This window comes from Heptranchias perlo, chromosome 8, assembly GCF_035084215.1.
Source record: "Heptranchias perlo isolate sHepPer1 chromosome 8, sHepPer1.hap1, whole genome shotgun sequence".
NCBI classification, from domain to species: domain Eukaryota; kingdom Metazoa; phylum Chordata; class Chondrichthyes; order Hexanchiformes; family Hexanchidae; genus Heptranchias; species Heptranchias perlo.
This window is the reverse complement of record NC_090332.1, coordinates 67,858,787-68,104,460: the sequence shown is the minus strand read 5'-3', so window position 1 is coordinate 68,104,460 and position 245,674 is coordinate 67,858,787. Positions and strand designations below refer to the sequence as shown.

At 42.4% G+C, this 245,674-nt stretch overlaps 1 protein-coding gene across 1 annotated transcript; it reads right to left on the bottom strand.

The window, feature by feature from the left end:
• Window positions 1-16,995: 16,995 nt before the first annotated feature.
• Window positions 16,996-197,236, bottom strand: map3k4 (mitogen-activated protein kinase kinase kinase 4). Its single transcript, XM_067989234.1, has 27 exons — window positions 196,973-197,236; window positions 144,305-144,489; window positions 98,669-100,050; window positions 85,524-85,769; window positions 82,355-82,510; window positions 76,309-76,466; window positions 72,412-72,528; window positions 68,877-68,976; window positions 68,672-68,755; window positions 63,929-64,195; window positions 59,149-59,298; window positions 55,058-55,219; window positions 51,479-51,612; window positions 51,313-51,391; window positions 48,727-48,793; window positions 47,295-47,391; window positions 45,886-46,005; window positions 44,868-44,968; window positions 44,522-44,602; window positions 35,641-35,832; window positions 33,822-33,892; window positions 31,947-32,063; window positions 30,734-30,893; window positions 26,873-26,995; window positions 24,512-24,618; window positions 18,118-18,297; window positions 16,996-17,573 (listed from the first exon to the last, which is right to left on the bottom strand). The coding sequence occupies exons 1-27, from the start codon at window positions 197,008-197,010 to the stop codon at window positions 17,553-17,555; spliced, it is 4,695 nt and encodes a 1,564-aa protein (XP_067845335.1). The 5' UTR covers window positions 197,011-197,236; the 3' UTR covers window positions 16,996-17,552.
• Window positions 197,237-245,674: the final 48,438 nt, after the last annotated feature.

Sequence of the window (245,674 nt, the reverse complement as noted above, 5' to 3'; positions counted from 1 at the left end):
AACAGAATGATATCCACATCGATCGAAAAATATCTACGTTGGCTTATTTTTTTTGCTGGGGGGGGGTGAAAAAGAAACTTAATTTCCTTATTTTTCTCAAGTCTCACACCTCTTGTAGCCCAGTTGCGGCTCTGTTGCCCCATTGTCCAGGAAACAGTTTAGGATGTCTCCACTAACCTTTTAGTAATATTCAGTGATTGGCTAGGAGCAGGTCAGGGTGGGACTGTCACTGTCTCTGAATGAGAATACTTCCCTTTTGTCAGTGACTCACTCATTCCTGTCATGTGGGAATATGAAACTGGAGAGGAGATAAGAAAGGAGCATTCTGTGCAATACCAATTCTTGCTGCATTTGTAGGTGTCACTGCTTTTAGAAAAAAATATTTTCTTCTGTTTGTTTCTATTCCTCCTTTCCTTCCCTCCCTCCTCTTCCCCACCCCCACCCCCTGACATCAGGGAAAAGTTGCCATAGGTTGAACTAGGTGCATGCAGTCCTTTTGTAGAGGTGAGATCAACTTCCTATTCTGTCTCCCTCTTAGACCAGTTTGTAAACAATTTTACAACACCAAGTTATAGTCCAGCAATTTTATTTTAAATTCACAAGCTTTCGGAGATTTTCTCCTTCCTCAGGCAAATGTTTTGCCTGAGGAAGGAGAAAATCTCCGAAAGCTTGTGAATTTAAAATAAAATTGCTGGACTATAACTTGGTGTTGTAAAATTGTTTACAATTGTCAACCCCAGTCCATCACCGGCATCTCCACATTAGACCAGTTTGTTGGAGTTTCCTTTTGTTCTTCATTTTTCAATGGATACATCTACTGTGTCTGTCAGATGCTTTAAAATTGGCAAGAATTAAATGCCACGCCATAAACCTTTCTACTAACAGCAGGAGAGTTTAAGACTTGGTGATTGCAGTAATATAATGTAACTTATAATAACACTCTAAACTGACATCTTGCTGGCATGATTTTTGCCTTTATTTTCTGTGTCTTTATCCAGGATGTATATTATTACACAGGGTACTCTTTACCTGCTGGGAAACAAGATGGAAGGAACTAACTGCTGTGTAAGACACAAGTCTGTTAAAACAGTGGGGCCGTCACAATCAGATGCTGTTATTCACTGTAGCAGTGAAACCGTAATTTGGAGTTTCCAGAATCCCACTGTAATTGGGTGCTTCAAACCCTTCAATGAAAATTGTCATCAAATGGTTACACTGGCAGTGAGATTATTGTGAATATCATACACAGAGCAAGTCATGTGCTACTTGCAGGAGTAAAGAAAAAAAAGTTGCATTTACATAGCAGCTTATCAGGTCCCAAAGCATCTTACAACCAGTGGTTTACTTTTGAAGTACATTCACTGTCATGTAGGCTTATGGGGCAGCCTACTTGTGCACAGCAACGTTGTACAAACAGCAGACAAATCATCGACCTGATAATCTGTGGTGGCGGTAGTATAACATTTCACAATAGTGATTTGAGGCACTGTAGTTTGTTTTGCATGTACTCCAAGTTCTCCTGTTGCTGAACAATTCTAAAATGCATTAGCAGGAAGCAAGTGCCACCAGCTTCACTTACAAAGCTTTTGCGACTCATTAATCCAGGCAATGTAGTGTGTGTTGCACCAGAGTCAGCAGGCTAGTTTAATATGAAATATATTGTAAATTTGGAACCCATTAGCTTTTCAAAAGCTGTGTATGTGAACTTTTTTTCTCTCTGCTGGAAAGATGGGTTTTACCAAATGAACCAATAAGTGAGGAAATTAGTGTTAAGCTGACTAGACTGTTTGTGATTGATGTGACTGGATAAAGTCTTTTTAGCAATGTGTAAAATTTGTTCGATCTGCCAAATATTTTGTCAACATTACCTTTCTAGCATTATTTCTGTAATTTTTTCCCCCTTCAAAACAAATTTGGAGAAGTGCAATTTGAATAGTCTCATTTTCTGTACAATTTCTAATCAGCATCAGACATTTTTTGATCACTTTGCAGATGTTTTGATGGAAAACCTTAAATGTTTAGAAAGTTGCAAAAGATATTTTGTAACCTGAGGGGTGTAATGCGCAGCTTTGATGTCACTGGGTAAACATTCATCAGGGGTTTACATAGCATTTTTTCTGCAGTTGTAGTTTTTTTTAAGTTAAACCACACAAAAGGTTAATGAATAAGGTGGAATTTGGAATTACGGCTGAACGTGAATTTTAAAATTACTTGAGGTATAGCCAGTGCACAATGGGCCTTTTAAAGTCAGTCAGCATAAATAACTTAAGGACTACAAACATGAATGGCCAATAGGACATTTCTCTTAAGTAGTTTTGCTTTGAAAAGAACATATAATTGTGCTCCATATTTTGTTTCACAGCATTAGTTTGTTATCTTGGTAATTGCAGAGAAGTAGCTTCCTGAGTATATTCCTGTTTTGTCAGGGTGGCAGTGATTACTCTAAGTGTAATTCTGTCTGAGAAATGCCTATCAATACTTATAGTTGTGATACAAATACTCAGAAAATAGTCAGAATGTTATGGGTTCAAGTCTCTCACCAGAGACTTGAGCCCATAATTTAGGCTGACACTCCAGTGCAGTCCTGAGGGAGTGCTGCACTGTCGGATGAGACGTTAAACCGAAGCCTGTCTGGCCTCTCAGCTGAATGTGAAAGGTCCCATGGCACTATTTTAAAGAAGATCAGGGTAATTCTCTCCGGTATCCTGACCAATATTTGTCCCTCATCCAAAATCACTAAAACAAAACAGATTATCTGATCATTATCTCATTGCTGTTTGTGGGACCTTGCTATGTACAAGTGGCTGCTGTGTTTCCTATATTACAACAATGACTACACTTCAAAAGTACTTCATTGGCTGTAAAGGGCTTTGGGACGTCCTGAGGCTGTGAAAGGCGTTATATTTATATAAGTCTTTTTCTTGCTTGATCCAAATTAATTCCAAAACCTCATCAGAGTCTTGGTTCAAATTTTTATTATAGCTGAGGCCCCAAATGTGTCCATCTAGATCAGATAGTATGCACCAGGTCAAGGCAGATAATTCACCCACATCTGGCACTGGGTGTGTGTGTATATACTATAAGTTATGTGCCTACTGTAGCAGGAGCTAATATCTGAGCAATACCAGCAGTGTTGGAGGAGCAGATATTCTTACATCAAAGTAATGAGAACAGCTGGATTTTGTACACTTCTTGTACAAATTAAATATAGTGCATGATATGTAGGCATTACTTGTAGGATATATGTACAAGTGCTAGCTTTTATGTGGTGTGTACTGTACTTGGCCAAATGAAACTTTAAAAGGAAAACCAGCCACAAATAAAAGTCACTGAAATCTAGCTGATCTAAAGCTGCTGCATATTCTGATTGAAAAGAATGTTCAACATTGAGGTGTAAGTTGATTATTAACATCCCATTAGTTAGAGATGTTAAAATGAAATAAACAGAACATTTCCCATTAAGGGTGTGTTTAGGCTTTTGCACACTTGTACAAATCATTTGGAAAGAATTCTATTTGTACTCAGAGTGAAATCTTGCTTACAACTATCCAGTTATGTGGCATTTGAATGTATTCATTGTAATGTCCTGCCAATCCACACAGCAAGAACAAAATGAAAGCCCAGCTAGTGAACTGTCAGTTCAGTTTGTAACTGTCTGTGATCTTTGCAATGATTTAAAGGTGATGCAAAGATGCTAAATCCCTAGATTCATCAAATTCTGAAACTGACTGCATACTTCAAAAAAGTGATCTATTAAAATGATTTCATTCTGTAACTAAGCTGGAATGAGCACTTTTTGAAAAGATGTAGTTGAGCTCACAATATGATCTATTAACTGATTTCAGTAATCATAGAAAATTTACAGCAGAGGCCATTCGGCCCATTGTGTCTGTGCTGTGTCCTTATGAGGTTAACAATGGAAAATTATGCTTCAAATGTTGAACAAAAGTGGGCAGTAATTAGCTTGTAATTTTGCCATTGCATGCAGTTACTTGAGTGAATCTAAATTGTTTTCACTATAAACAAGGTTTACTATGTGTTCTGCCATCAGAAATTGATGCACAAGGTGTAATAGTGCCATCTGGTGGCAGACAATTGGTAATACATCAACCAACAAAATAGTTTGTGGCAAACTCCACTCTAAAGTGAAAACACTGCTTATTTTGGTTGATCGTGCTGTGTATTTCTGTGTTGAACAGGGAAGTTGGATGTGAAGTTCAGTTCATTTAATATTTGTGTCGGTTGGCAGGCCTCAGCAAGGGTGAGTTTGTGAATATTTTCCAATTTGCATTTTTTAATTATCTCAAAGTAATGGTTTCTTACACAAAACTTAAGTTCTTACAAAAGTAAAGGGGGAAATGTATGACGTTTCATGTCCTTAAAATCTGTAGTGGTAATTGGCATGTGAAATGTAGTTATATTCTCTGCTCAGAAGAATTTAAGTTTTGAGAATTAAGATTACCTCATTTAGCTTTTTTATAAAGACTGCTTATGAAAGCACACTGATAATTCAGATATCATATCTTCAATAACTGTATAAATCTTAGCCACCTGGAAGAAATAAACAGAGCACATTATGCAGTGCCATGTAACAATGGCTGTTATGACTTGAACTATGAAGATGTGCTGTAGCAAACACCCCCATGCCTATTCCTCAACCACTGGTGATTATTTACATTTTTGGGTTAGTTTTGCACAGATCTATCAATGTGCAGAACAAGTATTGCACTATACATGCATAAAGCAAATTCCTGTGGTAATAGTAGATATGGAGTTCTACTTTACTGGTACATTGTAGTTGAGCTGTGTTTGTTATGTGTGAAGACATCTATCAGCCCATTTATGAATGGCTGGGTTATGTTTGGCTACTTGTTGCCTGACAAGCCAAGTAACACAATTAACCAGTCTGCCTTAGTTTGTCTGGGGTGGAGGGGTTAATTGGGCAAAGACAAGCAAAAAGTGGCTGGCCATTTGGGAAGTGTCCTGGAGTTTGTCCTGCAGTGCTCAGGAGTGGCATTTGCTTTGCAAGGGCCCCTACATTTTACAAGACAGTGATACTGAATATTAGGTATGAAATCTGATGTCAGATCTGCTTAGGGCCCTATGCAATTGCACGGTCCTGACGCTATCCCTGGCAATACTACATAGTTATTTCTAATAGTACCTTTTTAATGTAGCAAAATGTCCTAAGGCATTTCACAGTTGATCAGACCCAATGAGGAGGGAAATTAGGAAAGGTAGTGGTTTTAAGAAGGCCTTTTTAAGGTCGGGGAGACATGGCAGGGTCTCAGGTGGGGCAAGATGGCTATTCTGCCACTTATGGTGGAGTGGAAAACATGCAGTTTGATGATCCGAGCAGGAATGTAGGGTTGGAGGAGGCTGTACATGGAGTGGAGCATGGGAATTTGTAGACGAGGATGGGCATTTTGAAGTCACTGCCATGAGGGATGGAGAGCCAATGGGTGTAGACAAGGACTTTGTACGATAGGACACTAGCAGCGGAGTTTTCAATGAGTTGGAGTTTATGTACGGCGGAGCTCAAAAAGACAGTAAGGAGAGCATTGTTGGAATTACTGAGTCTGGAGATGATCAGTGTGCGGATGAGGATTTCAGCATTAGTCGGTGCTAAGGTAGGGAAGGAGACGGATGATATTTTGGTGGTGGAGCAAGTGATCTCGGTGATGGGACTGATTGTGGAAGCTCAGCTCAGGCTGGGCAGACATCTAGGAAGGAGATGAGAGTGGGGGTCTAAGGCACAGTTTCAACACTGTATATCTGGTAGGTAGCAGAGTGACTTGTGGAATCAAGATAAAGCTGAATATTGTCAGCATACATGAAAGCTGACACATGCTTATGAATTATGTTGTTGAGTGGCAACACAGGGAGATTGCAAGGATGAATCTGGGGCACACCTGAGGTGACGTGTGGACATGGGAGGAGAAGCAATTGCAGATGTTCTAGTTTCACTTGTTTACATAGAGGGCAAGTGGTAAGGAGATGGAGGAGCATGGTGTAGCGACCCATGTAGAAGGCCAGGGAGAGGATGGATAATGTACTGCAGTCACACATTGGTGACTTTGACCAGAGTGGTCTTAGTGCTGCAGCGGAATGGAAGCCAGATGTTAGGGGCTCGAACAGAACGAAGTGGACTGGGAGTAGGGTGGAGATGACACACCTGAAATATGGTAAGGCCGGGTTGGCAATGGGCATTAATTAGAGGGGTTGAGGCTAGGCTTTTTAAAGTAGCATGGTTTTGAAAGGGTGAGGAATGCATTGGTCCATTTTTCAGTAGCATTCACTTTGACTTGAGAAGTACTGCAAAAAGTGATTACATATCAGCCCAGATATTAGTTACTATTTTTAATAATTGTTAACTATAAAAATACCCATGAAAGTTATACTACAGCATTCTGAGAATATAAAGGCACATGAGGTGGTAAATAATACAGAAAAGAGGAATTCATAATTTCAAACTAAAGTGACTGTAGTACAAGGGGTCATAGTTCAAACTAGTAAATGGCAAATTTAGGACAGAGATCAGGAACCTTCACAGAATGGTCAACATGTGGATTGTGCTCCTAGGTAGGGCAGTAGAGGTATAAACCCTGGAATTAAATAAAAGTTAGTTGGATGCTGTGGTGGTAGATTGTAGAGTCTGGGTGGATATGTTTTGATGTGAAAACATGCCTAAAAATAGAAATTATAGACCGGCATTAAGTAGATGTCACTTGAAGGCTAGTGATGTAGAATTTGCTGTGAAAATGACCAGAAGTCTATGATGTACCAGAACCCATCTGTTGTTTAATGCATGTATAATTTACTGGCAGTGGGGGAAGAAATACATACATTGGCTGCTCTTTTTGGGTCCTGGTATTATTTGAAAGTAGTAAACTTCCCCACAATTTGAAATTTCAAACATTTTTAGGGATGGTGACATTGAATTGAGATGTCTGTTGAAAGTTGTATGGCATGCTTGTGGCTGATGTCATTTACAGCCCCCTTCCTCCACCTCCTGTGTGTTAGACCTCTTGCAAATATTGACACTCCCAACTTCTGGGGTAGGGTGCCAACTACTCTAAATGAGAGCAGCCCCATCATTGCAGAAATTGCTAATTACATCATACATATAGAATACAGATTTTGAAAGACACTGTGCACCTGTACCATAGAAGTTGACAGCACATAAGGAGGCAAATTGGCCCATTGTGCCTGTGCTGCCCCTTTATCAGAGATGTTGTGCAGTACAGCCATACTGACAGAAGGTTGATGGCCTTGATGCTCACTGATTTCCTAGGGTCCCCAACTTGAAAACCTATATCCTAAGAGATGTGTGTTTTAAACTATATATACTGCAATAGTGTTTGACACCTATGCTAGGCAGGTGGAAGAAAATCAGTTCGAACGCCGGCTCCTAATTACTGTCCCGTGATTGCTACCATGTGGAGGCTGGTTTTAATACTTTCCATGACTGATGCACTTGCTTTTATACATACATACACACAGTGGTCAGTTGGATGAGGTAGAGTGGGCTACTGGCATTCATGGAATCACACTCCAGCACTGGCCGAGAGGAGGGGAGAAACAGGCTTGAAGAAAAGCAACTAGCTGAAGTACCTGCAGGACTTCAGATTGGAGCCAAATGTTTTTTTCCCTTGAAGCCTTTGGACCTATTGTTTTGCAGAAATGCTGCGAACATATAATGTGGTGTCAATGTGTTCTGTGTTTCTGAAAAGTACTGTAAATTCACATTTTGCACTCTTCATAACAGGAGCAGGCCTGTTTTGAAAGTTGAAATCTAGATTGAGTTTTTGTATGGTAAGCTTTTATTGTATTATACCAGGAAAGTATCTCTTCTCCTTCCCCCCCACCCCCCCCCCAACTTTTTGTCGTCATGTCTATTGAAGCTGTCAACTGAGCAGCTGCCAATTATCTAAGCACCATTTCCTCAAATCATCTCCTGCTTAGTCACCCCCAAATCCAGTGGCAGTTAAATGGGCCAAATGTTTGCTTAAAAAAAATACGGTGATGGAGCAGAAGCCCTGAGCAAATTCCCACTATGAGTTTACAACTGGGTGATTTGTTGTAAGGGAAGTTAAATACATTCCTTCATCCCTGGAAAGCAATCATTGTATCAAACACACTGTAAAGTCACACATGCTCCCTATCAGTGATTTCTGTGGTGGGGTGGAGGAGGAAGTTCATTTGCAGGTTGATTAATCTCAGTTCGATCCAGTCAATCTTGGAACCCTGCATATCCTGAGCTGCTACCTTCCAGTCTTCATTATCAGACTCTTGTACCCACTCCCAAAGACTTACCTGTATCAGTCCTGTCTCACTTGCCCAACTCTTGCTGTAATTGGAGGTTGTTTATTCAAAGATCCCACCAGGTTGGTAATTGGTGAGGGGAGGAAGTGTCCAGAAAGAATCCCATAGACTAAAATTTTAAAACTTGAAAGGCCTAGACCTATAGAGTTTTGACACCAATTAAAACTGACTTAGATTTTTCAATTAACCAGCAAATTCTACAACCAAAGGTAAATAGTGTGTGATTCTTCCACTCCACTTATTTTGTAAATGTCATTTTAAGGATGGTGATAAGGAATATGGTTCAGAACTTGTACAGGATGTTATTCAGTAAAGACCTGTAAATTTTCCAATGCAGGGAGAGTGAGACTAAAATTATACTTCTTGAACTATTTAAATCTGTTTTGGTATGTGGCAAAAGACTAAAGTAATTCAATCAGTTGTATTGAAACTGATTGGATAGCTATTGTGCCATTTGTAGTGATGTGTGTAGACTCTTTGCCAAACATGTATGTGCCAAATGCACTGTTTATTTATATACAACCTCTATTTTTTCAGTATAATGTACATTGTATTCTGGTTACATACAAACACCTTTTTGTTAACTGTACTTGTATCAACTGCCTTAAAACACTAGCCTCACGTGATTAAAAGAAAATGCAATCAAAAATGGAAATATGATTGTGTGACCTGCTTCCACTAACAAAGTAACTATTTCCTACCTTTTTGATAGTGGATACTTGTCAAGGGATATGGAGCAAAGGTGGGTAAATAGAGTGAAGGTACAGATCAGCCATGATCTAACTGAATGGCAGTTCAGGCATGAGGGGCTGATTGCTGCCATATAGAAACAGTTAAGTTGTTGTAGCCATTCTCAACTGTGTTGATTCAGCCTCAAGTGATTAAATTAATATTGCAATTTTCTAAAATTTCACATGGTCCAACACATTTGTCATTCCTACTACCTTTTCAGGATATCCCAAAGCACTTAAGGGTTAGCATGTAATTTTTGTGTGTCTTGAAAGAATTACAAATTTAGTTTTATTTTCTTGGCAGCCTTGCTGAACAAGACAAACAGGTGAAAGTGTCAGCAAGAATTAATTGCAAAAGATGGTCTTGCAGATGAGTGATTTATGTAAATTACTTCCCATAATCACTTTGGGTTTGAATACACGACAATGAGTGATCGATAGATTTGCTTAAAATACCAATGCAAGGGAGAGATTGTCCCCTCCCTGATGCACTGGCATAATACACAATAACTCTGCAATGTATCCCAGGAGCTCCTGAATTTTAAAAACGTTTTAATGTTGTGCTACTTCTGTATTGTTAAAACTTGTATTTTATCACAAAACAAAACAAATAAAAACAGAAAAAGGGCAAAGAAGCAGCAGTGTGCTGTTGAGTAGTGCTGTACTATACATAAATTCTAATTACAGTAAATTAAAATGTGAGGCTGTAATTTTTTGCATCCGCTAAAGGAACGTCTTCCTGTTGTAGAGGAAGTTAGGGGATATGAAATAAATTAGATGTTTTCAGCAGTCTGGCTGAATGTTGCACAAAGTACGCAGTGTCATTCTGGTTGAGTCAGATGGTGATGTGTAATAATGATACATGATTAAAATTACACAACCGTTGCACTGTATCAATCCAAATAAAGTCAAAATGGCAAGTTAGGTAACAGTATAATAAACAGGTTGTGCTGAATAGAAAGATTACCAAGCAGTAAAATTTTCATCTGCAATTGGACTTAGTTTAAATTTGAAACCAAATTTTCCAATGCCTTAGTATTACAATCTCGAACACTAACCTGGCCATTTCCACACACTGGGGTCGATTTTAACCCTGCCTGCCCGGTGGGAACCAGACGGGTGGGCAGTTAGAATGGCCAGAGTGACTTAACCACAGTGATCCCGCCTCAAAGCAGCAGGGATTCCAAATAATCATCAATCTGTCACCAGATATGTGTGTGTAGTCTTAAATTTTCCTGGGTACTTACAAAACTAAAATGCAATCTGGACACATTGTGATCTCACTACTAAACAATGACTTCTCTTCCCGCTCTGTTATCTCTGGAGACCCCCCAGGATCTTTCCTTAGCCCTCCCCTATTTCTCATCTACGTGTTGCCCCTCAGCAACATTATTCAAAAACACACCCTGCTTTGTCACTCTGCTTGTCCAACATCAGCAAAAATTTCCTCCACCTAAACATTGGGAAAACCGAAGCTATTGTCTCCATTCCCTAGCCACCGACTCCATCCCTCTCCCTGGCCAGAGGCTGAACTGGACTGTTCGCAACATGCTTGACCTGAGATGAGCTTCCAACCACACAGCCGCTCCATCACATCGCCTGTCTCTGCTCATCTGCTGAAACCCCTTTGTTACCTCTCCACTTGGCTATTCCATTGCTCTCCTGGCTGGCCTCCCATCTTCCACCCTCCATAAATTTGAGCTCATCCAAAACTCTGCTGCCTGTTTACTAACCGGTCACTCCTCTGCTCGCTGACCTATATTGGCTCCTGGTCCAGCAATGCTTTGATTTTAAAATTCTCATCCTTGTTTTCAAATCCTCCATGACCTCACCCCTCCAGCCTTACAACCCTCAGATCTCTGCGCCCCCCCCAATTCTTGCCTCTCACGCATCCCTGATTTTAATCGCTGCACCATTGGCGGCCATGCCGTCAGCTGCCTAGACCCTAAGCTCTGCAATTCTCTCCCTAAACTCCTGTGACATTCTACCTCTCTCTCCTCCTTTAAGACACTCCTTAAAACCTACCTCTCTGACCAAGCTTATAGGGCTTGGTGTCAAATTTTGTTTGATAACACTCCCATGAAGCAGCTTGGGACCTTTTGCTATGTTGAAGGCCTTCTAGAAATGCAAGTTGTTGTTCCAAATTTACAAAACCCATCAAAACATTTGGAAGTACCAAAAGACCAGTGATGAAAAAAATTAAAAATTACAGTCTAAAATCTGAAAAATTAAATCAATTTGAATTAGCGATCAGGTGCCAAAATAAAACTTCAATCTGCGACAAGCAGGGGAAAATTCTGGAACAAGGAAAGTGTCAGACATCAACCAATATGCACTGTAGCCACAAACTGGCATATAGTCACTGCAGTATAAAAGACTCGACTGACTATTACAGCAGGCTCCCACCAGTTGCCATCAACACAAAACTACAAACCATGTTTGTAATAGTCACATACAAAAAAGTGGTTGAGTGTTGAGAGTTTCTCCCTCCATTTTAGCCCATCCTATTTAAACAGCAAGGTGAGGAAGACAAATGTGACAGCTGGAAAAAAAGTATCATTGCCGTCCTTCTCCTGTGTGCCAGGTCTCATGGTCCAACTGAGAATGAGGCTGCTCTTGTGGATCTGAAATGCTCAATTGAATACAACTTTAAAAATAAATCATAAACCACCATGCTGTACATGACACAGTATGTCAGCAAAGGCAGAGTTTTTAAAAAGTTTACTTTTTTTAATCTTAAGGGTGGTCAGGACAGATAATCAGATGACAAGAGATAAGTAGATGAGAAGCAGATGCCAGAAATTCACACAGTTGGAGCCTCCCAGAAAGTCTGGCCAACCCAAACTCATCAAAATTGAGCTTTGAAACAAGTGTTTATGTATTATACTTGGTATCATAGCTTTTAAAAAAAGGTCTAAAACAGGCCCAGAATTTCCTGGCGCACATTGTAGGGCCCATTTTATGGTGCACAAGTCCCAGGAAATTGTGGCGTGACTTATGTTATTACATACACATTGAAATTTCCTGGGACTTCGGTTCAGTTTCTCTCGTCGAAACAGTTAATTATCATAGCTTCCCCTCCCCTACAATCAATGGCGATCATAATTTTGCTGAATTAACGCTACTTTGATTGCCACTGGTGATCTAGCAGCAGCATGATTTATACTGAAGGAAGAGAACTGCAAAATTTCATTCAAGAACTTCAACAATCTCGAAAAGGCACTGGCTTAAGTGCTAAACGATCTTTACGGCAATATATTTAGTAAAATAAACTCATCGTGTAACACAAAATTAATCGAGATATGTACTTGCAGATACACAATAAAAGGCAGGAAGGCTAATTAGTAGTGTAATGGTTATGTTACTTTACTCACAATCCAGAGAACCGGAGTTCAAATCCCAAAAGAATTTGAATTCAGTGAAAAAAATCTGGAAATAAAAAGCCGGTACCAGTAAAAGTGACCATGAAGATTTCAAATTGCTGTAAAAACCCAACTGGTTCACTAATGTCCTTTAGGGAAGGAAACCTGCCGTCCTTACCCGGTCTAGCCTATATGTGACTCCAGTTCCTCACCAATGCGGTTAACTCTGAACTGCCCTCTGAAGTAGCCTAGCAAGTCGCTTAGTTGTATCAAAACGCTAAACGCGGTTCAAGGAGGTGGCCTTTTCTGGGGCTGGAGTAGCAGCAGTAATACCTGCCATAGGAGTCACTCTCTTGTGGAGAGTAGACTACACCGTCACAGGGAATAGTAGAGCTTGCTGTCCTGGGGAGAGTAGATGCAGGTGTAGATAGTGCACCGGGTTGGAGCAGAGCCGGTCAAACACCCTGTAGATGAAGACTGGGTAGCAGATCTCCAGGTTTCTCTTTCTGATCAGACTCGAGTCCACGGTGGATCCTCCATCCTCGACCTCGGTGGAGTTCTTGGACATTTCCTGGTCGCTCTGATCCCTTAGGAGGTGATCCTCAGAAATTGTATGGTTAGTGTTATGGGATCAATACACTCGCTGCATTGCTTCTGATTTGCCGCTATGCCCGCTGCAGCATATTCTAATCAGTTCTCCTGTACATTTTGGCACAAATTCACAACTGGAAGATTGAGGCCCACAACAGACTTACGGCGTTCGGTGCCAATTTCACCGCTGCAGGAAATTCCCAGCCGCAGTAGGTAACTGTAAATTGGAACGAGAGACAATATTATAAATGTAAATGGTGGTATAGCTGGCAAGAATTGTGATTCAGACAAAAGTGAGGGGCTCACTTTTGCCTACAGCACTTGTGGAATTGGAGCAACCTCTCGAACAGGGAGTCTGACCTTATGGAGCATGAAGGCGGATGCACATGCCACAACCAGTGACAGGGCCCTATATAATTACACAAACATGCACCAGCTCCCCCCAGCCCATAAACACCAAAACTATCCAAGCACACCCCAACCAGAAAGGTTCAAACTTACCCTGCAAAATTTGGCAATACCTTTTTTGTTATTCACTTCCCAGCCTGGGCTGCTCTCCTCCACTCAATTGCCATTCTTTGCTCTTCTCTACTATCTGATTTAGTCTGCTCCCTCAGCATCCGCTACTCTCTTCTGTTACATCTCCTGACCATCACTCATGCCCCACAACCATTCCTGCTGCTGCCCCCATCTCCACCTGTGTGCCTGTGGGTGTGTACATCACTGCTGTTCAAAGTTTGAACACTCGGAAGTTTCAGCCTCAGCTTTTTATTTGGCCCTCTCAGAAGGTCCTGCTCCAGGCCATTTCAAAGGGAGCAGAACAAATGGTTTTTCACTATTGTGACATCTGTCTCCAGGTGGCTACTCCCATTTCTCTCCGAGGCTCACGGATATACAATTTAATAAAGGGGTTGGCATATTCTCACTTCAATACCTTTATCATTTGTTTATATGTTTATAATGACATGTTTTCATTGACTCAGTGCCCACTTACTAGGAACAGGAGTAGGCCATTCAGCCCCTCGTGCCTGCTCTGCCATTTGATAAGATCATGGATGATCTGCGATCAAACTCCATATACCTGCCTTTGGCCCATATCCCTTAATACCTTTGGTTGCCAAAAAGCTGTATCTATCTCAGATTTAAATTTAGCAATTGAGCTAGTATCAACTGCCGTTTGCGGAAGAGAGTTCCAAACTTCTACCACCCTTTGTGTGTAGAAATGTTTTCTAATCTCACTCCTGAAAGGTCTGGCTCTAATTTTTAGACTGTGCCCCCAACTCCTAAAATCCCCAACCAGCGGAAATAGTTTCTCTCTATCCACCCTATCCGTTCCCCTTAATATCTTATAAACTTCGATCAGATCACCCCTTAACTTCGAAACTCCAGAGAATACAACCCCAATTTGTGTAATCTCTCCTCGTAACTTAACCCTTGAAGTCCGGGTATCATTCTAGTAAACCCAAGCTGCACTCCCTCCAAGGCCAATATGTCCTTCCGAAGGTGCGGTGCCCAGAACTGCTCACAGTACTCCAGGTGCGGTCTAACCAGGGTTTTGTATAGCTGCAGCATAACTTCTGCCCCCTTGTACTCTAGTCCTCTAGATGTAAAGGCCAACATTCCATTAGTCTTCTTGATTATTTTCTGCACCTGTTCATGACACTTCAATGATCTATGTACCTGAACCCCTAAGTCTCTTTGGACATCCACAGTTTTTAACTTTTCACCATTTAGAAAGTACCCTGTTCTATCCTTTTTTGATCCAAAGTGGGTGATCTCACATTTGCCTACATTGAATTCCATTTGCCACAGTTTTGCCCATTCACCTAATCCCTCAATATCCCTTTGTAATTTTATGTTTTCATCTGCACTGCTTACAATGCCACCAATCTTTGTGTCATCAGCAAACTTAGATATGAGACTTTCTATGCCTTCATCTAAGTCATTAATAAATATTGAGAGAGTACTTAATAAACTAAATACACCAGGAGATGCAGTAGCATTAAACTGTCACAAACTTGCCTTTAACTTAGCCTTCCATCTTCTGCTGGTATCTATTCCAGCAGTGTAGTCTGTGCTAGTCGAAGGACAAGGGTTCACATCCATGGCTTCCCAGTTATCAATTCCAGGAAAGCTACCATGAAGAGGATTTTCACCTTAAAAAGAGAGGACCCATAGTGTTCTTGCACATCTCGAGCAAACAGTTGAGCGCCTTTGGCATTTCTGCTTTTAATACCAATTACAGCTGCAATCTCAGTGGGTGTAGCTGACCTTTGGGTTGCACATAATTAAATCACAAGCTTTTTAGAGGAAACACAAATAGCTATGGGGGGAGGGGAGAAATACAAAGTGATCATTTAGGATAATACATTGCACAGCAAGTATCTCAAATCCTCTTAGAAGAGGAGAGCAGATGCACAAACAAAAATGAACTGCAATGTTCAAATATATCTGGTGGACAGTAACATCTTCTGACAAACATCCTTCTTACTGATTTTGTTACATTTGCCTTTTTTACTGCAGGAAGGGTAACAAATTAAAAGTAGCCGGTTTACTCACATTAATAACGTTCCATCGGTTATCTTCTCAGTTTAAAATGCTGCACATAAAATACATTTAAAGAATCCTTCCTTGCATGGCCATTAGGAATCAATAATGTGAAGTGCCTCAATTCAGTTGCATACATCACACCTACTGCTCAACTGTTCCTCCTAGTCACGGTCAGTATCAATGTCCATGCCATCTGAAGGCACAAACTGAAAAACAGGTTACAAGCACGACTTTTGGGATGGCGATTAATCTAAATATTTGACTTGAACTGTAAGTAATAAGTGCATGGGAGTGTTGTGACAATATATTTAACATGTTGATGCCAATTACACCTCTGTGTTCTGGGATACTCTTCAGCAGCAGTGACAGTTCTGTAATCATTGGTTCATCACCTTTGCATCCCCATAGCTCAAAATGTTCTCTCTAGACACAACTGAGGTTTGGAAGAACAAAATTTATACGAGTGTTGCAGGGCATTTTTCCCACAGTTCAACTAGAAAAAATATGAAAATTTCACACTAACTGTTATGATTTATTAAAATCCTAATGCCAACACTGGATGGGACAGTACTGCTTTAATTTAAAACAAGGGACTAGAAGGGAAATATAGTGGATGGAAATTCGTGATTGCCCCATATGCACTCCCAGCCTATGTTGAACTCGAAAATCTCACCCTTAGGTCTTGTCTTCAGAGATCAGAGACAACAGTGAGCATTTTGTGCAGCACACCTAGCTACATGCCAGAGGAATTTGCTACCCAGAATCTTGTTTCCAGGATAAAATGGTCACATGACCCATTTGTATTGGAATCTTCTTTCCTTTCTTCCAGTACAGGAGCACAGTAACCAGAACCAGCTCCAGTTCTAACCCATGTGTCATTTTGCCTTCTGGAATATTTAGCTTTTACTGAAGTGTTCAAGTACTATAATTAAAATGGGATTTTTTCTCATGGGTTTGCTGGCATGTTTGGAATAAGATACAATATCCTTGCTGAACAAATGTAAATACATACATATGCAAATTGCTCAACTTTAAAACCCATAAGTCTCAACTTTGCATACCTCTAAAGTACATTCATTACTGTAAAAAGGAAGGATGGATGTTAGTTAAATAATTTCATATCTAGATTGAGTTCAATACAAAACAGATCTATGTCTTACTCAATGTATATTATACAAAGTACCATGGTGTCACAATGCCTGTAAAAGAAATTGCCTGCAACGACCAAGCAATGCACCCAGTTAAAATAATTTCAGTAATACAGGATAGGGCAGTGGAATAAAATGAGCCGAAAGTTCAGTGGCATTTTCCTTCCACAAGATGCACCACCAATAAAATGTCACCATCGAGGGCTGCGCTTGCGCGTTTCAACGCAGCATCCTTCAGTTTTAGAAGACTCCCACGATGTAGGCCCATTCACACATCAGCACCACAGCTTTCCTAAAATAAAGAATTTATTGGAAAACAATTGTATTTCATTAATCAGTCTACAGTCCTTCCAGAACAAATTTGGATATGCAAACGTTCACGGGAGTCAGTGCATTCTTCTTCCACAATATAATAGGTGTGTGTAGCACAACAAACAGGAGATAAAAACGTTTTACAAATCAGAATATTTGACAACACAAAACAGTTTGAAACCTATAGAAAATCGAAATACTACAGATCGGTATTACAGATCCCAAATGTTTTTTGGGGGGGGGGGGGGGGGGGGGAGGGGGAGAAAGAGTGGAAAGGGACGGGTGGGCAGAAACCACAACAGTCTGTACAGTAGTAATGGCACTTCCAATAGAGCATGCAGCTTATTTCCAATTGCTTGACAAGTCAATTGCCCAACATGTGCAGTCTCAGCCTATCAGCTTCACAGAAGCAGTGGTACAGTGACTCCTGTCAGCTGCCAGTGCGGTCGTCCGTTGTACAGTGTTCCTGGCATTGCAGTAGTGATTGCTTCTTGTGTGTCTGGGAGACCAGTAGTGCCCTCATTCAGGCAGCTTCATTCTTCGTCACAGCAAACCTGGAAGCACCAAATATTTCAGGCTGAGTTATAGTCCGAGTGGTAGCAGCTCAGTCCAAAATAGAATCACATAATTGAGGATTGATTGGTTATCATAACACACAGACGTTACCTAGAGGCCAATCCAAGGTGCTGAGTTTAAGGCATTTGCAGTGGCAAAGGGAGCCAGATTTCAGGACGTGTCTGACATCCTCTTGCCACAAGGTCCTGGCAGCATCACCTTGAGACTTACTCCAATGAGAATAGTCGCCATTTGTAACAAGGCTGTCAACCAAGTCCAGCTAACAGGTTCTGAGTATCAAAGGCAGTGCCAGCATATCCCAGAAATTTGCCAAATATACCCATGATGCCTGAAATGTTTAGTGAGCTCTGAAGCGGACCACTGTATGAAATTGCACCTTCGCACATTGCTCAGTAAGACCAGTCGAGTGCTACAAAAAAGATGACAACAACTTGCATTTATGCTTACAATCTACTAAAGCTGTAACCTGACTTATGGTTGGAAAAACAAGCGAGCCTCTGCTATTACAATCTAACAAGTCACCTTAACAAACGGATGATCCAGGAGTTGACTAGATGTCCAGCGGTGCTTTGGATCACTTTCCAGGCAATGAGAGAGGAAGTCTTTGCCTTCTGGGCTTAACCTCTCTGGGATAGGAGGCTTGTGACCCATTCCCACCTTGTACATTATTTGGAAGTTATGCTCATACTCATGCCAGGGCCTCTAAAATTGGAAAAACAAAGCTTTTAAAGTGATTTGTTTCTGAGTTTACAAACTGCAGAAAATAATGCTTCAACACAAAGGTTTATTAATACAACGAGCTCGCACTACTTAAATCGTTAAAACAAATTGTACACAAAGGTTTCTAGACTGAGATCACCCAACATTTTGTCTCATATCTGCAGTCCCAAGTTTTGATGTACACACTTGTATGTACAAGGCAACATTTGAAAGGATCAATTGTGTTTGCTAGTCACAGTGTTAATGGGGAATAATGCATTTTCCTTCAGGTAAAAGTCCCTTTCATTGAATTGCTTCTATCGATAAAATGTTTTAAAAAATCCAATGAACCAGTTTCTGAAAGCAAGTCAGGGTCAAATCCGGTGCAAAGAAAAGCTCAGATACATAATTTAGATTGCGGGGGGGGGGGGGGGGAACTACACTCAGATCCTGATGCAATGGGGGAATAGGCCAGTGTCTAGCAGATATAATTTATTATAGATAAATGTAATATCATGCAAGTGGGTAGGGCTAATGCCAAGCGTGTGTACACCATGCAGGGCTCTAAGGTAAAGTCTGTTGAGCAGGAAAGAGACCTATATGTTATGATGCACGAGTCTCTAAAGGTTCATGATCAGTGCTGCGAGACTGCAGTAAAGGCTAATCGAGCATTGGGATGTATTGCTAGGATGATCAAATATAAAACAAAAAGCACTACAATGTCCTCGTACAAGACCTTGGTTAGGCATCATCTAAAATACAGTGTCCAGTTTTGGTCCCCACAGGGTGGCTCTGGAAAGTGTTCAGAGGAGGGCCACAAGTGATAGTTTAAATGTCCTTAGTTACCACGATAGGCTTAGCTGGATCTTTTTACTCTGTAAAAGTGCAGACTTTGGGGAGATTTGATTGAGGTATTTAAAATAATGAAGGGACCAGACTGTGTCTGTATGGATAGACTACTTGAATTCGATAGGTTAGGTAGAACGAGGGGGCATGTGTATAAGTTACATGAGCACAGAACTAGGTTAATTTTTTTTTTATTCGTTCATGGGATGTCGGTGTCGCTGGCAAGGCCAGCATTTATTGCCCATTTCCAATTGCCCTTGAGAAGGTGGTGGTGAGCCGCCTTCTTGAACTGCTGCAGTCCATGTGGTGATGGTTCACCAGACTGCTGTTAGGTAGGGAGTTCCAGGATTTTGACCCAGCAACAATGAAGGAACAGTGATATATTTCCAGGTCAGGATGGTGTGTAACTTGGAGGGGAACATGCAGGTGGTGTTGTTCCCATGCGCCTGCTGTCCTTGTCCTTCTAGGAATTTTAGGTCGTGGGTTTGGGAAGTGCTGTTGAAGAAGCCTTGGTGAGTTGTTGTGGTGCATCCTGTGGATGATACACACTGCAGCCACGGTGCGCCGGTGGTGAAGGAAGTGAATGTTTAAAGTGGTGGATGAGGTGCCAATCAAGTGGGCTGGTTTATCCTGGATGGTGTCAAGCATCTTGAGTGTTGTTGGAGCTGCACTCATCCAGGCAAGTGGAGAGTATTCCATTACACGCCTGACTTGTGCCTTGTCGATGGTGGAAAGGCTTTGGGGAGTCAGGAAGTGAGTCACTCGCCATAGAATACCCAGCGCCTCTGACCTGCTCTTGCAGCCATAGCATTTATGTGGCTGGTCCAGTTAAGTTTCTGGTCAATGGTGACCCCCAGGATGTTGATGGTGGGGGATTCGGCAATGGTAATGCCGTTGAATGTCAAGGGGAAGTGGTTAGACTCTCTCTTGTTGGAGATGGTCAAGTCCTGGCACTTGTCTGGTGCGAATGTTACTTGCCACTTATCAGCCCAAGCCTGGATGTTGTCCAGGTCTTGCTGCATGGGGGCACGGACTGCTTCATTATCTGAGGGGTTGCGAATGGAACTGAACACTGTGCAATCATCAGCAAACATCCCCACTTCTGACATTATGATTGAGGGAAGGTCATTGATGATGCAGCTGAAGATGGTTGGGCCTAGGACACTGCCCTGAGGAACTCCTGCAGCAGTATCCTGGGGCTGAGATGCTTGGCCTCCAACAACTACTACCATCTTCCTATGTGCTAGGTTTGACTTCAGCCACGGGAGAGTTTTCCCCGATTCCCACTGAATTCAATTTTACTTGATGCCACACTCAATCAAATGCTGCCTTGATGTCAAGGGCAGTCACTCTCAGCTCACCAATGGAATTCAGCTCTTCTGTCCATGTTTGGACCAAGGCTGTAATGAGGTCTGGAGCCCAGTGGTCCTGGCGGAACCCAAACGGAGCATCGGTGAGCAGGTTATTGGTGAGTAAGTGCCGCTTGATAGCACCGTTGATGGCATCTTCCATTACTTTGCTGATTGAGTGTAGACCGATGGGGTGGAAACTGTCCTGGTTTTTTGTGGACAGGACATACCTGGGCAATTTTTGACTTTGTCAGGTAGATGCCAGTGTTGTAGCTGTACTGGAACAGTTTGGCTAGAGGTGTGGCTAGTTCTGGAGCACAAGTCTTCAGTACTACAGCCGGGATGTTGTCGAGACCCATAGCCTTTGCTGTATCCAGTGCACTCAGCCGTTTCTTGATATCACGTGGAGTGAATCGAATTGGCTGAAGACTGGCTTCTGAGATATCGGGAGGCCAAGATGGATCACCCATTCAGCACTTCTGGCTGAAGATGGTTGCAAACGCTTCAGCCTTGTCTTTTGCGCTCATGTGCTGGACTCTGCCAACATTGAGGATGGGGATGTTCACAAAGCTTCCTCCTCCAGTTAGTTGTTTAATTGTCCACCACCATTCACGATTGGATGTGGCAGAGCTGCAGAGTTTTGATCTGATCCGTTGGCTGTGGGATCGCTTAGCTCTGTCTATAGCATGTTGCTTCCGCTGTTTAGCATGCGTGTAGTCCAGTGTTGTAGTTTCACCAGGTTGGCACCTCAGAGTCAGATGAGTGTACTATAACAGAGGCTTTGTTCAGTTATCGATAGTCAATTGAAGCGGGGTCTGATAGGAGGGCTTGTTTGTGTAATATTTTAACATTGAAAGGACAAATGTTATCTTGAAAAGTGCAACATGAGACCAAATGGTGTTTTTCATATTAGTAATTGTGATGGGGGAATGAAACAGGAAGTAATTTTTCTTTCCGGAGAGCATGTATTCTCCTCCCATCAAAACATTCAACCTTTTTCTTCCTATTTTCTACATGTGCTGGTTGTCAACCCTCTCACAAACATTCTCCTGTTTCTGTGCACAGGGCAATGTTTTCAACCCCCTCACAAATAATCACCCAGATCTGTGCACAGGGCAGTGTTCCCACTCCCTCAGCAGCCAGCAATCTCCTGGACCTGTGCACAGGACAGTGTTCCCACTCCCTCAGCAGCCAGCAATCTCCTGGACCTGTGCACAGGGCAGTGTTCCCACCCCCTCAGCAGCCAGTAATCTCCTGGACCTGTGCACAGGGCAGTGTTCCCACCCCCTCACCAGCCAGCAATCTCTTGGACCTGTGCACAAGGCAGTGTTCCCACCCCCTCAGCAGCCAGTAATCTCCTGGACCTGTGCACAGGGCAGTGTTCCCACCCCCTCAGCAGCCAGTAATCTCTTGGACCTGTGCACAGGGCAGTGTTCCCACCCCCTCAGCAGCCAGCAATCTCTTGGACCTGTGCACAGGGCAGTGTTCCCACCCCCTCAGCAGCCAGTAATCTCCTGGACCTGTGCACAGGGCAGTGTTCCCACCCCCTCAGCAGCCAGTAATCTCCTGGACCTGTGCACAGGGTAGTGTTCCCACCCCCTCACCAGCCAGCAAATCTCCTGGATCCGAGTAGCTAGGGCAGGTGGCGTCTATCCAGTCCACCAAAGCCACTCTGCCAGTTGCGAGAAGTCTTGCAACAGCAGCCTGGCAGAGACTCTCCTTCATAACTGCTGAACATCTTTCTAAAATAACTTTGAAACAGGTATGTGAAAACAGACGGCTCTGCAAAAAAAAACATACAATGTAGTAAATCTCACAGAAACGGACAGCACATGTCTGACCATACAAATGTTCCCAGCTTTCAGAGCAGCTCCTCTGGACAGACTTACCAAAAACTCTCAAAGGGCAAAAAGGCCTCTGCAGTGAAACTAACTGTGTGAAGCATTTTATTTTAAGGTGATTTTTCCCCTTTTGTTAAATACTATTTTGGCCTCCACATCAAAGTGGTTGTTCCAGTCTGTAATGTAAAATGAAATACTTCAAAAGTACTTCATTGGCTGTAAAGTGCTTTGGGACGTCCTAAGTTCGTGAAAGGCGCTATAGAAATGTGGTGAAGTGGTTTAATTCACATCAAAAGTAATTCTGTGGAGAAAATGGTATTGCAATAATCAAGTGACCACAGACATTGTAAAATACTGTCCTGAGGCTGGACTTTATAAAAAGCAGTCATCTAAATGCAGCATCTGCTTATTTCAAATTACAGCTAGAGTTAGCCATCAAAGATATTGGTCTTTAAAATCACTAAAGTTTACAATGAATATAAAGCACAAGAGCTTCACTCAACCTTGGGAGACACATTTTTAATTTGCAATTCAACCAAAGAAAGCATCAACTGATATTATATCCACCTTTTATTACCGTTTTAAAAACAGGTAATACGATACTATGGGCTCAGGAGGAGAGTTACCTGTACGTATTTCTTTTGCCCTACAGACAACAGAGTTTTCTACAGGGTGTGAATCGCTTTCAACTGTAATTAAAATTAGGGCAACGGCAAGTGATGAGTTTTAAACAGGCTGACTCATCTCTTGTACTCCACAGGGTGGAGTTTGATTCACCTCAAAAGCAAACATTTCTTTCTGAATCTGCAGGCTGAATGAACCACTCCAAAACATCCTGTTACATTTCAGAGATCACAACTTTTATGATTCATACCCCTAAGGCATTTGAGTAAAGCTCTGGGTACTCAAATGAATCACTGAAGTTTATACCCAGAAACAAGACAACTTGAAACATCTTGATAATGCATGGGCAAAACTGTTGAATGCTACTCAGCACATACAACACAATTTTAAACATGTGTATTTATGCTCAGAAAAGGTGAGGGATAATGGAGCTGAAGAATCCATCGACATCGAATCCAGCGGGGGATTCATGAACTCCCACTCAGGCACAACGTGGAGGCGATGGAACTCCTGTCGTGCCCAATCACTTCAGATCTTACTGCACACATTCTACTTTCTGAAGCACTCTCTCTTGCAACCTTTCAAAGTCAGATCATCAATTGAGACAGTCAGTGAGGGTCTGGATTTATGTCCACTAATCTTTGAGCAGTGACTGCTTAACCTCATTGGGGGCTACCAGTAGAACTCTAGGCAAATGCATAGATCTGATACCGTACTCAGGTAACCAGCACTTTTGCAGGTAACCAGCACTTTTGCAGACACATAGTACACAAATATTCTGTCATAGTATTCTGTTTTTATTCAAGGAAACAGAATACCCCTTTCCCACCTCCACTAAAATAGGAAATGAGTTAGGGCAGCACATATATACTACAGAAGGCATTTTGCCAACTGACTAGGTACATTTGAACCTCAAGTGAAAAGAGTGGGTTCCAACTCAACCCAAATCACCATGGAGTGCCCTGCCATAGCTATTACATGATGCTGCGTACACTAAAACATATTCTGAATATTGAGCTGCATGAAGCATATACCTACCATAGGGGGTTGTGCAACAAAGGTTCACTAGATTGATGCCTGGGATGAGGGTTGTCCTATGAGGAGAGATTGACTAGAATGGGCCTATATTCTCTGACGTTTAGAAGAATGAGAGATGATCTCATTGAAATGTATAAAATTCTTGGAGGACTTGACAAGGTGGATGCTGAGAGGCTGTTTCCCCTGGCTGGAGAGTCTAGAACTAGAGGTCATGGTCTCAAGATAAGAGGTCAACCATTTAGGACCGAGATGAGGAAAAATTTCTTCACTCAGAGGGTTGTGAATGTTTGGAATTCTCTACCCCAGAGGGCTATGGATGCTCAGTCGTTGAGCATATTCAAGATTGAGATCGATAGATTTTTCAACACTAAGGGAATTTAGGGATATGGGGATAGAGCAGGAAAATGGAGTTGATGTAGATGATCAGCCATGATCTTACTGAATGACGGAGCAGGCGCGAGGGGCCGTATGACCTACTCCTGCTATTTCTTTTGCCTATTAACATTCGACATATCTCACCTTGCCAGTGACCATTTCCACAAGGACACACCCAAGGCTCCAAACGTCTGCTGCTCGCCCATGCCCTTCACCCTTTGCTCTAGTGATAACTTCAGGAGCCATGTAAGCTTTAAAAGAACAAAAGTGAGACAAATCAAGTTACTTAATTATGAAAAACAAGTCAAAATTCTTCACTTCGCAGTATACCTATCATTCACCTCATTGCTGTTTGCAAAATGGCTGCTGTATTTATCATAGAAAGGTTACAGTGCGGAAGGAGGCCATTCGGCCCATCGAGTCCGTGCCGGCTCTATGCAAGAGCAATCCAGCAAGTCCCACTCCCCGCCCTTTCCCTGTAGCCCTGCAAATTTTTTCCTATACATCAGTAGTCACTGCACTTCAAAATAACTCTCAGGATGTGAAGCACTTCTAGATGTTTGAGAGAAGTGATAAGTTGCAATATAAATGCAAGTCTTCGCCCCCCCCAACCCCTGCTAATATCCACTTCTGGGGAATTTTGTACTTTCGGAACTGCCATTTCTCCAAAGGGTGTGAATAGTTTTCAACTGTTTAATTAAAATTAGGGCAATTTTGCGCCGATTCAAGCTTGCGACCGTGTATCAAATACTCATTCCAGACTCCTTTTCACTTTTGCTTGCTACATTTTAAAAAAGTACCAGTTACCCTGACAGCTCAGTGGATAAGCACATTGCCTAGTGTGGAACAGAGTCAAACAGACTAGGAAGTCACAGGTTTGATCCCTGCTTTGTGCTGACTTGGCTGACCTCAGATGGGGCAGTTGGTAGGGATGTTACAATTGGCTCTAGTACGTCTGGACTAGAGAGAGAAAAAGCTAGGGCTCCCATTCCAAATCACTACACACCGACTCCTGTTGGAAAATGTGAGAGAGGGGGATTGCGGACGAGCTGTCTTCAAACATTTGGAGCAGTCCACTGATGCTCACGATCTAACTTCATACAAGAGTTGGCCCCACTTGGGCTAGATAGTAGAGGACAGGCCTCACACACGAAGCCCTACCCCAGCATGAATCAGGACCCTCAAGAGGGAGAAGATTGGAAAGAGTTTGCTTTAAAAACAAAACAGACACGTCCACAAATCTGAGCCATTTTATACACAGAACAAACATTCGCAATCTCCTCTATAATCTTCCCAGAGGTTCTGCCCACTGTGGTCTAGTTTGAACAGTCAACTAGTGAAACAGAACTCGGGGCCGATTTACTTATATTAAATCCGAAGGCATCTATGCCTGGAAATTACTGTTGGCCACATTAGCAGCTGATTAACATTCACATGACATTCGTCTGTCTGCATTCAAGTATTGAAAATAAATGAGTTAACAGCACTGTTAAAATAGGAGACCAAAGAATGCCCTGCTCTGTTGTAATTTCTATGCTTCATGTTCTTTCTTAAACTTGAGCAGTATGAAATTTCAGAAGTATAAAATTAATCTAAATTGACACTGCTTGTGAGCCATTAAAACAAATATAAATTGTGAAATTAAACCAGTGAAATTTCATGCCTGTTGCAAAACTCTCCAAGAAGGGATCTTACAGCAGCATTCCATAACCGAGAGAATTGATAGTGCCACACTCAGTATTGAACAATTCTAGAACTGAGCATAGGAAACAGTACATCAACTATTTAGACCTCTGAAAAATTCAAACAAGGCTTTTCAAAATATGCAATAAGGATTGTTATCCCAAGTGCCCTACTCCTGGTGCAATCAGACAGTTTTTAAACTTGTATACAAAATTAAGCCCTGTAGTCAACACTTAAAGCATTAAATAGATTCTCATCCACGTTGTGTACTTAAAACATTGAAATGTCATGGATGCAGTTGCAATGATAGGAATCATGGCATAGTTGCAGCAAGATAGGATGGGAACAAAGAGGTCAGAGTACTACTAGATGTCTTCAAGTGTTGCGTAAAGTCAAAAAATAGGAATCCCCGTCAAGCCAGTCATACCCCTGAGCCTGGTGACTTACAATCTAACCAACCTGCCACTCTATACTTCATACTTAGGGGAGCGTAATGTTGATTCCATGAGCTTATCTACCTAAGGACAATAGAACTCTCCACGTGTGTGCCTATACACAGATAGAGAGCTGTGTTTGAATGGATCACAATCACACTGTCAATCTAGATTAAACGCTGGTCAACACTGTTAGCAGAGAGCCAACCAAACCGTAGACTCTCTGACATTGAAAACATTAAAATGAAGTCTGAAAAGCTACCTCAATGACACTTAACAGTTTGAGTCGACGTAAAGCTGAAACCATTTGCATCAAATGCAAACTCTGTGCACTGATATAACTGGATGACTACAGTGAAAAGCAGACTTTCCCAAAGGATTCTCTTACCAGCAGTCCCTAGAGTACTGTTCACTTCACCAGGCATAGTTTGTGCAATATTCTTCAGTTTCACTGAACAACCAAAGTCCCCCAATTTGATTAGACCTGACGAGGTAAGGAAGATATTGGCACCTAAAATATGAAGAAAGTTTCAATTTCAGCACTTCATTAAGCAAAAAGACCATCACTGTTAGACACAATATAATTTTGTAGCTTATTGGAAGACACTGTATTGAGTTAGGACTGTAACAGCCAGTGGAGTAAAGCAAAATCAGCATAAGAATGCAGCTGCAACAGTGGAGAGAAACACGCTGTCTATATTAACATAAGAAATTGGAGCAGGAGTAGGCCAATCGGCCCCTCGAGCCTGCTCCGCCATTCAATAAGATCATGGCTGATCTGATCCCAACCACAAATCTAAAGAACACAAGAAGTCAGAGCAGGACCCGGCCACATAGCCCCTGGGCCCTCTCCGCCACCCACAGGGCATTGACCGATCCGAACTCAGCTTCATGTCCAATTTCCTGCCCGCTCCCCATAACCCCTAATTCCCTTTACTTCTAGGAAACTGTCTATTTCTGTTTTAAATTTATCTAATGATGTAGCTTCCACAGCTTCCTGGGGCAGCAAATTCCACAGACCGACCACCCTCTGAGTGAAGAAGTTTCTCCTCATCTCACTTTTGAAAGAGCAGCCCCTTATTCTAAGATTATGCCCCCTAGTTCTAGTTTCACCCATCTTTGGGAACATCCTTACTGCATCCACCCGATCAAGACCCTTCACAATCTTATATGTTTCAATAAGATCGCCTCTCATTCTTCTGAACTCCAATGAGTAGAGTCCCAATCTACTCAACCTCTCCTCATATGTCCGCCCCCTCATCCCCGGGATTAACCGAGTGAACCTTCTTTGTACTGCCTCGAGAGCAAGTATGTCTTTTCTTAAGTATGGAGACCAAAACTGTATGCAGTATTCCAGGTGCGGTCTCACCAATACCTTATATAACTGCAGCAATACCTCCTTGTTTTTATATTCTATCCCCCTAGCAATAAAAGCCAACATTCCGTTGGCTTTCTTGATCACCTGCTGCACCTGCATACCAACTTTTTGATTTTCTTGCACTAGGACCCCCATACGGTAGCCTCTAAAGGCAAGCAAGCTAGAGAATTTTTTGTAGTAAAAGCAACATGGCAGCAGTGCCACTGGAGACACCAATATCTTCAGCTGACTCGTACAGGCCATAGATGTGCTTTCAACTCCGCAGCCTATGGTGACCTTCCCCTGACATTGTGGCAAGTCCATGGCCAGAATGGGAAAGTTTTGAACTACAATTCATTCACAGTGTAGCAGAGAATTTACCCTGCAGTATAAAATAGGACAAATCTGGCAACATGGGAATCAGCTCACTTTACAGAAGGATGTCCAGCAAGTGGCCCCAGAATATAAACAGTCTGCTTAAAGACAGCAAATGAATATACATTCTCCATCAGCACGAATCTTATTTCAAACTCTTGCAGACGTTGAGTCTACTTTGCTCAGATATACATACTTGATAATGGTGTACTGCCACTGTTCATATGCCAGCTCAGGCACAGTAAGTTGGTGGGTCACAAGTCCCAGGCTTGATCCTAGGTTTGTGCTGAAGCAGCTGATCTAAGCCCAGGTGGTACTGGTGCTACAATTGGTCTCAGTGCCTACAGGCTAGTGGTAGTGGTGGTGGGGGGGGGTTAGGAACATGGATAACAGGTGAGGGTAGGATCAGGCTCAATTGTGATTTTGATGCTAGTCTATGCTGAGTTAGCTTATCTCAGTTGGGTTATAATTGGCCTCATGGCCCTGGAACAGGGGAAGAAAAAAAAAATTAGCCAGGATTCCCACGTGATGCTCCTGCAGCAAAATAGTCATAGGGGACGCAAAATGATGGACAAGTTGGCACAGGAGTATTCCGGGTGGTGTTGGACTGGTTGTCATAAAACCGGCATCAATGTCAGAGCAAATTGCAACAGTCTTTAAGCAATGGTCAACTTCAGATGAAATCATCCCACTGCAGATAATTTTGCAGTGCTATTGTGTTGAGTAAAGAGAGATCATGGCAGAGTGAAAGAATGGCAGACTACAGGTTCTCACAGCACCATCATAAACAATAAGTTACTATTAGGAGTTTACATCGGTGTGTGTGTGCGGGGGGGGGGGCGGGGCGATGGGACAATACTTCAGTAGGATGGGATGAGTTCAAGAAAACCAAAAAATAAATCAGGTCAGTCGGTTGGGAACAATTTGATCTTTTGCCAAAAATGTTCAAGCTCTACTATCAAAGCATTTAATAATAACATTCCTTGAGGAGATTCAAGGTTGTGCTCTGATTGTATTATCCAGAATTATTTGGTCAACAGTGTTTGCATTACAAAAGATTCAGGCCAACAGTCACTAAAGATTGTATTAGATTGTGTTAATAAATCAGCCACAATACTTATTGCAATACAGTATGTTACAGTATAGCTGTGCTGAATATTTATTTGCTGCATCTCGTTTTGTCAAAATTGACTGAAGACAAGAAGTTAATCCTACCAGCTTTAGCACCTTTGTAATCTGTTCTGATTGAATTTCTTGGTTTATAATGGCACTGAATGAATAACTATAGCCCATAACCAATCTCTAAATTGCCCCTTATCCTTAGGCAGACAGATTCCTCATTGCTTTGCAATGAGACGCCAGATGGTGTTTTGCCTGATTTTAATGGGTTGATGGCAAATGTTCTCAACCTCCCGAGACAGCACAGTTATGTTGCTGCCAAAATGGTGGTCATGAAGTTACACGCTGAGGATTGCCATTTCATGAATATGGGGCATTGTATGGTCTCCACTAGAGAAAGTAGGTGTACAGTATGTGAAGAATGCCTCTGCCACTAATTCTTACAAGAGGTTTGGGTACAATTCTTCTCACACACTCAACGAAACACACTCCTGTATACTGAAAGCACACATTAGGCACCTTGTTAAATTGAACCTTCTAAGTACAATTCCAGTTTTTTTTGTGCAGATACATTAAGCTATAACAGTCGTACGTTCACATTTGGCCCTTTCTTCACTAAGTACTTTTAAACATCTACTTAAAAAAAGTGGCTACTGCTTCTTTAAATGAGCTTCACCTCTGATACTAAAGGGTGCCTTCCACTGGAACTATTTTAGCCCAGACAACTGATCTTACCAGTCAGAATTAGCCAATCTGCTTTAGCCACTTAGGTATTTAGCTCAAAATATTACTCCAGCAATGTTAGCATTTTTTAATCCCAACATCTAGCTCTTTAGTTAAAATTACATAAACCAGTTATAACGGATCTGTGGATAGATTAGTACTGACTTGTCATTTAACAAACAAAAACTGATCCAACATCTAAATCCCTTATCAAAACGCACATTTTTAATTTAGCGCCTTCATAACTCAGAAGGAGATTTAACTCGTCTATGAGCTGCTGTATAGATTCTTTCCAAAGTGCACAAATAAGGAAAGATATCAGATCCTAATCCAAATCCATGCCTTATATTAGGATTTACTGACTGTCTTTCACCTCCAGCAGAAATTGGTTCACGTAATCATTAATTTATTGCAAACCTAAACAAGTCTCCTTTGTGGTCTGCGGGAAAGGAAACCCAATTTATTCCAGCTCATCGCCCTCAGCACCATCCTGTTGGTTGATAATGATCAGCACTTACATTAATTAAAAACTACTGCTCTCTGACTTATACATCATTCAATGTCACATTTAATTATGTTCTAAATATGCTTCCATAGTTTGTAACAATACAGAAAAATAGTAGCCGAGATTAGCTTGCTCTACAGGATCAACCTGCTTTTTTGTGAACACATTACCCTTGATATCTCGGTGCACAATTCCATGTTCATGTAGTACATTGATAGCAGTGGTGATCTGCTTGGTGTACAATCGGATTACATGCTCCTGCAGACCCAGCCTAGCCACCTCTTCGAGTGTGCCTTCATCACAGTACTCCATGAAGATGTACATTTCTTCCTGATCCAAAGATAGACACCATGTTCAATATGTAAGGTGGCTGTACGGCATCCAAATATTTAGAGACGTAACAAACATTACATTTAATCACAAGAAACACACGCATACAAGCTTAAAGGGCAACTGTATTTAGGGGAGAGGAACTACTTTTAATCTAAAGTACAGATTCCAGAAAGACAAGTAAATGAATGGATACTTCTGAGGGTGATTGTGCAATGTAGCTGGGAGTAGCTCTCACAGGGAAGGTCATTGCATGCCCACAGCCATGATTTTCGTCCATTAATGTTAATAGGAAGAAACCCACAGGCTCCATGAGAACACAGTTCCCTGTTGGTAGTGCAAGATTGGCCCATTTCTGTTTTTGAAAGTAAAAACGCAGCCATGTCCAGTGTAAACAGCAAGAAACCTGCCTTGGGTCCAGCTCCTGTTTCTATTGGATTTTCAGCTGTGCTAAAGTACAATTTGCAATCCAGGAGTGGAAAGGATGCAGGCTTAATGACAAGTCAATAGTTATTAAACCACAGGACAGAGATCATAACATTGATTTGGAACAAAATGCTGTTATATGAAATTTATGGGAGTGTGAGGGAAGGAAAACACACACCATTTAGTTTGTATAATTGGACTTAGTTATCAGCCTTTACAAAAGAAGCAAGTCTAGGAACGTACACACAAAGAAGCTGTCATTAATTTGTTACACAAGTTGACTGCAATTCTACTTTGCTAAAACTTCATCTATGGCCAGGGAGCAGAATGAGGGCTCAATTATTCCTTTACATTCAGGTGTGTTCTGCCGATCGCCACTGTCCAGTCCTGGCAGCCTAAGACATTAGCCCAAGCATCTTTGGTAAATATTCCTATTTAAAATATTTTCTGAACTGAGACAGCAAGTTTAACCATGAGTCAATAAATTATAAAAGGACTCTGTCTCCTCTGCCTTTTATACAATAAAATGCTACCTCAATACTTTGCAGTATTGAAGGAAATCAAAGCAAATATCTTTTCACTGCAAAATTTGAACCAGTGTGATTGGAAAGCGTTTGAATTACTTACCCTGTGAAGTTCTACACCGAAATATCGAACCAGGTTTGGATGTTTGATACCTTCAAAAATTTTCAATTCATCTGCTGTCTCCTTGATTGTTTTATGATCATTTGGCTGAAATCTGATCTATAGATATCAAGGACATCAAAATGTAATCTCAGTATTAAAGAAAGAAAAACTTACATTTATATAATGCCTTTCACAACCTCAGGATGTCCTAAAGCACTTTACAGCCAATGAAATACCTTTTTTAAAAAAAAGTACAGTCACTGTTGTAATGTACAAGTTCCCAATGCAGGGACCGAGTAGATTATTTACTATTTGCAAATGGAAAGAGTGAATAGTCATTGCTTGCATGCTGTTCAATTTCTCACTGGCCTATGGTATCCTTTTGTTATCCTTCCTTCCAATGGTTAGGATCGGACAGTGGATCGATGACAAGATCAAAGACTGTTCAACCTAGCAGCCTGGACTGGGGCTGGGATTGGAGTTACCCACACCAGTGCTGCTGGAGTGCAGGGTATGAACATGGACTAGACTATGCAAACAGGAGTGGAGAGCAATCGAAAGGGGACTACAACAGAGTGAGATGGACTCTGGGAACAGATCAGCGTTTGGAAACATTAAAGAAAAATGAAGCAATAAAATGCTAACTTATTGTATTCCTGTGGAGTACAAGAACAGCTCAAGATTTCCGATCAGATCAGATCAGATCTCTATGCCGGGCTCGGACATAGGGGGAAGTGCATGTAGTTGGACGTATCAAGGGCCGGTGCTGATAGCAGTGCCCGGTGGTACCTCCCAGATAAGGAGAGGAGGGTACGATAGAACAGAGTGTGAGACAATGGAACGGAAGGGGATACAACAACAACTTGCATTTATATAGCGCCTTTAATGTAGTAAAACGTCCCAAGGCATTTCATAGGAGCGCTATCGAACAAAGTTTGACACCGAGCCATAAGAGATATTAGGACAGGTGGTCACAGAGGTAGGTTTTAAGAAGCGTCTTAAAGGAGGAGAGGCACGGAGAAGTTTAGGGTGAGAATTCCAGAGCTTAGAGCCTAGGGAGTTGAAGGCATGGCAGCCAATGATGGAGTGATGAAAATTGGGGACGCGCAAAAGGCCAGAATTGGGGGAGTGCCGAGATCTCAGAGGGTTGTAGGGCTGCAGGAGGTTACAGATATGAGGAGGGGCGAGGCCATGGAGGGATTTGGAAAGAAGGATGAGAATTTTAAAGTCGAGGCGTTGCCAACGTTGCGAGCATAGGCATGATGGGTGAACGGGGCTTGGTGGGAGTTAGGATATGTGCAGCAGTGTTGAATGAGCTCAGGTTTACGGAGAGTGCAAGGTGGGAGAGCCTACACAACAACAAACGGAGGCTACCATAGAATAGACTTGGATTGGATCCTGGGGCTGGAGCACAAGGACAGAGAGACCTGTTGCAGGGGATTTAAAAAGCAAAGGTGAAGTCGCAAGAAAAACATTTAATTTCCAGCTAGAAACGGATTTCCTTGTAATATTTCTGATTTTTATAAGAACAAAAATTACAATTCATTTTGGAATGGACTCATATTAATGCAATTAGAGCAATGCTTTCGAAGAGGGAGCAAAAAAAAAGTTTGAATTCTACAAGGGCCGAAAGGGAATAAATGTCAGGAGATTTTCTGTATTTGAGTGTTGCTGTTATTCTGATTTCTAAACAGCTCTGGAAAACATATCCCAGTGCGTGTGGAAGGGGGTTTGTTTTTTCTAGTACATAGTGATGCATTGTGTGCTACATGGCATCCCGCTCCAGGTGTTATAAGATTGTACATCGCCAGACTCTGTGCAATGCTACAGCTTATACTTAGAAAGTAACTTTCCCTAAAAACAAAAAACACTTACTTCCTTCATTGCCATTAGCTCTCCAGTGTCAACATTTATACATGTGTACACTTTCCCATACTGTCCTTCACCTGGAGAAACAAAGAATATTGTTGTTATATGAATGCCAATAGTCTTAGATAGCACTGAGTGGGAGAGACGGCCTAGCTTTCTTACAAATAGCTTGGTTTATTATATTCAAGAGAAGCAGACTTTACCAGGAGGGGGAATATTATACTTAAGACATTCGCCCAATCCACCGTCTTAACTGAAGTCACCATTTTATACAAATCAAAATCTTTAAAACTCAAATAATGCAACATTTTGTTTACAAGAGCATCAAGCTGATTTTATTCACCTACATCACACAAAGGACGATTGTGTGAACCCAAGACAATACGGCAAAGTTGAATGCTACTTCAATAGATGTCACCAACTACTGCATGAAAATTCATACAAAAAATGTCTAATCTAATTTATGCTAGTCTAATTCTTTGCTAGTCAAATGCTTTGTCCTTTCAAGCCACAACTAAAAAGTCGCTTTTTTTTGTTCGATATTTAAGTATGAAGATACATTGCAGTTATAACGACAGTGAAACTAACAAATAAAATAAGGTGCATTTATAACTCAGATTCTACTCCCAAGTACAATTAAGGCTTGTGCGTTTCTTGGAAAGTAACAGCACTTTAAAACCTAGCAGTTTGATGCACATCAAATTCATAGAGGCTTAGCACACTTAATGAGCAACCATTTTATAAATCACTATTTGCATCAATAGGTGTGGGTCGACCACCTCAGGTAAACAAGGGCCAGGCAAGTTTTCTGTTCAAGCTCATGCTGCATCAAGCAACAAAGAGCAGTTTTGATTTCACCTTTATTAAAATTTGAGCACAATACTGAGCAATAGAAAACCAGACTAGACAGTTATGCAACAGGTCAAATTTAAACCTTTGCTTTGAGAGCCATACTGGTGCAGAGATTATCTGACCTTGAGGAATTTAATAGAAGAAAGTGAAAACAACCGGTTGTTTTTCATAAATAGAAACAGAAAATGCTGGAAATGCACAGTGTGTTAAGAGTAAAAATAGGTCAACATTTTGGCCATTTCTGATGAATTCCAGCCAAAACATTTCTCTTTCAGATGCTGATCAACAAGTTTTGCATTTCCAGTATTTCTGTTGTCATGTCAGATTTCCACCATTCACTGTTCTTTTTTTTACTTCTACAGTTTGCTTTTCTCAACTACTGATCCTTTTTCCCTTATATAAAGCAAAGACATGAAGTTCATTCACTTTCCTAAACACACCGTAGCAGATCCTGAGTTGAGATCTTGTGTCATGCAATAGGCGATTGGTAAGAAATAAATATTTTTTAAAAAATTGCTGCTACTATGGAACCACATTGACGAGGAAGGTCCTCGGTTTGAGCCACGGCAAGCGTGTGAAGTTAGCTGATCTCCGCTGAGTCAACAGTAGGATTGTTGCAATTGGCTTGAACCTCCTTGGGCTGGGTTTGCACTGATCACTATTCTGTGCTTCTTGCTTAAAAAGTGAAAGTGCCGTATGGATGTCACAATGAGACCAGGCTCAGCTGTGATTCCCTCCATGGTGAAATATCCTGCTCACTCACACTCTAGTTTCAAACATTTAGAATTGTCACTTGGGGCAAAGCACAGAGGACTACCATCACCTGTGGGACCGAGCCCTGGCACGAGTCAGTAGCCCAAGAGAAATGAGGAGAACATTGATTTTTTTTTGCTAAACATAATTTTCTAGTTTCTGTACATGAGAACCGTGTAAATTAAAACCTTACTTATTATATCCAGAACTCCGACATTACCTATTTTATTTCCTCTCTGCCATTTAAATGTCACTTTTCTTAATCCAACTTGCATGACATTATCATAAGATTTAGGAATGTCGCAGACTTGACCAATTATATTCTTTTGCTTCATCTGCCGGTTCTGTTGCTCCTCAAAGGATTTAATTGACTTGCGGACAGTGTCAATTCGACTCTGTTTGGCAGCTATATCTAGAAAATTAAACACACATACGTTCAATTTATAATGTACACAAACAAATGACGTCCTACAGTAATGAGTGAGATTTTCTTGTTCTTCTCTCCCACTGTGCAAACTGCCTGTATTAGACACTTGTAAATTAAGTAACATTTCCTAAATAAAATGCCCCAATTCTTATTTAAATTTGCTGCTGTGTTTCACAGATTTAAACCTATTTCATGGAAACTGTGGTTCCTCTGGAGCTTGTCAGCTGTTCTCAAACTAATCATCACTACCTACTTTATGAAGGGAATGGGGAAAGAAAAAGTAGAGATGGATACAAGACAGAGATACAGGTATCAAGGCTGAGAGGAAATACTGGACCACTGAAGATTGGGAGTCAGATGGACAGGTTTCCAACAACTGAGTGAAGAAATGCACTGCATGGTGTGACACTGAACTGGCCAGAACAGGGAAAGTTCTCGTTCTGATCCTTGATGTATGCTAAGTTAACCGATCTCAGCTACGAGACGAGCAAGGTTCTTGCATTTGCTTCAGAGGGAAAACCGCCCAGGGATACTACTCCTGATCACTAAACAGCAACTCGTGCTGGAATCTAATTCAGTTGTGATGCCCCTGTGGTCAAACAACCCCTCACACACAACAGAACAGGCCCTTAGGCAACGTGGTAGAGGGCTGCTAACCCCTGTGGAACTATGCCTGACATAAGTCACCATCTTCATGAGGGGAGGAAAGAGAAAATTAAGAGAAAAAAATAATGAGTAAATCTGCCAGGAACGTTATGTGGTTAAGTTTGGTTAAAAGTACAGATTTAAGTGAACTTGTCAGGGAACACTCAAGAACATATCTAAGTCGAAGTACAACCACTACAAGTATTAATATAAAAGTAACAATGAGTCTTCCCGGATGGCTCAGCAAGTTTATCCAGTGAATAACAACCATTAAGGACCAAAACGTTCCCACATTCAATGCCCAGTCTGTGCTTAGTTAGTTGGTCTCAGCTGGGGCACTACAACTAGCTTAGTACCCTAGGTTAAAGGGAAAAATCGGACAAGATTCCTGCTCCTGAACACTATGCTGCAACTCCTGCATGAGGATGAAACGGACTAAAGACAAAATTAAATGCAAAATTGAGCAATAAGAGAGGACTTAAAACTGTAATGGGAGTCGTCTCCAGGCCTCCTGATAAGTAGCAATGAAGTGGCAGAATGTATTAATTCAGAGATTAGAGAGACTTGTAGCAAAAGGTGAGTTCTTCTAACGGGAAACTTTAATTTTCATGTAAATTGGGAAGAGCAGAGTAGCTCAAGTCAGAAAGGTAGTGAATTTCTTGAGTGCATTCAAGGTAGTTTTCTGGAGCAATATGTTCTAGAACCAAGAAGAAGATAGGCCATGCTAAATTTAGTAATGAGTTAGACTTAGTTAATAATCTAACAATAAGGGAACATTTATCTAACAGTGATTATGATATAATCAAATTCAATGTTAAGGTTTGAAAAGGAGAAACTTAACAGTTACCAAGATTCTAGATTTTGGTACAGCTAACTTTAATGGGATGAGACAGACTGACAACAGTAAACTGGTCAAAACTGTTACCGGGTAAAATTACAGACAAACAGTGAGAGGTATTCAAAGAATAATTTAGATTAATACAGGACCAGTATATACCCCTAAGTGGCAAGAGCTCTACTTATCAAATAAAACAGCCATGGTCGACAAAAAAGATGAGAGATAACATAAGACTAAAGGAAAGAGCATGTAACAGTGCAAACAATGGTGCAGATCCAGGGGACTGGGGGAGAAATAAAGAACAGCAAAGGAAGACAAAAAAATAGTAAGAGCTGCAAAAAAGAATACAAAAAGAAACTTACTAGGGATATCAAGATTAACACAAAACATTTTAACAATTATATTAAAAGAAAGAGGATAGTCAAGGGTAATGTGGACCCTTTTAAAAAAGATGCAAGTAATATTGCAAATGAAAGTAAGGAAATGGCAGACTTGTTGAATAATTACATTGTGTCAATGTTCACAGCAGAGGAAGAGGATAATATTTCTAACATTCTAGGGAAACTAATAATGAATCAAGGACTGGAACTCACTAAAGTTAACGTATGCAAGAAAACTGTTAGAAAACATTTTTTTTATTATTTGTTCATGGGATGTGGGCGTCGCTGGCGAGGCCAGCATTTATTGCCCATCCCTAATTGCCCTTGAGAAGGTGGTGGTGAGCCGCCTTCTTGAACCGCTGCAATCCGTGTGGTGAAGGTTCTCCCACAGTGCTGTTAGGAAGGGAGTGCCAGGATTTTGACCCAGCGACGATGAAGGAACGGCGATATATTTCCAAGTCGGGATGGTGTGTGACTTGGAGGGGAACGTGCAGGTGGTGGTGTTCCCATGTGCCTGCTGCTCTTGTCCTTCTAGGTGGTAGAGGTCGCAGGTTTGGGAGGTGCTGTCGAAGAAGCCTTGGCGAGTTGCTGCAGTGCATCCTGTGAATGGTACACACTGCAGCCACTGTGCGCCGGTGGTGAAGGGGGTAAATATTTAGGGTGGTGGATGGGGTGCCAATCAAGCGGGCTGCTTTGTCCTGGATGATGTCGAGCTTCTTGAGTGTTGTTGGGGCTGCACTCATCCAGGCAAGTGGAAATAATGGCACTAAAGACTGACAAATCCCCAGGACCTGATGGTTTCCACCACAGGGTTTTAAAGGAAGTAGGTGAGGAAATTGCAGATGCTTTAGTCATAATCTTCCAAAGCGCTCTCGATTCAGGAATTGTCCCTTTAGATTGGAAAATTGCAAATGTAACTCCATTATTTAAGAAAGGTGAGAGATGCAAACCAGGAAATTATAGACCTGTTAGTCTAACATCTATTGTGGGTAAGTTATTGGAATCTATAATTAAGAAGTGACTGAGCTGATTAGAGAGAGCCAAGTTGGATTTGTAACGGGTAGGTCATGTCTAACGAACCTAATTGAATTTTTCGAGGAAGTAACTGAAGTAGGAGACGGGAATGTCTATGGATGTAGTTTATCTGGATTTCCAGAAGGCATTCGATAAGGTACCACATAAGAGATTATTAGCTAAAATTAAAGCTCACGGAATTAAAGGCAAAATATAGACTTGGTTAGGAGATTGGTTAGACAGTAGAGTTGGGATAATGGGTATGTACTCTAATTGGAAGGAAGTGATGAGTGGTGTTCCACAAGGGTCATGTATAGGGGCCTCAACTATTCACTATATTTATTAATGACTTAGATAACAAAATAGAAAGCCATATATCCAAGTTTGCCGATGAGACAGATTGGTGGCATAGTAAATGGTGTAGATGGGAGCATAAAATTGCAAAGAGACAGTGATAGATTAAGTGAGTGGGCAAAGCTATGGCAGATGGATTTCAATGCAGGCAAGTGTGAGATCATCCATTTTGGATCAAAAAAGGATAGATCCGAGTATTTTTTAAATGGTGAAAAGCTAGAAACAGTGGAGGTACAAAGTGACATAACCTTAAAATCAGAAACACTTCATGCAAAGGGTGGTAGAAGCGTGGAACTCTCTCCCACAAAAAGCAGTAGATGCTAGCTCAAATAATAAATTTAAAACTGAGATTGATAGATTTTTGCTAGCCAAGGGTGATAAAGGATATGGAGCCAAGGTGGGTCGATAGAGTCAGGATACAGATCAGTCGTGAATTCATTGAATGTCAGAACAGGCTCGAGGGGCTGAATGGCCTACTCCTGTTCCTATGTACCTAAATGTGGTTTTAGTAGTAACCAGCTGACACTCATCATCAAAGGTCACCTAAGAAAAATGGCCACTTGGTTGTGGTATTAGGTGGTGTCTGGTGCATATAGAACCATAACCCAGCAAGTAACCAAACACCTGGAGAAGGCGAGATGGAGAAAAATTGACCAGAAAAAAAAGCCCTAAGTTTTCACTCATTCATGGGATGTGGGCCAGCATTTATTGCCCATCCCTAATTGTTCTTGAGAAGGTGGTGGTGAGCCGCTTGCTAGGCCATTTCAAAGGTCAGTTAAGAATCAAGCACACTGCTGTGGGTCTGGAGTCACATATAGGCCAGACCAGGTAAGGAGGGCAGGTTTCCTTTCCTAAAAGGACATTAGTGAACCAGATGGGTTTTTACGACAATCTGGTAGTTTCAGTCACCATTACTGATACCAGCTTTTTATTCCAGATTTTCTTTAATTAACTGAATTTAAATAACCCAGCTGCCATGGTGGGATTTGAACTCATGCCTCCGGATTATTAGTCCAGGCCTCTAGACTACTAGTCCAGTAACATAACAGTTATGCTACGGCACCCTTAGACCACTGACACTCGGTAAAAGACGTTATAGCAAAATATAATCTTATTGATAGGCTGCTCTACTGGCAATTCAGTAGCAGTTTACAGAGCTGGCAGCTGGGATGGCAGCATGTTCATAAGATTATATTTTGTTGTAATTAAAGAAATATATCCAAAATTAGATTTCACTATATTGAAACACCACAAAGTTTAGGGGAAGTGAGGATTCAAGCCATAGTGCAAACAAAAACATTATTTTAAGCACCACTGGACTCAAAACATGAAGACAAAAGAGGAACAAGTGGCACCAGTTGGGATATACGAGACAGCCACTGGGAAACATAAAAAAGTAAAATGCAGGCAAGTGAAAATTTAGGAGGAAAGGTATGCTGATTGTGTCTAGGCTCTGTCTTTTTTATATAAAAAATGTCCTTTAAGTTTTTGTTTTACAATTAAAAGCTTCTCCACTAATCAAGACACTATTTTCATGAAGAAAATGGCTGGCTGATATTGTGTGTGTAGTTTCTATAGCGATGCACCACTCAAGAAATCACATTGATGTCACGTACACAATATCATGTAAAGTGACATGATGCATTTTTAGGAGATTACGGTGTTGTATCTCTGAACAAATGAAAAACAATTTACCACTTTTTCATGAAGATGTTTACGATCTCTATGTAACAAAGTTTAAAGAAAAAAGTTAATTTCAGCTTATTATATTCGTTACGCACCAGTTATACAATAACCTGCTGTGTACGCCATAAGTCACTAAATGCTGTTTCGGATTTTAACAATCACACCTATTTACTGACTCAATACTTTCTACAGTAAGCCAGTCAAGTAAATGAACGAACAGACAGACTTTTCTTGAAGTTTCCAGGACAGATCGCCAGTCTGTACTGAATGAGCTGATCTCAGCCATGGTACCAACTGGATACTACAATTGGCCTCAGCACTCCTGGGCTAGGGAATTGAGAGGGGGGTTGGGGGGGGGGGGGGGGGTGGAGAGAGGGGAAGGGAAAAGTAAGAAGGAGAAACTTGGCACGGTTCCTGCTCCTCGTCACTGTACAACCTTGTAGTAACAACCTCGTGTGGCAAGTCACGAATGTCTTTGAAAATCCAAATATACTACATCCAATGGTTCCCCTTTATCTACCCTGCTAGTTACATCCTCAAACAATTCTAATAGATTTGTCAAACACGATTTCCCTTTCATAAAACTGTGTTGACTCTGCCTAACCAGATTATGATTTTCTAAGTGCCCTGTTACTATGTCCTTAGATTATAGCATTTTCCCTACTACTGATGGCACACTAACTGGCCGAACTGGCCTATAGTTCCCTGTTTTCTCTCTCTCTCCTTTCTTGAATAGCAGGGTCACATTTGCTACCTTCCAATCCCACAGGAACCGTTCTAGAATCTAGGGAATTCTGGAAGATCAAAACCAATGCAGCCACCTCGTTTCAGCCAATGAGGTGATTGACCAGTGATCATGTTTCACTATTAGATATCCGAGATACTTTCTGGTGCAGGGTAAAGAGATTTATCATGGATCTAACCTGTGCTTTTATCCGAGTGATTACTGCTCATATAAGAACATAAATAAGAGCATGAGTAGGCCATACGACGCCTCGAGGCTGCTCTGCCCTTCAATAAGATCATGGCGGATCGTCTACCTCAACACCACTTTCCCGCTTTATCACCATAGAATGGCGGGACACAGGTTCAGAAAAGAATCATAGAAGGTTACAGCATGGAGGCCATTCAGCCCATCGAGTCCGCGCCAGCTCTATGCAAGAGCAATCCAGCCAGTCCCACACCCCCGCCCTTTCTAGGTAGCCCTGCAAATTTTTTCCTTTCAATTACTTATCCAATTCCCTTTTGAAGGTCATGATTGAATCTGCCTCCACCACCCCCTCAGGCAGTGCATTCCACATCCGAACCACTCGCAGTGTAAAAAAGATTTTCCTCATGTTACCTTTGGTGCTTTTGCCAATCACCTTAAATATATGTCCTCTGGTCCTTAACCCATCCACCAATGGGAACAGTTTCTCTCTATCTACTCTGCCTAGACCCTTCATGATTTTGAATACCTCTATCAAATCTCCTCACAACCGTCTCTGTGCCAAGGAGAACAACCCCAGCTTCTCCAGTCTATCCATGTAACTAAAGTCCCTCATCCATGGAATCATTCGAGTAAATCTCTTCTGCACCCTCTCTAAGGCCTTCACATCCTTCCTGAAATGTGGTGCCCAGAACTGGACACAATACTCCAATTGTGGCCGAACCAGTGTTTTATAAAGGTTCATCATGACTTCCATACTTTTGTACTCTATTTATAAAGCCCAGGATCCTATATGCTTTTTTAACCACTTTCGCAACCTGCCCTAAAACCTTCAATGATTTGTGCACATATACCCCCAGATATCTCTGTTCCTGTACCCCTTTTAGAGTTGTGCCCTCTAGTTTATATTGCATCTCCTCGTTCTTCCTACCGAAATGTATCACTTTGCATTTTTCTGCGTTAAATTTCATCTGCCACATGTGCGCCCATGCCTTCTTGAAGTCTATCACTATCCTCCTCACCTGTTTACTACCCTTCCAAGTTTTGTGACATCCAAAATTTGAAATTGTGCCATGTACACCCAAGTCCAAGTCATTAATATACTTCAAGAAAAGCAGTGGTCCAAGCACTGACTCCTGGGGAACACCACTGTACATCTCCCTCCAGTCCGAAAAACAACCGTTCACCACTATTCTGTTTCCTGTCCCTTAACCAATTCTGTATCCATGTTGCTATTGCCCCCTTTATTCCATGGGCCGCAATCTTGATAAGTCTACCGTGCAGCACTTTATCAAACGCCTTTTGAAAGTCCATATACACCACATCAACTGCATTGCCCTCATCTACCCTCTCTGTTACCTCACCAGAACGCTATCAGGTTAGTTAAACACGATTTGCCTTTAACAAATCAGTGTTGGTTTTCCATAATCAATCTACCCTCGTCCAAGTGACTGTTAATTCTGTCCCGGATTATCGTTTCTGAAAGTTTCCCCACCACCGAGGTTAAACTGACTGGCTTATAGTTGCTGGGTTTATCCTTACACCCTTTTTTGAACAAGGGTGTACCATTTGAAATTCTCCAGTCCTCTGGCACCACCCCCCGTATCTACGGATGTTTGGAAGATTATGGCCAGTACCTCCACAATTTCCACCCTTACTTCCCTCAGCAACCTAGGATGCATCCCATCCGGACCGGGTGACTTATCTACTTTAAGTACAGCTAGCCTTTCAAGTGCCTCTATCAATTTTTAAGCACATCCAATATCTCAACTATATCTTCCTTTACTGAGATTCTGGCAACATCATCTTCTTTGGTAAAGACAGATGCAAAGTACTCATTTTGTACCTCTGCCATCCCCTCTGCCTCCATGAGTAGATCTCCTTTATGGTCCCTAATCGGCCCCACCCCTCCTCTTACTATCCGTTTACTGTATATATGGCTGTAGAAGACGATTGGACTCCCTTTTATGTTGGCCACCAGTTTATTCTCATACTATCTCTTTGCCCCTCTTATTTCCTTTTCACTTCCTCTCTGAATTTTCTATATTCTGCCTGGTTCTCACTTGTGTTATCAACCTGACATCTGTCATACGCCCCTTTTTTCCGCTTCATCTTACTCTCTATCTCTTTTGTCATCCAGGGAGCTCTGGCTTTAGTTGCCCTACTTTTCTGCCTCTTGGGAATGTGCCTAGACTGTACCCGAACCATCTCCTCCTTAAAGGCCGTCCACTGTTCAATTACAGCTTTGCCTGCCAATCTTTGATTCCAATTTACCTGGGCCAGATCTGTTCTCATCCCATTGAAAGGATGGCTGTATTGTGAAACATTGCACCTTAAGCGCATTATATTCGATAGCGACTTACTCTCCATACACACAAAATGTACCAACCACTGCTCCCCCGGCAAAATTAACTTCAAAGTTCCGAATGGAAACAACAAGACTGCCAGAAAAATTAATCAGCAAAGCATCTCATACCATCTCTCCTACTATATGGACTACACCATAGTGGCTTTGGAGAATTATGGCATTCTGAAGATGCCTGTTTCATCGTTAGTGGAACATGGCACATTTATCCAGTAAACATGAATGAGCAGTGCTCTCTACTAATTTTGTTTTTCTTTTTACAATGAAGTTACTTCAAATCAGGGATCTTAGGAAATGTGCAGGTGTAATATAATGTTATGTATTTTATTTTTTTTTTAAAAACTTAGTCAAGAAGGCATAACTCCTTTAATGAAAGCATGGCAGCAAAATAAAACTACAAAAGTTTAGAATGATGTCAACTGTGAAATTTCATCAAGTGCATATTACTAGAACGATGCGGTTACCTTTTGACTGACTTAACAGAGAACGAAGCTCCCAGCTTCTTCGGGCACTAATACTTGGATCTCCTTTAGGATATGTAGGTTCTGGGAAAGAGAATGAATTCAAAACAGTCACTCAATTCTACAACTACAAAGTCATTAATGGTGGAAAGATTCCAAACTACACACATTGTAATGATTTCAACCAAACTCCTAAAATCAGTTCAGTCGCAGGGCGGTGAAGTGGTTCAGCTTTTAACATTACATCACCAACAGGTGGCACCACGGAATGGAGGGGCACAGGTTCAGTGTGGCTGTATTGTGAAACATTGCACCTTAAGTGCACTATATTCAATAGCGACTTTCTTACCTTCGCGGTCTTCAGTGGGACTGGAGTGTCGGCTCAGTGACTTGAACTGCAGCTCAGCTGCTATGGATGCTAGGCGGTCATTTTCGGGCACATTCGAACCCCTATTTTTGAAGAAACAAAACCACATTAGAAACATTCCAACACATCTCATACCGTCTGCATTTCAACACATTTCAAACTTTTAGTGGCAATATACTTTGTGCTGGGTCATATGAACATCTTTGATTTTTCTTTATATATAAACAAACCCCTTCCCCAGTGCATTTCCAGGGAGTAGAGCAGGGGGGAGTTACTTCAGACTTCCTGTCACCAACCATACTATTCCTGCTCTGTTAATCAAATGAGACACCAAATGGCAGATAAAAAGTCCCAGATGCCTGTCGCAATGCTTACAGTGAGAAGGGGTGCAATATCAGCCTCTGCAGGCATGTTAGTCCAAAATGGCAGGCACATGAAGTGAGCTTCCAGCTGCTCAACCGTCGACAGTAAGTGCAGACAACCCAAAGAGAAGCACATTTTCAGACACTACCGATGAGTGATTGAGTGCTTGTAAGACCCTTGAGGACACAATGTTACTTACAGCTTGCTGCACATATTTTTCTATTCCGAACAATTGTCTCGTACAGCTTCTGATGAAAATCACTACATAACCGATACAGTATTCTTGACTCAAGACAGGGAACATTTCATATCAGTGAATGTAAAAACTTTCCATGAAGGGTCACCCAGTGAACTGTACTCTTGACAACACATTTAAATCAAAGACCAACATAAAAGATTTCAATAATACCAGCCTGCTTTTTTCTGCAATGTGGGAATTTAGTGCTAAAAAAGATTGAGTTATCAGAAAATTTGAATTAAGCAACTTTTAGTTGAATAGACTGCATGTTACTGCAATGCCCCTTTCATAGCAGGAACACTAGATTAAACATTTCTCCCAATTAACATACGAAAAGTAAGAATGCTGCAGATGTCTAACGCCACACTTGGCATCTGTTCATGCTCTGGGTGAAACTACCTTATTTCATTTGCGGTGCCTGCAGACTTGGTGTGATTGAGGTCACCACCAGCTATAGGGGCTGAGCGAATGACAGCAGCAACACATTGGTTCCGCACTTCAGAGCCAAGACTCCTCGGGCTGTAACAAGGAGAAATTTTAGAAAACAGTTCAAGAACATACAAATATAACTGACAATTACTACAAGAAAAATAAATGACGATTTCATAGTTTATTTCTGTAGTATTCATATTTGTGGTTTGATGCTACTTTAAGAGAAAGCTCAGAATCAATTGAACAAATATTGGCAAACTGACAATGTGCTCTTATTTATGTACTGAATATACCACAACCACAAAAATAACTATAATCGTCTTAAAGCTGTTCTGCAGTATGACTGATGGAGTTTGACCACTATTGCTAATGATTTTAGCTAGTTTTTTATACTATGCTTTTTTTCCACTGCTGCTGCAGGTTGCTAGGTTATTGCATAGCGACCATAACAAGATGATAATAAAGTGCAGCAGCAGAGAGCAACATGAATGCTATAATCGTCTAGTGAGGTCTAAGAGTTAAGCATTTTTTCTAGTTATAAACTGGCTTAGTGAGGATCTGAAAATTAACTCAGTTACATAGAACATCACTGATAAAATATTATCTGATTAAAGCTGAAATATCAGATCCCTAAATTGTGGAAGGCAGAACTTTTAAGGTAACATTTTGACCTTCAGTACACGCCATTAGAAACCAGAGGTTAACATACTATTGGTAACAAACATCTACCAGCAGGTTACCAAGTGCAGTAAAATGGACCGTCTAGCCCTCGATTTAAAATAGATTAAGTTTAGAATTTGGCTGCTGCTCTCAAGAAAAGTCATGTAACAATGATCTCATGCACGTACTAACAGCATGCAGTACAAGTGACACGTCATTATAAATGCTGAGAGCAGATAGCAAAACCAAAGCATCACAGACAAGATCATATGTGAAATACTTCATGAAAGAAATAACTTCAATTACCACATTTAGTAACCAGCATGGTTATTGGTCAGAGAGACTGCAAGAGGACAGCTATTGGTCACAGAGAGTGCAAGAGGATGACTGGTATAATAATTTTGGTTGGATTAGTTTGAGTTTAGTCAACATTCAAATACACACTATAGGCATTTGCAGAATCTCTGCTAGGAGTCTGCTTCTCACGAATCAATGTAACCAAGAACACTGCAATCAGACATTACTGAAGAAATCTGGGTAACTTAATTAACTTGGTCTGGCAAATAGTTTTTTGTATTAGAAAAGTAATTTTGTTTGACGCTGCCATTGTATTCAAAGAATCACTTAACAGATGATGAAAAATGTTAAGTCAATAAAATTTCCAGCCCTGCTCTGAGATGTGCCGAAGTGAAGAGACACGATATGGAGTACTATACCTGAATCCCTCAGGTGTAGGGATGATGAGGTGTGGATTTGGTGGGTCACTATGGCATCGGGGTACTTTGATAGGGCGGGGGCTGTTTCGATGAATTCCTGGAAGGTACACATTAAAGTTAACGCAAAATCACACATTTATTGGGCCCACATCTGTAATATCATTAAACATAATGCCCAGCGAGTTATGATCTGGAATGTGCTGCCTGAAAGGGTGGTGGAAGCAGATTCAATAGTAACTTTCAAAATGGAATTAGATATATACTTAAAATGAAAAAATTTGCAAGGCTATGGGGAAAGAGCAAAAAAATGGGACTAATTGGATAGCTCTTTCAAAGAGCTGGCACAGGCACGGTATCCTTCTGTGCCGCAAGATTCCATGATACTATAATCTTTGCCATTTTTTCCCCCCAATTCAACCAAGTTTATGACAAACTGTTTTGTAATAACTTATTTGATGATTCACATCATAAAAAAATGGACTTTTATCCACGGTGTTAATTGTATCCATATGATTTATATCAATTAGTGTTAATTGTATTCAGGTGGTGTGCATCAATTGGGGACACTCATCCATTTATATGGGAGCTTATCTAGGGTGTGGTGTGGGTAATGTGGATCTGTGTGAATAAAGGCTTGGAAGCAAATGAAGACCAGGCTCTGGTATTCTATCCTTCACCACCTGGCTATCTAATTTTTAACACATAGGGTTTAAAATGAATGCTATAAATGTACCACAGACAGGACTGTTTTGTTACTAAATTGTATTACTCCACTTCAAATATTATTTTATACTTTTTAAAAGCACTTTTTAATTAAAATCAGCATGGTCAAGTTTTCCAGGACAATTTATTAAAATAATTACCACTATCACAGATACTGAAATTCTTTAGGACAATTTCTTTTTTAGACTTACTTGAATGGTTTGGCATTTTTCCCAGATATGCTACCTGAACTGCCAATTCCAAACAGAAGTAGGACGTCTAAACAGAAACCAATCTTACTGGCATACAAGATCGATGAGGGAAAGTGACTCGTTGTACTATCAGCGCCATCTTGCTGCCAATACCCATTATTATAGCACAAGAACAAGCAGGACACTGAGCTTGCATACCCGTCCAATCGAGTTTGAGGGGACACTCAGCAAGGGAGGAAGTAGGATCAGAAGCGAGGGCATGGGACTTCTGGCGGGGGCCCAAAAGGATGGTTTTGGCCTTGCCATGCTGAGCTACAAGAAATTCTGGCTCAAACCACAACCTGATGTCAGAGAGGCAGACTGACAACACAAGTTATATAAAAGAATGGGAGTGGCGAGGTAGAGTTGGGCATCATTGGCATATAATGGCAATATTCAATAGTATTAACTAAAATGCCAATCTGACAACAAACAATTGTTATCAGCCACATTAATTATACAACACCCCAAGCACAAACCTGTCACAGGGCTGTGAGGCTTTCCTATCACATGACTGATGCACTCATTCATTAGAGACTGCAAACTCTGCAAAAAGAAAAATATAGGATACTTTTAAACACCAGAGCTCCAACAAAGGTTTAGAATTCTCAGTTAAAATTTTTGGCGAATGAGCTGACTAACAGAAAAGTACCTTTGCGACCCCATGAACATACCATAAAAAAGTCTAAGTTGCAATGACATCAAAGTCACACACAGCCAAAGATTTCACTGGAGTATTTCCCAGAAAATAAAAACCTATGTCAGTATGTAATGTACTCACTGAATACTAACTGTCCACACCAATAAAATGAGTTCAATTTGTTAAATATTTAAAAGGAATACACAGTGAAGGGAAGGCTCTCAAAAATCTTTTCTCCCACTTCCATAACTGTTTAGTTTATATTTTATTTCATGAGCAGTGTATCTGTTACAATCAGTCTTTTGGATGTAAAAGATCCCATGGCACTATTTCGAAGAAGAGCTGGGGAGTTCTCCTGGTGTCCTGACCAATATTAGACTTTTAGGGGGTACTATAGACCCCCAAACAGTCAGAGAGAGATGGAAGAGCAAATATGTAGGCAAATTTCTGAGAAGTGCAAGAACAATAGGGCAGTGATAGAAGGGGTTTCAACTACCTTAATATTAACTGGGATACAATCAATGTAAAAGGTAGAGGGGGCGCAGGATTCTTAAACTGCATTCAGGAGAACTTTTTTTTAGGGAAAGGTAAATTTTACTAAGCTGAGAAGTGATTTAGCAAAAGTGGACTGGAAACAGCTACTTGTAGGTAAATTAGTGTCAGAGCAGTGGGAGGCATTCAAGGGGGAAGATAGTGAGGGTTCAGAACAAACACGATCCCACAAAGAAAAAGGGTGGGACTGCCAAATGTAGAACCCCCTGGATGAGGAGCATACAGGGTAAGATACAGCAAAAAAAAGGAAGCTTATGTCAGATACCGAGAGCTAATACTGCAGAAGCCCAGAGGAAAATTAAAAAAGGAAATTGGGAAAGCAACGAGAGGGCATGAAAAAATACTGGCAAGTAAAATCAAGGAAATCCCAAAGATGTTTTATAAATACATAAAGAGCCAGAGAAGTGTGAGGTAATGCATTTGGGGAGGGCGAACAAGGCAATGGAATACACGATAAATGGGAGGATATGGAGAAGTGTAGAGGAGCAGAGGGACCTTGGAGTGCATGTCCACAGATCCCTGAAGGTAGCAGGACAGGTTATGAAAGCATACGGGATACTTTCCTTTAATAGCAGAGACACAGAATATAAGAGCACGGAGGTTATGCTAGAACTGTATAAAACACTAGTTGGGCCACAGCTTGAGTACTGCATACAGTTCTGGTCACCACATTACAGGAAGGATGTGATCGCGCTAGAGAGGGTATAAAGGAGATTTACGAGGATGTTGCCAGAGCTGGAGAATTTTAGCTCTGAGAAAAGATTTGATAGGCTGGGATTGTTTTCTTTGGAATAGGAGGCTGAGGGGAGATTTAATTGAGGTGTATAAAATTATGAGGGGCCTCGATAGAGTGGATAGGGAGGATCTATTTCCCTTAGCAGAGGGGTTAGTGACCAGGGGGCATAGATTTAAAATAACTGGTAGAAGGATTTGAGGGGAGCGGAGAAGAAATTTTTTCACCCTGAGGGTTTTGGGGGTCTGGAATTCACTGCCTGAAAGAGTGGTAGAGGCAGAAACCCTCAACTCATTTAAAAAGTACTTGGATGTGCACCTAAAGTGCAACATCCTACAGGGCTACAGACCAAGTGCTGGAGAGTGGGATTAAGCTTGATAGCTCTTTTTTTGCCAGCACGGACACGATCGGCCGAATGGACTCCTTTCGTGTCGCAATTTTCTATGACTATTTATCCCTCAACCAACATCAATGAAAAAAGAGATTATCTGGTCATTTATCTCATTGCTGTTTGTGGGACCTTGCTGTAAGTAAATTGGCTGCTGCTTTTCCTACATTATAACAGAGACTACATTTCAAATGTACTTCATTGGCTGTAAAGCACTTTGGGACGTCCTGAGGATGGGAAAGGCGCTGTATAAATGCAAGTCTTTCTTTTCTTTCTAATGCTTTGTGAGCAGTTTCAGAGCAGGTGTTGCAAGCTTGGGAGTACTCAGATACAGAGTACAGCACCTTACAACTTCAGCACGGACTAGCAGGCACTACGTTTATACTTCACATGGGATTAAAAGTGGAGAAGCACAGTTAGCTGGGACGATAGCATTTATACCTCATTATAATTGGTCTGCATCATGGTCAAGCACAGTGGTGGACCAAGAATAACCAAGTAAAATGATCCCCGTAAGACAAAAAAATCGTGAACCAAAAAAACCCAAATGGTTCACATTTAGCCAGGAAGCCAGCAGAGACTAGGGCGTGACTTAAGTACTACCTTTGCGCCCATTTCCTGAAGCATCTCTGTCGGATGACTGACTTATTGACAAAACATCCAAACATGACCACCAGGTTCTGTGACACATTGTGTAGATCACAAAAGGTGGGTGTGATTATTTTTAAAAAAGGTACATAAAAGCAATTTACCAGGAAGTCATCTTCTGGAAGAGCTGAAATAAATCCTGGTTCAATCGCCTGAAGGAAATCAAAGCCCTGAGTTGCCCACCTGCAAACAGACCATAAATTAGAAGGATAATATTGATCTGGAGGAAGAGACTGCAAAATTATTTATTTTTATCAAGATATTTCTAACCTGGGTCTTGTTCCCCTCCCGCTTTCACATTTTGTAAGGACATAGGTCATCCATTTTCTAGCAAAGGTTATAAATTTGTCCCCCATCTTTTGCCTGAATTCTCCAGACATCAGGCGCACAACTTCTTTGTGATACTGGAAAGACATAAGTAAATTTAAAACATATATAGATGTAAGTATATTGAGTATTTTACTGCAGTTTCAAAAACATGTTTTGCTTAGGAAGGTGAAACCAAGTCCAAAACCTTTCAATAAGTAAAGGTGTCACAAGATATAAGAGCAATGGTGACAGAGGGATTATTATGGAAACTATCTGCCCTGTCTACGACTGGAGATCAAATTCAGCTCCCACTAGTGGCAATGGGCAAAACTGAGGCAGGTGGAGTTCAATGTGGGGAAGCGCAAGGTCATCCACTTTGGATCTGAGAAAGACAAACTGGAATATTTTCTTAACGGTGAGAGACAAGGAGCTGTACCCAAATCATTAAAAGCTAATGCACACATACAAAAAGTAATCAAAAAGGCCAATGGAATTGGCCTTTATCTCAAGGGGAATGGAATGCATAGGGAATGGAATGCATAGGGAAGGAAGTGATGCTTCAGTTGTACAGCCATGATGTGGAGATGCCGGTGATGGACTGGGGTTGACAAATGTAAACAATTTTACAACACCAAATTATAGTCCAACAAATTTATTTTAAATTCCACAAGCTTTCGGAGGCTTCCTCCTTCGTCAGGTGAACGGTGTGGAAATGAGATTTTCGAATCCTTCGCATTTTAAAATCACAGAACAATGCCTGGTGATTACTGCCCGTTGCCAAGGCAATCACAGTGAGCAGACAGAAAGGTGTCACCTAAAAAGGCCACCGAATATACAAACCCCCAAAAAAAAGAGAGAAAGAGAGAAGGAAGACAGTCAATGACCCGTTATATTAAAAACAGATAACATTTGTTCGCTGGTGGGGTTACGTGTAGTGTGACATGAACCCAAGATCCCGGTTGAGGCCGTCCTCATGGGTGTGGAACTTGGCTATCAATTTCTGCTCAACGATAGTAAGAACGGGATATGATGCTCGACTCATCGATCGACAGTTCCGACAGGCCACAGCAAAAAATCGCGTAGACCTCCTCAGAAGACTAACACGGGACGCAACCAACAGAGTACCCTTCGTCGTCCAGTACTTCCCTGGAGCGGAGAAACTACGCCATGTTCTCTGCAGCCTTCAACATGTCAATGATGACGACCACCTCGCTATGGCCATCCCCACACCTCCACTACTCGCCTTTAAACAGCCACCCAACCTCAAACAAACCATCGTTCGCAGCAAATTACCCAGCCTTCAGGAGAACAGCGTCCACGACACCACACAACCCTGCCACGGTAACCTCTGCAAGACATGCCAGATCATCGACACAGATACCACCATCACACGAGAGGACATCACACGAGAGGACACCACCCACCAGGTGCACGGTTCATACTCCTGTGACTCGGCCAACGTTGTCTACCTCATACGTAGCAGGAAAGGATGCCCCAGAGCATGGTACATTGGCGAGACCATGCAGACGCTGCGACAACGGATGAACGGACACTGTGCAACAATCGCCAAACAGGAGGGTTCTCTCCCTGTCGGGGAACACTTCAGCAGTCATGGACATTCAGCCACCGACCTTCAGGTAAGCATACTCCAAGGCGGCCTTCGAGACACACGACAACGCAAAATCATTGAGCAGAAATTGATAGCCAAGTTCCGCACCCATGAGGACGGCCTCAACCGGGATCTTGGGTTCATGTCACACTACACGTAACCCCACCAGCGAGCAAATGTTATCTGTTTTTAATATAACGGGTCATTGACTGTCTTCCTTCTCTCTCTCTCTCTTTTTTTTGGGGGGTTTGTATATTCGGTGGCCTTTTTAAGTGACACCTTTCTGTCTGCTCACTGTGATTGCCTTGGCAACGGGCAGTAATCACCAGGCATTGTTCTGTGATTTTAAAATGCAAAGGATTCGAAAATCTCATTTCCACACCGTTCACCTGACGAAGGAGGAAGCCTCCGAAAGCTTGTGGAATTTAAAATAAATTTGTTGGACTATAACTTGGTGTTGTAAAATTGTTTACATCAGTTGTACAGAGCCTTGGTCAGACCCTAGATGAAGTCAGTTTTGGGCACCGCACCTCAGAAAAGATATTCTGGCTTTGGAAGGGGTATAGCACAGATTCACCAGAATGATAGCAAGGCTTAAAAGGCTAAATTATGAGGACAGGTTGCATAAACTTGGCTTGTATTCTCATGAGTTTAGAAGGTTGAGGGGTGATCTAATCAAGGTATTTAAAATGATAAAGGAATTCGATAAGGTAGATGCAGAGAAACTATTTCCTCTGGTGGGGGAATCCAGAACAAGAGGGCATAATCTTAAAATTAGAGCTTGGCCATTCAGGAGTAATATCACACAAAGGGTAGTGCAAATCTGGAACTTGCTCCCCAAAAGGTTACGAATGCTGGGTCAACTGCAATTTTCTGGACAGAGATCTATAGATTTGTGTTAGGTAAAGGTAACAAGGGATATGGAGCAAAGGTGGGTAAATGGAGTTGAGGTACAGATCTAACTGAATGGCGGAACAGGGTCAAGGGGTTGCATGGCCTACTCCTGTTCCTATAGGCCTCCTCTCTTTGGGGATTCCTCATGAAATGAGTGTGAGCAGTTTCTAGTGGGTAGAGTTAAACGGCATAAAACTTCAAAGGCACAAATTGATAATAAATTATCATTCCAATATTGTTCTGGTGCAGTAGGGGGTACATCAGAGATGGCGGCTGTGCTCTATCTTTACAGTGAGTACTTAATGAATGAATACGCAAATTGAAATCTCTAGAATGGGCAGAGACAAAAAAGATTTTTTTTTAAAAAGTTAAATGGTCACCAATCTCAAACTTGCTTTAAACTGAACTGTTATTATTGACAGGAAAAACAGCATCAAAACTAAAGGGGCATTCTGAGTAATATAAGCACCAACTTGCAAGAAAAGTAAGTGGAGTTTTGAAAACAACCTCAATGGTCCAGGCTACGAAGCACTTGTTTGGTAACAAGTGGCCTGCAGGTTCAAGCCTCAGGGCTGCTAGTAAATTGAATCTGCCTACCTCAGTATAACTGATCGACACATGTTGCTATATGGAGCATCATGCAAAGACGCAGTATTCCAAAATAATATCAATCATCTCTCCTTGATTAAGTTGAGCCACAGCCAGTTAATCATAAAGCAATATTGATAACAACTGTGGGGGGGCAGGGGGATGGGGAAATTGCACCCTGCAATCCCAGCTAAGGCAGTGGTAACTAACTTGTAAAAGTAAATCAATTTTTAAAGAAGTACGCAACTTAATGACACAAAAGAAATTATTTCTAAAAACCAACAGTTTAGATCAGATTTCATTATAACTATCAATTGTGCTGTGTAACAGCTGCAGGCAATTAAAAAAAGTTTAAAGCTCAATTAGCTCATTTTAAAGGCATTTTGTTAGAATAGGCTTCTTTTATAGCTTGTTTTTTTTAAAAAAGTCAAGTGTGTCAGGAACATTACCTCAAAACCAAAGTTATAGCTTTGAATCATGGTTTCCCTGTAGTATTGCTGTAAAGTTGCACATTCAGATTCATCCATTTCAGCTTCAAACTCGGAATTAAACATCTTGTCAATCCTATCAATCGCATTACTAATCTTATTGCACAGCAATAATGCTTCATGCTGAAATTTAAATTGGAAATCATTAGGGAAACGACCCAATTATCGTGCAGTAGGTTCAAGACCTTTTTCAAGTTAATACTTCTGCTCAAAACTCAATGACATTCAAACATAACACAGAAGGAACAAACAGCATCTCACTGCAATGGTGAAAGCATATACCCCACACAGTTCCAATCTACTGACATTGCTGTTCTCTAAAGAGTAAAGGATTTTGTAATATGTGTATTGGATTACTGATGTTTATTACTTCTTATTGCAATTTCAACTGATAAATGTATAAAAATGCACATTATGTGAAAAAGGAGTTTAGTGAAAGTAAACGTGGGTCCCTCAGAGGCAGAAATAGGAGAAATTATAATGGGGTTAAGGAAATGACAGCGATCTTAAACAAATATGTCTTCACAGAAGACACAAAAAACATACCAGAAATAGTGGGGAACCAAGGGTCTAATGAGAGTGAGAACTTAAAGTAATTAAGATCAGTGAAGAAAATGTACTGGAGAAATTAATGGGATTAAAAGCTGACAAATCCCCTGGACCTGATGGCCTACATCCTAGGGTGGCTGCAGAGATTTTGATCTTCCAAAATTCCCTAGATTCCAGAACAGACCCATGGACTGAAAGGTAGCAAATGTAACCATGTTATTCAAGAGAGGGAGAGAGAAAACAAGTAACTATAGGCCACTTAGCCTGACATCAGTAGCAGGGAAAATGCTAGAATCTATTAAGGAAGTAGTATCAGGGCACTTAGAAAATCATAATATGATTAGGTAGCGTCAACACGGTTTTATGAAAGGAAACAGTGTTTGACAAATCTATTAAGAGTTTTTTTTGAGGGCATAACTAGCAGAGTAGATAAGGGAGAACCAGTGGATGTTGTATATTTGGATTTTCATAAGGCATTCGATAATTTCCCACTAGAGGTTGTTACACAAGATTAGGACTCATGGGATTGGGTAATATATTAGCGTGGATTGAGGATTGGTTAACGGACAGAAAAGAGTAGGCATAAACAGGTCATTTTTGGGTTGGCAGGTTGTAACTAGTGGGGTGCCTCAAGGATCAGTACTTGGGTCTCAGCTGTTTACAATATATATATCAATGACTTAGATGAGGGGACTGACTGTAATGTATCCAAGTTTGCTGACGATACAAAGCTAGGTGGGAAAGTAAGCTGTGAGGGGGACGCAAAGAGGCTACAAAGGGATATAGGCAGGTTAAGTGTGTGGGCGAAAATGTAGCAGATGGAGTATAATGTAGGGAAATGTGAAATTATCCCCTTTGGTAGGAAGAATAGAAAAGCAGAATTTTTTTTTTTAAAGTGAGAGACTAAGAAATGTTGGTAGTCAGAGGGATTTGGGTGTCCTTGTACACTAATCATGGAAAGTTAAATATAGGGCTCTAGTGAGATCATACCTGGAGTACTGTGTACAAATTTGGTCTCCTTACTTAAGGAAGGATATAGTTGCCTTAGAGGAGATGCAACAAAAGTTCACTAGATTGATTCCTGTGATGAGAGGGTTGTCCTATAAGGAGAGATTGAGTAGAATTGGCCTATATTCTCTGGAGTTTAGAAGAATGAGAGGTGATCGCATTGAAACGTGTATAATTCTGAGCATCTATCCTGTCAAGCCATCTGAGAGGTTGTTTACCCTCGTTGGAGAGTCTAGGGTCATAGTCTCAAGATAAAGGGTCGGCCACTTAGGACCGGGATAAGAAAAAATTTCTTCACTCAGAGGGTTGTGAATCTTTGGAATTCTCTACCCCAGAAGTCTGGATGCTCAGTCATTGAGTATATTCAAGATTGAGATCGATAGGTATTTGGACACTAAGGGAATCAAGGGATATGGGGATAGGGCGGGAAAATGGAGTTGAGGTAGAAGATCAGCCATGATCTTATTGAATGGCGGAGCAGGCTCGAGGGGCCGTATGGCCTACACATGCTCCTATTTCTTATATTCTTATGGATTGTAAGATTAATACTTCATGAACCCTTTCAACCCAACATCAGTTGAAATTTTATTTTAAAAATTTTTCCTCACCCACAATTTGGGAGTTCTAAAAATATTGATGCAAAGTACAAAGTTTGAGAGAGTTATGTTCTTTATAAAATTAACAAAAATATTCTTTCATTGAAGTGGAGCATTGGTGACCATACTGGAAGAAGTTTTAACATTACTTTCTTGCAATGTGAGTGCTCTCAAAAATCATCAAATGAGGGAACACGAAAATTTAAAAGACCTGATCCAAATATATGTTCAAGATTATGCAATGGGCACACTTACTTAAATTAGGGAAAAGTTGTCTTTAAAGAACTGGTTTACAGGAACACAGTTCACCTCGAAGACTTAGAAGTACTTCCCATTGTTCCTTCAAGGCTCACAATACAAAGTCATCAGAACAGCAACAAAACATTAGCAGTGAAAGTTAAAATTACGACAAACACAAGGATACAAATTTAATTATTTTTAAGCACAGTAGGAACTGCCCTCATTCCAGCAACTTCCTGATTGAGTGCCAGCCCAAGGCTACTTTCCAAATCTTTATTCCTTTTGCCATTCGTTTCCTACACTGTAGTTTTTTTTTCCAGTTGTCTCATATCTCGTCCTTTTCACATTCCTATGAACACCCAGTGCTATTTCTTAGCCAAGATGGTGAATAGCTGACCTGCCCAAATAACACCACCAACACCCTGTGGCAATCTGCAAGTCTGTGGTGACTTGCTCTTAGCTACAGTCTCACTATGACCAAAGTTGAGAACTCCACTGTTTGAAGAAGTGTAAATCCACAACTATCACTGCATGGCACAGTGGGCAGAACTTTCAAATTCAGCAGGGGCGGTAGCGGATCGCTTGGTCATTTTCCGCTAAAGAACAATCAGGCATAATGAGCAGCCGATCTGCTACAGTTCGTTTGATGCCCCCAATGAAGTTGAAAGTTCCGCCCAATATGTTGGTGAACACACACCCTCTGATATCAGCTCACAATGGTCACACATGATGTTGTTGATGAACACACACACCCGTTCATATCTGCACACTATGGTCACACATGACAGGAATGTTGGTGAACACACAATCAAATTTGATAACAACCTTCTGGGGAAGAAAGAGTACACTGCAACCTACCAATGTGTGATACATTAAGTTGGTGAACACAGTCATTCCATCACCAGGTCACCTGATTATCCATCATTACAAGTGGCAAGTACCTACAGAGGCAGACATCAGTTGGGGCCAATGAACTATTGCAGTAAACATGCTGGAGCTTCACCAAGCATTAAAATCACTTAAAATATCACACTTAACTTTAAGGTCACAAATGAGGCATTACTTACATTATTTTTTTTTAAGGTTTATCGTAACATTTTGATCATGTTAAACTTGAACATTCCAAATATTTCGGTTGCAGGGTTGTAACAAAGAATGGGTTACAACTAATCTTCGTTGAACACTGATTCAATGCTTTACTACTGGCCCCAATTCTGGTTTCCCTGGACTTGACTGTGCTTAACTGACTTCTCACTGCTTCTGGCTCCTAATGTACTTGCATTCAAAGCTTCAAAGCCTCAAAACAGATTTCTTACAGTCTTAGTTCCAAATGTAACAATAAAGTATGCCTAGGTATAGAAATTGTCTGTTCTGATCTAATATAATTAAACACAGGCTGAGGATAAAATACAATATGTTGGGGCTGTGATATAGAGGAAACAAGCTTCAATAAGTAACTTAGATGACAGTCACATTCACTTCTTCCTCTCAACAATACATTTGCTATTTTTAAAAAAATGAACAGCTCTAAAAACCACGATGTTCCATTGAGCAGCTTTGAATTGTCCACAGTATTGAACTAGTATTGTGGTATCTGTTCTTAGTTACACAGTTCTAAAGCATGGGCATATAAATAAAACTGAACAAGGCAGAATATACCTTCAGCTGCTCCAGAGCTTTGGCTATGAAAGGCTGGCTGGATGTCTGTTCACGGCGCAAAGAGATTAGACTTTCTATGGATTGTTGAAATGTCTTCCGTTGACTCACAAGATGGGAAGACTGCATTACGACCAGCAATAAGTTACTAATCTGAGGAGAGGTAAAGTAATAAGAATAAAAAAATAACTTTGCAGATTAAGCTGTGACAATTTATTCAAATTCAAATTTAGAGTACTGATGTGGCATGTAATTTTGTATTTCTGATAAAATTATTCCAGCACTCAATTAACCAACAGAATCTAGTTATTTCACAGATGATGGAAAGAGTTAGCTATATTCATTCACTATCCAACCACATTAAAGAGACCAATCAAGCCATCAGAAGACCAACAGCAGAATGATAATTAACAGGATATTTTACACACAGGGCGAAATACCATAGAATCATAGAAGTTACAACATGGAAACAGGCCCTTCGGCCCAACATGTCCATGTCGCCCAGTTTATACCACTAAGCTAGTCCCAATTTCCTGCACTTGGCCCATATCCCTCTATACCCATCTTACCCATGTAACTGTCCAAATGCTTTTTAAAAGACAAAATTGTACCCGCCTCTACTACTGCCTCTGGCAGCTCGTTCCAGACACTCACCACCCTTTGAGTGAAAAAATTGCCCCTCTGGACCCTTTTGTATCTCTCCCCTCTCACCTTAAATCTATGCCCCCTCGTTATAGACTCCCCTACCTTTGGGAAAAGATTTTGACTATCTACCTTATCTATGCCCCTCATTATTTTATAGACTTCTATAAGATCACCCCTTAACCTCCTACTCTCCAGGGAAAAAAGTCCAAGTCTGTCTAACCTCTCCCTATAAGTCAAACCATCAAGTCCCGGTAGCATCCTAGTAAATCTTTTCTGCACTCTTTCTAGTTTAATAATATCCTTTCTATAACCACTAATTTAAAAAAAACAAATACAATTATTCATTGATGGTTAAGCAAACTTAACTACAAATATTTAGTCTGCCACCCCTCCCGGCTCCAAATCCGATCACTCCTAACTTAACACAAAGTCCGCAGTTAATTTTTCTTTTTACATTGGGAGCATTTATTGATTTTTTTTAAAAAAAACATTACCTTGTGAAAGTGAATGATGAAATGTCATTCTTTGAATTTATAATAGTTACCTTAATATTCCCTTATTCCTTAAAATCTAGTTTAATCCTTTCAGTTCTGATCTCTTCTTGGGATTTTGTATCCATGGGGAGGCTTTTAAAATCTTGACCTCATACTGAGACTGAACAATAATTAATTACAATAATAATGATACTGATATTTAAGGAGTAGCCTGTGCTACTATTGTAATGCTAGTGGATCTCCTGTGGCACTGCTCAGCATCACACCCAGACCTCAAAAGCCCCACTCCCCAATATTACTGTACCCCACCATCATCCCAGTGCTCCAAGCACATATCAGAGATGCTACATAACACAGGGATTGTTTCTTACATGACTTACAGCAAGACTAGCAATCACACAGCATACCAAGACCTACTCTTTGTAAGGCCCTCCTCTGCATTATTCTCTCCCTTCCACCCCTCGCTCTTTCTTCCCCACACACTCTCTCCCCACACACCCAGCCGTATCTTCTCTCCTTTACCCATTAATAGAAAATCCCAAAAGCCTGTGAGGTAACATTTTTTTTTATTGTAAACAAACCACAATCATGAACTTTTGCTCAGATAAATGATGCAAATAACTATATACGAGGTTGTTTATTTATAAAATTTATGAGAGATAGGCCCTCCCCACTCCCCCTCACTCACTCTCAGCAATACTAGTCTGGTCTGACTTTTGCTTGAGATGTACAGATCTGAATAAAGGTGTCTGGGGTCTCTTGTCCCCCTGCATTCTTACTAAACTTGAACAGCAATTAAACACAATGCCACTTCGCCCTCATCCCCTCCACTCTACTGGAAATTCAGCCACAAGGCCAAGGAGAAAATTGGCAAGTATTAAGAGCGACATGAAAGTTTCACAAATGCTCATCCTGTTCTTTCAGGCTTGCCTGATCGATCATTCAACCAGAGTAGCTCCTGGCTCACCTACCTAGCCACAATGCTACCTGGCCCTCCCGCTTGCTCGCCCCCTCTGAGTGCTTCACCATTAGTCTTGCTCAACTGAAATGTTCCACAGCCTGCAAGGATGAGGGAATGGGTGGGCGGGGGCCGAGAGAGAGAGGGAGGAGAGGCCGAGAGAGAGGGGGAGGAGAGGCCGAGAGAGAGGGGGAGGAGAGGCCGAGAGAGAGGGGGAGGAGAGGCCGAGAGAGAGGGGGAGGAGAGGCCGAGAGAGAGGGGGAGGAGAGGCCGAGAGAGAGGGGGAGGAGAGGCCGAGAGAGAGGGGGAGGAGAGGCCGAGAGAGAGGGGGAGGAGAGGCCGAGAGAGAGGGGGAGGAGAGGCCGAGAGAGAGGGGGAGGAGAGGCCGAGAGAGAGGGGGAGGAGAGGCCGAGAGAGAGGGGGAGGAGAGGCCGAGAGAGAGGGGGAGGAGAGGCCGAGAGAGAGAGGGAGGAGAGGCCGAGAGAGAGGGGGAGGAGAGGCCGAGAGAGAGGGGGAGGAGAGGCCGAGAGAGAGGGGGAGGAGAGGCCGAGAGAGAGGGGGAGGAGAGGCCGAGAGAGAGGGGGAGGAGAGGCCGAGAGAGAGGGGGAGGAGAGGCCGAGAGAGAGGGGGAGGAGAGGCCGAGAGAGAGGGGGAGGAGAGGCCGAGAGAGAGGGGGAGGAGAGGCCGAGAGAGAGGGGGAGGAGAGGCCGAGAGAGAGGGGGAGGAGAGGCCGAGAGAGAGGGGGAGGAGAGGCCGAGAGAGAGGGGGAGGAGAGGCCGAGAGAGAGGGGGAGGAGAGGCCGAGAGAGAGGGGGAGGAGAGGCCGAGAGAGAGAGGGAGGAGAGGCCGAGAGAGAGAGGGAGGAGAGGCCGAGAGAGAGAGGAGAGAACGAGAAAGGAGAGAGAGAGGAAAGGGAAAAAGAACAGAGGAGGGGAAGAACAGACAGAAGAACGGAACTAACCCAAACATAAGTGTCACAAGTTAGGATAATGTACTGTACTAAACGGAATCTAAATTCATAAACCCCCTCCATCTGTTGCCCCCCCAATCTCTCCCTCTATTCCCCCCACCATGTCCCAGAATTTCCCAATTCCCAGGTCATCATTCAGTACCTCCCCCATCTTCCCCCTTTCCAGTGAACCAGATCCTATCTTCCCTCCTTATAGTTCCTGAACCCTCATCAGTGCTTCCTGGTTCCTCGCACCCCTCCCCCGTACTCTCATAATCCAGTCCCACTCTAGTACAGCCACTCTCAAGTACTTCCATACCAAAGCCCCCCACCCCCTCCCAATCCAATTCCTTCAACTGCCTATGGACCCCACCATCCCCTCAGTTCTCCAACCCCGAATTCTGAGGGTCTTGAAACCCCGTTAAGTGCTCCTAAACCTTTCTCTTCAACACTCAAACCCCCAAGCCACTGATGAGCTGTCAGAGCCCAGCTATCTCCAATGGCCTCCCAGACTGCAATCCCGCTGAGTGATCCCAGCCCCCTCATACTCAATTCCGCATGATTACATTTATTAAAAAGGCACATCAGCATGTGCAGACGCCAAACATTATTTCAGATGCAAAAACAAGCTAAATATTATAGAATCATAGAAGTTTACAACATGGAAACAGGCCCTTCGGCCCAACATGTCCATGTCGCCCAGTTTATACCACTAAGCTAGTCCCAATTGCCTGCACTTGGCCCATCTTACCCATGTAACTGTCCAAATGCTTTTTAAAAGACAAAATTATACCCGCCTCTGGCAGCTCGTTCCAGACACTCACCACCCTTTGAGTGAAAAAATTGCCCCTCTGGACCCTTTTGTATCTCTTCCCTCTCACCTTAAATCTGTGTCCCCTCGTTATAGACTCCCCTACCTTTGGAAAAACATTTTGACTGTCTACCTTATCTATGCCCCTCATTATTTTATAGACTTCTATAAGATCACCCCTAAACCTCCTTCTCTCCAGGGAAAAAAGTCTCAGTCTATCCAACCTCTCCCTATAAGTCAAACCATCAAGTCCCGGTAGCATCCTAGTAAATCTTTTCTGCACTCTTTCTAGTTTAATAATATCCTTTCTATAATAGGGTGACCAGAACTGTACACAGTATTCAAAGTGTGGCCTTACTAATGTCTTGTACAACTTCAACAAGACATCCCAACTCCTGCATTCAATGTTCTGACCAATGAAACCAAGCATGCTGAATGCCTTCTTCACTGGTTATTTTTGACCTGTACCTCCAGCCTAAAATTGACAAGCAAATTCTAATCTCCAAAGTTTCAACGAGGAAGAAAAAAACAAAGACAAAGACATTCAATTAAACTTTGAAAGACCTCAACAATTAGACTTTTGTGACCTTAGAGACAGGGCACCTCTGTAGCAGAATAAGTAGTGCATTTTTATAGTCCATCTATTTATGGAATAAATGGTGTTGCATATTGTATATGTGATGCTTAGTAGTTGCATTAGTTCATTTTGAAGTGTTTCCAAACTAATGGTGCATTTTTAATTCTATGATGTGGAGATGCCGGTGATGGACTGGGGTTGACAAATGTAAGGAATCTTACAACACCAGGTTATAGTCCAACTGTTTTATTTGAAAATCACAAGCTTTCCTTTATTTGAAAATCACAAAACAGTTGGACTATAACCTGGTGTTGTAAGATTCCTTACATTTTTAATTCTAAGTCACATACCTGCATGCTTCTCAATGTATCCACAGTTTCTACTTGGGGCAATACTTTGATTGATTGGCCTTCCCACAATTTCCATTTATCCTCCTGCTCTCTGTCCTTTAGGCCATCTTTGATAAGGAGTAAGTAAGCTTCATCCACCGATTCATCAGATTCCTTTGAGCAATCCTTCCCAGCTGTTGCACTAAGCAGCTGGAGTATCTGAGACTTTCGCTCTGCAAGGTCAAATGCAACAAAAATATGCAGGCCTTCTAGTCCAGGAATTTGAACCTGAAAGGGAAAGGTATGGCAGTGCAGTTACTTAAATAAAATACTGATGAGTGTAGATTATTAAAATAAAAACAGGCTCAAAAATAAGAACACTGGTTCAATTAGGCTATAAAACAGTTGGTATAGAGTATTTTTCCAGGATCTGGCATTAATTATTTCACATACAAAGTAAAATCTTTGTCACTGGGTTACATTACCATAATTTATTGTTAATCGAAATACACAAAACAGGTAGGTTACTTATCTTTATGTATAGTAATTACCATTCATTAAAACAAAGCATGCACCACATGGGTAAGGTGTCTAATCCCACTCGAAAGAGATTTTAGGCTGGAATTATAGGACTTTCCCTACATTTGTATAATGCCCAGGAAGCTACCCCCAGCCACATTATCCTTATAATTTTTGTACCACAGTTACATTTAGGTACTGCATAGCTTAAAAAAACTTGCATTTACAACTCTTGTTCTTTCCTATTCTAACTGTTATTTTGGGTGGTTTATAGTCCACAATTTCTTCTCTGTTTAGCTGTCGCACACTTTTCTAATTGTGTCTATTTGTTGCTGATTCTTTTTCTCACTTTCTCTCATCATTTGTGTATCTCTATTTTTTATTATGCCTCCTCATCTGTACCACCCCGTATAAATGAAACCTTTCTATCTCTCTCTCTCTATGTTCCTTTACCTATGTGCACAATTTCAATCATTTTTTAAAAACCCAGTGTACGCAGTGAGATGATAGGAAACACAATGAGTTTGAGGAGGGTACTAGATCAGGCTGTGCAGAAGGTGGTGGACCACAAGTGAGAGAAAATGGGCTCAGACAACTCAATGGGAAGGAATTGGGGTGGGGAAAATTGCCAAGAGAAAACACGATGGTTACGTCGAGTCTACAGCACAGAAACAGGCCATTAGGTGCAACTGGTTTATGCTGCCATATATGCTCCACACGAGCCTCTTCCCACCCTACCTCATCTAACCCTATCAGCATATCCTTCTGTTCCTTTCTCCTTCGTGTGCTTATCTAGCTTCCCCTTTAAATGCATCTGTGCTATTTGCATCAACTACTCCTTGTGGTGGCGCGAACCACATTCTTACCACTCTCTGGGTAAAGAAATTTCTCCTGAATTCCCTTTTAGATTTATTTGGAATATTTTATATTTATGACCTCTAATTTTAGACTCCCCTCCCCCCCCCCCACCCCATTTTCTCTACGTCTACCCTATCAAACCCTTCCATTATCTTAAAAACCTCTATCAGGTCACCCTTCAGCCTTCTCTTTTCTAGAGAAAAGAGCCCCAGTCTGTTCAGCCTTTCCTGATAAGTATATCCTCTCAGTTCTGGTATCATCCTTGTGAATCTTTTATGCACCTTCTCTAATGCCTCTATATCCTTTTTATAATATGGAGACCAGAACTGTGCACAGTACTCCAAGTGTGGTCTTACCAAGGTTCTGAATATTTAACAATATCTCTGCTTTTCAATTCTGTCCCTCTAGAAATGAACACCAGCGCTTGGTTTACCTTTTTTATGGCCTTGTTAACCTGTGTCGCTACTTTTAGTGATGTGTATTTGTACCCGAGATCACTCTGCTCCTCTACCCCATTTAGATTAGAGAATCACCTGCAATGGCTTCTCTTCCTGCTTCTGCGCCGTTACCTCTGGAGTTCCCCAAGGGTCTATCCTCGGCCCCCTCCAATTTCTTATCTACATGCTGCTCCTCAGCAATATCATCCAAAAACACGTCAGGTTCCACTTGTACACTGACTACACCCAGCTCCACCTCACCATCATCTCTCTCCACCCCTCCACTGTTTCTCATTTGTCACACTGCTTGTCCGACATCCAGTACTGCATGAGCAAAAATTTCCTCCAACTAAATATTGGGAAGACCAAAGCCATTGTTCTTAAGTCCCCGCCACAAACTCCGTTCCCTAGCTACCGACTCCATCCCTCTCCCTGGCCACTTTGAGGCTGAACCAGACCGTTCACAACCTTGGTGTCCTATTTGACCCGGAGATGAGCTTCCAACCATATCTGCTCCATCACCAAGACCGCCTACTTCCACCTCCGTAATAATCGCCCATCTGCACCCCTGGCTCAGCTCATCTGCTGCTGAAACCCTCATCCGTGCCTACTGTTACCTCTATACCAGACTATTCCAATGCTCTCCTGGCCTGCCTCCCATCTCCCATAAACTTGAGCTCATCCAAAACTCTGCTGCCCATATCCTAACTCCCGTTCACCCATCATCCCCATGCTCGCTGACCTATATTGGCTCCCGGTCTGGGAACGCTATGATTTTAAAATTCTCATTCTTGTTTTTAGATCCCTCAATGGCCTCGTCCCTCCCTATCGCTGTAACCTCCTTCAGCCCGACAACCCCCAGAGATCTTTGCGCTCTTCCAATTCTGGCCTCTTGTGCATACCCAATTTTAATTGCTCCACCATTGGCGGCCGTGCCTTCAGCTGCCTAGGCTCTAAAGCTTTGGAATTTCCTCCCTGTCTCGCTACCTCTCCCTCCTCCTTTAAGACACTCCTTAAAACCTCTCTCTTTGACCAAGCTTTTGGTCACCTGTCCTTATCTCAGGTGGCTCAGTGTCAAATTTTGTTTGATAATCGCTCCTGTGAAATGCCTTGGGATGTCCTATGACGTTAAAGGCGCTACATAAATGAAAGTTGCTGTTATATTATCCAAGCAGTATGTGGCCTCATTCTTCCTACCAAAATGCGCCACCTCACACTTATCTATATTGAATACGCCCATTCTGCAAGTTTATTAATGTCTTCTTGCATTCTGACGCATTCTTCCTTTGTATTAACTACATCTCCCAATTTGGTATTGTCCTCAAATTTTGAAATTGTACTTCCAATTCCCGAGTCCAAATCGTTAATGTAAATTGTGAACAAGTGATCCAATACCGATCCCTGTGGAACACTACTTTCTATCTTTTGCCAGTCTTGGTATCTACCCTTAATCCCTATTCTGCTTTCTGTTTTGTAGCCAACTTGCAATCCATTCTGCTACCTGTCTCCTTACTCCACATGCTTTGACCTTGGTCACAAGTCTACAATGCGGTACCTTATCGAAGGCCTTTTGAAAATCCATATCCAAATATTTTACATTTACTGCATTACCCTTGTCTACTCTTTCTGTACAGACTTGGGGCTAGTGTACAGGAGGCAGTGGGCATGGGAGTACCCGAAGAGGCTTGGAGATTGGTTCTGGGACCATATGATACATGGTTGGATGAGGTTGTTGGCAATCTAACACTCAGAGCAATTTGTGGAGGGATGGAGGGAGGATACATGAGTCACTACCAGTACAGATGGTGCCCAGGGCTGTGGCAAGAATGAACATGTGCAGGTTGCACCATGGATGCTGTACCAGCACTCCAAAAAGCAGGAACTTGGTATTGAGAGTGGGAGACCCCAGGTCACAGGTACAGATGGCTGAAAGAGGTCATGCATGTGCAGGGTTCCAACCAAGTGTTAGGACTGAATGACCAGATTAAGCAACCAGCTCTGGGACCAGCAACATAACCCAGGTCCCTGATAGAGTATAGGCCCAAAGAAAGAAAACTGTTGCATAGGTTTACATTTAATTCCGTAAATACATAACTTTGAACTTTTTAGCAGAATTCTTTATCTTTTCTATTATAAAATGTTTTTAGCTGTGTATAGAATGAGTGGGACAGATGCGACATGGCTACAGAAAGTAGCTGCAAGCTTTTATTTAGCAATTCAAATGGTTACGTCAAGCTGCAATTGGATACTGGAACAAATCAGCATGACCAGCTATACAGATAGTGTTATTTGGGCTGAAAGAACAATGTTTCACATACATTTAAAGTGCAACATCCTGGGTGTGAGGTACATATTCAAGGTGTTATGCAAGACTTTGAGTCATATAGATATTTTTGCCTCAGTTAGCCTGTTTTAACTATGAAGACCATGGTGGTACTGGTCAAAATTCACCATCACGCTTCTGAAAGTTGTTATGCTTAGAGACATCAAAGCAAAACATTTCAAATCACTAATCTGAAGGTTAAATAGTATCACCCAAAGTGTTTTAAAATGATTAAAGGAGTGTGCAATAAATAACTGCGAATGTGCATTAAAGAATTATACAATCAAAATGTACAATGGCTTCATAAAATATGAATGTGAATGTAAAATCTTGAAATTACAATAAAAATATGCATCACTTTGGCTTAGTCAATTTAGTGCAAACAAATGTTGGACAATCAAGTGCATTATTGGATTGACAATACTGAACTCAGAAATTGCCAATCGAATAGCTTTGAAAGTACTAGTATCTCAACTAAATGCAGGGAACAGGAACGACCACCGCCCCCCCCCACTCCTCTGGTTTTATCACAAAATACCACCTTAATTGAACACTCCAGGACTGTAAATATATGTCGGGGATTCAATGTGGAAACTGACTGACAACATTCAATACAGAAAACACTACCTTGACGTATTCTTTTGTTTTAAGAGCTTGTAAAACATCTGGAACAGGAGCCGACAAAGTAAATTCAGCTGCTATTTCTAGGTCCTAAATCAGAAGAGAAACATCATTTTACTTTTGAAACAAACTCTAATTTTGTAGTGGAAGTAATGCAACATTACACTACACCACACATACATATATTTATACGTGCCCGTATATACGTTACCTTTCTTAGCATTTTAGCAAACCCCAGAGCCTTGGACGCTCTCTCCCGAGCTTCGTGAAAGAGCTCTTTTAATGCGCGACTGGTCTCTATAACGGACCTCCTGTAAAGACAATGTTACATCACAAATTCACTTTTCTGGAAAGAGTCCCACACACAAAGTCAGTAAGGAAGGAAATAAAAAAAACTCCACCTTCAATCCCTTCCCAATATCTCAGCTTCACTGATTAAAAGGACCTAACATAAATGGTTATGATAGAAAGAACTTGCATTTATATAGTGACCTCAGAACGTCCCAAAGCGCTTTGCAGCCAATTAAGTACTTTTGAAGTGTACTCACTGTTGTGCTGTATCAAAAGTTAATCAAATAACTTTGCTTAACATTCTCCAAATTTATTTTAAAAATTAGAAAAACAGAAGGAACATTTATACAGCCTAAATTAATAATTCACTTTACTTCATTTTAATTAACTTTTCTTCCCCCTCCCCCCCCACTTCCTGGTCCCAATACGAGGAAGAAGGTGTTCTCTATAGATGTGGCCAACAGTGTTCATAATTAGACAGGAGATGGGAATTTTTCAGGGCAGGGCTTGTCTGGTTAGCATTTCCCCGAGTCATCCAGTACCCCACCAGAACAAGAAAAATGGTCATCAGGAGTGTTGGAATTCATGTAGCTGGACTGTCAACTCTGAAATGGGAGTGCACAGCTTTATTCTGTACAAAAACATGAGCACTTCTGCCAGAACAATAGGCAAGAAATTAACATGCCCAAAATGATTGAAAGAGTCTTATTGCTGTAATGAAAACCTATTAGATTAGGCTACCGGAAAAGAAATTTCACACAGGAAATTCCAAGCACTAATAATAAGCACAAAAACAAATAAATAAAACAACTGAATATAACACTGTGATTAATGAGTTCTGAAGCGAGAGGTGTCAACAGGGAGTAGCCTAATCATTACATATTAATGACTTGAACTTGAGTGTACAGGGCACAATTTCAAAATCTGCAGATGACACAAAACTTGGAAGGGTAGTGAACAGTGAGAAGGATAACAATAGACTTCAAGAGGATATAGACAGGCTGGTGGCATAGGCTGACACGTGGCAGATGAAGTTTATCGCGGAAAAATGCGAAGTGATACATTTTGGTAGGAAAAATGAGGAGAGGCAATATAAACTGGAGGTCACAACTCTAAAAGGGGAGGAGGAACAGAGGGATCTTGGGGTGTACGTGCATAAATCGTTGAAGGTGGCAGGGCAGGTTGAGAAAGCAGTCGGGGTCCTGGGCTTTATAAATAGAGGCATAGAGTACAAAAGCAAAGAAGTTATGAACCTTTATAAAACACTGGTTCGGCCACAACTGGAGCATTGTGTCTAGTTCTGGGCACCGTACTTTAGGAAGGATGTGAAGGCAGAGTGCAGAGGAGATTTACTTGAATGATTCCAGGGATGAGGGACTTAAATTACGTGGATAGACTGAAGAGGCTGGGATTGTTCTCCTTGGAACAAAGAAAGTTGAGAGGAGATTTGATAGAGGTGTTCAAAATCATGAAGGGTCTAGACAGAGTGGACAGAGAGAAATTGTTCCCATTGGCAGAAGGGTCAAGAACCAGAGGGCATAGATTTAAGGTGATTGGCAAAAGAACCAAAAGGTGATATGAGGAAGAACCTTTTTTTACATAGCGAGTATTAAGGATCTGGAATGCACTGCCCGAGGGAGTGGTGGAGGCAGATTCAATCATGGCCTTCAAAAGAAAACTGTATAAGTACTTGAAACAAAAAATGTGCAGGGCTATGGAGATAGGGCGGGACAGTGGGACTAGCTGGATTGCTCATGCATGGAGCCAGTGCGTACTCGATGGGCCGAATGGCCTCCTTCCATGCTGTAACCTATGATTCTATTTTATAATCTATCCATGTTTTAGATCTTATTCTGTACAAAATGATGGCTGGTAGTTTTCTTCTGTATCGTTTTTTTCTCTTTTGGGTTCTATAACAAGCCAAATGATTCATGCTTAGAAAGAAAGCACCATTTCTCAATTTACCACAAGATTTCTGTATAAGCCATCAGTCACCGATCAAATCTCTTTTACCCATTTTACTCTTGCATCAGCAAATGATGGTACTGAGGCAGGGCAATCAGCCATTATCTTGCTTTTCTAACCAATACAAAATGGCAACATTTAAGCTGAATCTTTACAGAAACTGAAAAATATATAGTTCAGAATACTGGAACATTAAAAAAAGTGCAAGGAACTTAAAATTAAAGCCAAGCTACATCTAGAAAAGGGACATAAATATTAGCAAGCCAAAATCAAATTGGCTTGGAAAACTGAGGCTGGTGTACAGCAGTACTAATCTATTATGGACAAGCTATACCTTTACCAAATATAAATATTTTAAAGAAAGACCTGCATTTATGTAGCTTCACAGCCAATGAAGTACTTTTGAAGTGTAATCACTGTTGTAAGGTAGGACACGCAGCAGCCAATTTGCACACAGCAAGGTCTCACAAACAGCAATGAGGTAATGACCAGATAATCTGTTCCAGTTCCGATTAAGGCCTAATTAGCCAGGACACTGGGGAGAACAGCCCTGCTCTTCTTCGAATAGTGCCATGTGATCTTTTGTGTCCACCTGAGAGGGCATTCAGGGGCTCGGTTTAACGTCTCACCCAAAAGACGGCACCTCCGAAGGTGCGGCGCTCCCTCAGAACTGCATTGAAGTGTGGGTCTAGATTTTATGCTCAAGTCTCTGGGACTTGAACCCACAACATTCTGACTCAGAGGTGAGACAGCTACCTCTGAGCTACAGCTGATAACACCTTCAGCAAGTATGAGAGACAATTAATCCTTCCAAATGATCCTTATATGGATCAAACTTTTTTTTGTCAGATCAAATGTGATCATTTTAAGACACCTCTTTGCCTGGTGTAATTATGCAGAATTCCACAACATTTTCCTTGTATGTAATGAAAGCTTTGAAATACAAAAAAAAAGAAAACTGCTGTTTTGGACTTATTGTTCCAGGGACAAATTAATCATCTCCTGGCCCTGAAGAATGCCCCACCTGAAAGAGGGGACTCAGCACTTGTAAAACCGTAGAGTGAGTCTACATACTGTCACTAACTAAGTGCATCTGTACAAAAAATTTAAAATAGGGAAACTGCAGCCCAACTGCACTGCTCATGCTCAGGTTACACACAGCAGCTCCAATTAAAATAACCCCCTCTCTCCCCCACCACTGTGATATGGGGTCAATATTTCTTACAGAATAACCTATTTCATTGGTATCCTCATCTAACTTCAGTTGAAAATGACCACAGGAACAAGCACATAATAAATTCCAATCACTTGTAATATTACTACAGCGTAGTATTGCAAGTCATGTTCAAATTCAATTTGCAACAGACTCAAGGTAACTCCTCACAAATATTTTCTGATTAAAAAGTGATCCTGTTTACTTAAACCACAGCACTGAATAGGTCACATTTGTGTTATTACTTGTTAAAGGATTATGACCATGTTTCCAGCACCTGATTTCATCTGATGCAGTACTATCATCAGCGCTTGCCCAGAATTCATCACAACTTTCCTGGAGGCCGGAATCCAAGAACTCTCCAGTGGACTTTAGCAGCATTCCAGCTATATCGCTAATTGGAGAAAAGCAAAATGACAAGGTGTTTGTTAAACTATGCAACAGTTGCAAACTGCTAATTAGAACATAATGTACAGAGTCATTCCTGAACAGAGTTCATTGCTTCACTGCTAACACCCAGATCCTGAAGCATACGTAAACATATTAAATCATAAGCATTTGTATAACAAATATTTTGAAGGAATGAGGGAAAACAATTGTTCAGTTAATGAAAAAATACAAGGCTCATTTATAACTATATAGTAAGAGAACTAGACATTTAGAAGATGGGCAAAAATTGAAAACAAGTTTTATTTTTAAACACTCAGCATAAACAACATCTGACCAAGTCTAACACACTTTCAGAAACCATAATTAGCCAGAACAAAATGGATGAACATTTAAAAAGATGCATTTAAAATATAACTGCAACCATATTAACATTAGGAGGAGCGTGGAAATTATAATTCTAGAATATCTCACCCCAATCAAGGCAGTCAGACTTCAAATCTGTCTGTTTTAAAGCCTTTCCCAACAGCAAGGTTATTTTGGTCTGGTAATAGGGCGGGGGTGGGGTGGATTTCACATCTTATCCTCAACATTAATGGCTGCATTATGGTAGAAGGAAGAAGGAATGGTTTTGATGACATCGGGGCTATCATAGAACCATAGAAGGGGGCCATTCAGCCCATCGTGTCCGCACTGGCTCGGAGAACAACCAGGTGCCCATTCTAATCCCACCTTCCGGTCCGTAGCCCTGCAGCTTACAGCACTTTAGGTGCAGGTCCAGGTACTTTTTAAAAAGAGTTGAGGGTCCCTGCCTCTACCAGTTCGGGCAGTGAATTCCATACACCCACCACCCTCTGGGTAAAAAAGTTTTTCCTCATGTCCCCTCTAATCCTTCCGCCAATCAGCTTAAATCTATGTCCTCTAGTTCTTGAACTCTCCGCTAGGGGAAACAGGTACTTCCAGTCTACTCTATCTGGGCCCCTATAATTTTGTACACCTCAATCAAGTCACCCCTCAGCCTCCTCTGCTCCAAGGAAAACAACCCCAGTTTATTCAATATCTCCTCGTAGCTGCAATTTTCAAGCCCTGGCAACATTCTTGTAAATCTTCTCTGCACTCTCTCCAGAGCAATTATGTCCTTCCTGTAATGTGGTGACCAGAACTGTGCACAATACTCCAGCTGTGGCCTTACCAGCATTTTATACAGTTCCATCATTACATCCCTGCTTTTGTACTCTATACCTCGGCTAATAACGGAGAGCATTCCATATGCCTTCTTCACAACCTTATCTACCTCTACTGCCATATTCAGGGACCTGTGCACATGCACTCCAAGGTCTCTCACTTCTTCTACCCCTCTCAATATATTCCCGTTTACTGCGTATTCCCTTTTACTGTTTGCCCTCCCCAAGTGCATTACCTCACGCTTCTCTGGGTTGAACTCCATTTGCCACTTTTCTGCCCACTCCACCAACCCATTGATATCTTCTTGGAGTCTACAGCCATCCTCTTCACTATCAACTACATGGCCAATTTTTGTGTCTTCTGCAAATTTGCCAATCCTTGTGTTTCCCCACACACATCAAAGAGAGGTGAGGAATTGGCCAGGCAAACAAGGGAAAAATTTCTCTTCTCCCTCTGCCGTTACTCTTTTTTTTTGAAGTGATGTTATGTTGCCTTCCGATGAGGACATACACTCCCTTGCAGGTCGCCTCCGTGATGTGTGCCTCCTGCGACAGACAAATAATCTGCTCTTACAAGGCACCTATGTTGCAGCACTCACAGCGAAGGCAGCCAGAACTCTGGCAGCAGCACCGTAACATAAAACAGGCAGAGTGCAATCACAAAAGATGTTTTACCCACCACACCAATGGCAATCAAACGAATGACACCCATGTAGGCTAACAACGGAACTTTTGCATTGCTTGACTTGCAAGCAGTTTTACACTATTTTTCTGACTTAAAGTCACAATCGCCGCTTTTCAACTGCACTATCTTCAAATCCCTCCATGGCCTCACCCATCCCTATCTCTGTAACCTCGTCCAGCCCCATAACTCTCGGAGATCTCTGCATTCCTCCAATTCTGGCCTCTTGTGCATCCCTGATTTCCTTCACCACACCACTGGCATGCCTTCAGCCGTCTATTCCGTAAGCTCTGGAATTCCCTCCCTAAATCTCTCCGCCTCTCTCTCCTCCTTTAAGACGGTCCTTAAAACCTACTTCTTTGACCAAGCTTTTGGTCACCTGTCATAATATCTCCTTTTGTGGCTCGGTGTCAAATTTTGTCCGATTATGCTCCTGAAGCGCCTTGGGGTGTTTTAGTACGTTGAAGATGCTATATGAATGGAAGTTGTTGTTGTACTGCATATTTGAAAGTAAGTACTGCTACCACTGCTGTGAAGTCTCTGCTCCCCCAACAATATAAGCAGTATAGATTTCAAGAGTAGCAGTGGCCTTAGCACATTGCAGAAATGCTTCAAGTAAAAGTGTGCTGCGGTATAAATATGGCATTAGCCAAATGGCTGAAAACAGAAAAAGAGACACTCCACAATTGAGGCCAGAACTCAACAGAGTGACTGCTGAAACTCGTGTCCCTTCCTCATTCCTAATAATAAAAGCAAGGACAGGGCAATAAAGATAATATTAGTGTTAAGCTGTTACACTCAAGGTACACAGGATGTTTAGAATGTGTTGCTTTCTGTCACAAACTGTTACTGAGCCCATAAATTCTTATAAAATTAAATTAGATAGTTGCTTGAGGATGAGGATATATTGAAGCGATTAAGAGAGTGGCTTTTGTGGAGAAAATTCTGTCACAGACTTTAAAGACCAAATTGCCTGTTTGTATACTGTAAGATTCTCTGATAAAAGCACTTCACCAGTAAAATACTTGTAGCATCTTCAAGATTGCAACGAGTCCTAATTTTACCTTCAAAGACTGGGGTAGTACTGAGCCACACAGACAAGGAAGATCCCAGGCATGATACATGGTCTGTGCTGAGTTAATTCATCTTTGCTCTTTTGGGCTCTGATGGGGGCACGATGGGGGTCAGTGCCCTTGGGCTGAGGGCATGGGGAGAGGAGGGTAAAGGAAGAGAATGAGTAGCTAGAGTTCCTGCTCTCAATTGCTATCCAGTGGCACAATCAAGCATACACGCACACATGCCAAGGGAGGGGCAGGCTCAGGCTTGGTTGTGTTGCCTTCCACAGACAAGCATGTTGGCAACTCCCATTATCTAGGCTCACACATGAAAGTAGTCACTTGGTTGAGTTATTTGAAGATTGCTGGCAACAATAGCATGAGTCATCCTGCTCAGGGAAGTGAAGAGAAAATTGGAAGACGACGGAAACCATAAACATAGCCTACCTGTGCCAACTATAAGCACGGTATAGGGCTGTGCTTCAAAGTACCGGAAAAAGGAAGCTGGAGGGGATTACCAGCTCATAATTGTTGAGTAGAAGGATTAAAGTTATCTGACAGAAGTGCACTATACGCTCCCTGCCTCAAATATGCTCAGCCTAGCCTCAGAATATATTTAAGATGTAAGATTTTACATAAGTGAAGACAACTGCATTAATCCTGCACATAGTCTGAATATAGGAATCAATAATTTTCCATAGTCTGAAAAAAACCCAAAATACAGTAAATGAATACGACTTTGTCCATAGAGCTTGGCAAACAATCAGTAATATTGTTGATAAGAATACGGGGTTTGATCACCTGATTTAGCAAAATACATTCCGACTACTGTTAACTACATTCATTTTTGAATGCATAGATCCTACCAGAAGAGCTTTCCTGCTTGGGCCTCTCCTCCTCGTATGCAAGGGGTTATTTCTTTGGTAAAATTCCATTCTATTTCTAGAAGGTTCTTCAGACTGTGGGAGGCTTGAGGTAAATGCTGTAGCATCTGAATCCAGCTCCGCATGTAATCAAAATAAACCTAGAATATCAAAGGAAACGTACACAGCACTGAAAAGATTTTTTTTTTTTTTTAAAAGCTGTATTTTGCAAACGTTTTTCAATGCATGTTTTAACACTTTACACCAGTGGTACTCATATCGTGCCTCTTCCAACACTGCATGTAGCAGTGTCTTTGCTGCAATAGATTATTTAAAATTATACGGCAATATAGTTACTGGCTCCATGCCACTTTATATCTGCACAGCCAAAAAAGACAACTATATGAATAAAACAGTTAAAGGGCCTAAGTGATAATTATAAAGATACCAAAATCAAAGGAGAAGATTGAAGCTAAAAATGAACACCAGTACACACAAATCTTAGAGACAGCCTGGTGGTGCAGTGTACTGATGGTCAAATGTACTGTGGTGAACAGCATTGGTTCAAACCCACAATTCCCATTAGCCATGTCACCAGAGAGGGGGAGGGCAGAAACTCAGGGCAAGTCACGTAACACACCTGCTAATTGCTGGAGTAGGTTGTTGCTTGTTTGTTTTCTTGGCCACAGAGCAGCTCTTGGCAAATTACGCTCCAAGAGAATCTAAGGGATGAAAAATATTTTTTTAAAAACCCACTAGAGCTCCCAGACAGCTCAGGGGAGCATGTCATCCCAATCCATACAGACCATGAAGTTCCTAGTTTTTGATCTGTGGTCTGTGTTGAGTTAGTTGATCTCATCCAGGATGGATGTGGAGATGCTACAACCTACCTCATCATTCCCAGAATACGGATTTTTGGGGGGGGGGGGGGAAAAGACGATTAAATAAAAACCTGCTCCTGATCACTAATTAGTGACCCTTGCTGAAAAGTCTGCATGTGGATATCAGTTAAAAATCAGGAGTGTGCACAGTTGCCCTCTCGGACTAGGCTCACATGTAGGCAGCCATTTTGGCAAGGTAATGGAAGGTGGCCATTTTCTGTAGAATTGCATCTTAACACCAGTCCTTCAGGACAGGAAGAGGGGTAAACAGGAGAACATTAGGAAAAACTAATCCCCGTACAGACTTACTAGAATCAAAATCATGTACAAAGTCAATTAATAAAATTACAGAATACGTACCATATGGACATCACAATGGAATTGAATTATCACTCAGAATATACTGAGGAAAGGAGAAGCAATGGTGTACTCCAACTGTAATGTTATAGACTGGAGTTCTCAACATAAAAGCAGACAGTTCAAGAGGCTTGAAAAAAATTATGTTTATGGGTAAATTGAAATTTACCTTCTTTTTAAATTTGGTTGCATTCCATTTTAAGCAACCTATATTTCACATTCAAGCTGTTGTGTTTTACTGCTTTAGATTTTATACCACTGAGCTGTCGTGATTTTAACATACATTCTATAAGCATATGAAGGTCACATTGATGAGACACAGAGTTATGCTATTTATAACAATTTAGCCATTTAAAATTCATACAGCAAACAACTGTGGAACACAGTTTACATAAATCATCATTGCAAGATTCATTCTATTTTGTCACAAGTTAGATGGTTAATTATATTAACCTTACAAGTACATAGCTTAAAATAAGCTAGAAACTTATCAAACGTTTAGAAAGACATGGCTCAGATTTTTTTTAAATTAATGGGAGGCAGCAGTTTGACAGCAGTACTAGTATGAAACCGACTACAAACTACAGGAAGTTCATTTCCACCCCTATTAACTCAAAATGCATAAAACAATAACGTTAAATTGAATCAGCTAATTTCCTTGCAGCTGCCATAGAATCCATTTTCAGATACAACCACAGTAATGTACTTCTGAATGTGCTTGTCTAACATGGTAAAATGTGTCAGCTTCAAATGAAAAATTGTGAAATCCAGGTTTAAACTAAACATGTGATTTACATTGAGTTACATCAAGTCTACAGCACAGAAACGGGCCATTCGGCACAATTGGTCAATGCCAGCGTTTATGCTCCACACGAGCCTCCTCCCTCCCTACTTCATCTAGCCCTATCAGCATATCCTTCTATTCCTTTCTCTGTGTGCTTATCCAGCTTTCCCTTAAATGCATCAATGCTATTTGTTTCACCTACTCCTTGTGGTAGCCCATTCCACATTCTTACCACTCTTTGGGTAAGGAAGTTTCTCCTAAATACCCTATTGGATTTACTAGTGACTATCTTATATTTATGATCTCTAGTTTTGGACTCCCCTACAAGTGGAAACATTTTCTCTACATCTACCCTATCACACTCTTTCATTATCTTAAAGACCTCAATCAGGTCACTCCTCAGCCTTCTCTTTTCTAGAGAAAAGAGCCCCAGGCTGTTCAGCCTTTCCTCTTAAGTATATCCTCTCAATTCTGGTATCATCCTCGTGAATTTTTTTGCACTTTCTCCAATGCCTCAATATCTTTTTAATAATATGGAGACCAGAACCATGCACAGTACTCCAAGCGTGGTCTAACCAAGGTTCTATACAAGTTTAACATAACTTCTCTGCTTTTCAATTCGATCCCTCTGGAAATGAACTCCAGTGCTTAGTTTGCTCTTTTTACGGCCTTATTAATCTGCATCACTACTTTTAGTGATTTGTGTATCTGTATCCTGAGATCACTTTGATCCTCTACCCCATTTAGACTCTTACTATTCAAGCAGCAAGTGGTCTCCTTATTCTTCCTACCAAAATGCACCACCTCACACTTATCCATATTGAATTTCACTTGCCAATTACGCACCTATTCTGCAAGTTTATTAATGTCGTCTTGCATTTTGATGCATTCTTCCTTTGTATTAACTACACCTCTCAATTGTCGTCCACAAATTTTGAAATTGTCCTTGATTCCTGAGCCCCAATCGTTAATGTAAATTGTGAACAACAGTGGTCCCAACACCGATCCCTGTGGAACGCTTCCCATCTTTTGATGGTCTGAGTAGCTACCCTTAACCCCGACTCTCTCTTCCGTTTTGTAGCCAGCTTGCTATCCATTTTGCTACGTGTCCCGATTCCACATGCTCTGAACTTAGTCATGAGTCTACAATGTGGTACCTTATCGAAGGCCTTTAGAAAATCCAAGTATATTACATCTATGACATCACCCTTATCTATTCTTTGTTACTTCTTCAAAGAATTCAGTACAGTTGGTCAAGCATGACTTTCCCTTCAGAAATGAGTGCCGACAACTCCATTATATTCTCGTTTTCTAGATGTTTTTCTATTACATCTATGAGTAAAGATTACATTATTGTTCCTACCTCTGACGTTAAGCTATTTGGTCTATAGTTCCTTGGACTTGTTCTATCTCCCTTTTTAAACATAGGAATAACATTAGCGTCCGCCAGTCCTCTGGCACTATTTCCTAGTCTAATGAATTTTTATATATACGTAATAGTGCCTCTGCTATCTTCTCCCTAACTTCTTTTAATATGAATTCACAAGCTTTCGGAGGCTTCCTCCTTCCTCAGGTGAACGATGTGTCCTTCCTCACCTGAGGAAGGAGGAAGCCTCCGAAAGCTTGTGAATTTAGAATAAAATTGCTGGACTATAACTTGGTGTTGTAAAATTGTTTACAATTGTCAACCCCAGTCCATCACCGGCATCTCCACATCTTTTAATATGGACAGGTGCAATCCATCCAGGCCAGGGGCTTTATCCTCTCTAAGTTTGATTAGTTTACCAATTATCTCCCCCCTTTCTATCTTAAATGTCTTTACATCTTTCTTGATCTCTTCTAATGTCATGCCCACCGTGTTAGTCTCCATGGTAAATACTGAGGCAAAGTAATTATTTAATATTTCTGTCATTACCTGTGAATTTATCTTGTGCATCCCTTAGTGGCCCTATTCCTAACCTGATTTTTCTTTTGTTATTTATGTGTCTGTAGAATACTTTACTATTTCTTTTGATATTCCTTGATAATTTAATTTCGTAGTTCCTCTTTGCTTTCCTAATTAATTTTTTTTTACTTCTTTGCTAACCTCTTCGTATTCCCTTTTGTCATCCTCTCCTTTATTGTCTATGTACTTGGAGTATGCTTTTTTTCTTCAGTTTCAATTTTATCCGTAGCTCTTTATTCATCCATGGTGTTTCACTATGGGCTAGTTTGTTCTTTTTTTAAAAAGAATATATTGCTCCTGAACTCTAGATCACCATTTTAAATATTTCGCACTGCTGTTCTATGTCAATTTTTTTTTCCAGTTTACCTTCCCTAGTTCCATCATCCCCTCAAAATTAGCTTTTTTTCAATCTATTACTTTAGTCTTTCTCAATCATTATTTTAAACATTATGTTATGATCGCTACTGCCTAGATGCTCTCCCGACGCTGACTTCTCTGATCTGCTCTGGTTCATTTCCCATTACTAGATCCAACAGTGATTCCTCTCTTGTTGGGCTTCTTACATACTGGGTAAGAAAGGAGTTCTCGACACACTGTAAAAACTCCATTCCCCTTTCCTTACCTCTTCTTGCCAGTTTATTTGGGGGTAGTTGAAATCTCCCATGATTATTAATTGAAGTTTTTTTTAAAAACTTATTTCATAGAATTGCCTACCTAATTCTTCCTCCACTTCCCTTCCACTATTAGGTGGTCTGTAGAAAAAGATCTATTAACATGATCGATCTCTTCTCATCCTTTGTCTCAATCCATATGGGTTCAGTTTCTATTTTATTACTAATGTCCCTTTTTTCAATTGCCATTATGTTGTCTCTAATTAGTACAACTACCCCACCCCCCTTCTTTCCTTATCCTTTCTAAATATATTATATCCTGCAATATTTAACTGCCAGTCCTGTTCTTTATGTAGCCATACTTCAGTTATCCCTTCTACATCCGGCTCCTCGCTACGAATTATTGCTTCCAGTTCCCGTTTTGTTTCGGATGTGCACACTGCTGTACAAGCAATTTAATTTGTTTGTAATAATTGTTCCCCTCACTTTATTTTTAACAGTCATTTTGTACTCGTTCTATAACTGAATTTGCTCCCTGTCCGTTTTATATTACCCTTGCTCCTTACCTTGATCTGACCTTTACTCTCATCTCCATTTTTCTTTTATCTTCAGACGTACGTTATTTTCACCACATCCCCAATGACTACTACTTTTCTATTCTGCTCCTCACTCCCCCCCTACCCCCTAATCTTGGACTGCCTCCTGATCCACTGTGCCATGGGTTATAGCATTCCGGCTGTCCACTCCACAGCCTACATCCGTATCCTCACAGATAGCAAGTACGCTTTAACTTGGATAGGACCAGTGTCTTCACAACCTCCTACTCTACCTCCCCTTGGTTCTCCTTATCCTGCTGACTAACAGTCACACTCTTCCCCTTCCTGTACCTGTCCTCTCCTCTGAGATGTGACTGTACTCTGGTGAAAACGATCCAAAAATTCCTCCACCTCCCATGTATGTCGGAGTGTCTCTAATTTGCACTGCAGCTCAAGGCCTGCAGATGTGGCAATTCGGGACAGTCTCACTGTCCACAAACTCCCACATATCACAGTCCCGACAGATAACCTGCACTGCCATTTCTAGTTTTTATTTATTTATTTGCAGCAATTTAATTCTAGGCATAATACAATTACTTGAGATCTAGGTTATATTTAGTAGATAGATTTAGCTTGATTTCAGAATAATTTGTAACTCGTCTTGTTTTTTTGTTTAATAACTTCTTTATTTTAGTATCCCCTTAACTCCTATTCATTGTAAACAATTTTACAACACCAAGTTATAGTCCAGCAATTTTATTTTAAATTCACAAGCTTTCGGAGGCTTCCTCCTTCCTCAGGTAAATCCTATTCATTATTCATGTATACCAGATTTTTATTTAATGCAATTCGGATCCCTTTGATATTGGTATCCTCTATTTAGTTAATTTTAACCCTAGATCTTTATAGAAAGCTTTACTCATTAATATACTCACCATCAACATTTTATGTAGATCTTCCTCAAATTCATCAATATTACTGTCAACCTTTTGCTGTCTCTGGAATTCATCCACGATCCCATGCAACATGAACTGATAATACTGCTTCATGAGTAGGCCACCCTTCAGCACTTCCTTGCACTCTCTGACCAACTGTAATACAAATAGCCATTATGTGCAGTATTTGGAAACATTTACAGATAAGGCCAAATATGGAAGAGTTTATTGGCCAGATCAGCATGTGATGAGCAATTACTGGATTGCAATTTTCAATTGAGGCAATAAAATTAGGGCAAATAAACCAATTAATTTTTGATAGTACATAAAAATGTTTTAAATAGAGCTGTTCTGAATTAGCTGATTTCAGCCAGGCCGATGGTAGGGCACCACAATTATTCTCGATGTCTATGCATAAGGAAGGGGAATACCAACCAGGGCTCCTACTCTTGATCACTAATCAGTGACCCCTGCTAGCTGTATGTATGAATGAATATCAAACGAAGACGGTCAGGCTTGGCCATCAAGTCTCCCCCATAACTGACTTGCCTGATGGCATTCATACACGAAATGCCGTCACTTGAGCAAGGTACCAGAGAGCAACTGATGCCCATGGAACTGAACCTCAATAAAATGTCTCAACCTACAAGAGAGGAAGAGAATAGGAAGAGATAAAATTAGTGGAAAAATGAGCATGTATAGTTTGATGTTGGGTGTGCACTTCAAAAGCCAATAATGTGGGTTTTAGGAAGTCAACGTTAAAACCACACTGCACTCTAACATATTATTGACAGTACATAAAACCCTATGATTGCCATCTGAGAACTGACCACAAGTCAGAAAAAGAATATATTCTTGCCCTGTACAACAGGCTTCATTTCCAAAACTATTGAGTTCTGATGTAATCTCAGGGTACTAGTTGTTTGAAGTATCCAATTTCTCTAGGTGAATTATTTTGTAAACAACAATTGTTTTGTTTCTAACAACAGTATTTTCTCAGTATAAAAATATAATGGGCCAAATCTTGCTGGAAAAATAACCATTTTTTTTTAACCAGCATGCCATTGATAATACACAAATTAGCCAGCAAGTTCTGGGGATTAAGAGATACACCATTAGTTGCAAATCACCAGAACTTGCTGGCTGATTTACGCTGCTCTGCCGTTTGCTTCACACTAACCGCATCGCAACCTTAGCCTCCTCGTTATTTTTTAAGAGTTGGATTTGCACATTAATTGCCCATTAAACTTGCTGCAGAAACTCAGGGATGGAATATAACAGCGTAAGTACCCTTTTAACGACATAATAATGGTTAATGCAATACCAATCAACCTTTCTGGCCCAGAAAGGGAACAATTTGAACTGTTGTGTCTCATTCCTGCATGCTGTAAATGCTTCTTAGAGATTTAAAAATTTTAAAATGTGATTTTTGTTTCTTTGTCTCTTTTTTCTTGCGCTTAATCCAATCTTTCTTTCCCTCTCCATTTCTCTTTTTGTACCTGATTTGACACTAATTCACACACTGTAATTCAGCCTCCATCAGTCCTCTGTTTCTTTCTCAATCCTTAAATCTAATTGGTTAAGGAGATACACTATAGGTCCTGTCATTCCCTAAGGTCCCAGATGCCCCGTTTTCAGCTTGCACTTCCAGCAAGTTACGGCACAAAAAATTTTCCAGCTGAAGGGTGCAGGAAAAGTTTAACAGTGCATGCAAGATGCCCATCTCCAGCAAGATTAGGCTCAACATACTTAAATAAAAATATTTGCTTTATTGATCATCTGAAAATTGAGGTACTGGGTCAGGCTGAAAAACACACATTTTATGGTAAAACTAGTTTTGAAAAATACACCATTAATGCATAACATTCACAGAGTAGCTTAAAAACAATGGTTCCATTTATTATAATTGATTTCAACTAATCTGTTACATGTAGTCTTATGGCACAAGAAATTTTAACCATTTATATTCAAAACATTTAGCAAATTTTGTATTTTATGTGAAAACTTAAAAAGCACAAACAGCTCTAAAAACATCTGAAATCAACATAAAAGGCACAGTTTGCTGATAGTTATAGAATATCAGAATCATAGAATCGCTACAGCACAAAAGGAGGCCATTCAGCCCATTGAGCCTGTGCCGGCTCTTTGTAAGAGCAATCCGGTTAATCCCATTCCCCTGCTCTTTCCCCGTAGCCATCAAATTTTTTCTCTTCAAATATTTATCCAATTCCTTTTTGAAAGCCGCGATTAAATCTGCTTCCAACACCCTTTCAGGCAATGCATTCCAGATCATAACTACACACTGCATAAAAAAGCTTTTCCTCATGTCGCCTCTTTGGTTCTTTTGCCAATCACCTTAAATCTGTGTCCCCTGGTTCTCAACCCTTCTGCTAATGGGAACAGTTTCTCTTTATTTACTTCATCCAAACCCTTCATGATTTTGAACACTTCTATCAAATCTCCTCTCAACCTTCTCTGCTCCAAGCAGAACAACCCCAGCTTCTCCAGTCTATCCATGTAACTGAAGTCCATCATCCCTGGAACCATTCTAGTAAAGCTTTTCTGCACCCTCTCTAAGGCAATCACATCCTTCCTAAAGTGCGGTGCCCAGAATTGGACTTATTACTCCAGTTATGGCCGAACTAGCATTTTAGAAAGGTTCAACATAACCTCCTTGCTTTTGTACTCTATGCCTCTATTTATAAAGCCCAGGATCCCATATGCTTTTTTAACCGCTTTCTCAACCTGTCCTGCCACCTTCAAAGATTTGCGCACATATATCCCCAGGACTCTCTGTTCCTGCACCCCCTTTAGAATTGTACCATTTAGTTTATAGTGCCTTTCCTCGTTCTTCCGGCCAAAATGTATCACTTTTGCACTTCTCTGCATTAAATTTCATCTGCCATGTGTCCACCCATTCCACCAGCCTGTCTATGTCCTCCTGAAGTCTATTACTGTCCTCCTCTCTGTTTACTACACTCCCAAGTTTTGTGTCATCTGTATCAGAAAGTGAACTTTCTAAAGAAGTTTACACATCAATACTACACAAACTTTCAAAAACAGAAAAATACACGTGCAGTCACACTAACAACAATGTTCCAAGAAAGAGATAAAATCAGGCACAAATTTTAACTCTTGCCCTATGACTGCGACAGTTTTGGCAGGTTACCTGTTTAATGCTCAGCAGCGATGGCTCTCCTGCAGGTCTCTGCTCCAACCTTAATTTCAAGCACTCGTGAATAACATTGAGAAGAACTCGGCATAAGACCAAGTAGGCAGGCTGGAAAGATGGGAGTTCCATGGCCTCCAGCTGTTCCCAGGACACAGTGCTGCCTTTCTGCTCTGTGCAGGAAGATGCGTGTGATAGTTCAGGCAGGTAGTCATGACAGCTCAAAGGCTCTGGAACAGCAGAGAACTGTAATATAGACAAAAAGCACTGTAAACTCAAACATACACGAGTTATGAACTGTATCTGGTCAAACCTTCAGTGATATTGAACCGAGACAGACTTGTCAAACCAGTATTTGACTTGTTACAAAATGGCCATTATTGTGGTTTCTGCCATTGTATATGTTTAGCTACTATTCCAGATGTCCTCTCTCTCCCTTCTCTTTGAGGGAGCAATGACAAATATATACTTCGAATCTACAGCACAGAAACAGCCCATTCGGCCCAACTGGTCTATGCTGGCGTTTATGCTCCACACGAGCCTCCTCCCACTCCTCTTCATCTAACCCTATCAGCATACCCTTCTATTCCTTTCTCCCTCGTGCTTATCTAGCTTCCCCTTAAATGCATCTACGCTAGTCGCCTCAACTACTCCTTGTGGTAGTGCGTTCCACATTCTTACCACTCTTTGGGTAAAGAAGTTTCTCCTGAATTCCCTATTGGATTTTGACCGGTAGTTTTGGACTTCCCTACAAGTGGAAACATTTTCTTTACATCTACCCCATCAAACCCTTTCACTAACCAAGAAAACTTTAAAAAAAGCTGACCAACAGCTTCAAACAAAAACTAACAGTTGCCAAATCAAGAACAGCCCTGATTATTAGCCTTCGACATGGAAATTAAAGTCATTACACGGGTATTATAACTTAAACTGTAGGGATTCCCCACATTCCTTCACTTGTATTGGAGGGGAAAATATATTGAAGCCCAAAAGGATAAAATTGGTGGCGCATTTGGAGAACAGTCTGGGTGCATGCTCCCTCAGAAAATTTAGAATCTTTACATTGAAAATGATACATTTCGATTAACTTTAAGCACCTTTACACTTCATAATTGATAAATTTTAGTCCAAATAATCTAAAACAGACCAACCAGACCATCACTTCCCAAAAAGTTACCCCAATACTCACTCCTCCACTTCATGCACCTCCCCAACCCAGGTTACAGGAGGTACTCTACCCCACTCTGGAATCAGATCACAGTAACACTATCCCATCCAAATCCCCATCCTTGTGCATCCTCCTGCAACCCTTTCAGTTCATACTTTTCTATCCCCATTCAAGCATTCGCCCCTCCATCCAACCCACCTCATGCCAGCACACTCCTTCCTCGTCCCACCCCTCCAAAGCAGCACTCCTAGATTCTGTTCCCTCCCATGCTGCCCATTTCTCCCGTTCCCTCTCCCCTTCATTGCTATTTATTGTCTCCCCTTTCCCAGTCCCACTCTTGCTCGAGTGCTGCTGCTAATAGACTAGATCAGTCCCCGTTGCCTTCAAGAAGTTGACTTTTATGAGCCGTTTATAACCACTTTTAGTTGACATTATAGCTATTTTGGTAAAACCACCTATTTTATTTAGTTACAAAAATGTTCCAGCTAATTAAAGACCCAAGTTCTGACAATCCACAAAACAATAAGGCATTGCGGACTGCATTTTTTCCTGTGACATAACATATGGCCAAAACAAATCTATTTAAAAAACAAATCTTCACCATGAAAGTACAATGGTTGCTCCAAGTGGCAACTCTTTAGGTGTCCTGTAAATTAACCTTTGAGGTTAAGTTGATCCAAGTTGTCAAATGAGCTCAGTGATCGTTAACAAAAAACTGCTCACTGCTACATCTCTGCTGCAGAGGGCAGCAATGCATAATGCATTCTGGTGAGGGACACCATATTTAATGGCACATATGGCACAGAACTGCTTGGTTTTTACACATCAGTCTAGTCTTCTCAAGCAGGAACCAGGGGTAACCTTCAGGAAAAATTAAGACTGAAGCTTTACTAACATTCCTAATTTCAAGTCAGAAGCTTGGGCTTCACTAATTCTCCCAGCTCGAGACAAGGTAGCCAGCTAAGTGGTTTCCCAAGTGAGGACGTTAATGCAGTTTTACATTAATAATGTGGCACCAGCAACACACGATTGGCACTCTCACCGCTGACAGCTCCCATTATAAAATGGCCTCAACTCTACGCCACCAACACCATCCTGGAACTGAAATTTGTGGATTGCGAAGCAGTGGAAAATGTGGATTTCTTTCTCCCGGCCTCCATCAGGCCCAATATAAATCAGCAGCACGCGGCTGAAGAAAAATACAACAGCGTAATTTGTAGGTTGTGGATTTCCATTTGAGCACACCACCACCAACATATCGCTTTAGATCACAAGGCTGCAATGGCTCAAAAGCAGGGTACATAAATTTAGTGAAGAACAAAATTTATATCCGTGTAGCATTCAATCCTGGCTGCTGGAGTTTTTTCTCCAAGGGCCTTTTATAAAAAAAAGGTACAAGGTGGCATCCTTCATAGGAACAGGAGTAGGTTATTGCGCTCCTCGAGCTTGCTTCGCCATTCAATTAGATCATGGCTGATCTGTGCCTCAACTTCATTTACCTGCCACTGCTCCATGTCCCTTGATTCTTAGAGATACTTTTGAATAAATTGCTCTCCAGCGTACACGAAGAGCAGAAACACAGAATCGAGAATGAAGAGACAGCAGGATATCACAGTAAACAGACAATACTCTCAAGCCAAAAGCGGCGACTTCACATTATTGAAGTGAAGCAATTTGAAGGAGCTTTTTGATCCATTGCTCAGTAAGAGCCCTGAAGGATAATTCTGCAGTTCAATTATGAATGAATCCAAGCCACCTAATTGTATGAAAATCCTGCCCGATGAATTGGATAGGCCAGTCTTAGCAGAAAAGCATCAAAGCTTGAAAGGAAAAGACTTGCATTCATTTAGCGCCTTTCACATCCTCCAGACGTCCCAAAGTGCTTCACAGCCAATGAAATACTTTTGAAGTGTAGTCACTGTTGTAATATAGCCAAATGCAGCAGCCAATCTGCGCATAGCAATGAGACAAATAACCAGATAATACGTTTTTAGTAGAGTTGGTTGAGGGAATAAACGTTGGCCAGAACATCAAGAGAACTCAAGCGCTTCTTCAAAACAGTGCCATGGGATCTTTTACATCTATCTGAGAGGACAGTTTAACGTCTCATCCAAAAAACAGTACCTCCAACAATGCGACACTCCTTCAGTAATGCACTTAACTGTCAGCCTGGGTTATGTGCTCAAGTCTCTTGGGTGGGCTTTGAACCCATGACCTCTGATCAGACGCAAGTGTTCTACCACTGAGTCAATCAAGGCTGAGAGCTTGAATGCTTGAAATACTTCTTTTCCTGTTCAGATCTGAATCCATTTATTCTTTCATTCCTGTATACCAGGAATACCACCTACTTGCCAAAAACAAGTCGTCGTAATCTGCAAGTATCTGTTATTCTATTAACCCACAATATTGAATTGTCAGCTACATTAGAGATTTTAAGGGTTTGAACCATGGGAACCTTAGTTACCTTGGTATTAAATTGATCAAGAACTTTGCGTTGTGTTTCTGGCTTAAGGTCATGATAATCCTCCTCCTGATCTAACCAAAAATAAGAAGGAATATCAAACAATGAATCATAACCATGCACTGATTCTGATTCTTAAGTTGGTGTAGATAGAGATAGGCTACTTGTAGAGATTATGTTCCATCAATTCCTTAATATCTTGTATACTCAACCAAAACTTTGTTGACAATACTGGGAATCTCCAGTGGTACAAATGTTTGGACAGACTCAAGGACGAATATCAGTGAAGGTGACAAACTCGTAACTGCGAAAAATCAGGACCAACTCTAACAAAGCATGGACAAAACCAACTGCCTGTTAGAGGTGTAGGAGAATGGTGTTAAAGCACAGAAGACACCGCAGTATTAATGATTTGAGGCCAAACACAATGGAACAAGCATTGCCAAATGCAACAAATAATGAGGCAGGCACCAGTATTGGCCCATCAATATCAGTTGATATTAGTGAATGCATGGTGCATGACAGGAACAAAAATGATGGTTCTGCACCAAGAGCTGTTGAACATTTCAGTATCGATACCAAGGATTTCAGTTTAATTTAAGGGCGATGACTGGCGCTAACCTGTATAGATGCTGGATTAAGGTCTTTGATGTGAATACCCAGAGATATATAGGTCATCATTCAGTAGTGTCAACACTGGTTCTGGAACGAGAATGCCATGCGACTTGGCCTAGGTGTTGCAGGGATTTGTTAGGTCCTGCCAGTGTCCATTATCAGCATGGTTGGTTGAACCAAGAGTCAACTAACTTAACTTGGGAGCTGCCTATTAGTGTGATCCTCAAGGAACATGTGTCAGAAATTGAGGTAGTTTCAGATTCTCAAAGTATAGCCAGAGCATATTGTTTCCACAAATATTTAAAATTTAGGTTTTTATGCTCAAGGCGAAGGATGACAATTGCTTTTAACACCCAGTATTATGCATCAAGCACTACCAGATCAAGTACAACACGGGTGTGAAACAGAGTAAAGAAGGAAAGAGTTGTATTTGTATACAGCGTTATCATGTTTGAGAATTGTCCCAAAGTACTTTGCACAAATTACTTTTGAAGTGTAGTCACTTATGTGGGAAAACACAGCAACCAATTGGGCACACCACGGTCCCACAATGAGATCTACTGCATTGGAGTATAGCTCCTTCCATGCAGTCCCCAAAAAATGTGGTAACCCTAACCTCAACAACAGCTCCTGCTGTGTCAATGGCAGCTTTTCAATACTCCAGACCACCCATCCTTATGGCCACTGATTGTACCATATTTTGTAGAGTGCACAATAATGACACCGAACCACACTGACAATTCTCACCGTTGGAGCTCTGGACAATAGTGGGGGGTCATACCCACAAGTTGCATTGCAATTAGGTTTATCTTGAAATCAAAACTATCCACCAATCATTAAATTTGCATTAACTTTCATGAGGCGATTTTGTTACACAGAAAAAAAAAGTTCCATTACTTTTTGTATTATTCTCAAAATAAAAAACTTCAAATAGGCAGCCAGGTAGCTACCAATACAGCTCTGAAAAGTGCTGAGAAGCAGAGTTAACCCAGTTCCAATGGTCATTCAAACCATTCAATAGAAAAGTAACAGTGGTTCCTTCCTAGCCAGCAGATGGAGCACTTCATCTGAGTGCAAGGAAGTGGAAAGTCAAACTGCCAGGATCAGTCCCTGCTTAATTAGTCCTCCTGTGGCATATTGTGGAGCAACACTGATAATGCAAAGACATTAATCCCAACTTCAACATCCCATCATCACATCTGGTGTACTGTGGGAGGAATTGACAGTTACAGGAATCTAAAGTGGAGGGAGCAGGCAAAGAGGAAGGACAGAAAAAGGTTTTAAAAAAACACCAATTAGTAAAGAACATGACCAAAAGCAGCAACCTTTCTGGAAATGTAAGAAACTGTCATTGTAGATACATTACATCAAAAATAAAAAAAATAAAGCTAGCTAGTTAAACCAGAGAGTAAAACTAACAGACTTCAAACTGATTTCTTTCATAGATCTTTTGCATCAACATCCAGGTGTGTTGAATACGTGGAGGTTCAAGCTTTAGTCACTGACTAAAATATTCTACTGTTATACAGTTAATTGCCTGAAAATGGGTTTGAACAGCAGAGCGTTACAATCGAGTAACATCATGGTTTGCAGCAGGTGGCATAAATGATACAGGAGGACTTCTGCTGCTGAGTTTTCCAATTATATTTGGAATGCAAAGATGACCCCCCCCCACCCCAGCTTCTCTCCACTACGAACCCCACTTTCGCCTGTCTCCACCACCCTCGCCTCCAACAAGTGCGAGGAGCTTATGGACTTCTTTTTCACTAAGATTGAGACCATCCATTCAGCTGCCTCTGCCGCTTCCCCTGGCCCACCATGCCAAACTTTCCCTACGGTTCCCCCCTGCCCTAACCCTGAATTCACATCTTCCTCTAATTTCTCTCCTATCTCCCCTCAAGCCCTCTCGAAGCTCATCTTGACCATGACACCCGCCTCCTGCTCCCTCGACCCTATTCCCACCAAACTGCTAACCGCCCAACTTCCCTTCCTGGCCCCCATGTTAGCTGATATTGTTAATGGTTCCCTCTCCTCAAGTACTGTCCCACTCCCCTTCAAATCTGCCGTCATCACCCCCCTCCTCAAAAAACACACCCTTGACCCCTCTGTCCTTGTAAACTACCAACCCATCTCTAACCTCCATTTCATATCCACACTCCTTGAAAGTGTTATTGCCTCACAAATCCGTGCCCACCTTTACCGCAAGTCGATGTTTGAATCCCTCCAATCAGGTTTCCGCCCCTACCACAGTATCAAAGTCACAAATGACATCCTATGTGACTATGACCGTGGTAAACTAACCCTCATACTTCTCCACCTGTCTGCAGCCTTTGACATGACTGACCACGCCATCCTCCTCCAACGTCTCTCCTCCGTCGCCCAGATGGTAGGACTACGCTGGCCAGGTTCCATTCTTATCTATTTAGTCGTAGCCAGAGAATCACCTGCAATGGCTTCTCTTCCCGCTTCTGCACTGTTACCTCTGGCGTCCCCCAAGGATCTATCCTTGGCCCCCTCCTATTTCTCATCTATATGCTGCCCCTTGGCGACATCATCCAAAAACAGGTTCCACACTGACGACACCCAGCTCTATCTCACCACCACCTCTCTCGACCCCTCCACTGTCTGAATGGTCATACTGCTTGTCTGACATCCAGTACTGGATGAGCAAAAGTTTCCTCCCTCTAAATATTGGGAAGACCAAAGCCATTGTCTTCGGTCCCCACCACAAACTTCGTTCCCTAGCCACCGACTCCATCCCTCTCCCTAGCCACTGTGAGTCTGACCCAGACAGTTCGCTACCTTGGCGTCCTATTTGACCCCGAGATAAGCTTTTAACCACATATCCGTTCCATCAAGACCGCCTACTTCCACCTCCGTAATATCACCTGTCTCTGCCCCACCTCAGCTCATCTGCTGCTGAAACCCTCATCCATGCCTTAGTTACCTCTAGACTTAACTATTCCAATGCTCTTTCTGGCCAGCCTCCCATCTTCAAATCCCTCCATGGCCTCGTTCCTCCCTATCGCCGTAACCTCCTCCAGCCCTACAATGCTCCAAGATCTCTGCGCTCCTCCAATTCTTGCCTCTTGCGCATTCCCGATTTTAATCGCTCCACCAGTGGTGGCCGTGCCTTCAGCTGCCTCGGCCCTAAGCTCTGGAATTCCTTCCCGAGACCTTTCCGCCTCTCTCCCCTCCTTTAAGATGCTCCTTAGAATCTCTCTCTTTGACTAGGCTTTTGGTCACCTGTCCTAATACCTCATGTGGCTCAGTGTAAAATTTTGGTTGATAACATTCCTGTGAAGCGCCCTGCAAAGTTTTACTACATTAAGGGCACAATAAAATGTAAGTTGTTGATGTAGGAGTAGAACAGTATTGTGCCACCATTTGTGAACAAATTTCTATTGGTGGGGCAGCTTATTATCACGAAATTTAATTTTAGACATAGCCGTCTTGGAGAGATTTTAATATAAGATTTTCTTAATAAAAATAATTGATTTCAAGAGATCTATTTGGCTAAGTTTATGCTAAATATATTAAAACATGATATACACCAATTATAAAGGTGTTTGCATGGCAAAGTTGATGGGGCAAAAAGATTCTTAGCTTCAAAAAATTGGTGTTACTGTCGTCATTCTGAAGTATCTTATTTTGAAATTGAGGTTTTTTTTTTGTCACACAATACAACCTGGTGTGCTAGGCAGGCAGGCCAGAGAATGCTATAGAGACTGGCTAAAGTGTTGCATCTGATATGACTATCAGGTTCCACCTGCCCCTCTTCAGTAATATTTCAGCGGCTTTTGCAGTTATCTTTATATTTATGATCACAGACACCATAAGAACGTGTTCTTTATTTCTCAAGCATTAGAGGTTAGAATTTTGAAAACTATATAGTGATTGATAATTAAATTGCAATTCAAATTACTGATGAGGTCTGCAATTCTTAAATCTATCATTTTAAAATTAGAAACACCTTTGAATTATTTATATGTATGGGTACTTATCTGCAACAGAAAAAATTGTTTAAACAGCTAGAGAATGGAATAAATCCAAAATTTACATATTTTCATACAGCAGATTAATATTTGTGATTGCATTCTCAGTCTATAAGTGCAAATAGTTTATAGCAGGTACAATTGTTTTTTTACAAGACTGAACATAGCACTATAGGTATTTTAAACCAAGCAGCTATATTTGGATAATCAAACTGCATGCCATCACGTATGAAAAAACATTTGTAAAATGGTTAGTTCCTAGGGAAGACAAACTGTTTAATGAAGGTAGACATCAGTACTGTAGGATTTGAGTCCAACCACAATTAAGAGATTAGAAATAGACCAGGATTGCATTTCTACATCACGGTTTAAAATAAGTAGTCCACGATAATATTCTGGAATACCAATATCAATGTTCCTTAATGGCAACAGTAGTGGTTCTCTATATTGCCTTAAAGATTAGTTGTTTAAAATCCTTTTCTACAATATCAATTAGACTAACTATTGAATTTAAAAAAACAAATACACTGACCAAAGCAACCTTTTAAAACTTAGTTTGAAAGTTTATTAAAATCCATATTTCCACTGCCTAAGCAATGGTGATGTACAGGAAGCAGTGCATGTGGGACAAAGAGCTGTGGCAGGCACCCAGGTGTCAGTCTAAAGAATGATCTCCAAAACAGTTCCCAAACAATAAAAGTTTGTTTTTAAAATATAAAATATTCACAACCATTAGAATTTATCATGCGACAAGGTTCTCAGTAATGTGTTTGATATTTGTATTCCACACCATTATTCTGGAATATTCTTTCAAACCACTTTCCATGATGACTATAACACCTCAAGGTAACAGCCTGATGTTAGAACGTGGGGACAGAGTGTGGATTGAAGCACAGGGCATTAATTGTGCACTGCTGTCAGTCCGTAACATCCCGATTTCAAAAAAGAGCCTATAAGGTACAGCAGATAGCTAGATTCGCACTCTCCAAGTATACAGGTTTGAAACAGACACGCTCACAGAATTTACTCAATGTTACTGTTGTACTTTCAATAACAGGCTGTTGAGAATTAGTACCTGCTAATTAGCTGACTATGATTGCTATTCTAGCTCCAATTCACATACGCGCCAACATCACTCACATACAATCTCATAGAACTGCTCCAATTGGTTAGGCAATAAAATATGTTTGCAGTGTGACTAGACCAAAATTAAAGTAACCCTCAACAGTTCAATGGGCAAACTTATGGAGAGTCAAATTCCTAAAGCAAGAAGAGATGCAGATGTTAAATTTGCACTGATGTTTGTATTTATAAGCTACATTAAGATCAGCCTCCTGCATTAAAACCAGTGCAAGAAATGTGATTATTTTTCTTCTGTAAAATCAGTCAATCTTGTTCAGATTTCACTCACTATATCAACCCGCAGGGAAGAAGAATAAAAGCAACAATTGTAAGATAGGATTGGCTACGTGATACCCATGAACTTGTGTTTAATGGCCAACTTGGAAGTACTATCAGCTGTCTGTGGGGGGGGGCAATGGAAATTGGTTAATTACATGAAGAACTTTTTTTTTACACAATATCCAAAAATCAAAAGAATTGGGAGTATGGCATTCTGTAAAGTTTGAGTTTAAATCAAAATGAAGTTGAGAAATAAACGAGCCGAACTCATGATCTCTTTGAGCTCTATTGTCTTTTGCTGCTCCGTGCAACCTCAATGATCCAACTTCATTCCTCATGCACGTATCTTCACTCATATCCTCATGATGGATAAGTGCATCTGGAGCATTCTGAATTCTGCAAGCAAGCAGCTACAGTATTATCCCCTGCTTACACTGCTCTCAAACTAGGAAAAGCAAAGCTAATGGACGTGTACTTATCATTACCTTATGTTCTCTCCACATCCCTTTGATCCTCTTGACACTGGCCTTCTGTGCATCCGCCTCCTCCCTTCACCGATGGCCCTACTCTCAGGATCTGCCCCTTGAACCCTCCATCTCTCTGCGCATTTAAAAACCTTTTCAAGACCTTTTTTGACCAAGAATTTTGTAATCTCACTAACTTTTCCATCATGACTTGGTATCCATTCCTTTTATTTATTCATTTCCCCTTCTGTAAAACGCCTTGGGATATTTTCTACTTTAAAGCTGGCACTATTTAAACACAAGTGCTGTTCTTGACCAGCTTCTGGATGTAGCAAAGTTTTGATACCAAGAAAAGAGCTGGTGAAGAGCCAGGCCCTTTTGTACCACTGGGAACTTAAAATGTGGTGCTATAGAACATCCAACTTCTTTTTGAAATGTAAAAAGTCAGCTATGAACTGCTGCCACTATCCTGTAGCTAACACACAGCACTAATGCTGATGACACCAAGGTGATCCTGCTACCAATATCACAGCAACAATTTCTCAGAAATCAGCAGCCTTGTCCTGTATAACTGGTGTTGGCGCATTGTATAATACAGTCACATGCAGTCAACAGAGTACATACACAGTAACCCAATTCCTACTTCTGTTGTGACGTTCCATTAGCAGCTAGTATTGTTCCCATTAAAACCAGAAAATATTAAAACCTTCCTCTTAGAAATTATTTAGTTTAGAGGTTCTCATTCCAATTTGTACTACTCTATATTGAACCACATTTTTAAAACTTTTTTTTAAATTGTGCAAAACTCATGTGGAGACACATTTCACTGGTTGGAGAGACATCAGATGGATTTTAATTTTGTTTTAATACTGTATTCATATAATCTGTAATTATAATGAATACAGTATTAAGACAATGTAATCCCACAGAATTTTCTTGATCCATAAAACTGAAATCCTATAAAAACATTTTAGTGTAAAAACGCAGATGTGATTTTTGCCATTTTCTTGCATCATTTTTTAGGTTGAGAAAGCAGGCAAGTGCAGATATCAATCAACAGCATCTTATGACAGGTCACAAGTGGTCAGCAATGACCTGAATTGATTCTCAAGAGGCCACCCTCTGTAGGAAAATGCCTCACCTTCTTTGCTCTTCCCCAATATAATGCCATTTTATTTTTGTACTTTGCTGATAAACAGCTACTGGAAATCCATAAATCCATACTAGCTGAAATCCACAAATCCGTACTTGCTGAGCAAAACTACACTTTGCAATTCAGCGTCTAAAATACTGAACTGCGAGCAAATACTCCATGCTGCAGAAGTAACTTGCATAAGGAAGTACAAAAATGTATCATAAACACACAAGGCAAGGAATAGAGATCTACCAATGTGACAATCACTTGGACCTTTAGGGAGAGTCCTTTGGTGTTATCATAGCATCATACAGCGCAGGTGACCAATCGGCCCATCACACCTGTGCTAGCTCTTCGAAAGAGCTATCCAATTAGACCCGCTCCCCTGCTCTTTCCCCAAAGCCTTGCACATTTTTTTTCAAGTATATATCCAATTCACTTTTGAAAGTTACTATTGAATCTACTTCCACCACACTTTCAGGTAGTGCATTCCAGATCATAATAACTTGCTGCATAAAAATAATTCTCATCTCCCCCTGGTTCTTTTGCCAATTGTCTTCTGGTTATTGTCCCTCCTGCCAGTGGAAGCAGTCTCTCCCTATCTACTCTATCAAAACCCTTCATAATTTTACTTCATAAACAGCTCTATTAAATCTCCCTTTAATCTTCTCCACTCTAAAGGAGAACAATCTATTATTATGGATACATTAAATCCAATTTAAAACCAGCTTTCCAGCATGCGCAGTATTTTGCTTTTTAGTGTTTAATTCACTGCTATTTCTCTTCCAGGAATGCCCATCTTGAATAAGTTCCGATCTTCTCTCCGTCAGGATTTCCGTTTGTCGCTTTTACTTTGTCACCTTCACTACTTTCTGCTCTCCTGGCCAGCCTCCCACCTTGCACCCTCCGCAAATTTGAACTCATCCAAAACTCTGCTGCCCGTATCCTAACACGCACCAATTCCTGTTCACCCACCGCCCGTGTTTGCTGACCTTCATTGACTCCCGGACTGGCAACGCCTCGATTTTAAAATTTTCATCCTTGTTTTCAAATCCCTCCACGGCCTCGCCCCTCCCCATCTCTGTAACCTCCTCCAGCCCTACAATCCTCCGAGACCTCTGTGCTCCACTCCTTCAATTCTGGCCTCTTGCGCATCCCCGCTTTTCATCACTCCGCCATTGGCAGGCGTGCCTTCAGATGCCTAGGCCCTAAGCTCTGGAATTCCCTCCCTAAACCTCTCCCCCTTTAAAACAATCCTTAAAACCTACATCTTTTCTGTCTTAAATATCTCCTTAGATGGCTCAGTGTCAAATTTTGTTTGATAACGCTCCTGTGAAGCGCCTTGGGACGTCTTACTACGTTATGGGCGCCACATAAATGCAATTTGCTGTTGTTGTTTTCCTTCTCGTGTGATTAGGTATCTACTAAAACTTGACTTGTTCCATTACTACCCCCTTTTGCCTTGCACCATCATCCCTTTTGTCATTTAATCACTCTTGCCCTCCACCCCATCACAGACCTTTCCCTTTTGTTCTTTCCTTTCTCCACCACCCCTCCCCAACTTTCCCGACTCTGCACTTGCTTAAAAACTGTTAAATCTCTAATATCGTCCAGTTTGAAAGGTCATTGGTCTAAAATGTTAACTCCGTTTCTCTCTCCACAGATGCTGCCTGACCTGCTATGTGTTTCCAGCATTTTCTGTTTTTATTTTACTAGCTGTTGTCTACAGTGTCCTTCATCCAGGGACAGGTGTGACCTTATTACATTCAATACCAGTTAAAAAAAACATTTTATAAACAGGTCAACATGAAAGGCAAAAACAAACAAAATATGCTCAATGTCTGAAGAGAAGTTCTGAAAAACTTCAGAAGTGTGTAGTGTTACCACTGTAGATCAGAGCTCTTACCTCTAGTGTACTAACATCTTTTTCCAGTGCTACACGTGCCCTTTGCAGGGACCCATCCATTAACTTGTGAAGCCTCATTATGAGCTTCCGTAGTCCCATTTGTTTCAGTGCTTTATCAACAAAAGGCCTATAAATAGACGTCTGACAATTTCTGTTGAAACTAGTATCAGCTGGGTACTCAGCAGACTGATTTCCCATTGAGGATGTCTCATCTTGAGACACAGATCTCTCAAACTTCGTTGGGAAAACATCCGAAGGCTGAAAGTGAACACGAACCTCTTCTTTGTGCCTATGTGCACTGTGTTCTCTGCCATTTTCTGACCCAGTGACTTCATCTTCACGATCTAGCTCCTCCTCATTTTCCAACAGGCAAGTCTGTGAACAGTTCTCACCATCGTCCTCTTCCTCATCTGGGTCACTCGCTCCGGAAGGACGAGGAGATGGGATTTCAAACACTGGCCAGCCAATGTTCGCCAATTTCTCAATGCCCAGGACCGTTCTCATCAAGTTCAATTTCTGGTTCAGATCTTTAGTTATATTTAGCCACAAGCAGAGTGCCTGCACTCTGCTCTGAAAGTCCTTTGCAGCATACCTCTCATAGTCCTTCTGGAGGGCCTGCAACGATGGGTAAAGTGCTTCCACAGACTCTAGCAGCTCCATAATACTTTTAACCTGCTCAAATGCTACTCTCTGACACTGGAGGTGTTCCTGATAATCACTATGACCAAAGACATGCGTTCCTGAAGTCCTAATACATTCGGTCTTCTGCTCAGCAATCTCATCCTCTTCAGCAGCATCAACATGACCACCTCCTTTACAAGCACAAAGATTTCCATAGTTTACCTTAAAGTTCAAAATATCATTAATAATATCAGGGACCGCTTGGCGCGCTGTGTACAGGTAAACATCTTGGTCACTTATGCTACAACTTGCATGCCAGGCCTGCAGCTCCAGCCAGATAAGTTCATTTGATCTGTTTACCCATTCATACGAGGTATTTTCTTGTCCTCTCTGCTCCTTCTCCTTTCGTTTAGAAACTGAGGTAAGCTTAAGAAGTAATCGCAAAGTTTCAAAGAATTTCAAGCGGTCAGCTGGGCAATCAGTTCTGGAAGTCTGCCGTGCAGGTCTGCCAAGGGGCACTGAGACTGGAGGGTTGGGGTTACTGCAGCTAAGGCAGAGGTAAGGCTTGTTGGGAATTGAATTCTTTGCAGAGGACCCAGTGATAGGGTCCAGCATGAATGCACATTGCACTGTTTTCTTATGGTCTCTTTCTGTGGCTCGCATATTGGAGCGTAGCTTCTTTCCTTGCTTATCACTGAATACAGTGACATTTTCAATGGTCTTGTCTTTAGACGTCGGCTCCTTTGGTACGGTCACTTTTTCTGAAATGTAAGCAAAAAAGGTTACTGAGAAGACGCTGCATTATGTATGAAAGGCAAAAACATATTCTACCAACATAAAAAGTAACAGCTCTTTTAAAAAAAACTGAAGACAGTTGTTTCAATTCAATTTCCATTAGAAAATTTGTAATGAGTAATAAAAGTATATCCACTATAGTGCAATGCCGTAGACAGGCATAATGCAAGCAATATAGCACAACATAATATAATCGAACTGTATACAAAAAGAGAAAGTTTAGACAAAGAGAAGTAAGCTTGAATCTACATAGTGTCCCAACGGGGCTGCATGGGAGACATTTTCAAACAAAATTTGACACATATGAGCTATTAGGACAGGCGACTAAAAGCTTGGTCAAAGAGGTAGGTTTTAAAAAGCGTCTTAAAGGAGGAGTGGTAGGGACGCAGAGAAGTTTAGGGAGGGAATTCCAGAGCTTAGGGCCTAGGCAGCTGAAGGCACGACCACCAATGGTGGAGCAATTAAAATCGGGAACGCGCAAGAGGCAAGAATTGGAGGAACGCAGAGATCTAGGAGGGTTGTAGGGCTGGAGGAGGTTACAGAGATAGGGAGGGGTAAGGCCATGGAAGGATTTGAAAACAAGGACGAGAATTTTAAAATCAAGGCATTCCTGGACCGGGAGCCAATGTAGGTAAGTGTGCACAAAGGTAACAGGTGAACGGGACTTTGAGAGAGTTAGGATATGGGCAACAGAGTTTTAGATGAGCTCAAGTTTATGGAGGGTGGAAGATGGGAGGCCGGCCAGGAGAGCATTGGAATAGTCAAGTCTAGAGGTAACAAAGGTATGGGTGAGGGTTTCAGTAGCAGATGAGCTGAAGCGGGGCAGAGACGTGCGATGTTACAGAGGTGGAAGTAGGCGGTCTTGGTGATGGAACGGATGTGGTCGGAAGCTCATCTCAGGGTCAAATAGAACACCAAGGTTATGAACGGTCAGACAGTGGCCAAAGATAGGGGATGGAGTTGGTGGCTAGGGAACAGAGTTTTTGGCAGGGACTGAAGACAATGCCTTGGGTCTTCCCAATATTTAGTTGGAAGAAAATTTTGCATATCCAGTACTGGATGTCGGACAAGCAGTGTGACAAATGAGAGACTGTGGAGGGGTCGAAAGAGGTGGTGGTGAGGTAGAGCTGGGTGTCGTCAGCATACACGTCGAACCTGACATGTTTTCGGATGATGTCGCCAAGGGGCAGCGTGTAGATGAGAAATTGGAGGGGGCCAAGGATAGATCCTTGGGGGACTCCAGAACGGTGCGGAAGCGGGAAGAGAAGCCATTGCAGGTGATTCTCTGGCTATGACTGGATAGATAAGAATGGAACCAGGCGAGTGCAGTCCCACTCATCTGGACGACAGATGAAAGGCACTGGAGGAGGATGATGTGGTCAACCGTGTCAAAGGCTGCACACAGGTCGTTTACCACGGTTACAGTCACATAGGATGTCATTTGGGACATTGAAAAGGGCCATTTCAGTACTGTGGCAGGAGCGGAAACCTGATTGGAGGGATTCAAACATGAAGTCGCGGGAAAGATGGGCACGGATTTGGGAGGTGACACATGTTCAAGGAATGTGGAGAGGAAAGGGAGGTTGGAGATGGGGCAGTAGTTTGCAAGGACAGAGGGGTCAAGGGTGATTTTTTTCTTGAGAGGGGTGATGACGGCAGATTTGAAGGAGAGGGAACCATTAACAATATCAGCTAACATGGGGGCCAGGAAGGGAAGTTGGGTAGTCAGCAGTTTGGTGAGAATAGGGTCAAGGGAGCAGGAGATGGGTCTCGTGGTCAAGATGAGCTCAGACACGGCATATGGGGAGATCGGAGAGAAACCAGAGGAAGATGTGAGTTTCGGGGTTAGGGCAGGGGGAACCGTAGGGGAAGTTTGGCTTGGTGGGCTGGAGAAAGGAGGGAAGTGGCAGAGGCAGTTGCATGGATGGTCTCAATTTTAGTGACAAAGTAGTCCATAAGCTCCTCGCACTTGTTGGAGGTGAGGGTGGAGGAGGCATGAGAGAGGAGTTTAAGAAGACGGTATGTAGTGGAGGAGAAGCCAGGGATTATCTTTGCGTTCCAAGATGATCCTGGAATAATGAGCAGTTTTGGCAGAGGAGAGCAGGACCCGATAGTGCTTTATGTAGTCCAGCCAGATCTGGCAATGAATGGGTAAACCAGTGGTCCACCACAAACGTTCAAGTCTGCGTCCCTTGAACTTAAGGGAGTGGAGATGGGGGTCGTACCAGGGGGATTGACCCTGGGTGAGTGAGTAATAGTTTTAATGGAGACAAGGGCATCAAAGGTGGAGATGAGGGTGTAATTGAGCAGATCTGTAGCTGCAGAAATGTAGAGGTGAATGAAGGGCCAAAGGCTAGACAGTTGGGAATTTGAAAGTGCCATTGTAAGTGACTTGGGGGAAGTGTTTTTCCAGGGGCGAACGTAGAAGGAAGTGGGGTTGGGAGGGGGAAGGGGGGGGGGGAAATGTGGGTGGAGAGGGATACAAGGAAATGATCAGAGATAGCCTTATCTGTGATTGACACAATGGGAGTAGTGGGGCCACATGAGATGGCAAGGTTGAGGGGGTGGCCGTGACTATGAGTAGGCGAGTTTATATGGAGGGAGAGATTAGGGGAGGATAGGAGGGCAGTGAACTCAGAGGAGAGAGAGCATGATGAGTTGAGATGGAGGTTGAAATCACCGAGGGTGAGAAGTCGCTCGGTGCAGGGGCTGAGGGAGGAAAGCAGTGAAGATATTTCAGTGAGAAACTTGGCGTGGTACTTGGGTGGGCAGTACAAAACGAAGCTTTTGAAGGAGAGGTGACAGGGGTGGAACAAGGTGAGAAGCTCAAAGGAGCAGACAGTGCCAGAGGACCAGGGGGACAGGCCAAGGTGTGATTTGGTGATAAAGGCCACACTGCCACTGCAGAGGTCTGGACGGGGCTTCATTAAGGGGGAAGGTGTCATCACAAAGGCTGAAAGAGCAGCAGAGAAGACAAGGTTAATGAAAAAAGTAGTAGTTAAGTGATAACAAACCTGTGGCTTTAGGCAAGCTAGGCTGCAGTCTTTGCAGCATTGAGAAAGGGAATTCAGACAAACCGTGTGCGAGTGCGTGCGTACACACACAGTTGAAGGAATTTTATGACATACCAACACCCTGAGAACTCTAGATGCCAACACAGGCTAAGTAATAGAATTCTACATCAAATCTAAGTACTTCCTGTGAAAGTACAGGTACTTGAAGATTATGGTCACGAGCCAATTTTTTTTAAACATACTGACTGAATTACAAGCATTAGCATCTTGAACTTTTCCTATAGAACTTAGAAATTCAACACCGATATCAGTCAATAGAAGTCAAAACCCTCCAATCGTTCAGGAGACAGCAAAATAGTGGAAGTTTCCTTGACCAAAGTGAATCAGAAGTCAATGCACCTCAAAAGAGGCTGCTTGGCTGGAGCATTTTGCCTATCCTGAAAAGACTACTCATTGGTGGGGTAACCAGGGTTCAGTGCTGGGTCCTCTCCTGTTTATTCATGACCTGGAGCAAGGCACAGCTATTAAATTTGTGGACGGCACAATGTGGTGCAAAAAAAGGCCAGGATCTTAGAAGAAAGATAAAGATTACAACTGCATTTAGTTATATTGGGGAAGTGGGCCTAAGACAGGCAATGGTTCATTGGCATTGACAGATGTGCAGTTATGTATATATGTCCACAGAATTCACAGAGTGTAACATGCGTGGGTGTAGATTAACTGTGACAGGAAAGGAGAGACATAGGAGTGGTCATTAACTGCTTCTTAATGGTTCAAGTGCAGTGTCAGGCAACTGCAGCCAAAATGAACAGGGTCCTGAGCTCTATTCTGTTCAGTATAAAACTAGGTCCATGATAATAAGTTTATACAATGCTTTGGTGAGATGTCATCTGGAGTACTATGTACCTCAAAAAGGTCATTTACGTACAGAGAAGGACAATGAGGATGATCCCTGGCCTAAATGCACTGAGCAGTCTTAGTGCATTCGAGTTTGGATTTGCTGGAGAGGCATAGGCTTAAGAGATTTGATTCAGGTCTATAAAATTATTAAAAGCATCAATAACATATAAGTGGATAAGATTGCTTGAGATGATACAGCTCAACAGAACTAGGGGACAAGCATTTAAATTGGGAAAACAGGGAGTGAGGTTGGATGTATATACGATGTATTTTTCTCCAAGGATGATCCACTTGTGGAACTTCATTCCTAAAGTGGGAGTGAGGAATGACTCCTTGCAGTTCTTCATTAAGGTGTTAGGCACATTTTTGGAAAACTATGGGATCGTGATAGAAGGAAGGTAAAATTTTGGGTCATAACTTCCTCAGGGCCTCCTAGGCCTGCTTGTCCTTGAGGGGTTAGAAAGGAATTTTTGACAGATGTTTTGTGAATCGGCTTCTTGTTCCACATTTTTTTGCCTCTCCCAGCAGGTTGGGGGGAGGTCATGGAGATTAGTCCAGAAATAAGTCAGACGAGTGTGTTGAGCCTGATGGTCTTTTCTTGTTCTGAGTACATGACAACCTAAAAAGTGATTCAAGTAAAATAAAGGTCTCCTGGGCAGTCACTCTCATCCAAACAAATTTCACTTATTTGCATAAATATCAGGTGCAGTGTCCTGTTAATGTAGGAAGAGGCATCACCACTGTGGCATAGAAATGAGCAAGTGAACATGCTAACATTCTTTCTGGGACCCTCCTCCTAGGCCTGAATGTGGACACTTGACCATGCATGCAGCAGGGAATAAAAACATACTTGGGATTGCTCTGAAGCTTTGTTAGTGTTTCACCTTTCCAAAGAAACATTTCCCCATCAAGTCTAAAGGCTGGGTATGTAGTTCTATTGGGAAATCAACATATTTAATTAGATGTCCCTTCACAGCAAGATTCCCTGTGCTGCACAACGCTTTCTTCACCCTCGTATCAATTGTGGATTGTGGGAAGAGCTTTCTATTTTGTACATTATCCACATTAGCAAGTGAGCTGCAACTGACAGCAACAAGAGCTTGACTAAGTGTTGCAAACATCTGTGCCACTTACCCAAGAACAGATTTAATCCACTGGACTTGTGAGCTGTAATCTTGCGCTTTGAGTCAATGTGGAATGCTTCAGCTATGATCTGTTCCTAGAAATTGCAGCTATCCGAGTTCAATTCTCTGTCTACATCCATCACCAAGGAGCTAGATGCTTAGCCTTCCCTATGTGGAGTACAAAGTAATGCTATTCTACCCTCCAAAATAATCTACCAACGTTTTAAGTGTCCATGGTGACCTCTGAAGGAAAGTCTGGAACAGAATGCACACTTCTGAAAGCTGGGCAATGCTGACAGACAACCCAAGGACTAAATGTGAACCAAGGCTCTGACAATGTGATGCAGAAACAACAACAGAGATGATTTTATTTTGGCACAATATCAGCTCACAGGTATCAGCTGAGAAATATGAAAATAACAAAATCTATTCTAAAAGTCAAAAGGGATTATGCAGAAGTCTAAAACTAAGTGAAAACTACAGAGAATGTTAACAGAAGCTTTGCAAAAAACAAGGCTGGGGAGATCAAGTGGTCACCAAGCAAGAATTTGCATTTATATCGCAGCTTTCACATTCCAAAACTCGGGCACTTAAATCAGATGCTTCTTTGTTGAGCCTCAGCGCCCAGTACCATTTGCTGCTCCAGTGAAAGCAATGGGCGGCAGAGGGTGCAGAAGCCAAGATTAGATAAAGAAATGTCGTTTTGCACAACACTCCTCGGAAATATAAAGAACGCCATCCCTACAAATGAGGTTTTTAAAAAGCTTATTTACAAATACAAGTCTGTTAAATTGATGGATAATTAGTTGTAGGTCTTATTCCCTTAAATAGTGCTCTGCATACAAATGTGGTTAACAGATTATCTGGTCACTATCACATTGCTGTTTGTGGGATCTTGTGCACAAATTGGCTGCCTGTTTTCTACATTACAACAGTGACAGCACTTCAAAAATACTTCATTGGCTGTAAAACGCTTTGGGGTGTCCTGAGGTCGTGAAAAGTGCTATGTAAATAGCAGTCGTTCTTTCTTTAGTTACTCAAACATTACAGATAAGCAGTACTGTTTAGAAATGATCATCCTTGAAAGCTTTGACTTGTGTGGTGGAAGTAACCACTACAGAATTCGCTGCAACGACAATATTGATAGGAGAACTCAATGGAATATGCAGCAGGGAACAGAGCAGCGGCTCAGGAGCAGCGTAGCCAATGGATACCTCTGCAGCAACAGGAAAGTCATGATGTGGAGATGCCGGTGATGGACTGGGGTTGACAATTGTAAACAATTTTACAACACCAAGTTATAGTCCAGCAATTTTATTTTAAATTCACAAGCTTTCGGAGACTTCCTCCTTCCTCAGGTAAATGTTAACATTTACCTGAGGAAGGAGGAAGTCTCCGAAAGCTTGTGAATTTAAAATAAAATTGCTGGACTATAACTTGGTGTTGTAAAATTGTTTGCAACAGGAAAGGGCAAAGGCATCAAGTTCCTGAACCAGTTCACCTCAAAAAGTACCATAGTAAAAGGAAATGCTTTGTGTAATAGTTTATTAACTGTATGCTAAATCTACTATTTAAATTCAATGGCCCAGAATTCGCTGCAAATTAGTCCTGCATTGTTTAGACGTTTCATCGGTATATAGTTCTCTGTTGCTTCACTTAAAATAAATGAAATGTAGCGATATAAATCAATGCAACTGACAAGTCACTGAATAATGAGCAAGAATAATATGAAGAGTAAATAATTTAAGAATGCAAATTTCCCTAGGGGGGCAGAGCGCATCTGCGTGCACGATTGACTACCAAAACGGCCGATGAAAATTTGTGCGTAGTCTGACATTTCAATGGGAACGTCAATTAAATATTTTGTCCATTCGGAGTGTTGTGTGGGCAGGACCTCGGCTTTAAATTGACCTGGGTCATGCATTGTGTTCATCAGCAGCTGAAACTGAATGGAGCTGAGCTGCTGCAGTCGCACATGGACAAGCACAGGTTCAATGCTCTTAGCCATCCATTTAAATCAGATTCACCTAATCCGCCACTTCCTTACTGCTACGGACAGGTTTCCAAAGTGGAATGTGTTGTTTTGCCAGACGTATCTATAAAATTGGGAGGCTGTGGTGTAAATAAAATGCAACCTGATGAAACTGTTACGTATTTAAATATAAGGCGTTGAGCATTTTACTGGGCTATTGATAGGAATTAGAGGTGTAAAAGCGATAATAATCCTGCCTGTGATAGCTTATAGAAAGGGAAATCCCATATGAGCTGTTTCGATTATAAGCTGTCAGATACTGCAAACAGCAGCCAGCACAGGGCGATTTTTTTCTCTCAGACCTGCTGCTCTGGGTGATAACGATTCATTGAATTATAACTTAAGTATGGACCCATCATTTGAGCCAATTAATTCAAAGATAAGTTTATTCACATAGTCAATGCTCTGCATTTCAAAACCAAAGTATTAATGATTTTTTCTCTGCCTGCAATTATATCAAACATATTGAGCCCACCAGCACCATTCCGTAACAGTCCAACTGGCAGCGGCGATCAATCCAGCAAATTCGCAATCGCCTTTGATTCTAAAGGTGGGAGGGGGGGGGGGTGCTGGGGTGCAGCCACGGGCCGGAATTTGTGGAACAGGGAATCACATTAATTAGATATTTTCCTGCACCCTTCAGCTCAAATTTTTTTTGCCCTGCAAGTTGCTGGAAACGCGAGCTGATAACAGCAAGACGAGGGCAACAGGGCATTTGGAACCTTGGTGAACAATGGGAAGTGTGTCTTCTTAACTAATGAGATTTAAGGATTGAGAAATAAACAGAGGAAAGACTGAGAAAGGTGGTGAAATAGAGTCTGTGAATCCAATATCAAATCAGGTACAGAAGAGAGAGGGAAAGAAAGATTGGATTAAGAAAGAGTGTAAAATGAGGTAGAAAAGAAAAATTTAAATTTAAAACTTGACATTTTAAAAATCTCCGTCAGCAATTCAATACGTGAAGGAATGAGGCCCCGCATTTTAATTGTTCACTTTCTGGGCAGGAGAGCGTGATTAACAGTCATTAACAATTTTCACATCTTAAAAGGGTAATTACGCTATTAATTACTAGACGTAACCTTTTGTGCCGAGTTTAACGGGCAATTAACGTGCAAATGCAGCAACTTCATGAAACTCACGGGGAGGTTAAGGGCAAGCTATCATTTTCACGAAGCTATACTCTTCCTTGCCACGAGTTGCTGGGCAATTTACACATTTATAATGGCGTGCGCATTAAACACGCCGTTATCTTGGCAGCAAATTTTGGGGCATTATAATTCACCTTCAAGTGTTTTGCCGAGGGTGTCAGCGGAGCGCAAAAATTCCAAGAAATTATGGCATAGCTTAAGTAACATGTTACATGTGCCATAATTTCCTGGGACATTTGCACCTTAAAACATAGATGCGACACAAGACGTAGATGTGCCATTATAACGGCACAAGTCTTCAGGAAATTCTTGGCCCATATCTCCTCAAACCAAGGTTTTTCATCAAGTAAAGTTTTGCTTCCAGGAGCAGTTAAGCTAGAAGGTATGATATTAAAAACATACTTATGAATGCTGCATCTTCTGTAAGTATAACTTAACGGTCTTATTTGAAAGGAAAGGTTCATATTTGCCTTGGTTACATATACTGGCCTGGCAAACCTTTTTTGCAAAGCAGACAGGTTCACCATGCTGGTAAAAGTGCGCGCTTTACTTGACCAAATTTAACTTTCTTATCTGTTGAGCAACATTCCTGACCAACTCAAGAGATGTATCCGCTGAAATGAACTGTACTATTTACAAATTACATTTACCCAGTACTATACTTCACAACTCTCTTGATCCATCTGTGAAGATCCAGATCACTCACCCATACTTACAAAGTTGCAGGTAACCTTGCTTACTGCAATACTCCACTGTCGTGTCTGTAGCAGTGCACTCGGGAGATTTGCTTACAGCATTAGGAGTCTGAAGCTGGTGCATATGATCCAGACTTGCAAGATGACCAGTATTTGATATACATATTTTCTTAATTGTTCTCAGGATGTGGGCAACACCGGCAACGGTGGATTTATTGCCCTGATTGGAATTGTTTGTACAACTGAGTGACTGGCTTGGCCAACTGAGAGGGCGTTAAGAGTCAATGTAGTGAAACAGTTGCTGCTTTTTTTTTTAAATCAACAACTTGCAGTTTTCATGATCATCTTGTTTAGTGCCAGCCCACAAATTACTAGAATTCAATTCACAATTTGCCATGTTGAAATTTGAACCCTCAACCTCTGGGCTGCTAGTCAAGTACCGTAATCACTGCACAACCGACTTTGCAAAGTGTACTGATAATTTAAAAATTGGTCCACAGAAAATCCCAGCAAGCTGTAATTTTTTTACATTAAAAAAGTCATAACTGCACAAAGATTTGGTCCTTTTATCTGTTGCTCCCTTCTGATCGTGGTTTGTTTGTATTTTTTTTTAAATTCGTTCACGGGATGTGGGCGTCGCTGGCAAGGCCGGCATTTATTGCCCATCCCTAATTGCCCTTGAGAAGGTGGTGGTGAGCCGCCTTCTTGAACCGCTGCAGTCCGTGTGGTGACGGTTCTCCCACAGTGCTGTTAGGAAGGGAGTTCCAGGATTTTGACCCAGCGACAATGAAGGAACGGCAATATATTTCCAAGTCGGGATGGTGTGTGACTTGGAGGGGAACGTGCAGGTGGTGTTGTCCCCATGCGCCTGCTGCCCTTGTCCTTCTAGGTGGTAGAGGTCGCGGGTTTGGGAGGTGCTGTTGAAGAAGCCTTGGCGAGTTGCTGCAGTGCATCCTGTGGATGGTGCACACTGCAGCCACAGTGCGCCGGTGGTGAAGGGAGTGAATGTTTAGGGTGGTGGATGGGGTGCCAATCAAGCGGGCTGCTTTATCTTGGATGGTGTCGAGCTTCTTGACTGTTGTTGGAGCTGCACTCATCCAGGCAAGTGGAGAGTATTCCATCACACTCCTGACTTGTGCCTTGTAGATGGTGGAAAGGCTTTGGGGAGTCAGGAGGTGAGTCACTCGCCGCAGAATACCCAGCCTCTGACCTGCTCGCGTAGCCACAGTATTTATATGGCTGGTCCAGTTAAGTTTCTGGTCAATGGTGACCCCCAGGATGTTGATGGTGGGGGATTCGGCGATGGTAATTTGTGACGGACCAATTATTCTTTGTATTTCTATTATCTTGGGTTTGTGGCCTTGTTGAATGTAGGCTTGTTTTCATGTCCTGATATCATGGCACCATCCTCGGCAAACCAGTCAGTACTGTGGCACTGCATACAACCGATATGTAGAAATGTATAAATCCTGGCACTACGGAGAACCCCTTTTAATTTGTTGATTTTCTGTGGATAGAACTTACTTTCTTCAGTGATAGAGATCCTTTTTGAGACTTGCGTTTTAGTGAGGCAAGTGAATTAAGTTGTTGAAAACCTCCAACAACCACGAGCATCTTCCTGTGTGTCAGATATAACTCCAGCCACTGGAGGGTTTTCCCCTTAAACTTCACTGACCTCAATTTTGCTAGGGCTCCTTGGTGCCATACTCTGCTGAATGCTGTCTTGATGTCGAGGGCAGCTATTCTCACTTCTCCTCTAGCATTCAGTTCTCGAGTCCACATCTGGATCAAGGCTGTGACGAGGTCTGGAGCAAAGTGGTTAGGGTGGAACCCAAATTGAGCATCGCCTAGCAGGTTATTGGTGAGTACGTGGCATTTGAAGGCGCTGTTGATGATACCTTCCATTACTTTGCCAATGATTGGGATGAGGCAGATAGGGTGGTAATTGGTCAAGTTAGATTTGTTATGCTTCTTGTGGATAGGACACACCCTAATGATTTTCCACATTGTCAGGTAGATGCTTGTGCCAACTTTCACAGATTAGTGATCAACTACAACACTAAGTCAATTATTAGGGAATGGATCTAACAAATATGCCAGCATACTATTTTGTACATTTTCAGGGGCCGCAACATGTTCTGTCATATTGAGCATCCCTTACTCCATTAAATTAATGCTTTTTACATTGAGGACAAGTAGAGAAAGCTGTTAAAAAAATATGGAATCCTGGGCTTTATTAATAGAGGCATAGAGTACAAAAGCAAGGAAGTTATGCTAAACCTTTATATAAAAAAAACACTGGTTAGGCCTCAGCTGGAGTATTGTGTTCAATTCTGGGCACCACACTTTAGGAAGAATGTCAAGGCCTTAGAGAGGGTGCAGAAGAGATTTACTAGAATGGTGCCAGGGGTGCAGGACTTCAGTTATGTGGAGAGACTGGAGAAGCTGGGATTGTTCACCTTAGAATAGAGAAGGTTAAGGGGAGATTTGATAGAGGTGTTCAAAATCATGAATGGTTTTGACAGAGTAAATAAGGAGAAACTGTTTCTGTGGCAGAAGGGTCGGTAACCAAAGTACATAGATTTACGGTGATTGGCAAAAGAACCAGAGGTGACATGAGGGAACATTTTTTTTAATGCAGCGAGTTGTAATGATCTGGAATGCACTGCTTGAAAAGGTGGTGGAAGCAGATTCAATAGTAACTTTCAATTGAATAAATGCTTGAAGGGAAAAAATTTCCGGGTCTATGGAATTAATTGGATGGCTCTTTCAGGGAGCCAGCATGGGCATGATGGGCCGAATGGCCTCCTCCTGTGCTGTATCCTACATAAGTAGGAGCAGCAGTATGCCATACGGTCCTTCGAGCCTGCTCCATCATTCAATCAGATCCTGGCTGATCTTCAACCTCAACTCCACCTTCCTAACCAGATCCCCATATATCCCTTGATTCCCCTAGAGTCCAAAAATCTATCCATCTCAGCCTTGAAGATATTCAATGACTCAGCATCCACAGCCCTCTGGGGTACAGAATTCCAAAGGTTCATAACCCTCTGCGTGAAGAAATTCTTCCTCATCTCAGTCCTGAACGGCTGATCCCTTATCCTGCGATTATGCCCCCTTGTTCTAGACTCTCCAGCAAGGGGAAACAATCTCTCAGCATCTACCTTGTCAAGCCCCCTAATAATCTTATATGTTTCAATGAGATCACCTCTCTTCTAAACTCGAGAGAATAGGCCCATTTTACTCAACGTCTCCTCATAGGCAAACCCTCTCGTCCCAGGAATTAATTTAGTGAACCTTCGCTGTACCGCCTCCAAGGCAAGCATATCCTTCCTTAGATAAGGAGACCAAAACTGTACGCAGTACTCCAGGTGAGATCTCACTAAAGCCCTGTACAACTGTAGTAAGATACTATGAACTTCTACATGTTTCTGCTTTGGATACGTAAATTTGATGACACAATTTCAGTACCTTATTGTCAACTATGATGTAATAAAAAGTTACTTTTTAGATGGTTGAAGCAGTACATTATTTTAAATAATTGAGATAAAAGGGGAAATTAATAGATGTGACAAGTAAAAATTATACACAATAACTTCAACAACAATAACAACAAAATAACTTCGCGTAATGCAATTTATCTACTACATGCATATTAAGACTCAAAATAAAAAGCACCTAGTTGTGAAAGAATATTCTAGAAGTCTGAAATTTCTAGAAACAAAGCTACCTAACAGTCTGGCGTGATAAATGGTTAGCAGTACCTCGAGGGTTGGGATGGGGTGGGGAAAAAAAGAGTGGAGTGTGGATACACGAGGGATGAAAAAAAATACTCCCTATTTTATGCTGTGCTAGCCAAACTTAACTGGAACCAGTAAGTCTTAGCAAACCTGATTAGGGAAGACAAAGATCATCCAGGGTTTCTGCTCTTGAACACTCCTGCTGGAAGTATGGACACCAGCTAAGAGCAGAATCAGACTAGTTTGTGATGCTCATGCAGCCATATTGCCTAGCAAAACAGAGGCGCCAAAGGGCAATGACAGTCCGATGAACTATACCCTAGCAATCAATGCCTTCAGACAACATGAACAAAAATAGACTTAAAAAGAAAAAAAATAGAACAACTTGCATTTATATAGCACCTTTAATGTAGTAAAAGGTCACAAGGCACTTCACAGGAGCGTTATCAAACAAAATTTGACACAGAGCCACATGAGGAGGTATTAGGATAGGTGACCAAAAGCAGGGTCAAAGAGGTAGGTTTTAAGAAACGTCTTAAAGGAGGAGAGGTAGGGAGGCACTGAAGTTCAGGGAGGGAATTCTAGAGCTTAGGGCTTACGGCCTAGGCAGCTGAAGGCACGGCTGCCAATGGTGAGCGATTAAGATCGGGGTTGCGCAAAAGGCAAGAATTGGAGGAATATGGAGATCTAGGAAGGTTGTAGCGCTGGAGGAGGTTACAAAGATAGGGAAGGCGAGGCCATGGAGAGATTTGAAAACAAGAATTTTAAAATTGAAGGGTTCCCGGAACGGGAGCCGATGTAGATCAGCGAGCACAGGGGTGATGGGAGAGTGGGACTTGGTGCGAGTTAGGATATGGGCAGCAGAATTTTAAATGAGCTCAAGTTTATGAAGGGTGGAAGATGGGAGGCCAGCCAGGAGAGCATTGGAATAGTCAAGTCTTGAGGTAATAAATTCTTTACTAAATATATCTTTAAATTAAAGTTTCACATTTTTTACTGTTTAAAAAGTTACATTTATCTATGTATAATTTTGATTCCAGTTCATTCACAGATCAACCTTCAACTAAAATGGCACATCAGTTACAGTGCCACTAGAATTATCCCATCAGGCTAGTCAAGATTCCAAAGAACTCTAACTGTCAATATCTTAAACCTGGATGTTTAAGTTTAGAGCCAACCTGCTCAGTTAGTTCTCCCCAACCTACTTGTGCACTCTGATGCAAGAATTTAATGTTACATGTAGCTTTGTGTAAGGCTAAGAATCTTTTGTAATGTTCTGTGCCCAGAGTCCTTGGAGCATTCGGTTTTGTTATATCTAAGTGTGGATCAGGTAGATGGAGGGGAAAATTTCTGTCTGTGTAAGATTCTAAAATGGAAAACATGTACCCCCCTCCATTATGCCTCTCTAACATTACCTCCAAAATATTAAAAATGAGGCCCACTCCCTTCTGATGTTTTCTTTTGGGTGCTATGGCTCATCCCTCTTCTTCTATTTGTGTCCTTAATTACATGCCATCATTGTCTGGTCACCACAGGTTTTGTAATCCTTAGTATTCTTGGTTATGGAGAACACTGTGTCAATCAAACTTTTCTATTTTCTTCCTTCAGCAGCCATTACATTTTTTGCCACCATTCTTATATTCTTTTTATTCTTTCAGCCCATCAGCATCTCTGCACAGCAGAAAGTAATTTTTTTTTAAAAAACCGCCCATCTACAACAGTCCAACAATCATGAAAAGGTCCACTCCCACACTGCAAAGGATGAAGGCTTTTTCTCAAAATAGAGTCTAAAAAGCAATTCAGCTGTTACGGGGAAATTAGTTCTCAGTAGAGTTGACACTTTAACCATTATAAACATCAGAAAAGATGGATTACCTACCTGTTATTCAAATGATATGCATTCTTCACATACTATTTGACAGCCTAGCTTGAAAGGTCGAGGTAATCATGTGCTAAGCACACACTTAAAATGTTGTCAATACATTGTAGATAGGTGATACTGCACATGGCCTCCTGCTCCTATGTTGTATAAAACCCCAGGATCTTCACCACTGTCACATAGCTTTGGCTTGAGTTTAAACACAAACTTCCCCAAAACTATAAGCCTTTGGGATGTGGGTGGGATTGTACTGTGTGGAGAATGTACACCATTCAATGCAGTCTTCTTCATTCCATATCCTCCACACATCATAGGACCAAAACAGTGTAATTGGAATCACAATGGGGGAGGTCGCTGTAGGAGCTATAACACCAACATTCAGAGCCAAAGATAATGGTGCGTGTTACAGTTAAATCTAGACAATAATGTTTAGTAAATGTGCGAGGATTGCTCCATTTAACAGGCTTGCATGTGCCATCAATTGGAATCTGTTTGAGAAATGCAAGAGATGGAATGAGAGCAAGATGCACTGGAGGAGCTCGAGTTCTGCGTTTTGGAGCTTGAGCAGCAGCTGGCGTCACTGCAATGCATCCGCTAGGCTAAGAGCTACGTGGATAGTACATTTCAGGAGGTGTTCATCCCGCAGCTCAAGAGAGGGCAGGCAGAGTGGGAATGGGTGACCACCAGACAGACAAGGAGGACCAGGCAGGTAGTGCAGGAGTCCCGAGTGCATCTCACTCTCATTCCATCTCTTGCATTTCTCAAACAGGTTCCAATTGATGGCACATGCAAGGCTGTTAAATGGAGCAATCCTCACACAAGTACTAAACATTACTGTCTAGATTTAACTGTAACACACACCATTATCTTTGGCTCTGAATGTTCGTGTTATAGTTCCTACAGTTCTGAATACTGGTGAGGGAGAGGGTTCCTCTAGGGAGTACAGCCAGAGCCAAGTCCACAGCACCATGGGTGGCTCAGCTGTACCGGGAAAGGGAGGGGGGTGGGAGAAGAGGAGGAAGGTCCGGAAAGCAATAGTGATAGGGGATTCAATAGTTAGGGTAACAGACTGGCGTATTTTGGCCACAGACATGATTCCAGGATGATCATTGCCTCCCTGGTGTCAGGGTCAAGAATGTCATTGAGCGGCTGCAGAATATTCTGAAGGGGGAGGGTGAACATCCAGAGGTCGTGGTCCATATTGGTACCACCGACATAAGTAGAACAAGGAATGAGGTCCTGCAAGCAGATCTTAAGGAGCTAAGAAAGAAATTAATAAGCAGGACCTCAAAGGTATTAATCTCCGGATTACTCCAAATGCCACGAGCTAGTGAGTATAGAAATAGAAGGATAGAGCAGATGAATGCGTGGCTGGAGAGATGGTGCAGGAGGGAGGGCTCTAGATTCCTGGGGCATTGAGACTGGTTCTGGGTGAGGTGGGACCTGTACAAGCTGGACGGTTGTACCTAAGGGGGCCGGAACCAATATCCTCGCGGGGACTTTTGCTAGTGCTTTGGGGAGGGTTTAAACTAGCTTGGCAGGGGGATGGGAAACCAAGCGTAGATTCAGAAGGGAGAGAAGCAGATCTGGAAATGGAAGACAAAAAAATTAGTAAGCGAGTTTGGAAGGCAGAGAAAACAAAGGTTAGAAAATAGACAACAAAAGAGTTTGGCAGTACTTAACGGTATATACTTCAATGCAAGGATTCTAGTGAATAAGGCAGATGAGCTGAGAGCACGTGGAAGTATGATATCTTAGCTAATACTGAAACATAGCTTAAAGAGGGGCAGGAATGGTAGCTCAGCTTTCCTGGTTACAGGGTTTTCAGACGAAATAGAGGAGGAGATAAAAAGGGGGTGGGGGGGGGGGGTGGCAATGCTGATTAAAGAAAATTACAGTTGTGAAGAGGGATGATATGTTAGAAGGATCATTAAATGAGGCCATATGGGTTGAGCTAAAGAACAAAAAAGAGGCAATCACACTGCTGGGAGATAGAAGAGCAAATATGTAGGCAAATTTCTGCGAAGTGCAAAAACAATAGGGCAGTAATAGTAGGGGATTTCAACCAACCTAATATTAACTGGGATATAATCAGTGTAAAAGGTATAGAAGGCACAGGATTCTTAAATTGCATATAGGAGAATTTTTTTTTTAGCCAATATGTAGCAAGCCTAACAAGGGGGCAGTTCTGGACTTAATATTAGGGAATGAAGCTGGGAGGAGTATCAGTGGGAGAGCATTTTGGTGGTAGTGATCATAATTCAGTTAGATTTAGCATACTTATGGAAAAGGACAAAGGTAGAACAAGAGTAAAAGTTCTCAATTGGGAAAAGGCCAATTTTACTAAGCTGAGAAGTGACTTAGCAAAAGTAGACTGGAAACAGCTACTTGAAGGTAAATTAGTGTCAGAACAGTGAGGGATCAGAACAAACATGTTCCCACAAAGAAAAAAAGAGTGGGACTGCCAAATCTAGAGCATCCGGATGACAAGGAGCATACAAGGTAAGATACGGCAAAAAAGGGAAGCTTATGTCAGATACTGAGAGCTCAATACAGCAGAAAGCCTAGGAGTATAGAAAGTGCAGGAGTAATTAAAAAGGAAATTAGGAAAGTAAAGAGATGGCATGAAAAAATACTGGCAAGTAAAATCAAGGGAAACCCAAAGATGTTTTATAAATACATAAAGAGCAAGAGAATAATTAAGAGTAGGGCCAATTAGAAACCAAAAAGGTAACCTATGTGTGGAGGCGGAAGATGTGGGTATGGTTCTTAATGAACACATTGCATCTATCTTCACAAAAGAGGGGGACGATGCAGAGATTATAGTTGAGGAGCAGTGTGAAATATTGGACGGGATAAACAATGAGAGGAAGTATTAAGGGGTTTAACATCTTTGAAAGTAGATAAATCGCCAGGCCCAGATGAAAAGTATCCCAGGCTGTTAAAAGAAGCAAGGGTGGATCCGCTGGATCATCCAGCGGAGTCTCTAACCATCATTTGCCAATCCTCCCTGGCTACAGGCACGGTGCTGGAGGATTGGAGGGCTGCTAACGTTGTACCCTTGTTTAAAAAGGGAGAAAGGCATAGACCAAGCAATTATAGGCCAGTCAGTCTAACCTCGGTGGTGGGCTAATTATTGGAATCAATTCTGAGGGACAGCATAAATCGTCATTTAGAAAGGCATGGGTTAATCAAGGACAGTCAGCATAGATTTGTTACGGGAAGGTCGTCTCTAACTAACTTGATTGAATTTTTTGAGGTGGTAACAAGGAGGGTCAATGAGGGTAACACACTTGATGTAGTACACGTGGATTTTAGCAAGCCTTTTGACAAGGTCCCACATGGCAGACTGGTCAAAAAAGTAAAAGCCTATGGGATCCAAGGGGAAGTGGCAAGCTGAATCCAAAATTGGCTCAGTGGCAGAAAGCAAGGGGTAATGGTTGACAGGGTTTTTGTGACTGGAAGGCTGTTTGCAGTGGGGTTCCGCAGGGCTCAGTACTAGGTCGCTTGCTTTTTGTGGTATATATGAATGATTTGGACTTGAATGTAGGGGGCATGATCAAGAAATTTGCAGATGATATAAAAATTGGCTGTGCGGTTGATAGTGAGGAGGAAAGCCGTAGAATGCAGGAAGATATGACAAACCGACTGGGGTTTTTTGAGGATGTAACACTGGTAGAATAGATAAGGGAGAACCAGTGGATGTGGTTTATTTGGATTTTCAGAAAGCCTTTGATAAAGTCCCACATAAGAGACAAGTGTGCAAAAGAAACACACATGGGAATGGTGGTAATATACTGGCATGGATTAAAAATTGGTTAACAGACAGGAAACAGAATAGGCATAAATGGGTCTTTTTCGGGGTGGCAGACAGTGACTAGTGGGATACCGTAGGGATCAGTGCTTGGGCCCCAACTATTCACAATATATAACAACGATTTGGATGAGGGAAACAAATGTAATTTCCAAGTTTGCTGACGACACAAAACTAGGTGGGACCGTGAGTTGTGAGGAGGATGCAAAGAGGCTTCAAGGCAATTTAGACAAGTTGAGTGAGTGGGTGGGCAAATACAAGCCAGATGCAGTATAACGTGGATAAATGTGAAGTCATCCACTTTGGAAGGAAAAACAGAAAGGCAGAGTATTATTTAAATGGTGATAGATTGGGAAATGTTGATGTACAAAGGGACCTGGGTGTCCTTATTCGCCAGTCACTGAAGGCAAACATGCAAGTGCAGCAAGCAGTTAGGAAAGCAAATGGTATGTTGGCCTTCAATGCAAAAGGATTGGAGTATAGGAGCAAGGATGTTTTACTGCAGTTACACAGGGCCTTGGTGAAACCACACCTGGAGTAGTGTGCGCAGTTTTGGTCTCCTTACCTAAGAAAGGATATACTTGCTATAGAGGGAGTGCAGCGAAGGTTCACTCGACTGATTCCTGGGATGGCAGGACTGTCGTATGAGGAGAGATTGGGTCGACTCGGCCTGTATTCACTCGAGTTTAGCAGAATGAGGGGATCTCATTGAAACATATAAAATTCTGACAGGGCGAGACAGACTGGATGTTTCCCCTGGCTGGGGGGTCCAGAACAAGGGGTTATAGTCTCAGGATACAGGGTAGGACATTTAGAACTGAGATGAGGATAAATTTCTTCACTCAGAGGGTGGTGAACCTGTGACATTCTCTACCACAGAAGGCTGTGGAGGCCAAGTCACTGAATATATTTAAGAAGGAGCTAGATAGATTTCTAGATACAAAAGGCATCAAGGGGTATGGGGAGAGAGCGGGAATATGGTATTGAGATAGACGATCAGCCATGATCATATTGAATGATGGAGCAGGCTCGAAGGGCCGAATAGCCTACGCCTGCTCCTATTTTCTATGTTAAGATATCAATGGACTGGTCAGGTGGGCAGAAAAGTGGCAAATGGAATTCAATCCAGAGAAGTGTGAGGTAATGCAATTGGGGAGGGCAAACCAGATCTGATTGCACTAGAGTGTACAGAGGAGATTTACGAGAATGTTGCCAGGGCTGGGGACTTTTAGCTATGAGGAAAGATTGGATGGGCTGGGATTGTTTTCTTTGGAACAAAGGAGGCTGAGGGGAGATTTAATTGAGGTGTATAAAATTATGAGGGGCCGAGAGAGAGTGGATAGGGAGGTCTATGATTCTATGACCTATTACCCAGAGGGGTCAGTGACCAGGGGGCATAGATTTAAAGTAATTGGTAGAAGGATTAGAGGAGAACTGTAGAGAAAATTTTTCACCCAAAGGGTGGTGGGGGTCTGCAACTCATGGAATTCACTACCTTAAAGGGTGGACGAGGCAGAAACCCTCAACTCATTTGAAAAGCCATAACCTACAGGGCTACGGACCAAGTACTAGAAAGCGGGATTAAGCTGGATAGCTCTTTTTCGGCCGCACGGACAGGATGGGCCGAATGGCCACCTTCTGTGCTGTAACTTTCTATGACCCATAACCTACTGCCTGGGTTTCTTCCATTCATTTAGCTATCAACTGTTAGGTTTGATTCTTTCACAGTAACAATTGTGTAATGATTAGGACTGCCTAAATTGTTCAGGGCACCTTGCCCCGTTTCTACAACAACCTGGATTTTTATATTGTTATATAACATAGTAAAACTTCTCAAGGCGCTTCACAGGAGCGTAATCAGACAAAATCTGACACCGAGCCACACAAGGAAATATTACGACAGGTGACCAAAAGCTTGGTCAAAGAGGTAGGTTTCAAGGAGCATCATTTACAGTGAAAATAACATTGCAGTTGAGCAGCGGCAGATAAAATGCAACAATTTCTCGACTCAAGTGAAACTGGGAAATGACCTAAGGTTGCAAAACCTCTGGTGAGTCTTAAGGACTGTCCTCCCAGAATGCAAAAATCAAAAATAGTTAAATCGACAATAAGGATTTTCAATTTTAATTTGTAACTAGACAAACACAAATGGGTAACGAGACCAAAATACCTGCAAGATGAACCAGATAAAATTCGGTATTAAACTGATGTCGAACGCATATTGCTAAGGATTATAGTTCAAAAGGTACCTATTTTTGACTGGCACTGGGATTACTTCAGCTGTAGTATCCTGGATAAGAACATAAGAAATAGGAGCAGGAGTGGGCCCATATGGCCCCTCTAGCCTGCTTCACCGTTCAATCAGATCATGGCTGATCTTCAACTTCACTTTCCTGCCCGATCCCCATATCCCTTAATTCCCCTCAAATCCAAAAATCTATCTATCTCAGCCTTGAATATATTTAACGAGTGCCGGGGCCTGTAAACTGAAAGGAGCCCCATGTTACTAAACTGATAGTTAGCACCTCTCTGGGATCAGGCATAACCTGTTTTTGATTTACACAGAATTCAACTCCGGTTGGTGCCAACAAAGTCTTAGTGTCAGTCAATTCAAACTTAAGGGGTGTGAAAGAATTCTCTCTGGCATCAGCTGAGGTAAAGCCTCAGCACCAGGCAGCGCCAGTGTTTCCTTGGCATTGATCGGTATTGGCATGGGATCTGTGACGCCCACTGAGCATTGCTGGATTTATTAGGCCAATGGTGCTGCTCATATCTTGTTCTGAATAATACAAAAAACATGATGCAGCTGTTCCTAAAGGGCACAATTGTAAACTCGAGCCAAATTTGACAAATCATGGTATGCTTAGGCGAGAAGCACTCTAGCAAAGATCATGAGCCTGGGTCCAATCTGATTTTAATCTTTCTTTTTGGTATTGTGAGCAAGTCCAATGGATCCATCCCAGTGCTTCCCAAGTTTCCACAGGTTAGACTGCATCCAATTTGGACGACAGACAGAATATTATTTTGTCTGAAAGCTGACAGTTTAATGAGATGCCAAGGATATTTGAATACGTTTACATTAGTTTAACTTGTCTTCAATGTTTGAGCTTACTAAAATACAAATCGGAAGTGCTAATTTCTCATTTACAGAATGTAATTCTACACAGTGTAAAAATGACAATATTAGAGAGCATGGGGGAAATTGAAAAAGGATATAAGGGAGAGTATGAGACAAGATTAGCAGGTAACATCAAAGGGAATCCAAAAATCTTTTATAAATATATAAAAAGTAAAAGGATAGTTAAAGGAATAGTGGGGCCAATTGGGGAAAAGAAAGGAAATCATCTTGTGGAGGCAGAGGGCATGACTGAGGTACTGAATGAGTACTTTGGATCTGTCTTCACAAAAGAGGATGCAGTTAATGTCGCAATGTGGGGGGGGGGGGGGGGGGGGAGAGAGTAGAGATATTGGATAGGATAAAAATAGATAGAAAGGAGCTGCTAAATAGGTTGGCATCATTCAAAAGTTAACAAGTTACCTGATGCAGATGGGATACATCCTAGGTTGCTGAGAAAACCTAAGGTGGAGATAGCAGAAGCTCTGACCAAAATCTTCCAATCCTCCTTGGATATGGGAGTGGTGCCAGAAGACTGGAGGATTGCAAATGTTACACCCCTGTTCAAAAAAGGGGAGAGGGATAAACCTGGTAACTGCAGGCCAATCAGTCTAACGTTAGACGTGGGAAAACTACTAGAGTTCAGGTCCAGGACAAAATTAATTCTCACTTGGAGAAGCATGATTTAATAAGGGACAGCCAGCATGAATCTGTTAAAGGCAAATAGTGTTTGACTAACCTGATTGAGTTCTTTGATGAAGTAACAGAGGGTTGATGAAGGTTGGGCGGGAGATGTATATATGGACTTTCAAAAAGCTATAAAGTACCACATAACAGACTTATTGGGAAAATAGAAGCACATGGTATTAAAGGGACAGTGGTAACTTGGGTGCATAATTGACTATGGGATAGGAGGCAGACAGTAGTGGTGAACCAACGTTTTTCTGACTGGAGGGAAGTATGCATTGGGGTCCCCCAGGAGTCGGTATTAGGACTATTGCTTTTCTCGTTATATATAAATGACCTGGACTTGGGTATGCGGAGTACAATTTTGAAGTTTGCGGATGATACAAAACTTGGCATCATAGTAAATAGTGAGAAGAACAGTAGCAGACTTCAGGAAAACAGACAGACTGGTGAAACGGTAGATGCAATTTAATGTGGATAAGATGCACTTTGGAAGGAACAACGTGGAGAGGCAGTATAATCTAAATGGTACTATTTTGAGCGGAGTGCAAGAGCAGAGGGACCTGGGGTGCATATTCACAAATCTTTGAAGTTGGCAGGGCAAGTTGGTATGGCAGTTAAGAAAGCGTATGGGATGCTTGGCTTTGTAAATAGGGGCATCGAATACAAAAACAAGGAAGTCACGCTAAACCTTTAGAAATCACTGGTTAGGCCTCAGGTGGAGTATTGTGAATAATTGTGGGTGCCACACTTTAGGAAGGATGTCAAGGCATTGGAGAGCATACAGAGGAGATTTACCAGGAATGAAGAACTTCAGTTATGTGGAGCGATCGGAAAAGCTGGGATCGTTCTCCTTAGCGCAGAGAAGGTTCAGGGAAGACCTAATAGAGGTATTCAAAATATTGAGGGGTTTGATAGTGCAAGTAGGGAGAAACAGTTTCCTCTGGCAAGTGGAGCAGTAACCAGAGGTCATAGATTTAAAATAATTTGCAAAAGAACTATAGGGGAAATGAGGAGAAATTTTTTCACAGACGATTAAGATCTGGAATGCACAAACTGAAAGATGGTAGAAAGATTACACAGGAATTTTCAGATGGCAATTGGACATGTACTTGAAGAGGACTAATTTGCAGGGTTATGGGGAAAAGGTAGGGGTGGGGGACTAAATTGGACAGCTCTTTCAAAGAGTCAGCACAGGCACGATGGGTCAAATGGCCTCCTTCTGTGCTGTGAGATTCTATGATTTAATGTACAGCACAGAAACAGGCCATTCGGCCCTAACAGGTCTGTGCTGGTGTTTATGCTCCACACGAGCCTCCTTCCATCCCTCTTCACCTAACCCTATCAGCAGAATCTTCTATTCCTTTAGCCCTCGTGTTTATCTGGCTTCCCCTTAAATGCATCTATGTGTCCGCCCTAACTACTCCTTGTGGTAGCGAGTTCCACATTCTAACCACTCTGGGTAGAGAGGTTTCTCCTGAATTCCTTATTGGATTTATTAGTGACAATCTCATAATTATGGCCCCTAGTTTTGGTCCCCCCCAAAGTGGAAACAACTTCTTTGTCTACCGTATCAAACCCTTTCATAAACTTAAAGACCTTTATCAGGTCACCCCTCAGCCTTCTCTTTTCGAGAAAAAAGAGCCCCAGCCTGTTCAGTCTTTCCTGATATGTTCTAACCAAGAGATAAGAAATAGGAGTAGACCCATATGGCCCCTCGAGCCCGCTCTGCAAGTTCTGGCATCATTCTTGTAAATCTTTTTTGCACCTTCTCCAGTGTCGCTATCTTTTTTATAATATGGAGACCAGAACTATTCACAGTACTCCAAGCATGGTCTAACCAAGGTTCAATACAAATTTAATATATCTTCTCTGTATTTCAATTTTATCCCTCTAGAAATGAACCCCAGTGCTTTATTTGCTTTTTTTTTCTGGCCTTATTACCTTCATCGCTACTTTGTGATGTGTATCTGTACGCCTAGATCCCATTGCTCCTCTACCCCACTTAGACTCTTATTTTCCAAGGAGTATGTGGCCTCCTTATTCTTCCTATCAAAATGCACCACCTCACATTTATCTATATTGAAATTCATTTGCCATTTGACCTATAACCCATAAATAGAAATTCTCTCTAAGATCTACAATTTAGGTTTATCCAAGATGCATTACGTACCAATATCACCTCACTATTCTGACGAAAAACAAAAAGATTATTTTATGACTGAAGAAATAAACCAGAAAGAATTCCACCCTCTAATATGATTAGATGCACTCGGGATCTATTGAAGCACATTTGATCGAGTAGCTTCCAAGCTTTCTGCTTTGAAAAGAAAAAAACAAAAGAACATCCCATTTAAGTGTTACAGAGGCTTACAAAAATATTTGTGGTCTCCATACCATAAAAACTGTACAAACTGAGTGTGTTTGTCATAATGAGAGATCAGCAACCTCAAGTTGCATCATTAGGAGTGAAAGAAATGAATGAAAACACTAATCACAACCATCTCCCAACAGGCCTTCTATATTTTTATACAAAGTGAACTTAATACCTAGCTCAAATCTCTCTTCAAAGTTCTTAACACACCGGTCAGACATACTTCTGGATGAAATCTGAGTCTCAGATTTGAGCGAGTTGGGCCTGGGAGGCGGTTTCAGTCACATGGTGCAACAGGACATACAGGGGGAGAAAATCAACTTCATTTCTGCCATTTTTTGGGCTTAAAACGAACGGTAGGGGGATGAACGATAAGGCGACCTCTCACGCCTGATCTGCCCTGCAAGAAAGCCAGTCGCCATATTGAAAGCGGGCAGCTACAAGGTGTACAACCACCGTCAGCCAGAAGTGCCAAGTAGATGATCCATCTCGGCCTCCTCCAGATATCCTCCCCCCAGTCTTCAGCCAATTCAAATCACTCCATGTGATATCAAGAAACGGCTAAGTGCACCGGATACAATAAAGGCTATGGGCCCCGACAACATCCCGGCTGTAGTGCTGAAGACTTGTGCTCCAGGACTAGCCGCGCCTCTAGCCAAACTGTTCCAGTACAGCTACAACACTAGCGTCTACCTGACAATGTGGAAAATTGCCCAGGTAGGTCCTGTCCACAAAAAGCAGGACAAATCCAATCCGGCCAATTACCACCCCATCAGTCTACTCTCAATCATCAGCAAAGTGATGGAAGGTGTAGTCGACAGTGCTATCAAGCGGCACTTACTCTCCAAAAACCTGCTCACCAATGCTCAGTTTGGGTTCCGCCAGGACCACTCGGCACCAGACCTCATTACAGCCTTGGTCCAAACATGAACAAAAGGGCTGAATTCCAGAAGTGAGGAGAGAGTGATTGCCCTGGACATCAAGGCAGCATTTTACCGAGTGTGGCACCAAGGAGCCCTAGTAAAACTGAAGTCAATGGGAATCAGGGGGAAAACTCTCCAGTGGCTGGAGTCATACCTAGCATAAAGGAAGAGTGTGGTTGTTGGAGGCCAATCATGTCAGCCCAAGGACATTGCTGCAGGAGTTCCTCAGGACAGTGTCCCAGACCCAACCATTTTCAGCTGCTTCATCAATGACCTTCCCTCCATCATAAGGTCAGAAATGGGGATGTTCACCGACAATTGCACAGTGTTCAGTTCCATTAACAACCCCTCAGATAATGAAGCAGTCCTTGCCTGCATGCAGCAAGACCTGGACAACATCCAGGCTTGGGCTGATAAATGGCAAGTAACATTTGCGCCAGACAAGTGCCAGGCAATGACCATCTCCAACAAGAGAGAGTCAAACCACCTCCCCTTGACATTCAACGACATTACCATCGCCGAATCCCCCACTATCAACATCCTGGGGGTCACCATTGACCAGGAACTTAACTGAACCAGCCACATAAATACTGTGGCTACAAGAGCAGGTCAGAGGCTTGGTATTCTGCAGCGAGTGACTCACCTCCCGACTCCCCAAAGCCTTTCCACCATCTACAAGGCACAAGTCAGGAGTGTGATGGAATACTCTCCACTTGCCTGGATGAGTGCAGCTCCAACAACACAAGAAGTTCGACACCATCCAGAACAAAGCAGCTCGCTTGATTAGCACCCCATCCACCACCCTAAACATTCACTCCCTTCACCACTGATGCACAGTGGCTGCAGTGTGTACCATCGACAGGATGCACTGCAGCAACTCGCCAAGGCTTCTTCGACAGCACCTCCCAAACCCGCGACCTCTACCACCTAGAAGGAGGACAAGGGCAGCAGGTACATGGGAACACCACCACCTGCACTTCCCCTCCAAGTCACACACCATTCCGACTTGGAAATATATCGCTGCTCCTTCAACATCGCTGGGTCGAAATCCTGGAACCCCCTTCCTAACAGCACTGTGGGAGAACCTTCACCACACGGACTGCAGCGGTTCAAGATGGCGGCTCACCACCACCTTCTCAAGGGCAATTAGGGATGGGCAATAAATGCCGGTCTCGCCAGCGACGCCCACATCCCATGAACGAATAAAAAAAAGTTAAAATAAAGGCCATCTTCGATCGGGTGAGTGGAGCAGTTTAAATACAAATTCAGTGACCATCAGTCCCAGACAAACTAATGTGTCTAATGGCACGAGCCTCCCAAAAACAAACCCCATTATTTGATTTCCTGAGCCAAGTACTAACCAAGTACCCGGTCAACTGTGCTTTTTGTAATTTCATCAAATGAAAATTGCTACCCAAAGAGAATCTTCAGAGGTTACTTCCACAGCAAAGGGATCCAATGTAGAAATGTCAGGTTGCTTGCCTGCAATGCGTTAGTTCTGTTCATCTCGCCGACATGGACCTGTATCTAACTCCACAATCCACCTTTTCCTTAGCACCAGAGAATGTGTATTCAAGAGCTTGCCAGAAGAAGCTGGAAGGACATCACAGAATCATACAGCACAGAAAGAGGCCATTGAGTCCATCATGCCTGTGCCCACTCTTTGAAAGAGCTATCCAATTAGTCCCACAACACTGCTCTTTTCCCATACCCCTGCAAATCTTCCCTTTTCAAGTATATATCTAATTCCCTTTTGAAAGTTAGTACTGAATCTACTTCCACCAACCTTTCAGGCAGTGCATTCCAGATCATAACTTGTTGCGTAAAAAAATTCTTATCTCCTCTTTGATTCTTGGAAATAAAAAGCAAGAAACTGAAAAGGCCAAAGATATGAAACAAAAACAAGAAATGCTAGAAATAGAGGTCAGCCAGCATCTGTGAAGAGAAGAGGGGTCATATACTGGGCAGGACACCTCCGAGTTCTAATGGCCCTGCCCAAAAAGTCAGCTGGTCTTCTCGCTCCACAAATGCTGGCTGACCTTGTGTATTGCCAGCAATTTCTATTTTGGGAAAACAATGGATTCTGAAAAACAAAATCACCTCAGTTGTGTATGGAAAAATTACCAATTTGCCCATGCTGCTGCTTCTGTGAATCATTCAAACGTAAGTAAATCTGATCAGAGTTCTAGCCTGTACAAAGTAGTGTGGCACTGTAAATATTTTTCGTCTACTTGATTGACACATCATTCATGCTCTCTGCTAAACACTTTACCACGATCAGGGTTAATTACATCTGAGCGACACTAACTCTGAACCAGAGAGAGTAAAAGTCCCAGTTCATAAGTCTGCCTCTTGTACAAAAAAAGGGTGTTGGAAAAAAGCCAAGCATAACAAGGTGACATGATCGGTTTATCATCTCATTGCTATTACAACTAATCTGGAGGAAGACATGATTACATCTGAGGCAGTTCAACTTCGCCTTCTTTTGTCAGGAGCCAAACCACCACCTTCAGTGCTTGCAGTAAAGGCATGATGAAGCTGATCGGCATATATTTTATAGCCTATTGAAGATTATCGTAGTCGTGCTGCACAACAGAATGCCAGTACATTTGGGAAAAAAAGAGTAATCAAAAGATCTTCACAAACATACCTAAGGATGACAACGAACATCTCCAGGACATGAAAAACATTCTCCCCAAATTAACATATGAAATAGGACAGATAGTTAGACCCAGACATTTGCAGAATTGATTACTGAAAACTGGATTAAGTGAAAATAAAAGCAAAACAGCTTAGAAGCGGAGTATGTTTTTTTTTCAAACTGGAGGCCTGTGACCAGCGGTGTGCCTCAGGGATCGGTGCTGGGTCCGCTGTTATTTGTTATTTATATTAATGATTTGGATGAGAATTTAGGAGGCATGGTTAGTAAGTTAGCAGATGACACAAAGATTGGTGGCATTGTGGACAGTGAAGGAGGTTATCTAGGATTGCAACGGGATCTTGATAAATTGGGCCAGTGGGCCGATGAATGGCAGATGGAGTTTAATTTAGATAAATGTGAGGTGATGCATTTTGGTAGATCGAATCGGGTCAGGACCTACTCCGTTAATGGTAGGGCGTTGGGGAGAGTTATAGAACAAAGAGATCTGGGAGTACAGGTTCATAGCTCCTTGAAAGTGGAGTCACAGGTGGATAGGGTGGTGAAGAAGGCATTCAGCATGCTTGGTTTCATTGGTCAGAACATTGAATACAGGAGTTGGGATGTCTTGTTGAAGTTGTGCAAGACATTAGTAAGGCCACACTTGGAATACTGTGTACAGTTCTGGTCACCCTATTATAGAAAGGATATTATTAAACTAGAAAGAGTGCAGAAAAGATTTACTAGGATGCTACCAGGACTTGATGGTTCGACTTATAGGGAGAGGTTGGATAGACAGACTTTTTTCCCTGGAGAGTAGGAGGTTTAGGGGTGATCTTATAGAAGTCTATAAAATAATGAGGGGCATAGATAAGGTAGACAGTCAAAATCTTTTCCCAAAGGTAGGGGAGTCTATAACGAGGGGGCATAGATTTAAGGTGAGAGGGGAGAGATACAAAAGGGTCCAGAGGGGCAATTTTTTCACTCAAAGGGTGGTGAGTGTCTGGAACGAGCTGCCAGAGGCAGTAGTAGAGGCTGGTACAATTTTGTCTTTTAAAAAGCATTTGGACAGTTACATGGGTAAGATGGGTATAGAGGGATATGGGCCAAGTGCAGGCAATTGGGACTAGCTTAGTGGTATAAACTGGGCGACATGGACATGTTGGGCCGAAGGGCCTGTTTCCATGTTGTAAACTTCTATGATTCTATGTTGACACACCAACATGCAGTGCCAGAGTGGTGGTACATAAGCTTAGTTCTTTAAACGAGTCCCCAATTTCTATCACACAAACAACTTCAATTCATTTCATGTAGTTCCTTCCAGTTGGCAGGACAGGTAAGTTTCAGCGTACAATTAATCAGTGTGATCACCCACTGCCAAGGATTATCTTGCTTCAAATGCAACAGGACAAATTTACAAGTCATTTTGCTATATTTTCCTTCTAACACTATTTTCAATCCTAGTGTGACCCTTGTACAACCTATAATGGTAACAGAACAAGTGGAGAAACAAGACTGGCCTAAAAAAAGGGAGCGAGATGTGAAGGAAAAGTGGAATAGTAGGGAGGGTTAAGCAGGGTGTAGTTTGCAGAACATGACTCTATGGCAGTTTAGTGCTTCTTAAGATGTGATTGTTGGGTGTGTGTCTACCTATGGCACACACCCAACAATCACATCTTAAGAAGCACTAAACTGCCATAGAGTCCTGTTCTGCAAACTACACCCTGCTTAACCCTCCCTACTATTCCACTTTTCCTTCACATCTCGCTCCCTTTTTTTAGGCCAGTCTTGTTTCTCCACTTGTTCTGTTACCATTATAGGTTGTACAAGTGGAGAAACAAAACTGGCCTAAAAAAAGGGAGCGAGATGTGAAGGAAAAGTGGAATAGTAGGGAGGGTTAAGCAGGGTGTAGTTTGCAGAACATGACTCTATGGCAGTTTAGTGCTTCTTAAGATGTGATTGTTGGGTGTGTGTTTACCTATGGCACACACCCAACAATCACATCTTAAAAAGCACTAAACTACCATAGAGTCCTGTTCTGCAAACTACACCCTCCCTACTATTGCACTTTTCCTTCACATCTCACTCCCTTTTTTTAGGCCAGTCTTGTTTCTCTGCCATTATAATCTATCATGATTACCTTCGGTCTCTTGCTCTCCACATGAAATGGAGGTTGATGTAGATTACAGAGTTGTAGCTCTGCTCAACATTCGGCCTGTATTAATTTATCTGATTCTGTCATGACATTTTTATATCTGATGTTGGGAATACCAAAAAAAATTCCTCAATTCCTTTTTTTCTATTGCAGAAATTTTTTAAAATTCTATCTTCAGTGCTCCCATAATGCAAGAGCAATGGAATACACTAGTACAATAAGAACATACAAATCATTTATACAGACAGACAGACAAATGCACAAGTTGAGCTCCCGTGGCATTGCGCACAGGTCAAGACCAAGTACTGTCTTCAGTGAAATGGTGTTAGAGGGAGGGAGTTAATTACACCAGGTTTCCCTAAACGATAGCTGAAATCTGGAACTCCCTCTCTCCTCTCCCCCCTCCCCAGCCTATGAATGCTGAGTCAATAGAAATTTTAAATTATTTTCAATATTTTAATAGATTTTTGTGCAGCAATGGCATAAAGGGATAGGGAACAAAGATGGGTAAATAGAGTTGAGTTACAGATCAACCGCGGTCTAACAAAATGGCAGAACAGGCTTGAGGGGCTGAATGGCCTACTCCACTTTCCATTATAAGCCTAGACGTAGGTATTTATAATGGGAAAAGTTGACTGGAAGCATGCTCAGACGCACGATTTTTAAGATTTAACAAGTTGATCTTCCGTGGCATTCCACATGGCAATTCGGACAATGATTTCTCTCATCTGTCTCTGCAGTTTTGTTGCCGTTTCTCTCCATTTCTCCTCCACTGGTTCTCTCACTTTCTCTTCTCTCTTAACTATTCTTTTTGTTTCTCTCTGCCTCTTCTTTCCTTTTCAGGTGGGAGATAGTTGATGGTATAGCATAGTGCAGTAGAAGCCAAACGCTGCAGGTCCTTTTCAATCCCCTGCCTCAATCACTCATGTTTCTCCCCTACCACCCATGTTCCCTATCCCTTCACTTTCCCACTAACCATTTCCCTTCCTACCACATCCTCGCTCTCATCACTAACTTCCTACCCTGCTTAATCCCTTCATCCTCCCCTCCCTCTTTCTATGCTGACATTCACCTTATCCTTAAACACACCCCACCCCCATCCACCCTTCTAGTACCATTCACTCCTCCCAAGGACAGATGGCAAGTCCAGAGGCCACATCATCCATAGCTGGTTTCCCCCCACCCTCCTTGCTATTTCCCTCAAAGAGCCTTAGCCTGCTTTCAAAATCTAACTTAAAAAAAAATCAAATTAGAATGAGAAAAGAAACTGCCTGTTTGTCGTTCTATCTTTCTCTCCCTCCTATAGGTATTAGAAATTAGAATCTGTCCCATATGTATGCGATTAGCATTGACCTTTTCTAACAGTGAACAAAACACAGGTAATTAGCTGGTTTCAAAATTCAACTGTTTTCTTTTTGCACATTGAAGCAACATTTCACGAAGATGCACTTTTCCCCTCTCATGTTTCTCATCTCTCTCTCACCCAAATGGCTTTGTACCCGACCTAAGCTCTTTGTCCCTCTCTCCCTGATCCCAGACTGACAAATTTACATAGGCATTTTCCATTATAAATGTAGACATAAGAATTTATACTTAAGAATTATTAAAGGCAAACTGAATTTAAAAAACAGGCAAAAAAGTGTTTTTAAACCAGACTACCCCTGCTGATGACGATGGGAGAGAGAAAGAGAACAGGATGGTGAAGAACACAAAAATTTTGTTGAAGTGGATATGATTTGAGAATACCCACACCTACACTAGTAAAAGAAAGCACTTTGAAGCATTCTAAACTGAGATAACACTAACGCATCATGATAGAATATGCAGAGAACTACATAAATACTTGAATTTTCCTTTAATCCCAATCACAAGATTAAAGGATTCAAGTGCGGGGCGGGGCAGGGAGCAATTTAACTTCTATTGAATATTTAGCCAGAATGGCTAGAACAAGGTCTTGTTTAACTTCAAATATTGGCACGGATATCAATTAATCTCCACTACATTACTGGGATTCCAATCTAGAAACAAAGAACAAGCTGAATTGCCAGTCATTGATGAATAGTTTGAGGTCCAAAAATCAAACAGCAAAGACACTATTCATTTTCTTTCAATAAAAAAAATGACCTTTTCAAAATAAAAAAGTACATTTCACTTCCTAAAACAGAAGATAAAAAAAATTGTATTAAATTATATTAGCACCAATTTTCTTTATGCAGTTAGCTTTAATGCATTTGAACTGCCCTTGGAGAAAGTGAACACTGTTTATTAAAGTTCGGTTTGGACAGTTACCTTGCATGAGCTCACCAGTGAAACTAAACTGTTGGAACATTGAAGTGGCACTTATTTCAGGATACAAAGGATGCTAGACCACAGAAACTCTTGTCAAATATAATACTTTGAGAAGTTTATTTTTTGTGGCCTTAAGAAAAGTTTGATTTTTTTTATTACGGGGGGGTGGGGAAGAAAAAAAGAGAAAAAAATCCCAGCCAGTTTTTGTATGACATCACAAGAAACGGATCCAATGATTTTCCCACATAATGACACTTGCAGGAATTACATTATAACAATATACATTTAGCAAACATTAAAAATGAATTATTGAGACGTGCTTCAGAATCACACTTGGAGGACAGCCAATGGAGGATTGCTACTGCTGCCTGTACAACAGTGCCCTAAACTAGGAGTCAGTGCCTCCAGCAGCAAAAAATTGAGGGAAAAAAACAATCCCATATTCACTGAAGCACTGGAGAAAATGAGTCCATGATGGACTCTGTCATAATGTGCCAACAGCAGCATTTCACTGACAAATTCAGAGGCTGAAGGCAATAATGTGATCTGGTTAATTAACATTAGTTGACACTGCTCTTGATGTACAACAGCATTGAGCAAAACTCCTCTACACTCTAAATATTTTTCAGTGTTGGTACTGAAGATTCCAGCCAAGGGCCAAGCTCAGTACCAAGATCTATGTCAAAACTCATGGACAAATTTCTAGTACCTGGAGATAGAGTTGGCATAAAACCATGAGAGAACTATGATTCTTAACTGTGGCCTATGGCAGGTCCTGCTGGAATCCAAGATCCTGTCAGTATAAGTAGCCTCAAAAAGTCAGCTTTGAGAGCCTATCATTCCTCCAGGTGAAGTCTTTGCTGTTCACTTGACAGCTGTACATATGCCTCTCGATTCAAAGACTGTCCTAAGTAACAGCAACCATTTTCATCAGAGTGACACTTGCAATGAATTTCCTGTCAAGACACAACATAAGTACCTTCTAAACATTAGTTTCTCCCTAGTTGGGAAGTGAACTTAAGACCATTCCCCAAAGGAGGATGGATTCCCACAGGAGCTTCAATGTCATTAAAGTCCACCTGAGCCGACCCATTGTGCCAACAGCTGCATTTTGGATTGGCCCCAAGTTATCTGGGTTTATCCTAGTTGACAGACATAGCTCAGGACACATGACACAAAGCACATGGTATTTTAAAAAATTGTAGTTTATTCAGAATTCAATGGGTAAATGAAGCTTTCTTAATACTAAATGTTTAATGCGCTGGTAGTACATGAAGTCTTTCACAATGCAAAGCAAAAGGATTTCCATCGCAGAGAGTAACCACATCCTTTTTGCTCTAATTATATATTACAGTTTAAAACAACTCCATTTTTTAGATTAGATTTTCTGACCATGGCAGGTTCCATTTGATGTGGAATATTCCACGGTTATCATTCACACTGATCTTTCAAAACTGCAAAAAGAACCCCTACTGAAACAAACAGTATAATAAAAGATGGCTGGACCTTCCAGGTTATAATGAGAAAGTTCTCAATGGAAGTTCGAGGAACGGCACCTCATCTTTCGATTAAGCACTTTACAACCTTCCGGACTCAGTAACTTCAATAACTTTAGATCATAACCATTTTCCCATTTTTTCGGACAGCAGGTGCTGCTAATGGTTCTGCTGTTACCACTTACAGCTCCTCCACACCCATCCTTTTATTTCTTCACTTGTCCCATGAACACCTTCTTTGCTTTGCACCATCATCCCTTTTGTCATTTAATCACTCCTGCCCTCCCCCTATCACAGACCTTCCCTTTTGTTCTTTCCTCCCCTCCCTCCCCCACTTTACCTGGCTCTGCACTTGCTTAAAAACTATCAGATCTGGGGGTATATGTGCACTATTCTTTGAAGGTGGCAGGACAGGTTGAGAAAGTGGTTACGACAGCATACGGGACCCTGGGCTTTATAAATAGAGGTACAGAGTACAAAAGCAAGGAAGTTATGTTGAACCTTTATAAAACACTGGTTTGGCCACAACTGGAGTATTCTGCCCAATTCTAGGCACCGCACTTTAGGAAGGATGTGAAGGCCTTAGAAAGGGTGCAGAAAAGATTTACTATAATGGTTCCAGGGATGAGGGACTTCGGTTACGTGGATAGACTGGAGAAGCTGGGGTTGTTCTCCTTAGAGCAGAGAAAGTTAAGAGGAGATTTGATAGAAGTGTTCAAAATCATGAAGGGTTTAGATGAAGTAAATAAAGAGAAACTGTTCCCGTTGGCAGAAGGGTCAAGAACCAGAGGATACAGATTTAAGGTGTCTGGCAAAGGAACCAAAGGCGACATGAGGAAAAACTTCTTTAAGTAGTTATGATCTGGAATGCACTGCCTGAAAAGGTGGTGGAAGCAGATTCAATCGTGGCTTTCAAAAAGGAATTGGATAAATACTTGAAGGGAAAAAATCTGCAGGGCAACGGGGAAGGGACTAACTGGATTGCTCTTACAAAGAGCCAACACAGGCTCAAGGGGCTGAATGGTCTCCTCCAGTGCTGTAACTATTCTATTTCTATCTTTAACTTCTTCCAGTTCTGACAAAAGGTCATCGACCTGAAACGTTAACCCTTTCTTTCTCCACAGAAGCTGCCCGACTTGCTGAGTATGCCAGCATTTTCTGTTTTTGTATCAAGTTTACGTTTGAAGCTAGTACAGTTGTGGGGTTTAACCAGGAAAATATTAGAATTGGGTCAGACTGAGCTAAGGGAGCTTTTCTGTAGCATTGGATTAATGGAATTTAGTTGAAATGCCAGTCAACCATTGGTTAGAGTTGTTAGTGGCTTCATCAAGATAGCTTTTGGCATGAGAAGAAGAGTCCTAAAACATAAATTTCTATGACAACTGGAACACAACTGCTAAGGTGCTTTTCAAACACAACTTCAACATTATATTTCAACAGCAACTCCCATTTATATACTTTGTATTTCATCTTGTATTTATATAGCTCAGCTAGAGTGTGGAAGACATCTCAAAGTACTTTGCAATATGGGGGGGGGGGGGGGGGGCGGGAAGAGAAGATATGAAAACCAAGCACGGAGGAAGGGGGGAGAAATGGAGAGGTTAGAATGGCGAATCGAAGGCCAGCTCAAAGAAGGGTTTGAAGAGGTTTTTGACAGCGGGGAGGGACCTGGATAGATTAATTCTAGTGGGTCGGAGTGTATTGACTGATGAAGTAGCTGTCATTGGTGGAGCAGAAACAGCAAATTCGGCTTCAGTGTTAGAGGAGATGGGGTACATAGAGAAAAAAGGCAAGAGGATATCACCAAGGCAGTTAGCCATCTCAGTGGGACTGCCCTAGCTTGGGTTCCACCATTACCCATATCATAGCCAGAGCAACGGCTGCTCTTTCCAGCCCCAAAACCATTACTTCTGGAGTCCCTCAAAAGTCTATGCTCAGCACACTCCTCTTCCTCATCCACATGCTGCTACTTGGTGACATCATCCGTAGACATGGAGTCAGGTTCCACATGTATGTTGACAATGCCCAACTTTCCCTCTCCACCACCCCTTCACTGCCTCTATCAGGCTGCTTGCCCGATATCCACTCTAGGATGAGATGTAATTTCTTCCAATTAAATATTGGGAAGGCCGAATCTCATCGTCTTCAGACCCTGCCATGATTCCAACACCCCCCCTCCCCCCAATCCAACATCTCAGGCTGAACCAGGCTGTTTGCAATCTCAGCGTCCTATTCAATCATAAGCTGAGCTCTGAGCCCATATCCTTTCCATCACTAAAACTTCCATCTCCATAACATCAACCGCCTCTGCCTAACTGCTGCAACAACCCATTATCCAATTGAAAGCAACCTGAAGCTCTGTACTAGGAGATGGACAACAGCAACCAGAGTTCATTTACCTGTGAGGAGATGCTTGGCCTACATTGAACAGCCTCCTGCTGATTGATGACTCAATTAAAGCTGTAACATAATGGGAAATCATACTTGTGGGCCTTCGCCCTGCCACTGTGATGCAGCATCCAATCTCCACTACTATAATTAAAAATGTTTCCAAATAGGCAAAATCTGAAACATGATACTTGGTGAGTATTTAATCTTATACTTCTGATGGGAAAAATGCTTAAGATAGTCAGTTTTATTTATATTGAAACTCACTTGACTAAGTACAGTTTCTATTAATAGAAATCAATTTTAATGGTCATAAGTTTGGAGGGGGGGGGGGGGGGAGGAGAAGAGAATTAGACTTTTGCCAGTAATTGTTCAACTGAAAATGACTTTTGATCTTTAGCTTGAGCCACAGTCTAAGCACTATATGGAGAGGAAGCAACCCACATCAATCAAAACAAAATTAATCTCATGGGTCCCTGTAGGTGATTCGTTGCTTCACATTTCAAACTCTCTTGGGTCATATCCAGATTTATATGTTCTGAAAAGCTTCCTCAAAAACATTAGTGCAAAACATCCGGGTTGCTGCTCTGTGCCTAGAACTAAACTTAGAGCCCGTTAATTAACTGATTACACGGCAAGAACCACATTTCCCAATTATTTTCTTGTATCTCCCACCCAAAAAAAACTCTTAATTCAACACCTCTTCCTTGAATTTGCAGAGCTGGGAAATCTAGGGTCCCGATTCTAATTGCAGTACAGGGGACTTAAAATAGGAGTGCCACCATTTGAAAAAACCATTAAGTTATTAACTGATTCCATTTTTTTTACAAATTTAAAGAAATGACTTGGATTAACAGCGTGATAAGCTTAGAACATAACAGTTAAAATACCAACACTAAAAGTCGCCTAGATTAATGACCAACTTCATATATGTTCACATATTAACTTTCCACTCTTTTGCATTCACCAACTCCTCCAGCCAAATGCTCTCACTGAGATCTTTAAAACATTCTGGTTTTAAAAAGTCATTATGTAAATGTTCAAATTCCCTAAATTTGTCTACTTCAGGGATTCACAAATTATGAGGCTTATCTCCCTAAAGTGGCACTGGCCTGGATGACCAGAAAATCTCAGAACTGTTCCTTTCCATTTCTTCAACTTTTCACAAGCCACAGATTATTGACTTTTCATGCAACCTTGAGCAGATTGGCAGTTCACCAATCACAGGCTTGTTTACACAGTGTGGTTGACAGTTTGATGACAAGAGCTTGGGATTGATCGCAGTGAACACCTCACTGTTCAGACAAGTTGCAGCAGTAAAGAAATCTTTTAATGCTCATGCGCAACTGCAACCTTTTCAGAACATAGCTTCTAATAAAAATTAGTAACTTGTTTTCTTTCCCCCCAATAAGCCAGTGTATACTTGGAATTCTAGTAAGGATACATTTTTGCTAGATATGTGCAATAAAAGTCAAAATACAAATGTTATAGCAAACAAAACCAAATATTTTGTTTTAGGTGCAGCCTAATTTAGTTCCAGTCATGTTTGTTAATGCATTGGAATTCATAGAATGATACAGCATAGGAACCATTCAGCCCATCTTGCCATTACCGGCTCTTTGAAAGAGCTAGCCAATTGGTCCCACTGCTCTGCAATTTTTCCCCTTCAAGTATTTATCCAATTCCCTTTTGAAAGTTATTACTGAATCTGCTTCTACCACCCTTTCAAGTGGTGCATTTCAGATCATAACTTCCTGCATTAAAAACTCATCTTCTCTGTTTTTGTCAATTACCTTAGATCAGTGTTCTCTGGTTACCAACCCTCCTGTTAGAGTAAATAGGGAGAAACTGTTTCCACTATCAAATTTGAACACAATTCCTTTAATAGAATTGTTTTTATCATCTGTAAAGTGCTCAAGCAGTACACTGTGATTGTATTTCTGTACCATGCACTCTTCTCAAATCCTGCACTAATTTTCAAAATTGAATAAATGCATTTAATATTGTCTCTGTATATGCACACTGGCTTCGGTGCTTTCTTAAAAGCTGAACATAGGCTGTGGGGTGTGGTATATAGTCACAAAATTTCTTTGCTTTGAAAATCTGTTTTTTTGGTCTTGACTGCAGGATGATAAACCTCAAGTTTAATTTCAAAATACTGTAGCGTGACACGGGAAAGGAGACCGAATACACGAGGGAAAACAGCAATGACGATTTGCGCACTTCAAGTCCTTACATTATTAATAACTATAAATTACACTTATCCGTTTTCAGTTGATTTAATGGTGGACCAACTTAATTGTTACAATGTTGTAGCATATATACAAAAGAATAATAACTGGATATAGTGGCATCTAGTATACTTGGAAAACATATTGGCCCAGAATTTTCTGAAAATATAACGACACAGTTATTAATCTGCAAACTGGCCAGCAACTTGTGGTGAGGAAAAGACATCCCGTGAACTGCAAATCACAAGTTGCTGGCTGGCTTGTGCCGCTCCGTGAAAACGGCATCTCGCCCTTAATCTCCATGAGTTTTGTGAAGTTGCAGCAATTGCACATTAATTGCCCATTAACCTCACCACAGAAAGTTAAGTCTAGTAATTAATGGTACTAGTACCCTTTTAAGAACGTGATAATTGTTAATGACTGCCAATCAACCTCTCTTGCCCAGAAAGTGAACAATTAAAAAACAACCTCACTCCTTCAGGTAGTGAATTGTTGTTGCAGATTTTAAAAATGTCAAATTTTTTTTTAACCATTCTCCTTTCAATCTTTTTTTTCTCTCTGTGTCCAATCTATCTTTCCCTCTTTAGTTCTTTTTCTGTACCTGATTTAACACTGAATTCACCCTTCATCTGCTTATTTCCCAATGCTTAAATCTCATTTTTTAAGGAGATACACTGTTGTTCACCATTATCAGCTCGCATTTTCAGCAACTTTGTGGGCAAAACATTTTTGAGATGAAAGGTACAGGAACAACGAGTTCAACTAACAAGGCACACAGTGAGTTGCCAACCTCCAGCAAATCCTGGGCCATTATTTTTATACTTCCTTCCACAAGTAACAACTGGGGAGGTGTTGGCCAGGGTGGGGAAGAGTGGAATATAAATGCTTGCACAAGATTTTGAGCTACTGGTTTATCTCAATGAGTTCTTGTGAGTCATGCTAACTTACAGAAACTGTATACAGATTACAATGGAGGCTCTAGGTAGCATACCTTCAACCTGCACACCAGACACCAACCTGCAGGAAAGGACTTGCAAGTTGAAGAACTTTACTAACTACCCTCAATTCAAAACGGTCCAAGTCAGTATAGATTTCAAAAGGAAAAGTCAGACTTGACCAACCTTAGTGAATTCTTTGAAGTAGTAACAGAAAGGCACTACTCTCTGCTTTGTCTCTTAGCCAATTTCACATCCACACAGTCACTGCCCCTTTAATCCTATGGGATTCAATTTTACAAGTCTATTATGCGGCTATTATGTAAGAGCTTCTACAAGTATGTAAAAAGGAAGAGAGTAGTAAAAGTAAACATTGGCCCCCTAGAGGCTGAGACATGAGAAATTATCATGGGGAAATCAGGAAATGGCAGATGCATTAAACAAATATTTTATATCTGTCTTCACAGTAGATGACACAAAAAGCATACCGGAAATAGTGGAGAACTTAAAGTAAGTATCAGTAGAGAAAAAGTACTCGAGAAACTAATGGGACTAAAAGCCGATAAATCCCCTGGACCTGATGGCGTACATCTGAGGGTTCTAAAAGAGGTGGCTGCATTGGTTATGAGCTTCCAAAATTCCCTAGATTCGAGAACGGTCCCAGCAGATTGGAAGGTAGCAAATGTGACCCCACTATTCAAGAAAGGAGGGAGAGAGAAAACAGGGAACTACAGGCCAGTTAGCTTGATATCAGTCATGTAGAAAACGCTGGACTCCATTATCAAGGAAGTGGTAACAGGGCACTTAGAACATCATCATACGATTAGGCAGAGTCAACATGGCTTATGAAAGGGAAATAGTGTTTGACATTTATTAGAGCTTTTTGAGGATGTAACTGGCAAAGTAGATAAAGGGGAACAAGTGGATGTAGTACATTTGGATTTTCAAAAGGCATTCGATAAGGTGCCACATGAAAGGGTGTTACAGAAGATAAAGGCTCATGGCATTGGGGGTAACATTAACATGGACAAAGGATTGGTTAACGGACAGAAAACAGAGAGTAGGAATAAACACATCATTTTCAGGTTGGTAGGCTGTAACTTGTGGGGTACCGCAAGGATCGGTGCTTGGGCCTCAGCTATTTACAATCTATTTTAATGACTTAGATGAAGGGACCGAGTGTAATGTATAAACATTTGCTGATGATACAAAGCTAGGTGGGAAAGTAAGATGTGAGGCGTTCACAAAGAGTCTGCAAAGGGATGTAGACAGGTTAAGTGAGTGGGCAAGATGGTGGCCGATGGAATATAATGTGGGGAAATGAGGGGTTATTCACTGGTAGGAAGAATAGAAAAACAAAATATTTTTTTACATGGTGAGAAACTATTAAATGTTGGTGTCCAGAGACTTGGGTGTCCTGGTACAAGAAACACAAGAAGTTAGCATGCAGGTACAGCGAGCAATTAGGAAGGCAAATGGCATGTTGGCCTTTATTGCAATGGGGCTGGAGTACAAGAGTAAGGGATTCTTACTACAATTATACAGGGCTTTGGTGAGACCTCACCTGGAGCACTGTGTACAGTTTTGGTCTCCTTACCTAAAGAAGGATATACTTGCCTTAGAGGCGGTGCAACGAAGGTTCGCTAGATTAATTCCTGGGATGAGAAGGTAGTTCTATGAGGAGAAGTTGAGTAGAATGGGCCTATACTCTCGAGTTTAGAAGAATGGGAGGTGGTCTCATTGAAACATATACGATTCTGAGGGGGCTTGACAGGGTAGAGGCTAAGAGGTTGTTTCCCCTGGCAGGAAAGTCAAGAACTAGAGGGCACAGTCGCAGGATAAGGGGTCGGCCATTTAAGACTGAGATGAGGAGGAGGAATTTCTTCACGCAGGGGGTTGTGAATCTTCGGAATTCTCTACCCCAGAGGGCTGTGGACGCTGAGTCAAATGGGCATATTCAAGGCTGAGATAGATCGATTTTTGGACTCTAGGGGAATCAAGGGATATGGGGATCAGGCAGGAAAGTGGAGTTAAGGTTGAAGATCAGCCATGATCTGACCGAATGGCAGAGCAGGCTCAAGGGGCCATATGGCCTACTCCTGTCCGATTTCTTATGTGGCACTTTATCAAACGCCTTTTGAAAGTCCAGATGACTTTGAAGAAGTAACAAATTCTTTGAAGAAGTAACAAATTATGGACAAGAGTAATGCAGAAGATGTAATATATCTGGATTTTCAAAAGGCCTTCGATAAGTTACAGCATTGTAGACTCATGACTAAGGCCAGAGCATGCGGAGTCAGGGGACAAGAGGCAGAATGGACAGCAAGCTGGCTACAAAACAGAAAAAAAGAGTTGGGCTTAAGGGTGGCTACGCAGACTGGCAAAAGGTGGGAATTGGTGTTACACAGGGATCGGTGCTCAGACCACTTTTGTTTTTTCTTATTCGTTCATGGGATGTGGGCATCGCTGGCAAGACCAGCATTTATTGCCCATCCCTATAATTGCCCTCAGGAAGGTGGTGGTAAGCGGCCTTCTTGAACCGCTGCCTTCCGTGTGAAGGTTCTCCCATAGTGCTGTTAGGTAGGGAGTTCCAGGATTTTGAACCAGCGACGATGAAGGATCGGCAATATATTTACAATTCAGGATGGTGTGAGACTTGTGGGGGGGGGGGGGGGGGGACATGCAGGTGGCGTTGTTTCCATTTACCTGCTGCCCTTGTCCTTCTAGGTGGTAGAGGTCACTGGTTTGGGAGGTGATGTCGAAGAAGCCTTGGCGAGTTGCTGCAGTGCATCCTGTAGATGGTACACACTGCAGCCACGGTGCGCCGGCGGTAAAGGGAGTGAATGTTTAGGGTAGTGGACGGGGTGCTAATCAAGCGGGCTGCTTTGTCCTGGATGGTGTCGAGCTGCTCGAGTGTCGTTAGAGCTGCACTGATCCAGGCAAGTGGAGAGTATTCCATCACACTCCTGACTTGTGCCTTGTAGATGGTGGAAAGGCTTTGGGGAGTCAGGAGGTGAGTCACTTGCTGCAGAATACCCAGCCTCTGACCTGCTATTGTAGCCACAGTATTTATATGGCTGGTCCAGTTAAATTTCTCGTCAATGGTGACCCCCAGGATGTTGATGGTGGGGGATTCAGCGATGGTAATGCCTTTGAATGTCAAGGGGAGGTGGTTAGATTCTCTTGTTGGAGATGGTCATTGCCTGGCGCGAATGTTACTTGCCAATTATCAGCCCAAGCCTGGATGTTGTCCAGGTCTTGCTGCATGCGAGCACGGAATGCTTCATTATCTGAGGGGTTGCGAATGGAACTGAACACTGTGCAATCATCAGCGAACATCCCCATTTCTGACCTTATGATGGAGGGAAGGTCATTGATGAAGCAGCTGAAGATGGTTGGGCCTAGGACACTGTCCTGAGGAACTCCTGCAGCAATGTCCTGGGGCTGAGATGATTGGCCTCCAATAGCCACTACCATCTTCCTTTGTGCTAGCCACTGGAGTGTTTTCCCCGATTCCCATTGACTTCAATTTTACTAGGGCTCCTTGGTGCCACACCCGGTCAAATGCTGCCCTGATGTCAAGGGAATCAGGCAGGAAAGTGGAGCTGAGGTAGAAGATCAGCCATGATCTTATTGAATGATGGAGCAGGTTCAAGGGGCCGTACTGCCTACATCTCCTCCTATTTCTTATGTTCTGATCTCAAACTCTTCACAGCCAACGAAATACTTTTGTAATAGAAGGAAATGTGGCAGTCAATTTGCACACAGCAAAATCCCACAAATAGCAATGAGACAAAGGATCATGTTTTAGTGGTGTTGCTTAAGGGATAAATAATTGCAGGACACTGGGCAAACTCCTATGCTCTTCTACAAATAATGCCGTGGGATCTTTCATTTCCATGAGAGGTGTGTTGAGGCCCCTGGTTAACGTCTTACCTGAAAGACAGCTCCTCCAAGAGAGAAAGGCAGACAGGCAGCTTTCTTTCCTCATTCTAATTTGATTTCTTTTTTTTAGAAAGTTGAATTTTGAAAGCAAACAAAGCCTGAAGGCAACAGAATGGGGGGGGGGGGGGGAAAGAGAAGAAGGACTGTCCTTAAAACTAGTTTGAAGTTAAGGCTGTCGAAGGAAAATAAGAATTTTAGGCATTTCTTTTAGTAATAGGGTGATAGAACTTTGAAACAAATTGCAATACCAGCAATGGAGGCGGGGGGGGGTGAAACACCAAACCATGGCAAGTTTTAGAAAAGAACAGCATCAATTCCCTTATAAGTTAGATACAGAACTAGAATCACAATAAGGAACCTAATAAGAAGTTCAGAACGGCAAGCTGGATGGATTGATGTTCTCCACTTATCCAAAACATTACTGTTACTGGAAATACTACAGTTAAAATGGAAAATAGTTCATTGGGGGAAAAAAAAAGCAAAACTACCATGTCTGCAGTTAACAAAACTTGCCCAATGCTAGTTTAAAGGGTGAATCGCAGCATCCTAGAAACACAGTCAGTGACCCCCAGGGAACATCCACTGTTACACAATACCATACTGGCGGTAACTATGAAACTGAGATTATTCATCTATACCACTGTCTTCCATCACAATATACTAATGGAAACCAAAGCAAACTTCTGCATCATACTAACCTTGATTACCAGGACGACGGACTGCTTTCCCCACGTTATTCCTGTGATGTTTGGTTGACATGCGTTTCATCTGTCGTTGGGTACTAGGTGGTGAAGTTCCGTAAAATCCTTCAACGCTAGATTCATCAGAATAGTCATCTGGTTCAATATCTTCAGAAGCCACATCACCTGATGTTTTGTCTTCCCTGAGAAAGGAAAAAAATTACCCAGAAATCAACTTATTGTTGCCAAGTTGTTGTACGAACTATATATAAACAATCAACTTATTGTTGCCTTGAGCAATAAGAGGTATATAACTACCCTGTGGTGTTAAAAACACACAACCAACCAGGTAACCAAACCATAAGGTGCGCTTAGATGGGGAACAGCTTTAAATTTGGTTTCACTATGTCAGCGTCTCCTCTGGCTCAAGAAGTACAAATCTACATATCTACATGCAGACTTACAGATTACGTGCTGTACATGTTTTGTAAATGTCAAGAACATTGTGGCCGGGAAGCCGGGGGGGGGGGGGGATAAAAGGGGAGAAAAAAGTCTCCAAAAAGGCAAAGAAAGTGACGAGAAATTCCACTTGGTACTAGAGATATTGCACAAGCTCAAAAAAATTAATAATCAATGTTAATTATATAATATATATTATAATATAATTGTAAAATCTACGATGTGAAAAAACTGCAGCAAGTCTAAAAAGAGCTATGCACTCTCACCAGTAAGTAACTAAGTGGGTGGCGATCCAGCAGGGCACGAAGAGGCAGGCAGCGCAGGAATCCTTCAGGAGCGTGGCACTCTCAAACCGGTTTTCAGTGCTGAATAAGGGTGACGACACCTCTGGGGAGTACAGTCTAGATAGAGTACATCCACGGCACCGTGGGACAAATGACTGCATAGGGGCACATCGAAGTGTAGAAATGCAATGATGATAGGGGTTTCGATAGTTGGGGGATAGACAGACGTTTCAGCAACGACCGACACGAGACCCTCATGGTGTGTTGCCTCCCTGGTACCTGGCTAGAGGACATCACTGAATGGGTGCAGAAGTCATGATTCAGGTTGGAACCAAAGCCATAGGGAGGAAAAGCATTGAGGTTTCAGAAGCTAGGGAGGAAGTTGAAGAGTAGGACCTCGAAGGTGCTAATATGTGGATTACTCCCAGTGCCACATGCTAATGAATATGGGGACAGTAAAATAAGACAGGTAAACGCGTGACTGGAGAGATGGTGCAGGAGGGAGGGCTTCAGATTACTGGGGCAATGGGACCAGTTCCAAGGCAGGAGGGGCCTGTACAAGATGGATGGGTTGTACCTCAACAGGGCTGGGACCAATGCCCTCACGAAGAGGTTAACTAGTGCTGTGGGGGAAGGTTTAAACTAATTTTGCAGGGGGAGGGGTGCCAGGATGAAGTATGAGAGAGGAGAGACAAGATACATAGAGGACTGGGAGAGAAAAACAGCTTTAGAATAAAGAGCTCAGAAATAGGAGGGATCAGCCAGGGGGGAAATCAGAGGCAGATTAAGGGTTTGGAGTGCATATGCGTAAATGCATGGAGCATGGTAAATAAGGTTGGAGAGCTGCAGGCAGAAATTGCCACATGGCATTATGATACAGTGGCAATAACGGAGACCTGGCTCAAACAAGGGAAGAATTGGGAACTTAATTCCCTAGAGGAAGTATGTAGGCAAATTTCTGAGAATTGCAAAAATAGGGCAGTAATAGTAGGGGATTTCAACTACCTAATGTTAACTGGGATACAATCAGTGGAAAAGGTATAGCGGGCGCAGAATTCTTAAACTGCATTCAGGAAAACTTTTTTAGCCAGTACGTAGCAAGCCCAACAAGAGGCAGGGGGTGGGGGGCACTTCTGGACTTAGTGTTAGGGAATGAAACTGGGCAGGTGGAAGGAGTATCAGTGGGAGAGCATTTTGGTGTTAGTGATAATAATCCAGTTAGATTTAGCATAGTTATGGAAGAGGACAAAGAACAGGAGTGAGACCAGGCAGAATATAGAAAGTTCAGAGGGGAAGTGAAAAAGGAAAGAGGGGCAAAAAGAGAGTATGAAAATAAACTGACAGCCAACATTAAAGGGAATCCAAAAGTCTTCTACAGGCTTGTAAATAGTAAACAGGTAGTAAGAGGAGGGGTGGGGCCGATTAGGGACCATAAAGGAGATCGACACATGGAGGCAGAGTGGATGGCTGAGGTACTAAATGAAAACTTTGCATCTGTCTTTACCAAGGAAGAAGATGCTGCCACAGTTTCAGTAAAGGAAGATATAGTTGAGATACTGGATGCGCTAAAAATTGATAGAGGTAATTGAAAGGCTAGCTGTACTTAAAGTAGATAAGTCACTCAATCCTAAGTTGCTGAGGGAAGTAACAGTGGAAATTGTGGAGGTGCTGGCCATAATCTTCCAAACATCCGTAGATACAGGGGTGGTGCCAGAGCTCTGGAGAATTACAAATGTTACACCCTTGTTCAAAAAGGGTGCAAGAATAAACCCAGCAATTATAGGCCAGTCAGTTTAACCTCAGTGGTGGGGAAACTTTAAGAAACGATAATCCGGGACAAAATTAACAGTCACTTGGACGAGGGTGGATTGATTAGGGAAAGCCAGCATGGATTTGTTAAAGGCAAATCGTGTTTAACTAACTCGATAGAGTTTTCTGACGTGGTAACAGAGAGGGTAGATGAGGGCAGTGCAGTGGAAGTGGTGTATATGGGTTTTCCAAAGGCGTTTGATAAAGTGCTGCACGGTAGGCTTATCATCAAGATTGCGGCCCATGGAATAAAGGGGGCAGTAGCAACATGGATACAGAATTGGCTAAGGGACAGGAAACAGAGTGGTGGTGAACAGTTATTTTTCGGACTGGAGGGAAGTGTACAGTGGTGTTCCCCAGGGGCAGTGCTGGGACCACTGCTTTCGTGATCTATATTAATGACTTGGACTTGGGTGTACACGGCACAATTTCAAAATTTGCAGATGACACAAAACTTGGAAGGATAGTAAACAGTGAGGAGGACAGTGATAGACTTCAAGAGGATATAGATAGGTTGGTGGCATGGGCGGACACGCGGCAGATAAAATTTAATGCTGAAAAATGCGAAGTGATACATTTCGGTAGGAAGAACAAGGAGAGGCAATATAAACTAGAGGACACAACTCTAAAAGGGGTACAGGAACAGAGAGATCTGGGGGGGGCGGGGGATATGTGCACAAATCATTGAAGGTGACAGGGCAGATTGAGAAAGCGGTTAAAAAAGCATACAGGATCCTGGGCTTTATAAATAGATGTAAAGAATCTTACAACACCAGGTTATACTCCAACAGTTTTATTTGAAAATCACAAGCTTTCGGAGATTATCTCCTTCGTCAGGTGAGTGAGTGGGATTCCGTAAGTGATTTTCAAATAAAACTGTTGGACTATAACCTGGTGTTGTAAGATTCTTTACATTTGTCAACCCCAGTCCATCACCGGCATCTCCACATCATTTATAAATAGAGGCACAGAGTACAAAAGTATAGAAGTCATGATGAACCTTTATAAAATATTGGTTTGGCCACAACTGGAGTATTATGTCCAGTTCTGGGCACCACATTTCAGGAAAGGTGTGAAGGCCTTAGAGAGGGTGCAGAAGAGATTTACTAGAACAATTCCAGGGATGAGGGACTTCAGTTACGTGGATAGACTGGAGAAGCTGGGGTTGTTCTCCTTGAAACAAAGACGGTTGTGAGGAGATTTGATAGAGGTATTGAAAATCACAAAGGGTCTAGACAGAGTAGAGAGAGAGAAACTGAACCCATTGACGGAAGTGTCAAGGACAGAGGACATAGATTTACGGTGATTAGCAAAAGAACCAAAGGTGACATGAGGAAAAACTTTTTTACACAGCAAGTGGTTAGGATCTGGAATGCACTGCCCGATGGCACGGATTCTATTAGTAAAAGCTCTCAATTGAGAAAAGGCAAAATTTACCATGCTGAAGTGATATAGCATAAGTGGACTGGAAACAGCTACTTGAAGGTAAATTAGTGTCAGAGCAGCAGGAAGCATTCAAGGGAGGCATAGTGAGGGTTCAGAACAAACATGTTCCCACAAAGAAAAACGGTGGGACTGCCAAATGTAGAACCCCCTGGATGACAAGGAGCGTACAGGGTAAAAAACGGCAAAAAAGGGAAACTTATGTCAGATTCAGAGAGCTCAATACTGCAGAAAGCCTAGAGGAGTATAGAAAGTGCAGGGGTGAAATTAAAAAGGAAATTAGGAAAGCAAAGAGAAAATACTGGCAAGTAAAATCAAGGAAAAACCAAAGTTGTTTTATAAATACATAAAGAGAAAGAGAATAACAAAAGAGTAGGGACTATTAGAAACCAAATGGGTAACCTGTGTGTGGAGGCAGAAGATGTGGGTACACTTCTTAACGAATACTTTGCGTCTGTCTTCACAAAAGAGGCGGACGACGCAGAGATTATAGTTAGGGAGGAGGATTGTGAAATATTGGATGGGATAAACAGTGAAAGAGTAAGTATTAAGGGGTTTAGCATCTTTAAAAGTAGATAAATCACCACACCCGGATGAAATGTATCCCAGGCTGTTAAGGGAAGCAAGGAAGGAAATAGTGGAGGCTCTGACCATCATTTTCCGATCCTCCCTGGCTACAGGCGTGGTGCCGGAGGATTGGAGGACTGCTAACGTTGTACCGTTGTTTAAAATGGGATATACCGAGTAATTATATGCCAATCTGTCTAACCTCGGTGGTGGGCAAATTATTGGAATCAATTCTGAGGGACAGCATAAATAGTCATTTAGAAAGGCACGGTTTAATCAAGGACAGTCAGCATGGATTTGTTAAGCGAAGGTCGTGTCTGACTAACTTGATTGAATTTTTTGAGTAACAAGGAGGATCGATGAGGGTAACGTGTTTGAGGTAGTCTATATGACATGGCTTTTGACAAGGTCCCACATGACAGACTGGTCAGAAAAGTAAAAGCCCATGCGACCCCAGGGAAAGTGGCAAGTTGGATCCAAAATTGGCTCAGTGGCAGAAAGCAAAGGGTAATAGTCGACAGGTGTTTTTGTGACGGGAAGGCTGTTTCCAGTGGGGTTCCACAGTGCTCAGTACTAGGTCCCTTGCTTTTTGTGGTATATACTAATGATTTGGACTTGAATATAGGGGCCATGATCAAGAAGTTTGCAGATGATACAAAAATTGGCCGTGTGGTTGATAGTGAGGAGGAGGAAAGCTGTAGACTGCAGGAAGATATCAATGGACGAGTCAGGTGGGCAGAAAAGTGGCAAATGGAATTCAATCCAAAGAAGTGTGAGGTAATGCATTTGGGGAGGGCAGACAAGGTAAGGGAATACACAATAAATGGGAAGATACTGAGAGGTGTAGAGGAACAGAGGGACCTTGGAGTGCACGGTCACAGATCCCTGAAGGTAGCAGGACAGGTAGATAAGGTGGTTAAAAAGGCATGCGGGATACTTTCCTTTATTAGCCGAGGCACAGAATAAGAGCAGGGAGGTTATGCTAGAAATATATAAAACACTGGTAAGGCCACAGCTTGAGTACTGAGTACAGTTCTGGTCACCACATTACAGGAAGAATAATGATTGCACTAGAGAGGGTACAGAGGAGATTTACGAGGATGTTGCCAGGGCTGGAGAATTTTAGCAATGAGAAAAGTTTGGATAGGCGGGGGTTGTTTACTTAGGAACAAAAGGAGGCTGAGGGGAGATTTATTTGAGGTGTATAAAATTATGAGGAGACTCAATAGAGAGGAGGTATTTAAAAAATTGGCAGCACTCTAAGTAGAAAAGTCACCTAGTCCAGATGGGATGCACTCTAGGTTGCTACGGGAAGGGTAGAAATTCTGGAAGCTCTGGCCACAATCTTCCATCCTCCTGAGATATGGGAGTGGTGCCGGAGGACTGGAGGATTGCAAATGTTACACCCTGGTTCAAAATAAAAGGGGAGAGGGATAAACCCAGCAACTACAGGTCAGTCAACCTGACTGTGGTAGTTGGGAAAATATTGGAGGCAATAATACGGGACAAAATTAATTGGCACTTGGAAAAATATTGGTTAATAAATGAAAGCCAGCTTGGATTTGTTAAAGGCAAATCATGTTCGACTAACTTGATTGAATTCTTTGATGAAGTAACATTGATGAGGGTAGTGCGGTTGATGAGTCTACAGCACAGAAACAGGCAATTCGGTCCAATTGGTCTGTGCCGGCATTCATGCTCCACACGACCCTACTCCCTCCCTACTTCATCTAACCCTATCAGCATATCCTTCCATTCCTTTCTTCCTTGTGTGCTTAACTAGCTTCCCCTTAAATGCATCTATGCTATTTGCCTCAACTACTCCATGTGGTAGGAAGTTCCACATTCTCACCACTCTGAGTAAAGAAGTTTCTTCTGAATTCCCTATCGGATTTATTAGTGACTATCTTATATTTATGTCCCCTAGTTTTCCCTGACAAGTGGAAACATTTTCTCTACATCCACCCTATCAAACTCCTTCATAATTTTGAAGGCCTCTATTAGGTCACCCCGCAGCCTTCTCTTTTCTAGAGAAAAGAGCCCAACCTGTTCAGCCTTTCCTGATAAGTATATCCCCTCAGTTCTGGTATCATCCTTGTGAATCTTCTTTGCACCTTCTCCAATGCCTCTATAACTTTCTTATAATACGGAGACCACAACAGTACACAGTACTCCAAGTGTGGACTAACCAAGTTTCTTTTCAGGTTTAACATGATATCTCTGCTTTTCAATTCTATCCCTCGAGAAATGCTTAGTTTGCCTTTTTTATGGCCTTATTAACCTGCATCGCTACTTTCACTGATTTATGTATCTATATCCTGAGATGCCTTAGCTCCTTTATACCATTTAACCTATTATCAAAGCTCTATGTGGCCTCCTTATTCTTCCTACCAAAACGCACGACCTCACACTGACCTATATTAAAATTAATTTGCCAATTACACACCCATTCTACAAGTTTATTAACGTGTTCTTGCATTTTGACGCATTCTTCCTTTGTACTAACTGCACTCCCCAATTTGGTGTCTGCAAATTTTGAAGCCTGCAAATTTTGAAGCTGTACATCCGATGCCCAAGTCTAAATCGTTAATGTAAATTGTGAACAAAAGTGGTCCCAGCACCGGTCCCTGTGGAACACCACTTCCCACCTTTTGCGAGTGTGTCGCTACCCTTAACCCCTACTCGGTTTCTGTTTTGTAGCCAGCTTGCTATCCATTCTGCTACCTGTCCCCCGACTCCAAAACCTCCGACCGTAGTCATGAGTCTACAATGTGGTACCTTATCGAAATACTCTTGAAAATTCAAATATATTACATCTACTGCATTGTCTAACCTGTTACTTCCTCAAAGAATTTGTTACTTCAAGTCATATGGACTTTCAAAAGGAGTTTGATAAAGTGTCACACAATAGACTTGTTAACAAAATTGAAGCCCATGGGATTAAACAGGACAGTGGCAGTGTGGATACGAAATTGGCTAAGGGCAAAAAGCAGAGAGTAGCGTCAAGTATTCAAGCATTTATCCAATACCCTTTGAAAGTTACTATTAAATCTGCTTCCACCACCCTTTCAAGGACTTCAGTTATGTGGAGAGACTAGAAAAGCTGGGATTGTTCTCCTTAAAGTAGAGATGGTTAAAGGGAGATTTGATAAGAGGTGTTCAAAATCAAGAAGGGTTTTGATAGAGTAAATAAGGAGAAACTGTTTCCAGTGGCAGAAGGGTTGGTAACCAGAGGACATAGAAATTAAGGTAATTGGCAAAAAAAAATCAGAGGCAAAATGAGGGAAAAAAATTTAATGCAGTGAGTTGTTATCTGGAAAGCACTGCCCAAAAGAGTGCTGGAAGCAGATTCAATAGTAACTTTCAAAAGGGATTTGGATAAATACTTGAAGGGGAAAAATCTGTATGGCTCTGGGAAAACAGCAGGGGAGTGGGACTAATTGGATCGCTCTTTCAAACAGCCGACACAGGCACGATGGGCCAAATGGCCTCCTTCTGTGCTGTATTATTCTTTGATTCTGTGATTCTATGACATGAGAAACGTGCCCTCCACGAAGATATCCCAGGTAAAATCGATGACTTTCTTGCGAGATGGAAATCCCAGACAGATTAAACAAATCAGAACAAATAAATCCCCAGGTATAGATGGTATTTAACACGGAATGTCGAGATTAGGGAGGGGATTTGGGAGACCCTGACAATCATCATGAGGGAATCCGTGAACACTGAGGAGGTACCAGTAATTGGAAATGGGCGAATGTGATGCCCATATTCAAAAAGGGTGACAACAGGCAACTACTGATCTTTAGTCTTACTGCCATTGCATGGATGACAATGGAATCGATCAGGTGTCAACTTGAGGATTATCTGTACAATAACAGAGTTAGCAGTCAGCATGGATTCAGGAGTGGAAGATCCTGCTGACCAATCTGTTTGACATGTTTGAGGAAGTTACAATCCAAGTGGTCTGTGGTAAGGCTTATGATGCGGTGTAACTTGACAGCCAGAGGACATCTGATAAAATTCCACATGCAAGGCTATTAATCTCAAAGCTGTAGGGATTCCAGGTTAACCCTGGGAATGGATAAGAAACTAGCTGAAGGGTAGGAACAACGAGGACCCACTGGAGGAGTTACGTCAGAGTGGGGAGGAGGGAGGAAGTACTCATAGGTGTGACTCAGGGCTCAGTTCTGGGGCCACTGCTGTTTTCTAATTTACAAAAATTATTTGGATTCAGAAGCTCAAAGACAAAGTAGTAAAATTTGCAAATGATACCATGCTTGAATCATAGTAAGTTATGGCTCAGAAGGCGGTCATTCGACTCATCGTGTCTATGCCGGCTGAAGAGCTATCCAGCCTAATCTCACTTTCCAGCTCTTGGTCCGTAGCCATGTAGGTTACAGCACTTCAAGTACACATCCAAGTACTTTTTAAATGTGTTGAGGGTTTCTGCCTCAACCACCCATTCAGACAGTGAGTTCCAGACTCCTACCACCCTCTGCCTGAAAACATTTCTCCTCAGCTCCCCTCTAATCTTTCTACCAGTTACTTTAAATCTATGCTCCCTGGTTATTGACCCTGCTAAGGGAAATAGGTCCTTCCTATCCACCCTATCTAGGCCCCCTCATAATTTTATACACCTCAATCAAATCAGCCCTCAGCCTTCTCTGTTCCAATGATGACAACCCCAGCCTATCCAATCTTTCCTCATAGCTAAAATTCTCCAGTCCTGGCAACATCCTCGTAAATCTCCTCTGTACCCTCTCTAGTGCAATCACATCCTTCCTGTAATATGGTGACCAGAACTGGACGCAGTACGCAAGCTGTGGCCTAACTAGTGTTTTATACAGTTCTAGCATAACCTCCCTGTTCTTGTAGTCTATGCCTCGGCTAATAAAGGAAAGTATCCCGTATGCCTTCTTAATCACCTTATCGACCTATTCTGATACTTTCAGGGATCTGTAGACATGCACTCCAGGATCCCGCTGTTCCTCTACCTTTCTCAGTATCCTACCATTTATTGTGTATTCCCTTGCCTTGTTTGCCCTTCCCAAATGCATTACCTCATACTTCTCTGGATTGAATTCCATTTGCCACTTTTCTGCCTACCTGGCCAGTCCATTGATATCATCCTGCAGTCTACAGCTTTCCTCATCAACCACATGGCCAATTTTTGTATCATCTGCAAACTTATCATGCCCCCTACATTTAGGTCTAAATCATTAACATACCACAAAAAGCAAGGGACCTAGTTCTGAGCCCTGCGGAACCCCACTGGAAACAACCTTTTAGTCACAAAAACATCCAACCGTTACCCTGTGCTTCCTGCCACTGAGCCAATTTTGAATTCAACTTGCCACTTTCCCTTGGATCCCATGGGCTTTTACTTTTCTGACCAATCTGCCATATGGGGTTTTGTCAAAAGCCTTGCTAAACTCCATGTAGACTACATCAAACGTGCTACCCTCATCGATCCTCCTCGTTACCTCCTCAAAAAATTCAATCAAGTCAGTCAGACACGACCTTCCCTTAACAAATCCATGCTGACTGTCCTTGATTAATCCATAGCTTTCTAAATGTCAATTAATACTGTCACTTTTTAAACAACAGTACAATATTAGCAGTCCTCCAATCCTCTGGCACCATGCCTATAGATAGAGAAGATTGGAAAATGCTGGTCAGAGCCTCTGCTATTTCCTCCCTTGCTTCTCTTAACAGCCTGGGATACATTTCATTCAGGCCTGGCAATTTGTCTACTTTCAAAGATGCTAATCCCCTTAATATTTCCTCCCTCGCTTTGTTAATCTTATCCAATATTTCACACTCCACAACTACAACATCTGCATCGTCCCCTTCTTTTGAGAAATGTAAGGAGACACACAACACCCGGTTATAGTCCAACAGCTTTATTTGAAATCACAAGCTTTCGGAGCTTTGCTCCTTCGTCAGGTGAAGTGAAGAGTTGCATAAAACCACAGCATATATAGTCAGAGAACAATGCCTGGTGATTACAGATAATCTTTCTAACTGCCCTTTATCACACCTCGGCAGAGAGTTAATCACAGCAATCAAAGGAGTGAATGGTGTTCAAACAGGTTAGTCAGGGAAACATTACATCCAAGAAAACTGAGGTGGGGTCACAAGGGGTCAAATGTAGCAGATGCTGGGGTTTGTATTAAAGACAGATAACTTTTTTTTTTGCTGGAAATCACAGCAGGTCCGGCCGCATCTGTGTATGGAGAACAAGCCAACTACGACTTGAGTCTGGATGACTCTACATCAGGTGGGGTTACATGTAGCGTTGCAGGAACCCAAAATCCCGGTTGAGGCCGTCCTCATGGGTGCGGAACTTGGCTATCAATTTCTGCTCGACGATTTTACGTTGTCGTGTGTCTCGAAGGCCGCCTTGGAGAACGCTTACCCGAAGATCGGAGGCTGAATGTCCTTGACTGCTGAAGTGTTCCCCGACTGGGAGGGAACCCTCCTGTCTGGTGATTGTTGTGCGGTGTCCGGTCATCCGTTGTCGCAATGTCTGCATGGTCTCGCCGATGTACCATGCTCCGGGGCAACCTTTCCTGCAACGTATGAGGTAGACAACGTTGGCCGAGTCACAGGAGTATGAACCATGTACCTGGTGGGTGGTGTCCTCTCGTGTGATGGTGGTATCTGTGTCGGTGATCTGGCATGTCTTGCAGAGGTTGCCGTGGCAGGGTTGTGTGGTGTCGCGAATACACAGGATCTGCTCAGACGAGGAGGAACGCGATGGACACCTACAGACGCTGAAAGACACCCTCGTAAGAACGGGATATGACGCTCGACTCATCGATCGACAGTTCTGACGGGCCACAGCGAAAAATCGCATCGACCTCCTCAGAAGACAAACACGGGACACAACCAACAAAGTACCCTTCGTCGTCCAGTATTTCCCCGGAGCGGAGAAACTACGCCATGTTCTTCGCAGCCTTCAACATGTCATCGATGACGAACACCTCGCTAAGGCCATCCCCACGCCTCTACTACTTGCCTTCAAACAGCCACCTAACCTCAAACAGACCATCGTTCGTAGCAAATTACCCAGCTTTCAGGAGAACAGCGTCCACGACACCACACAACCCTGCCACAGCAACCTCTGCAAGACATGCCAGATCATCGACACAGATACCACCATCACACGAGAGGACACCACCCATCAGGTACATGGTTCATACTCCTGTGACTCGGCCAACATTGTCTACCTCATACGTTGCAGGAAAGGATGCCTCGGAGCATGGTACATCGGCGAGACCATGCAGACACTGTGACAACGGATGAACGGACACCGCACAACAATCACCAGACAGGAGGGTTCCCTCCCAGTCGGGGAACACTTCAGCAGTCAAGGACATTCAGCCTCCGATCTTTGGGTAAGCGTTCTCCAAGGCGGCCTTCGAGACACACGACAACGCAAAATCGTCGAGCAGAAATTGATAGCCAAGTTCCGCACCCATGAGGACGGCCTCAACCGTGATCTTGGGTTCAAATGTCACACTACATGTAACCCCACCTGACGTAGAGTCATCCAGACTGAAGTCGTAGTGGGCTTGTTCACCATACACAGATGCGGCTGGACCTGCTGCGATTTCTAGCAAAAAAAGTTATCTGTTTTTAATACAAACCCCAGCACCTGCTACATTTGACCCCTTGTGACCCCACCTCAGTATTCTTGGATGTAATGTTTCCCTGACTAACCTGTTTGAACACCATTCACTCCTTTGATTGCTGTGATTATCTCTCTGCCGAGGTGTGATAAAGGGCAGTTAGAAAGATTATCTGTAATCACCAGGCATTGTTCTCTGACTATATATGCTGTGGCTGATGACGGAGCAAAGCTCCGAAAGCTTGTGATTTCAAATAAAGCTGTTGGATTATAACCTGGTGTTGTGCGTCTCCTTACAGTTGTCCACCCCAGTCCATCACCGGCATCTCCACATCATGGTTCTTTTGAGAAGACTGACGCAACGTATTCATTAAGAACCCACATCTTCCGCTTCCGCACAGGTTACCTTTTTGGTCTCTAATAGGCCCTACTCATTCCTTAGTTATTCTCTTGCTCTTTATATATTTATAAAACATCTTTGGATTTTCCATGCCAGTATTTTTTCATGTCCTCTCTTTTCTTTCCTAATTTCCTTTTTAACTTCACCCCTGCACTTTCTACACTCCTTTAGGCTTTCTGCAGTATTGAGCTCTCTGTGTCTGACAGAAGCTTCCCTTTTTTTGCCGGATCTTACCCTGTATGCTCCTTGAAATCCAGCGGGCTCTAGATTTTGCATTCCCACCCTTTTTCTTTGTGGGAACTTATTTGCTCTGAACCCTCACTATCTCCCCCTTGAATGCCTCCCACTGCTCTGATACGGATTTACCTTCAAGTAGCTGTTTCCAGTTTACTTTTGCTAAATCACTTCTCAGCTTAGTAAAATTTTATCTTTGTACTATCTTTGTCCTTTTCCATAACTATGCTAAATCTAACTGAATTATAATCACTACCACCAAAATGCTCTCCCACTGATACTCTTTCCACCTGCCCAGCTTCATTCCCTAAAACGAAGTCCAGAACTGCCCCCCCTCTCTTGTTGGGCTTGCTACGTAATGGCTAAAAAAAATTCTTGAATGCATTAAGAAATCTGCGCCCTCTATACCTTTCCCACTGATTCTTTCCCAGTTAATATTAGGGTAGTTGAAATCCCCTATTACTGCCTTATTGTTTTTGCACTTCAGAAATTTGCCTATATATTTGCTTTTCTATCTCCCTCTGGCTGTTTGGGGGTCTATAGTGCACTACTAGGAGTGTGATTGCCCCTTTTTTGTTCTTTAGTTCAACCCATATGGCCTTATTTGATGATCCTTTTAACATATGATATCTCTCCTCAACTGTAATTGTTTCTTTAACCAATGTTGCCAGCCCCCCTTCCTTTTTAATCCCCCTCTCTATCGCGTCTGAAAACTCTAAGCAGGAATGTTGAGCTACCATTCCTGCCCCTCTTTAAGCCATGTTTCAGTAATAGATATGATATCATTCTTCCATGTGTCTATCTGTGCCCTCAGCTCATCTGCCTTATTCACTAGACTCCTTGCATTGAAGTAGATACCATTAGCATCGCCAAGCTCCATTGTTGTTTATTTTCTAACCTTTGTTTCCTCTGCCTTCCAAACTCGCTTACTAATTTTCTGCCTTCCATTTCCCTTCTGCTTTTCTCCCTTCTGAATCTATGCTCAGGTTCCTATCTGGATGAGCAGTGGAATCAAAATATGCAGCTTAGAAATTACAGAATGAGTTGAACAAGATATTTAAGTGGGCAAAATGGCATGTGAAATTTAATGCAGACAAGGGTTGGAAGAAAATTTAGTAGACTTGACACTAAACATGTCCAGCCAATGCAGAGCAACAAACAAAACCAATAGATGTTGAACTACATAGCCAAAATTGTAGATTGTAAAGATAATGATCAAATGTAGTGCTCTGATCAGACCACACCTTGAATATATGCCCAGTTCTAATCAAGAAACGAGAGACATTCAAGTACAGGAGGCATGTAGAGAAGAGCCATGAGGCTGATCCCTAGTGTAAAAAGTCTAAGTTGCAAGGAAATACTAGAGAATCTTGGGTTTTCAGCCTAGAAAGAAGGCATATGAGAAGATTTTAGAGGTATACAAAATTGTTCAAGATTTAGAAAAAAAATTAGCCTGGAATACTACTTTAAATTGAACTATGGGAGAACTAGAATGCACAGGGTCAAGTTAACATTTAGGACTGATATCAGGAAATTCTTCACACGATCAACATGTGGAACAGACTTCCATCTAGATATGGGGAGGCAAAAACCTTGGAGTCAATTAAAAGAATTGGATGCTACAAGAGAGGGTCATTAAGATTTTTCCGTATATATACACATTAAGATGGGCCAAATGACGTTCCTCATCTATAATTATCTTATGATCTTGTGACATCGCTCAATGATTGCTTCATCAGTGTTAATGGCTATTTAGAAACACACAAACAACCCACAACACAGCAAAATAAAACAGGCAATCAAACATTTCCATTAAGTGCAATAACCAGCAGGCACACATACTTCACTTCCAATGAAGGGCTAGAGTGCTACTTGCACGCCATGCAAGAAACCCAACCATACCAAACTAAAACACTGTATAAAGAATCAAGATTCATTTGAATTTTTAAAACTATAATTTTTAAACTATTTGAACCATTGAATTGTACTCAAACAATGCAAGTAAAATATTGCATATGAAGCTGTTGCTTGCCCTGTTTATTCCACTCATGAAGGGGAGCTGTAGCACTCAGCTGCATTGTCACTGGTTTGTAGTGCTCATTATACTTTTCCATATTCCTTTACTTGACAAACACAGCAGTTTTGTGTGCCGCGTCCTCCACAGGGAATTCTGTGCGCAAGCATAAACCACCTGCACCTAGTACTTAAACCCAATACATTACAGGTCTGAGCATTGTTGACCCCATCATGTAGCGCTCGATCATAATTGGCATCTCCTACTTCGATGATTTTTCACATTTCTCTTTGTCCTGCTTCCAAAAAATTACTACTGAGAACAAATGCACAAGTGTTTTATGTAATGCCACAGTCATCTGCAACCTTCCTTGATTTCAGAAATTGTCCATCATGCATCAAGTCCCATGATGCTACTTGAATTAACTTTGGTGTCAAGGTTTGAGAACTTCGGCTTTCCATTTGATTTTTCATTAATTCAAATATGCACAGTAGGATATACTTATTGAATACTACACACTGATCTGCATACAACACAGATCCGTGTCAGTTCATTAGTAATCTCATTCCGTAAGACCATAAGATAGGAGCAGCAGTAGGCCATTCGGCCCCTGCTCCACCATTTAATGAGATCATGGCTGATCTGATTTTTACCTCAACTCCACTTTCCCGCCCTTTCCCCATATCCTTTGACTCCCTTGCTGATCAAAAATTTGTCTAACTCAGCCTTGAATGTATTCAATGACTCAGCCTCCACAGCTTTTTGGGGTAAAGAATTCCAAAGATTCACGACCCTCGGAGAAGAAATTCCTCCTCATTTCCATCTTAAACGGGCGACCCCTTATTCTGAGACTATGCCCTCTAGTTTTAGATTCCCCCATGAGGGGTAACATCCTCTCAGCATCTACCCTATCGAGTCCCCTCAGAATCTTGTATGTTTCAATAAGATCTCCTCTCATTCTTGTAAACTCCAATGAGTATAGACCCAACCTGTTCAATCTTTCCTCATAAGACAACCCTTCCATACCCAGAATCAATCTAGTGAACCTTCTCTGAACTGCCTCCATGAAAGTATGTCCTTCCTTAAATAAGGGCACCAGAACTGTACGCAGTACTCCAGGTGTGGTCTCACCAGCACCCTGTACAGTTGTAGCATGACTTCCCTGCTTTTATACTCCATCCCCCTAGAAATAAAGGCCAATATTCAGTTTGCCTTGCGGATTACATGCTGCACCTGTATGTTGACTTTTTGTGTTTCATGTACGAGGACACCCAGATCCCTCTGTACCGCAGCATTTTGTAGTATTTCTCCATTCAAACAATATTTTGTTTTTTTATTTTTCCTCCCAAAATGGATGACATCACATTTTCCCACGATATTCCATCTGCCAAATTTTTGCCCATTCGCTTAACCTGTCAATATCCCTTTGCAGACACTTTGTGTCCTCATCGCAACTTGCTTTTCCACCTATCTTTGTATCATCAGCAAATTTGGCCACAAGACACTCTGTTCCTTCATCCAAGTCATTGATATATTTTGTAAATAGTTGAGGCCCCAGCACTGATCCCTGCAGCACCCCACTGGTTACAGATTGCCATTTTGAAAGTGACCCTTTTATCCTGACTCTTTGTTTTCTGTTAGTTAGCCAATCCTCTATCCATGCCAGTATATTACCCCCAACACCATGAGCTCTTATCTTGTGCAGTAACCTTTTATGTGGCACCTTATCGAATGCCTTTTGGAAATCCAAATATACTGCATCCATTGGTTCCCTTTTATCCACCCTGCCCGTTACTTCCTCAAAGAACTAATACATTTGTCAGGCACGATTTCCCCTTCATAAAACCATGTGGACTCTCCTTGATTGTATTATGAGTCTCCAAATGTCCTGCTACTACTTCCTTAATAATGGATTCCAGCATTTTCCCAATGACAGATGTTAGGCTAACTGGTCTATAGTTACCTGCTTTCTGTCTCACTCCCTTCTTGAATAGGGGTGTTATGTTTGCAGTTTTCCAATCTGCTGGGACCTTTCCAGAATCTACTGAATTCTGGAAGATTACAACCAATGCATCCACTATCTCTGTAGCCACTTCCTTTAAGACCCTCAGATGCAAGCCATCAGGTCCAGGGGACTTGTCAGCCTTTAGACCCATTAGTTTACCTAGTACTTTTTCTCTCGTGATAGTGATTGTTTTTAGTTCCTCCCTCCCCTTTGCCCCTTGATTTTCTACTATTATTGGTATGTTATTAGTGTCTTCTACTGTGAAGACAGATACAAAATATCTGTTCAATTCCTCTGCCATTTCCTTGTTTTCCATTATTATTTCCCCAGTCTCATCCTCTAAGGGACCAATGTTTACTTTAGCTACCCTCTTCCTTTTATATACTTGTAGAAGCTTTTACTGTCAGTCAGTTTTTATATTTTTTGCTAGTTTACTCAATTTATTTCCTCCCTCTATTATTCTTTTGGTCATCCTTTGCTGGTTTTTAAAGTTTTCCCAATCTTCGGGCTTACCAGTAATCTTTGCCATGTTGTATGCTTTTTCTTTTAACCGGATACCATCCTTGACTTCGTTAGTTAGCCATGATTGGTTCACCCTTTTTGTGAAGTCTTTCCTCCTCACAGGGATATATTTTTGTTGCAAGTCATTAAATATCTTTTTTAATGTTTGCCACTGCTTATCCACCATCACATCATCTGATCTGTTTACCCAGTCCACTTTAGCCAATTCCACCCTCATTCCTTTATAATTGCCCTTATTTAAGTTTAATACAGTAGCTTCAGACCCAAGATCCTCGCTCTCAAACTGGATGTGAAATTCTATCATGTTATGATCGCCCCGATTTTTCCCTACCCTAATGTAGAAGGACCAAGAAAACACCAAATAAAATCAGTCATTTTTCAAAAAAAGTTAAAAAGATGCTTTACCCAACACAAAAATCATGTACATTGTGATCGTATCAGTGTGAATTTTGTTAGCATGATTCACTACCAATCACAATAACCCAACAAGCGTTTTTTTAAATATAGATTTAGTTTATAATTCAGTGCAAACAACATAAATTACGTTTGTTTTTGAAAGCCAGTTAAACAAAGTTTTTTTTAAAAAAAGGAATTTTGAAAAGGTAACCCAATATTAACCAGAGGAAACTAGCTGTCCATAAGCTGATGAAATTACATAGAATTTACAGCACAGATACAGGCCATTCGGCCCAACTGGTCTATGTCTGTGTTTATGCTCCACGTGAGCCTCCTCCCTCCCTAATTCATCTAACCCTATCAGCATATCCATCCATTCCTTTCTCCCTCATGTGCTTATCCAGCTTCCCCTTAAATGTATCTATACTGTTCACCTCAACTACTCCATGGGGTAGAAAGTTCCACATTCTCACTACACTTTGGGTAAAGTAGTTTCTGCTGAATTCCCTACTGGATTTATTAGTGACTATCTTATATTTATGTCCCCTAGTTTTGGACTCCCCCACATCTGGAAACATCTTCTCTATGTCTACACTATCAAACCCCATCATAATTTTAAAACTCCTCTATTAGGTCACCCTTCAGCCTTCTCTTTTGTAGAGCAAAGACCCCAGTCTGTTCAGTCTTTCCTGATATCATCTTTGTAAATCTTTTTTACATCTTCTCCAGTGCCTCTATATCCTTTTTGTCACATGGGGACCAGAACTGTGCACAATACTCTGTTTTTGAAGAATGGGTTACCAATGTTAAGTGGTGCAAACAGAAACAGGATTAACAAGAACACTGGAATGGAAGCTTTGCTTAAATAGTTCCTGTTCTAAAGACAAAAAGAAATAAATGTGTTTTGGTACATTTTGTTAGCCAAATCAAAATTCACATTTTTGTGTTTGAACTTTTTGCACAGGAAAAGCTGGATCATGACTTCTCTCCAAGTAATGTAGTGAAATATACAACTCCCTCTTCTCCCTGTCGTAGGTCGATGTCGCTCTCTCCCTTTCTCCACCCCCACAATAGTCAACTGGGTCCTTTCCTGTACCCATTTAAGAGAGGTTTGCTCCCACTCACCACCCCACATCTCTGTCTGTCCGTAACTCTTCCCTCATCTATTTTCAAGGTTACAAAGCACCAAAATTATTGCAGATTTTCAGAATTTTTTATATTTTTTTTATTCGTTCACGGGATGTGGGCGTCGCTGGCAAGGCCGGCATTTATTGCCCATCCCTAATTGCCCTTGAGAAGGTGGTGGTGAGCCGCCTTCTTGAACCGCTGCAGTCCGTGTGGTGACGGTTCTCCCACAGTGCTGTTAGGAAGGGAGTTCCAGGATTTTGACCCAGCGACAATGAAGGAACGGCGATATATTTCCAAGTCGGGATGGTGTGTGACTTGGAGGGGAACGTGCAGGTGGTGTTGTTCCCATGCGCCTGCTGCCCTTGTCCTTCTAGGTGGTAGAGGTCGCGGGTTTGGGAGGTGCTGTCGAAGAAGCCTTGGCGAGTTGCTGCAGTGCATCCTGTGGATGGTGCACACTGCAGCCACAGTGCGCCAGTGGTGAAGGGAGTGAATGTTTAGGGTGGTGGATGGGGTGCCAATCAAGCGGGCTGCTTTATCTTGGATGGTGTCGAGCTTCTTGAGTGTTGTTGGAGCTGCACTCATCCAGGCAAGTGGAGAGTATTCCATCACACTCCTGACTTGTGCCTTGTAGATGGTGGAAAGGCTTTGGGGAGTCAGGAGGTGAGTCACTCGCCGCAGAATACCCAGCCTCTGACCTGCTATCGTAGCCACAGTATTTATATGGCTGGTCCAGTTAAGTTTCTGGTCAATGGTGACCCCCAGGATGTTGATGGTGGGGGATTCGGCGATGGTAATGCCGTTGAATGTCAAGGGGAGGTGGTTAGACTCTCTCTTGTTGGAGATGGTCATTGCCTGGCACTTATCTGGCGTGAATGTTACTTGCCACTTATCAGCCCAAGCCTGGATGTTGTCCAGGTCTTGCTGCATGCGGGCTCGGACTGCTTCATTATCTGAGGGGTTGCGAATGGAACTGAACACTGTGCAGTCATCAGCTAACATCCCCATTTCTGACCTTATGATGGAGGGAAGGTCATTGATGAAGCAGCTGAAGATGGTTGGGCCGACGACACTGCCCTGAGGAACTCCTGCAGCAATGCCCTGGGGCTGAGATGCTTGGCCTCCAACAACCACTACCATCTTCCTTTGTGCTAGGTATGACTCCAGCCACTGGAGAGTTTTCCCCCTGATTCCCATTGACTTCAATTTTACTAGGGCTCCTTGGTGCCACACTCGGTCAAATGCTGCCTTGATGTCAAGGGCAGTCACTCTCACCTCACCTCTGGAATTCAGCTCTTTTGTCCATGTTTGGACCAAGGCTGTAATGAGGTCTGGAGCAGAGTGGTCCTGGCGGAACCCAAACTGAGCATCGGTGAGCAGGTTATTGGTGAGTAAGTGCCGCTTGATAGCACTGTCGACGACACCTTCCATCACTTTGCTGATGATTGAGAGTAGACTGATGGGGCGGTAATTGGCCGGATTGGATTTGTCCTGCTTTTTGTGGACAGGACATACCTGGGCAATTTTCCACATTGTCGGGTGGATGCCAGTGTTGTAGCTGTACTGGAACAGCTTGGCTAGAGGCGCAGCTAGTTCTGGAGCACAAGTCTTCAGCACTACAGCTGGGATGTTGTCGGGGCCCATAGCCTTTGCTGTATCCAGTGCACTCAGCCGTTTCTTGATATCACTAAAACAGTCCAAAATATTAATTTTAACCTAACCAAAATCTAAAGTATATGCCTTTTTATGTAATGGTATTTCAATATTATTCTAGTCACATGACATGAAACGTCTGCATTCTCTCTAGTTTGGTAATATTTTCTCTAATTTCCACCTGCTACCTGTAGATTCTATATTTTCTCCTGCTACCCTTTCTCTATTTCCATAGCTTCATCTTTCTCTGGGTGTCTGTAGCTCTGCAGTTTTTGACTGCACCATTATTCAAGTTTGAAGGAAGGCTCTAAATTAAAGTACTCAATTTAAACATTTATTTAAGCTGAATCTTTGAGTATATTGAAGTGCAGTCCAGGGATATTTGCTAAAGGAGGAAAACTGTAAATGAGTTCAACCTATTCTTCAGTTTTATATTTTATGGTCCTCATTGTAAAATTGCATACCCAAAACACATAGAACAAGTTGCCTATTGGATACTATAAGTAAGGGAATTATAATTAGTACTCAACAATTTTTATACCTCTTGCCGTGAAGAACACATAGAAGGAATGGCAAAATAAAATATTACTGTTTAAAGCTGTGTTTAAAAAAAAATTAGTTAAATCAAGGAAGCATATCCCATTTTGTGTAGTACGAGGGAGATAAATGTAGATGCTTATATCTGTGGCTTTTTGTTGATTTGATATCATAACTGGCAGTGATAGGCTGGCCTCAATGAAGCCATTTCTGTAGCTGAATAAAAAGTTTTTAAAAACAAAATCTGTCTGACACGCCCATGTGCATGCTTGAGTGAGAATGCAAGAGCGAGGAGACGTAATTTGGTATAATTATCTAACTTTACATATTTCTAATTACATAGGTTTGTACATCTACATTTATCTGTTATCTACTACATAAACTAAGGTGCACAAGAATTATGACTCCCTGTGTTAACCAACAGTTTTTTGACACAGCTTTAAAACAGTAATATTTTGCCTTTCAGTTCCTTCTTTTTTTCCCTGTAAAGATTTGTGGGACACATAGCCCAGAATAATGAACTATGCTGATCCAACTCCCATAAATTCCACAGCTGGAAGCTTTACAGAAATTTCCCTGGGCGGAATCTGGATTTCATAGGATCCCAATGTTCTTTTTTAAAATTAGTTCATTCTTTATCCTGACTGCATGCAGTTCAGAGAATTTCCCCACCAGGAAATTAAAAAAAATGCAAAGCTAAAACATTCAGACTAAACACACAGAACATTAAAAATGCCAGCCACGAAAATGCTAAATTAGTTCGTTATAGTGCATTTATTTGAAATTTTAGATGAAAAATAATTATTCTAGAAGCCTACAATCTTTCATGATATTAAAACAAACTTCTCAAGAGCCAGTATGACTAATTATTGGAAATGCAATCTTACTGATGTATCTCTTGCATATTTTTTATTCAAGGGGTCAAAATAAACAGGGCATGGGAAACTCCAAATTGGTTTTGGACCCTGATAGCTATTCTCCATGGATTTCTTTATGGCACAGATACCATTATCTTTATAAATATACATCAGATTTAATGATTATGTTTTACAAATAGTTTACCTGAATATTTTTAACTCTAAAAAGTGTCATTTTATGCTATTCATTTGGAAATCACTTTTCAATAGAGTTAACATATAATGGCTTTACACATCTGGAATCCAGCTTATTCCATACCAGAGTTATAACTGGGGCCATTTCTTATTCACTAGTGGTACAAAAAATTAATTTTCCCATCTTAAACTTCCTACCAAGGATGAGTAATGAGATTCTCAGACTGTGAGTAAAGCATAGGAAATAATGCAGTTGGGGGTAAAATTTAACTGTAGCCTTGACTTCCAACATTTAGCTCATCACATAGAATTGGAGCAGTCACTGTTTAATTATGTACTACAAACTACATTATTTTCCCTTAAAGCACTGGACATTAGATATCTCTACATTATTTCACTTTCAATCCTTGATTTAACCCTCCACCATTTTGAGCAAAGATGTCCCACATATTTTCTACTTCCCTACCAAAGGGTATTTTAAGAATGTTACCATATTTAATGGGCATTATCTTTCTAGCATTGCTGTTGGCCTCAATATCTCTGAACTAAGGATCTTGAGGGGGGAGGGGGGGCAAGAGGAGAGAAGAGAAGAGAAATGCAGTTACAGTTCAAATTTCTGATTGCTATTCAGTGATGGCTGCTAAACAGTATGTAGATGTAGACACCAGGGGAACACTAAAATGGACTCATCTGTGGGATTCAGTAAACAGAACGACAAATGCAAAATCTCAACTGCGAAAAACAACCAGCAGTACAATTATGGATAATAGATTTTGTCCTTCTAAATTTGGTTAATGCCTGGAGAGTATTTTGAGTTGTGCAACACCCGGCAGAAATACTGCTCTGAAACTGCTATTGGTAGTAATAAAACAGTTTGAGGTAATTAAAGAAAGCACACAAGAAGCATATTTACTTAGAGTATGTAAGGAAAAATATACCTAAGTATAGTAACACTAATGCAATGACCATAAAATACAAAATCTTCAAATTCAACAGAACAAAACACAACTGTCCCAGATAACAAAGGACACTTGCAAACAAGAATACTGTTCACATGGTAAACTAGTCAAGTCAGACTGATGCATTAGACTTTAAGTCTGCTTAAAGCAATATCAAGCAATAACCTCTGCAACGGTTATGCAAAGCAAACTTCACATCCGGTAACTGAGGTGCACCATACTGGAAACCCAAACCAGATCCCTTGATTAGATAACCTTTAAACTGTGCCATAATTTGTCTTGTTGAAGCAAGACCAGATGGCATGGGTTCAAATTGAGCTGAAACAGGATAAAGTATTTACTTGGGGACTGAGAATCACTTTTTAAAAGGCCACAGGACAAAACTGTACTTTCAATACCAACACAAAATGTAACTAAGCAGTTAGTGGTTACTAGTCAATTTCATGGTGAGTCAGAGGACATTCTATACTATCGCAGCGTGCAGTTCGGTTTTCCCGATTGCAAGAATCCTTCTTTTGTGCACTAGCTTGTATAGAATGCCCAGGTACTTTTGAATTGCCTTTTTGAACACTTGCTGGGATCTGACTGAGCAAGTCTATGTTGTTTGCAGGAACAAATAAGTGCAGTAAAAAGAAGACAGGCATGAGCTTCCAGAATCATTTGCAAGCATATTTTGGAGCACTTTGACAATTTAGCTGATGGGAAAGGCCCCCACCCATCCAATCAACTCCCTTGCTGGGAAGCAACAAGAGACAATGAGACAAAAACTAAGCTGTTGCTAAAACTACAACAGGTGGTGCTATGCCATCCTCCGTTGTGGAAGTGAAATCAACAATGTATATTAGGGAGTCACAAGTGAACATGGTAGAGGGATGCTTTATGAACCAATGTGATATGGACCTTCACTGGAGGAGTAATTTTCAAATAGACTTCATTTTTACCGGTAATCAGAATAAGTCCCATAATTAAACTACTCGTGTTGTTGAGGAAGAATGACCACAATATGTTTAAATTCATTATTGTGAAATCAGCACAAATGAAAAAAATACAAATTTAAAAAAGGCAAATTTTAAAAAGGTGAGAACTTAAAGAAATGAACTGAGAAGCAACACCAAATAGTGTCCCTGCAGAGAATAAAATGGAATACTTCAAACACTACAAAAAAACATAATAGGTGAGCTAAATAGTCTCCAAAAAATGGATGAATGGAGCAGTCTTGATTCAGATCCTCTCGCAATGCTCTTACGTATGTTTACCACAAAAGGCAACTTCCATAGGCAGACCCACACTTCCTATGAAGATAACCTTATGTGTATAGTGAATGGGATGTAGTGTACCTCAGAGCTAACAAATTACCATTTTACTACTGGATTATACAGAGTTGCCAATGGGCAGTAAAATACTACACTGGCAATATCTCATTCAGGCTATACTACAAATTATTGCAAGACATAAGTTTATATAGAAGCAAAATAAATCAGAATACTGTAGAGCATAATATTTAACATTTTTCCGAGTTCTTGAATTGACGTTCGGATTAGATACCATGGAGGTCTGTCTCATTTGTTCATCTGAAGTTTATGAACCAAAGAAGTGACCAACAGTTTATTGTATTTATCAGAGCATAAGTGGGATCAAAGCATCGAGCTGTCAATCAAGCTATTTTCAAAGACAGTAACAACTTGTATTTATATTGTGCCTTAAACATAGGAAAGCATCAAAAGATTTCACAGAGGCGTAATCAGACAAAAATGGACACCAAACAAACAGAGGTAGTAAGAGGGGTGAGCAAAAACCTGGTCAAAAAGGTGGGTTTTAAGGGGGGTGTTAAAGGAGGAAAGGGAGGTGAAAAGGCAGAGGGCTTTAGAGAGGGAATTTTAGAGTGTGGGGGCCTAGGCTGCTGAAAGCACAGTCAGCAATTTTTTTTGGGGGGGGGTGGCGTTGAAGGGAGGGAGAACTGCACAAGAGGCCTGAGTCAGAGGAATGGAGTTCTGGCGGACTTTAGGGCTGGAGGAGATTATATATATATATATATATATATATATATATATATATACACATATACATAAAGTGGGGCAAGGCCATAAAGGCATTTAAACACAAGGGTGAGAATTTTAAGTTGGAGGTTTGGGAGCTGATGTAGATCAGCAGGAACAGGAGTGGTCAGTGAGCAGGACTTGGTGCGGGGTGGGATGCAAGCAGCAGAGTTTTGGATGAACTGAAGTTTACAGAGCATGCAGGATGGGAGATAGGCCAAGAAAACATTGAAACAGTCAAGTCTGGAGGTGACAAAGGAAAAGATAAAAGATTAAAGATTCAGCAGCAGATAGGCTGACGCAGGGCCAGAGGCAGGCGATGTTATGGAGGTGGAAGTAGGCTATCTCTTCAATGGAGAGGATATAGAGTTGGAAGCCCAGCTTGGGTTCAATTGGGACGCCAAGGTAACAAACAGTCTGGTTCAACCTGAGACAGTGGCCAGGGAGGGGGTGGAATCAGTGGCAAGGGTATACAGAGTTTGTGTTGGGAGGAAAAGACAAGGGCTGCCGTCTTCCCAATGTTGAACTAGAGGAAATGGCAGCTCATCCAAGACGAGATATCAAATAAGCAGTCTGACAGCAAAGAGGCAGTAGAGGGGGTCAAGGTAAAGCTGTGTGTCATCAGCAATACATACGGAAGCTGACCGCATGTCTGCGGATGATGTCTCCAAGGAAGGACAATCTGGGAATTTCCTTGCCTGGAAAGTTAAGACACAAATCAGGCAGTGAATTTACTAAATGAGCCAACCGGGAGGGTGCTGCCGATTAAGTTTTTAAATAATGGCAGATTATGGCATATCATTTTAATAAAATTGTCCACTTGGTACCAACTTAAGAAAAAACTCAGAACATTACTAGCACTGAATCCCTTTGCAGCTTTAATTGAGGCTTACAGAGATGCTCAAGGTTTGTTTAGGAATGAAGCAGCAGTGTGAATTGGTCAAGAGTCTCCCTGATGTAGGATTGAAGATTCCAATTATACAAGATCACTAATGTGTCAACAATGCAAAAAAATGTTATAAATATTTCTTATGCCCAAGACGCAGACTTATATAAATAGCTTTAATAAAAAGTACTCCAAGTGGAAGAATCTCTTTGCAAAGCTGGTGGAACCCAAAATACTCAGTAACGAACAAAGTACGAAAGGGTGGGGGACAATACAAAGCAACCAAATAAATGTTGAATCAAACACTTTAATAACTTAGGGAGGGGCTAAGGAAATTAATAACCAACATGCATCAGTATTTGTGTTGACATATCAAAACTATTTCATTGCAGTAATCACATCTTCTCTAATTTCTCTCCTATCCTCCCTCTTGCCCTCTCCAAGCTCATCTTGTCCAGGAGACCCAACACCTGCTCCCTGGACCCTATTGCCACAGAACTGACCACCCAACTTCCCTTCCTGGCCCCCATGTTAGCTAATATTGTGAACTGTTCCCTCTCCTCAGGTACCGTCACCCTCCCCTTCAAATCTGCTCTCATTCCAGGAAACAGGAATTGAGTTTTTACAGTGTACAGGACTCCTTTCTTACCCAGTATGTGAGAAGCCAAAGAGGAATCACTGCTGGATCTAGTAATGGGAAATTAACCAGAGCAGATAAGGGATGAGAGCGTAGGGGGAACATCTAGGCAATAGCGATCATAACATAAGGTTTCAAATAATGATTGAGAAAGACATAAGACAAAGACTGAAGCAATAGATAGGAAAAAAGTTAATTTTGAGGGGATGAGAACAGAACAGAACGGAATGTTGGCGTTTATTGCTAGGGGGATAGAATATAAAAACAGGGAGGTATTGCTGAAGTTATATAAGGTATTGGTGAGACTGCACCTGGAATACTGCATACAGTTTTGGTGTCCATACTTAAGAAAAGACATACTTGCTCTTGAGGCAGTACAAAGAAGGTTCACTCGGTTCATCCCGGGGATGAGGGGGCGGACATATGAGGAGAGGTTGAGTAGATTGGGACTCTACTCATTGGAGTTAAGAATGAAAGGCGATCTTATTGAAACATATAAGATTGTGAAGGGGCTTGATCGGGTGGATGCGGTGAGGATGTTCCCAAGGGTGGGTGAAACTAGAACTAGGGGGCATAATCTTAGAATAAGGAGCTGCTCTTTCAAAACTGAGATGAGGGGAAACTTCTTCACTCAGAGGGTGGTAGGTCTGTGGAATTTGCTGCCCCAGGAAGCTGTGGAAGCTACATCATTGAATAAATTTAAAACAGAAATAGACAGTTTCCTAGAAGTAAAGGGAATTAGGGGTTACGGAGAGCGGGCAGGAAATTGGACATGAATTTAGATTTGAGGTTAGGATCAGATCAGCCATGATCTTATTAGATGGCGGAGCAGGCTCGAACGGTCGATTGGCCTACTCCTACTCCTATTTCTTATGTTCTTATGTAACTAGGGAAGGTAAATTGAAAACAAATTGACAAAGGGATAGTACAGCAGTGAAAAATATTTAAAACGGTGATCAAGAGAGTTCAGGAGAAATATATTCCTCTAAAAAGAACAAACTAGCCAACAATGAAACATCATAAAGAGATATGGATAAAACAAACTAAAAAAAGGCACTGAAGTAGTCTACAGACACATCAATAACAAAAGAAAAATCAGAATAGGAATAGGGCCACTAAAGTGACTTACAGTATAAACTCACAGGTAATGCCAGCGAAATGGCAGAAATATTGAATTGTTACTTTGCCTAAGTATTTATCAGGGAGACTAACAAGGTGGACATGACATTAGAAGAAGACATCAAAATATAAAGACATTTAAGATAGAAAGGGGAGAAGATAATTGATAAATTAATCAAACTTAGAGGGGATAATACCCCTGGTCCGGATGGATTGCATCCATGAATATTAAAAGAAGCTGGGGAGGAAATAGCAGAGGCACTATTACATATATATATAAAAATTCATTAGAAAAGGGAATAGTGCCAGAAGACTGGCAGACAGCTAATATTATTCCTATATTTAGAAAGGGAAATAGAACAAGTCCAGGGAACTAAAGACCAGCTAGCTGAACGTCAATGGTAGGTAAGATAATGGAATCTTTACTCAAAAGATGTAGAGAACGAAAATATAAGAATAATCAGCACGGATTTCAGAAGTGAATGTCATGCTTGGCCAACCTTATTCAATTCCTTGAAGAACGAGAAAGAGCAGACAAGAGTAATGTAGATGTAATATATTTGGATTTTGAAAAGGCCTTTGATAGCGTACCGCACTATAGACTCATGAGGTTAAGGTCAGAGCATGTGGAGTCAGGGGACAAGTAGCAGGATGGATAGCAAGTTAGCTACAAAACAGAAAAAAAAGAGTATGAGTTAAGGGTAGCTACTTAGACTGGCAAAAAGTGGGAAGTGGTGTTCCACAAGGACCACTGTTGTTCACAATTTACATTAACGATTTGGATTCGGGAGTCGGAAGTACAATCTCAAAATTTGTGGACGACACAAAATTGAGGGGAGTAGTTAATTCAAAAAGGAAGAATGTGTCGAAATGCAAGAGGTCATTAATAAACTTGCAGAATGAGCGTTTAACTGGCAAATGAATTTCAATATAGGTAAGTGTGAGGTGGTGTATTTTGGTAGGAAGAATCAGGAAGCCACATACTGCTTGGATAATAAGAGGCTAAATGGGATACAGGAGCAAAAGGAATCTACGGTTACAGATACACAAATCACAAAGTAGCAACGCAGGTTAATAAGGCTATAAAAAAGGCAAATGAAGCACTGGGGTTCATTTCTAAAGGGACAGAACTGAAAAGCGAAGAAGTTATGTTAGACTTCTATAGACCCTTGGCTAGGCCACACTTGGAGTACTGTGAACAGTTCTGGTCTCCATTTTATGGAAAGGTTATAGTGACATTGGAGAGGCTGCAAAATAGATTCACAAGGATGATACCAGAACTGAGAGGATATACTTGTCAGGCAAGGCTGAACAGACTGGGTTTTTTTTTTAGAAAAAAGGCTGAGGGGGTAACCTGATAGAGGTCTTTAAGATAATGAAAAGGGTTTGATAGGGTAGAAGTAGAGAAAATCTTTCCACTTGTGGAGAAGTCCAAAACTAGAAGTCATAAATATAAAATAGTCGCTAATAAATCCAATATTCAGGAGAAACTTCTTTATCCAGAGAGTGGTTAGAATGTGGATCGGGCTACCACAAGGAGTAGTTGAGGCACAAATGCATTTAACATCGAAAATAGGAGCAGGAGTAGGCCATTCAGCCCTTCGAGCGTACTCCACCAATCAATATGATCATGGCTGATCCTCTAGCTCAATACTATATTCCCACTCTCTCCCCATACCCCTTGATGCCTTTTGTGTCTAGAAATCTATCCAGCTCCTTCTTAAATATATTCGGTGACTTGGCCTCCACAGCCTTCTGTGGTAGAGAATTCCACAGGTTCACCACCCTCTGAAGAAATTTCTCCTCATCTCAGTCCTAAATGTCCAACCCCGTATCCTGAGACCGTGACCCTTTGTTCTAGACCCCCCCCCCCACCCCAGCCAGAGGAAACATCCTCCCTGAATCCAGTCTGTCTAGCCCAGTCAGAGTTTTATACGTTTCAATGAGACCCCCTCTCATTCTTCTAAACTCGAGTGAATACAGACCAATTCGACCCAATCTCTCCTCATAAGACAGTCCTGCCATCCCAGGAATCAGTCTGGTGAACCTTCACTGCACTCCCTCTATGGCAAGTACATCCTCTCTTAGGTAAGGAGACCAAAACTGCACACAATACTCCAGGTCTCACCAAGGCCCTGTATAACTGCAGTAAGACATCCTTGCTCCTGTACTCCAATCCTCTTGCAATGAAGGCCAACATACCATTTGCCTTCCTAACTGCTTGCTGCACCTGCATGTTTGCCTTCAGTGACTGGTGTACAAGGACACTCAGGTGCCTTTGTACATCAACATTTCCCAGTCTATCACCATTTAAATAATACTCTGCCTTTCTGTTTTTCCTTCCGAAGTGGATAACTTCACACTTATCCATGTTGTACTGCATCTGCCATGTATTTGCCCACTCACTCAACTTGTCTAAATCGCCTTGAAGCCTTTTTGCATCCTCCTCACATCTCACAATCCCACCTAGTTTTGTGCTGTCAGCAAACTTGGAAATATTACATTTGGTTCCCTCATCCGAATCATTGATATTTTTGTGAATAGCTGAGGCCCAAGCACTGATCCCTGCGGTACCCCACCTGCCACCCCGAAAAAGACCCATTTATTCCTACTCTCTGTTTCCTGTCTGTTAGCCAATTTTCAATCCATGCCAATATATTACCCCCGATCCCACGTGCTTGAATTTTGCACACTAACCTCTTATGTGGGACTTTATCAAAGGCCTTCTGAAAATCCAAATACACCACATACACTGGTTCTCCTGTATCAACTCTACTAGTTAAATCCTCAAAAAACTCCAGTAGGTTTGTCAAACAGGAGTTCCCTTTCATAAATCCATGTTGGCTTTGTCTAATCCCATTGATATTTTCTAAGTGTCCTTTTATTACATCCTCTATAATAGACTCTAGCATTTTCCCTACTACTGATATTAGGCTAACCGGTCTGTAGTTCCCTGTTTTCTCTCTCCCTTTTTTTAAATTTAAGGGGAAGCTAGATAAACACGAGGGGGAAAGAAATAGAAGGATATGCTGATAGGGTTAGATGAAGTAGGGAGGGAGGAGGCTCCCTACTGCAGCATAGACCAGTTGGCCCGAATGGTGTGTTTCTGTGCTGTAGTTGCGATGTAACTCAATGTCATCATCCCCTCCACAAAAACCCACCCATAGCCCCTCTGTCCACGCAAACTACAACCCCATCTCCAACCTCGCTTTCTTCTTGAACATGTTGTCGCCTCCCAAATCTGTGCCCATCTATCCCGCAATTCCATGTTTGAACCCCTCCAATCAGGTTTCCGACCCTGCCACAGCACTGAAATGGCCCTCGTTAAAGTCACAAATTACATCTTCTGTGACTATGGTAAACTATCCCTCCTCTTCCTTCTCGAACTGTCTGCAGCCTTTGACACAGTTGACCACACCATCCTCCTCCAACGCCTCGCCTCTGTCGTCCAGATGGGTGGGACTGCCCTCGCCTGGTTTCATTCCTATCTAGCCAGTGAATCCCTTGCAATGGCTTCTCTTCCGACTCCCGCACAGTTATCTCTAAAGTCCAACCGAAAACACATCAGGTTCCACATGTGCGCTGACGATGCCCAGCACCACTTCTCTCGACTCCTCCACTGGCTCCAATTTGCCACGTTGCTTGTCCGACATCCAGAGCTGGATGAACAGATATTTCCTCCAACTAAATATTGGGAAGACCAAAGCCATTGTCTTCGATCCCTGCCACAAACTCTGTTCCCTGGCCATCGACTACAATTGCTATCCCTGGCTACTGAGGCTGAACCAGACTTTTCGCAACTATATGACTCAGTAATGGAGCCGATATGGGGTCGGAAACTCATCTAAGACTGCCTCAAGACCACCTACTTTCATCCCCTTAATATTGTCTGACCCCACCCCTGCCTCAGTTCACCTGCTGCTGAAACCCTCAACCATGCCTTTATTACCTCTAGAGCAGACTATTCCAATGCTCTCCTGGCCAGCCTCCCCATCTTCCACCCTCCACAAACTTGAGCTCATCCAAAATTCTGTTGCTTGTATCATAACTCGCACCAAGAACCATTCACCCATCACACATGTTCGCTGACCTACATTGGTTCCCAGTCCGGCAACGCCTCGATTTTAAAATTCTCATCTTTGTTTTCAAATTCCTCCATGGCCTTGCCCCTCCCTATCTCTAACTCCTCCAGCCCTACATCCCTTCAAGAACTCTGCGCTCCTCCAATTCTTGTGCATCCCCGATTTTAAAATCGCTTTACCATTGGCAGCCATGCCTTCAGCTGCCAAAGTCCCAAGCTCTAGAATTCCCTCCCTAAACCTCGTTCTCCTCCTTTAAGACACTCCTTAAAACCTACCTCTTTGACCAAGCTTTTGGTCACCTGTCCTAATATCTCACGTAGCTCAGTGTTAAATTTTGTTTGATAACGCTCATGAAGCGTCTTGGGACTTTTTACTACGTTAACCAATTAAACTTGATTGAATTTTTTGAGGAGGCAATAAGGAGGGTCGATGAGGGTAGTGTTTGATGTAGTCTACATGGATTTTAGCAAGGCTTTTGACAAGTTCCCACATGGCAGACTGGTCAAAAAAGTACAAGCCCATGGGATCCAAGGGAAAGTGGCAAGTTGGATCCAAAATTGGCTCAGTGACAGGTAACAAAGGGTAATGGTCAACGGGTGTTTTTGCAACTGAAAGGCTGTTTCCAGTAGGGTGCCGCAGGACTCAGTGCTGGGTCCCTTGCTTTGATAAATTGATTCTTACATATTGATGATTTGGACGTAAATGTAGGGGGCATGATCGAGGAGTTTGCAGATGATACAAAAATTGGCCATGTGGTTGACAGTAAGGAGGAAAGCTGTAGACTGCAGGAAGATATTAATGGACTGGTCAGGTGGGCAGAAAAGCGGCAAATTCAATCCGGAGGAGTGTGAGGTAATGCATTTGGGGAGAGCAAACTAGGCAAGGGAATACACAATAAATGGGAGGATACTGAGAGGTGTAGAAGAAGTGGGGGACCTTGGAGTTCATGTCCACAGATCCCTGAAGGTAGATAAGGTGGTTAAGGCGGCAAATGGAATACTTTCCTTTATTAGCCAAGGCATAGACTATAAGAGCAGGGAGATTATGCTAGAACTATAAAACTACTTAGGCCACAGCTTGAGAACTGTGTACAGTTCCGGTCGCATTAAAAGGATGTAATTGCACTAGAGAGGGTACAGAGGAGATTTACGAGGATGTTGCCAGGACTGGAGAATTTTAGCAATGAGCAAAGATCGGATAGGCTGGGGTTATTTTCTTTGAACAGAGGTTGAGGGATGTATAAAATTGAGGTGTATAAAATTGAAGGGCCTAGATAGAGTGGATAGGAAGGACCTATTTCCCTTATAGAGGTCAATAACCAGTGGGCATAGATTTAAAGTGATTGGTAGAAGGATTAGAGGGGAGCTATGAAACTTTTTTCATCCAGAGGGTGGTGGGGGTCTGGAACTGTGGGTCTGAAAGGGTGGTAGAGGCAGAAACCCTCATCACATTTAAGTACCACCTGGAAATGCACCTGAAGTGCCATAACCTACAAGGCTACGGACCAAGAGCTGGAAAGTGAGATTAGGCTGGGTGGCTCATTTTCGGCCAGCGCAGACACAATGGGCAGAATGGTCTCCTTCTGTCCCATAACTTTTCTATGATAAAAATGCTATATAAATGCAAATTGTTCTTGTTGTAAGATAGCATTCAAATTTGGAAACTTGTATGGCAACAATCCATTTCAACATCTCCATTTCAATTTAAAGGACCGGAAAAATAGAAGTTCCACCATAATATAGTACAAGCAATTGACAACACTTTTTAAAAAAAAAACCTTGTGTAAAGTACTTTCCTCTCACTAATCAATGGATGGTGCAGGGCCTTAGCTTGAATGCAGCTTACAATAAAAAAGCAGCTTCCAGACCTTCAACACCGGAAAGACTTTGCCTCCAAATTGTGTATCAATCATTGGTTTCTCAAAATTCAGCCTCCTGTCTCAGCGGGGATATTTGGCGTTATTGCAAACTAAAAACTCTGCATTATAAAGATATAGAGCTAGTATGCACAGATTACATGTGGAAGCAGGTTAGTGGTAATCAGGTTTTATCAGACACACTTCCAAAGACCGTTCATATTAAGGAAGCTTTAAGTGTTGCATGGCAAGAATATTTGAAAACCATGTGACAGATGTTTGCAAAGGAGTAGATTATAAAAGCAAGTTACATAGAAACATAGAAAATAGGAGCAGGAGTAGGCCATTCAGCCCTTCGAGCCTGCTCCACCATTCAATATGATCACGGCTGATCCTCTATCTCAATACCATATTCCCGCTATCTCCCCATACCCCTTGATGCCTTGTGTCTAGAAATCTATCTAGCTCCTTCTTAAATATATTCAGTGACTTGGCCTCCACGGCCTTCTGTGGTAGAGAATTCCACAGGTTCACCACCCTGAGTGAAGAAATTTCTCCTCACCTCAGTCCTAAATGTCCTACCCCGTATCCTGTGACCCCTTGTTCTAGACCCCCCAGTATGGGGAAACATCCTCCCTGCATCCAGTCTGTCTAGCCCTGTCAGAATTTTATATGTTTCAATGAGATCCCCTCTCATTCTTCTAAACTCGAGTGAGGGGATCTCATTGAAACATATAATGTCATCCCAGGAATCAGTCTGGTGAACCTTCGCTGCACTCCCTCTATGGCAAGTATATCCTTTCTTAGGTAAGGAGACCAAAACTGCACACAATACTCCAAGTGTGGTCTCACCAAGGCCCTGTATAACTGCAGTAAGTCATCCTTGCTCTAAGTTGTTGTTGCATTTCATTTATCTATTTCTCAAAGTAAACGCTACTTACTACATTTACCTCCATCATAAATCTTACTTCTAACATTTCTCAAATGTTGACAACTTACTGAAAATCTACAGTGGAATCCATAATTAACAGACTACAAGTTTTGGTTTTTAATGTTCCAACAACCTATAATTCCTGCTTTACAACTCTCAATCCAATTTCAATTCTTGTACTTTGGTTTTCCCCGAACAGAGATCATCAGCAGTAGGTCACTGCACTTGAAGGTTTACTCCGCTAATTTTCAAAACATGTGGAAAATAGGTAAAAGTACTGGGGGAGAAAAAAAATCAACCGCTTGCCATTGCTACACAGTATCTTCTATCACAACCCACATAAAATGCTCCAAGATTATTTCTGCTTTAGCCTTTGCTGGTGCCATCATTCTGATCATACTAATAATACTGTCATTCCTTGTTATTCTGTTATGTCGATTAGGCATCTGACAAATCATTTTTTTTTGCTGGTGAGCTTCCTTCTCAAACTTGATGTCTTGCTTTTCACTTAAGTTATGATAAAACCCCAATCCAGACCCCCTACTAAACTCCACCGGCAATACATATATACTAATAGTTCTACTATGATGCTGCACACATTATGTCAGACAATATAATCTCTCTCTTATCTGTCTGCTGTCAAGTTGCTATTTCTTTCTCTCTCAAAGATTTTGCTTCTCTGTTTTCCTTCCTTTTGGGCGAGGTGGTGGTGGCGTTGTTTGGGAAAGGAGCTGCCGGGGCTGCAGGCTGTATTTTCCAGTGGACGTTGGGGGTAAAAACATGGCCCTCAGCTGCCTTTCCACCCCCTCTACAACCGCAAATCACGTGCTTCCCCTGTCCCCTTGTTCCCATCGTACCCTATACCACTTCGCCTTTCCACTAACCCCTCCCCAGCACCCCCTCAGTCCCTACTCACTCCCATCACTAGCTACCCCCAGCACTTCCCTTTTGATCTACCCACTCAGCCAGATTCCTCCCCTCCCTTTTGCTCCAGTCACCCACCGCACCCATAACTCACCATCCACGCAACCTCACTCCTACTCATCTCCCAAAACACATTGCAAGAGGCCAAAGACTTTCTCACCCTCAACCAGTTTCCATCCTTCCCTTCCCGCTTACCCATTTCCCTCAAAGCTTTTGTTAACTTTTAAAATTCAAACACTGTTTCCCTTTTTAAAAAAATCAAATCGGGATGAGCAGTCATATCTGTCCTCCTTTCTCGCAGTGTGTCAATTAGAATGTTTATATTTTGTGTCAGCAAAAGGCAGGTGAAATAATTAGAAGTTTCCCATTTGCCTCAAAATTCAACTTGGTTTTGAAAAATGAAGTAAAATTAGGATGAGGAAAGATACCGTCTGAGCTTAGGACACTTTCTGAAATTTATAGAACACAAAACAAAAGCTATAACAAGTTTGCAATTAGTACAATCATTTTTCTCAATCACAAGCACGCACATACAATTTGGTTTTAAAATATAAATTTTACCCAAATAAAGGTTTCCAAATTGTTTTTCAAAAACAACCAAATAGATTTTGGTTAGAGATGATAAAAGCAGCATTTTATAATTTGGCTAGCTTAAATGCCACTGATGCTTGCTGAGAAATTGTGCACCCTGCACAAGCTTAAAATTTTGGACATGCCTTCAGCTAAGTGTCATATCTTTGGGCAAAAATATCAAGTCCAAGCCCAGGCTTTTTGGAAAGGCTGAGGTCTCCAAATGAAAACTTCATTAATGCGATGAAAGACAAATTTTTTTATTCATTCATGGGATGTGGGCGTCGCTGGCAAAGCCAGCATTTATTGCCCATCCCTAATTGCCTTGAGAAGATGGTGGTGAGCCACCTTCTTGAACCGCTGCAGTCAGTGTGTTGAAGGTTCTCCCACAATGCTGTTAGGAAGGGAGTTCCAGGATTTTGACCCAGCGACGATGAAAGAACAGCGATATATTTCCAAGTCGGGATGGTGTGTGACTTGGAGGGGAACATGCAGGTGGTGTTGTTCCCATGTGCCTGCTGCCCTTGTCCTTCTAGGTGATAGAGGTCGTGGGTTTGGGAGGTGCTGTCGAAGAAGCCTTGGCGAGTTGCTGCAGTGCATCCTGTGGGTGGTACACACTGCAGCCACAGTGCGCCGGTGGTGAAGGGAGTGAATGTTTAGGGTGGTGGATGGGGTGCCAATCAAGTGGGCTGCTTTGTCCTGGATGGTGTCGAGCTTCTGAGTGTTGTTGGAGCTGCACTCATCCACGCAGGTGGAGAGTATTTCATCACATTCCTGACTTGTGCCTTGTAGATGGTGGAAAGGCTTTGGGGAGTCAGGAGGCGAGTCACTCGCCGCAGAATACCTGGCCTCTGACCTGCTCTTGTAGCCACAGTATTTATGTGGTTGGTCCAGTTAAGTTTCTGGTCAATGGTGACCCCCAGGATGTTGATGGTGGGGGATTCGGCGATGGTAATGCCGTTGAATGTCAAGGGGAGGTGGTTAGACTCTCTCTTGTTGGAGACAGTCATTGCCTGGCACTTGTCTGGCACAAATGTTACTTGCCAATTATCAGCCCAAGCCTGGATGTTGTCCAGGTCTTGCTGCATGCAGGCACGGACTGCTTCATTATCTGAGGGGTTGCAAATGGAACTGAACACTGTGCAATCATCAGCGAACATCCCCATTTCTAACCTTACGATGGAGGGAAGGTCATTGATGAAGCAGCTGAAAATGGTCAGGCCTAGGACATTGCCCTGAGGAACTCCTGCAATGTCCTGGGGCTGAGATGATTGGCCTCCAACAACCACTACCATCTTCCTTTGTGCTAGGTATGACTCCAACCACTGGAGAGTTTTCCCCGATTCCCATTGACTTCAATTTTACTCGGGCTCCTTGGTGCCACACTCGGTCAAATGCTGCTTTGATGTCAAGGGCAGTCACTCTCACCTCGCCTCTGGAATTCAGCTCTTTTGTCCATGTTTGGACCAAGGCTGTAATGAGGTCTGGAGCCGAGTGGTCCTGGCGGAACCCAAACTGAACATCGGTGAGCAGGTTATTGGTGAGTAAGTGCCGCTTGATAGCACTGTTGACGACACCTTCCATCACTTTGCTGATGAATGAGAGTAGGCTGATGGGTTGGTAATTGGCCGGATTGGATTTGTCCTGCTTTTTGTGGACAGGACATACCTGGGCAATTTTCCACATTGTCGAGTAGATGCCAGTGTTGTAGCTGTACTGGAACAGTTTGGCTAGAGGCGCCGCTAGTTCTGGAGCACAAGCCTTCAGCACTACAGCCGGGATGTTGTCGGGGGTCCATAGCCTTTGCTGTATCCAGTGCACTCAGCTGTTTTTGGCCCTGACAGGGAGGCTTTCAGAAGCTTAGACAAAACACTATCTTTCAATTTTACTTTACAACGGCAAACGTTTAGTACCCACCAATGCTACAGTTTTTAAACTATTTGAACAGTCAGCCTTGCTACAACTGAGTTATTGTATTCCTTTCACAGTAGCAGAATTCAGCATTCATTAGCATACAGCATAACAATTAAGTTTAACCATCATTTAGCGTTTTATTACAATACTAAGTGCATTGGCAACAAAAACATAGCAATTTTCTGCATTGGCTCCATTGCAGCCTGAGAACAAACACAGGGCGCCACTCTGCAACAGATTAATTTACTGGCTCTGGGGGCAACCCACCTGCCTGGAAAAATCAATTGTAAACAATTTTACAACACCAAGTTATAGTCCAGCAATTTTATTTTAAATTCACAAGCTTTCGGAGACTTCCTCCTTCCTCAGGTAAATGTTCAGGAGCTCCTCGAAGCCTACGCATTTATACATATAGAACAATACATGGTGTTTACAGAATGCCCCTGCAACTGCCCGTTGCCAAGGCAATCACCGTGTTCAGACAGAGAGACGACCAAAAATCGCTTTTTTAAAAAAAACTGGGCTTTTGTGCTGAATTTTTAAAAAGCAGCAGCAATTTGACATGCAACTCCTACAGGACTGTACTGCCACTGGTTACTAATCCCAGATAGGTTTCAGTAACTGAGCTAGCTTTTTTGTTGGCTTACTTCTACTGATGTTCAAAACTGTGAAATAATTCCAGCTTTCCAAAATGCCCTCAGTACTAGCTTACACAAACAGTGGGAACAGGCTCTTGTTTTCGATCAGATACTTGCAAACCCGCCCACCCCCCACCCCCAATGTCCATTTACTACTGCCCTACCATGTATAGCAATATATGACAGCTCCTCTCCAATCTGGCACCTTGTGCCCTTGGCGATAGTCTTTTCTTTCTTCTACAACCCCTGTTCCTACGCCTCTCTCCAGTCTGCCTTATATTGATAAACTAAATATGCATGCCACACAATTTCATAATTTTGACTTTGAATCCAAAAGTCTAAACCTCCACTAGCATTATATACATCTCAAACAATATTTTAAAAAGTAATGGGCATATTTTCCCCTATTTACTGGATGGAATTTGTGCTTAGGTCATTACATCCAGATGCCATTATACAGAGATCAAATATACACATGCACAGCACGGATCTGCTTGTGCAGCTAGTTTTTCAGAGCCTTTACATGGCCGTTAAAATGTTTTGAAATGTTTTAATATTCAAGCGAAGTAGGTCCAGATGGCATAAATGAAAATCAGTGAAACGTATATTTAGAAGATATGCATTATTGTGTAAAACACCTTTACTCAGAGTGTACTCAAGTAAGGTAACAGAAGCAATAGCAGGGGATTGATTCAAAGTGCAATTAGATGCCATGTTGGTTTGACAAGAGACGAGTTTCAATGCACTGAGCTTCCTTTTTTCATCTCTGACTGTTCTTATGTAAAGCAACAGTGCATTGGGGGAGGCAGTGGAACAAAGATGTAGCTCTCCTGAATAGAACTATTTTTTAATATAATGGGCTCTTGAAATTAATGCAATTGAAAAGTTGAAAATTGTATATTTAAAGGTTTTAATGTTTATGTAGATGTTTGTAAGATATATTAATATGTATTTATATGCAATGTATACAAGATAAAAAGACAACTTATAAAGGACAAATATTTGAGTATATTTCAAACAATTTATATGGAGTATTTTGTTAACAGGTAAAATAAAAATACTTACAGATTTTATATTTGTGTGTCAGTGCCATTGTGTGTACAAGGGATGCTGTTTATGTTGATCATCTGACAGTGGGTATGTCATGAGGCAGTTTGAAGTTGATTGTGAGATGGGCAGAGGGCAAAGGTTGAGGAGTTTGGATTGAGCGGTGGACAATTATAAAACATGTGGGGAGGAAGGAGGAGGAAAGAATGAGGGTGTTAAATTGGAAGTTTGGGTGAGTGATGTGGAGTGGTGAACAGTTCGGGAATGAAGGGGGAAAGCAAGGGGTTGCAGAGGGTTTAGTGGTACGTGAAAGATTGTGAAGTGCGAGGGGGAAGGAGTGGGCTAGCTTGGTGATGAAGGGGAAGAAAGTAAAGAAATATATTTGGGAGGGATATCTTGGGGCTTGAGAGCATTAACTGAGATAATTTGGTTGGGGTTTTATAGGTACGGGAGGTCTTGGGAGGATTGGGCAAGAGATTGTAGGATAGGCAAGAAAGGAGTGTCCCGGAGTCTGGGAATAGTGAGAGCGGTATGTGGAAGTGGTAGGAGTGTTATTGGGTGTGGCTGTGGCAGAAGGGTGATTAATGCCAGGATGTGGGAGGTGGGGGCTATGGGATTTAGAAGCAATAGAGGTAGTTTTGTGATGTGGGAATACTGGCATCAGATTGTGGGATGTGGTAGTAGTGAGATTTAGGGTGTGGGCGTATTGGCGATGGTAGGACGTGCATGCATAGGTGTGAAAATATACTAGGATGGGGAGACCCAGGATATGGGAGCACTGGGATACTCGTGAGATATTGATGAAGAATTCCAAGGTCTAGAAGTAGTAGGTCAAGATACACTAGTGATGGAATAGGAGGAGGGGGGGGGGGGGGGAGTCCTGATTAAAGTAATGCTGGCGAGTGATGTGTGGATCTGGGTGTACCAGGGAGTTAGGTCTGGGAGCATTTGAAATGAGGCTTGTGGGCTTTGGGAATGTTAGGTTGGGTGCAAAAGTCTGGGAGAAATGAGGGGGAGTGTGGGATCAGACAGTACTTTGGAATGGTAAACTAGAAGTGGGGGGGCTGTCAGAGTGCGCGAGCATGGAATGAGTGAAGTAGCATAACAACAGGGGTTAGCGGTGAAGGGGAAGATAGGGCCAATTGGTGATGAGAGTGGGAGCAAGAACAGAAGGAACAAAAATGGTAGGGATGAAGGGGAAGCAGGTGCTGGGCTTGTGGCGCAGTGGCAAGAGGTGGCAGCAGTGAGCGTGGGGAGGGCAAAGTACAGCTACTCAGGGTGGGAGTTGCTGCATGAGGGAGCAGGCAAGGCACTGGGTGGTGAGAGGCAGCAAAAGGGGATCAGGAGAAGACCAGGGAGTTCAAATGGGAGGGGGACAGCAAGAGAGGATAGGAGGGGGGGGCAAGAAGGGAGAAAGACACAGGCACTTCAGTCATAGGAGGTAGAAGATTTTGGGGGGGCGGGGGGAAAAAAAAAGAGGCACCAGAGCTTGGTAAGTGCAATGGTGGCAAGAGGTGTTAGGAGGAAATAGGCATGGGACTCTTTCCCCAGAAGATTTTTTTTTTAACACTACTGTAGGGCCTCCCACACAGCATGGACAATCCCTATTGGGAATTCTGCACCCCGCATCCCCACAAAAGTCTGAAAAAGAAGTTTTAAGTTTCAGTACTTTGAGCCCCTTTTAAAATAGTAAAAACTTTTAATATTTTGAAAAGCATCCAAAGCATTTTAAGAATTCTTCAGCTATTGCCTATTCACATCAGAAACCTGATGGAGACACGCAGAGGCCAAAATAAAGTCAACTGCTTTACACCACCAAAAGCTTGGAGACATGAGTTAGGCATTTAACAGCTACCTAGGAGATGGAAGTCGAAGGATTCGAGCAAAGGCGAAGAAAATGAAAAACTGATTTCAAACATGACAGAAATAGATGTGACGTAAATAAGGTTACAGGATGTGTCAAACTTGTGTAAAGCGCATGCATACACAAAACATTTAATAAATGTGATTTTTTAAAGCAGATTTTCCATCGTTTCTCACATTGAGTTGGAGGATTATATTGTTTCCATTGTACTGTGTAAAGCACACTATTATCAGGCCAAACAAATCTGGCAGGGGGTGGGCACCAGGATGAAATATTAGAGAGGAGAAACAAGATGCACAGAGGACTAGAAAAAAAAAATAGCACTAGAGTAAAGAATATTTCAGAAATAGGAAGGATCAAACAGGGGGCAAATATGAGGCAATCTAAGATAAGTTTAGAGTGCACATGCGTAAATGCACATAGCGTGGTAAATAAGGTTGGTGAGTTGTAGACTCAAGTCGCCAAATGGGACTGTGATATAGTGGCAATAACATGGACCTGGCTCAAAGAGGAGGAGGATTGGGTACTGAATATTCCTGGCTACAAGGTATTCAGGAAAGAAGAGGTAATATTGATCAAACAAACTATTATAGCACAGGAAAGGGATGATGTTGTTGAGGGGTCAAAGACAGAATCTATTTGGTTAGAATTAATAAATAGAGGAGCTATTATGCTACTGGGTATATGCTATAGGCCACCAAACAGTGGAAGGAGATAGAGGAGCAAAGTACAGAAAGATGCAAGAACTACGGAGTAGTGATAACGGGGGAGCACAATTATCCCAATATAGACTGGGACAGTAACAGTGTATAGGGCGAAGAGGGGGAGGAATTCCTGAAATGTGTACAAGAGAACTTTCTTGAACAGTACGTTTCCAGCACAACCAGGAAGAAAATGATGTGGAGATGCCGGTGATGGACTGGGGTGGACAAATGCAAGGAGATGTACAACACCCAGTTATAGTCCAACAGCTTTATTTGAAATCACAAGCGTTCGGAGCTTTGCTCCTTCATCAGGTGAAGTGAAGAGATGTATATAGGCACAGCATATATAGTCAGAGAACAATGCTTGGTGATTACAGATAATCTTTTTAACTGCCCTTTATCACACCTCGGCAGAGAGATAATCACAGCAATCAAAGGAGTGAATGGTGTTCAAACAGGTTAGTCAGGGAAACATTACATCCAAGAATACGGAGGTGGGGTCACAAGGGGTCAAATGTAGCAGATGCTGGGGTTTGTATTAAAAACAGGTAACTTTTTTTTTGCTGGAAATCGCAGCCGGTCCGGCCGCATCTGTGTATGGAGAACAAGTGCTGGATCTAGTTCTGGGGAATGAAGTGGGGCAGGTGGAGCATGTTTTAGTGGAGGGCATTTGGGGAACAACGATCATAATATCAGATTTCGAATAGTTATGGAAAAGGACAAGGAACAATCAAGTGTAAAATTACTTAACTGGAGGAGGGCTAACTTCTGAGAGTTAAAAAGGGACCTTGCTCAGGTGGACTGGAATCAAAAACTGGTAGGCAAAACAGTAATTGAACAATGGGAAGCCTTCAAGGAGGAGCTGGTTCGGACACAGAGTAGACACATTCCTATGAGGGGGAAAGAAAGGGCATCCAAAGCTAGAGCCCCCTGGATGACATGATCTAAATATTAAAATGAAACAGAAAAAGGAGACTTATGATGAATGTAAGGTTCATAATACAGTAGATAATCAAGTTGAATACAGAAAGTACAGAGGAGATCTAAGAAAGGGAATAAGAGGGGCAAAGAGAGTATGAGAATAGATTAGCAGCTAGCCTAAAGGGGAACACAAAAGTCTTATATAAACATATAAATAGTAAAAAGGTAGTCAAAGGAAGTGTGGGATCAATTAGGGACAAAAAAGCTTCTTGTCAAGGCAGGGGGCATAGCTGAGGTGCTAAATGAATACTTTGCATCCATCTTCACTAAAGATGCTGCCATTGTAGCAGTAATGGAGGAGGTAGAAGTAATATTGGATAGGATAAAAACAGAGGTAATTAAAAGATTGGCAGTACTCAAAGTAGAGAAGTCACCCAGTCCAGATGGGATGCACCCTAGGTTACTAACGGAAGTATTGGTGGAAATTGCGGAGGCTCTGACCACAATCTTCCAACCCTCCTTAGATATGAGGACAGTGCTGGAGAACTGGGGGATTGCAAATATTAGACCCCTGTTCAAAACAAAAAGGGGGGAGGTGGCAGGATGGAGTGATAAACCTGGCAATTACAGGCAAGTCAGCCCAACGTCAGTGGTGGGAAAACTTTGACACACAATAATCCGGGACAAAATTAACTGGCATTTGGAAAAGGGATAATAAATTAAAGTCAGCACAGATCCGTAAAAGGAAAATCGTGTTTGACTAACTTGATTGAGTCCTTTGATGAAGTAACGGAGAGGGTTGATGAGGGTAGCGTGGTTGATGTGTATATGGACTTTCAAAAGGCATTTGATGAAGTACCACATAATAGACTTGTTAGCAAAATTAAAGCCTGTGGGATTAAAGAGAGCAGCAGCACAGAAAGGAGAGAATGGGGTGAACGGTTGTTTTTCAGGCTGGAGGGAAGTATACAGTGGTGTTCCCCAGGGGTCAGTATTAGGACCACTGCTCTTTTTGATATATATTAATGACTTGGACTTGGGTACAGATGATAAGTTTACAGATGTCACAAAACTCAAATGTAGTGAACAATGTGAAGGATAGTAACAGACTTCAGGAGGACAAAGGCAGACTGGTAAAATGGGCAGACATATGGCAGATGAAATTTAACACCTCATGAAGTGATATATTTTGGTAGGAAGAATGAGGAGAGGCAATGTAAACTAAATGGTACAATTTTAAAGGGAGCGCCAGGGGGAAAAGGAAGAGTACACAAATCTTTGACAGTGGCAGGACAAGCTGGGGTTGTTCTCCATAGAACAGAGAAGATTATGGGGAGATTTGATAGGAGGTGCTCAAAATCATGAACGGTATTGATAGTGAATGAGAAACTGTTTCCAGCTGCAGAAGGGTCAGTAACCAGAGGGCACAGATTCAAGGTGATCAACAAAAGAGCCAGAGACGACGTAAGAAAACTTTTTTTTTGAACATAGCAAGTTGCAATAATCTGGAATGCACTGCCTGGTGGAAGCAGATTCAATAGCAACTTTCAAAATGGAATTGGATAAATCCTGAAGGGAAAAAATTTACAGGGCTATGGGACTAATTGGATGGCTCTTTCAAAGAGCCAGCACAGGCACAATGGGCCAAATGGCCTCAACCAGTACTGTACCTACTATGATGACTGAACTGGTCAAATTCAAGTTTTCATTACATGGTATTATGGGACCTTAAACCAGTGCATTAAGGATCAGATTCAGCAACTGTCCATTACTGTAAAAACCATGAAAGTTTTTTTTTTAAATTTGTTCTTGGAATGTGGGCAATGCTGGCATTTACTGTCCATTCCTAGTTGCCCTGAGAAGGTGGACCTTCTCTGAACTTTTGCAGTCCTTGTGGTGATGGTGCTCCCAACAGTGCTGTGGTATGGAATTTTAAGATTATTGACCCAGCGACAATGAAGGAATGGAGATATATGTCCGTCTGGATGGCATGTGACTTGGAAGTAATGGAGTTGGAATCATACAGCATAGGAGGCCATTCAGCCCATCGTGCCTGTGCCGGCTCTTTTGAAGAGCTATCCAATTAGTCCCATTCCCCCCACCCCCCCGACTCTTTCCCCATAGCTTTGCAAATTTTTCAAGTATATATCAAATTCCCTTTTGAAATTACCGGAATCAGCTTCCACCACCCTTTCAGACAGGTCATAACTCGCTGCATAAATACAATTCTCATCTTTCCTGATTCTTTTGCCAATTATCTTAAATCTGTGTCCTCTGGTTACTGACTGTCCTGCCAGTGGAAACAGTTTCTCCTGATTTACTCTATTAAAAGCCCTTATAATTTTGAACACCTCTATTAAATCTCCCATTAACCATCTCTGCTGAGAACAATCCCAGCTTCTCTAGTCTCTTAACATAACTGAGGTCCCTCATCCTTCGTATCAGTTTCCATGATGTTGCTGCCTTTGCCCTTATTGATGGTAGAGGTCACAGGAGAGTGAAGTGCTGTCGAAGTAAGCAAGCTTGGCAAGTTGCTGCATGATTTCAACCTGTAGACAGTGCATATTGCAGCCAGTGTGCCAGTAGTGGAGGGATGCATATCGAGTCCAGGGGTAAGGGTGTCAAACAAGTGAATTGCTCTGTCCTGGATGGTGTCAAAACTTTGAGCAACTTGATTAGTTTAGTTTTTCTTTTTTATTGGTAGATTTTACTCAGACCAGTAGTTAGTGAGTTCTGATTGGTTGTGGCCAAAAAGACTGAAAATTATTCCGAGAGATGTAACTGGTTCAGGTTCTGCTGTGCTTCACTGGTAGATTTAGGTTGTATTTCTTAGCTACTGAGTTGTGCTTTATTTGAATGTGAAATTTGAGCAAATCAAAACGTGACGTCCAAGTGAGAGAGTCAAAAAGGGTAACACCAAAAGTGCGAAAGAAATCAAAACTATGATGCTGAAATCTGACAAGTATGTCATGACAAACAAGAATTGAAATATATATACACTATATGTGAAAACAGCATAAAGAGAGTGTTCTCAGGATCATACTTCTGTGCAGCCATTTAAACTGCTCATTTCTATAGAACCCCAACTGTAATATTTTTAAACCTTATGAAAATTGTACTATTTAGAAAAAAAAACAGCATTTTCCTGGTAGCACTTGTGTCTACCACAAAGATGTCAACAATTCACATTTCTTATTCTAACCCAGTCACATTTCCACTGCACCCTGTTCAGTATGGCAAACAGCCACAAGCCAATCATAGAAGTTCTACTGGGCTGATGAGAGATCATTTTAATCTGTCAGCACATGCAAGGAGTTTCTTATGCAGACTTCAACTGTTTCCAGCCTGGGAGATAGTTTCTAATTGGGCTACTGGATGAGTGATTGCTGCTAACTTATCCTATAGAATCTACAGTTAGATACCACAAAACATTAAAATGATTTAAATGAAATGCAGTAGCCAAATATACTAAAGCCTGTTAAAAAGAAACTATGGAGCTCTCTATTTAGGGAGAGTCAAATGATGTGTTCGCTAAGTAGATCGTATTTCCAAATTGAACTGGCTACAAAGCTCACACCAATCCTGCACTGACAAGTTAGTTTGCATGTTTTACAGGGATACCATCTAGAATGATGTACAAGAATAAAGTTGTAATCGAACTTATAACATTCCTGCAGAAACTTGTGTGAAGGTAACGTACCCAATAATCACGGTAAAGAACTTTTGTTGGCTAATTTTGCTCCCTACCTCCAGAAATCAGTACTTCTTCAACCCCTATATTCCACCATTTACATTTATAACAGTAGTCAAGAAAGAAAAACTTACGAGCTAAGGAGAAATTTGCATCCATTAGCATTAAATGCTTTTGCTCAAATCCAGGTTTTGGGAGAGCAATGCCAAATCAATCACTGTCACTCTCCCATGTTCATATCCTTTGCCTCCACTCTCCAAATCAACCATTGTGTGTTGCTCTCCCATGTTAATATCCTTTGCCTCCCAAGTTATTGCACGTGGCAGGGCCCGAAAAGAGAAATTGGATGCAGCAAGCTTGATAACTGGCACACTGAATCAGTCCCCATCACAAGCGCCTTCGATTCCAACCCCCTCCACGGCCACTGTCCTACGGTGAACCAGACAGTTTACAACCTTGACATCCTATTCAGCCCCGAGCTGAGTTGCCAACCTCATATCTCTCTTCACATTGAGTTTGAGAAAGACGTACTTAAGTCAGAAACTAGAGTCTTAAACTTAAATAAAGCCAATTACTTGAGGGGTGACTTGGCTAAGGTAGATTGGGAAACCAAATTAAAAGGATATGAGGGTTGAAAAGCAATGGCAAACACTTCAAGAAATATTTCAATATTCTCAACAAATATACATTCCATTGAGAAATAAAAACTCCACGGGAAAAGTGATCCACTCGTGGCTAACTAAAGAAGTTAAGGAGAGTATTAGATTAAAAGAGGCATATAATGTTGTCAAGAAGAGTAGTAAGCCTGAAGATTGGGAGGGTTTTAGAAACCAGCAAAGGACAACCAAAAAATTGATAAGGGAAAAAAATAGAATATGAAAGTAAACTAGCAAGAAATATAAAAACAGATTGCAAGAGCTTCTACAAATATGTAAAAAGGAAGAAAATAGCAAAAATAAACGTTGGCCCCTTAGAGGCTAAGACAGGAGAAATTCTAATGGGGAAATCAGGAAATGGCAGATGTGTTAATCAAATATTTTGTATCTGTCTTCACAGTAGGAGACACAAAAAAATACCAGAAATAGTGGGGAACCAAGGGTCTAATGGGAGTGAGGAACTTAAAGTAATTAATATCGCTAGAGAACAGTACTGGAGAAACTAACTGGACCTGATGGCCTACATCCGAGGGTTCTAAAAGAGATGGCTGCAGAGATAGTGGATGCATTGGTTATGATCTTCCAAAATTCCCTAGATTCCGGAATGGTAGATTGGTGAGGGCGAGGTCAAGTAGGTTTCTCTTAATATCTTGAAAACTTTGATCAAATCACCCCTTAATCTTCTAAATTCCAGGGAATACAACCGTAGTTTGTGTAATCTCTCCTCATAGTCCAGGCATCATTCTAGTAAATCTACGCTGCACTCCCTCCAAGGCCAATATATCCTTCCTGTGGTGCGGTGCCCAGAACTGAACACAGTACTCCAGGTGTGGTCTAACCAGGGCTTTATATAGCTGTAGCATAACTTCTATCCCTTCTAGTCCTCTTGATATAAAGGCCAGCATTCAATTAGCCTTTTTGATTATTTTCTATACCTCTCCATGACATTTTAATGATCTATGCACATGGACCCCCAAGCCTCTTTGGACCTCCACTGTTTCGAGCTTTTCACCATTTAGAAAGTACTCTTAAGTCCAAAGTGGATGACCTCACACTTGTCTACATTGAAATCCATTTGCCACAGTTTTGCCCATTTACTTAATCTATTAATATATCTCTAATTCTATGCTCCCATCTAGACTGCTTACAACGCTGCCTATCTTTGTGTCATCAGCAAACTTGGACATGTGGCTCTCTATCCTGTCATCTAAGTTGTTAATAAATAGTGAATAGTTGAGGCTCCAATACAGATCCCTGTGGGACATCACTGGTCACATCCTGCCAATTTGAGTACCTGCCCATTATCCCTACTCTGTCTCCAGCCACTCAGCCAATTTCCTAACCAGGTCAATAATGTCCCCTCAATTCCATGAGCTTCAACTTTAGCTAACAGTCTCTTATGAGGGCCTTTAGCGAATGCCTTCTGGAAGTCCATATAAACAACATCCATAGACGTTCCCCGTCCACTACTTTAGTCACCTTTTCAAAAAATTCAATCAGGTTCGTCTGGCACGACCTACACTTTATAAATCCATGCTGGCTCTTTGATCAGATGAAAATTTTCGAAGTGTTCAGTCACTGTCGTAAACTTGTTTTCTCTGCATTTCTAAACTTTCCTTGTCAGTTACTCTCCCTGTCTCCCTCAGTTTGCTGTATTATCTGTCGCTATTTCTGCCCCTCTGTTAATCTGCTTGTGTCTAACATTCTTTTTCTCATACCATTCAGCTGTGCTTGTTACTGACTCCGATTCTGTCTTACTCTCTCATTTCTATTGCCAGCTTTGGTTACTCCAATTACCAATTGTATTGTTTTCCTTCAGTGATCGACAACTGTGGCCTAAAAGTGTGTTAGTTAGAGAAAGAAGTAGCACTCTCGCCTCAGAGTCAGAAGACTCGGCCCCATTCAAGTCCTATTCCGAAACGTGAACGCATAATCCAGGCCGACACTTCAGTGCAGTACAGAGGGAGTGCTGCGCTGTCAGAGGTGCCACCTTTTTGATGAGCCGTTAAACAGAGAGCCTGTCTGCCCTTTCAGGTGAACATAAAAGATCCCATGACACTATTTCGAACAGCTGGGGAGTTCTCCCTGGTGTCCTGGCCAATATTTAGCCCTCAACCAACAGCACAAACATTATCTCATTGTTGTTTGTGGGACATTGTGTGCAAATTGGCTGTCGTATTTCCTACATTACAATAGTGACTGCACTTCAAAAGTAATTCATTAGCAGTAAAGCGCTTTGGGACGTCCCGAAGTCACGAAAGGCACTATAGAAATGCAAGTTCTTCCTTTCTCATTTGTAATTTTTTTGGTCCTAATTATGTGATAGTTTGCTTGTTAGAAGCACATGCAGTTGAATGATGAGGAATTAACATGGCAACCGTATCGTGGTAAATTATTTTACTGCAACATGATTGGAAGAAAAAATCTGGATGGCAAAAATTTTCGTGCAAAATCTAACTGCTGAATAACAAAATCCAAAAAGCAGTAAGAGAGAAAAACACAGGATCATTCTACCACTTTCATACTGAAGCAAAGTGGTTTCAGGTGCCCACGGATGTGAAAGTGGAAGCACAAGTCGGATGTCAAGAAATTAACTGGACAGCCAACCATACTAAAACCAAATGATGCAATAACCCTATGCTGTTAAAGAGTTCACAACTGTAGTAAAATTCTGGTGCAATGCCTCATTTTAAAAGTCCCCAGGTGATCCATCAAACACCCTGGAAAGTTTTAAAACTTTAAATGGATTTTTTTTAATGTTTCAGTAGAATGGACACTCCTGCCTGCTTTCCAATATTAAAAACGAGTGGCCCAGGGAGCACAGCACAGATATCCTTTGTGGCTGACCTTACTGCAACCTGGGCAGATATGCAGTTAGTCGTACAACTCAAGTCTGCCCGCTGCACTTCACACTTCCCAGATAGTTGTAGAGCTGCGGCCTTAAGGAATAAGGAAGAAAATTGAGGGACGTTCGTGACACATATATACACACACAAAAACACACACTTTCGGTTACATAAAGATTTTTTTAGAAATGACAAAGCGAAATAAAAGTTTTGACAGCCGACAAGAGAATAAATACCATTCAATATTTGAAGATGTGTTGCAGCGCGCAAGCTGTAATATAGCAAATGATACCCATCTCACTCTCCGGGAACAGAAAATAGTTTGGGAAATAATTTCGGGGGGGGGGGGGGGGGGAGTTACAATTCTTCTAAAGATATAACCTCTATCCTTAGTTATAACCGCACTTCGTTGCGAGAATTAATTGATTAGAAAAGATGTGATATTCACGTACAAAATCTAAAAGCGGATCTTTCAGAGAATGCCAAATAAACAAACAAAGCATTAACACCAACGTCGTTAAAAGCAACATGCTAATAACAGGCTTCGCTGCACGGCAAACCTCTGTCAACCTCAATTCCAAGATAAATATGTAGCAATATTACTTGCACGCAGTAAATGGCAAACGGCACAGCCTCACCCTAGGAAAACAAACATGAAACTAATTCGATACAGAGCCGCCTTTTAAAATACACTAAAATAACAGCTTGAAAAACCATTGGATCGATACGATCTCTCCCCATAAGCCTCCGTGACAACTTACCAGATAAACGAGGACAGAAGAAACATGAGCTAATCACACACGAAAAGCTCGTTCTGCATTATATTATTCGGTAAAAGTTCATTCTCAGATTCCGCTCTGAATCTGCATCAATGCCACATTGTCACAAACTCCCACGCAAAAACTCTAACCTTAAACTTTCTTCCCAACACTTACTTTGCAACTAGTTGATTTCCCTCTAGATGGGCAACCTCCCCACCCCCTCCGCAAGATACCCAACAATCCGCATTTGTTTTCAAATCCATTGCCTCCAAACACTGAACAGCAACACAGTCACCCGCAGAAAACTGCTTGTGTGCGCGCAAAATGCACCGAGACTTGGCTATTTTCGACTTGTGACTTTAAAGTAGAAATAGATGTCAAAATAAAGATTTACAAGCACGGTACTCGCGCGGAAGGTGTCCCCCGGGGTTAATGGGTTAGGTATCTGCTGCACCGCTTAACCATTTCACAGAACAATTCTGGTAAACAAAAAAGCCCGACGGGAACAGGGGACGCTGCATAAAAGCTTTAGGAATGAAAAAAATGTTGCAAAGTCGCCAGCCTAGGCATAAGTGACTCACGGTGTCAATATAAAAAGATTTTGCACGCACCTGGTCTGGTGTGAGCCACGCAGAGTTAGGGAGAGACGAAAACCCTGGTTAAGAAAGCTCTTGGACTCTGCATGAGATGGTTTCTGCATGAGATGGTTATTTGCCAGAAGGGGTAGGGGATGTGTTGGATTTTCTCCAGCAAGAGCGAGGAACTGCAGTGCAGCTCAAAACCAGTCATAACTCACTCTCTGCAAACAACCCTCGCTGCAATTCTTCAAACGTTCATATTTGAATTCAGATGTGCCCCAAACACTTGTTTCTTTAAAAACAGTGCATTTGTGCAGTTTTGGGCACATTGTGCGTGACCTGACGCACCTTTCGCCAAACGCCCATTGTATCAATGAGTCGCGGCAGATGTTTGTTTCAATATCATCCCCCCCACCCCCAGCCTCGATGCTCCCAAAGAGATTTATTGCAGCTGCAGCGCGGCCGCCCTCATCTTTATGTTTTTATTATTGCCGCACAACCCGACCTCCTTCGTCAAAGTTTCTTCCCAAATGAAACTCGCTCATTCACAGAGCGAACGCGGCGATTTCCTGCTGTTAACAGCCTCTTGCATCGAAACGCGTGCGTGCACATGTGACCTCGTTTGCTTTTCTACACAATGCAAAACCTAAAAGAACTTGCACAGGTTTTTTTTTCCTCTTTCACGGTACAAATAAAAAGCTGCAGTAATTTCCCCCCTCTATGCACTATGTGGCAGGAAGCTGCGGGGCACTGTGCGCATGCGCGGCGGCAGATCTAACATTAGACGATGGTAGGGACACTTTGTGGCAGAAGGTGCTTGCGGCCCAGTCCCCGCGTTTCGATGGAGTCTCGAAACCTCCTCCGTGGTGCAAGCCCCTTGCTTTATTATTTTTATTTCTTCCTATCCTCTCTCCTCGTCGCCCACCCTTACCTTTGCATTTGAGGCTGCTGCAGCTCGGACGGCTCCATGTCGGGTTTCTACTGGTGCAGAAAGCGCAGCATAGCTGGTTGTTGTCGGCGCTGCCGTTTAGAGAAAGGAAGGAGCAGAAGAGGGAAAGATTTTTTTTTAAAAAAAACTTCACCACGCCCGGCGCCCGCGAACTCCGGAGACGGAGGCAGCCGCCAGCTTCTCCTCAGCCAGCGCTCGAGCACCTCTCTCCTACCGCGGCGGCCATCTTGCGACCGGTATGTGGTAACTACGGCAACCCACTGCGACCAGACCGCCGCACGACAGCGCGGCCGGCAGAGGGCAGCAGTACAGCTACAGCAATAGTTCTAGAAACTGCATTCATTGTGAGTGTTCAGATGTGCAGATTTATGTTATAATTCAATTTTTTTTTTAAATGTATAATTGCAGACCAACGTTAACAGATTAATTTAGAGGGAATACATGAGTGGAGGAAAAACAGCCTAACCAAAAAAAAAATGATGTTCCTTCCACATTAAAAAAGAAATCCGAGCAGGAAAGACTTGTACAAACAGGCTAGTTTTCCAACACAGTCTTAAAAACAAAATCAGGCCTCCAGGGGAGATTTAGCAGGTTCATAAATCAGTGTAATTAAATTCATGTAATTTTCAGATTAATGGATGTAATTTGTAAATTAATTGATTTGCATTGGGGAAAAAATCCTTGTATTTATGGCAGCAGAGTTGTAATTGATGACATGTTGTAAGCCTCTATCCGGCCAATTAGATAGCAGCCTGTACAGGAGAACCAGCAGAGGATTTTTGTTGCATGTGCAATGTTTTCTTGCACAACGTGAGTGACATAGATCTTTTTTGCTATACAGTGGAAAAGAAAAGTCTACACAAACACTTTTTTTTTGGGGGGGGAAGAGAATAGGTTCTTTTAAGGAGTAGAAAGTGGTACAAAATAAATAACTAAATAACAGAAGAGGAAAAGAAATCTAGGGGAAATTGGGTCAGCTTCGTCTATTCTTGGCAACTCTCATCCAACAATGAATTGTCCCTTTCATGAATGAATGATCGTATATATTTGTGGCAGGGCCATAAATTTTTGTGTGGACATTGTTTCTCTCAAAAGCCTACTATGTCTCCAGGAACAAACTCCGTGGGGTCAATTCTAGAGAAGAAGAAACACACAAGGCTTTCGTCACCGCAAATCATCTCCGTGGAACACTGAATGCTTGGAGCCTGGGCTCCCTCGGAATATTTTTGGTTTTAAAGTAGCTGGAAATACTGTTTGTTTGAGGTAGTGAGGTAGTGAGGTGCAGGGTACATTTCAAAAAAGCTGGGAGGTACCTAGGAAAACCCAGTGCTGTTAACAAGCATGCAACGTATGAAGTTTTAAATGCAGGAAACTTGGGAAATAGAGAACTGAAATAAAATGAAATGAAAATGGATAAGCACAAGCCATGGGTTTACATGTTAAAATACAGATCTGATCAATGATTCACGGGCTGCCTGACAACTCTAATATGTGGAGGTTCAAATGCAAGCCCCCAAGGCCCAACAACTAATCGAATGGGCGGGGTCAATTTTAACCCTACCCTCCCGTTGAAAAGTCCCCACCATTTCTGACACTAACATGCAAGGTTTTGCAGGCAGATGAGAAAATTACCGAGGCTTTCAAGGTGCAGTCCCAGGAGGGTATGCTAAACCCGCTGCAACAACAGATCTTCTATGGGATTTTCTGAAAATCAACCCGGCTTGGTTGCTGAGGCCCCAATCTGCTGCCGTAAGTGTGGCGGAGTGGAACTTCCACCCAGCCTAACTCTAGGCCAAAGAGCCCATCCCAAATACCAGGGATGGGGGTTATTTCCATATCTCGGGTGGGCCACCACCATCTGCAAGGGCGCATCAGCGGTGCCTATCCTGGCACAACCCCATCTGCCCTTCTAAGGTGGAACACAGCCTTTCCACTCCGCCTGAAGTCCACCCGAAGCTCAAATGGGCCAAAGAAATGTTTTTCTTTAAAAAGTCTTTGGCTCACACTAGAGCCACTTGACACCAGAGAAGCTAATCAACCCCCCACCCAGGAATCGAATACCTAATTGTAGTTAAGGCTTGGGGCCTTCAGAATGCCTCAAAGTGATTCACGCCAGGCCTCAACTGGCATGAGTTCCATTGAGGCCTTTCAAGGGCGTAAAGGGAGGGGTAACTGGGGTAGCCTGGGATCTGCCTCCACCTTAACCCCTTGACGTAGAGGGTATGAGTTGAAGATCTGCCCACAGCCCCCAACCCATTCCGACTAGAACTTAATGGTCTGGTCTAAATGGGGAGGAATACTGGCGGAGCTGGGTGAAAATGTGACTTATCCCCTCTATCAACCCAGGAATTTCAGTGCCTATAGGCTGGAATGCTGTTCATTCACCTCTGGCAGCTGGGTCAAATCAAACCCAGACCGATGAAAATCTGATCCCTTCTCTTGACCGCTGTAAGAACTTAATGTGAAATGAACTTGGGCTGTCTCAGCTTAATTTTAAGTGAGCTCAGGCCCACAACAGTGCTTACAATTTGGCACTCAGGCCAAAAGAAAGGTGGGTGTAAGAAGTGGAAGAATTCACACTACTGCAAAGCTACTCACCTGAGATTTGCCTATGCAACAGCCAGGACTGCACTTCAAAAGTAGTTAATTGCATGCAAAGTGTTTTGGGATGCTTGAGAGACAAGGTAGAGTTCTAGAAATGCAAGCCCTTTCCCTACCCCATTATCGTTGCATCATATGACTACCAGGGTGGTAGAAGGCAAACTAGATGAACCTTTGTCTTTTCTCGTCTAGCAATTCCTATATGGTAGAGGTGTAAGAATTGACTCAATAACGGATATAAATTTGGTATAATTATAATCAATAGTAGAAGTAAAATACCAAGTTGCATCGGCGGCGGCAATCATGCAATATCAAAGTGTTAATGCTGTACATGCTGGATCAGCATTACATCATTTAGAGGAAACACGATGCCAGCTAGAAACTGTAATGAAAGATAATACTCGCCTCACTAAAAACTTAGAGGACGCAAGAGATGCTTTGCGAGAAGCCCTTCAGCGCCCCTATAAAGAGGCGGACCACTGAGCATGCCGGGTCAGAATCCAACAGCTAGAAAGCAGAATAGGAGTAGAACAAGCTGTGGTAGCGGCCGTTATAGCGGGAGACCCCAGGCAGAATTACCGATGGGATAGTAGGCACAGTCAGTCCCTGTATTCCCCCGCTCCCATTAATGGAACCTCCTCCACTGTACGTAAAACCAGTGTTGGTCACTTAGACCGAGGGGAAAATGGAAAGTAAGGCTGCGGAAGGCGGAGTGAACGGCCCAAACGGCCCACCTCCTGATATACAACGGAATCCAGTTAATATAGTGACTCGGTCCCGGGTGTATCTGGACCCTGGCCCTGCTCCCCCCGCTGTGAATCAGGGACAGGCAGGCCCACCCGAAGCAGATAATAACGGACCCGCCGGGGCACCATTACTACCACCAGGGGTACCTCTCTGGGCAGGTATGATCGAACAATCCCAGCCCTTGGACTTTGCAGGGTTAAAAGCCTGTGTTCAACAGTTGGGACCAGTGACCATGCAGAAGGAGATGTGGGATGGGGACGGTGATGTGGCAGACGGAGTGTAGGGGAATGAGTAAGTGTACTCACTTTGGCTGACCTACTTAGGTCATTGCAGCGCCTCCTGAACTGTATGCAGGTGGGCGATATGTTGGTGGTGCAGGTGACCTCCTCTGCCACCTCGAGCCAGGCCTTCTTGGTGGCAGAGGCAAGCCACTTCCTCCCGCCCGCCGGGGGGGAAGATCTCTGTCCTCCCCCTCCTTCTCACCCCATCCAATCAGAGTTGGAGTGAGGCATCATTAACCTGGGAGCAGCCTTCCCCCTGGGCTGCTCCATGCTGTAATTTTTCCTATTTCTTGCAGCATCAGTCAGTGGAGGACTGCCCCTTTAAATAGGGCTCCTCCAGCTGACAGACCTTACTGCGCATGCGCAGTCCGCCCGCCGCGCAGCTTAGCAGTGGGGAACCCGGGAGAACAGGTAAGTGGATCCAAACAGCCTGCGATTGCGCGCGGAGCAGACTGATTTCACCGGGCGCGTTACCCACGCGCCCAATCTACCCCCCGCCACGAACCCACCGCCATGGATTTGCCCTATGGATTTGCCAGTTAAAATATCCCAGACTAAGCAGAATCCCAGCGAGGTGTCCTGTGCTTTTGCGGACCAACTATATGCCATATAAACTATGGTACAGGGAACCCCAATTGCGAATGACCAAGATGGGAAAAATGAGGTTGCGTTTAAAAAAATATTCCTGAGTAACATTCGTCCATCGCTTCGATCAGCTCTGGGACATACTATTACACACCGGTCACCATGGGACACCATACTCCAACAAACCACGTCGGCTTGGGAGTATGTGAAAACTCAGATGCAAGTACTACCTGCCAGTATGCTTTCCTCAGACAGGCCTGTTTGCACAGTAGAAGGTCCATGTCCTACCCCTTCTGCACCACTGCTCAGACCTAACGGTGTATGCTATAATTGTGGAGGTGCCGGGCAATTCGCGAGAGACTGTCCATATGATAAGCGTTTCAGTGCTGGGAGAGATAGAACAGGAGGGCTTTGAGTAAACCAGACCCCAAGATCAAATCAAATGACCAAGGGAAACCCAGCCCCGAGCGAATATCGAGCTCAGGCGCCACCTAATTCAAAGGCATGATCAGATGTAGATAATAGGATAGAAAAACTGACCAGTATCACGCAAACCTTAATAACCTCTCGCGCGCATGAGCGTCTAGTAGCCCAGATTACAGAGTCGCGGCCAGAACCCCCTCCTTCCTTATGACAGGATCCCACCCCCTCCCGAGAGAGGGAGGTGAGGTATTTAATTCTTACAGAGGCACAGTGTGCTTTATTTTTTGACTATCCGTCAAGCATAAAGACACTTTAATCAGTTATGGCAAGGTGTATAACTTTGTATGAGGTGTCAGCAATGGCTCAGTGGTAGCACTCGTGCCTCTGAGTCAGAAGGTTGTGGGTTTGAGTCCCACTCCAGAGACTTGTGCATAAAATCTAGGCTGACACTCTAATGCAGTACTGAGGGAGTGCTGCATTGTCGGAGGTGCTGTCTTTCAGATGAGGTGTTAAATCGAAGCCCTATCCGCCCTCTCGGGTGGATATAAACAATCCCATGACACTATTTAGAAGAAGAGCAAGGGAGCTCTCCCTGGTGTCCTAGCCAATATTTAGCCCTCAACCAACATCACTAAAACATCATCACTAGATTATTTGGTTATTTATCACATTGCTGTTTGTGGGACCTCGCTGCACACAAATTGGCTGCCGCGTTTCCTACATTACAACAGTGACTACACTTTTAAAATACTTCATTGGCTATAAAGCACTTTGGGACATCCTGAGGTTGTGAAAGGCGCTATATAATTGATCTGCCCTCAGCCCCCAACCTGTTCTGACTAGAAATTAGAATTTTTTTTTAAACAGCTAAATTTAAAGAAATGAGGGAAGAATTAAGGGATTGGAGGAGGATGTTTGTCAACATTGCAGTTGAAAACAGATGGAATGCCTTCAAAAGAATAATGCTGGGCATGCAGGACAATTACATGCCTAAAATCAACGAGGTCAGACTAAGCAAGTGTCACCTTAAATGGACTTTAAACAAAGCAAAAGTGAAATAAAGAGGAAATATTACCTGCACAAATCTTCAAGGGGAAAGGGTTCACTGGGACAAATATAGGATCACGCAGAAATAAGTCAGAGGGTCTAAGAGAGATCTAGGAAAAAACATCGCTGTGGAGGCAAAACATAACAGTAAAATATTCTTTCAGTACTAAAATAGCAAGAGGGCAGTCTGAGAAGATGTGCGAATATTAAAAAATGCAACTAGGCTTGAAACTGATGATGAGCACAGATAATAAATATTCTGAATGATTACTTCCTTTGTGTATGAATAAAATGCCTCACCCCCCCCCCCCCACCCCCACCCACCCACCGAATAAAAAAGGCACCCAAGCAACATTCAGGGCTTCGATATAAGTGAGTTTGAAGTCCTAGAATAGCTGAAAGGGCTTCAAACAAATAAGTCTCCGGAGTTAGATGATGCCCATCTTATAGTATTGACAGAGATTGGTGTGGAGATTTGGGAAACACTGACAATCATTATAAGGGAGTCAAAGACTCTTGGGAGGTACCAGTGGATTGAAAACAGGCTTACGTGATCCCCATAATTCAAGGAGAGTGACAAAACAGACAGAAGCAACTACAGACCTATTATTCTTACATCCATTTCATGTAATATATGGAATCAATTATCATTAGTAAACTTGAGGATTATCAGTAGGACAACAACCTAGTAAAGAGCAGGCAACACAGCTTTAGACACAGAAGACCCTGCCTGACGAACCTTGATTTCTTTGAGGAAGTGACAACCCAAGTCAAATGTGGAAAACCCCACGACGTTCTATACTTAGGCTTCCAAAAGGCATTTAATAAATACAGATTAAACTCAAAGCTGTGGAGATTCGGGGCAAAACTTGAGAATGGATAAGAAACTAGATGAAGGGTAAAAGCAACAGGTTTCGGTTAAAAGGGAAATGTCAGGGTGGGGAGAATGGTAATGAAATAGCTATGGAAAAAGTTGACAGAGATCGAGGAGTCTTAATTGACTCAATACTAAACATGTCCAGCCAATGCCAAGCAGCAATCAACAAAGCTAGACAGAACTAGACTACAAGTCAGAGGAAGCTGTGATTAGACTGTACAGTGCCCTGGTCAGAGCAAACCTTGAGTAGTGTGCCCAGTTCTGGTCACTGAGACACAAGAAACATTGAAACACTGGACCCAGATTCATCCCTGGACATGGGCTCAATTTGTGTTCTGCTCTACGCTCTCCCCATTTTGTCATTCATTTATTGGGTCAGAAAGAACTTGCAAGAAAGAATCTATATAGTGCCTTTCACAACCTCAGGATGGCCCAAATCACTTGTGACCATATAAAAGATCAAAATGATTCATCTGTTGGATGGTTTGTATACAATACTGTTATAATGGTCACTGTGACCAGTAGCCAAAATAATCTTTTTGAAAATTCATTCTCGGGTTGTGGGCATTGTGAGGAAGGCTAGCATTTATCGCCCATCCCTAGTTTCCTTTGAGAGACTTGTGCATAAAATCTAGGCTGACACTCTAATGCAGTACTGAGGGAGTGCTGCATTGTCGGAGGTGGTGGTGAGTCTTCTTCTTGAACTGCTGCAGTCTGTGTGGTGAAGGTAATCCCACAATGTGGTCAGGTAAGGAGTTCCAAGATTTGGACCCAGTGACAGTGAAGGAACGGTAATTTGTGCCCAAGTCAGGATGGTGTGTGACTTGGAGGGGAACTTGGAGCTGATGGTGTTCCCATGTGCCTGCTGCCCTTCTCCTTTTAGATGGTGGAAGTAGCGGGCTTGAGAGGTGCTGTCGAAGAAGCCTTGGCGAGTTGCTTTGGTGCATCCTGTAGATAGCATGGTGCTAGCTGCAGCCATGGTGCTGCAGTGGTGAAGGGAGTGGATGTTTAAGGTGGTGGATGGGCTGCCGATCAAGTGGATTGCTTTGTCCTAGATCATTAGAACTGACTCAGTAGGAAGCAATCCTTGATGTCTCCTGCTGATCTCATGATCCATGATGTGTGCTGCACTGCTGATCAGTGTTGCTCAACACTCACTGGCACTTTAAGGAGCTGATTAAGTATTTGCTCAGCCTCTCCTCCTCTCCCCACCCCCCCCCCCCACCCCCACAATGTGGTGGTCAGGATGTTATTGTTATTACTTTGTTCCATTCATTGCTTTTGACCCAATACCAGCATTCGGAGTAGAGGAGGGGGTGTAGCCCTAATAATAAAGGATGACATAAGGACAGTGGTGAGAAAGGATCTTGGCTCAGAAGAACAGGAAGTAGAATCAATATAGGTGGAAATTAGAAATAACAAGGGGCAGAAAACATTGGTAGGAATAGTTTATAGGCCCCCTAATAGTAGCTGTACCGTTGAATAGAGTATTAATCATGAAATAATGGGATCTTGTAACAAAGAAACTGCAGTCATCATGGGGGACTTTAATCTGCATATAGACTGGGCAAATCAAATTGGCAAAGGTAGTTTGGAAGACGAGTTCATGGAATGTATTTGAGATAGTTTCCTAGAACAATATATCATGGAACCAACCAGGGAACAGGCTATTTTAGATCTTGTATTATGTAATGAGATAATGATGTGGAGATGCCGGTGATGGACTGGGGTTGACAATTGTAAACAATTTTACAACACCAAGTTATAGTCCAGCAATTTTATTTTAAACTCACAAGCTTTCGGAGGCTACCTCCTTCGTCAGGTGAACGATGTGAAAATGAAATCCTCGAGATGAAATCGCATTTATAATTCACAGAACAATGCTTGGTGAGTACAGACAGTTTTTTCAACTGCCCGTTGCCAAGGCAATCAGTGTGCAGACAGACAGGTGTTACCTGCCAGGTCTCACAGAATATACAAATCACCAAAAAAAAAACAACAAACAAAAAAAAACAGAGATAGAGAGGTAGAAACATAGAAAAGACAGCAACTGACCCGTTATATTAAAAACAGATAACATTTGTTCGCTGGTGGGGTAACGTGTAGCGTGACATGAACCCAAGATCCCGGTTGAGGCCGTCCTCATGGGTGCGGAACTTGGCTATCAATTTCTGCTCGACGATTTTGCGTTGTTGTGTGTCTCGAAGGCCGCCTTGGAGTACGCTTACCCGAAGGTCGCTGGATGAATGTCCATGACTGCTGAAGTGTTCCCCGACTGGGAGGGAACCCTCCTGTTTGGCGATTGTTGCGCGGTGTCCGTTCATCCGTTGTCCCAGCGTCTGCATGGTCTCGCCAATGTACCATGCTCTGGGGCATCCTTTCCTGCTAGGCTAATTAGTAATCGCACAGTGAAAGAACCTCAGGGGAAGAGTAATCATAATATGATAGAATCTCACATTGAGTTTGAAAGTAACGTACTTAAGTCAGAAACTAGTGTCTTAAAGTTAAATAAAGCCAATCACATAGGTATGTGAGGGGTGAGTTGTCAAAGGTAGATTGGGAAATTAAATGAAAGGGTTTGACAGTTGAAAAGCAATGGCAAACATTTAAAGAAATATTTCAATATTCTCAAGAAGTATACATTCCATTGAGAAATAAAAACTCCACGGGAAAAGTGATCCACCCATTGCTGACTAAAGAAGTTAAGGAGAGTATTAGATTGAATGAAGAGGCCTATGTTGCCAAGAAGTGTAATAAGCCTGGGGATTGGGAGAGTTTTAGAAACCAACAAAGGATGACCTACTTAGAGTAGCTCTAAGACCAGTGTTTTAAACTTAAATAAGGACAATTATGACGGCATGAAGACAGAGCTGGCTAAAGTGAACTGGGAAATTAGGTTAAGGGATAGGTCAGTAGCGATGCAGTGGCAGACATTTAATGAGATATTTCATAAAACTCAGCAAAGATACATTCCAGTGAGAAAGAAAGACTCTAGGGGAAGGACGTGGTTAACTAAGGAAGTTAAAGATAATATCAAATTGAAAGAAAAAGCATACAATTCCACGAAGATTAATGGCAGGTCAGAAGATTGGACAGAACATAAAAAACAGCAAAGAATGACTAAAAGAATAATAAGGGGGGAGAAATTAGAGTACGAGAGAAAGCTAGCTGGAAATATAAAAACAGATAGTAAGAGTTTCTACTGGTATTTAAAAAGGAAAAGAGTAGGTAAAGTGAGCATTGGTCCTCTAGAGAGTGAGACTGGGGAATTAATAATGGAGAACAAGGAAATGGTGGATGAAGTGAACAGATATTTTGCGTCTGTCTTCACTGTAGAAGATACAAGTAACATGCCAGAAATAATTGAGAATCAAGAGGTGAAAAGGAGAGAGGAACTTAAAACATTTACAATCACCAGGGAGAGGGTTCTGAAAAAATTATTAGAACTAAAAGCTGACAAGCCCCCAGGTCCTGATGGACTTCATCCTAGGGTCTTAAAAGAAGTGGCTGAAGAGATAGTAGATGCATTGGTATTAATTTTCCAAAATTCCCTAGATTCTGGAAGGGTCCCATCAGATTGGAAAGTAGTGAATATAACTCCTCCATTCAAGAAAGTAAGGAGACAGAAAACAGGAAACTACAGGCCAGTTAGCTTAACATCTGTCATAGGGAAAATGCTAGAATCTAACTATAAAGGAGCTTATAGCAGGGCACTTAGAAAGTCTCAGTGCAATCAGGCAGGGTCAACACAGCTTTGTGAAAGGGAAATCGTGTTTGACTAATTTATTAGAGTTCTTTGAGGATATAACAAGCAAAGTGAATAAAGGGGATCCTGTTTATGTGGGGTACTTGGATTTCCAGAAGGCATTTGACAAGGTGCCACATCAAAGGCTACTACACAAAATAAGAGCTCATGGTCTAGGGGGTAACATATTAGCATGGATAAAGGATTGGTTAGCTAACAGGAAACAGAGAGTAGGCATAAATGGGTAATTTTCAGGTTGGCAAAATGTAACAAGTGGAGTGCCACAGGGATCAGTGCTTGGGCCTCAACTATTTACAATCTATATCAATGACTTGGATGAAGGGACCAAATGTATGGTTGCTAAATTTGCTGATGACACAAAGGTAGGTAGGAAAGTAAGTTATGAAGAGGACATAAGAAGTCTGCAAAGGGATACAGATAGGTTAAGTGAGTGGGCAAAAATTTGGAGATGGATTATAATGTGGGAAAATATGAACTTGTCCACTTTGGCAGGAGGAATAGAAAAGCAGTATTTTATTTAAATGGAGAGAGATTGCAACACTCTGAGGTACAGAGGGATCTGGGTGTCCTTGTACATGAATCACAAAAAGTTAGTATGCAGGTACAGCAAGTGATTAGGAAGGCAAATGGAATGTTGTCATTTATTGCAAGGGGAATGGAATATAAAAGTAGAGATGTTTTGCTACAGTTGTACAGGGCATTGGTGAGACCACATCTAGAATACTGTGTGCAGTTTTGGTCTCCTTATTTAAGAAAGGACATAATTGCTTTAGAGGCGGTTCAGAGAAGGTTCACTCAACTGATTCCTGGGATGAGGGGGTTATGTCATGAGGAAAGGTTGGACTAGTTGGGCCTGTATACACTGGAGTTCAGAAGAATGAGAGGTGATCTTATTGAAACATATAAGATCCTGAGAGGACTTGAAGGGGTAGATGCTGAGAGGATGTTTCCCCTTGTGGGAGAGACTAGATCTAGGGGACACAGTTTAAAAATAAGGGGTCTCCCATTTAAGACAGAGATGAGGAGAATTTTTTTCTGTCAGAGGGTCATGAGTCTGTGGAACTCCCTTCCCCAGAGAGCGGTGGAGGCGGGGTCATTGAATATTTTTAAGGCTGAGTTAGATAGATTCCTGATTAACAAGGGAATCAAAGGTTATAGTAGGAAGATGGGAAAGTAGGGTTGAGGTCACAATCAGATCTTATCAAATGGCAGAGCAGGCTTGAGGGGCCGAATGGCCTATTCCTGCTCTTAATTCGTATGTTCATATGTAAAAAAGTGATAAAAAGAGAGAAAATAGAATATGAAAGTAAACTAGCAAGAAATATAAAAACGGATTGTAAGAGCTTCTACAAATATGTAAAAAAGAAGAGAGTAACAAAAGTAAACATTGGTCCCTTAGAGGCTGAGGCAGGAGAAATTATAATGGGGAATCAGGAAATAGCAGATGCATTAAACAAATATTTTGTATCTGTCTTCAAGGTAGAAGACACAAAAAGCATACCAAAAATAATGGGGAACTGAGAGGTAAATGAGAGTGAGGAACTTAAAGTAATTAATATCACTAAGAGAAAAAGTACTGGACAAACTAATGGGACTAAAAGCCGACGAATCCCCTGGACCCGATGGCTTCCATCCTAAGCTTCTAAAAGCGGTGGCTGCAGAGATAGTGGATGCATTGGTTATGATCTTTCAAAATTGTCTAGATTCTGGAACGGTCCCAGTGGACTGGAAGATAGCAAATGTAACCTTGCTATTCAAGAAGAGAGGGAGAGAGAATACAGGGAACTACAGACCAGTTAGCCTGACATCGGTTGTCGGGAAAATGCTGGAATCCATTGTTAAGGAAGTGGTAACAGGGCACTTAGAAAATCATAATATGGTTAGGCAGAATCAACATGGTTTTATGGAAGGGAAATCGTGTTTGACAAATTTATTAGAGTTTTTTGAGGATGTAACTAGCAGGATAGATAAAGGGGGACCAGTGGATGTAGTATATTTGGATTTTCAAAAGGCATTCGATAAGGTGCCATATAAAAGGTTGTTACACAAGGTAAGGGCTCATGAGGTTGGGAGTAATATATTATCATGGATAGAGGATTGGTTAAAGGACAGAAAACAGAGAGTAGGGATAAACGGGTCTTTCTCAGGTTGGCACGCTGTAACTAGTGGGGTGCTGCAAAGACCGGTGCTTGGGCCTCAGCTATTTACAATCTATATTAATGACTTAGATGAAGGAACCGAGTGTAATGTATCCAAGTTTTCTGACAATACAAAGCTAGGTGGGAAAGTAAACTGTAAGGAGGACTCAAAGGGCTCGATTTCCAAGTGAAGTAGTGGGTGCGTTGAGGGCGGGGGGGCTCCGAAAATCACAGAAATCCCGAGCAGGTTCGGAACCCGGCTCCAACCCGCAAACTTCCAGGTTTCTCCATCGCAGACATTCCCGCATTTGCCTGTGACACTATCTCAGACAGTTGCTCACGTCCCTGTATCTCAGAGATTCCTTCCCATACTTGTGCCACCATTCCACTCATGCAGGAGTTGGACTCCTCCATCCTCTGCGCGATTGTGGAGAGTGCGCGTGGCACCTGTTCCAGTACCTCGCAAATGTACTGCTGTCCCTCAATCATTCTCCTTTTAAAGGATGGCCCCTGGGGTTCAGCATCTGCATCCAGCTGAGCAGAGCCTGGAGAGGAGTGCTCCCACTGACGCGGACTCTCCAGAGCTGCCCCTGCCACCAGTGTCTGCTCGTGCTCACTTGTGTGTGGTGACTCAGCAGGTGCCAACCCAACTAACTGAGTACTAGGACCCACCGAGATATGAGTATCTAGGCTGGTGGATGGCTCGCTAAGATGTGACGGTGCACCCTCAGAGGCTGGGAGCTCCTCTGAGGAATCGCCCTCTGCTGTCACAGCGGTCGCTGAAGGCCCTGTAAGAGAACAGAATGCAATATTAAGCATCGTCACAGATGTGTCATGTTGCGATGAGCATACTGAGGTGCTGAAGATGGCAAGCGTTGTTAACATCAATTCATATTATGTGTGATGAATGTTAAAGTTATGTCACCAGACATTTGTGGGGTGCCAGTCTTGCCATCCCCGATGGACAGGCATTTGAGGGTGTGGCTGAGCTCCAGCTCCTCCTGCTCCATGTCTGTGAGGACCACTACTTGTTGTGGCCCCCCCTCCAGTCCTCGCCCTCTTGCATGCATTTTGCGCTCTCTTCTCCTAGAAGGGGAGAAAGAACAGACGTGTAAGTGAGTGATGCTGAAGTGGCCAACCGATGGATGCACTGGTTTGGGTGAGGCTGACCGTGAAAGAGGTGCATCAGAGGGTGAGCATGAGACAGAGACATCACATTGGATGAGGATTGGGGTGAGGGGTAGTGGTGGGGTGACTAATGGGGAGGTGAGGATGTGATCAGGAAGTGCAGGTAAGTTGAGGATAAGCCTTAAGTGGGTGTGAGGAGTGATGTGATAGAATAGTCTTGGCAGTGCAGAATGAGTTGCGGGTGGGGGCGGGTGATGTGGAAGACAGAATGTAAGAGAATGAGTAAGTGTACTTACTTTTGATGACCTAGTTAGGTCATTGAAACGCTTCCTGCACTGGATCCAGGTGTGTGAGATGTTGCTGCTGTTGGTCACCTCCTCTACCACCTCGAGTGAGGTCTTCTTGGTGGCAGAGGCAGGGCACTTCCGCCCGTCCGCGGGATAAAATACTTCCCTCCATTGTTGAATCTTGGAACAGCCTTGCCCCTGTGCTCTCCACTGTGGTTTGTGGGTGTTTGCTCCAGCAAAAGCCTTTGGAGCAATGGCCCTTTTAAATACAGCCCCTCCAGCTGACAGCCTGTGCTGTGGGTGTGCAGTCCGCTCACTGCGCAGCTTTCCGACGGAAAACCCGGAAGCCACGTTAAGTGGCACCAATTCAATTGCAATCGCGTGGGAAATGGACATTTTTTATTGGTCGGGTTACCCGTGTGCCCATTCAACCCCCGCCCCCCACCACCCCCCCTGCTGCCATCCCACCTCCCTTCTAATATCAGGGCCAAAGAGTCTGCAAAGGGATATCGACAGGTTAAGTGAGTGGGTAGAAGGTGGCAGATAGAATATAATGTGGGGAAATGTGAGGTCATTCACTTTGGTAGGAAGAATAGAAAAACAGAATATTTTTTAAATGGTGAGAAACTATTAAATGTTGGTGTTTAGAGAGACTTGTGTGTCCTCGTACAAGAAACACAAAAAGTTAGCATGCAGATACTGCAAGCAATTAGGAAAGCAAATGGTATGTTGGCCTTTATTGCAAGGGGGTTGGAGTACAAGAGTAAGGAAGTCTTACTACAGTTGTACAGGGCTTTAGTGATTCCTCACCTAGAGTACTGCGTACAGTTTTGGTCTCCTTATCTAAGGAAGGATATACTTGCCTTAGAGGCGGTGCAATGAAGGTTCACTAGATTAATTCCTGGGATGAGAGGGTTGTCCTATGAAGAGAGGTTGAGTAGAATGGGCCTATTCTCTCTGGAGTTTAGAAGAATAAGAGGTGATCTCATTGAAACATTTAAGATTATGAGGGAGCTTGACATGGTAGATGTTGAGAGATTGTTTTCCCTGGCTGGATAGTCCAGAACCAGGTGGCATAATCACAGGATAAGAGGTTGGCCATTCAAGACTGAGATGAGGAGGAATTTCTTCATGCAGAGGGTTGTGAATCTTTGGAATTCTCTACCCCAGAGGGCTGTGGATGGTGAGTTACTGAATATATTCAAGGCTGAGATGAATAGATTTTTGGACTCTAGGGGAAATCAAGGGATATGGGGATTGTGTGGAAAAGTGGAGTTGAGGTCGAAAATCAGCTATGATCTGATTGATTGGCGGAGCAGGCTCGTGGGGCTGTATGGCTTACTCCTGCTCCTATTTCTTATGTTCTTAGAGCACTGCTCAGCTGTTTAAGGTGCTGGTGAATCCTTAGCAACACCGGCTGAGAGGTGCTGTCATTAGGCATATATTGGGAGCCAGCTACCAGCATTTATGCTATTATCACTGTCCCAGATTGTGACCACTATTAAACAATCCTTACCGGAAGTGTGGATGTGGAGGTCAGGTAAGTACAGCATTGAGCTCACTTGTGATGGATCCCACATTTGAATGGCCTGCCACCACTTGCTGCCCAGATTTATACATTGAAGAAAGGGCAGTTGAGTGAGAATATAGAAAGGCTCATGGAATTTATGAATCTATACTTCAGCATGAGTTGGGAGAGGAAGGGCAAAATTAGAAGAGATGAGAAAGACTGATCACCAGTGATTGATAAATCTTGTGTTCCTTACAGTGTTTTTGTATGATGTAATCAGTTGTGAAGCAGGGTATTTTGGATTTAATCTTCATCCCTGTGAGCATTTTAAACTGCAATAAAAAGTCAAGATTAGAATATCTAGCTCCTGATTATAGTGGTTCATATTGACATCGCCATCTAATCTGAGCATGAATAATGAGAAAGCCAGTTACAATATTTATGTGGCTTTTATGTGGGTTTGTAATCTACTTCAACAGAGTCTATGGTTTGCTCCTGCTTTACATTTCCCACTCTTAAGCAGATATAAGTTCAGTAAATGAGAATTAAATCAATATACAACAAGAACAACTTGCATTTATATAGCGCCTTTAACGTATTAAAATGTCCCAAGGTGCTTCACAGGGGTGTAATCAGACAAAAATTGACACCGAGCCAAAGAAGGAGATATTAGGACAGATGACCAAACGCTTGGTCAAAGAAGTAGGTTTTAAGCAGCGTCTTGAAGGATTAGAGAGAGGTGGACAGATGAAGAGGTTTGTGGAGGGAATTCCAGAGCTTAGGGCCTAGACGGCTGAAAGCACGGCTGCCAACAGTGGGAGGAAGGAAGTGGGGGATGCACAAGAGGCCAGAGTTGGAGGAACACAGAGCTCCCAGAGGGTTGTAGGGATGGAGGAGGTTACATATAATAAATGAATTTAATTTAAAGAGAATTTCAATAACATTCTCAGAAAACATTTATTGGCGGTCACACTAAAAATTACAGAGTGCGTTCTAAAAATTCAGAATTCAAAAGATTGTACAGTCAGCATCTTAGGTGATACAAAAAAAAAGCTCTTCGATCTAATCAATAATTTTGGTGAAAGAAAATGTAGATTATTATTAATAACAACCAGTGACAATTGAGAAAGCATAAAGTACCAATAATCACCGGATTATTTGGGGATTATGATACCATTTTAGGCTTTTAATGAAGAATTCATTAATTTCTTTTGTTTATTTGTAGGATACATCAGAGAAGTGTCATTTCCATGCTGCACCTGACCTGCCATCACTAAATCATCTGTGGTGTTAACTCACAGTTCGTCAATTTGCACGGTTATAATGCCTGGTGTAGGAATATAGCACACTGGAGAATCAGCAGCACGGAGGGGAGCAATGCAAATTAGATCCTGCACTCTGCTGGTTTTTCAGTTTCAGCCAAGCTTCTATGGGAAGGCATCAAGCTAAGGCCACAAGGAAGGAGGGGGAAGAGTTCTCTTTGGGTATCTGTTGTCGTGTTTCAAGTAACCAGGTGAAAAACAACAACAACTTGCATTCATATAGCATCTTTAACATAACAAAATGTCCCAAGGTGCTTCACAGGAGCGTAGTCAGACAAAAAAATTGACACTGAGCCAAAGAAGGAGACATTAGGACAGGGGACCAAACGCTTGGCCAAAGAGGTAGGCTTTAAGCAGTGTCTTAAAGAGGGGGAGAGGCGAAGATGTTTGGAGAGGGAATTCCAGAGCTTAGGGCTTAGCTGAAGGCATGGCCACCCATAGTAGGGCGAAGGATGTGGGGAATGTACAAGAGGCCAGAGTTGGAGGAAGGCAGAGTTCTTGGAGGGTTGTAGGGCTGGAGAACAGTATTGGTTGAGGCCTGGGAGTAGGCCATTCACTATTTCACTCACTTGCTCTTTTGGCTAAGAGAACAGTAGGGCCTGGTAATATCATTAGAGCAGATCACAACAGGATTCATACTATAAAACAAACATTACTCACAAAACCACTTGAACTGATTTTTTTTGTTAGTTGCCTAATGTCTATGCAGATAGTGCTTTTTAATCCTCAGCATAATCATTACATATATGTGCATCACTTCCAGGCATATAGTCACCTCAATCTTTATCAGTAACCCAATTAATTGGAGGCTGTGTAATGCATACTGTGTGGGCTGTATTTCAAAAAGGTTGCTACAGCAAAACATTGCCAACTAGCTCTGAGAAGATAGCCTCCTTTCCATTCAAATTCAGACTGTTTTAACAGGATTGAAGATCACATCTGTTCAATGTTCTCTTTTAGTGCTACTTAGTCTCTTCATAGAGTTCCTCTTTACATGCTAATATACAAGCTAGTAACAATATCTGATAAAATGTTGATAGTTCCTTGAATGATGGCCAATTTTTATAATTGTAGAATTATGTTCTAGGAACACAGGAACAGGAGGTCGTTCAGCCCCTCGAGCCTGTTCCGCTACTCAATTAGATCCTGGCTGCTGATCTGTACCTCAGCTCCATTCACCCACCTTTGTTCCATATCCCTTGATACCCTTACCTAACAAAAATCTATCAATCTCAGTTCTGAACATTTCAACTGACCCACATTCCATAGCCTTTTGAGGAGAGAGTTCCAGGTTTCAACTACCATTTGTGTGGGTAAAGTGCTTCCTGATTTCACTCCTGAATGGCCTAGCTCTAATTTTAAGATTATGCCCCCTTATTCTGGATTCCCCCACCAGAGGAAATAGTTTCTCTGTATCTACCTTATCAAATTCCTTTATCATTTTAAACACCTCGTTTAGATCATCCCTCAACCTTCTAAACTCAAACGAATGGGAAGTAAACGTGTAGAACTTGAATTTTAGAAAAGGATCAGTCTGATATTTTCACCAGTTCTGTCATGGCTATGCACCCAGTTAAACAGGCTCATCCTTCAAAATAACTTGACCCATTTGTGAATATTACGCATGAACTGATTTTATTGCAACGCATTTTGAAAATTCTTGACGTGAATTATTTTTTTTAAAAATTCGTAAAAAACGCTTGAGGACAAGACTGCACTGCAGTAGATGTAACTGGTTTTAAACATTCCCCGTTCTTCAGGATGGAAAATGGAAGTCAGTTCCTGCCCATTCTAGTAACGCATGCTGCACTATATTACAGCACTGCTACCAGAAGTAGCCCTGACGATGGTGGCATTACTGTACAGTGTGGTAATTAAAGTGGTGTTTGTGTCTCTCATTGGCGTTTTTATCATCACCACGGGCACAGTGCCAGTGGCGGCAGATGTAAGTGGTTGCAACTGGCAGGGTGAACGTTTTCCCATTGCCAGCTTGTATGGAAGCTTTCCCCATTTGTTGTCCAGCTCATTCACATGCAATGACTAGTTCATCAACTAACATTTAACGTCAGTAATAAATTTCTTGACTCATTTTGACTTAGCATCGGAAATTCTCTGAAGTCAAGCATTTCTATGAAGCGTGGGATCAGTTGTGACTAATTCAGCGAAGAGAAAGGCAATATGATGTTATCATCATCTGAAGCCTTCAACTGATGTCTGCTGGCATTTTCATGAATGCTTCGAACTTACACACAGGAATGCGCTCTTTTTGCCAACCTAGTCCCATTGTGAAGTTTTCCCAGTGTATGAGTTAAGGTTATTTTAACGACTAGCTTTGAAATAAAAACTGTACCTATTCCAACGCATAGCAAAATCTTAGACGGCTACATGTTAAGTACAAAATACTTGAGCAGCAACAAGTTATTTGCAAGTTAACACCTTCAAGGCCAATTTCTAAATTCAGAATCACATCACAAAAGGCATTTGAAACAAAGCAAAGAAAACAATTTTGCAGAAAAAAAAACAAAGTTTTTAAAAATGCTCAACCTAAACATCTATGGTCAGAGTCACATTTCCAAATTTAGATTCCTCAGTGAAAGAATTTGTACCAAAAACATTTTTATGTGACGGACTGTGTTGTTCTACCCATGAGATAACACCCATTAAAATACAATTTTCAAGGCATTGTTTATTTTCCATATACAGTCATGCTACAGAGTCAAAGTCTAAAAGCTGTTCCTAAACAACCGCACAAGCTGCAGAAAGTATTACACTGAAGGAATTTTGCCTTGATCGTCCCACAAACACCAATCACTGCGCTGAAGATTAAGACCTAAATCAGCCACTATGCACATCAATGATCTGGATGTAGGGCTCTCTGTCCTGGAATGAGGGAACATAGATATAAGATTACATGTAAGAGACTTAGGACAGAGAGCAGGAGAAAGTTTTTTACACAGAAGATTGTGAGGCTGTGGAATGCATTACCAGAGTTAGTGATTGAAGCAGAGACCCTGTCAACATGTCAACATTTAAGAATAACTTAGATAGATAGTTGAAGAAAAGGGATGAGGGACAGGGCAACAGGGCGGGCACATGACTACTGCTTATGTGAGAGGATAAATAACAATATGAACTGGTTGGGCCAAATGGCCTGTTTCCGTGTTATAATTTTATGTATAAATAACTAAAACAATATTTTCAAGGGTGACAAAGTAAAAGAGATGCAAACGAAAGCTCTGTAACATGGTGACTTTGTATTAAAATTGTCATTAATTATGTATCTATCATATTAAAAGTCTTGTATATAGCACATACACCCTGTCCGTGTCACACTTCCCGTAACACATGTCGTCATGCTTAAAAGTTGCCATTTTTAACCCTCTTATACATATCTCTGGTTAAAGTAAGTAATAATACTTTTGTTTCAGTTTCTTCATTTATAACATAAGGGCCCAGAATTTGCAAGGAAAATAACAGCAACTAAATGTGCATGCCATTATTAGTGTGTAAATGACCCAGCAATTTGTGACGAGGAAGAGATACCCTGTGAGTTGCAAATCTCCACAAGTTTCTGGACGGTTTGCGCTGCTCCACCAGTAGCCTCGCAAAAATGGCAGCTATCCCTCAACCTCCCCGTGAGTTTCAAGAAATTGCTGCATTTGCGCTGCTAAAACGAATTAAACTCGCTGAAGAAAGTTAGGGTTGGTACTTAACGACGTAAAGACCCTTTTAATGATGAGATTTATGTTCCTGTAATGCCATTCAACCACTCCGGTCCAGAAAGGGAACAATTGAAACTATGGAGTCTCATTCCTGCAGGCAGTAAATTGTTCCTAGAGGTTTTTAAAATTTAAAATGTATTTTCTTTTCTTTTCCTTTCTGTCTCTTTTTTCTCTCAATGCAATTTCTTTCCCTCTCTTTATTTCTCTTTCTGAACCTAATTTGACTCTAATTCACCCCATTTCTCCATCATTCTTCTGTTTCTTTCTCAATCCTTAAATTTAATTGGTTAAGAAGATCACCATTCCCAGATGCCCCATTGCCCTCATTATCAGCTTGCAGTGCCAGTAATTTGCAGCACAAAAAATTTTTGAGCTAAAAGGTGAGGAGAAAAATCTAACAAATGGGTCCCGGCGCGAGATGCCTGCTCCAGCAAATTCTGGGCCAAGGTCTTTAATTAGAAACCTGCCCATTTTATCCATGAGTGACAGTGTGGTAAATCAACTCTGTCTAGTGCATGTTCTGTCCACCAAACCTCAGGCAGCATTCTCCGGATATAATACGCATTATGACACTTAATTGATTCAAATTTTGTATTCATAAAATAGCAACAATTCACGACTAAAGAGGTATGGAACATCCTAAACAATATGTAGCAATCCGTAATGGAAACTAAAAACGAGCCATTTACAAAAAATTCTAAACATTGGCTGTTTTACTAGATATGGTAAAGGCTTTTGATAAGGTCTGGCGCAATGAGCTGTGATCATAGAATCATAGAATGGTTACAGCACAGAAGGAGGCCATTCGGCCCATCGAGCCTGTAAGAGCAATTCAGTTAGTCCCATTCCCCCGCTCTTTCCTCGTAGCCCTGCAAATTTTTCCTCTTCAAGTATTTATCTAATTCCTTTTTGAAAGCCACGATTCTACCACCCTTTCAGGCAGTGCATTCCAGATCATAGCTACTCGCTGCATAACATTTTTTTGCTCATGTCACCTTGGTTCTTTTGCCAATCACCTTAAATCTATGTCTTCTGGTTCTCAACCCTTCTGCCAGTGGGAACAGTTCCTCTCTATTTACTTTATCTAAACCCTTCATGATATTGAACACTTTCATCAAATCTCCTCTTAACCTTCTCTGCTCTAAGGAGAACAACCTCAGCTTCTCCAGTCTATCCATGCAACTGTAGTCCCTCATCCCTGGAACAATTCTAGTAAATCTTTTCTGTACCCTCTCTAAGGTCTTCACGTCCTTCCTAAAGTGCGGTGCCCAGAATTGGACACAATACTCCAGTTGTGGCCGAACCAGTGTTTTATAAAGGTTCAACATAACTTCCTTGCTTTTGTACTCTATACCTCTGTTTATAAAGCCCAGGATTCCGTATACTTTTTTAACCGCTTTCTCAACCTGTCCTGCCACCTTCAAAGATTTGTGCACATATACCCCCAGGTCTCCCTGTTCCTGCACCCCCTGATGCGCCATCTCCCAGCTCAACGTAATTCAATGGATATCCAATTTCCTGGCAAAGTGCTCATTTGGTGTCAAGAGTGGGAGCAGACAATTACGACCCGGTTTGGCCCAATGTCAGGAGTCCCCCAGAGCTTGCTCACGGTTTACTGATATATTGTTGTTTGGGTATCTTTCATGAGTTTGAAATAGGATCAGAAAAAGATCCTGAAATCCCTGCATGATCTGGAGGAAAGGGCACAACAATGGCGAATTCTGCCGAGGCCCAAAAATTCACAGTCTGTGCTATTCTCTACAAGAAGCAAGCACCTCCCAAACCCACAACTTCCACCACCTAGAAGGACAAGAGCAGCAGGTACATGGGAACACCATCACCTCCAAGTTCCCTTCCAAGTTGCACACCATCCCAACTTGGACATATATCGCCATACCTTCATCGTCGCTGGGTCAAAATCCTGGAACTCCCTTCCTAACAGCACTGTGGAAGCACCTTCACCACATGGACTGCAGCGGTTCAAGAGGAAGGCCCACCACCACCTTCTCAAGGGAAACGAGGGTTGGGCAATAAATTCCGGCCTTGCCAGCGATGCCAAGATCCCGTGAATGAATTTTTAAAAAAGAAACAGGATACGAGGATTGAGCTGTTGTCAAAACCAATCAAGACCAGCAGACACCAGAAGTTCCTGGGAATAGCCGTCCAGAGGAATATGGCTTGGACACAGCACTTCAACAACATCACTCTCACGGCATCAGCCAGGCTGGGTTAATTGCGTGTCTTCTGTGGATAGAAGCAGGGAGTCAGCCGCAGAACTTTCCTCAGGCTGTATAAAGCCTGGGATTCATTCTTTCCTGGGATATGGTCATCCAGCCTGGTGCACAGCGAATCAGCCACAGATTAAGATGTTAGAAACAATCCAGAACTGAGCAATAAAGGCGGCATATTGTTTCCCGAGCTTTATCTGCTCAACATCTGTGGACTCCAAACAATGGTAGGAAGGCTACTGAAACTCCGACAGAGATACCTGCGCAAGGCAAGGTCTAATCCATCATTGTCACCACTAAGAAAGGACGAACAGAACCCACCCTGGTACATTTGCAGTACTGTCTGCCTGCAGGCCTGCAGTAGGTGTCAGATGTTGGCCACATTCTATCACTGAGAGGATTCTGTCACAGGGGCAGCTATGCCAGTGCGCTGACATGCACATGCCCGTCCAGAACAAGGGAGCATAACCTTAAAATTGGAGCTAGGCCATACAGGGGTGATGTCAGGAAGCACTTCTTCTCACAAAGGGTAGTGGAAATCTGGAACTCTCTCCCACAAAAAGTTGTTGAGGCGGGGGTCAATTGAAAATTTCAAAACTGAGATTAATAGATTTTTATTAGGCAAACGTATTAAGGAATGTGGAACCAAGGTGGGTAGATGATGTTAAGATACAGATCAGCCATGATCTAACTGAATGGCGGAACAGGCTCGAGGGGCTGAATGGCCTACTCCTGTTCCTATGTTCCTACGTTAGAATAAAACCATTAAAAATTTCAGATTATGCAATAAAGGATCTGAAAAGGGTAATAAACTTTGGGCCATCTTTAGTGAACTCCCAATGTTACTAACTCAGCACCTTACTTCTGGAAATAAGGGGGGGAAAGTGAAGTTGAATCAAAGTCAATGGAAAAGAAAATCAGGCAAGGTGTAAAACGTGAAGCTGATTCGTTACCAATCATTTTGCGCAACCACCAAAGGCCAATCTCACCCTCAAGGTTTCTAAATTATAAAGATTTTGGACCAGGAGGAGGGACTTGAGCAGGGAGAGCTGAGGGAAGTCAGCTGGCTGTTGAGTGGCAACAACATGTTTGAGGATCTTGGAGAGAAAGGGGAGGGAGACTTAACGATGGGGCACAGGTTTGCGAGGATACATAGATTTAGGGTGGCTTTTTAAGGAAGGGTGATGACAGCGTTAATTGAATATTCATCCACCTTTTTCAAATAAAAAAGTTGATTGGGATAATAAAGTTGATTGGGATAGCAATGAGAACTTTGAAATAGTCTTATATTATGTGGGGAAGAAAATTCTTCTAATTACCATCCCAGTTTGAACCTTATAATTTTTATGCTTGCATTTAGCAAGTAACCTGCTTCCATCTGCATTATTCAGATTTATCCTCGGCATTTTAAGGATCATATCTGCTCTCCATCTAGACTCGGACATGCTTTTACTCATATATATCTCTGAATGAACAACATCTTTGTGATATTCCGTGAAGCTCCTGCAATGTGAAGTAGATTTGTGGCAATTTGCTACATGACAGGAAACAGTATGTGATTTAAATGCAATTAAAGGTAGATCCCACTCTGTTTTGAGTAAAGTGAGCTATGGTACAAGCCCTGTTTACCCATCATAGAAAAGATTTAGAAGTTGTGACCACAAGCGACTAACCAAACTATATAAGTATATTTTCCTTTCTATGGGTCGACAGACCTCTACCCAACATGTGAAGACTGTCGATTATAGGTACATACACAGGATCCATCCAGATAGAGGTATGTCTTACTTTCTATATTTTGGCCCAGAGGCCTGAGATAAATCAACTAAAATAACTTCCACTCCCCAAACATTAACTTTGTTAATTCACAGTGATGGAAGGAATTTTTAAAACAACAGCATCAGTGTGCTGAATTAATCATTTATGCAGAGTTATAAATGACTCAGTAATTCAAATAAATAGGTCGTAGGCACAAAATAGAATGACTGGATGACCAGCTCAGAGTGGTAAAAGGATCCATACAGAAGCATGGATGAAGAAAAGACCATTTGACCCATCAAACCTGCTCCTTGCACAGTTCCAATATAATCATCCCTATTACGGACTCCAATCCGCCCACTTCACCTGAAGGAAACATCTGTACAGTTTACCGGGGAGAATCAGAGCTACTGGGAGATTCTCTACAGTATACACACTCAGACTGCAGCATGCTCGGAATTGGAAGCACCGGTGTAATTGTTAACTCTCCAGCCAAAAGCATAATAGCTCTGGGGAGAATATCAACTCAAACCCCAAGCTTTTCAGAAATGCTTTGGTCAATGAGTAAAACCATTACTCAAAGACACAAGAGACAATGTTATTATGTCATTTTTATGTTTTGATGATGTTTTTTTCATGCTGGGGATGTGGGTGTCACTGGCAAAATCGTCATTTATTGTCTATCCCTAGTTTCCCTTGAGAAGGCGGTGGTGAGCCTTCTTCTTGAACCGATGCAGTCCGTGTGGTGAAGGTCCTCCCGCAGTGTTGTTAGGTAGGAATTACCATAACATAACGTTATCCTCACAGCACCATCAACAGGCATAGTTCCATTAGAATGCTGCGGCCGGCTCACCATTTTAAATATATAAGAGATGCAGATTATATGCGATTATATAACAGTGTGGGCAATCAAAGATTCTAATACTGGGAGAATTAAGTTTTTGTGGCTAGGAAAGGAAATAAAGAATGATGTTATTAATAGATAATGTATGTTGAATAGGAAGGAGCTGGGTTACTCTTGGTCTGCAATAAGTCAAAAAGAGATAAGAAAGGAAACATATCCAGTTTGAGAGCGAGGATCTTGGGTCTGAAACTACTGTATTAAACTTAAATAAGGGCAATTATAAAGGAATGAGGGCAGAATTCGCTAAAGTGGACTGGGTAAACAGATTAGATGGTATGATGATGGATAAGCAGTGGCAAACATTAAGAAGATATTTTATGATGCGCAACAAAAATATATCTCTGTGAGGAGGAAAGACTCCACAAAAAGGGTGAACCAGCCATGGCTAACTAAGGAAGTCAAGGATGGTATCAGGTTAAAAGAAAAAGCATACAATGTGGCAAAGATTACTGGTAAGCCCGAAGATTGGGAAAACTTTAAAAACCAGCAATGGATGACCAAAAGAATAATAAAGAGGGAGAAAATAAATTATGAGAATAAACTAGCAAGAAATATAAAAACTGACAGTAAAAGTTTCTACAAGTATATGAAAAAGAAGAGGGTAGCTAAAGTAAACATTGGTCCCTTAGAGGATGAGATTGGGGAAATAATAATGGAAAACAAGGAAATGGCAGAGGAATTGAACAGATATTTTGTATCTGTCTTCACAGTAGAAGCCACGATTAACATACCAATAATAGTAGAAAATCAAGGGGCAAAGGGGAGGGAGGAACTAAAAACAATCACTATTACTAGAGAAAAAGTACTAGGTAAACTAATGGGTCTAAAGGCTGACAAGTCCCCTGGACCTGATGGCTTGCATCCGAGGGTCTTAAAGGAAGTGGCTACAGAGATAGTGGATGCATAGGTTGTAATCTTCCAGAATTCAGTAGATTCTGGAAAGCTCCCAGCGGATTGGAAAACTGCAAACGTAACACCCCTATTCAAGAAGGGAGTGAGACAGAAAGCAGGTAACGATAGACCAGTTAGCCTAACATCTGTCATTGGGAAAATGCTGGAATCCATTATTAAGGAAGTAGTAGCAGGACATTTGGAGACTCATAATACAATCAAGGAGAGTCAACATTGTTTTATGAAGGGGAAACCGTGTCTGACAAATTCATTAGAGTTCTTTGAGGAAGTAACGGGCAGGGTGGATAAAGGGGAACCAATGGATGCAGTATATTTGGATTTCCAAAAGGCATTCGACAAGGTGCCACATAAAAGATTACTGCACAAGGTAAGAGCTCATGGTGTTGGGGGTAATATACTGGCATGGATAGAGGATTGGCTAACTAACAGAAAACAAAGAGTCGGGATAAAAGGGTCATTTTCAAAATGGCAATCTGTGACTAGTGAGGTGCCGCAGGGATCAGTGCTGGGGCCTCAACTATTTACAATATATATCAATGACTTGGATGAAGGAACAGAGTGTCTTGTGGCCAAATTTGCTGATGATACAAAGGTAGGTGGCAAAGCAAGTAGAGAGGAGGACACAAAAGGGGAAAAATTGGATAAGGGACGTTTTTGGGCGTAGGTAGCGTGATGTGCTATTACCCTGCGCGCAATGACACTTGCGCAGGCAGGACGCAAGATTCGGCTGGCCCGAGGACTCATCTGCAATCAGCGTTCCATTCCGGGCCTTGCACGTGGAATCAATGCAATTCGCACTTTCCACCACCAAGGGGAGCTCAATCTCTTAAAGGGAGAATGTTTCTTAAAAATCTCTTGAAGGTAGCTGGTACCTGTTATTTGCTGAAAATAACAGTCTACTGTCTGCACGGAGTCTGAACGGAGATTAGACATCGCGCACGTAAAACACAGATGCAGGTTCCATCCCTATGTTTACACACTGATGAGTTATGTTAAAACATTGAAAGCACGCTACTAAATCCCACATCCTCCAATCTGCACGACAGACCTCACCAATCTGCTGATCTGAGTTCGTACCTGGCCTGCGAGAGTGCGTGCACCAAGATTCTCTGCTGATGCTGAGAGACTTTGGTGCAAGAGGTGGACAGAAGGAGGGACATCCTATATCCGCTGGGGGACATGGGCAGTGGGGGTGGAGTAAGAGGCCCTCCAGGCATATATCCAAAAGGCAGTGGGAGGCAGCGGGGGACGAAGTCAATGCCAGGCGCACAGCAGCATGGACTTGGATGCAGTGCAGGAAGAAATTCAATGCTTTGACATGAGTGGTCAAGGTGAGTGAGGTCAACTATCAAGTGGCGTCTCCTACCAACTGCACCCCCAACCCCACATACCAACCAACTCTTTCCATCAGTACTCAACTCTTCTAACCAGGGGCTTTCTCTCACCCTTACACATTACCACTGTTTCAAGCCACCCACCCACAACTCACAGGCCACACACACTGGCAGCTATTCAACCATGACAGGCACATCACCCAGACACACATCCCGCTTTCTTGCAGGAGAAGGCGGTGCATATCAGGAGGCAGCAAGTGGCAGTGGCATTTAGTCGGTCGAGCCTGTTCCACCATTCAATGAGATCATGGTGGACCTGTGACCTAACTCCATATACCCGTCTTAGTCCCATTTCCCTTAATACCCTTGGTTCACAGAAATCTATCAATCTCAGATTTAACATTCACAAGTGAGCTAGCATCAACTGCCGTCTGCAGAAGAGCGTTCCAAACATCTTCCACCCTTTCCGTGTAGAAGCATTTCCTAACTTCACTCCTGCACATCCCGGCTCCAACTGTTATGCTATGTCCCTGTGTCCTAGTATTCATGTCTAGGAGACCTCCAAAAACAGTTACAAACGTCTTGGCAGCCAGAAGCAATAATCCAGCCACTAACCTATAAATCCTGCATGGTCCCTTTAAATAGCGCTGGTGTGGGGGGTCCTCCAGGCACTCTAAGACATGTTCAGATTGTCGGGGTTAAGACTGTGCGTTGAGATGAGCATTAAGTTCCAAAATGGTGTCTATCACTTTAAATCAGCGTTGTACACTGATTGAAGCCATTTTCTCCCTACTTTACATGATTCCAGCGTTCGTTATCTGCGCCTGCGCAAACTCCTATACCAAGATGGTGTCTGGCACACGTCACGCTGGAAACGTGCGTGCGCATCCACGATGCCATCTTGGATGTTGGAGAGGCCGTGTGGCACCGAAACAACGGGTGCTACATGGCCCAATTTAGCCGTAAAAGTGTCGGCAAAAGGATATAGATAGGTTAAGCAAATGGGCAAAAATTTGGCAGTCCGAATATAATGTGGGAAAATGTGAAGTGATCTACTTTGAGAGGAAAAATAAAAAAGCAAAATATTATTTGAATGGAGAAATACTACAAAATGCTGTGGTACAGAGGGATCTGGGTGTCCTCGTACATGAAACACAAAAAGTCAACATACAGGTGCAGCAGGTAATCCAGAAGGCAAATGTAATATTGGCCTTTATTTCTAGGGGGGTGGAGTATAAAAGCAGGGAAGTCATGCTACAACTGTACAGGGTGCTGGTGAGAACACACCTGGAGTACTGCGTACAGTTCTGGTGCCCTTATTTAAGGAAGGATATACTTGCATTGGAGGCATTTCAGAGATGATTCAGTAGGTTGATTCCAGGTATGGAAGGGTTGTCTTATGAGGAAAGATTAAACAGGTTGGGTCTATACTCATTGGAGTTTAGAAGAATGAGAGGAGATCTTATTGAAACATACAAGATTCTGAGGGGACTCGATAGGGTAGATGCTGAGAGGATGTTACCCCTCATGGGGGAATCTAAAACTAGGGGGCATAGTCTCAGAATAAGGGGTCGCCCGTTTAGGATGGAAATGAGGAGGAATTTCTTCTCCCAGAGGGTTGTGAATCTTTGGAATTCTTTACTCCAAAAAGCTGTGGAGGCTGAGTCATTGAATACATTCAAGGCTGAGTTAGACAAATTTTAGATCAGCAAGGGAGTCAAAGGATATGGGGAAAAGGCGGGAAAGTGGAGTTGAGGTAAAAATCAGATCAGTCTTGATCTCATTAAATGGCGGAGCAGGCTCGAGGGGCCGAATGGCCTACTCCTGCCCCTATCTCTTATGGTCTTATGGCCTTAAGGAGGGAGGCTAAAACTAAGGGACAGTAACAACTAGGGTGTGAATGGAGGTAGAACAAAGTGTGTGTAAGGACAAATTAGGGAAAAGGCCTAACTCATCCCTTTATCAATTCCTCAATGGATTATCAAACAGTAGAGCAACTTGGCTTAGATTAATGGCAAACCAATAAGGGAAGAGGTGCCAATCAATGTTTTCACGCATTAATCTGTCAATGAACTTGTGAAAGAAAGGGAGTTTTTAAAGCAATGCAGCCGGCAACACAACACAATACGATAGAGGCACTATGTCCACAACACCAGAGCAGGGCTGACTGAAATATTATTCACTAATGAGTATATTTTACAATTCAATATTATAACAAGCAAATATCAACTGTGAAGCAGTCCTGGTTTGACCGATAATCAACCAGATGCAAAAACTCAGGTTGGTCAGTGTGATTGAACTTAAAGAAAGGAAGAAGGTCCAGCTAAACTAGTAGCTATCAGTTAAAGGTGTCCTGTGCGGCATTGACCTCAAACGAACAGTCGCAACAGTTCTGAGAAATCTGTCTGAAGGGATTAGTAAAAAGCGAGGATGGTAGTGACAAGTCAAATTTAATAATGAACAGCCAATTGATTCAGCTTGCAAAAGCAGACTGCTTACGCATTGTGGTAACAGATTAATTAATTGTTGGGATGTGAGTGGATTTGCTATCTGATTGAAAAGGAATGAGCAAAGCAATGAATATTGTTTGGGATCTGGACCATTCAAAAGTAATTAAAAATAACGGATTGGAGAGCATTCAAAAGCGGCAGAACCCAATTCATGGAATGCTAAACAGGTTAAAGGGAAAAATGATGAAAGTTTGTTTGCAAAATGACATTTGTTGGATGTGCAATTCGTCACGGATGTGGGTTGTATAACGGTATAATACGAAGGATTAAGTAACTTCTGGTTAGAACAGGAAGTAATGTTTTACTTGGTTCTTACTGGAACACTGCAAACCACAACCAAGTAAACAAGGTAACAAGAAATGGGTCAGCACAGAAAGAAATAAAGAAAGAAAGAAATTGCATTTATATAGCATCTTTCACAACCTCAGGACTCAAGTGTAGTCACTGTTGTAATGTAGGAAACACAGCAGTCAATTTGTGCACAGCAAGGTCCCATAAACAGCAATGTGTTAATAACCAGATAATCTGTTTTAGTGATGTTGGTTGAAGGATAAATATTGGCCAGGACACCTGGGAGAACTCGCCTGCCCTTTTTCCAAATAGTGCCATGGAATCTTTTACATCCATCTGAGAGGGCAGATGGAGTCTCGGTTTAACGTCTCATCCGAAAGATGGCACCTCCAACCGTGCTGCACTGCACTGGAGTGTCAGCCTGGATTTGTGCTCAAATCTCTAGAGTGGGACTTGAAACCCACAAATTTCTGACTCAGGCGCAAGAGTGCTACCACTGAGCCACGGCTGATACTATTCTGCGGAGCAGAATACATGTAGTTGAATCCATAGAATAATCTGGCTTTGCCACTGAGGAAAAAGGCGGGGGAGGAAAAATATGTTGGAGCTACAGTGTTAACGTTGGAACAAGCAAAGGCATTAAGTTATTGGCAACATGAGAACAGAGAGAGAGGAAAGGGATGGATATAATTAAACAAAAAATACCACCAGGCAAGACTGTGTAATTGGCTTATCCACAACTAACAATAACAACAACTTGCATTTATATAGCTACTTTAATGTCCCAAGGCGCTTCACAGGAGCATCATCAAACATAAACTGACACCGAGCCAAAGAAGAAGACATTAGGACAGGTGACCAAAAGCTAGGTCAAAGAGGTAGGTTTTTAAAGAAGCGCCTTAAAAGAGAGAGAGGTGGAGAAGAGGGGAGGTTTAGGGAGGGAATTCCAGAGATTAGGGCCTAGATGGCTGAAGGCACGGCCGCAAATGGCAGGGTGAAGGAAGTGGGGGATGCACAAGAGGCCAGAATTGGAGGAACGCAGAGTTCTTGGAGGGTTGTAGGGCTGGAGTTGGTAACCGTTCAGAGGAAAAGTTCTCGCCCCAAAAGAAGAGAAGGTTTTGGGCTCCTCCAGTGGCTGAGTGAACTGGTGCACCACACATTGTGCTGCTGAGCCATAAACCGGATTCCCGGGTTTGACCACTGATCAATGCTGAGGCTTACTAAGCAGAGCATGTGATCTCAGTCAGGGCAGTAGGGAAGGGAGCTCTATAATTAGCCTCAGTAAATCCTGGCAGAGGGCAAAAGTCAGGCAGGATTCTTGCTCCCAATGGCTATCCGGTGACCCTAGCTGGAGAGGAAGCCAGTGTTGAGGGAGACGAGATTAGGCTTGGCCGTGATGCCCAACCTAGTCAAATAACTTGCTGAATCTCACTGGCCAGATGGCCATTCACCAGCAGGTGAATGCTTGCTTCCTCAGGAACTCTCACGATGCTTTCGTGTTAAGGTAATCATCTGTCCCACCCTAACTTAAAGAGGAAGGAAGGACGACTTTGGGAGACCACGGTCACCTTCTGCACCCACGACTCATCATCCTTGGCCTTCCCTTGCACCAACCATGGCCAGAAGCAAAGCACAAGTAAAATGAAGCCCTTACTATAATCACAATTATAATTGAAGATGCAATTGGGTTCTCAAAGCATTACTTCAGATGTTTCGACCAATCGGGGGTATCTTACAGTAAGATGTTCCAGAGTCTCATGAATATTTTTTGCTCAATAATACTCCACAATTTCACCATACAAAGAAGGCTCATTCAGATCATAGGACAGAATTATGTAGTTACATGGTAGATCATGAGGGTGAGAGTGACACTGAGGTACAGCAGTCTAAGGAATATCCCATCAGCGGGATAGGCCACCAGAGGTAGGGGCACAGTGGTATACAATTGTGTAGGAGTGGCACTGGGTGACCTCAGCATTGACTCAGCATTGACTCCAGACTCCATGAAGTCTCAAGGCTTCAGGTCAAACGGTGTCAAGGAAACCTCCTGCTGATCACTATAAACCACGCCCCCTAAACTGACGAATCAGTATTTCTCTACCAAGTAGATAAGTCACCTGGTCCGGATGGGATGCATCCTTGCTGAGGGACATAAGGGTGGAAATTGCGCAGATACTAGCTATAATCTTCCAAACATCCATAGACATGGGGGTGGTGCCAGAGGCTGGTGGCATGAGTGGACACGTGGCAGATGAAATTTAACGCAGAAAAATGGGAAGTGATACATTTCAGTAGGAAGAATGAGGAGAGGCAATATAAACTAGAGGGCACAAATCTAAAAGGGGTACAGGAACAGAGAGATCTGGGGGTATATGTGCACAAATCGTTGAAGGTGGCAAGGCAGGTTGAGAAAGCGGTTAAAAAAACATACGGGATCTTGGGCTTTATAAATAGAGGCATAGAGTACAAAAGTATGGAAGTCATGATGAACCTTTATAAAACACTGGTTCGGCCACAACTGGAATACTGTGTCCAGTTCTGGGCACCGCACTTTAGGAAAGATGTGAAGGCCTTAGAGAAGGTACAGAAGAGATTTACTCGAATGATTCCAGGGATGAGGGACTTTAGTTACATGGATAGACTGGAGAAGCTGGGGTTGTTCTCCTTAGAGTATAGAAGGTTGAGAGGAGATTTCAAAGAGGTATTTAAAATCATGAAGAGTCTAGACAGAGTAGATAGAGAGAAACTGTTCCCATTGGCAGAATGGTCAAAAACCAGAGGACATAGATTTAAGGTGATTGGCAAAAGAACCAAAGGTAACATGAGGAAGAACTGTTTTACACTGCGAGTGGTTAGGATCTGGAATGCACTGCCTGAGGAGGTGGTGGAGGCAGATTCTATCATGGCCTTCAAAAGGGAACTGGATAAGTACTTGATAGGAAAAAAATTGCAGGGCTACGGGGATAGGGCGGGGGAGTGGGACTAGCTGAATTGCTCTTGCATAGAGCAGGCATGGACTTGATGGGCCGAATGGCCTCCTTCCGTGCTATAACCTTTCTATGATTCTATGATTCTACAATAGGCTTGACCTCAAAAGTTGAAGCCTCTGGAATAAAGGGGGCAGTGATAGCATGGATACAAAATTGACTAAGTCATAGGAAACAGAGAATAGTGGCAAACGGTTGTTTTTCAGACTGGAGGGAGGTGTACAGTGATGTTCCTCAGGGGTTTGTACTAGGACCACTGCTTTTTTTGATATATATTAATGACTTGGACTTGGTGTACAGGGCACAATTTCAAAATTTGCTGATGACACAAAACTTGGAAGGGTAGTAAACAGTGAGGAGGATAGTGATAGACTTCAAGAGAACATAGACAGGCTGGTGGCATGGACAGAAATGTGGCAGATAAAATTCAACGCAGAAAAGTGTGAAGTGATACATTTCAGTAGGAAGAACGAGGAGAGGCAATATAAACTAAATGGTACAATTCTAAAAGGGGTGCAGGAACAGAGAGACCTGGGGGTATATGTGCACAAATTGCTGAAGGTGGCAGGGCAGGTTGAGAAAGCGGTTAAAAAGCATATGGAACCCTGGGTTTTATAAATAGAAGCATACAAAAGCAAGGAGGTTATGATGAACCTTTCTAAAACACTGGTTTGGCCACAACTGGAGTATTGTGTCCAGTTCTGGGCACCGCACTTCAGGAAAGATGTGAAGGCCTTAGAGAGGGTGCAGAAGAGATTTACTAGAATGATTCCAGGGATGAGGGGCTTCAGTTACCTGGATAGACTGGAGAAGCTGGGGTTGTTCTCCTTAGAGCAGAGAAGGTTGAGAGGAGATTTGATAGAGGTATTCAAAATCATGAAGGGTCTGGACAGAGTAGATAGAGAGAAATTGTCCCCATTGGCGGAGAGGTCAAGAACCAGAGGACATAGATTTAAGGTGATTGGCAAAAGAACCAAAGGAAACATGAGAGAAAACATTTTTACACAGCGAGTGGTTATGATCTGGAATGCACTGCCTGAGGGAGTGGTGGAGGCAGATTCAATCATAACCTTCAAAAGGGAATTGGATAAGTACTTGAAGGGAAAAAATTTGCAGGGATAGGGCGGGGGAGTGGGACTAGCTGGATTGCTCTTGCAGAGAGCCGGCATGGACTCGATGGGCTGAATGGCCTCCTTCCATGCTGTAACCATTCTATGATTCTATGATTCTATGGTTCAGTACTACCTAAGGTGGACGAGCTGGCCGAGTCCTGAAGGTCATAGTTGTGAGACTGGACCTGCATCAGGTCGTGTGGGAACCAGCACGAGGGAATAACCTACTTGACCTTGGACTCACCAACCTATCTGGTACAGACATGTCTATCCATGATAGCACTGGTAGGAGTGACCATCACAGAGTCCTTGTGAAATCAAAGTCTCACCTCCATAATGATGACATCCTTCATCGTGTAGTGTGGCATTATCATCATGCTAAGTGAAACAGACTAGAGTTAGATCTAGCAGCCTAAAACTGGGTATTCACGAGGCACAGTGGGCCATCAGCAGCAGCAGAACTGTATAATGCCTCAATTTGTAATCTCATGGCCTGGCACATCCCTCATCACTCAAACAACATCAAATGGGAAGACTAACCCTGGTTCAATTGGCAGTTACAGAAGGATGTACCAGGAGCAGCAATAGACATACCGTAGAAAGAGGTCCCTACCTAGTGAAACTACAATATAGAGCTACCTGCATACTACACACCTAAAGGAGCAAGCTATACGCAGAGCTAAGCAGTCTCACAACCAACATATAAAAGGAAATCTCTCTAGCCCTACCTCATCCAGTCGAGAATGATGATGGACAACCTAACAGGAGGAGGAGGCTTCTTGAATGTCATCATGTTAAACCATGGTGGTGCCCAGCATGTAAACAGAAGAGAGAAGTCTGAAGCGTTTGCAAGCACCTTCAGCCAAAAGTACGAAATAGACAATCTTACTCGGCCTCCTCCCCACAGCCCCACCCTCATCGATGCCACTATCCAGCCAATTTGGTTCATTCCGTGTGACATTAGGAAGAAGTTGGGTGCTCTGGACACAGCAAAGGGTATGGACCCAGACAGCATCATGGCTGTAATGCTGAAAATCTGTGGACCAGAGTTAGCTGCTCCCCTGGCCAAGCTATGACACTGGCATTTACCTGACAATGTGGAAGATTGACCAGAGATATGGGGGACTAAATTGGGCCATGTAGTGCCCGTTCTGTAGGCGCTACGTGGACACCTAAGCCCCGAAAATGGTTTCCGAGATGCGCACGCACACTTCAGGTGTGACGTACGCAGTACGCCATCTTGGTAAAGGCGTTTACACATTCGCGCCTAATGAACCCTGGTAGCATGTAAAATAGGGAGATTATGATGTTAATCAACAAGAGCCATGCTGCCACACGGAGCATCATTGAGCACACCATAGGCGTCCTTAAGCAATGCTTCCGCTGCCTGGACCGCTCTGGAGGAGCCCTGCAGTACTCAGCTGAGTGGATATCAAGATTTATCGTTGCATGCTGCATGCTGCACAACCTCGCCATTATAAGGAACAGCCCTTGCCATCGCCTATCAGGCGAGAGGCTGAGCAAGAGGCAGAGGAAGAGGAAGAGGAAGAAGAGGCGGAGGAGGAGGAGGAAGAGACAGAGGAGGAAGTGGAGGAGGAGGAGGAGGAGGAAGAGACAGAGGAGGAAGTGGAGGAGGAGGACGAAGTGCAGCAGGACGTGGAAGAAGAGGCAGGAAGGCAACAAGGTAGACAGGCCGTGTCTGCCAGGGCTCTGCTTGATCAGGTCATTAATGAGCAATACCAGTAACCTCAACGACACCTCCCCATTCACCAACAGTCCCACACTCCTTACCTTTCCTCTCTCACTGACCATCACTTCATCCTCCTTATGATTACACACAGCTTCCTCCCTCAGCTCATTGGAGAAATAAAAACCCACACCAAATGCAAATTCAAATCCAAATTTATAAATTAACACATGGAATGATTGAAACAACATGAGACTATTCACACTTGTGCATTCCCTTAGTGCCTGTCATTCGTGTGCCTTTACCTTTCCTAGTGCTCCTATGAGGTGCATCCCCAGTGGTTGGTGCATTGGTGGTGGAAGGCTGCTGGCCTTCAATTGAAGAGACTGCAGATGGCCTTGGAGGACGACCTCGAGCACCTCTGGGCCGGGAGAGCCCGGCTGCAGACTGCACTATTTCGGCCTAGGCTGTAACAGCCTGGCCTGGCTGGCTGACAGGTAACAGCAAGGGCACTGGCAGAGTGGCAGGGGTGGGAGCAGGAATGCTGTCATCATGAGAGAAGACAGCAGGTTCGTCTTCCATGGCACCACTGCCACTCTCTCGGGGCAGCACCTCAGCACTCCAGGTGGTCTGCTGGAGAACAGATTGCTGGAATGCTGTGATGCCCTGGAAGCCCCTTCAACATTGGTACCCAGAGCCATGATAGTAGCAGTCTAAGCTTCCAAGGCAGCAGTCAGACCTTTGATGGCAGATGTTTGTACTGCAATGGAAACTGTGTGACATCGGTCATCAGACGTTGGATCATGGTGGGTTCCACAGGTGTGCTGATGGAGGTGGCCACCCATTCCATGTGGGAAAGGATGGGCTCCAAACTCTGTGCAAAGCCCTGTGCCAAGTTGGAGCTGGACTCCTCCATGCCTCTTGACATTGTGCGCAGGCTTTCTGGCAGGCTTTCCAGTGCACCAAGTATTTGGTTGTGTACGCCCATCAGCCTTCTTCTGTAGCCTAGCCCATTGAAGTCATCATCTGACTCCTCGGCAGCAGAACTAGTATGCAACCTCACCCTCTGGTGAGCTGGCACCTGTGGTATCCGTTCCCCTCACCCCGGCTCCTACGCACTTGTGCCCTGTGTCTCATTACATGCAGATCCCTCCTCTATCCTAGCCTCTAAAGTATGCAGTGTCAGTCTCTGAGCTGGTGGCTGCGAGTGTAAGATTGAGTGACAGTGTGACTGCATCATCACTGTCATCGTCCTTTGCCTCCTCTGACTGTTCTTGGGTATCTGAAATAACAAAGGGACACGGGTTGAGTTGTGGTGAGGGGAGAGGAGAAAGTAAGACACGCACGCTTACACCATCTGCAGCACGAGAGTCAGAAAAGATTGTGGGATGAGGAGAAGTGGGAAGCGAGAAGGAGGATTAGGTATGAAGAGACCCTCATCATCGATACCTCCAGCACCGCCAGTGGCCACGGCCTCAGCGATGGCCCACTCAATGATCAACAGCACTCTCTCCTCCATGGGGCTGAGGATGTGTAGGCGCTCCTTTCCTCCTCCAATTTTTTCCTACTGCCTGCTGTTGTGCGGCACGTTCTCCTGCGAGAAAAAGGGAAGTGTGCCATTGAGTGTCCTGCAAGATGTTTGGGTGATGTGGCTGTCATGGGTGAATAGCTGCCAGTGTGTGTGGCCTGTGAGTTGTGGGTGTGCAGCTTGCAAGAGTGGTAATGTGTGAGGGTGAGATGAAGCATCTGATTTGAAGAGTTGCGTACTGATGGAAAGAGTTTGTTGGCAGGTGGGTGACGGGGTGTAGTGCGTGGAGCAGTGGATGCGGCTAGTGGTGCAGTTGGTAGGAGATGCCACTTGATAGTTGAGCTCACTCACCTTGACCACTCGTGTCAAATCATTGAACTTCTTCCAGCACTGCATCCATGTGCGCCACAACCTTCTACTGCCTGTTCAGCATCTGTCTGGAAGGCCTCCTGTCCACCACCACCCCCCCCCCCCCACTGTGGATAAAGGATGTCCCTCTGTGCATCCACCCCTTGCACCGAGGCCTCTAATGCGTCGTCCGAGAACCTTGATGCAAGCTCTCTTGCAGGTGCAGCCATTCCTTACTTTCCTGTAGTGCACAGTTAGTTGGCAAACAAATTCTAGTTCAGTCTGCAGCCACAGTACACCTCCCCTTTAAAAGGTGCAGGCTGCCTTTAAGGAGTGCAGGCCACTCCCGATATCGGGGCCCCCGCTGATGCGTGCAGCCAATCAAAAGTGCAGGTAGCGCTGGCTGTATGCAGCAATCATGTAGATCACTAGGCAGCACGAATGTTACGTGCTGCCTGCACCTCAACCAATGGCGTGGGTTAATCACCCGCCATGTCCACAAAGAACAGAATAAATCTAGCCTGGCGAATTATCACCTCCTCCTCCCAATCATTCGTAAAGTGAAGAAGGGAGTCATCAATAGTGCCATCAAGCAACACCTACTCACCACAAACATGCTCATTGAGATTCAGTTCAGGTTCGACCAGCTCCAGATTTCGTCACAACCTCAATTCAGATGTGGATGCAAGAGCTTAATGTCAGAAGAGAGGTGAGAGTAGTCGCCCTCAACGTCAGGGCAGCATTCGACTGAGGATGGCACCAAGGAGCCCTAGCAAAACATGGGTAGATGGGGTTAACAAAAGGGAAAATCCTGCAGTGACTGGGGTCATACCTAACATGAATGAAGATGACTGTGTTCAGCTCCATTCACAACTCCTTCAACATTAGAGCGGTGAACAGCAGAACCGGGTCAACACCCAGACTTGGGCCGACAAGTGGCAGATAACACTAGACTCATGTAGACTGATGACTATGGTCAGAGCATGTGGAGTCAGGGGACAAGTACCAGAATGGATAGCAAGCTGGCTACAAAACAGAAAACAGAGAGTAGGGGTTGAAGGTAGTTACTCAGACTGGTGGAAGGCAGGAAGTCGTGTTCCACAAGGATTGGTGCTGGGACCACTGTTGTTCACAATTTACATAAACAATTTGGACTCAGGAATCGGAAGTAAAATTTCAAAATTTGTGGATGACACTAAATTGGGGAGTATATTTAATACTGAGGAAGGTGACGACAAAATACAGGAAGATATTAATAAACTTGCAGAATGGGCGTGTAATTGGCAAATAAATTTCAATATAGATAAGTGTGAGGTGTTGCATTTTGGTAGGAAAAATAAGGAGGCCACATACTGCTTGGAAAATAAGAGTCTTAATACGGTACAGGTGCAAAGAGATCTTTTAATGATTCACAAATCATTAAAGATAGCAATGAAGGTTAACAAGGCCATAAAAAATGCAAATAAAGCACTGGGGTTCATTTCTCGAGAAAATAGAATCAAAAAGCAAAGAAGTTATGTTAAACTTATATAGAACTTTGGTTAGACCACACTTGGAGTACATAGGAACATAGGAACAGGAGTAGGTCATTCAGCCCCTCGTGCCTGCTCCGTCATTTGATAAGATCATGGATGATCTGCGATCTAACTCCATATACCTGCCTTTGGCCCATATCCCTTAATACCTTTGGTTGCCAAAAAGCTATCTATCTCAGATTTAAATTTAGCAATTGAGCTAGTATCAATTGCCGTTTGCGGAAGAGAGTTCCAAACTTCTACCACCCTTTGTGTGTAGAAATGTTTTCTAATCTCACTCCTGAAAGGTCTGGCTCTAATTTTTAGACTGTGTCCCCTACTCCTAGAATCCCCAACCAGCGGAAATAGTTTCTCTCTATCCACCCTATCCGTTCCCCTTAATATCTTATAAACTTCAATCAGATCACCCCTTAACTTTCGAAACTCCAGAGAATACAACCCCAATTTGTGTAATCTCTCCTCATAACTTAACCCTTGAAGTCCGGGTATCATTCTAGTAAATCTACACTGCACTCCCTCCAAGGCCAATATGTCCTTCCGAAGGTGCGGTGCCCAGAACGGTTCACAGTACTCCAGGTGCGGTCTAACCAGGGTTTTGTATAGCTGCAGCATAACTTCTGCTCCCTTGTACTCTAGTCCTCTAAATATAAAGGCCAGCATTCCATTAGTCTTCTTGATTATTTTCTGCACCTGTTCATGACACTTCAATGATCTATGTACCTGAACCCCTAAGTCCCTTTGGACATGCACTGTTTTTAACTTTTTACCATTTAGAAAGTGCCTTGTTCTATCCTTTTTTGATCCAAAGTGGATGACCTCACATTTGCCTGCATTGAATTCCATTTGCCACAGTTTTGCCCATTCACCTAATCTATCAATATCGCTTTGTAATTTTATGTTTTCATCTACACTGCTTACAATGCCACCAATCTTTGTGTCATCGGCAAACTTAGATATGAGACTTTCTATGCCTTTATCTAAGTCGTTAATAAATATTGTGAATAACTGAGGCCCCAAGACAGATCCCTGTGGGACTCCACTAGTCACATCCTGCCAATGTGAGTACCTACCCATTATCCCTACTCTCTGTCGCCTTTCGCTCAGCCAACTTCCTAACCAAGTCCGTACTTTTCCCTCGATTCCATGGGGCCCATCAAGTATGACACAAACTCAGGTTGGAGATGACTGCACCCTTTGGGAGGCACATTTGAAGCAATGTACACAACCATTACTTTTTAGCATAGACTCTTTTATTATGCTACTGCTGGATGGGACACTTTCCTTGAAGGTGGAGGTGGGAGCCAAGAAACTGTTGACAGATGTTCAGGCTTCCAGCCCTTTGCTGTTGGGGGGTTTCTCAGTGGGGTGAGCAGCCATCGATGCAGACGATAGCCCTGGTCTCCTAAAAGCCATTCGCCAGTGTTTCTTCTTCTTCAAATAGTGTGGCACCGAGGAGTATTGCGAAATAAAGGCATCGTATCTGCTTCCTGGATAGTTTAGTTTTAGGTTGTGGGTTCAAGTCCCACTCCTGAGACTTGAGCACAAAATCTAGGCTGACACTCCAGTGCAATACTGAGGGAGTGTTGCACTGTCGGAGGTGCCGTCTTTCGGATGAGACATTAAACCGGGGCCCTGTCTGTCCTCTCAGGTGGACATAAAAGGTCCCATTCATAGAAGAACGGGGGAGTTCTTCTATGAATAATATTTATTCTTCAACCATCATCACTAAAACAGATTATCTGGTCATTATCACATTTCTGTTTGTGGGAGCTTGCTGTGCGCAAATTGGCCGCCGCATTTCCTGCATCACAATAGTGATTTCACTTCAAAAGTACTTCATTGGCTGTAAAGCACTACGGACTTCCTGAGGTTGTGAAAGGCGCTATATAAATGCAAGTCTTTCTTTTTAATGGCCATAGATGTATATGATTATGTTTCTGTGATCAGATACCACCTGGACGTTAATTTATTGCAAGCACCTTCTGTTCATGTAGTCTATGGGATTGATAGGAGGAGCCCTGAGGACCACAAGGGGCATTTATCAATGCCATGGACTCAAAGAAACTCTACCAACTAATAAAAGCTTTGCATCCTGTCCAGTTGATATCTCCTTTCAATGGGGAAAATGGTCAAAGTGTTGCCTCTTGTAATTTGTTATTGGCTTGATACACATGAGTACTGCTGACTGCCCAGTGTGGCCAATGTTCCCTGTGATGACTTGGAAGGATCAGGTAGCACAAAAGCTACATGTGACTGTACTCCTCGCTTCCCTGGGAAGCACCATCCCTGTTCCAGATGTTGCCTGCAGGTCATCCTGAAGCAAGTGGCATGACTCTGACAGCCTGTCTTGTGAAGCGGAGGCAGCAGAGACAAATCTCCTCTGACGTGTCTAGATATATTTGGAGGGGGTCTGGAATTGTGGATCTCGGGGTAGTATTGGATGTGGACAAAATCCCTTGGGTGTCATTGCACTTGTATTTGGTGTCCCCTCATGAACTCCTTTACCTCTTCTGAATCATGCAGATCAGAACCCCAAATGAATATCCATCCTCGCCATTTAGTTTTTTCCTCCTTCCTTCTTCTTTTGTTCAACCTTACTAAGGGGAAGTTTATCTTTTAATTTTCAATTCTGATCAGGGGTCCACACCCAAGACGTCAACCTGTCTTTTCTCTTTACAATTGCTGATTGACCTGTTGTGTATTTCCAGCATTTTCTGCATTTGTTTCAGAACTCCAGCAGGTGCTGCTCTTTTCTCTCTCTGTATGAGCTTGGTGGAAGACTCTGGCTTAACCACCTCCTACTCCCTTTATGCTCTCATCCAAATGGCTTAACTTATTTGAGTGAGGATAGAGAGGGGCGAGGCCATGGACTGATTTGAACATGAGGATGAGAATTTTAAATTCGAGGGGTTGCTGGATCAGAAGCGAGCACAGGGATGATGGGTGAACAGGGCTTGGTGTGAGTCAGGATGCGAGTAATAGTTTTGGATGAGCTGAAATTTACGGAGGGTGGAAGATGGGATGCCGGCCAGGAGAGCATTGGAATGATCGGTAACAAAGGCATGGATGAGGGTTAATGCGGCAGGTGGGCTGAGGCTGGAGCAGAGATGGGCGATATTATGGAGGTGGAAGTAGGTGGTCTTGGTGATGGAGAGGATATGGGGTTGGAAGCTCAGCTCAGGGTCAAATAGGACGCTGAGTATTTATCCAATTCACTTTTGAAAGTTATTATTGAATCTGCTTTCATCACCCTTTCAGGCAGTGCATTCCCGATCATTACAGCTCGCTGCGTAAAAAAAATTCTCCTCATCTCACCTCTGCTTCTTTTGCCAATTACCTTAAATCTCTGTCCTCTGGTTACCAACCCTTCACCACTGGAAATAGCTTCTCCTTATTTACTCTATCAAAACCCTTCATGATTTTGAATCTCTCCATTAAATCTCCCCTTAACCTTTGCTGCTCTAAGGAGAACAACCCTAGCTCTTCCCTGGTACCATTCTAGTAAATCTCCTCTGCACCCTCCCTGCACCCAAGGCCTTGACATCCTTCCTAAAGTGAGGTGCCCAGAATTGGACACAATACTCCAGCTGGGGCCTCACCAGTGATTTATAAAGGTTTAGCATAACTTCCTTGTTTTTGTAGTCTATGCCTCTATTTTGAGTCTATGCCTCTATGCCTCTAAAGCCAAGGATATCGTATGCATTTTTAACAGCCTTCTCAACATGTCCTGTTGCCTTCAAAGATTCGTGTACGTACACCCTCGGGTCTCTCTGTTCTTGCACCCCCTTTAAAATTGTACCATTTAGTTTATATTGCTTCTTCACATCCTTCTTACCAAAATGCATCACTTCACACTTCTCTGTGTTAAATTTCATCTGCCATGTGTCTGCCCATTTCACCAGCCTGTCTATGTCCTCCTGAAGTCTGTTACTATCCTTCTCACCGTTTACTACATTTCTGAGTTTCGTGTCATCTGCAAACTTTCAAATTATCCCCTGTATACCCAAGTTCAGGTCATTAATATAGATCAAAATGAGCAGTGGTCCTAATACTAAACCCTGGGGGACACCACTGTATACTTCCCTCCAGTTTGAAAAACAACTGTTCACCACTACTCTCTGCTTTCTGACCCTTTGAGAATTTCATATCCACTCTGTCACTGCCCCTTTAACCCCATGGGTTTCAATTTTGCTAACAAGTCTATTATCTAGTTCTTCATCAAACACCTTTTGAAAGTCCATATATACAACATCAACCGTACTATCTTCATCAACCCTCTCCATTACTTCATCAAACAACTCAAGTTAATCAAAGACGATTTGCCTTTAACAAATCCGTGCTGGTTGTAATTTATTAACTGATATTTTTCCAAGTGGCAATTAATTTTGTCTCAGATTATTGTCTCTAGAAGTTTCCCAACCACCCATGTTAGACTGACTGGCCTGTAATTGCTGGGTTTATCCCTCTCCCCTTTTTTGAATGGGGTGTAACATTTGCAGTCCTCCAGTCCTCTCCCATATCTAAGGAGGATTGGAAGATTGTGACTCGGACTCCACATGCTTACTTCCCTCAGCAACATAGGATGCATCCGATCCGGACCGAGTGACTTTTCTACTTTGAGTGCTGTCAACCTTTTAAGTACCTCCTCTTTATCTATTTTTATCCTATCCAATTTCTCTATTATCTCCTCCTTTACTGTGACATTGGCAGCATCATCTTTAGTGAAGACAGATGCAAAGTATTCATTTAGTACCTCAGCCATGCATCTGCCTCCACTAGAAGATCTCCTTTTTCTCCTTTTTGGTCCCTAATCGGCCACATCCTTCCTTTGACTACCCTTTTACTATTTATATTTACTATTTATATGTTTACAAAAGACTTCTCAGATCTCCTTATGAGAATCTATTAAATATGAGTGACACCCTGGTATCACAAGCAGCCAATGAGACACTGCTCTGGTGATGGATTGCCCATCGTCGTCGTCCTCCACCCCTGCCCCTCCTCCTCCTCCTCCCCCTCCTCCTCCTCGTCTTCTTCAATGTTGCTAGCAGATTCAGGTTCTTCTTGAACGCATGGGACCTCACCCACCTGCAACCCTCACTGTTGAGTGATATTGTGCAGGGCGCAACACACAATTATTATTCTGCACACCCTCGCTGGGCTCCCCCAGATTGATCCAAGCACCTGAATCGTATCTTCAGCATTCCTATGGCTTGTTCAATGACAGACCTGGTGGTGATGTGACTGTCATTGTGCCAACGCTGTATCTTGGTGGAGTTTCTCACAGGTGTCATGAGCCACGTTTGCAGGGGGTATCCCTTGTCTGCAAGGAGCCAGCCCTTAAGTCTGTCTTGTGCGTGGAAGAGGTCTGGGATGTTGGATTTGCGCAAAATGAAGGAATCACGGCAGCTGCCAGGGAATTTGGCAAACCAGCTGCAGAAACCTTCTCCGGTGGTCGCACACCAGCTGCACATTGATGGAGTGATATCCCTTTTGGTTGATGAACAGTCCTGGCTCATGTGCAGGTCCTCGGATTGCTACGTGTGTGCAATCAATTGCGCCCTGCACCCGTGGGAAGCCAGCCAAAGAGTTGAAACCCACTACCCTCTCAGTCTGGCTGATGTCGTCAATGGGGAAGTTGGATACCCTGGCAAACAAGCCATCTGTGGCCAGCCGTATATACGTAGGTGCAGATGATTGAGACACTCTGGAGATGTCATCGGTGGCGCCCTGGAAGGATCCGGAGGCAAAGAAATTGAGAGCAGTGGTGACTTTAACTGTGATGGGCAATGTGTGGCCGCTAGGCATGTAGAAGCGTGCAGATGTCTGCGACCACCTGGCGACTCAATCTGAGCCTGCGTAAACACTGCTCCTCAGAGAGGCCTAGGAAGCGCAGCCTCTGACTGTAGACCATCTCACGTGGGTAGTGCCTCCTACGACCTCAGCCCCTCCATTGGTCCCCTCTCTGCTCTTCTGCAGGTCCTTATAGTGCACCTCTGTCTTGGGGAGCTGCAACTCCCAGAACTGCATGCCGTACCTGCCGCAGATGGTGATGTGCCTCCTCCTCAGATGTACTGTAGAATAGATCCATTGCGCCCCCCCCCCATCCTGATGTTGTCAGTTTGAAGGGGTCCAAAATGAAGGTAAATATGTCTGAACACAAGAATCCTGAGTGTAAAGAAAGAAATATGAGTCTAAACGCAAAGAACTCCCAGCCAAAGGTTTGCCTGAGAGAACTGAGCGCCCTGCTGCAAAAACTCACCTTTTATTCACATGTGTCAATCACTGGTTCAAAGGTCTAAATGGGTGCCGACTGCAACTCACCTCCATTTCCATGGCACCTTTCAGAGACCACAGGAGACATGTTCAGAAGCAGTTAAAATGGCACGGGTAGTTCAAACCACAAAAATTTAACATCCTTAATTGCTTTAATTTCCTCAATTAGCCCTTTAAATGTCGTCCCGCCAGCTTTAAGTGCCAACGGGACTTCTGGGTTTCAGAATCGCGCACCCAGACTCGTCTGGGTCAAACCCGGGAGTCGACGTGATAGAGCCGGGATGTGGTCCGGCTCCCAGAAATGACAATTTTCACTGCCCACCCGTCCCCAATCCACCCTTTCTTCGGGGTTAAAATTTACCCCAATCTGTTTGTTTATTTTAGAAACTTAACCTTTGCCTCCTCCCCCACTTCCACTTCTTACTGTCCACCATTGGAGGCCAATCATTCAGTCGTTACACCACTGGAATTCTCTCACAAAGCCATTGTGTCTTGCTATATCCCTGCCTGTCTTCAAAATCCTTCTAAAAACTCATCTCTTTGACTGTGGCTGTGTAGTACCTTCTCCCCCAACAAATGTACACCTCTCCACCTTGTGAAATGTAGGATTTTTTTAACATAACAAATGCTACTTAAATGCAACTTGTTGTAGATCCCTTAATAAGTTTGATATATTTCACACGAAAATATGTCATACTTTAGGATAAGAAAGCACTTAGGGGTAAATTTTAATCGCGAAGAACGGGTGGGTTGGCTCCAAGTGGGCAGTGAAAATTCTCTGACTTCGGAGCAGGACCGCATTCCGGCTCTAACACGCCGACTTCCGGGTTTGACCCAGATATGTCTAGGTGCACGTGCTTCAGAATCCCAGATGTCCCGTCAGCACTTAAAGCCAACTGAACGATACTTGAAGGGCCAATTGAGGTACTTAAGGTACTTAAGGATGTCAAATTTTTGTGGTTTGACCTTTGCAAGCCATTTTAACTTCTCTTGAACATGTCTCCCATGGCCTCTGAAAGACGCCAAAGAAACGGAGGCGAGTTGCAGTCGGCACCCATTTAGACCTTTAAACCAGTGAATAACATTTGAAGAAAAGGTGAGTTTTTGCAGCAGGGCAATCAGTTTTCCCAGACAAACCTTTGGCTGGGAGTTCTCTGTGTTTAGAGTGAGATTTCTTTGTTCACACTGAGAATTTTTGTGCTCAGACATATTTACCTACATTTTGGACCCCCTCAAACTGACATCATCAGGATGGGGGGCGCAATGGATCCAAATACATAAAGGGCAAAAGGGTAACTAGGGAGAGAATAGGGCCTCTTAAGGATCAACAAGGTCATCTATTTGCGGAACCACAAGAAATGGGTGAGATCCTGAATGAATATTTCACATCGGTATTTACGGTTGAGAAAGGCATGGATGTTAGGGAACTTGGGGAAATAAATAGTGATGTCTTGAGGAGTGTACATATTACAGAGAGGGAGGTGCTGGAAGTCTTAACACGCATCAAGGTAGATAAATCTCCGGGACCTGATGAAATGTATCCCAGGACGTTATGGGAGGTTAGGGAGGAAATTGCGGGTCCCCTAGCAGAGATATTTGAATCATCCACCGCTACAGGTGAGGTGCCTGAAGATTGGAGGGTAGCAAATGTTGTGCCTTTGTTTAAGAAGGGCGGCAGGGAAAAGCCTGGGAACTACAGACCAGTGAGCCTGACATCTGTAGTGGGTAAGTTGTTAGAGGGTATTCTGAGGGACAGGATCTACAGGCATTTGGAGAGGCAGGGACTGATTAGGAACAGTCAGCATGGTTTTGTGAGAGGAAAATCATGTCTCACGAATTTGATTGAGTTTTTTGAAGGGGTAACCAAGAAGATAGATGAGGGCTGTGCAGTAGACGTGGTCTACATGGACTTCAGCAAAGCATTTGACAAGGTACCGCATGGTAGGTTGTTACATAAGGTTAAATCTCATGGGATCCAAGGTGAGGTAGCCAATTGGATACAAAATTGGCTTGACGACAGAAGACAGAGGGTGGTTGTAGAGGGTTGTTTTTCAAACTGGATGCCTGTGTCCAGCGGTGTGCCTCAGGGATCGGTGCTGGGTCCGCTGTTATTTGTTATTTATATTAATGATTTGGATGAGAATTTAGGAGGCATGGTTAGTAAGTTTGCAGATGACACCAAGATTGGTGGCATTGTGGACAGTGAAGAAGGTTATCTGGGATTGCAACGGGATCTTGATCAATTGGGCCAGTGGGCCGATGAATGGCAGATGGAGTTTAATTTAGATAAATGTGAGGTGATGCATTTTGGTAGATCGAATCGGGCCAGGACCTACTCCGTTAATGGTAGGGCGTTGGGGAGAGTTATAGAACAAAGAGATCTAGGAGTACAGATTCATAGCTCCTTGAAAGTGGAGTCACAGGTGGATAGGGTGGTGAAGAAGGCATTCGGCATGCTTGGTTTCATTGGTCAGAACATTGAATGCAGGAGTTGGGATGTCTTGTTGAAGTTGTACAGGGCATTGGTGAGGCCACACTTGGAGTACTGTGTACAGTTCTGGTCACCCTATTATAGAAAGGATATTATTAAACTAGAAAGAGTGCAGAAAAGATTTACTAGGATGCTGCCGGGACTTGATGGTTTGACTTACAGGGAGAGGTTAGACAGACTGGGACTTTTTTCCCTGGAGAGTAGGAGGTTAAGGGGTGATCTTATAGAAGTCTATAAAATAATGAGGGGCATAGATAAGGTCGATAGTCAAAATCTTTTCCCAAAGGTAGGGGAGTCTATAACGAGGGGGCATAGATTTAAGGTGAGAGGGGAGAGATACAAAAGGGTC

What these genes read in the sequence shown, in the direction of transcription:
- map3k4 (XM_067989234.1), bottom strand. Translation starts at nt 197,010, where the DNA reads ATGGAGCCGTCCGAGCTGCAGCAGCCTCAAATGCAAAG. An exon ending in GCAGAGAGGAAATAAAATAG is followed by an intron (nt 33,893 to 35,640) that starts GTAATGTCGGAG and finishes TTGTTTCTCCAG; the next exon opens with GTGAAGGACAGTATGGGAAA. An exon ending in TGGAAATGGTCACTGGCAAG is followed by an intron (nt 18,298 to 24,511) that starts GTGAGATATGTC and finishes TTCCAATTTTAG; the next exon opens with AGGCCCTGGCATGAGTATGA.